This window comes from Rattus norvegicus, chromosome 14, assembly GCF_021556685.1.
Source record: "Rattus norvegicus strain SHRSP/BbbUtx chromosome 14, alternate assembly SHRSP_T2T, whole genome shotgun sequence".
NCBI classification, from domain to species: domain Eukaryota; kingdom Metazoa; phylum Chordata; class Mammalia; order Rodentia; family Muridae; genus Rattus; species Rattus norvegicus.
The window spans coordinates 83997210-84281279 of record NC_141547.1 but is presented as its reverse complement, the minus strand read 5'-3'; the positions used below and the strand labels follow the sequence as shown (position 1 = coordinate 84281279).

The window sequence follows — 284070 nt, the reverse complement described above, 5'->3', positions numbered from 1 at the left end:
TAAATTAAAGAGTGTTCTACACTTCTGTGTCCACTAGAGGGTCCACAGTGCCATTAGCTGCCATTCTTTTCTGTAAACACCATCTCAGGCACAGGCCTTGCAAATGCCCTTCTAGTTCAAGTTTCTAGACTTTTCTTCCTATATAGTTATGAATCTGCCATCCCAGTCTCTGCTTACTGCTCCTTGTTGCTTTTAGTCCTTTAAATCCCTTAAGTTGCCACAAAGTGAATGTGTTCAGGACCTTATTGATAATGCCAGCCCCTCACCTGCAGGAGGTGGGGGGCTTTATATCCTCACCTTGTGGGGTGCCGCTGGCAGAGCAGAGGGGCCTGGAGGCCTCCAGGGCTCCTTCCTTCCATTACACCATTGCTCGAGTTTACAGGAGCAAAATTCGGCCTGGCTCCTCAGGCTCTACTGCCACAGGCTGCCTCTCAGAGTTCTCTGCTTGCTCCAGTCCCTAGGCTGGACCAGTTTCTATTCCACAATTGAAAGGGCCCAGACTAGATCTGGAAAAGTAGAGCTCAGTGGAACAGTGTTAGTTTAACATGCTCAAAGACCTGTTTCAATCTCCAGTATGACAGAGAGAGAGAGAGAGAGAGAGAGAGAGAGAGAGAGAGAGAGAGAGAGAGAGAGAGAGAGTCAGTCCACTCAGGCTCCAAAATCCTTAGGTATGGGAAATCCATCCTCAAACCTATTTTCCTGGGCTGGAGAGATGACTCAGTGGTTAAGAGCACTGACTACTCTTCCAGAGGTCCTGAGTTCAATTCCCAGCAACCACATGGTGGCTCACAACCATCTGTAATGAGATCTGATGCCCTCTTCTGGTGTGTCTGAAGACAGCGACAGTATACTTATATATAATAAATAAATAAATCTTTAAAATAAAAGATCCCTAACAGAGATAGAGTCTCGGCATTTATACACAATGCCTGCTCTCTTGACGCTCCTGTGGCAGGGGATCTACTGTTTGCACTGACATCGTTCTTGCTGACTGTGTGCATGCACATGTAACTCAGTCTCTTTGACCCTCAGTGTCCCATCTGGAAAATGGGACTAATGCCCTATTTTATTCAGATATCAGGAAAATCTAGGTATTTTTTAGATAGGTAAAGAGCTTAAGACACAGCTAGCCAGCGCTAAGTACTAAATGCATGTGTGAGTGCCATGCGCTAAAGGCGCCACGTGTGAGTGGTGCACAGGAATATTTTCAGCATTCAGAAGGCAGACTAGGCCAGTCTGTACTACATATCAAGTTCAAGTCCAGCCCCGCTATTTGGGAAGACCCTGTCTCTCAAAAAGTGCGAAGAACCTGTCTATCATGTATAAGGCCTTAGATTCAATTTCCAGGAAAAAACCAGTAACAGAGCCAAAGCATGCACAAAGGGCAGCGTAATGAGCTGTGAAGCTGCAGGACGTGTTTGTGGCCCACATTTAAGGCACCTACACACTGCTGTGCAGCCCCGACCCATATCCACCTGCAGAGACAGAGTTCCGCACCTCAGGACCACCAGCTCCCACTGCCGTCCCTCCTCCGTCTCTGGTAGCCACTATTCTAGTTTTCCTTCCCCGTACATTTGACTATTCTAGGCGCCTCATACAAAGTTAACTCAAATGTGCCAGCAAGTTGTACATCAACTTGACACAAGCTGCAGCCCTCTGAGAGGAGGGGACCTCAGTTGAGAAAATGGGTCCCTCCTTATGTAGCCCAGGCTGGCTTGTAGCTGATGATCCTTCTGCCTCTGCCTCCCAAGTGCCAGGGTTACAGGTGTGCCCCCACACCCACATTCTTGGGGTCTTTTACATTTCCTCTCTACTATTACTTTGTCACTTAAACACAGACACTCAGGGTTGGGGATTTAGCTCAGTGGTAGGGCGCTTGCCTAGCAAGCGCAAGGCCCTGGGTTCGGTCCCCAGCTCCGAAAAAAAGAAAAAAGAAAAAAGAAAAAAACAAAAAACAAAAAACAAAAAACACAGACACTCTCCAGGCCCTCTAGAACAGAGACAGCCAAGTCTTCCTTACATGCCAGCCCCTGGATTGCCAGCTGTTGGAGTGTGGGGAGAGCTCATACTTACGGATTCAGGTAGAGGGGTCCACACAGACACAGGAGACAGGTCTTTCATTTGAGCAGGGTGAGGAACAGTATTTATTTTTAAAAATAATTTATTATTGTTTTATGGGCATAACTGTTTGGCATGCCATGTATGTCTGTGTGAAGGTGACAGTTACAGACAGCTGTGAAGCTGCCGTGTGTGTGCTGGGAATTGAACCCAGGTCCCCTGGTAGAGCAGCCAGTGCTCTTAACTGCTGAGCCATCTCTCTAGGCGCAGCGTTATTTGTCTTTGAGACAAAGTCTGTGTAGTCCAGGATGTTGAACGGCAGTCTCCCAGGTGCTGGGAGTACAGGCGTGCACTGCCAAGTCCAGCAAGTTTTCTTTGATTGTTTTTGGTAGTCCTTTCTCCCTTTCAGGCAACTCGAGATGTCCCCGTCTGGTCTTGTACCTCTATCATTCATTTTTCCAAACATCTTTTATTAAGAGTGGTGGTAGAGATCCAGCTCTGAGTGCTGGTTGCGCTCATTGCCATGAGGTGTTCCTGAATGTCTCGGTGGTCAGAGGTAAACTTGTAAAATGTCAAGTTCCCTGATCCTATCATCTACTACAACATAAACCTAGGGTAACGGGGCTGGGGATTTAACTCAGTGGTAGAGTGCTTGCCTAGCAAGCACAAGGCCCTGGGTTCGGTCCCCAGCTCTGAAAAAAAGAAAAAAGAAAACAAAAAACAAAAAACCTAGGGTAACCCCACTCCCTCCAAACTGCTTAAAGATTGAAGTTGCTGGCTTCAGTTTATAGTGTTTTCGAGGTAGTAGCCTTCCCATGGGCATTTCCAGTGTCTAGAATATGCAGTGATTTGGACCGGGCTCTCTCTCCATCACTGGGGGATGAACAGGACACATCCCAGTTCGTTTGCAAGAAAGGTGCTCATTGCTGCCTTTCAACCTTCAGGAAAAGCCTAATGGGGCTGGGAAGCCAAGGGGCTAAGCCTGGACCCCGAGACCTGCTTCTGGAGCTCTCTTCTAATGTTCAACCTTTTGAAGGCTGTTAACCTTCTCTGAGCCCCTTCACTGGAAAGTGAAAACAGCTCGATACCTCTCCCATGGGGTTTAAAGAGTTAGCGGCCTCATAGCAAATCTATTTGTTTTCTATTGCTGGGTAACAAATTACCACCTATTTAGCAGTTTCAAACAACATCCATTTATCAGTTCACAGTTCTAGAAGCAGATTTTCAGCACTGCTTGCCTGGGTTCTTCGCTGAAAATGTGGTTTGGGGCTGAAAGCAAGACTTTGACTGCCTGGTACTGCTGTCCGTTCCTGCAGTTCCCAGGCTCACCAGTTGTGGTACAATTCAAAGCCCGAGGTTCCCACTATATCTCTGGTTGTCAGCAGGAGACTAAGCTGTGGCTGTGTTCAGGTCCTGCCCCGGGGCCCTCCTGTTCAGCAATGGAGGATTCTCCCACCTCTGCTATCAACGGAACAAAAAATCTCCTGCTTTTGCAAGGCTCCTATAAAATAACCTTGAGCTCACCAGGAGAAGTGTGTGTGTGTGTGTGTGTGTGTGTGTGTGTGTGTGTGTGTGTGTGTGTTCTTGTGGGTATGTGCACATGTATGTGTGGATGTCCACAAACATGTATCCTTTTGTTCCTGTTTTGTTTGAGACAGTTTTCCTACACAACACCTCTGATTATGCATCAGGCTGGCCTCCAACTCACAGAGATCCATCTGTGTATGGGCAAGCAGAGGTCAACACCAGGTGTCTTACTCTGTCATTCTCTACCTATTTATTTATTTATTTATTTATTTATTTATTTAGAGACAACGTCTCTTACTGAACCTGGAGCTAATTGATTGACTAAGCTGAATAGCCAATGAGCTTGAGAGATCTGCTTGCCTCTGCCCTACAATTTAGGCTGGGGGAGGGGGTCTTCTACAGAAGTGGACTTTGAACTCTTATTTGTATATAGGGATAAAGACCCAAACTCAGGTCCTATTTCTTGAGCAGCAGACACTTTACTAACACACACACACACACACACACACACACACACACACACACACACACACACAGAACCTTGGACCAGGATGGGGTAGATTCTCATAAGTGTGTTATATTATATGGCTTGATGGACTTTCTTGTTTGTCTGTTTTTATGAAACATGTTCTTTTTACCTTTCTCTACTATTCTGGTAATCTATTTTTTTAAAGTCCATTGAGGGGCTAGAGAGGTGGCTCAGCGGTTAAGAGCACAGACTGTTCTTCCAGAAGTCCTGAATTCAGTTCCCAGCAACTACATAAAATAAATAAATCTTTAAAAAAAATAAAGTCCATTGAGCTGGGCATTGTAGTGCCTCTGTTTAATCTCAGAATGCAGGAAGCAGAGGCAGGCTGATTTCCATGAGTTCAAGGACACCCTGGTTTGTATAGAGTTCCAGGTAGCTTGGCTACACAGAGAGATCGTCTGCTTGCAACAGACTGGTCACACTGCAGCCTCTTGTAGGTCTCAAGTGTGGTGTGTGTGTGTGTGCGCACACCACACACACGAACTCGCATGCGTGCACACCCCCTTCAAGAACCTAATGAAGGCTGAGGAGATGGCTCTGAGGGTAAAACTGCCTTTGGTGCTATCCTGATTCCTGAGTGTGAGGACCAGAACACACAGAAAAGCAGATGTGTTGGTGCAAATCCGTGATCCTGTGGCAAAGTGGGAAGCAAGGACAGGAGAAATAGCAAAAGCTTGGGGGCCAGTACACTGCTCCATATCAGAAATAAGAGAGACCCTATAAAGTGGAAACGTAAGGGTTCTTTGGAAAGTCGGTTGGATGGTGTTTGGCTGGGGCAAACACATGAAGGAGTGCTTCCCCAAAGCAGACACAGGAGAGAGGATGTTCTGCTAAAGCAAGTACCTCTGGTGGGTGATGTGCTGCAAGGAAGGTTAAAGCTTTTAAAAACCATCATTAAAAATAAGATCTGAAAAAAATTAAAGTTACAACCTTGTCTTAACAAGAATAGACTGACTCTCAAACACACTCTCTGAACCTCTCCACAACCAACAACCACACACTAAATTAAACAAACAAACAAAAAAAATATCATCGACTAAGAGACAGCTCACTTAAGAGCATTACTGCTTTTCCAGAGGACCAGAGTTCAATTCCTAGCACCCACAACATGTGGTTCACAGCCCCCTGTAACTCCAGCTGCACAGGATCCTACACTTCGAATCTCTGCAAGCAAACACGGGCATTCATACACACACACACACACACACACACACACACACACACACATGCACACACGCACACACACAGACACACACTAACTAACTAACCAAAATGGACCTTTAGAATTTAGAGTGCTTTACATAAAAGAAATTGACAAAGGCTGTAGACTCTTCCTACGAAAAAGAACCAAAACCAAACCAAACAAACAATTCCCACTCTGGCATTCACAGACTTCTGAAGACTGACCAGGTCAGAAATCATCATGGTGGGATATCTCAGCATATCCCTCCAGAGCTTGAAGATTCGATGAAAACCTTCACTGACATTATTAACCAGCGCGTATCTATGACTAACCAGTTTACATCTAGTGAGCTGGGTTTCCTGTAGATTTATTCTCATATTTAAAACATTTGTTTATGTGTATGGGTATTTTGTCTGTCTGTGTAGCTATTCACCACTTGTATGTGTTGCCCTAAGAAGCCAAAACCCTCTGGAACTGGGGTTACTATGGGCTCCACATGGCTCCACATGGGTCTTGGGAATCAAACTGGTTCCTCTGGAAGAGCAGTCAGTGCTCTTAACACCTGAGCCATCTCTCCAGCCCTGTTACATGTAATTTTTTTTCCTACATGAATTCGTTTTTGCAGTGCTGGGACTGAAACTTGTACATGCTAATCAAGTACTATACTACTGTTCCATACCTCACGTATCAGGAAAAAAGTTTCTACATAAAACACACGTGAACGGGTTGGGGATTTAGCTCAGTGGTAGAGCGCTTGCCTAGGAAGCGCAAGGCCCTGGGGTTCTGTCCCCAGCTCCGAAAAAAAGAACCACAAAACAAAACAAAACAAAACAAAAAAAAACAAAAAACAACAAAAAAAAAACACACATGAACTCTTCACTCATTACCCCCTGAACAAGGTAGCCTAACCCCTGTCCCCATAGCATTTACACTGTATTCCTTAGCACAAGTCATGGAGAGCTCAAAGTATGTAAGGGCTAGGGAAGTGTAGCTCGGTGGTAGAGCTCTTGCCTAGCTTGTCTCAAGCCCAGGGCTTAGTCCTCAGAGCGGCACGTTTGAAAAGCCAGCAGGGCTGGCAAGATGGTTCAGCGGGTAAAGGCAAGGCGTGTTGCCTGGCCTGACAGCCCTAGTTCAAGCCTGGAATTCTATCAGACAGGCTACCTGAAGCTAACCAGTTAGGCTAGACTGGAATTCTACTTCCTCCACAGTACCGGGGTTACAAGTGCTTGTCACCATGCCCAGGTTTTGGTTGTTGTTGGGTTTGTTTTTTGTTTCGTTTCGTTGTTTTACGTGAACCTTTTTTTTTTTCCTTTGGAGCTGGGGACCGAACCCAAGGCTTGTTACGTGAACCCTTGAATCAAACTCCAGTTCCTACAGCAGCCACCCTGCAAACTGAGTCATCTCCACAGCCTCCGTTAGACTCCAATCAACTCCAACGGACTTCTGTTGTTTTGTTTTGTTTTGTTTGTTTGTTTGTTTTTGAGATAGGGTCTCACCACACAGCCCTGGTTTGTGTGGAGTTTGTACCTAGACCAGATCGCTCTTGGATCCACTGAGATTAGCCTGTCATTGCCTCCCAGGTGCTAAGGTTACAAGTGTGACCACCGCACGTAGCTATCCTGGTGAATTTCTAACATACCATTTTGGCTGGACTGACATTCCTCACGTCCCCTTCTCGGGCGGGACATAGGAGCATATGCAGGATTTGGAGGGCAGAGGTGAAGCCACTGCCCCGTTGTGGCACTCACCTGACCTACTGGTTCTTTTGTTGGTGAGAAGCTACAGACCTTTCATAGCTGTTCTGCTTTCTCCGGTGTATGGCCCTGGCTCCCCAACATCCACACCATGGCAGTGTGTGTAGCTTTGTGGGAAGGAGTTCTGCTTCTTCAAGACACCCACACATCCCTCTCTGGTCTGGAAGAACTGACTTGGGGTTCTGCCCACTCACCTAGGCTCCTGGGGCTTTCTGTGGCTTCCAGCACTTTCTTGCTATTTCCCATTTTGAATCACGCCCCCCTTTTTCCCCTGCGGACTTAAAGCTCTCACGGTGCCAGCCTTCCAGAAGGTACTTGATGCAGCTCCACAATCACATGAGTTCAATTATCTGGGACAAGCTTTTCCTCTGTGACCTCAGGATTCTGCCTCCTGGTTCGGATCCCGAATCAGTGTGGCCGCACTGGGTCAGAAGAGGCGGGCACACAAGCAGGAAGCTGGATATGGTGGGACGTACCTAGTATCCCAGCATTTAGGAAGTGGAGACAGGAGGATGAAGAGTTCAAGGTCATCCTTTGGCTCCACGGTGTGTGCAAGGCCAGGCTGTATAAGAATCATTCTCTTTAACATAAACATAAAAAGCCTATACTTAGGTAAGGATCCTAGTTTGGTGCGGTGTATACACGTGTAGCTAGCTCCAGTAATATGTGTGTGTGTGTGTGTATGTGTGTGTGTGTGTGTGTATGTGTGTGTGTGTGTGTGTGTGTGTGTGTGTTGAGTCAGAAGGGAAGATCTTGAGGCCAACCTTACCTAAACATGGAGACCCCATTTTCTCTCACTGAAATGTCCGATGTTCCCCCATTACAGCGACTTTGATAAGCAGAACACCTGGAATTGGTGACACAAAATGTGACAGAACTCTGCAGGTGTGTGCTAGCCCACCATCCCACCGATGTGAGCTCTGGTAGCGCAGGTGTGCCTCTGAGAAACTTGCTGGAGCGGCTGCCTTCAGTCGGCCCGAGGCACAGTAAGCAGCAGCTGAGCTAAGCCGGATCCACCTGGAAGGCATTCTATAGCTCTGCCCGGTCTGGCCAGTAGGGGGCTCTAAAGTCACGTCTAGGAAGGCAGGCTGTCTAAGGGTGCAAAACAAAAGACAACAGTGAGGAGGCTGAATCCCTGCAAGAGTGGGGGTGGGAGCGGAACTGACTCAGGGGGTCTGCAACAGTTGACAAGGCAGGGCAGATTTCCCTTTGAAGCTGAACTCTGGATGTCTGGATGAACCTGTGGTCCCCCTTGTGTAACTGGGCGTCCCAGCTACACGCCTGGAATGTATCACCAGCCGGGGCAGGAGGCTGCAGGTGACAGGCATCATACCCAAGAGGACTTAAAAGTTTCTTTCCGGGGTTGGGGATTTAGCTCAGTGGTAGAGCGCTTGCCTAGCAAACGCAAGGCCCTGGGTTCGGTCCCCAGCTCCGGAAAAAAAAAAGGAAAAAAAAAAAAGGGTTGGGGATTTGGCTCAGTGGTAGAGCGCTTACCTAGGAAGCGCAAGGCCCTGGGGTTCGGTCCCCAGCTCCGGAAAAAAAAAAGTTTCTTTCCTGATTATCATCCACATACTCTGTCTGGCCTCAGCTTCCTTCCTGGTGCCATAACTGGGTTAAATCATTCAGTTGGCTTCCACCTTCCTGGTAATGAATGGTGGTAAGTAAAGGGAGTGACATTGGGATCATTAGTCAGGAACTCAAGGCTCTCTAGAGCAGTGGTTCTCGCCCTCCTATTGCTATGACACGTTGACAGTTCCTCATGATGCGTTGACTCCCCCACCATGAAGTTATTCCGTTGTTACTTCCTAACTGCATTTTTGCTACTGCCATAAATCATAATGTAAGCATATGATATGTCACGTCTGTGGGGTCTCCTCGCACGAGCTGAGAGCTGCTGCCCTAGGGTCTAGACTCCCTCCCTCCCTTCATTTTACACAGCATCTCTGAGATAAGCAGACCTGCTGTCTTGGTTTCATAAAGCTCAGGGTCTGTGCTAGGAGGAAGCTAGTACTTCTGGGAAGGGTCTAGGGTTATAGGAGCCTGGGCCTCTTGGACAAAGGATTTGCTGTTTCGGATTATGTGAACTTGAGCAAGGCACTTACTTACCCTTCCTGTGCACACAGACGTCAACCGTTGCAGAATGTGCCATGCATCTTTGTGGCTTGGGTTTGGACGATGCTGTCCGCTTCGCTCCACAGCCTGTGCTCTCTTCCCAGTGGGTAAGGTCTTGAGGACTCAGGTCTGAGACTAGGATTTCATGACAAGCTCAGGTCTCCCCCTGGAAGAGCCACACAAAGCTGCCTGCCCGACTTGCAGGCATTTTCCCTTGTCCTGGCCAGCAGCCTCTGCCACCCATCCTGGCCTCTTGGCAGCCAGTCTTTTCCTGTTGGTTCCTTCCGGTTCTCCCAGCTTCCTCTGTGAGGCCTGCCAGAGCCCTCTTCTCTTAGCCACCAACCCCCCTCCCAACTCTCCTATACTCAGGGCTTCAGGAACTGCTATCTGCCCCCAAGTGCCCTGTGGGATTAAGCTACTGCTGGCAACCACCCACTAGCCTGGTTAGTTCTGGAATCTTCTGGAATTAGCTGTGGCTGCATGCTATATGCCAACGTCAGACGCTTCCACACTCAATCTTCCTAGAGTCACAGAGACGGGATTTGATTTTCCCCCTACAACACAGGGAGGGTTTCGTTGTGTAGCCCTGGTTGTCCTGAAACTTGCTCTCTAGACCAGACTAACCTCAAACTCAGAGATCCACCTGCCCCTACCTCCAGAATTTGAATACAGAACTCCTCGTCTCCACAGGACACTGCCCACTTCTCTGAGGAGGGCCCCATCCACTCCAGGCCCTGGGGTGGCTGTCACTGCTGCTGCTTCTGCTTCCAGTGTTGGTTGGTGATATTCTGATGAGGAAGACTGGACTTGCCACCAAGGAAATCGACACCCCTAATCAGCAGGAAATAGCCTAAAGAGCCTACACCCTCATCCTTCTAACCGCCTTTCTTCTCCTGTCAGTGTTGAGGGGCTGGAAGGGATTGTGGTGGAATAAGGGTTGGAGGGTGGGAGATAATAGAACCCAGAAAATTGACCAAAAACTACGCCTACATGTCCCAGTCCCTCTGTCTGAAAGAAGACAGAAATGTCCTGGACTTTTGTCATTTTGTTTTCTTTTCTTCAATGCTTGGGAAGGAACACTGGGCCTCACATAGGCTCAGCAGGTCCTCTGTCACTGAGCTCCGCCCCCATCATCCTGCTCACAGTTGGTTAATATATGCAGCTTCTGTGCCCAGCTCTGGGTCTTACAGGCCTCCTGGGACTCTTCCCGCACAGACAATAAAGTCAAAGCCCATGAGGGATGAGGGCTCTCTGAAAAGGCATCTCTGTGTAAGCCTTGCCCCGAGGTGAGGAGCATCGTGCAGACCAAGGTTTCCATTGATAGCTGTGTGACTTGGATAACCCTCTCCAGCTCTCTAGGCCTCAGTTCACCCATGTGAAAATTAAGGGCTACCCAGAAGTTGCTGATATGAATTTGAACAGGGAAGTGACTTGTGCAAGCCTGACCCCCAGTGGAGGTTAGGTGCGTAGTGCGTACATAAGAGGTGAGCCAGCAAAAAAAAAAAAAAAAAAAGGGTTGGGGATTTGGCTCAGTGGTAGAGCGCTTGCCTAGCAAGCACAAGGCCCTGGGTTCGGTCCCCAGCTCCGAGAAAAAAAAAAAAAAAAAAAAAAAAAAAAAGAAGAGGTGAGCCAGCAGGTTACATGGCTGTTTTGAGCTGTCACAATGGATCAGGGTTTTTTTTTGGGGGGGGGGCCGGAAGAGGGGGACTGAGTCTCAAACTGAGGATGACCTTGAACATCTGATACTACTAGTGGGATTACAAGCATGGGTCACTGAGCTGCAACCCCAGCTTGTTGCTACTCTTAACGCAACCATCACTGTTGGCATTAAGAGTGGCTCTGTGGGTACATCTCTCAGCAAACTTCACCCTGAGTCTAAGCTTTACCTACGATCCCTAAGGTGCAAGACAGGGGTCCTGGCAGCCCCGCCTCGCTCAGGGGCCTTGAATGAACGCATCGTTTGGCCAACATGTCATAGTTGTATTGTCACTGTCTTCTCCTTTTTCTTCTCCTCCTCTTTCTCCTTCTCCTCTTCCTTCCCGTCTTCCTCTTCTTCCTCCTTCCTGACTGCAGGCGCTAATTTCTGAGCGATTGTCCTTGCCGTCAACCTGCCCTTTGAACCTTTTGCTGGTTTGACACCACTTCAGATCTTCAACTGTGCAGCCATGAACCTGCACAACATTGTCATATGCAAGATGACTCAGAGGGACACTGGCAATGACATAGCTTCTATGATCCTAAGGCCATGAGGCTGGCATGGAGGCCACCTATAAAAGCACTAGGCTTGGGGGACAAATGACCTGGGTTTTGAGTAAATGGACAAAATGTCTGTATCTGTACACTGGATAAATGCTTGTATTTGGGCTGGAGAGATGGCTCAGCGGTTAAGAGCACCGACTGCTCTTCCAGAGATCCTGAGTTCAATTCCCAGCAACCACATGGTGGCTCACAACCATCTGTAAAGAGATCCGATGCCCTCTTCTGGTGTATCTGAAGACAGCTACAGTGTACTTATATATAATAAATAAATAAATCTTTAAAAAAATGCTTGTTTTATACAAAGAAATGGAATTCCAACTCATGCTACAATGTGGATGAACTTTGAAAACTTGCTAAGTGAAAGAAGCCAAACGTAAGAGGTAAGTATCGTATATATCTCATTTATTAAAATGGTCACAATAGGCAAATCCATAAAGAATGATATAGCAGTTGTCTGGGATTATAGAATGGAGAGAACTGGAGTGTGTTAGCCTGATTACTGTAACTATGGCAGAAGACCTGGGGCCGTGAACTGATACAGAGAAAAGGTTGCTTAGTTTGGAAGTTCAAATTCAAGATCAGGGGTGGATGCTGGGAGGTGGTGGTGCATGCCTTTACTCCCAGCACTTGGGAGGCAAAGAGAGATGTATCGCTGATTTCGAGACCAACCTGGTCTACAGAGTGAGTTCCAGGACAGCCAGGTGTACGCAGAGAAACCCTGTCTCTAAAAACAAAATCAAAAAAGATCAGGGATTGTTTATGGTCTCTGCGTCCCTTTGATTGAGGATGGCCCCCATCAACTCATACATTTAAATACTTGATCCTCAACTGACAGAACTGTTTGGGAAGGACTAGGAGGCGTGGCATGATTCGGGGAGGTGTGTCACTGGGAATGGGGCTTCAGATTTCAAAAGACTGTGAGCTTCCCAGTCTCTCTTTGCCTTGTGGTTGTGGATCAAGATGTGAGCTCTAAGCTGTGCTTTTACTCTGCTGTCATGGACCCTCACCCTCTGAAACCATAAGCAGATTAAACTCCTTCTTTCTTAGTTGCCTTGGTTATGGTGCTTTATCCCAGGAATAGGAAAGCATCTAAGACAGCGCCTAATGAGGGGACAGTGGGGAACAATGTGGAAGAGACACACTGAACCAAGTTGTAATGTCACAAGTCAGCAAGCAAAGGTGGAAGGGAGGTGGAGACAGACAGACAGATAGGTATGCGGGGTCTCACGATCCCAATCCCATATCCCAAGTAACCTAATTCTCACCCACTAAAGTCCACATCGATGTCCAGTACCACCTCTCTTGAGACCAAACCTTCACATCTGGACTTTTAGGGGATATTGTTTATACAAACCATTGCAGGGAGGAAGGGATGGCCAGTAGGTGGGGGGCTTTTTTTTGAGGAAATAAAGTGCTCTGATATTAGGGGATGGCTGCATATTTCATGGCTGTGATAAAGCCATTGTACTGTGTACTTGAGCATGGTGAATGTACTATGTTGAGTGGGTTCTATCTCAATGAAAAGGAAAGATGTGAGTGGCCATGCTGTCTTCAGTAGTGTGACACCAGGCAAGTTAAATTCTCTTCTGTTGGGGTTGGGGATTTAGCTCAGTGGTAGAGCGCCTGCCTAGCAAGCACAAGGCCCTGGGTTTGGTTCCCAGCTTCGAAAAAAAAGAAAAAAAATTCTCTTCTGTCTTAGTTAGAGTTCTACTGCTGTGAACAGACACCGTGACCAAGGCAACTCATACGGAGATTTAATTGGGGCTGGCTTACAGGTTCAGAGGTTCAGTCCATTATCATCAAGGCAGGAAGCATGGCAGCGTCCAGGCAGGCATGGTGCAGGAGGAGCTGAAGGTAAACAGGAGAAGACTTGCTAGGCGGAAGGCTTCTCAAAGCTCACCCCCACAGTGATACACACCTCTCCAACACCTTCTAATAGTGCCACTCCCTGGCCCACGCCACCACAGCTTCTCATTTAAAATGTACCATTTTATTATCTTTGAGATAAAGTCTCACTGCACTGTCCAGGCTGACCTCAAACTTCTGGGTTCAAGGATCCCCCTGCCTCAGCTTCCAGAGTAACCGGGACACACCATGCCCAGCAGTCATTCATAAAAGTTTTACATCTTCTGGCTCCTCTTTCCTGTCTTCTACAGGATGGGGATAAAGGTCACCTCTCCGCCTGACAGGCTGTGTGAATAGCTGCCCTGGCTGAAGGCAAGAGGACATCTGGCTCCTGGCCACCCTGTGCCCCTCCCTTCTTCCCGTTTGCTCCTTCGGCTGCAGGCTCATCCTCCTGGTCCAGCACATCCTGGTCCAAGGTCTCCCCGGTCCACTTCAGTCCAGGGCATCCTGGGCTGGGGACCAGGAGACTGGTTAAAGGGGTTGGCACACAAGCTGGCTTATGGAGGACATGTTTCAAATGCTTCAGAGGCCACAAGGACAAGGCAAGGGGTGTCCCCAAGATCTCATTAGGGTGGCAGAGTGACCACACTGAGGCCAGGCAAAAACAAAATCTTTGTTGGGGTGACAGGTCAGTCAGCTCTGATTACTGTAAGAGGCACCAGAGACACTCAGCTTATGAAGAGAAAAGGTTCTCCTGGCTCATAGCGCAAAACTCACAGCGTTGGGCTTCCAGTGACAGTAAATCACAGCATAGTGTGAGGTATAATACAACTGCTCCCCTGCAATCAGCACATGAAGGGAAAGAGGAAGAGACCAGGGTCCCACAATCCTCAGTGACCCAAAGATGTCCCATTGGCCATCTCTTTTTTTGTTTTCTTTTTTTTAAAGATTCTTTTATTTATTTTATGTATATGAGTGCACTGTAGCTGTCTTCAGACACACTAGAAGAGGATGTTGGATTCCATCACAGATGGTTCTGAGCCACCATGTGGTTGCTGGGAATTGAACTCAGGACCTCTAGAAGAGCAGTCAGCGATTTTAACCGCTGAGCCATCACCCCAGCCCTGTTCGTTTGTTTTCAAGACAGAGTTTCTCTGTGTAGCCCTGGCTGTCCTGAACTTGCTCTGTAGACCAGGCTGGCCTTGAACTCACAGAGATCCACCTGCCTCTGCCTCCTGAGTGCTGGTATTAAAGGCGTGCATCACCATCACTACTTATCTCTTAAAGATAAGCACCAGGCTGGGGGCCAGGGCTTCCACACAGAAGCACTGGGGATCCAAACCTTACCGATGCCTAAGTGAAAGGCCAGTGACCGGCTCAAAACTCAATATCTACTCTCCAAATCCACCAGACAAGGAAATCTCACCCCAGGAGCCTCTCAGCTGCGATTGGAAGGTGCTGCTTTGGTGTCCCCTGGCCCTGGCCTCCTGCCCAGTTCCTCACCAGGCAACCTCTATACTGGTTAGCTTTTGTCAACTTGTCACAAACTAGAGTCACCTGAGAAGAGGGACCCTACATCATATTGGCCTATAGACAAGTCAGTGTCGCATTTTCCCCATTAATTGTTATGGGAGCCCGACGTGGGCGGCTCCATTCCTAGGTTGGTGATCTTGGGCTGTGTAAGACAGCATGCTGAGCAGATCATGAACAAGCAAGACAGTAAACAAGTGTCCCCAAGGCCTCCGCTTCAGTGCAGTGTGACCTGGGAGTTGTAAGATGAAATCAACTCTTTCTCCAAGTTGTTTTTGGTCAGTGTTGATCACAGCCAACAGAAAAGCAAACTAGGATGTCTCCCAAACCGGTTATCTCATGGCCCTTACCTGCTGGGGTACCAAGAGGATTCTGTCCTCCAAGATACGACTGTCATCTATGCAGGACCCTGAGGAAGACTGACATGTCAAGGGGTGAGGCTGCTATTTTTTGGGAAGAGCATTTTTGAGAGTGTATTTGTAGGTGCACAAGTATGCACACACACACACACACACACACACACACACACACACACACACACACACACTGTCATGTCCCCTAAAATAGCAATAAAAAGACTTATAGGGGCTATGGATGTAGCTCATTTGGTAAAATGCTTAGCTAGTATGCACAAGGCCCTGGGTTCCATATTCAGCACTAAATAAAACCAGGCGTGATAGTACAAGCCGGTTATCCCCCACTTAGACGTGGAGGCAGGAGGATCAAATCAAGATCATCATCATTATCTTCATACTGAGTTTAAGGACAGCCTGCTGAGACTTCAGACTCTAATCCACATCTGATGACCCCACTGGTCTTGTGCTAATACTAAGCTATACCCCCTGGTGCTGTGCAAGCATTTTGGCCTCTCTGAGCCATATGAGTAGGAGACAAACAGAGCCTTCCCATGGGGTTTGGGGCACCGTGGCTGGGGCAAGTTCAAGGATGAGGTATACATGGGAGTGGGGGTGTGTGCTTGCTCATTCCAGGAGACTCAGTCAACGAGGGTGGCTGCTTGTGTGGGTGACAGGAAAGGCCCAAGTATCCAAGCTGCATGAGGCCAGCTTTACTGGGTAACCGTTCTCAGATGGCTAGGATCTGAGTTCTCACCTAGAACTCGCAAGGCCCCATAAAAACAACCAAAATAAAAGGACAGGGGACAGTGCTCAGGCTCTGGCAATAGGAATCCTTGCTTTCCCCCTCCCCTCACGCTTACCTCACTCAGGCTAACTCTGGGAGAGCATCCAGGAGAAGCCAGGCCTCCTACAGACACTGCGGAGTGTCTGGTGCTGCACCGGGCCTTCTCTCTGTAACCTCTGAGTGCCTGGCAGCTGTAAATCTCTCAGGCAGGGACTGCAGAGGTTTGTCCTGGCCGCTTGGGCAGGCTGATTCCCTCACCCTCCCTTAGGCAGTGCAGAACACAGCTCCTTGATGAGGCCAGGGCAGGATGCCCAGGTTCAGGCAACTGCAGTACTCACGATCTCAAGGCCACCCAAGGGGTGGGCTCCCCACTCGCTTCATCTGGGTCATTCTTAAATAGAAGAGGGTGGTCGCCACTGTCTCTGAAAATCGCTCACAGATGCACATGACACGGTATTTTGTGCAATTTATGGGTCACTTCTGCTCCTACCAGACCTACCTGCAGGTTAAGAATTTCTGCATTTAAAGAGCTACTCCGTCTTTTTGGTTCTTTTTTTTTTTTTTTTTTTTTTTTTTTTTTTTTTTTTTTTTTTTCCGGAGCTGGGGACCGAACCCAGGGCCTTGCGCTTGCCAGCGCTCTACCACTGAGCTAAATCCCCAACCCCGAGCTACTCCGTCTTGATTGGCTTGGGATTTTGCTTTCTGGCCCCCTAGGGCTTCAGGTGCTAAGCACCTGTTCTTTCCTCTCCAAACCCAAAGAGCTGCTGCCGTTTGAAAAAAAAAAAAAACAACAAAACAAACAAACAAACAAAACCAGGATAAAAACAGTGGGATTGTTTAAGAGCTAAGCTTTAAGATACAGTGCGATTGCAGAGGGAAGGCTGGAGGAGTCATTTGATGGACAGCCCCACGGCTTATCTCTGCAGAGCAGAGCATCATGGGCTCTTGCTGTATCACAGTCTGTCATGGGATTTTCTTTTCCGTGTTTCTTTTTTTTTCTTTTTTTTCCGGAGCTGGGGACCGAACCCAGGGCCTTGCGCTTGCTAGGCAAGCGCTCTACCACTGAGCTAAATCCCCAACACACACACACACACACACACACACACACACACACACACACACACACACACACGTGTTTCTTTTAGGGATTCTTCTCCATTTAAAATACAACCCTAGGGTTGGGGGATTTAGCTCAGCGGTAGAGCGCTTGCCTAGTAGCAAGCGCAAGGCCCTGGGTTCAGTCCTCTGCTCTGAAAAAAAATAAATAAATAAAATACAACCCTAAACTGGGTATGGAGATAAAGTCCGTGCTCCCAACACCCAGGGGACAGACGGAAGCAGGAGGATTTTGAATTTAACAGCTGCTAGGGATACACAGCAAGTTCCAGGCTACACTGGGAAATCCTGTTTCAAAGGAAGTAACATAAAAAGAAAAACAGGTTTAAAGTGAGATGAAATGTGCGTACAGGATTATTAACAATTTCGAATTCCCTGGGCCATTGATCCTTTTGTGGAGCAGAATCATGCCGTGAGTCAGCAAGGGACCCAGAATAATCATGTCGCAGGGCCTAGAAGTCTGGCGGACAATCAATCAATAGTATGAAGCCATGACTGGACACTTAGTCCTGGGCCCCTAAAGGCGAGCCAATAAACTCATAAAGGTCTCAGTTTATCCTTCAAAGGGGATCGGTGGTAGTTCCTATACCTCAAAGAGTCACTTACTTTTGTAAGATGAAATAAAAATAGTATCTTTTTATTTATTAAAGAAAATATTTAAATTTGGAAGTGAGGGAGAAAAATCAGGAACTCAAGGTCATGCTTGGCTTCTTACTGAGTCTGGGGCTAGCCTGGGCTACATGAGACCCTACTTCAAGAAACTGAAGAAAGATGAGAGATGGCTCAGTGGTTAAGAGCTCTGACTGCTCTTCTAGAGGTCCTGAGTTCAAATCCCAGCAACTACATGGTGGTTCACGACCATCTATAATGTGACTTGATACCCTCTTCCTTGTGTCTGACAGCTACAGTGTACTCATATATAATAAACAAACAAATCTTTATGAAGAAAGAACAAAAAGGAAGAGAGAGGAATGCAGGGAGGGAGGGAGGGAAGGAAGGAGGGATATTGCCTTAAGGACTCTGCCCGTGTTCCCAGTGGAGGTTATAGGTCTTTTTGCTAAAGGCAACTTTCCCCCAAAGGCTGGCTCTCAAAGTAGACCCCTAGAAGGCCAGGAGCACAGAGGACAAATGTGGCTCGTGGGATTTGGCTGGACTGGCATTTGGCAACAGCTCAGCCATGGGACAATAAAATCCCAGACATCACCTCATTGCTGTCTCATCAAAAGGGAGCATTTTCCCTGCATCCCTCTCCGGAGGAGGAGGCTCTGCCAGTGTGCTGCCCGGGAGGGGGAGGAGGACAGGATGGGGAGTTCTTCTGCAGAGCTCTGCTCTTGGGGCTCAGAGGGCAGGCCGGGCATCACAGCAGCCCTGGACTGCCTTTCGGTAACCATGATAGCCTTCCTCCCAGGCACCATTCAGGCACCCTCTACTCTTGCCCCTGCCCTGCAGTCTGTTAGTTTCTCGGCCTCATAAGAACCTGCTCCTTGAGGTACAGCAGCCTGGGTCCTGGCTGCAGTCTGGATTTGGAGATGGAACCAAGAGCCTCTGGTGTGAGTGCAGCCCCACGCCTACCGAATACTTTGGTATTTCTCTCAGGGGCATCTGATTAACGTCGACAACTGTTCCAGCCGTTTGGTCATTTGCAGTGTAATCTCAGGCACATTGTCCGACCTTCCTCTGCATGCTTAGCCTCCTGAGAGCTTGCCTCTCCAAACCTCATTTCTCAAGCTCCTTTGCCAAACGGCTCCGGTTAGGTCTAGCCAATGGGAACTTTGTGACAGGCTGGTACTGGCTCGGGTGTGTAGGGGCTAGGCTTTCCCAAGTCTCACTTCTCCAGGCACATGGTCTATCACAGTTCCAAAGGACTTGGATCTAGGGCATACAATCACACACACACACACACACACACACACACACACACACACACACACCTTTAATCCCAGAGCTTGGGAGGCAGAAGCAGCCAATCTGTGAGTTTGAGATCAACCTGATCTGTATGATGAGTTCTGGATATCAGGGATATAGAGAGAAACCTTGTCTTGAAAACTAACAGAAACCAACAACCAAGCAACCAAACGAACAACCGAACAAACAAAACCAAGCATAAAATATCTGGGTGTTGAAACAAAAAACCCAGCTCACTTCGCACCTCAGGCTGGGGATGTGTCCTGCCGCGCACACACAAAGCTGGCAGTTCAATCCCTAGGACTGCATAAACCTGGCGTGTGAGGTAGAAGGCAGGAGAATCAAACGCTCAACCTCCTGGGAGACATCCTGTCTCGTAATAACATGGCATCCCCATCAACTCCAGCGGCCTCGCACACTCACAGCTCATGCTGTACCCTGGCCATCGCTGTCAATTTTCCAAGGCCCTGCGGCCTGCTCGTGACTTCTCGGCAGGTGGCAGATACCTGTCCGGGCATTCCTTTCTTGACCATCCCATAACCCGTGGGGTTAACGGAACGGTAAAGATCAAGCCTGTTTCCCTGGGGTGGGAACTGAGGCTCAGGCAGCCCCAAAGCTCTTGAGTAACTAAGGAAGAAGTGGACCCAGAAGCCTGACTCCCAGACCTGGCTCTCTGTTAGCCCTCCCCTCCTTCCCCATGCCTGCGCACAACCCCCAGCTGCTCCCCTTTGATTCACTGAGTGTCACCTGCTGGGAGGAGTGGGGGTCCCTGTTGTCCACCTACCTAAGGCATAGCAATAATGACAATAATCACATCTTGATGCATACGCAGTTCCAGTCTGTGTGAAAGAACCTGAGTTCTAAGCACTGGCTTCCAGACCTTGATACCTCCAGGAATCAGATATAAACTGTGTACTGGGCACTGGAGAAGCCCCAGGGTCTGTATAATTAAAGCAACTCACTGTCCTCTTAGGAAATGCTTCTTCTACTCCTCTAAGAACGGTGACTCCTCTGGAGGCTCATTTACCTGGTTGGGGGGGAGAGGTGTCAAAGAGCTGGGTAAAAGGTGACCTCCCCACACATCCTGGTGAAGCCCTGTAGCACAGCAGTGACCAAACAGTAAGCAGGAGTGTGGCACAGGCAGAGAGGTGGCCAGGCAGCTGGCCATGGGGAGGCAAAGCAGCCACAGGAGGAGCCTAGAGCTCAGAGGGTGGGCACCAACAACTTTAGTGGCCCACACAGCTGCCAGGGCACGGTGGGCACAGTTAATAAGCCTAGGGTAGAAGACATCTTACAGGCTCTGATAAACACACACTGAACTTGTCTGGGAGTATAAAAATCTGTTTAGAAAGATTTAGAAACTTAACCAGTGCTGCTTTCCAAGGAGGACCTGTGTGGTCGGGAATGGGTGACTGCCCTGTTGCCTTAGTTAGGGTTTACTGCTGTGAACAGACACCATGACCAAGGCAAGTCTTATAAAGGACATTTAGTTGGATCTGGCTTACAGGTTCAGAGGTTCAGTCCATTCTCATCAAGGCTGGAGCATGGCAGAGCCCAGGCAGGCATGGTGCACGAGGAGCTGAGAGTTCTACATCTTCATCTGAAGGGAACAGACTGGGCATCCTCAGGCAGTCAGGAGGAGTGTCTCCAAGCCCACTTCCCATAGTGACACACTTCCTCCAACAAGGCCACACCTTCTAATAGTGCCATTTCCCTGGCCAAACATATGTAAACATCACAGCTGTCTTCATCTGGAGAAAGGCTTTTAGAATTTTGAGCCATTTATAAACAATTTTAAAAACTCAAAATCTGAGGCAGAGTGCTTGTCTAGGTTGCTCTGTTCCAGCCCCCAGCACTACAGTATATGTGGTGCTGTGTACATCTGCATATACATATACAACATTCCCTAGCAGTCTCCTCGCCCCACAGTCAGGGTTAAGGACAAGGGTGAGGGTCAGGGGCTACAGTCTGCAGGGAGAGCCAGACACATTGACAGATGCTTGAGGAAGAGATACAGTGTTGAGCTGGAGAAACAGTCTAACCCACAAGAAAACAGCAAATGGTTATCCAGTGTCAAATGGTCAGCCCTGAAAACAGACACACAAGTAACAGACGGAACAGTTACTTAGATACTTAGATACTTTGTACTTAGATACATTGTACGTAGATACATTGTAGGAATATACAGTCGTTGGGCAGTGGTGGCGCACACCTTTGATGGAGAGACAGAGGTAAGGAGATCTCTGAGTTCCAGACCAGCCTGGTCCACAGAGTGAGTTTCAAGACTACCAAAGCTATGCAGAGAAACTGTGTCACAAACAAACAAACCAAATAAGAAAGAGATGGGGGGGAGATATAGTCATAATCATACATATATAATAACAAAGAAAAAGAAAACCTATGTTATATCATAGTCTCCAGTTTTTTTTTTTTTTTTTTTTTTTGGTTCTTTTTTTCGGAGCTGGGGACCGAACCCAGGGCCTTGCGCTTCCTAGGTAAGCGCTCTACCACTGAGCTAAATCCCCAGCCCCCTCCAGTTTTTTTTTAAGGAGGGAGACAAATGTTAGGACGAGGGTGGCATGGGGGACGTAGGGAGGAGGCTCACTCATCTCTGCAGAGACAATGAAAAAGGTCCCCAGGGGGTTTTGGGGCAGATAGGGTCTCACCATTTTAGGGCTGGCCTAAAACTCACCATGCAGACCGGGTAGGCCTTGAATGCACAGAGACCCACATGTCTCTGCCTCCAGGGTTCTAGGATCGAAAGCATGGTGCTAGGAACCCAGGAAGCCGGGCAAGACAAGTTCTCCAGGTGCTGAGATGGATCTACGCAGGCAGTCATTGTGTGTTCCTCAGTCCTGGGTTACCTCTTCTGTAAAATGGGCTAAAAGATGTTTGTTTGTTTGTTTGAGACAGGTTCTCTTATAGCTTTGGCAGGCCTTGAACTTCTGACTGGCATCACAGACACGTGCCCTTACGCCTGGCTCACAGCGGAGTCTGGACTAGCAGTGAATGGATGAACCGATCAATGGAGAGGTGGTCAGGAATGGACAAGGGGGAGAAGCAAGAGCAACGGCCGAAGTATGAGACTCAACAGATTATTCTAGAAGCAGTAGGAAGGAAGCCATTACTGAGAACATAGGGAAGCTAAAGAAAAGCATTGTTTATAGAAACAGTGGGCTTCGGATCCTGGGTAAACCATGCTTCTTCTGGGTAACCTTGGGCTATAACAGCTGAGTAAGCTAGGCCAGGAGGCGGACTGCCCCCCAACAGGAGCATAACTACCATCGAAGAACATACTGCCAAGTTCTTGGCAGTCCTATGCCCTCCTCACAGACCCCCCAGTGTTGGGACCCACTCTGATGTCCCTCTTCCTGCTTGCCAAGGAGCTGGGATCACCTAGTACCACCACGCACAGCCTGTCTCTACTATCTTGACCCCCACAGACACCCACAGTCAATCCCCCATCTTCCTGCTGTTGACTGGAGCTTGGGCTGAGCCCTGGGAATGAGGCTCAGGGATGCTGGGCTGGGCCTTGAGGGAGTGGGAAACCCATGTTTATGATCACTTGCTGATGGTGAGCCCAGCACATGGATCCTGTTTTAACGGCTGGGGTAAGAAGGCTGGTCTCAGAGGTTGAGACCCAAGGAAGGCAGGAGTCCTGCCCAAAGCCACAGGATTCCAAGGCTGGGTAGGCCTCTCCTCCTCTGCTATTGTACGTCTCTTTCTGGGCAGCTCCTGTTTGCCTGGTTGCCATGGTCCCCAGCAGATGCATCGGATACATAAGTGCCTAAGTCAATGGACTCATGGGTAGGGAGATGTGGAGCAGAATCAGAAATATGGATACTGGTAGAGAGCTAGCTTCCAAATCATTTACCCTGGAAAAATGGAGAAACTGAGGCACAGAGTTTTGTTTTTCCCCTAAGACACTTGAAGACAGACACCTAGCCTACAGTTATGCTGGGACAACCTGCCCTACCATTTTGGAGGCCTGCTGAGTGACCCAGGCTGTGGTCTGAAACAATCTGACTGTCTGCAAACAGGGAACTCTCCAAAAGGACTGTTGGCCAGCAGTTTTCCTGGAGAGAGCCCAGATAGAGCCGTAAATCAGGCATTGCAGCTACTGGTGCAGTGCAGGGAGCAGGCGCCAGGGCCCAGCAGATCCTCCATGGTGGCCCTGGCCCTGCAGAGGGAGGGACTTGCAAGCTCAGATATTTCCTACTCAGCAAGATCTGAAGGCCCGATTGGCCCCCTGGGTTCTGCCTGGTAATCTCCGCAGCTCAGTGGAAGGATAGGCAGGGGAAAGCCTCTCGCCCTGACTTCCAAAGCAAAAGACCAGAAACAGGCTGGGGCTTTTGACTAGCAAGGGCCAAGTTGGAAAAGTCAGAGAGAAGTCAGGGCAAGACAATGACATAACTGACAAGGAAGCTGGGGTGGTATCCTAAATGCCACTTTGCGGACGATGTCCCCTTTTATGACAGTAGTTGAAAATACTCTGGTGCAGAGCGGGGAGCAGAGACTACAGGCACTGAAGAATCACAGATCACTGCCAGTCACCGTGATCCCCAACACAACCTGACATGGGGGCTAGCCAGCCCCATTTTACAGAAGAGGTAACCCAGGACTGAGGAACACACAATGACTGCCTGTGTAGATCCATCTCAGCACCTGGAGAACTTGTCTTGCCCGGCTTCCTGGGTTCCTAGCACCAGCAGGGAAGGCAGATTGTTGGGAGTTCCTGTTCTGTTTCATGCATAGTGACTTGAGTGACGTTAGTCCTGAGAAAATAGCTATAAAGGATGAAGGAAGCTGAGCCCCACAGGGTAGAGAGAGGAATACCAACCCCATGGTCTGATCTAGCTTTAGTGCCTCTGGAGGTAACCAATACCTAGAAAGCCACTCCTGTCCATGTGAGAAAAAGCCCAGGGAGGCGCACACCTTGTTTGCCCTGCCTCCCCTTTCCCTGCGGCTTATAGCAGCCAGGCTCCTCCCCTCCTCTCAGCTTTCTCTAGGGGAGGAAGGACTGTCTATATAACAGGGAGGTAATGAACGTTTGGGTACATTCGTGATCTCCCAGATGTTAGCTTCTCCTCCAATTCTCCTGGCAATATTTATTTTCAGCATTTATTGTACAGTGAGGAGTATCATAAAGACTTTCTTATTCAAGCACAGCCTGTACCCCGACCATACTAACCCTCCATACCCTCTCCTCTCCCAAATCTTTTTTTTTTTTAAAGATTTATTTATTTATCATATACAAGTACACTGTAGCTGTCTTCAGATACACCAGAGGAGGGCATCGGATCCCATTACAGATGGTTGTGAACCACCATGTGGTTGCTGGGAATTGAACTCAGGACCTCTGGAAGAGCAGTCGGCGCTCTTAACCACTGAGCCATCTCTCCAGCCCTCCTCTCCCAAATCTTAACAGCCCCTTCCTCCCCATTTTGTTTCTGCTTCCATGTTATATATAAATGACTTTATACATCTGCATAAAGTCTAGGAGTGATGTAGCAGGGCCTAGAGCTCACACAGCTTTTCCAGAGGATCTGAGTCCACTTCCCAGAACCCACTCGAGGTAGCAGAATGGCCTTTATCTCCACCTCCAGGGTTATCTGATTTCTATGGCTTCTGTGGATATCTGTACTTACGTCTGTGCGTACACACGCGCACGCGCACACACACACACACACACACACACACACACTTAATAAACAACAAAAATAAACCCTAGGCTGGGCAGTGTTGGCACACCTCATCCCAGTCGGTCTCATCTGAAGACTGGGCCAGGCAGATCTTTTGAGTTCGAGGTCAGCCTGGTCTACAGAGTGGCTTCTAAGCCAGCCAAGGCTACACAGAGAAACCCTATCTTGAAAAACCAAAAATAGTAAAGGAAAAGAAAAATGGTCCTCCAGGTAAGTCCCCAGGAGCAGCAGAGCCAGGCCACATGACAGCTCCACTTTGAGTTTGTTGAGAAGCCTCCATGCTGCTTTTTTCAGAGACAAGGTCTCACTGTGTAGCTTTGTCTATACTGGAACTCACTCTGTAGACCAGACTGGCTTTGAACTCACAGAGATCCACCTGCCTCTGCCTCTGCCTCCGGAACGCTGAGATTAAAGGCACGCACCACCATGCCTTGTAACGGTTTGACCGCGACATAATTCTCATATTCAGTGATGGGAAGTCACAATTTCCTGGATTTTCATATCTTCAGTAACAGTATACAACCATCAGCGCAATGGATTTTGAAAACTTCTCAACCTTCCAAAGAAACCTTAATCCCCTCACCGCGTAGCTCCCAATAACCGCTCCACAGTTTTTCATCTCTCTAGACCTGCTTATTCCGGACATGTCACATAAATGGAGTCGTATATTATTCAAGAGCTTTTGAACAAGGCACTTTCCTTCCCCTGGGTGGCGCTATGCATGGGAGCCACGGCCTTCACATGCCCGTCAAGTGCTCTACCCATGAGCTACATCCCTATCTCTCAGTACAACTAGTAACCATTCCCTGGATGGGAGAGGCTTAGACTCATGGCATAAATTTAGGGATTTTGACCAAACTATGATAAAGGTTTAAACTTAGGGCCATCTGAGTCCAGAAATCCTCTTCTTTCTAACTCCTAAAATTAAGTGGAATCTCCCAGTGGAGGGGGAGCCCTTTTGCTCCATCCCCAGCTCAAGGGCCCAGCCCTAAATTCCTCCAATATACTCAGGTGTGTGTTAGAGAAAACCCAGGCCCAGGGAATCCACTTGACTTCTTCATGAACCCTGTTCCCAGTCCTTCAGGTCTGCTACCTCCTTTGGGAAGCTCTCCCTGGTTGTTGACCTGGGAGACTGCATCATCAGGTTCATGGTCCAGAAAGACTGATTCTGAGAAGTTGGTGGTCTGCACAAGGCCTCAGGCACTGAGCCAAAACCGATCTGCTAACTTTCAAATTGCTCCCCCTGTCATGGTATACTAAGTTAGGGGTCCCAGTTTGAGGCCCTTGTGGTTCTCCAACTGTTCCTCTGTCAGATCTTACAAAAGAAGTTTTGTGAGGCTGGAGGGATGGCTCAGTGGTTAAGAGTACTGACTGATCTTCCAAAGGACCCAGGCTCAATTCCTCAGCACCCACATGATGGCTCACGACTGTCTGTAACTCCAGTTCCAGAGGATCCAACACATAGACAGACAGACAGACAGACAGATCAACATGTAGGCAAAACACCAATGCACATGAAATGAAAATAAATTTTTTTTCCCGGAGCTGAGGACCGAACCCAGGGCCTTGCGTTTGCTAGGCAAGCGCTCTACCACTGAGCTAAATCCCCAACCCCGAAAATAAATTTTTTAAATCTTTAAAAAGTAGTTTTGTACTTTTATTAGAGTTCCTAACAAGGAGAGATCGTCTTTATGGCTGCATCCTAAGACCTGGGTGCTGCCTGAAGCAGAGTTCGGGAAATCTCAACTTCTAAATTAAGGATTCATTTGAGGGTTGGTCTGTGCTTAAGGCCCTGGGCCCCACCCTAGCAACAAACACACAACAAAGAATCTTGGCAGATTAATTATTGCTACCTAGAGACTAAGGCAGAGGGGGTCAAGAATTTGAGGCTAACACAGGCTACATTGTGACACCTTGTCTTCAAACCCAAATCAGTCTTATCAACCCCTAGCACTTGTGGGGAAATCCTGGCCTGGTGGTGTACAGATGTAATTCCAGCCCTGAGGAAGGGGGTATCCCGGGGCTTACTGACTAGTTAGCTAGCTGAGTCAGCAAACTCCAGGCTCAGAAAGAGATTGTCTCAATAAATGATGCAGAGTGACTGAGGAAGACACCCAACATGGACCACTGGCCTCCACGGCCATGTGCACACATGTGCACAAGCACATGAGAGCCTTTGTGTGCGCGTGCGCGCACACACACACACACACACACACACACACACACACACACACACTTTGGACGGTTTGGCATCTTAGCCCTCTTGAACAAGAACCTACATGATCCTGCAGTTTTGTTCATCTGAGGAACATGGTGTGTGTGTGGGGGGGGCGGTGTGCTTCACCCATGGTGCTTACTGAGAGCTTAGGACAGCTACCCCAACGACATCTCTCTATCCCCACACAGCTGGGACACCCCACCACCACGGCGAAAGGGCCAGCTTGAGATACTTGCTAAAAGGCTCCTTAATATCACCCCAGGCTGGGCAGGGAACACCTGCAGCCTCACAGGTCGGGGTGGCTTGAACCCCAAATCTGGATCTTCAACACCTCACCAGGAGCCAGGCACTCCTCTAGGGCCCAGACATCACAGACACCCGCTCACCACCAGTTTTGTTTACCGAGAGTTTTCTCCCTAAATCCCAGTAACACCAATGGTTTCTGCTGGAATCATTATTTCTCTACTTGAAAATGGCAGAAAGGAGAGGCGCCTTGGGGGCCTAGGCAGAAGCAGCAGTGCTGGCATTCAGCTCAGCTTAGTCTGACCTCAGGGGGAGGTTGTAGGTGGTGCAGGAAGCAAGCATTACAGTCACTGCAGACGTTTGGATGCTTCTGCCTGTTGTCACCAAGAATCCGCTGAGTAAGGCAAGAAATAGATGCTCATTAGAAATTCTCGGACCTGGGGAAAGAGCTTGCCTAGCATGTGTGAGGCCCAAAGGGTCATCTCCAGTGGTGGGTGTGGGGGAGACAGACAGAGAGAGGAGGAGGTAGATGAGAAGAGGGAGGAGGGGAAAGAAAGAAAAATCAGAGGATGTATTTTGCTGGCTTATTATCCAGAAAGTATTCAAGATGGGTGGTTGGGGATGTAGCTCAGTGGTAGGATACTTGTCTAGTGTGCACAAGGCCTTACATCCCATCCTTACACACACACACACACACACACACACACACACACACACACACACACACCAATCAGTAATGGCTTCCACCAACTGCCCCTCACAGACAGCAAAGATCTCAATGGCTGCTCTGCCTTCTCCATCACTAACATCTCACAGTCGTAGCTCAAGTGCTCACTCTGGTACTCTGGTGTGACCAGGTCCCTGGCCCAGGTCCCCCAGGGTCTCCTTCAGTCTTCTGACCTAAGCACTTAGCTCAAGGCTTAAGTAAAGGCTTTGGAAGCGTCCTGGCACACGCCTTCCACATTGGCATCTCTTGCCCTTGAGCAAGAGCCATGGTGCTGTTGGGCTGTCTCTGTCCTCACGCAGCCTGGCTGCAGAGCGACAGGTCAGCGTGTGCTGTCCCAGGAAGGACAAGCTTCATACCCACCCTGAGCTGCAGAGTCCTGTGTACCTTTATTTTAATGAGACTAATGTATCTGAGGCCATCTTCAAACCTGTGACGAGGATGACCTTAAATTTCTCTTCCTCCTGCCTGTCTCCTACGTGCTGAGACTAGACATCCTAAGTGTGCCTGGATATGGAGGAGAGGACCAGTTGAGTAGCGTCCCAAGCCCCTGGGACTTCAAAGCCCAGTCTTGCCTCAGTGGCCTGTCAAACTTGACCACCAGGGATGAAATTTTCTCTTTTTAAAGATTTATTTTATATATGTGAGTACACTGTAGCTGTCTTCAGACACACCAGAAGAGGGCATCAGATGGTTGTGAGCCACCATGTGGTTGCTGGGATTTGAACTCAGGACCTCTGGAAGAGAAGTCAGTGCTCTTAACCGCTGAGCCATCTCTCCAGCCCCCTGAAATTTTCTTGCTTTGTTGTTGTTGTTGTTGTTTTATTTTGAAGGCAGGCTCTCGCTATATAGCTCTGGCTGCCTGAAACTCACTATGCAGACCAGGCTGGTCTCTCTGCCTCCCAAGTGCTAGATGGGATTAAAGATGTTTACCACTCTGCCCAGCCAGGAATGAACTTTTAATCTATTATTAAATTAATCATTTGAAGACTGAATATTGAAATCAGTTATTCCAAGCTCCCACACTTCCCTCTGAACTCTGGCATCGGCTATTCTGGACTGCGGAGTTCTTCCTCCTCTGGCATCGATGGAGCATCAGGGTGGTGTCGACGCTGCCCCATCCCCCTGCAACCTTGCCAGGCTCGTTCTTTCTCTAACCTCAGTGTCCTACTCTGCAGAACCCTGCATACCTGGCAGTTACACACACGTCAGCAGCCAGGATAAGCAGGCAGATGCTCACAAGCGGAAGCCGCTCAGCTGCTTCCTTAACGACTCAGGTTTATAGAGAAAAATCAATCTTCCACTCGATTCACTTCTTTGACTTAGGCGTCTCCAGGACGGGGCGTATCAGAAAGCTGACCCCGTCATCATTTTGACTTCCTAACTGTGCCATCTGGATTTTTTCCCTCTCCCATGCCTCCCCAAAACAACCCAGAGGAAATAAAAACCCAAAGCCAGTTCTCAATTCCCCCTGCTTCCAGCAAGGTGCCCGAATGACCCACAGAGCAAATCCTCCAGCCAGTGGTCGTGAACTGGAGGGGCACTCACGCCTCAGGGCCTTCCTGTGAAATCGATGTATGACAGCAGTCTCACAGTTGAGCATCCCTGCTGCACAGCCCAAAACACTGGACTTGAATTCCAGTTACAGCACATTCAAGCTGTGTGATCTGGGGCAAGTTACTCAACCTCCCTGAGCCTATATAGTAACAGAATTTACTTCGTGTGTTGGATGTAGAAGAGTTGACATTAAAGCAGGGGCTCTGGCTGGAAGTGGTGGCGTATGTCTTCAGTCTCAGAACTTGGGAGGCAGAGGCAGGAGGATAACAAGTCTGAGTCCAGCCTACACTATATAGAGAGAGTTCAAGGCCAGGCTAAGCTATGTAGTAAGATCCTGCTTTAAAACAAGACACAAAGGGCTCAGAGATAAGAGCACAAGTACCCCTCTGAAGGACCCAGGTTCAATTCCCAGCACGTACATGGGCGCTTTGGATCATCTGTAGCTCCAGTCCCAGGGGACTTTTTACCTCTTCTGACTTCCACAAACACCAGGCACATATACACCACAGACAAACGTGCACAGAAGGCACTCAGGCACAGAAACAATAAGACAAACCTGAAAAAGCAAGTATGGTCAAGAGCTGGGGATGTAGCTCAGAGGCAGAGCACTGGCCAGCTAGCAAGCTGTCGCTGTCTTCAGACACACCAGAAGAGGGCATCAGATCTCATTACAGATGGGTAACACACGGGGTTACTAAAGGCACTAGGCAGTCCAGAGTGGGTAAGGCCGTGGGCAGAGCTATGAAGGGAAGATAAAAACGGCACCTAGCTCTGTCTTTGCAGCTTGCTTCCTAAAGTGTGTGAGGGTGGGGAGGCTGTCCCCTTCTTACTACAAATCAGATCTGAGTCAGGCAAAAAGAGGACACATCTTAGAAAGAAGAAGACAGGGGGTTGGGGATTTAGCTCAGTGGTAGAGCGCTTGCCTAGCAAGCACAAGGCCCTGGGTTCGGTCCCCAGCTCCGGAAAAAAAAAAAAAAAAAAAAAAGAGATTCGATGCCCTCTTCTGGTGTATCTGAAGACAGAAAGAAGAAGACAGGAACCAGGGAGAGAGGAGGAGGCACATGCGGAAGGAGCAGGAGAAGAGGAGAGATCGGGGAGAAGGGAAGGAGAAAGGGGTGGATGGAGTAGAGAAAGGGACACGGGACAGAGTCAGAGGATGTGGGGTGTGATGGCCACAGGAGAAAATAAATAAGCAGATGTCACAGACATAAAATTGTTGAACCAGGGGTTGGGGATTTAGCTCAGTGGTAGAGTGCTTGCCTAGCAAGCACAAGGCCCTGGGTTCGGTCCCCAGCTCCGAAAAAAAAGAACCAAAACAAACAAACAAAAAAAAAAAAACAAAAAAAAAAAAAACAAAAAAGAAAAAAAAAAAAAAACAAAACTGTTGAACCAAAGGTGGCCTAGTCTACAGGTGGTGGAGTGTGAATGGCCTGAGCCTTTGCAAAGAGGACCGCACCGGGCCTGCCTGGGTGTGCCCTCCCTCCCCAAGCAAAGCTGTTGGGAGCTGTCCACATGCCTGGTGCTGAGACGCTCCTGCAGAGCACGGCTGCCACTTCTCAAGTCCTTGCTGGGCCCCCATCCTCTGCAGCCATTATTCCAAGCACTGGTGGAAATCATCAGTGTATAAAATGGGCAAGCACGTCTCCATATAAAACTTACACTGTGTGAGAGAAGACAAGGCACACCTTATCTAGAAAAAAAGAAAAACTTGGGCTGGTGAGATGGCTCATTGGGTAAAGGTGCTTGCTGCCAAATCTGACTGAGTTCAATCCCCAGACTTGCATGGTTGAAGGAAAGAACCACATCATTCTTTGACCTATATACACATGCTGCAGCATTTTTGAGACACACATACACACACACACACACACACACACACACACACACACACACACAAGATTTTTGAGAAAGAGAAAAAAGCATTTGAGGTAGATACAGGAGGATCATGGGTTCAAGGCCAGTCTCAGCTGTATATAAGTCTCAGGCCACTGTAGGTCTCCCGACTTGGGAAGTGGGAAGGGAAGGAGAGGTGGGTACTTCTGACTGCTGAAACCCACATGATGGAAGGAGAGAGACAGTTCTCCTCTGACCTCCGTACACATGCAATGGCATGCGTGCAGCACCTGCACTCACATACACACATGTATGTAGGTGGGCAAATATGTGAGAATCTGAATGAGATTTCCCCCATATTCCTAGACAGACATCTGAATACTTGGTTCCCCGTTGGTGGCACCATTTAGGGAGGCTTAGGAGGTATATGGCCTTGCCGGAGGAAAAGGTATCCCCAGGGGTGGGCCTTGAGCTTTCAAAAAACACACGCTGTCCCCACTCATCTCTGCTGCTCTCAGCGTGAGGTGTGAGCTCTCAGCTGTTGCCACCTCCATGATGGACTACCAGCCCTTCAGGACCGTGCACCATAAGTCCTTCCCTCTAACTCACCCTGACCATGGTGCTTACCACAACAGAAAAGCAGCTGGTATGAGATGTGATGCTCTTTCTTCTCCATCTCAGCTCCAGAAAACTGCCATCCCCCTTCTAGAGATTTCTCATTACCCCACCCTCAGGCATCTGGGCTCTGCTCTGGAGGAGACATGGGTATGCGCAGTACTGCCTAGGTCTGGATGACTTAAGACCCCGGGTTCTATCACTGAGTTAACTCAGATAATCCAATCCCTCACTCAGGCCTTGGTTTACATATCTGTAAAATAGGAAGAATGGTCCTGTACCATGGAGGATACCCACTTGTTAATACTTCTGTATTAGCAAGGACAATATACTGTGAAATTCTCTGCTGTGCCCACGGGAGGTGAGGGACCTGCTTCCACTGCAGCCTCCTCCTTCTGACTTGCCAGGGCTTCTTTCCACTGCAGCCTCCTCCTTCTGACTTGCCAGGGCTTCTTTCCACTGCAGCCTCCTCCTTCTGACTTGCCAGGGCTTCTTTCCACTGCAGCCTCCTCCTTCTGACTTGCCAGCAATACAGAATGAAAGGACTGGGGGCAGCAGTGCCTGGTGGGAAGGATGTAGCTTTGTCCTGCACCCTGCAAATATGTTCCTGAGGTGCACCAGCCACAAGGTCCCCTGAATGCTGGCAGTAGCCGCCTGCCCAGCAAAGGGTGAGGCAATCTTCCAACTCTTTCACTGTGGGCCACTGGGATTTTTCTGGGCGATCCCTAAAGAGGGACCAAACCCAAATAAGCTGAGGGACTTCACATGTGTTTGGATTCAAGAGGATTCCCAGGGCTCTTCACAATAGCAGGCTCTGGAAAGACACGTTCTAATAACTCTAGTTAGCCTACGTAGTCATGATAGTCCCGCCTCTCACTGTAGTCTAAGCTGGCCCGAAATTCACCAGAGAGCCCAGACTGATCTTGGACTTACAGCAATCCTCTTGTCTCAGCCTCCTGAGTGATGGGATTAAAGGCATGTATCAATCACCACTGCACAGCAAAAAGAATCATTCTTAGTTCTCTCCTTACATTTTGCTAGAGAACCGATTAGAATTCATCAATCCATCCGCTCCCATTGACAGATTGGGAAGGACGCTGGCAGGGTTTAGCACTGGGTACCATAGAACCCCAGGAGGGGATAATGACCTAAGCTCAGAGTGAAGGGAAGGAGGAGGCAGCTTTCTGAAGGTGAGTCTGAAGGACTGACCAGGGTTCCAGCATTCATGACCACCTTACAGCCACAAAAGCCACAGCTGGTGCCTCTCAGAAGCCATGTTACCTTCACGCGCACACACACACACACACACACACACACACACACACACACACACATCATTCATGTGTGCTTGTCAGACTTCTCACACCCAAGAGGGGCATGCGCATTCTGCAGACAGCTGAAGAGACTCAAAGGAACAAGGATCTAACAGCAAAATTCCAAGCAGGGTGGAAGATAAATGGGGAAGCCATGTGGGTGTAGAGGTCTGTACCCAAGCCCCCCGCCCCATGACATTCGGCAATGCCTCAAACAAGCTGCTCACTCCAGCCTTGCAACCACACTGCCTCCTAGCCTTTCTTCTGTCCCCTGCAAAGAGCAGCATGATGCGGGACCTTTAAATTGGGAAAATGCTTCATCATGTTCTGCTCCATCATGAAAAACTAGAAACTCCTCCCCTCCTCCCTAGTGCACTCTCCTTCCAGTAAAACGTGGTTAAAGGGACAGCACTATCATTTCCGTAGCTATGAGGGTCAGCCTGCAGCCAGGGGCTGGGGATGAAACAGAGGCAAGGAAAAAGACAGACAAGGGTCTCTTTTAAGGAATCTGTCAGTTTTTGTCCTGGGGATTCCCCCCCCCAAAAAAAAAGAAAGAAAAAAAGAAAACCACAGTAAACTGGGGTGCCGTAAGGCTTGAGATAATAGTCTGGGAGAAGTTCTAATCTGAAGAAGTCTACTGGTTCCCAGAGCTTGCCTGTGGGCATTGGAGTGGGGTTCTCTCTGCTGCGGGGAAAGAAAGAACTTCACAGAAAGCCAGGCACTAGACAGGACATGCAGGGGTGGGTCACTTACATACAACCGTAGGTCGCTTCGAGCCCCTGTCATATGACTCAGTCACCCCTCCACCATACACAGCACAGAGAGACTGCTTGGAAATGCTACTGAACCTCCCCGCTGTGCAAGGCATAGATTAACCCTTCCCTCATGAGGAGTAGGCGCTGTCCATGGTTCTGAAACGATAGCGGCACGGGAGGCTCCACTAACACTGAAAACTAAACCAAGAACAAGCCACATAACAAAGCAAGGGCTCCAAATCTGAGCCCCTCCGCCGCCCCCGCCCTTTTACCTGAAACCTCAGTACGGCTCATGATGGAGGTCGGTAGACTTTGATACTGAGAAACCACTCCACTACTTTCTCGGACCATGAAGGGGTATGCCTATGGCAGGACTGGTTTATCTATTGTGCAAATAAGAGTAAACTGACAAGATGAAACAGAAACATCGGGCAAGGAAAGGAGAAAGGCAAACTTAACGAGTGAGGGCAATATGTGGGTTCTCCTCCACAAATTCAGCCTGAGATTCCCCAAGTTCGGGGCTCACCGGGGTACATGGGGGCTTGGAGTTGCATCTTGTCTCTTGTACACAAGGGAAAACATGGGAGAACACAATTTGTACAAGGTCATCCAGCTAGCGAAGCAGAGAGCTAACCCCACTCTTCGCCCTGTTTGCAGAACTTGGCTTAGGTGTTGAGGATCTAGCTGCCTACTCAGGGACCCCCTGCTTCTTCACAGACAGTTTTCCTTGCTGGGCAAGATGCAGACTCCATTTTCCAGTCCTGGCCACTGGAGTTTTTAGAGTTATTCTCACCCAGCGCTCCCTTTCTTCTTCTGCAGTCTTTCCCATATTCCCTCAGGGTAGCTCTGCAGTCCTTTCAAACTCCTCGTCCCCTCAACCCCCATCCCAAAGCCAGCTGTACAGTTCCTTAAGCCCCTCTGGGTGGCCTGTGGCCGCTGTAGTACTGGGGAACACCGCACCTCGAGCTAGGAGGGCCCGTTTATCCTAGGTAGCCTCCATCAGGCAATGCCATACAGGATCCCTTCGTGGGTGGCTGCAGTCTGCAGTCCTATTCTCCAGTCCTCTCTAACTATTAGGGAACCCTGTGTTGCTTCTCAAGTGGGGGTGTCCTCTCATAGTAATCACTGCAGAGTCTCCCACTGCTTCAACCCAAAGGCGCCCTGCCCCATCAGTTCTGCAGTCCTCTCCCAATTTCGAATGCCCTCTCTTATTCTGAGGGTCTTTGACCAATAGGGTCTTCAGACATGCACCTGGAGGTCTGCACTTGTCCGCTCTCCTTGCACAAGTCCTTTACTCCTTGGTCTGACCTCGGGAGGCTCCACTGACGATGCGTCGATTCCCCTTCACTCCTGGGTCCCCTCCCCGCCCCGCCCCTCTCACTGCGGAGAAGCCGGTCGGCCCGGGGCCGCGGGGGAGGAGGTTGAGAGGGCGGGGCCCTTCTCCCCAGCCCCCCACTGCCGAGGGGCCGGACCGGGCCACCGCGGATATAAAAGAGCCGGCGTCCCAGAGCTGCCGCAGTGCTGCCCGCCCCGTCCCGGCCCCGCACTCCCGCTCCGCCGGCGGCCGCACCTGCTCCGGCCATGATGAGCTTCGGCGGCGCCGATGCGCTGCTGGGCGCCCCGTTCGCGCCGCTGCACGGAGGAGGCAGCCTGCACTACGCGCTGAGCCGCAAGGCAGGCGCCGGCGGCACCCGCTCCGCGGCCGGCTCCTCCAGCGGCTTCCATTCGTGGGCGCGGACGTCGGTGAGCTCCGTGTCCGCCTCGCCCAGCCGCTTCCGCGGCGCCGGCGCCGCCTCGAGCACCGACTCGCTAGACACCCTAAGCAATGGCCCAGAGGGCTGCGTGGTGGCGGCGGTGGCTGCGCGCAGCGAGAAGGAGCAGCTGCAGGCGCTCAACGACCGCTTCGCGGGCTACATCGATAAGGTGAGGCAGCTTGAGGCGCACAACCGCAGCCTGGAAGGCGAGGCGGCGGCGCTGCGGCAGCAGCAAGCCGGCCGCGCCGCCATGGGCGAGCTGTACGAGCGCGAGGTGCGCGAGATGCGCGGGGCCGTGCTGCGCCTGGGGGCGGCGCGCGGGCAGCTGCGCCTGGAGCAGGAGCACTTGCTGGAGGACATCGCGCACGTCCGCCAGCGGCTGGACGAGGAGGCCCGGCAGCGCGAGGAAGCGGAAGCGGCGGCCCGCGCCCTAGCCCGCTTCGCGCAGGAGGCGGAAGCGGCGCGCGTGGAGCTGCAGAAGAAGGCGCAGGCGCTGCAGGAAGAGTGCGGCTACCTGCGGCGCCACCACCAGGAGGAGGTGGGCGAGCTGCTCGGTCAGATTCAGGGCTGCGGTGCCGCGCAGGCGCAGGCTCAGGCCGAGGCTCGGGACGCCCTCAAGTGCGACGTGACGTCGGCGCTGCGGGAGATCCGCGCGCAGCTCGAAGGACACACGGTGCAGAGTACGCTGCAGTCAGAGGAGTGGTTCCGAGGTGCGCGGGGGCGGGGGTGGGAAGGGGTTGCCCCCTCCTGGCGGGGCAGTAAGTAGCCTGTGGGTTCACCTACGAGGACCGTAGAGGACTCCTTTCGGAAGTAACTGGACCCTCTAAGAAGTGCATGCCACCTCATAAAGTAGCGATTTTACTCAGACCCTCCCTTGGGGCGCCCCAACTCTGAATATTCCTTTAGTTGCCACCCTCCACATTATGTCGGTACTTAAACACCAGGGCCAACCCCTGTTCTCCACACACTGTTAGACGAACTTAGATTCAGGCTGGTCTCCCTCCCATCTGAAACAGAGCAAGCCCCTTCTAGACCCAGGGTATCAGGTATCCAGCAGCCGCTTGCTGTGCCAACTTTGCCCATCCTTTCTTGCACTCTGCGCAGTGGGTAGAACAGAAGTCTTCTGCTGATGCCTACCAGGCTTCGTCTCACTGCTTGCTCAACGTATAACTTCTCACATTTTAGTACTCTGCTGTGTAAAGTGAATGGCTTTCACTTTACACAGCAGCCAGGGTGGAACCAGCATGGCTGCAAATGGATGAGGCAGCCTTTGTGTTATTTGATATCCCTTTCTTCTTTCCCAAAACTTACGTGGGTTCTGAGTCAGCTTGACTGCAGTTGCCCTGAAACCCTGCCCAGTAACTGCAGGGTGACCTTGACCAACACTGGCCTTTCTCATTCTCATTTCTTTTGGGATTGGGGCATAGAGTAACTGGGCTTCTTAGTATCGGCTGCAGCATCGTCCCGGAAGTCATCCATAAACCCACGCGTTGTTCTGGAAGCAAGTGCAGAACATCTGCACTTTCCAAAGATGTCTGTGATCTATAGTAGCTGAGAATCCGCACTGGAGTGGTTTTTTAAGTGCTTACTAACAGGAAAGCCAGGAAGGCCGAGATTTGGACAGCTGGCTGGAATTTCCCTTTTCATGTTACACGCCTTTGCAGTGGCAGCGCCCTTCCCCCATCTCTGCGGCAAGGCTCCTCCCAGAGGGGACCTCTTCTCTTCTTTTAGGTTTGCCCTTCACCCAGGCAGAGCATGCCAGCATGCCAGGATGTGCGTCCCCACCAGCTGGCCGCTTTCTTTCCACCAGGACTCAGCTCTTGGATGTAGGATGTCCGCTTTCTGGAGATTAAGACCAATTTCTAATTTCCAGTGGCCTGGACAAGACCTGAGAACCAGGTGCCAGTTGGTGGCAGAGGCTGCATTGGCTCTGGGCCTGCTGTGCTAGACAAGAAAGTCAGAAGAGGCAGGGACTGAGGGCTGGTACCCGGGCCTTGTGCTCTCCCATGACCTTGGGCTCTGCAGAAATCTGCAATGAAGTTACGTTGGCTACGATGTAACAGATTGCTCCTGGGGAGCTCATACCTGGAGCTGTCACAGGAATATTAATGTCTGCAAGCCTGCAGACCGCAGCTCAGCATTAGGCCTCACACTAGTCTGAGCCCCTCCGTGCAGTGTGCTAGCCCTTCCTTAAGGAGCTCTGCCAGGCACTGGAATCAAATGGGGGCTTCCTGTCTCCTGAGGGGTTTAATGGATCAAGTCTAGGGAGTCACAGTCTGTTTAGTGAAGCCAGATAGACTAAATTTTTTTAAAGATTTATTATATATGAGTACACTGTACCTATCTTTAGACACACCAGAAGAGGGCATCAGATCTCATGACAGATGGTTGTGAGCCACCATGTGGTTGCTGGGAATTGAACTCAGGACCTCAGGAAGAACAGTCAGTGCTCTTAACCACTGAGCCATCCCTCCAGCCCCAGCTAGATTAAATTTGAATCCTGCCACTCACTAGCAGGGTGGCTTTGGGTAATAACTACTTGACCGTTATAGGAAAGGGTGGAGTAAACATCCTGGCACCCAATAGGTCTTCAACCTATACGTGCCACTTTTCAGATTGCAGCCCACGTTCCTACGTTGCTAACCCTGTGTCCTGACTCCTCCCCTGCTCAGTGAGATTGGACCGACTCTCAGAGGCAGCCAAAGTGAACACGGATGCTATGCGCTCTGCCCAAGAGGAGATAACTGAGTACCGGCGGCAGCTGCAGGCCAGGACCACAGAGTTGGAGGCACTGAAAAGCACCAAGGAGTCACTGGAGAGGCAGCGCTCTGAGCTGGAGGACCGTCATCAGGTAGACATGGCCTCCTACCAGGTGAGCAGAGGGGAGGGTAACTTCCTTCCTTCCTTCCAGCAGGATCATGGTCTCTGAGTCTGGAGAGTTCTCTGACTACCTGAACCAAAAATCCCTCCCTGGAGCGAAAGGGAGAAAAACAGCAAAGACTTGCTTTGCAGAGCTGTGAGAGATTTAGAATGTCCAGCAACCTTGGGGATGTAGCTCAGGGGTAGAGCACATGCGGTTCTGGGCTCCGTCATAGCACCTAACAAAGAATTTACCACTTACGTATAAATGCTCAGCCAAATCTTGGTTAGCGTAGGCATTCTAGTCACCAGTGTCCGTGGGTGTGGCCCGGGCACAGCTTGAGAAGGCATCTTCAGTCAAAAACAGTCTGGGGAGGAAAGTGTCACTTTCCTAGAACCTGATAATGCGGTAAGTACGGACACACCGGAAGCAGAAACGTTAAGGAGTAACTAAAGGGTCTTTGAGATGGTTCCCTTTAAGGCGGTGCTTCTCAGCCTTCCTGGTGCTGCCACTCTTTCATACAGATTCTTGCGCTGTGGTGACCCCCCCCCAAGCCATAAAATTATTTTTCTTGCTATTTCATAACCACAATTATTCTAGTTATGAATCACAATGTTAAAAAAAATTTTTTTTTTTTGGAGAAAGAGGTTTGCAAAAACCTGGCGAACAGGTTGACAATTGCTGCTTTAAGCAGTGCTCCAGCGAAAACAAGTTTCATCTGTGCATAGTACACTTCTGGGTGTCCTCTGTCTCGACAGGTAATCCAATAGCAGGCATTTGCCAAGGGTTGACACTCACGGGCGCTTTTGGAAAGAGCAGAAGACAAAGTAGCTAGGACTACTCTCGCCCCAGCTGTGGAGCGGACCACCCTGCTACGTCTCATCCCTCAGGGAACATTTTCCAAGACATCTGTAAAAATTCTCCCATCATTCTGACTGAGCCAGTATCTGTTGGATTTCATTCCAGATCTTTCCTCAGCCTGAGACTTTTGCTCCAGACTTTTCCATGACCGTACATGAGCACATTAAGATTTTGACAGGGTGGGGCTTTGGCCGCAGCCAGGTGGCTGAGCAGGGTAGCACCAGCTTCCCTGGAACTGAGGGCCAGGCCCTGGGTGACTTTCCTCATCTGTCATCCCCAGGATGCAATTCAGCAGCTGGACAATGAGCTGAGAAACACCAAATGGGAGATGGCCGCGCAGCTCCGAGAGTACCAGGACCTGCTCAACGTCAAGATGGCCCTGGATATTGAGATCGCTGCTTACAGGTGAGATGGCCCAGGCGCCTTGAGGCAGTGTGGAGCCCTGAGCTCCCATAAAGCACTCAGCCTTCAGTTGCAGGCTGTGTTCGGGTAGCTGCCTATGTTTTAGAGACTGAAGTTTTTTGGGGTTTTATTTTGTTATTATTTTTTAAATAGATCTTATTATGTAGCCCTCTCAGGCCTTGAGCTCACAATGTAGACCATGTGAGATGGTCTCTAGATCATGGAGAGCCACCTACCTCTGCTTCCCAAGTACTGGGATTGAAGGTGTGTGTCACCATAATGTAGCTAAAGTATTTCTGTTTATTCTGTTTGTGTCTGTGCACGCACGCGTGCGCATGCTCATGCACACACACGGGCCAGAGGACAACTTTGTAGTCTCTCCTCCCACCTTTACATGGGCTCTGAGGGCTGTGCAGAAATCATCTTACCCACCTAGCCATATTACCAGCCAAAAGTATTTCAGTTGTGAGCCTTAACCCCTTTTTATCTTTTAATGATGTATGATCAGCAAGATGGCTCAGTGGGTAAAGGCACTTGCTACATAAGTCTGAGGGCCCAAGTTGGATCCCCAGACTCTACCGTAGAGGGAGAACTTTGATTCCTGAAAGTTGTCCATAACGTCTCTTATGCATTGTGGCACACGTGCACCCACACCCATGCATGCTCACAGTAAAATAAGAAAAAAAGTCTGTATCTTAAATTGGCCATTTAACGGTCTTAAAGGAGCATGTCGGGGTTGGGGATTTAGCTCAGCGGTAGAGCGCTTGCCTAGCAAGCGCAAGGCCCTGGGTTTGGTCCCCAGCTCCGAAAAAAAGAAAAAAAAAAAAAAAAGGAGCATGTCAGTGGTTTCAATACATTTGCATATATTTGCATACATAACACTCCTCTCCCTCCATCCCAAATTCAAGCCGCAAACTCCTTATAGGACCCTCATCATCCCTGCCCCAGCCCCCCACACTGTTTTACTTTGAGAGAGGCAGAAATCTTGAAGCTGATTTACTTTTAGCTGCGTTTTATTTGCGTGTGTGTGTGTGTGTGTGTGTGTGTGTGTGTGTGTGTGTGTAACCTCATGCACACACATATGGAGGTCAGAGGTCAGTCTTGAGGGTTGACTTTCTGTTTCCATCAGGTGGTTCCTGAGAATCAAACTTACCAAGTCCTTAGGCTTGATGGTCAGTGTGTTTACCCACTCAGCTACCTCATTGACTCAGGAGTGACTCGTTATCTTTCTGATGGTGACTTACAGTTTAAAGACCCTTCTGTACCCCAAACTCAGCTAGTCAGAGACTTGCTTTGGAGGAAGAGAGGTGTTTAAACAGTCAGACACTATTACAGCCCCACCCTTTGGAAGTTCTTAGCTTGCTGGGCCTTCTTTCCTTGCAAAAGTGAGTGGAGACAACAGAAACAACTCAGCCAGTCCTGTTTACAAGGTAGTCCAGCTGACACGGGTTCTGCTCGTGCTCACGGAATGGTAGCCATGGGAAGACCATGAGAGAGACGTCACAGCCTAGCAGGGCTGATCTCCCGAAGGCCTCTTCTGATTGGTGATCCTTGGCTCTCCACCTCCTGGCTCTACTCTGATCTTGCTACTCGGTGTGGTGCAGTAGCCAAGATTCAGAGTGATCCTAGAGTCAGAAAGACGGGCCCTGCCCCAGGCTATAGACCTGTAGTGTAGAGCTGGAGAGATGGCTCAGCCATTAAAGGTTAGGCTCACAGCCTAAAATATAAGATCTGTAGTTTAACAAGACCCAGGGTAATTTGTAAGCTGATAATTTTGGAAAACACTGTTCTAGGGGAAGCCCCTATGCTTCCACCAAGCAGCCATTCCATTCCCCACCAGGCCCTTAGTATTCATTCTCTCTCAGAAGCAGCCATCTGAGGTAAGGACTCTGGTGGTCAGACTTTTACCATGAAGAAATGCAAGACTTAAGAGTCCGGGTAACTTGGATAAGGTCACCATCTAGTGAGTAGCTAAGAGAGAGGAGAAATTCCAAAGAATGGCTACCAAAGGAGACAGGACATCTAAATGGCAATTAGGAAACCTCTCGGCCCAAATGCGTAAGTGTGGGCTTCATTCTTCCCTTCCGTCATGGGAGGGGCTTATTTTTTATGTTATTGTGTGTGTATGTGCATGTTCGTGTGTACAGTGTGCATGTAGAGGTTATGTACAATGTTCAGGAGTCATTTTCTCTCTCTCTCTCTCTCTCTCTCTCTCTCTCTCTCTCTCTCTCTCTCTCAACGCAGGGACTCATGCATACTGGACCAGCAATATACCACCCAGCTATAATCCTAGACCTACAACTTTCTCTTGAATTAGGTCTTTCTCCCGGGGGGTTGGGGGATAAGGTTGTTTGAGATAGGGTTTCTCTGTGTAGTCCTAGTTGTCCTGGAACTTTCTTTGTAGACCAGGCTGGCCTCAAACTTACAGAGGACCACCTGCTTCTGCCTCCAGAGTGCTGGGATTAAAGGCGCGGGCCACCATGCCTATCTTGAATTAGGTGTTAGCTGAGAGACAATAGGTATAGGTTGCGTCGACTCAGGGGATTTCTACTGAGGACCATTCTTTTTTTTTTTTTTCCCCCCCGGAGCTGGGGACTGAACCCAGGGCCTTGTGCTTCCTAGGCAAGCGCTCTACCACTGAGCTAAATCCCCAACCCCAGGACCATTCTTTAGGAGAAGTTTTCTCCCATAAGTACCAGTGCAGCTCCCCATGAGGGCCAGACTTTGTAAGTGGCCACCGGGACACTTGGCGAAGTAACTTCCTCCATTCTCAAAGTGCTTCCTGCCAAGGCTGTGACTCAGGGCAGAGTATGTGCTACCATGACTCCATCCCCAGCATAATAAAAAATAAGTAAGTTCCAAATGTCTACTGGTAGTGGAAATGAAAAAAGAGAGAGCGATAGAGAAGAAGAGAAGAGAGCAAGGGAGAGAGAGGGGGATTTCTTCCATTGATTTATACCCTTCATTCGCCAAACCCTGTCCCTGAATGCACTGGGGCTTCAGGAAGCCAACCAAGGTTCCAGCTCTGAGTTGACAGTGTTTCCCGTTATCCATTTCACAGAAAACTCCTGGAAGGCGAAGAGTGTCGGATTGGCTTTGGACCCAGTCCCTTCTCTCTTACTGAGGGACTCCCAAAAATTCCCTCCATGTCCACTCACATAAAAGTCAAAAGCGAAGAGAAGATAAAAGTAGTAGAAAAATCGGAGAAGGAAACCGTCATTGTAGAGGAACAGACAGAAGAGATCCAGGTGACAGAAGAAGTGACAGAAGAGGAGGACAAAGAGGCCCAAGGGGAGGAAGAAGAAGAGGCAGAAGAGGGAGGAGAAGAAGCAGCAACTACGTCTCCCCCTGCAGAAGAGGCTGCATCTCCAGAAAAGGAAACCAAGTCTCCTGTGAAAGAAGAGGCCAAGTCCCCAGCTGAGGCCAAGTCCCCAGCTGAGGCCAAGTCACCAGCTGAGGCCAAGTCCCCAGCTGAGGCCAAGTCACCAGCTGAGGCCAAGTCCCCAGCTGAGGTCAAATCTCCAGCTGTGGCCAAGTCCCCAGCTGAAGTCAAATCTCCAGCTGAGGTCAAATCTCCAGCTGAGGCCAAGTCACCAGCTGAGGCCAAGTCACCAGCTGAGGTCAAATCTCCAGCTACAGTGAAGTCTCCAGGTGAGGCCAAGTCCCCAGCTGAGGCCAAGTCACCAGCTGAGGCCAAGTCTCCAGCTTCAGTGAAGTCCCCAGGTGAGGCCAAGTCACCAGCTGAGGCCAAGTCACCAGCTGAGGTCAAATCTCCAGCTACAGTGAAGTCCCCAGTTGAGGCCAAGTCACCAGCTGAGGTCAAATCTCCAGTTACAGTGAAGTCCCCAGCTGAGGCCAAGTCACCAGTTGAGGTCAAATCTCCAGCTTCGGTGAAGTCCCCAAGTGAAGCCAAGTCACCAGCTGGAGCCAAGTCACCAGCTGAGGCCAAGTCACCAGTTGTGGCCAAATCACCAGCTGAGGCCAAGTCACCAGCTGAGGCCAAGCCTCCAGCTGAGGCCAAGTCACCAGCTGAGGCCAAGTCTCCAGCTGAGGCCAAGTCTCCAGCTGAGGCCAAGTCACCAGCTGAGGCCAAGTCACCTGTTGAGGTAAAATCTCCAGAGAAGGCCAAGAGCCCCGTGAAGGAAGGTGCAAAATCCCTAGCTGAGGCCAAGTCCCCTGAGAAGGCCAAGTCCCCTGTGAAGGAAGAGATCAAGCCTCCAGCTGAGGTGAAATCCCCCGAGAAGGCCAAGAGCCCCATGAAGGAGGAGGCCAAGTCTCCTGAGAAGGCCAAGACTCTGGATGTGAAGTCTCCAGAAGCCAAGACTCCAGCGAAGGAGGAAGCAAAGCGCCCCGCAGACATCAGATCCCCTGAGCAGGTCAAAAGTCCTGCCAAGGAGGAGGCCAAGTCCCCCGAGAAGGAAGAGACCAGGACTGAAAAGGTGGCTCCCAAGAAGGAAGAGGTGAAGTCCCCTGTGGAGGAGGTAAAAGCCAAAGAACCCCCAAAGAAGGTGGAGGAGGAGAAGACACCAGCCACACCAAAGACAGAGGTGAAGGAGAGCAAGAAAGATGAAGCTCCCAAGGAGGCCCAGAAGCCCAAGGCGGAGGAGAAGGAGCCTCTCACAGAAAAGCCCAAGGACTCTCCGGGGGAAGCCAAGAAGGAAGAGGCTAAAGAGAAGAAGGCGGCGGCCCCAGAGGAGGAGACGCCCGCCAAGTTGGGCGTGAAGGAAGAGGCTAAACCCAAAGAGAAGGCAGAAGACGCCAAGGCCAAAGAACCTAGCAAACCCTCAGAGAAGGAGAAACCGAAGAAGGAGGAGGTGCCGGCAGCACCAGAGAAGAAAGACACCAAGGAGGAGAAGACTACGGAGTCCAAGAAGCCTGAGGAGAAACCCAAAATGGAGGCCAAGGCCAAGGAGGAGGACAAGGGCCTTCCCCAAGAGCCTAGCAAACCCAAGACAGAAAAGGCTGAAAAGTCCTCTAGCACAGACCAAAAAGACAGCCAGCCCTCAGAGAAGGCCCCAGAGGACAAGGCTGCCAAGGGAGACAAGTAAGAGGACGAGAGGGACACCCAGAATAGCCAAAGAAACTCAGGACGGCCCCGGTACTCAAGGGTTGGTGTAATAAAGTTTATTTCTTCCTTTCCCTCCGTAAGAAGAAACACCACTTAGATGGCGGGCCCGCCCTCACCAAACAGGAATTTCTATTAGGATTAAGTTAGCAAGAGAAGATAACCCTGAGCCCTGCCTCCCCAACACCGAAAGCCCTCCCCAGGTGATGGACAATTATGATAGCTTATCGTAGCCGAACGTGATGTATTGCTGAACGCTCCACGTAAAACGCGTGACTAAAAACTGCCCCCCCTCCTTTCCAAGTAAGTGCATTTACTTCCCGTATGTCCTACCGACAGGTGACCGCAGTAATGAATGAGCAGTTAGAAATGCATTATGCTTGAAATGTTGTAACCTATTCCCGAATGCCTTCTTGTTTTCCAAAGGAGCGGTCAGGCCCTTGCCCGGTACACGCTCCTGGAAGAGCTGCAGCAGGTGAGGCAGGGCGCTGGCCGCTGAACCAGGCCAGGGTGTGCTGTCCACTGAAGTCCACTTTCGATTGCTTCCGTGCAATAAAACCAAGTGCTTCTGAAATACAATTGTGGCTGTCGTTATTTCTTCCCTCCCTCTGGGATGGCTAGAGGCCGGGACAAGAGGTCTAGACATCACACCAGATCTGTGGTGGTGGCCTCGGTATGGTCTCTGGACCTTCATCAACATCACCTGAGATCCTTATAAACCCACAGACTCCCGGCTGCACGACGTTGACATCACAGTCTGAGGGAGGTATGGGGAAAGTACACACTTGGCCAAATCCCAGTTTACCCTAATGAACACCGAAGCTGAGACACTGGGAACAGTGAGCCCCGGGAGGATGTCGAATGGTCCATGGACTCTGCATGTTAGATGCGAAGTACCTATGCCTCAGGGGCCACGTGTGGATAATTCATCTGTGTGAGGCAGTGACAACTTTTCAACAGTCACCTAATTTACACTCGGTGTGCTTCTCTGGGTGTAGATTCTTTTCTTCAGTACTCGTCCCGCTGCTGCCCCTTTTTGCATTTTTATTTTGAGACAGTGTCTTGCTTAAATACGCAGGGTGGCTTTGAACTCATATTCCTGCTCTGCCACCCAAGTATCTGGAGTGACTGTGCCTGGCTCTGGAAGTAATTGTGAAAGCTATGTGGTCCTCTTGCCGGTTTCCATGGCACCCCGACTGTTGAGTCCTGTGTGGTGGGGCTGCCACGGCCCATTCTGTGTGCTCTTGCCTCTCTGCTCCAACCCCCACTGACGGCTCTCAGCTATCCTGTCTAATTTTCCTGCTTCTGGTCACTCAGAGGACTGGAAGATGCTCTTTTCTGGGATTTTAAACTTGGGACCAGAGTGGTTGGTAGGGAGATTCCAATCAGGAGCTGTGGGCAACCATGTTTCCAGACCTGTGGTAAGATAGTTTGAGACAGGGTGAGATAAATAGGAACGAGATCCCTAGAGACCCATGGTGGACTTCCTGATGACCCAACCCAACACTTTTGGCCAGCCCTCAAAGTGATAAATCCCATTCCTTACCAAACTCTTTGGGTTCCAACACTGCTTTACAGCCAGGAGAGTTCTGACTAATGCAATGGCTGAAGGGGGAGTTTTGGCCGAGCCGTGGTGGTGCACACCTTTAATCCCAGAACTCGGGAGGCAGAGGTAGGTGGGTCTCTTGGTTTGAGGCCAGCCCAGTGTATAGAGAAGTTCCAGGACAGCCAGAGATACACAGAAAAACCCTGTCTCAAACAAAGAAAGGAAGGGGGTTGGGGAGATGGCTCAGTGGTTAGAGCACTGACTGCTCTTCCAGAGGTCCTGAGTTCAATTCCCAGCAACCACATGGTGGCTCACAACCATCTGTGATGGGATCCGATGCCCTCTTCTGGTGTGTCTGAAGACAGCTACAGTGTACTCATATACATAAAATAAATAAGTCTTTAAAAAATCTGAACAGGGGTTGGGGATTTAGCTCAGTGGTAGAGCGCTTGCCTAGGAAGCGCAAGGCCCTGGGTTCGGTCCCCAGCTCCAAAAAAAAAGAACCAAAAAAAAAAAAAAATCTGAACAGAGATATAGTTTTGTTTGTCTTTTGTTGTTTTGTAAGATAGGCTCTCACCAGTAACCCAAGTTGGCCTGGAACTTGCTATGAAAACCAGGTTGACCTTGAACTCAAAGAGATCTATTGCCTCTGCCTCCTGAGTGCTGAGGCTAAAGGGGTATGCCACCACATCTGGCTGAATAGAGAAGCTAAAAAAAAAAAAATTATAATAGCATTAAAAGACCCACTTGTGGGCTGGAGAGATGGCTCAGCAGTTAAAAGCGCTGCCTGCTCTTCCAGAGGATCTGAGTTCAATTCCCAGCAATCACATGGTGGCTCACAAATATCTGTAATGGGGATCCGATGCTCTCTTTGGTTGTGTCTAAAAATAGCGACAGTGTACTCACATACATCAAATAAATAAATAAATCTTTAAAAAAGATCCACTCGCAGAGGTAAGTAGACCAATGCATGAGGCCAGTCCGGTCTACACAGTAAGTTTCATTCCCAAAAAAGAAAATCGGTATAAATTGAAAGACACCCCACATTTGTGGATAGCAGTACTGTCCTTGTTAATTTCGTTCTCTTTTTTTTTTTTTTTTTGGTTCTTTTTTTTTTTTTTCGGAGCTGGGGACCAAACCCAGGGCCTTGCGCTTCCTAGGTAAGCGCTCTACCACTGAGCTAAATCCCCAGCCCTAATTTTGTTCTCTTAAGACAGGGTCTCGCATAGCGCAGTTTGGCCTCAAACACACTACGTTTACAAAACTGAATCCTGCTTCTCCGGCCTCCATTCCCCAAGTGCTGGGATTTCAGTGTGAACCAACACCCCCTGCTCTTACTTTGTTTAAATGGCAACACTACCAAGGGCGGTTTACAGAGTCACTACAATCCCTGTCAGAATTCTCATGCCCAGGCTAGCAGATGAAGTCACTCACAGCCAAGCCCGATGACCCAAGTGACCCAGGAACCACAAGGTGAAAGGAAAGGACCAACTCTCTGAAGTTGTTCTCCACATAGGGACTGAACCACCAATCAAAGAGCACACAGGGGCTGGACCAAGGCCCCCTTCACATCTGTAGCAGATGTGCAGCTTGGTCTTGTGGGTTCCCTAACAACTGGAGCAGAGGCTGTCTCTGACTCTCTTAACTGCCACTGAACAAGGGATGTGGAACAGGCGATCAGGATGAAAAGTGAATAAATAAATTAATTAATGAAAAACATGGGTTTTTTTTCTTCTTTTTTTCGGAGGTGGGGACCGAACCCAGGAAAAACATGTCTTAAGTTAAATAAAAGCTGTTCTCCTACTTACACACATATAAACACACACACACCTACATATAAACACACACTCATGCATACACATACGTGCACACAAACAAATTCAACAATAGTAATTAAAATTTTTATTGCTAAACATTTTTAATTTTTCATAAATGGGAAAACGGATTCGCAAACTGACATGGGACTGCGCAGGCTCCCAAGTTACCAAATAATGGAAAAGAGCAAAACTGGACCACTCATAGCTGTCCTGATCTTCTGAAAACACTTCACACAGTCACAATAATAAAAATGTACAGGCAGACGCACCAATGGAGCCCAAAGTCCAGCGATAAACCCTTAACATCATTGCTCGATTCATTTGTCTGCTTTGACTCTGTCAGGGTCTTGCTACGAATCCCTGGCTTTCTTAGTGCTTGCCCAGGCTGGCCTTGAACTCTCAGCAATCCTCCTGCTTCAGCCTCACGAGTCTAGAATTGCAGACATGCACTACCATACCAGGGAAGTCAATTGATTTTTGTCAAGATTACCAAGATGATTCCACAGGGAAAATAATAGCACATTATAGTTTATTTCTTCTGGTTTCTGGGACAATTGTAAAATCATATGTAGAAAAAGAAGGTGGATCTCTACCTCACATCATATACCAAGTCTTATTGGGTCAGACACAAATATATGAACTAAACTCATAAGAGCAGCCAGCAACATTATGGTTCTGCAGGTAAAGGGACCTGGTGCTAAGCTGGACAACCTGACTTTGATCCCTGGGACCCACGTGGCAGAAGCCCTGGGTGAGGGCCCTGTAGTTGTCCCCTGACCTATACAGACTTGAACTGTGCAAGTGGGGACCCCCCCCCCCCCCAAGCACAGAAACAACTTAGCACACAAGCTATCACATGTCTGTCACAGGAGTTGTTCTAGGGGCCTCTGGTGGCTTTTTTCTCTGTAGCTTCCAGTCCTTGTAGAGAATTACATCTTTCCAGTTTGGGAACAGCATCTCCTACTCTCAGACTATGGGATGAACTGAATAATGGTCCCCAGAGATATTAAGGACCACATCGCCAGAACCTGAGCCAGTTTCCTCTACTGTAAAGACGAAGGGAGCATAGCTGGGTGTAGTGTACAGTATACCGTAGTCCCAGCAGACAAAGGCAGGGGAGTGTCTGGTTCAAGGCCAGTAGGACCTACATTTTGAGACTTCTCAACCCACCCCATCCATGCCAAAAAGGGAATCCACGAATCTTGGCAGCGGCTGCAATTAAGTAGGTCAGAAATGCGAGATTAAGATTGGTCCAGCGCCTCACCTAAAGAAAAGGCTTAATGTCTGCTCTGGTCGGAGGCTGTTGAACACATAAGGTGCACAGACAGGGATGGAGTTCCTGTGGAGTACGGCAACTGCGCCGTTCTCGGGAGAGGGATTTGTTTCATCAGCATGCTCAGTGAGATGCTCAGTGAACGCCCTTAAAACAACCCGGATCCTTTAGATCGTAGAGAAAACAGCAAAGTGCAGGCTGTGAAGAAAGTGAGGGAGAAGCTAGGTGTGGCAGTGAACACCTGCGATCACAGAATTTAGGAGGTGGAGGTGGGGGCGTTGGGAGTTCGGGGTCACCCTCAACTATAGCAAGCAGATAGACCAAGAATAGAGAGGCTGGTTTTTAGGAAGACAAACACGGGGCCCTGGCTAGATTTTTACGTCAACTTGACATGGGCTCGAGGGGGGAACTTCAATTGAGAAAATGCCTCCAGAATATTGGGCTATAAACAGGAAAGCGTGAAAGGTGTTTTCTTTTTCTTTTTCTTTTTTTTTTTTTTTCAGGTTTTCCCAACAGAAGTCTGAAAACCTACTAGACAAGTTCTAAAAGAGCTGTCACACTTGTAAGGCGTTTTCTTAATCAGTGATTGATCGGGGCATGTTCAGCCCGTTGTGGGTGTGGTCACTGCTGGGCTGGTGGTTCTGGGTTCTATAAGAAAGAAGGCTGAGCAAGCCATGAGGAGGGAGCCAGTCAGTAATCAGCAACACACACACACACACACACACACACACACACACACACACACACACACACACACACACCATGCCTACATGCACACACACATGCTCACACGCACCCACATGCTGCCCTGGCCTCTGCATCAGCTCCTACCTCTAGGTTCCTGCCCTGTTCGATTTGCTGTTCTGACTTCCTTTGATGCTGCATGGTGATGTGGAAGTGTAAGGTGAATAAGCCTTTCCTCCATAACTCGCTTTTGGTCATAGTATTTCATCACAGCAATAGAGATACTAAGACAGATGGGCTAAGGGCTGCATCCCAGTGGTGCATGGGTAGCAAGAATGCTGCCCTGTATTGGCTCCCCGGCCAATAAATAAATACATATAAATACAATAAATAAAGGCAAGGAACACGGATGGGGCTCTCTGGCTCAGGGCAAGTGCTGGCAGGGGCTGCATCTTGGGGTGTGCCCTAGCTCAGGCACTGCGGAGATTAGGGACAGTTCCAGTAGAAGCAGCTCTGAGGTCTTTCCCCTATCTGCCTGCCCTAGGCATGGATGGCTCCACTTAGCATCCGGAGGGGATGAGCTTCCTCATTTGTTTTACTACCTTTCTCCATAAGGCCAAAAGCTTCCTTTGTTCTGCTTGCTCTTTAAAAGAAAGAAACGTCTTCTGGTGAGGACAAGCTGTACCTAGCAAGCAGAGCCTGCTTAGCATCGCAAGAGTCCCTGCCTCTTTCTAGAGGTGAGCTTTTGAGCTGAGTCAGTTTGGCTCCCTTCCAGCCAAGACCAGAAGTGGCTGCAATGCAGGGGCCATTAAAGGAACTATTTTTAGCCTGTTTTAATCTTATTCAGCACAGGCGGTGAAATACAGTCCTGAAAGTAGCCAGACCAAGAAGATGCCAGCAGGGAAAAAGTCCCAGGCAACTAGGTCAGGAAAAAGACAAGATTTTACTGTGTGCACTGGGTGGGGGTGGGGTGGGGGTGGGGAAACCTCAGATGCTCACACTGCATAAGACAGCAGAGAAGGTGCTGCGTAGCAAACCTGGCTCTCCTGTGCTCTACATCACCAACAAAAATGAGGGATGAGAAGGGACAGAAAGTTCAATGCCTTCGAAGACGGGCTAGGGCAAAGGGCATTTGGGGAGATTGTTAAAAACCATCTTCCTCAGGTCAGTTGAGTTGGAAGATTTGGAGTAGGGCTTGGGAAAGTGCTTTTGGAATGAGTTTATGGGTAGGTACTCCTGGGTAGTTTGAGGGCCTCTGGCTGAAGAGAGCCTATCTCTGTGAGTCAGAGGAATGGGGCAGTGTGGGGTGAGACATAGGCATTTAAGGCTACACTGAGGTACCATTCTCCTCCTGCTGGACTCTATTTTGGCAGGTATTTGTGTCTCCCAGCTTCTCTCGTTTCTTTTTTTTTTTTTCCCCCCGGAGCTGGGGACCGAAACCAGGGCCTTGTGCTTGCTAGGCAAGCGCTCTACCACTGAGCTAAATCCCCAACCCCAATTCTCTCTCTTCTAAAAAAGATGTATTTATTTATTATATATGAGTACACTGTCGCTGTCTTCAGACACACCAGAAGAGGGCATCAGATCCCATTACAGATGGTTGTGAGCCACCGTGTGGTTGCTGAGAATTGAACTCAGGACCTCTGGAAGAGCAATCAGTGCTCTTTTTGTTTTTTTTTTTTTTTTGTGATACAGTTGAGTTTTTGTTTTTGTTTTTGGTTTTGGTTTTTTTTTTTTTTTTATTAACTTGAGTATTTCTTATATACATTTCGAGTGTTATTCCCTTTCCCGGTTTCCGGGCAAACATCCCCCTCCTCCCTCCCCTTCCCTATGGGTGTTCCCCTCCCCATCCTCCCCCCATTGCTGCCCTCCCCCCAAAAGTCTAGTTCACTGGGGGTTCAGTCTTAGCAGGACCCAGGGCTTCCCCTTCCACTGGTGCTCTTACTAGGATATTCATTGCTACCTATGAGGTCAGAGTCCAGGCTCAGTCCATGTATAGTCTTTAGGTAGTGGCTTAGTCCCTGGAAGCTCTGGTTGCTTGGCATTGCAATCAGTGCTCTTAACCACTGAGCCATCTCTCTACCCCCCAGTTTCTCTTAAACATTTTTTTAAGTTAAGCCTTTGTAGGGGTTGGGGATTTAGCTCAGTGGTAGAGCACTTGCCTAGGAAGCGCAAGGCCCTGGGTTCGGTCCCAAGCTCCGAAAAAAAGCAAAAAAAAAAGTTAAGCCTTTGTAAGAGAGGTGGTTGTGTATATGGATGAATGCAGGGGCTATGGAGGGGCCGGATGCATTGGATCCCTGAATCGGAGTTACAGGTGTTGTAAGCCACCTGCCATGGATGCTGGGAAACAATCTGGGGGCCTCTATAAGAGACATTCTTAACTACTGAGCCCTCTCATCTTTGCAGGCCCATCTTCCCCCAAATCCTCATCTTTAAGATGCTCAGCTGAAAGGACAGAAAACACAGTTTCTGTATGAGAGGCCCATGCTGTCATGAATAATCTACTTAGAGTAGATATCTTAGTCAGTCTGTGAAGAGACACCATGGCTGAGACAACTCTTGTAAAGGGAAACATTTAATTGGGGCTGGCTTTGTTTCAGAGGTTTAGCCCATTAGCATCAAGGTAGGAAGCATGGCATGCAGGCTGGAGGAACTGAGAGTTTACACATCTTGATTCGCAGACAGCAGGAGACCGTCACACGAGGCCTAGTTTGACTTCAAAGCTTGCCTCCCCAGTGACACACTTCTTCACTTCACAAGGCCACATGTCCTAACAGTGCCAGCCCCTGCATTTAGACACGAGTCTCTGGGAAACACATTCCTACTCAAGCTACCATGGATGTGTCTATAAAGTGCTCCAGCATTGTTCTATAAGGGGGAAAAAAAGCTCGAAAAATCTTGACTGGAACTATAATAAAAGGTACAATTACTTTGTCTTTGAGTTAGCAAACTAGACTATACTTCCAAAAATAGTTATTATTTATCGCTGAGATAATGTGTTAGGTAGTCCAGCTCCCCTCAAACTTCCTATGCAGCAGAAAGTGACCTTGAATCTGTGAGTCTCCTGACTCTCCCTCACGCTGGGATTATGGGCATGCACCAGTAAGGCTGCTTTATGTGTTGCAGGGAACCCAGGGCTTCATGAGTTCTAGGCAAACACTCTAGCAACAGATATCCCTAGCCTGCAGACACAGACGAATTCTTACTTTTCTGGTTTTTGAGACAGTGTCTCTCTACATAACCCTGGCTGTCCTAGAAGTCACTATGTAGTCCATGCTGGCCTTGAACTCACGGAGACCCACTTGCCTTTGCCTCCAAAGTGCCCCTCAATAGTTCTCAACTACTTTCCACTCTGTATCTTGGTTCTCATTACTCTTAGTGCTGAGGAACGATACCACTTGCATGTGCCCCACTGACGTCCTCAACCTTGTCTTTTACTTCTCAAGCTGAATTGTGAATTTAACGTTGGTTGAGGTCAGAGAGCAGAGTCTTTTCAGACAAGTGTCTGAGGATCCTCAGGATGGGGAGCGGGGGTGGGGTTGGCTCTTCTTTTTGTGTGCTGAGGACTGCACCCCCAGGCCTTCAGTATACAAGGCAAGTGGTCTACAGTGAGCTTCACTCCTGGACCCCAGAGGTGATAGCTTTGCAAACATTTCCCCAGCATTTTTGTCTTTTCTTTTGAGACAGGGTCTCACTGGGAAGCTCTGGCTGGCCTGGAACTCTCAGAGATCTTCTTGGCCCCACCTCTGAAGTCCTGGAAGTAAAGCCCCTCAAGTGTTATGTGGTCTCACTCTCCTATCTGAAAGTATTAATTAAACCTAACGCGCTTAGCTTCTATGATGGTTGTATGTGCTTGGCCCAGGGAGTGGCACTATTAGAAGTTATGGCCCTGTTGGAGTAGGTGTGTCACTGTGGGCTTGAGCTTTAAGAGCCTCATCCCAGCTGCTTGGAAGTCAGTCTTGCATTAGCAGCCTTCAGATGAAGATGTAGAACTCTCAGCCGCTCCTGCACCATGGTTGCCTGGATGCCGCCATGTTTCCGCCTTGATGATAATGGACTGAACCTCTGAATCTGTAAGCCAGCCCCAATTAAACATTGTCCTTATGAGAGTTGCCTTGGTCATGGTGTCTGCTCACAGCAGTAAAACCCTAAGACAGCTTCTGAGCACAGATCTGCTTGTCCATGTCCCTGGTCTCAGTCTCTCACTACAACAAGGGCATCATCTGTTCTTTTTTTTTGTTTTGTAATATTTACTTATTTATTTTATGTATAAGTACACTATAACTGTCTTCAGACACACCAGAAGAGGGTATCAGATCTTATTACAGATGGTTGTGAGCCACCATGTGGTTGCTGGGATTTGAACTCAGGACCTCGGGAAGAGCAGTGAGTGCTCTTAACCGCTGAGCCATCTCTCCAGCCCGGGCATCATCTGTTCTACATGACATCCCAGCACCCGCATCACTGACCACAGAGAGAAGGAAGGCTGAGGAAGGAATATCTGGATGTGCTGACGTGGGCTTCTCTGGCAGCGTCCTCATCAGTAGGAACTAGGCTGAGAGGTACCAAGATGCTTTGTGTGATGAGCAGGTACCAACCTCCATCTCTCGGCCACCCTTACAACCCGCATCCAGAAAGTCTTCATGCTGCCATGGTCCCCCTGATCCTGACTGCCCAAGGAGCGACAAACAGGCCATTTGGTCACACGACATTTTAATTAGCCGGTGTCTTTGGAAAATATCAAGAACCACAGGCGGCCAAAGCAAAACTCAGATACCCAGGAGTCAGGGCAGGGCTTGGGGGCTGACAGGTAGAGAGGGAAGTCTGTCAGCGGTGGCTGAAGAATCCCTGAGGGTGGTTATATTTAAACGGCTTCATCCTACTTGGACCCCTAGAGAAACAAGAGGGAGAGCAGTTAATAGCATGCCTTCTGGGCTGATAAAATAAATTACAGTTCACTCACCAGAGAATGCCATGTAGCGGTCACTGGGGGAAAGTTAGAGCTGCATAGTTCAGACACAGGGCACAGTGAGAAGGTGAGAAACCAGACCACACTGGTGAAGGAGTGACACCATCTTTGTAAAAGTGTCTCTATGTGCTTACGAATGTGAACCTGGAGGATCCCTTAATCAGACATTTTGGGGTCAGGGCCCAAACATGCTCTAGACCATTGCTTATAATGTTATCAACAAACACTTTATGTCTACAGTTGCAAAAGAACAAGACTGTGCACTGCATGGCCAGGAAGCAACGGAACCCAACCAGAGCGCCAACACCAAAGCCTGTTTGTTCCAGGAAGGCCCAGTCATGGCCAAGCAGGCCAAGATCTATCTTCAAAGTTCCTCCTGTGAAGATTTCAGCAGTAACTCTGGGTCCTCAGGTAAAATCTTTACAGAGGGACATGTTCCACACAGCTCCATAAAGACGAACATCTGTAAGAAGGGCTCCTTCCTTGTCCATCTCTGTCCATGACTGACATCCAACAAGCAGTAATGGGGCTCGCTGGGACTCGGTCTAAGGGAGTATGTGTGCAGGACAGTTTTTTCCCAACACAGGTCAGAGTCAAATAGGAAGAAGCGAGTGGAATGTGCAAGCCACGCAGAGCAAGCCGTCAGCAGCATTCCCCCATGGCCTCTGCTTCCGGAAGGACTAACTGTAAACTGGAGTGAGCCCTTTCATCCATGATGTCTTATCACAATAGAAAAAGAACTAAGACACATGTGAGCGGGCAGCAGAGAATAGAAAAACTAAAAGAGAAAGTTTTACTCTTCTCCAGTGGCTGAGGGTACTAAAACCTTCTTCTCCAGCCTGTACTGTGCTGACACTTCTCACACATACAGTATGTGCTGCTTGGAGGTGAAATACAGAGGCTCCTCATCTCCGAGGTGGAAGCTGGAACTGGAACTGAGACCATTCATGGCATTATAAGCCTCCAAACAGCAGAGGCTGCACCCAGTCAGAGTGGTGAAGTCTCAGTCCAAGCTCCAGCTAAGGTCACCAGCTCATAGCAGGACCCTGCACTCAGCCTCTTGATGACCCAAACCCCAGCAGTCAGCTGGACTCCCGGCCAAGAACCTTGTAAGCCACCCATCAGTTACGATGTTCAGTCCTGCCACAGCAGGGATACAGCTCAACACGTGAGGAAATGAGTCTTCCAGAAACCATTCGAGAGAAAGCAAGCACAAGCTGTGTGGGGCTCCCATCCTGCAAATGCTGGAGTAGCGGGAGAGGTGGCAAGAGCTGAGACTTCACGCAGATCACTGCAGAGAGCAAGACTCAGGCTGGCATTTGGCGGTCAGCTCTGCCTCCTGTAGCCACTTGGGACATTTCTAGTTATTATTAAATGCCACCATGAGCCAGGGCGGCAGAGGTGCCAGACAAGAGGGACAGTGCTAGGACACCTCCCTGTACGTTACAACTGACTTCGCAAGAATAAGACGGAGAGCAAGGTGAGGAACTTTTGGTCTTGTTTATTCTGTAGCTAAGGCTAGCCTTGAACTGATGGCAATCCTCCTGCTTCCAACTTCCAAGTGCTAAGATTACAGGCGTCAGTCGTGACACCGGGCCTGACAGATTATAAAAATAATCCAAACAAAGCTCCTCTTTACCTGCTTTGTCCACAACAGAAGGAGACTAAGAAATATTCTCTAGGGTTTTGAAAGCAAGCAAGCAAACAAACAAACACATGAGGGGACAGGAAAGAAACTCTAATGGAAAACTAGTCTGAGGTACTGCGAGTCCACACATGTTGCCAAGAGCATACTCTGAGCCCTGAACTTGAAGCAGCAATGGTCTGGGAGCTGTACACAGATTATCTGAGGCAGTCTGAGCTCCATAGAAGGTATCACTCCCCCACTTCAGCCCCAGGACCAGGGCTCAGTGCTGGCTGAAACGGAGTTGAGCTGCCTGCCTTCTAGAAGAGCTGTTTTTGTTTTCCCCTGTGCTGTCTGATTGCCCGCTGTATTGAGTCTCACCACGGGACTCAGATGCTGCAAACTCACCAGGGACAGTGGGGATGCACCACCACCCAAAGTGCTCGCTTGGATGCCAAAAGTAAACAGACCCTGCAGTTTCCCACAGAAACAAAGCTCAGTCAAAGCTTTGTAGCACGGCTCAGTACAGTTTCCTTGGCTGCTTACTCCAGGGGGTGACCAAGAACAGGTGAGCCAGGCTGCGGTAGCAAGGAAGTCTCAGGAAGGGGAAGACAAGGTTTTCCTGGAACTCTGGCAGCAGAGTTTTCTGCTACAAAGACAGATGCTCTATGTGCCCGGCCCTGTCCAATGAGACCTAGTCTTCTAGAGGCTGAGATCTCTGTCCATGTCCTCATGAGAAGTCACCTCCTCATGAGAAGTCACCTCTACTCACCTAAAGAGCCGCAGGCACATCTTCTCCTGGGGAAATTCCTTGGGGCCCTCTACACTGTCATCATGGCTCTCGGTCTCCAGGTAGACATCCAGCAGCACACACAGCCTCTGCAGCTGGTTGGTCAAGAGCTGGTGACTGGGCCGAGGGCCGCAGAGCTCCCGATAGCACACATTGACTTCACTCTCCATAGCCTGTGGGGGTGGGAAGCCAGCACCTCAGCAACTGATCCTCGGTATGGCTGAGCACATGGTCACACCTTCACCTCATGGCTGACCTGATGGCACATGAGCTACGGCTGCTGCCTGCACAGGAGCTGTACCCAGAGCTGTGCCACAGCCTCACCCAGAGATCCTGTTTCCTCAAGACAATGGGGTCCTGATTACCACCCACTGTCCCACCCCAGATACCAGCAAGGAACACGGGTATATAGAGGAAGACGTGCTCTGGGCCACAGGCTACGAAGACCCACCACGAGGCATGGCCCTGGGCAGCAGCTACAGCGCCCTCACTGAATCTGAGTCTGCTATGGTGCTTCTGCGTCTGCTTACCATCAGAGGCCAAGGTGACTCGACTTCAAGACAAGTTTTGGTTTTATTTTAGAGGTAAGGTCTCACTGTGTAGCCTTGGCTGGCCTGGAACTTACTGTGCAGACCAAGCTGGTCTGTTCTGCCTCCCCAGTGCTGCCACCGCACCTTGCTGAAGGGAGTGTAGGAACCCTGAGTGGATATGTGTTGTTGGCATGAACTAGCCTATCTAGGACTCTCGCCTCAGACCCACAAGAGTACAGCAAAGCCTACCCCTGCCCGACATGAGGCTAGGAGGAATGCCCGAGCCTTTTCTTCTGATCTGTGTGTAGATGTTGATGGTGTATACAGAAAATGTCCACCACAGCTTTCTCTTTCTGAGATTTACAGCCAGGAGACGGTTCCCTATAGTCCGCTCCTGCTGAGGTTGGCTAAACCCACCTTCTTGATCTGTCTCTGTACCACAACCCTGCTTCTCTATTCAACCTTACCTAACAAACATGCTGGGCTTGGGGATGGCCTAAGGTCTCTCCAGCAGTCAGACCACCGGATCCAGCTGTCTGTGTGTCTGTCTGCTCCTCACTGTGTGGCCACCCATCAGGTGCTGGAGTGGTTGGTGCACAGACATTTTGCTAGTTAACAGTGCTAAACGGGAAACACTGTGGGCCTCAGGAAATTAAGCGGCGAGCATGTTCTGTAGATCCTGGTACATCCCTGTCCTGAGACTGACACACTGCCCACCTCTCTAGGGCTCCCTGTTCTCCTGCCACCCATGTGGGCCTTACCCGAATGTTGTCATCGTTGCTGTTGGTTTTCTCCCCTTTCCAGTTTAGACAGAGTCGGAAAACAGGTGGGATGGAGGAGTAGCCAGGGTTCAGTACCACAGCAGCCTGAAGCTTAGCTGAGAAGGGAGAGGCAAAAAAAATCGTGATTACCCAGCCTTCCGTGGTGGTCTCCACATGTCCCAGAGTCAACACAAATGCCTCCTCTAAGTGAAGTGCTGCTGAGTGCTGACACTGACGGTCTTAGAATGGGAGCCGGGCTGCCAGGTCCTCAGGGTAAGGTACAGCGACTCTGGTTCCTCCAAAGACCCTGTTCTACCTGATGGTGTTTGTCAATGGACTAAACCTGCTACCTGGAGAAGTGTCATAATTAAAAAAAAAAAATTGTGTGCATGTGTGTGTATGCCTTGTTTGGTGGTTTGCCTCCATGTATCTTGGCACCGACATGTATGCTGCACCTTCAGGGGCCAGAACAGGGCATTGGATCCCTGGGACTGAAGTTACAGTTGTGAGCTGCCATGTGGGTGCTGGACATTGACCTCAGGTCCTCTGGATGAGCAGCTCCTAACCACTGAGCCATCTCTCCAGCTCCTCTCGTCTCTCTGTCTCTCTCTCTCTGTCTCTCCCCAACTCCTTTTCTTCCTTCCTTCTTATCTTTCTTTAAAAAAAAAAAAAAAAAAAAAAGAATCTGTTGTTGCTGTTAAGGGAGTCCCATGTAGCCCAAGGTAGCCTCAGATTCAATACATAATGAAGGGCAACCTTGAACTCCTTATCCTCCTGCTCTAACTCCCACAGTGGACTAGTGGCAAACGGTCCCAGCTTCTCACGTCACATCGGTCAAAGGGAGGCTCTGACAGAAATGTCTCCCAGTGAGTAGCTGCAAAAGTACAAGACTGAGTTCAACTGGAACTGCTGGGCAGCGGATGTGCATGCACAATCAGAGAATAAGCTCTCTCATATGAAGTTTCCCTCTGCTGACAGACAGCCTTTGACCCCTTCTTCCCAGGGGTGCCGGGATTAGACACACTCCACTCCATTCCACACGCTGACGTGGCTTCTGGGAACCAAGTTCAGGTCATCAGGATTATGCAGTAAGAGCTCCGACCCACCGGGCCCTCTCCCTAGCTCCCAGATCTTTGGACTAGTGCTTCTGATTTGGCTCCTGTGCATTACCCAGAGATTTATACAAGAAGTTGGCTCCCTGTGCTGCTGCCAGGTTGAACCTGGAGAAGTCAGCTCTAGTGAGAGGTAGTTGGGTTCTGGATGAGAGGGAATTGCCTTCTGAAAGGATTAAGTCTTCTTGCGAGACTCTGCTTAGTGTCCAGAGCACTGTTATAGAACAGCCTTGGCTCCTAACTCCCTCGGCTTCCTTTTCACCTGTGCCACCGTCTCCACGTCGCTGTACTGTCACCTGCCATGAGGCCCCTGGGACTTCTAGCCTTCAAATAGTAAAGCTAAACTAGGCTACACATGGTGGCTCGTGTGTGCAATCCCAGTGCTCTGGAGGCTAAGAAAAAAAGATCAGAGTTCAAGGCCAGCCTGAGCTGATCTCAAAGACAAAATTAAAACAGTGTGGCAGTGCGTGCCTTCCATCCCAGAGGTAGATGGATCTCTGTGAGTTCTAGGCCAGCTAGAGTTACATGAGACTCTGTCTCAACAAACAAACACTCACACACACATGCGCACGTACGTACACACACACACACACACACACACACACACACACACACACACACACACACACACAAAGCCAGTAGGACTGCTCAGTAGGTAAAGGTGTCCTCTCCTCATGACTGGAGTTTGATCCCAGGAACCCACAAGGTTGAAGGAAAGAAGTGACTCCCTCAAGCTGTCCTCTGATAACTGGTGCACGTGTGTGCGTGCACGTGTGTGTCTTACACCTGAATGCACACACATACATTAAATAAATTTAATAAAAATCGTAACAAGCAAACCCACACACTCATGAGCTAAATAAGCCCTTCTTTATTATGCTTCCAGCTTTGGGAAATTAATTTTGTTTAGCTTATCTTTTGTGGTACTGGGGAATAAATCTAAGGTCTCGGGTATGCTAGGCAAGTGTTCTACCCCTAAACTATATCCCCAGTTCACAAATTTTCTTACATCACTCAGCCTACTGACAACTGAAGGATCACACCATCTTCCTCAGCCCAGTGATCACAGCTGAGGTGGGATAGGACAACAGCCTAGCGCCTGAGCATGGTTAGTGGCCTCTGGGTAGGTCCTGGCAGATGTCAGAAGAGGAGGGAACCACAGGGTTCCAGACTCCACAGGGACTGTGTAGAAGGAGGGAAGGGGTGTGGTGTGCAACCCCATAAGAGCAACAATACCAACCAACCAGAGCTTCCAGGGACTAAACCACCATCCCATGGCTCCAGCTGCATATGTAGCAGAGGATGGCCTTGTTGGGCACTAATAGGAGAAGCCCTTGGTCCTGCCAAGGCTGGACCCCCCAATGTAGGAGAGTGTCAGGGCAGGGAGGCAGGAAGGGGTAGATGGGTGGGGGAAACATCCTCATAGAAGAAGGGGAATGGGGGATGGGATGGGGGGTTTATGGATGGGAAACTGGGAAAGGGGATAACATTTGAAATGTAAATGAAAAAGTATCCAATTAAAAAAAAAAAAAAAAAAAAGGCAGGGTTTGTTATCCAAACTTTACAATCCAAGAAACAGTCCTGCCCTTCTGTTAGTCAGAAAAAGAAGTAAACAGAAAGCAAAGGTGAGAGCAAACTTTGACTCGGCCAGACTTTCCTCAGCTAGTGAAACTGGCTGTCACTAGTGTGTGTAAACCCCCATAGAGGATTCTAGGACCTTTCTGCTTCTTTTGGGCAACTTCCAGGCATGTGTGGTACTTCAGAGCCATCGCCTACCTGTTCCCCTTTCGATAAGCGCCAGGTAGTAGAGGTTGGTGTCCCCAGCCAGGCCGGCCTCTACAATGTCCTTAGTGAAGTGCAGCTCCTAGAACAGTAACCAGTATGAGCTGCTGCTCCTTCAAAGCCTCTGCACTGATGGCAGGGCTTGGGGACAGGGACTGATGGGTGACATGCTCACAGGACTCTAATTCTACCTACCATGTAATCTTCATGGGCCATTATCATCCACTTTACCAGTCGGGAAACAACCTTGGCAGGGAAGAGGTACTGGCACTCGCTGGTGACTGGCACAATGCCATGTTCTAAAAGAGAGCAAGGCAGCAGACATTACAGGTAGAAATCAGAGGCCACAGTTGGGCAACTGGCACCTGCCTGTGGCTCGATGGAGGGCTCAGGTGGCCTTGCCACTTGTCCAGTACACCTGATGCTCAAGCAGTTCCTGCTCATACACGACAGGAACAGAGGCATTCACCTGCTGTCCCTTCACACAGGGACCCAGCACCTGCCTTCATGGTGCTCTATCCTTAATGCAGACAATGCGTAGCAAAACATAGCCCTGAGGCCACAACCAGCACCAGTGCCTTGCGGCACCAACTGCTAATTAGATCAAATAGCTGAGAGCGCTGCCTTCTCTCAGCTGACCTTGACTGGAAAACCAACTGCAGTGTTCTGTGTCAGTTCCCTGCTGGTGTTTCAACAAATATGCCAACACAGGGACGCTATCTGATGACAATCATCCAACCGTGACAATGGCAATGCTGAGTGGGGAGCACGGCCTGAGGGAGGGATGCGTGATGCCGCACTGGACATCAGGGTCCACAGGGAACCAAGGAAGTGGCCTGGACCAGGGAAGGGGGTTCCTGTATCCAGGTGGGTCCTGGACAACCAGTGCCTAGCTTGACAGTGATTCTTCTCATTCACTAATTTAATTTTACTTTATTCTTTGGATTTTTGAGACAGGGTTTCTCTGTGTAACCCTAGATATCCTGGAACTTGCTCTATAGACCAGGTTGGCCTCAAACTCACAGAGGTCTGCCTGCCTCTGCCTCCTGAGTGCTGGGACTAAAGGCCTGCGCCACCAACACCCAGCAGATAGTAATTCTTTAATACCAAAAAAGATCTGACTCCCTCCAAAACCTTACCCCTACCCTACAAATGTCTTGTAAATACCAACAAGTTTTAACTGAATTCACTAAGAAGCTACTTGGCCACTACTGAGGTCAGTGGTTCATCATAGTCACCTGGGAGCTTAGAAGACAATCCAGGGGCTCCGCTGTACTTGGAAGCGCTTGCTCAGTGGGTCTTAGGGGAAGGATGGCGGGGTGACCCTGCGTACCCACAACCTGCATGTGAGCTCAGTGAACACAGGTCCCATTGTTCCTCCTCTCAGGCTGTATGGGGCACCAGCATGAATTAGACTCTCATTAAACACTGCCAAGTGCATACGGATCTGTGATGCAGGCACCTAGGACGCGCTGCCTTGATGAACCTGTGAACCTGTGCCAATGGCTTTGGTGTCCTCTGGGAGGGCTGACACAGAACCAATGAGTCCGCAGGGAGCCCAGACCTCGTCTGAATGGGCCTGAGGCTTTCCCCACTGCCTAACATCTCCCGCTCAGTAAGGCCAGAACACAGGTCTCTCTGATCTGTAATCAGGATTTACAAGTTCTGAGGAAAAAGGTGTGGTCTCTGCTCATATGTTGACAGAGTCCTGTCAGGCCCTAGTCCCTGCCCCAGCTTACCCAGAGATGCGAACTGTTTGTGGAGAGCCAGGCGGGACTGTACCCTAGTCTTGAGCAGTTTCATGGTGGTCTCCATGTGGCTAGCGCTCTGTGAGTGGTCAGCCATCACCGTGTGCTAATAGTGAATGACAATGAAGGACACAAGTGAGAGCTCCCTGTCCTGCCACCAGGGACTGCCACCACCCCCAGGACCAGCCAGACTGCACAGCCATGTCCTAAGGCAGGTGCTATTTGGGAATGGCTGCTTGCCCACTATAGCAGGTAAAATGCTAAGTCCTGGCAAAAACACAAGATACCAGGGTTCCATGAATCTGTGACCAGCTTCTGAGAAAAGGCAGGCGTCTGCCCTAGGACTCTGCCCATCCTCACTTGTAGCATCCCCAAGGGCAGCAAATGCTGGCTGTGCCATTCTGGGCAAGACCAAGAGAGCTTTGGTTTAGATGGCACAAAGCTCCTAGGGAAGCCAAGTCATTCCAACGCTTGGAGACTGGGTGGGGTATTTTAGTGCCCTGAGCACTCAATGGAGGTCAGATCATAGCCTCAAAGGAAGACATCCTGCTAGATCAGAACCCTAAGAAGCTATCAGAGGCCTTCTCTAATATGTCCAGGAAGAGGAGAGGTAGAGCCCTTCAGCCAAGGAGGCAGGGTCAGAATACACACCTGGGGCTGCTCTTTGGGGAAGTGGAGGCCACCCAGCTTCTGTACCCACAAGTAGGGGTGACCTAACTCAAGTACATAGTCTCTCAAAGTCAGGATGCTGGAAAACACAAGACAAGACAGAATAAAATAATTGTATGAGTTGGGAATGCAGCTCAGGAGCCACATGCTCACACAAGGCCGGACGCTCATCTCGACTGCTGCATGACCCAGGACACAGTCCTTCTGCATCCCATGAGATCAACCCCTGGGATTTATCTCCATCATTCACTTCATTTTGCCTTGGAACCTTTGTGTCATAAGGCAGCTCTCAAGAAGGCAGGCAGCGCGCCGACCTCTTCACTGCACTACCCACTGCAAAACGGTTTTTAAATCTCAAGCAATCGGGGTTGGGGATTTAGCTCAGTGGTAGCAAAGCCCTGGGTTCGGTCCCCAGCTCCGAAAAAAAAGGAAGAAAAAAAAAAAAAAAAAAAAAAAAAAACTCAAGCAATCAAGAACTCAAATGCAGACATTGTTTTTGTGTTAGTTTGTACTTTTTTCTGAACCTTTGCTGAATTTATGCCTGTGCCTTAAGTTTTTGTTTCGTCAGGGACATCTTTTTCTTCCTTCATGCAGCATCCTATTGGCTTTGGAACCCTGTGTCCCTTTTCTTCCAGGATCATCACGGCGTGGAGGGAGTTGTGTAGGTTACTCTGGCCACGAGGGCTGTAAGGTCATCTGCACGTCTTACGCACTTTGTTCAGTGACGAGCATCTACACCCTAACTGGGATAGGGAGCACTGCTCTGCATTTGTTCAGTGACAAGCATCTACACCCTAACTGGCATAGGGAGCACTGCTCTGCATCTATACCCTAACTGGCATAGGGAGCACTGCTCTGCATTTGTTCAGTGATGAGCATCTACACCCTAACTGGCATAGGGAGCACTACTCTGCATCTACACCCTAACTGGCATAGGGAGCACTGCTCTGCATCTATACCCTAACTGGCATAGGGAGCACTGCTCTGCATCTACACCCTAACTAACTGGCATAGGGAGCACTGCTCTGCATTTGTTCAGTGACAAGCATCTACACCCTAACTGGCATAGGGAGCACTGCTCTGCACGTTTAAGCATTCTTCTCACTCTTTGGCCTAGGTACACCTACTGACTCCATGTTATACAGCCCAATGGCACCCTTGGCTTATTTAAAGTGACATCTTTCAGACACTTTCCAGATATGTATACCCTTGATGGCCTGGGCAGTCTCACAGGTCTTCATAAAGTGAACATGAAGATTTAAACTTCTTGATTTGCATGATTTTGTAGGGCTTCTGGGTCAAGAGATTAGTGATCCATTTTCACAGTCACCACAGGCCACTTCCAGACATTTATTATAGATACTGGGTATTTTGGTTTGGTGGTTGTTTGGTTGGGTTTTGGGGGTGCTAGGCATCTACCCCACCACAGTACCACAGAGCCACATCCCTAACACTCGTACCCTACACTTCCCAATCTTCCATCTTCCCATGACATCCCTTTGCCTTCTACATAAGAACGGGAAGATGTCCCCTCCAGCCCCAAGGTCCTCTGGGTGGCCTCTGGCCCTAATAGGTCTCCAGCTTGGCCTGGACCTCCAGACACAGCCACAGACTCGGGAAAAGTTGAAGCCCTGTTTACTCACCCAACTTTATCAAACTGATACTGATTGGCTGGATTTGGAGTTTTCTTTCCATGATCTCCAGGATACAAGCAGCTCAAGACCGAGTCAGGAGACAGTAAGTCGCTGCGGAAGCAAAGACCACAGTGAAAATGCTGGCCAACATGGAGCCTCAGAGTGGACCTGGGCATTGGAGAGTGGCAATGCACCACTCAGTCCTCAGGATGTCAACCACCATCTTTTTCTTGTTGTTGAGTTTTTTGTTTTTGGTTTTTTTGGGGGGGGAGGGGGAAGTGAAGGGGGAATAAGATTTCTCTGTGTAGCCTTGGCTGTTCTGAAACTCACTCTAGGCTGGCCTTATAGATAAACTCAGAGCTCTGCCTGCCTTTGCCTCTGTGTGCTGGGATCAAAGGCCCCAACACACTTGTGTCTACCGCCATTGTTCACTGAATGCTTCCTGTGAGTCCAATCATTTGTGTGCTTCAAGCCAGTGGACTCTTCACAAACCTCGTGAACAGAAAGGATTATCAACCCAGTTCTCAAGGCTTTAAAAGACAGGACACTGAAGCTCAAATCACACTCTGTGATCAGGAAGAACATTTTTTCTTTATTTTGTGCGCATGCATGCCCTGTGGCACAGAGGGCAGTTTTCAGGAGTCACTTCTTGTCCGCATCCTACTGAGGAAGGGCTCTCTGTCTCTGCCTGGTATGATACACTCCAGGCAGTCCGGGCTGAGGGGTAAGTCAGAGCTGTGTTTTTCAGGAGCTCTAAGAACTGCACTCAGGTCACTGAGCTAGGTACCAAGTGCTTTTGTCTAAGAAGCCATCTCCCTGGCTCTTGAGAACGGGAGTCTTTAGTATTTTGTTTCGCTTTGCTGTTTTTAAAATGATCCCTTCCAGGATTATATTGCAGGCTGAGAACGTAACTGAGCTGGTAAAGTGCTTGCCACACAGCGTGATCCTGAGGTCAATGACCACCACTGGAATAAAACCTAGCACAGCAGTGCACACCTCGAGCTGATGAGGAGGGGGACCAGGCTTTCTGGCCACCAGTCTAGTGGAGTCTGTAGATGCCAGGTTCAGTGAGGCCTGCTTCAAAAGTAAGGTGGAGGGGCTGGGGATTTGGCTCAGTGGTAGAGCGCTTACCTAGGAAGCGCAAGGCCCTGGGTTCGGTCCCCAGCTCCGAAAAAAAAGAACCAAAAAAAAAAAAAAAAAAAAAAAAAGTAAGGTGGAGAGTGGCTGAGGGTGGCTAATGTCCTCTGGCCCCCACACACGTGTGTCTGCACATGCGCACAGACACACAGACACACAGACAAGATAACAGGCCCCTACACCTATATATGCACATGAACACACACGCAGATAAACTATCTGGTGGCCAGGCATTACTTTGGAGAAGGAAAGCCACATGAAATTATAAATAGAAATCCTGTCAGAAATAGTTAATAATTTTACATGAGCAATTAAATTTTTACAAGTGACCTGGACACTGAGCACAGGTCCTTGATGATGCAATTTCTCTACACTGTACATATGGAAAAACATACATCTGTAGGGTATGGTGGAGCAACTTGACAAATGGATTCAATGAGCAATGATTATAGACTTAGCATCTCTACCTCACTAAACTTACTTAGTCTTCCGGAACTAGAGTCTTACTATGTATCTTAGCCCGGAACTTTCTACACAGCCCAGCTAGAACTTGAACTCAAGAATTCAAGAAGCAGGAGGATCTCTGTGAACTGGAAGGTCTACATAGCAGGTTCCATGTCAGCCAAGACTATACAGTGACACTGCACGAGAGAGAGAGAGAGACAGACAGACAGACAACAGACAGACACTGACTGAGACCTAGAACTGCTCAGTGAAGGAAAAACTTGACTAACATGTGAAACTTAGACGAAACAAGTTCTAGGCTCCCTCTGCTGGGAACAGGGTTAACTGCACCCGCATGCCCAGGAAGCCCAAACTCCTAGGCTGCAGAAGCCTGAAGAGAGAGCAGACACTAAGTGCAGGCTCTAAAAGCCAGGAACTCCTCCTCCCATCTGGCAGAATGGAAAGCGCTAGGCAGAGCTCTGCTGCCTGAGGTACCACACCTGTGCCTTTCTGGGCCTCAGGGTTCCCTCTGCAGCGGACAGCAGGGCCGGGTGCTAGGAGAGGGCAGTAATCCTCTCAGTGCGGCAGGCTAGGTCACCCCAGTCCTTTCAGTCCTCTGCTCTTCCATTCCGGACCGCAGAACAAGACTACCAACGTCAGGGCGTCCCAGGGGCGCTGTCAGGGCATCCTAGGGGTGCTGTGGCTGCCTGGTTATAGTCCTCCACTTACCACCGAGTTAAGACAAAATTGGGGACTGAACTGAGCTGGGAAACAATATCCTGGCACCCTGGGACAAAACTGAGAAAAGGGCCAAAATTTGTTATTTTGGTCACATCCCATACCTTGTTCATATATTTACACGCATTACTGACTGTAAAAAGTCTGTGGCTCTGCTCTAAAAGCAAATATGATTTCTATCCGCTATGGATTAAGAGATCTCACAGATGTAAATCAGAGAGCACTTCTAAATTTCAGTAACTGTCAGGATTCCCAAACTCTGGGGACACAGTAACAGAAATCAGCAATGGCAAAGGATCCTGTGACAGATAGAGGGAGGACTAGGGAACAGGGCTCTCGGCATGTCCCCCTTCCACACCCCTCCCTCCCATCTGTCCGCCTGCCCATCTGTCTGTCCTCATACCCTGCACTGATGGGGGTGATCAGCTCCATGGCGGTCGTCACTTTGGCTTTCACTGTCATGATGTTGAGGTTCATGAGATAGAAGAAAGTCAGATGGAGCACACTGTTGTCTACAGGAGTGGAAAAGAGCTCAGTTATCAATCACACCAGAGGCCAGGCGTGGTGTGCACATATTTAATCCCAGCTCTTAGAAGGCTAAGAAGCAAGAGGATGTCTAAGTTCTCAGCCACCTGGACTATATAGAAGTTCTAGAACAGCCAGGACTGCTAAAGTCCCATCTCAAAAGAATAATAAAAACAAAAACACCACGCCATGTAAAATGAAAATCGGTCAGGGTGGCAGTTCAGAGGGTAAAGTCACATGCCACCTGATGGTCTCAGCTCAATTCCTGAGACATTCATAGAAAGAATCAATCCCCAATGTTCTCTGACTTCCATATGCATGCTGCAGTGGTACAGACAGACTCACGCGCGCGCGCACGTGCGCGCGCGCACACACACACACACACACACACACACACACACACACACACACACATTTTTTAAACGGAGGAAAACCAGAACTAGGACACTGAAATACTACAGGCAGAGTCTCCCGCTGTCTGGACGCTTTGCACCGACCGCTGACCGAGCTCTTGGGTACTGCGGAGCTAAGTGAATGCAGACAGACCTTTGCACTTCAGATCCAGCAGGACAGACAGCGGGTGCCTTTTCAGCATCTCCTTGCGCTTATCATCCAACTGAACCCCGAGTGTGGGCCGACGCCTCTTCTGGACAAAAGGAAAACCCAAGCATGAGTCACGTGAATCTCCTCTTTGCAACTCTACCTCCCAGAGTCTCAGCACAGCTGCATGGGACTCTCCTGCCTCGGCTATCCCACTGCCAGGCTCTTGTCCCAGCAGACGCTTCTTCAGTCCCCCTCCTTTTGCTCTCAGGACTGTGGTCCTGGAAAACATCAGCATGGCTGATAACGTTCCCACCACAGAAGACGGGCTTACCGTGGTCTGCTCCTCTTCAGCATCCGAGTCACTCTCATCATCTGAAGCGGCAGAGAAGGCAGTGAGAAGTGAGGTAACTGCAGAGGTGCCCGGATGACGAACCTCCCCCTCAGGGACTGAGGGCCCACTCACACGGTCCTTTGTGTGAGTTCTTCATAAGTATTGAATTAACTAGCTACTTCTTACTCGGTATAGAAAACATCATGGGAAGAATGACATAATCCTAGCAGCCCTGGCTTTCTGAGCGTGCGTGCATGAACTTGCCCACATGGGCGCAAGGGGCGGACATTGTCCTCTGGATGCACTCATCAGTCAGCTCTCCACCTTATTTTTGTTTTTTAGAAACAGGACTTATGTAGTCCTGGCTGTCCTGGAACTCACTCTACAGACCATGCTGGCCTCAAACTTACAGAGCTCTGCCTGCCTCTGCCTCCCGAGTGCTGGATTAAAGGCGTGAACCACCACACCCAGCTGTTTATTTATTTTGAGGTTGTCTTTCACAGAGCTGGACATTCCAGCTAGAGGGCTGGCCAGCCAGCTCCTGGATCTGCTTTCTCCACCCACAGCATTGAAGGTAGGAGCAGGCCCTGTCATGCCCAGGTTTGTGTTGTGCTGTGTTGTGTTGTTGTGTGTGCTGCGTTGTGTGTGTGCTGTGTTGTTGTGTATGTGTTGTGTGTGTTGTGCTGTGTTGTGTGTGTGTTGTGCTGTGTTGTGTGTGTGTTGTGTTGTTGTGTGTGTTGTGTGTGTGTTGTGTGTGTTGTGTGTGTGTTGTGCTGTGTTGTGTGTGTTATGTGTGTTGTGTTGTGTGTGTGTTGTGTTGTTGTGTGTGTTGTGTGTGTTATGTGTGTTGTGTTGTGTGTGTTGTGCTGTGTTGTGTGTGTGTTGTGTTGTTGTGTGTGTTGTGTGTGTTATGTGTGTTGTATTGTGTGTGTGTTGTGTTGTTGTGTGTGTATGTTGTGTTGTGTGTGTTGTGCTGTGTTGTGTGTTGTGTTGTTGTGTGTGTGTTGTATTGTGTTGCTGATGTGGGTGCTGGGGATCAGAACTCAGGTCTTCGTGTTTGTGCAGCAAGCGCTTCACCTGCTGAGCCAGCTCCCCAGCCTCCAGGCCTGGTTTCCCAGGGTCTTTTAAATGTCATTTTTATGCAGCATAAAGCCCTTCACTGGAGGTAGTTTTAAGAGCAGCATAAGTAACAATGGCTGCAGGTATAATTAGAGGGGTGCTGTATGAAGAAGACAAGACCGCTCTTTCATGTAATCCACACAATGATTCTAGATGAAGAATTTGTCTTTCTGGGGTTGGGGATTTAGCTCAGTAGTAGAGCGCTTGCCTAGCAAGCACAAGGCCCTGGGTTCAGTCCCCAGCTCCGAAAAAAAGAAAAGGAAAAAAAAAAAAGAGGAAAAAAAAAAGAATTTGTCTTTCTTTTGGGGGGTAACAAGGGAACACTGAGACAGCCCAATGTCACTTAGACTGGCCTGGAAGTTGCTTTATTGACCAATCTGGATTCAAATCTGTGTAAATTTTCCTGCCACAACCTCCAGAATTTGGGGATTATGGGCATTTACCTATAACCAGCTCCTTTTACAATGAGTCAAACACGTTTCCTGCCTTCCTCAGGGTCAAAGTGCTCCTGGGTGCTAGTGGGTGCTAGTGGTACCTGAAATCCAAAGGCTGCACTGGAGACTCTGGGACTGAGCTCTCTTGGGCCCACCCTGAAACTCCTGCTAAACAGCCCCAATCCAGCCATTTCTCAAAGGACTGAGACCTCGGCAGTGATCTGATATCCTTGGTGAGTATCCTATTCACCATGTTACCTTGGGAGTCCTCGGGGGGCTTGAAAAGGGCTTTGGCTTCATCCACACTGCCTTCAATCGCCACAGACAACGTCTTATCTGGAGGTGAGAAAGGGCCTCTTGGAAAAGTTGCTGAGTGCGACCTCTGCTGCACTCCCCGCTCCTGACTGACTGAGTGGGCGGGCACACGCACACCACACAGAAGAGACAGCACCTCAAGTCCTTTCTCTATGGCTGCTAAGAACAAATAATGCAGTGCACTGCTTCCCAGCTAAACGTCCCCGAGACCGGTGCAAAGCCAGGAACACAGACTGGGGTTGGTCACCCACAGGACTCTTCTACCAGCTATCTATCCTAAGAAAGTTCGCACCCAGAAGCCGGCTCCTGTCCCCATCCCACCCTCTGTAAAAAGTTCTGTATTCTGCGTGTCACTGAGCACCTGGCCTGCTTGTCCCATCCTACTGGGCAGCAGAGAAGAGCAGATACGGACACGGATGCTGCGGCCTAGTCCCAGACCCGAGTGAATCCCGTCCCACTCATTACTGGATTTGTGACCTGGAAGCCAGACTTACTGACCGGAGGCTCAGTTCCATATCTGTAAGGGGGAGACTTGGGAACTGGTAGTAGTTGAGTGGCAGGAAGTCAAGAAGCTAAGGGTTACATTTTAGATGCATTATCAGTTTTGGGGTGAGGAATGTAGCACAGAAAGGCACACAGGTAACATGCGTGAGGCTGTGGCTTTGCTCCTGAGCACCACACAGCCGTAACTCAATACACTCTGGAGTCTCGCAGCCGTGAGCTGTGGCATACTATCCGTAGAGACACGAGAGAAGCTTAGGGCTCATGAAGTAGCAGACCGCACTCAGCAGATGGAGCAGGTGGCTGGACTTGAGCCTGTCTCTCTAGCACTCAGTAACAATCTGCTCCACTCTGCCTAATGTGTCATGAGTAGACTCTCGGCACATTTCTGTGGAACTCTGGGCTCCTACTGCTGTGAGCAAGTAAGACAGTCTAGTTTCTCTACCTTTTTCTTTCCTAATGGTAGTGAGACATAAGTCAGGGCTTAAGCTACACCCCAGTCCCTCCTCCGCCGTCTTGGGGGTAGGAATGTCACAGAACGCTGATACCATTTGCCCAACTACACTATGAAGACGTCCCCCAACAGCCACCTACTGCTTTATATCTGGAAACCATCCCATCCCAGCCAAGCAAGCGGGACCCCAGGTGAGCGCTGGGAACTGCCTTGAGGAGCGAGTTCACACCTCCACATGCCAGGCGGTCACTCCACCAGAGTCACAGCCCTTACCTACAACAGGCTTTTTAATAGTTTAGTCTTGAATTCTACAGGAAAATAGAAGTGCAAACAGTAGAACTTTAAACACAAGAGGAAGTTACTCACCCTGTCTAGGGGGCTGGGAGGAGGTCATATGAGCTGGGGACGGCAACGGAAGAGAACAGAGGGGGAGGAGACGGACGGACAAGGAGACACAAGAAAAGACATAGTAATGTCCAGGTGCCATGGCTAGGACAGGGCATGCACAGGAATAGTATATGTCTGTCTGGTGCCATGGGAGAAGGTGTGAACAGAAGAAAAGTGCTAAGTGAAAGCTGCCCTGGGCAGAGCCAAAACTTTAAAATCCTTAGCAGAGTCAAGGCTGGCCTGAGTGGCCAGGGGTCCATCCTCTCACGGGGCAGTGCACCACAAATCATGCAGGCTGTTTCAGGCATGGAGAAGCCTGGGAGGGCTGCCTAGGATCAGAGTTCACCAAGCACCCCACCCCCCCAAAAACACACCAAGAGACACTGATCCACCTGCCAAGTGAGTCTTGACGGAGCAAGCACCTGAGAGCCAACACAGGCCGTCTGGGCACTGTCCCTAAGAGCTGTACAGCCAGGTTCTTAAAAATCCAAAGCCCTCCAATCTGACACATCCATCACATTAATCAAGCCTCGGCTAGCTGGTGTAGCAGCCATGCTGAAGGAACAAAGGGGAAGCGGCCTCTGCTACCTGAGGACTCTTGGGCAAAGCTGGGAGCTCTCCTGGCAGGTAGCCCTTCCTCACTATGGCGGCTTCTCCCATGGCCCCCTCCCTGCCCAGCCCCATACTCACCACAGGCCTGCCCGTATGCGGTGGCCTGCACAAAGAGCACGTAGAGGGGAGGCGGCAGGTGCCTGGCGGTCTCGTACTGCTTGTGAGCCTGGTCGAATGGCATGAACAGGTACTCTTGCACCGGCAGGGAAGCCTGCAGGCAACAGGAGGTTTTAGTCTCCACACGGAGGCTTTGGGACTATGCTTCACTCTTTTGGCTGAACTGGAGAGTAAGTCCAGGCCCTTGAACAAGTGAGGCAAACATTCCATTACTAAGCTCTGTCACCCAGCGGCCAGTATTTACAAAAATGATATATAATAAACTAGTAGAACTATGGTGAAACAAAAGCTAAATATAAAAACATATTTTACAATAGCAAGAAGAAAATGGAATTATGAAAAGATGTTACTTGCACATTTCCAACAGAATCAGAAAACTATTAAGGGTCTGAGAGTGCCGCAGGCAAAACAAGAAAGGGGTGGAGGGAGAATGGAAAGAAAGGAAAAGAGCAATGTATTGTGCTCACCATCAGAAGTCCCTGGTGAAGTGAAAAAATACAAAACAAAAAGCAGGGACTTCCTGGGTGAGCAGGGAGAGGCACTCACTACCACACGGCGGAAGGGGAAAACTGATTCCTGCAAGGTGTCCTCCAACCTCCACCTTCATGACATACACATACATGCACACATCGTACATATACACAGACGCACACACATACAAATAACTTTAAAGACAACCTCCAAACTAGCTAAGACTAGGAGCAATAGCAGTTTCAAGCACTGGCGAGGATCCTGACGGATCTCAAGTTCCACTGTAGGAATCTGTGAATGTGCGGTCATTCTAGGAAACGGTATCAGAAGTATGGAAGCCAAATGCACACACAGAAGAAGCTACGTAACCCGGCAGTTTTACACCTAGGTACACACGCCACAGAGATGTGGACAGTTGAGGACCAAAAAACACGTATAACAATACTCAAAGGCACATTATTTATAACAGACCCAGTCTTGGAATATTTGAAATCAAATTATTATAAAAAACAAACAAAAAAATTGATAGAGGAACACAGAAAAATTTTTAAAATACCACTGGGCAAAAGAGTTTGTATGATTCTATTTATATAAAGCTCAAGCCCAGAGAAAGCTAGTCTATGATGTTAAAAGCCAAAATAATGGTTACTGAGGGGCAGGAGAATGTGGTGTCTGGGAGCTGGAAATAAAAAGACAGCCTAGGCTAGAAAGACAGCTTAGTAGTTGAAGAGCACTGACTGCTCTTCAATATGTCCTGCGTTCCGTTCCCAGCACCCACACGGGTTATATGGTGGCTCACGACCACCTATAATTCTAGTTCTAGAAGATCCAACCCCTTCTGATTTCTCAGGTACCAGGCACATATGTGGTGCATATATATTTATAAGGCAAAACATTCATACACATAAAAGTTAAAAAAAATTAAGTTCTTTCTCTTGTTTTTGAATAGTTACATAGGTGTGTTCCTTCAGTAAAGTCACCCAGCTGTACATAACGCAGCGTATGCTTTTCTGTATGTAAAGTGTGGGTGTTATTTTTGGTCATGGGGAATGAACCAAGTACTTCTGTATACTAAATATGTAATCTACCACTGAATTGCATCCCAAGCCCCCAAGAAATTAAGAATTTTAAAAATATTTTTTATTTTAAGCTAAGCAAAATGGCACACACTTTTAATCCTAGCTCTTAGGAGGCAGGAGTCTCTCTGAGTTCACGCCATGTAGTGAGACCCTGCGTCAAATGACAAAAACAAAAACAATTAAAAACAAAAACAAAAAAACCCACTAAACTGTGTTTTAATTTAAAAATGTATTTTTCTTGTATGTACATGGATGTTTTGTTTGCATGTATGTCTGTGCACCATGTGCATGCCCACAGAGGCCAGAAGAAGGTGCTGGATCCCTGGAACTGGAGTTACAGAGAATTGTGAGGCCCATAAGGGTTCTGAAAATTGAAACTGGTTCCTCTGGAAGAGCAATAGTATGTATAACCACTGAGCCATCTTTCCTGCCCCAAAATCATGACATTATTTTTGTAGGGAATGAGGTCTAACTACGTTGCCCAGGATGGTCTCACACTTATGGTCTCAAGTAATCCCCTGTCTTAGTTGTTGGGGCTAGAAGCACGTATGTATGTATGTATGTATGTATGTATGTATGTATGTATGTATGCATGGTATCAGAAAACGAATTCAAGGGGCTGGGGATTTAGCTCAGTGGTAGAGCGCTTACCTAGGAAGCGCAAGGCCCTGGGTTCGGTCCCCAGCTCTGAAAAAAAGAACCAAAAAAAAAAAGAAAACGAATTCAAGGAGCTATGGAGATGGCTCAGTCAGTAAAGTGTTTGCTGCTCAAACATGAGGATCTGAGTTCAGATCCCAGCAACACATGTGACAAGACTGCAAACCTGGCACTGTGTGCTGGAGGGCAGGATAGAGACCTGAGGATTCTTGGGGCGGGTGGGCCAGTTAGTCTAGCCAATGGGTAAGCTCCTGTCTCAATGAATAAATGAGGCCTACAGGAGACACAGGTGCCAACCGAACAAGTTCCAGGATAGCCAGGACCACGCAGAGAAAGCCTGTCTTAAAGAAAGAGAGAGAGAGAGAGACAAAGAGAGAGAGAGAGGAAGGAAGAGAAAGAAAGGAAGAAAGAGAAAGAAAGAAAGAAAGGAAAGAAAAAAGAAAGGAAAAAATGGATATATTCAAATTTATTTTATAAAACAAAACCTCCCAGTTAGCAAGGTAACTGTTAATGTGACTACAGGCATTTTACTAAGCACACACAAAACTCACACACATATATCCTCTCCATAGACACAGCAGGAACCAAGGCACACAAATGAAACTGTACTATGACTGTTTCACAGGAGATCTTTCTATCTAATTATTCTGAGGACTGTGCCCATGCTGTACACGACCTTGAAGCAGTAAGTGCAGTCCACATGAGAGACAGCAATGCAGAAGACCTGGAGTAAATGCAGCCTGGTTGCCTACTCCCATTCCCAGCCTTTTGGTTTTCCCTTCATCCCCCCCTCCCCGCCCCCACCCCTCTGCTGGATTTTGAGACGGGATCTCACTCTGTAGACCTGCCTAGCCTAGAACTTCTATGCATACCAGGCTAGCCCCAAGGCATGTACCAGCAAACAGAGCTTGAGAAACAGTATAGTTATGTAGCCCAGGGAGAATAAAGAATCTGGCTCTCTATTCAGCACAGGCAGGCCTCAAATTCACAATCTTCCTGCTGCAGTTTCCCAGCTCCGCCAGCAGCCCAGCGCCATGTTCATTTTCTCCTATGATGAAGTTCTACTAGAAAAGTATGTTTTTGCTAACAACTCTAAATCCATGTCTAGAGCTGACAGGAGGAAGTGAAGACTTTGCCCAGTCCAAGAAAAACAGTTTAAATTTCTCTCAACTCCTTTTACAAACTTCCTCCTCATTAAAACATTTATCTTGCTTCAGAAAACTCTAAGAATTTAGACCAAGTCTGGCATGACAAGCAAACAAAAATCAGGTCACATACTTACAACATATATGTATGTATATATGTTTGTACACACACACACACACACACACACGCACACGCACACGCACGCACACACACGCACACGCACGCACACACACACGCACGTACACACACACACAGATTCATTCTATATATGTAAAGTGGAAGCTTTTCAAACGAGGTCAGTTCTTTTTAGAGAGCCATCCACTTTCCTTCCCCAGCCCCTGAGGTAACTGGGTGAAGCACGTCCATGTCTGCACAAAGTAAGTGTAAATGCCTAGAGACAGCAGGCTGGTGAGGAACCTGAAAGCTAAGGATAAGCAACAGTCCAGGCGTGCGAGTATGCTCCTGACCCAGAGGCCCAGGATGTCTTTACTTCAGAACGAAACTCGTCCTCTCAGGGGACCACCCTCAGTGCGACTGAGGAGGAGCAGCCTGTGGCTGGTGTGGTGAGCAGAGCCACACCCACCTGCATGATGCTGTTGAGGCGGGGCTGGAGGCTGCTGAGATACTCCTTCTTCACCTCGATCTCCTTCAGGATCTTCTCCTTGTTGGACAGACACTCTCGGTACTTCTCTGCCAGCCTAAAGGGGCACACAGGGCACTGTCAGGAATGCCTTACAGGGATACGGGACATACCTGTTCACTCCTAGACCCTACCTGAAAGAGCTCTGACAATTCTAATGACAGCCAGCACTGACTATATGCCAAGTCCTTTGGTAAGTTCCATACAAGCACTACTATACTTAGTAATTACACAAATCCTCAAATATGCTGACGTTAAACAATTTATTTTATTTTGTTTTGGGGTGGGGCAGAGAGAGGGTCCCTGTGTTATGGCACGTGTGTGGAGATCAGAAAACAACTTACACTAGTCGGTTCTTTCCTACCATGTGGTTTTCAGGGATTAAACTCAAGTTATAGCAAGCCAAGGGGAACGAGCAAGTACCCAGCATCCCTCCACTGTCTCTGCTCCAGTTAACGACCCCAGCTTCCTGCTCTGCGTTCCTGCCTGGCTTTCCTCAGTGGGAGTGTGAGCTGAGGGTTGTAAGCTGAAATAAACTTTTTCTTCCCTAAGTTGCTTTTGGTCGTGGTGTTTTATCACAGCAATAGGAGGTCTTTAGGAGTTTAAGATGTGAATTCATTGGTAGAGTGCTGGCCTAGCATCACATAGACTCAGATGTGATGGTGTACATCTACATCTAAGCACTGGAGAGGTGCGGGAGGGAGAACAGAAGTGCAGTAACCCTCAGCTACACTGTATGTCTGGGTAAAGGCACTTGCTGGTTAAGCATAATGGCCTGAGATCAACCCTAGGAACTCATGGAAAGGTGGGAGGAGAACTAATTTCACGCACGCACGCATGTGAAATCTATGAAAGCAGGCAGCAGCACTCTCTTGCCCTGGGTCTTATACTACCTAAGGAGAAGCCAGCAAGACAAGTGTTCCCTTCTCTTCTTGACTGGGAACGCAGTCACCAGCGGCTTCACTTTCAGACCTAGGCCAAAATAAGCCCTTTCCCCTAGTATGTCTGTTAGGGTATTCTGTCAGAGTAACAAGGAGATTAACTAATAGTAAACAAACAAGTGGGTTTTGCTGTGACATCTTCATGAATGTTTATCATTTTATCTTGTCGTCCGTCCCCCTGCTCTCTCCCCATGTCTTACTTGCCTCTATAATTTGTGTGTGTGTATGCACATGAGCGTGTGCACGCGCATGAAGGTGTGTGTGGGTATACTCATCCGAGAGAGCACGTGTGGAGAGCAACGGTCAATCCAACTGACCTTTTTCCTTACTCTCTGCCTGGCTTTTGAGGCAGGGTCTCTCACTGAGCCTGGGGCTCACTGCATAAGCTGGCTGGCTAGAAAGGTCATGGGATCTACTAGTTTCTACAGCTCAGACTCACGCCGCTTCACCCAGCCTTTTCACATGTACTTAAGATACAGATTCAGGGTCAACGCCTGTATAATAAGTACTTTATCTACTGAGCCCTCTTCCAGTGCAGATTCCCTCCTCGCAGTGCTGGGCACTGAGTCAAGAGCCTTGTGCATAGTGGGCAAACACTCCACCACTGAGCCACCACCACCTCCAGCTTCCTACTGATAGCCTCAACAGTCATGAGCCCACCCTGGAAGAGGTCAGTCATGTTCGAATAATCCAGGGTGAATTAATAAGAAAGTAAGATTTGGTCCTGGAGACTGCTTGGCCTACTCCTGGGTCATGACCGAGCACTGATTAGCCAGGTCGGGAAGGAGGAAGCACCACCTTTTCCGCTGCTCCAGCTCCCAGTCCAAACGTGCCAGCGTCTGTTGGTGAGGGTCTCCCATGGTGATCTCGGCCTTGCTGATGTTTGGTGGAGCTTCTGAATAAAATTCCTCTAAACTGACCAGATCGATTTCTTCATGCTTTGACCTACGAGCAGAAATAACGTCCTCAGGCAGCCGTTTTCAGAGCCCCAAACTGTGGCTTAGCAGGGACAGTGGTTCCATTTGTCTGTGCAGCCCCAGCCCCTGGCTACTTGAGATCCTGGGACTCTATCCCAGCAAATGCTCAGTGACAGGCATTTCAGTGTGATGAGAGGGTATCAGTGACACAACACAACGTCATTTGCCCGTGCTGCTCAACCTACTTACCCACAAACCTGCTGAAAGCTTGGGAAGGATACTTAATAAATTTATAAACGTCTCCTGGTTGAACAGGACAACTATTAGCTAAGAGACTCAGAATCCCTGCATCATGTTGAAACCAAGACATGTCACCAAGGAAGAATAAACCTGAGAGACTACACATAACTTTAAAACATTCTCACTGTATACCTCTAAGATGAGGAAAAGCCAGGCAGGCAGAACTAGAAGTGAACAAGATCTAGAGGCTTTACATTTTGCTTGTTTAGAGAAAAAAATGATTCTCTGTGGGGTTAATGTCACGAGTGTTCATGCCACGGTCACATAAGCATGGCAGCTACCATAGTCAAAAAGCATGCTGGCCTCACCTCTGTCCTTGCCTCCTGTAATTCTTAGGAGGGGGGGGGGCTTTAGCTCCATTTTAAACCTATTACCTTTTATTATATATAATATATATACATACATACATATATATATATATATATATATATATATATATATATATATAATCTTCTTCTGTTTTTCATTTTGGTTTTTTTTTGGGGGGGGGAGGTAATTATTGTTTTTGTTTTTTCAAGACAGGGTTTCTCTGTTAGCTCTGGCTGTCCTAGAACTCACTCTGTAGATCAGGCTGGAATCAAATTCATAGACATCTGCCTGCCTCTGCTTCTCAAGTGCTAGGATTAAAAATGTGAGCCACGGGCTGGGGAGATGGCTCAGTGGTTAAGAGCACTGGCTGCTCTTCCAGAGGTCCTGAGTTCAAATCCCAGCAACCACATGGTGGCTCACAACTATCTGTAATGAAATCTGATGCCCTCTTCTGGTGTGTCTGAAGACAGCCACAATGCACTTATGTATAATAAATAAACAAACAAACAAACAAACAAATCTATCTTTTTAAAGAAAAAGTGTGAGCTACCACTCCCAGGTTCTTTTTCCCGTTTTCTTTTTTTTTTTTTCGGAGCTGGGGACCGAACCCAGGACCTTGCGTTTGCTAGGCAAGCGCTCTACCACTGAGCTAAATCCCCAACCCCTTTTTCCCATTTTCAAATGTGCGCAAGATCCCAGAGCGAGTGAGAGGCAGAGCCTGGGCATTGCCAGCAGAGCCCATGACCCTTCTTTGTGCTCCTGCCTGCGCTCATTACAGTCTGACTTGGCCAGCAAAGCAAAGATGACAGAGGAGGAATAACATTTTTGCTGGTTTTATACATTCCCAACTGCCATACTTTCAAAACCAGCACTGGAGCAGGCTATGCTAGCCAACAGGCACGTTGTTTCTTCAATGGGGCAACTAGGCATTGTTACTCTGTGGCCCAGAGGGTGAATAAATGACAATGCGGGTTGAGGAGAAACATTACCCTTACCAAGTGCTGATTTCAAACCTCAGAAGGGGCCAAGAGGCTTCCATGGTTCTTTGTGGGGTCTGAAATGACTGCTTGAGGTTCTCCATCCGAAGTGATGTCCTGACTCTTCTCCAAATCCTGTAGTCTAATAAGCTCGCCCATTCTGCTTCCCACGGAGGAACAGGCAGTGCCGCCGACTAGTAAGTCACACCCTGCCCTCCCGGACTCACTTGAACTCCAGACACTTGGTGATCTCCTTCTGCAGGTGCATCACTTCGTAGAGCAGGTTCTGCAGCTGTAGGTGGTAGGCATCGACTTTCTGCTTGGCCTGCAGGGGGGATGAAGTGAGCCGGGTGATCTGGGCTGGGACTGACCATCAGCAAAGTCAGAGAAGGGCACAGGGTTAGTTAAGAAGGGGCAGAGAGGAGGGATGAGAGCTCAGGTTATCAAACCTTTCAACTCTACCTCGTGGGTCTGATCTCTTCCTTTCTTTAACCTGATATGGGCTAATCGGTTAAGCTTCTTTAGAGTCATGAAATGCACACAGCTCTGGATCCTTCGTTCTTCTATTTCAATGGCCTGTGCACAAAGAGACTGGTAAAGACCGCTAACAGACAGACGGTGGCTCAGTTCCCTCCAGACCCTGGCTGCCAAGCCAGCCCCACACAGGGCCGTCAGCAGAGTCTAAAGGGAGCCCAGAACAGTGGGAAATGTCATAAAAGAAATGAAAGAGTTGGGGTTGGGGATTTGGCTCAGTGGTAGAGCGCTTGCCTAGCAAGCGCAAGGCCCTGGGTTCGGTCCCCAGCTCCGAAAAAAAGAAAAAAAAAAAAAAAAAGAAATGAAAGAGTTAGGCTAAGCTCGATGGCACACTAAGGCCTTTAATCCTAGTAATGAGGAGGCAGAGGCAAGAGTTCAATGCCAGACTGGTCTACACTGGGAGTTTCAAGGTCAGCCAAGGCTATATAGTCTCAAAGGGAAAAAAATAAATAAATAAAGGGAGGGAGAGAGTGGGGTTAGTGGGCTGACTATAGAAAGCTTGGTTATAAGACTAGAGCTATAGATATAACACATGAAAATAAGTGAGACTGCTGGGAAAAGGGACTTCTTGAAATCACCTGTCAGATTTTAGTCACACCGTTTAGCTTTATTTCTCCCTAATTCATGCATTTAACATCCATGATCATTTTATTTGGGCTCTACGATTTATTTGCACATAGTTCAACACTTAGCAAAGCGACTGCCATCTAAAAAACATTACGTCTATAATAACAAATTATAGTCATAGGAAAAAGGTATCTAGTACTCTGGTTACTGTAGCGGGAGATGGGGCTGTTATGACAAATTCTAACAAATTAGTAGGCAGGTCTCTGGTGCTTCCACCCCAACCTCTAACTGCGAGCGTGCCCCAGCTTGCAGACATACCAGGTTTAGCATGCCTGGCCCTTCTCCTTACCACGTCCTTGCTGCCCTTGCTCTTCAGGTCCTGGATCTCAGCCATCAACCTCTGTAGCTCCTGGCAAGTGTACTTGTACAACTCATAGTCTCTGCCGGGGTCCCGCAGGTCAACCTCAGCCTCCTCGCTATAGTATCTGCCTTCCTGTGAAGAAGAGAGGTCCTGGTGAGGGTCTCTGCCAGGGTCAGGGACAGTAAGGATGAATACCTTCATTATGTAAGGACATTACGCCTGCCAGTGTGCGGTCAGTCTGGGCTACACAGCGGTTCCTGGCCAACTAGACGACACAGTGAGACACACGTGTGAACACACATACACATACACAAAATTAGAAAACACGCCCAGCCAGGCCTTGTGGCATATTCCTGCAATTGTGGCACTTGGGAAATGGAGGCAGGGTGATGCTGACGTCAAGCCAGCTTGGACTAAGCACAGAGCTGTCTCAAAAAACAAACAAATTAGCAATGCTCTGATCAATGCGAAAAGAAAAATCTCTACATTAATCTTGGTTTCCTGAAACTAAGGGAGGTGCTGTTGTTTCATTTCTCTTTACTTCACTCCGTCCGTAAGCTCCCCTTCACCTACACAGAACTCACCTAAGGCTCTGTAACAGTAGTGCAGTGACTACCAGCGCCTGCTGAGCCTGCAGAAGACCCAGCTGCATTTCCCAACAACATGGCTGCTCCAGTTCAAGGGAACCAGCGCCCTCTCCTGGCCTCTGCAGGCCCCGCACACAATGATGTGCTTAAAACACTCAAAAGGCAAAAAAAAAAAAAAAAAACCCAAAAACAAAATCAAAAAACAAAAACAAACAAACAAACCCCCCCCCCCCGTATACACACAAAGCAAACATTTTTTTAAAAAAATGAGCTCTGGGGGCTGGAGAGATGGCTCAGTGGTTAAGAGCACCGACTGCTCTTCCTGAGGTCCTGAGTTCAAATCCCAGCAACCACATGGTGGCTCACAACCATCTGTAATGAGATCTGATGCCCTCTTCTGGTGTGTCTGAAGGCAGCTACAGTGTACTCATACAATAAAATAAAATCTTAAAAAAAAAAAATTTAAAAAAAAAATGAGCTCTGGGTTGTAAGATAGGACTTATTTCCTGCACTTGTTCAGAAGTTACTGCCTACTCATTAAACAAACAAGCACTAAAAGGAATGTTTCTTGATATGAGGTTCTAATTCAGGGTCTTGCATAGTCTGAAAACAGGCTCTACCACTAAGCTGCACAGAAGCCCATGTTGCTTTTTAATTTAAATCTAAACTGATTTGCTTCCTTAGTCTATTTCAAAAGACAAACAAGCCAGTTGTGGTGACACACTCCAGTAATCTCAGTATATCCAATGATGATCCAAGATGATCTTAAGGTTTTGGGTTAACCTAAACTACACAGTGAAACCCTGTTTCAAAACAACAACAAATCAATCAGAAACCAATTAGCCTGGGGCTGGAGTGAAGGAGTTAACAGCAACCAGTGCTCATTCCCAGCACCCACATGGGAGCTTACTACTGTTCGTACCGCCAGTTCTAGGGATTCAGTGTCCCCTTCTGGCCTCCAGGAGCACTGCATGCACGCGGTACGCAAACATACACGTAGGCAAAACACCACATGCATACATTTTTTTAAAAAATTGCTAAACAATCAGAACAGCTAAGTTATAAGGGTAAGGGTGAAGGAAAGAGGATACGAAACTCAAGGTCACCCTCAGCTACATACCAAGTTCAAGGCTAACTGGGCTGAGACCATGTTTCAACAAACCAGCCAAAGAATCCTCCATGTTAAGGCATGGATCAGCTTGACAGATTCCAAGAGAGAGAAATAGAAAAAAGAGGAGAAGACTGTGCTGGTGAAAAGAGCTCCTGGGCCACAGAAGTCCTTTGGTGCCTCTGGTACCAAAGACGAGTTCTCTCGGAAGCTCTAGAGCTGTGCAGTCAGTGCACAGGCAAGCTGGGGACAGTGTGCTGGGACGTGCTCTCTGTGCAATACAAATATCCAACAGGCCAGCACCTTATGCTAACGCTCATCTTTTGTCAAATCGAAGGGACTCTCATCATCTGGTCTAGTGTGGGCGACCAGAGTGTCTCTGGTACACGTGACCCTGAGCTCCTCCACACTCACAGGCAGTTTCTGGCCATCGTCTGCAGTTTTCCAGCAGCACAGAGGAGCCCTGGCTAATCTCACCTGCTCTGTGTCAGATCGATTCCGTTTCCCTTCAGTTGGGGTTCCATCACTTCGGATCACTTTGGGTTTCCTTTTTTTGCTGGATTCTGATGACATTGTGCTTCCAGGTCAGAGAGCTGTTAAGGAGAGAAAGCTTTTAAGGGTTTCCCACAGAGAAATGGAGAGATGGGTCAGCAGTTAGGAGCACTTGTTGCTTTTCCAGAGGAACCAGGTTTGAATCCCTGCATTCATCTAGAACTAAGCTCCAGGGCACTGATCCCCTCTGACATCTTAAAGTACCAAGTACACACATGGTGCACAGATATACATGTAGGAAAAATACACATTAACATAACATTTTAAAAAATAATTTAAATTCAAATAATTAATAAAAGTATTTTTAGAGGCGGCGGGGGTGGGGAGGGAGGTAGAGAAATGGCTCAGGGGTTAAGAGCACTGTCTGTTCTTCCAGAAGACCTAGGTTTTATTCCCAGCACCCACATGGCAGCTCACAACTGTCTGTAACTCCAATTCCTGGGTATCCCATCCCCTCATACAGACATGAACACAAGCAAAACACCAAATGCACCTAAGATTAGAAGAAATAAACCACATTTAAAAAGAGAAAAAAAAAGGGGCTGGAGAGATGGCTCAGAGGTTAAGAGCACTGACTGCTCTTCCAGAGGTCCTGAGTTCAAATCCCAGCAACCACACGGTGGCTCACAGCCATCTGTAATGGAGTCTGACGCCCTCTTCTGGTGTGTCTGAAGACACCTATGGTGTACTCATAACATAAAATAAATAAATAATATCTTTAAAAAAGAGAGAGAGAAAAGAAATGTCAGCAAAAGAATTGGTCCTTAGCAAAGACAGACAGACAAACTCACAGCCAAACTAACCAAGAGAGAGAAAAGACTTAAATCAACTGACAATAGAAACAAACAGAGGAAGTCACATGGACAATAATGAAATTCAGAGGCTCATGAGGGAAGATCTCCCAGTGTCAGGGTTGACAGGCTGGCCCAACAGTTAAGAGCATGTACTGTTTTGCAGTGGGCCTGAGTTCAGCCGCCAGCACGTTGGGTAGCCTACAACCATCGTAATAAAAAGAAAGAAAGCTTTAGAATATTTCAGAATTTAGCTGGGTATGATGGCATACGACTCAATTCTCAGCACTCAGGAAGCAGAGGCAGGAAGACCTCTGAGTCTAAGGCCAATCTGGTCCACATAGTGAGTCCCAGGACACTGAGGGATATACCAAAAATGCTCTATCTTAATCAAAACAACCAACCATGTTCTTGCCAAGATTATGAGCTCTGCTCTTACTCATGAGCCTGTCAAAGTGCTTCATAAATTTAGATTTAATTCCTGCTGGTGGATATATAACCCTATTCACAATACTACTGACTGACCACTGAGTAGTAGACTTATCTAAGCACTTGATGGATATGATCACACTTGGTTACTTTACAAAACCACTCAGGTAAGAACCACTACCCTCTCTAACATCTAGCAGATGAGAAAAGCAAGGCTGAGAGAGGTGACACTTTCCCAAAGCTGCAGAGCTAGTAAGGGCCCATCCGATGCTCCACCAGTACTCACAACACCTGCAGTACTGCATCTCCCAGTCTCGCCAGTATCCCTGCTGTCTGTCTGTCTAGCTCTAGTATTCAAATAAAGAGCCAGGTGCAGTGGCACATGCCTTTAATTTCAGCACGAGGTTGACAGAGGTAGGAAGGTCTCTATGAGTTCCAGGCTAGCCAAGGCTACATAATGAGACCCCGTCTCAAAAAAAGAAAACACAAAAAGCAAAACTAAGAACAAAGCCTACATTTTACGAGGTTTCACCTCTTATTGTCACCCCAACTTCTAAGGGGGGGTAGTTTTGTCCCTTAATTTATCACCAACACTTCTGGGAGAAGCCTGAGTTGGAACCTCCATGTGACTTTTTCTAGAGGCATGGGCCACTCAACAAACCACTTCATTCTTGTTTCCTGTCGAATTAAACAGACAGTAGTCCTTCTTCGGGGCTTGTAGGAGCACTGAGTTACAAAGCACATCCTGAGGGTGAGGAACGTGATTTGGGGTGGTGCCTGAGTTATCACATTATGCTAAACACCAGAGGACAGGTTAATCTGCCTGGCCTTCCTTTTGGACAAGTCCACGAAGCTCATGCCTGCTTCAAAGAGAAGAACTTTCTGCCTGGGCCTCAACAGTTCTGAGGTTATAGATGGGTCCCAATGCTGTGCTATTGTTTTTCTAGCCAACTGGGATGGCACACGCCTTTAATCTCAGCATTCTAGGAGAGGGGAGCAGAGGCAGGTGGATCTTTTGTGAGGTTGAGGACAGCCTGGTTTACACAGTGAGAAATCATCTCAAAAAAACAAAAATCACCAACGAAATGTCTAATCGCTTCAAGTTTCCTAGTTTATTGTTAACACTTATAAGTGCCAAGGTTCTTGTAAGAAATGGATTCTCAAGTTGGAGAGATGACTCAGAAGTTAAAAGCACTGATTGCCCTTCCACAGGATCCAACCGCAATTCTCAGCATCCACATGGCAGTTCATAGCTGTCTGTAACTCTGAAATCTAATACCTCACACAGACATACATGCAGGCAAAATACCAATGCACATAAAATAAAAATAATTTTAAAAAAAGAAAGAAATGGATTCTGTCTCAGAGCCTTAGACAAGGAAACCGAGGTAGAATTTATTAATTAATGTTTCATCATACCATGTATATTATGCAATTATATCATTATCAGTGCAAGCAGTTTCCTGTTTATGGCATGCAGACCTCAAGTTTTCTTCTACCAAAGTAACTGTAAGTTTAAAAAGTGACTGTGACGTTGGCAATGTAATTCAGTTGGCAGAGCTGGCCTAGCATACTCAAAGACCTGCGTCTGATCTCCTGGACCACATAAAACTGTGTGTGGTGGGACATGCCTGTGACGAGACCAGGTCAGAGTTAGAGCTGGCAGGCGTGATACTCCAGGTCATCTTTTGCTATACAATGTGTTCGAAAGTCAGTGTGAGCTACATAATAAAATCTCGAAGAAAAAAAATGGGGTTGTGAGACAGGATAGTGGTAAACATCAATAATCACGGCACTTGGGAGACTGGGGCAGAGGGATCTTCACAAACGTGAAGCCGACCTGGACGACAGAAGCTGCCAGCCAGACTGGACTATAGTGACTGCATTTAAATCTTCATTAAAACGGAGCAGGTAGTACCTCTTCTTACTGCCCGGGCCCTTTTCAGTATAACTTAAGAAAAAAAAAAAATCTTGGGCTGGAGAGATGGCTCAGTGGTTAAGAGCACTGACTGCTCTTCCAGAGGTCCTGAGTTCAATTCCCAGCAACTACATGGTAGCTCACAACCATCCCTGATGAGGTTTGATGCCCCCTTCTGGCGTGTCGGAAGACAGCTACAGTGTACTTAAATATAATAAATAAAATCTTTGAAAAAACAAAAACAAAAAAAGATACATAGTTTTTTTAAAAAAGAAAAATCTTGTTTTCCTTTGTTTAAAAATTAAGATAAGCAAAATATTTAATGAATCGAGTACACTAAGTCAGGCCAGCTAGCTTGGAAACGGAGGGGACACTATAAAGAAAAGCCCGGCCTCTTTTCCCTCGTAACCCCCGCACTTCGCGCTCTCTGTCTTTATTCGACAGCAATAAATTTTCTTCACTACGTCTCCTTGGAGTCTTACACAGCGCATTATAAGCGTCCTCTCAGAGGACCGCAAGCGGCTGCCAGTGACAGCTAACCAAGTGGCGGGTTCATCTGACAAAAGCCACAAGGTTGGCACGGAAAACCTAGGAAATCCCAACGGTCACACAGGAACGTTTCCCACACACACAAAAGGACCATCGACCAGGTCCTACCGCTACCTCTGCCATCAGCACTATCAGGAGACTACAATCAGGGGACAGAGGATGCTGCTCCTGTTTCCAGAAAACGGCCACAAGCCCTGGGGGGAACCCGACAAGTGAGGACGCCAGACCGGGAACACGCATAGTGTCGTCTGCATCTCAAACCCCGTGCACCCGGCGAGGACCTGCAACCCCAGTCGGCTGCCCTGCAGCCTCACTCACCAGAACGATCCTCACGCCTTCCAGCCAGGCATCCACTTCCGGTTCGCGACCATAGAGAAGCGGAAGGCAAGAGCCACAGACCGGAAGTGAGTCCGAAAGACCTGATGCAGCTTGGGAAGCAAGGAAGGGGAGTGTCCTAGCTGGGCAACATTTCTAATTCTATTAAATTGGGAAGCTGTGGCGGTGAAGTCCAAGAGTCTGTGCTTCGTTTCCTTTCACCAGCGCGTGAAGTAGTGGGCCCTCCGCCGACTCACTTGAGTGAGTCTGTGGTATCCTCAAGAAGGCACAAGTGTCGCTGTGCTATAATGTGGACCTTAGTGGATTTTGCCTTCTGACCTTGTTAGGGATGGGCTCACTACATAGCACCACTTGCCGGCCCTGAACGCTATGTAGGTCAGGCTGGTCACTAAGATCCGCCTGCATTGCTCTCATTGGACTTTGAAGGCAGGTGTCACCACACCTGGCTCTAACTTGACTTGACACTATTTGGGTCACTACGCTAAAAAAAGAACTGAGTTAGGCAGGGCCATAATCCTTTATTACACTTGTTTCCGCTTCACACAAGTGCATCACTTTTTTCTTTTATTTTCCCAAGACAAAAACCAGTGCTCTAATGCAGTATCTATAAACTTCAGGTGTTTCCTATTCCTGACATTTCTGGAGTAAATTGATTGTTTGCAACTTGGACCGTGTACAGTGACTACCTGGCTGTGCAGAAACAGTTCCTTCTCTTGCTCTGGGGTGAAGTTGAAGATGCGTTCCCCAGGAGATCGAGGCCACATAGTCCTCTGCCAACTGAAAGTTGCCTTGCCTTAGACAACTACTGAGATTCCTTGCAGATGAAGACAACACCACAATTTACAGTAAATATTTAATTTGGTTCCATCAACTATTCCAGTACATTCTCCTGGTATGGTAGCAAAACCATGCTAAGCAGGGGGTTCATGAGGTATGGGAGGGGTCATTGAAGAGACCCCAGAATCACTGAACCCACTCCACAGGCCTACTGGTTCTGCAAAATGAAGGTTTGGCTGACAGGATGTCAAGTTGGGAAAGAAAGAATTCAAGATGGGACTCTAGGTCTCAGCCTGTATTTTTGCCTGTAGGAAGGAAGATGTGCAGAAGAGCTGGGGCATATGCAAGTTCTAACCGCGCTGTGTGGAAAACACGGCTAAGCCTCTCCACCTGTCTAGGAACAGGGTCCTCCCTTAAGATCCTCTGTCACTCTGTGCTAGCTTCCTAATTCTGCGTTTCAAATTCTGAATCCTATGTGCCCACTTCTGAAGGATTCCTGCGTCAAGCCTGTCTCATGTACCCAAACCCTTCCCATTCCTATCCTTTTCCCAGCCCTTTAAGTAGGATTCTGGATCTCCTCCTGACTTCGATGACTTCAGAGTTTATGGCAGTTCCAGGGGTTTTTGTTATTGTTGTTGTTGTTGTTTGTTTGCTTGTTTTTTTTTTTTAAAGGCTCAGGCTTGCTGATTTTTTAACAAATAAGATACCAGAGAGTTCCTGGGCCATACCTAGTCTGATATCCTTTCACACCACACCTCCTAACAGCTAGCCATGGCCACAGTGTTAGCTGGGGACGTGCTGTCCTGGACATAACGAATCTTAAGAGGAAAATGTGTGAATGCTGGAAAGGTTGCTATTCTGCAGTTAGGGGCATTAAAAACTTCATCCAGCATGGGAGAGAGGTTGGATGGGGATAGACAGACTAAGTTCTCAAAAAACGTCATCTTTTTCTAAGCCAAACACCACCCATCAGAAGTCTTCCAGAGTTGAGAGAAAAACTCTGCCAGCCGGCCCAGAAGCTCTTCTGTTCCAGGTTACTCCAAAGGAGAAAGGGAAGGAGGTGGAGGCAGTGCCAGCCTCACTGGAGAGGAGAAATCTTCAGGGGGATCATGATTCGTGACTCCATGTGTCGAACCAAAGGGACTATGGAGAGAAAAGCAGAGGTTACAGGGCGCCTGAGGCAAGGGTACCCTTAGTCGCCACCCAAAAACTCACAAAAGCCTGTGACAGGAAGGGGTCCCTACTGTCATCTGAGAGTGCCCATGGTTCTGAGGCAGGATTAGGTAGTAAGAAGCTGCATATTTGGGGGACTTTTATCCATTTTCTATGTGAAAATGAGGTAGCTCAGCGGTAGTACACTAAGGTACTATATGAACCCTCGGATTCAGTGCTTCCAAAGCAAACAAGACACACGAAGCCTAATGCTATGAAAACAAGGACACAGAGGTCGGCTGAAGAATAATCCATCCTAAGGCCAGGATTGCGGTTCTGTGACAAAGTGTATGCCGATCCCAACACCAAAACAGGAAGCAAGAGAGGACTGTGTATACACTGACAAGGCAAGAGCTATAAGGCCAGAGATTTGATTTGGTGCAACTACCCCTGGTATAGCTCAGGAGGCCATGCAGTGCAGGGACAGATATCACAGGAGAGTCCCTGGGAGGATAGTTTTTTTTTTTTTATTTTTAAAGGATTTTTATCTATTTTTCATGTGTCCACATGTGGGTATTTACACAAGTACAGTGCCCACAGAGGTCAGGAGAAAACATCAGATCCACCAGAGCTCGATTTACAGGCAGCTGTGAGCCTCCCAAGATGAGCCCAGGGAACTGAACCTGGGTCCTCTCTAAGAACAATATTGTGCTTAACCACTGAGCCACCTCTCCGGCCCAGGTTCTGGGCCAAGGAAGTACTGTGCTTAACTTCCCAGACTCTGATGTGTATACAAATCCCTACAAATCTAGTTCACAGAAGGTTAGAAGAAGCTAACTAGGCATTTTTTCTGAAGTAACTGGATGCCAGTGCTGTCAGCACTTGGAATAGCAAGGCTCACGCCACCTCCTTCAGCAGACATGCTCTTGTAACCCAGCAGATGTGTGGAAGATTAACTGTAAAGGCACCGAGGGCAGGGCAGACTCCTGCTTATTCATACACCCCACTTACCCCCCGTCCAGCAGATATTGAAGGCACAGTCAGTATCTATTTACCCTGCATGCATCTTTGTGCTTCTAGCAGTGGCAACAGTTTGAGGGAAAATTCACTCGAAAAAGTTGCTGCATGTTTTGACGTTATCAGGGCAAAGCCCTTTCCATAAACTAACTCCCAGTCTTCCCTGCAGCCAGAATAGCATCTACATTACCATCTGACAAGAAGGCAACCTCTGAGAGGTGCAGAACTGACCCTGGGTCACATGTCACAGAGAGGTCACCTCTGTATTAGAGTCCTAAAGTCTCAGGACTCATTGTATCATGTGGCATGTCAAATTCGTGTCAAAGTAAGTTCCCGCCTGTACACAGTGGCTCGGGCCTATAAACCCAGCAACTTGGAAGAATGAGGGAAAATGTTCACTCAGAATGAGCTTAGGCAACACAGCAAGACATTGGTTCAAAAGGTGAGGGGATGGTGTGGGGATTACAACAGAAGACAAATAAAACAGCGAGTCCCTACACTGAAGGTGATCGAGTGATGTTAACTGTCCTTGCAGAGAAACTCGCAGAGCCCTGCATCCCCAGGTCTCCCAGCAGACTACTTGCAAAGGTGCCACCGGCCCCCAGAGGAAACACTCACCTGTATAGTACACATTTTCATCCCAGCCCCTCTTTCTCCAGGCCGCATTTCGAGTCTCCTCCCGAGACTGCAGATCTTTGTAGGCTGTGAGAAAGGCACAGGCTCATTCTTAAGAGAACCTACCTGATCCCTCCCTCAGCACGGAGGGTGGGAGCCTCCCCCATTGTCCCAAATCCCTACTATCCCTTCCTCCCCAGATGCCTCTCCCTTAGACTGTCAACAGACACTGCTGTGTCAAGGTCACACATATTAAAGAGATTAATTTCAGATGATTACAAACAACATAAATAAAAAAGGAGGTGGAGATGACAGAAAAACTTGGGTAACGAGAAGAAAACCACTCTAAGGAATTAGAATCTACGTTCCAGAGCTAGCAGAAAACAAGCCAAATGCAGACTGTTGGAGGAAAGCCCTGTGAGAGGATTGGTAGGGCTTAGGGGTTTGGAAGCATACACCTACACTGGCAACTCCTTTCCAGTCTCAAATTCTCCCCTGGATTTCTACATTCAGTGCCCATGTGATATTTCTAGTTGGATGCATATATATCTTATTATTTTTTTTTTACTGCCTATACATATTTATTTATAGTGGGGAATGAGTGTGTGGAGGTCGGAAGTTAAATGGCAGGAGTCAGATGGCTCCTGCCTTGTGGATCCTGGAAATCAAATTCAGGTTGTCAGGCTTGGTGGCAAGTGTCTTCACCTACTGAGCCATCCGACTAGCCTAGCATCGGCATCCTTAATACATAATACTCCCAGAATCACCCTCCAATCCCATGACCTAGCTCTTCTCCTAGACCCCCTTGCCTTAGACAAGGCACGCAGCTGCTTAGGGATGAGTCACAATGCTCCCCCTACCCTCTCCTTCCTCCTCTGCTTCCTCCCCCAGCAATCCATCCTCAAGTCCCACGGATCATAGAAAAACGAATCTGAGCATGCTGGTGTGACTACTGGAAGTCAGCCCGTGTCATCTGCCTGGTTCCCTACCTTGATCCCCACAGGTACTCTCCGCAAAGCATGTGGCAGCTACAGAACTCATATGGGGTCGCTGCCTCCTCCCACCACAGCCGTGACAAACCCCAACTCATTCCCACAGCCTGCGGGGGCCCAGCCTGATCTGGTAGCTGTCCTCCTCCAGCCCATCTTCACTCTTCCCAGTTGCTCCCCTGCCCAACTCTCTTCCTCACATATGGTTCCTCCCACTGGAAACCTCACCGCACCCCCTTGCCTCCCACAGTTCATTGCTGGTTTTCTCACCCTTCAGTCAGGATTTGTATTTCACCCTTCAGAACAATCTTGTCTACTCAAAAAAAAAAAGTCCTTGTCTTCCCCTGCCTAGTCTCCCCCAGTATGTCTCATGGTGAAATGAGTCCTTTTTGCTAGTTTATGTCTGAGGGTACAGTCTTCCTCTGTTAGGATGTTAGAACTATAGGAGCACAAATGCATCCACATGTTTTATGAAGAGACAGACAAAGGCTTCAGTGACTCCAACCTACCCCATAAGTGGTGTACCACGTAGAGCTCTCCTATTTGTGAAAAGAAGCCTCCCACCGCCTCCTGGTTCTCCTGACGGTACTTGATGGCCCGAGCCCTGGAAATGGCAGGGAACACAGGACAGAAGCTCAACCAATGGTCCCCCAAGATGGCTACATTTTTAGAAGGGGTCCAAAGCGGGGCCCAGGGAATGGCTTCTGGGAGTGCAGCTGCTGCCTAGTTGGCCGCACTTCCCTAGAGACCCTGCACTGCCCCGGAGGATCCTTCTCTGAGAGCTTCAAGGACCAGAGCATGCTGGGCTCCTGGGACACAGCCCAGAAAAAGCTCACTGGGAACCTAATGGGTTTGTTCCCTAATGTCACAGACAGCAGGGACGGCCACATTCTCCACCCCAGTGCCAACTCACCAGTTGTTTCCCCACTCGATCATGGTTCCCGGCTGAAAGAGACCCAGAGAGAGGAGGAAGTGAGCCCTACCTGGACTCCAATATCACAGGGGCAGGGATAGGAAAGTAGCCTTTCCCAGGGCCACAGGACTTGTTCCTAGACCCTGATTCCCATCTGATATGCAGCTATGCATACCAATGCACATACCTCGGCTCTGAGCCCATAAAGCTGGAGAAGCATCAGGCTGTCCTACCCCGAGCTCTTGCACAGCCACACAACAGCAGGGAGGGTAGAGGGAAAAGGGGACTCTGTTGGAAGTGAGGTACCTTGAGCTTGTATGTTCTCAGCTCATAGATGTTGGGGCCAGCTCGGGGCTGTGGCTCATTCCAGAAGCTGAATTCCAGAAGCAACTGGTTTCTCCTGGACAGCAGCATCTTGCTCCGCTCCTTCCGGAACTCTAGGTACTCCTGGAGGAAGAGCATCGTAGGCATAGTAAGCAGGGGAATAGGCTACCCTGTCAGTGTGCCCTGTGGGTGGCAGAGGAATTTGTCCCACACTCCCCTCCACACAAGGCTGGGCTGGAAGCAACATGCACACAGGATGCTGGGATACCTTGTTGGTTTTTAGCTTGTTCATGCAGTCCATGAGGGCCGGATAGCCACCTGAGAACCGCCATAGGTGTACTGTTGGGGACAGGAACACAGGTCAAGGAGCTACAGGGAGCCTGCCCAACCAACTGACAGCAAGGCTGGACTGTATATGGCAGCAGAGTGGAGGTCCCCTTGTTCCATATGTCTTGGCGAGGCGTAGAACTGGTTGGGGGTGACCTTAGTGGTAAGCCCAGGAGACCATTAGCTCTGCTCAACTTGATGGCATTTTACTCCCTCTGGGACTCAATGTCCTCGTCCAGAAAATCCCACTAACATTCCTTAAATGTTAGCAAAAAGAGGATCAGATGAGGCCAAGGGGTTGCTACTGATAAAACACATGCTTAGCATGCAGAAGGACCTAGCTCTCACCCACAGCATCACAAACAAAACCAAGCAAAAGGAACAGCAGTGCACGCACGCACAGATGGGCAGCAGACTGTGAGGGGCAGGACGGATATGAGGAGTAAGTCTGATGGAGAGACGCAGGCCATTCTAAGAGGGCTGGTGCTGTAGCTGAGGCTAGGCCACTCTCCTAACAGCGGGAGACCCCACCATCCTTGTCTAGCACTGCAAAGACAACCAAACAACAATAACAAAACAGGAACCTTCCAAGGTGATGGACTTAAGGAAAGAAAGAAAGACGGAAGAAAGAAGAGAAAAGAAAAGGAAAGAAAAAGGGGCTGGGGATTTAGCTCAGTGGTAGAGCGCTTACCTAGGAAGCGCAAGGCCCTGGGTTCGGTCCCCAGCTCCGAAAAAAAAGAACCAAAAAAAAAAAAAAAAAAGAAAAGGAAAGAAAAGAAAGAAAGAGAGAAAGAAAGAAAGAAAGAGCGAACGATAGATAGATAGATAGATAGATAGATAGATAGATAGATAGATAGATAGATAGCTGCAGCTATGTATGGAGATGGGGGCTTATGGTACCGGCCACTTAGGAAGCTGATTCAGGATGATGTCTTGAGCCAGTGTTTGGGTAACAGAGGGAAACCCCGCCTTAAAAAGACAGGAAGCAGGCTGGGAGTATACCTCAGCTGGTCGCCTGCACAAAGTCCTAGCTCCAAACCCCCAACACTACATAAAACTGCACTGGCTGGTGACACACAGGCGTCAGGAGGGTCAGAAGGTTCAAGGCCAGCCCGAGCTGTATAAGACCCTGTCTCAAAAAAGAAAGGAAGAAGAGGAGAGAACGAGGGAGAAGGGAGGGAGGAAAAGAGGGATGGAAGAAGGCGGCAAGGGAAGGGGAGAAAAACAAACTAAGGAATAAACTGGGATACCAGGAATGCACCAGCGTATGGTTAGGGGTAGGAGGATACATACAGAGATGCCAATGTACACATGACCTCTTGGTGGACACTCAAGAGACTGACTATGGAGGCAAGGTAGAGGTCCAGTTGAGAGACCAGCCTCATTCTCCCTGAGAACTCTTTGTCCTATTAGATTTCCTCCAGTCATATTCTCTGTGACCTGAATAGTAGCCCCTCGAAATGTATGCCAAGAGCCTCTCTATGTGACCTTGTTTGAAAACAGGGTCTCTGTGGATAATTGAGATAAGCGTACATAACACTGGATAGAACTTCAACCCGGGATCCAGAAGAGGAAGATCGCACACAAACGGAATACCACGTAACACAGGAAATGCAGAGCTCTCTCTCTCAGACTGCTGTATCCACATGCCAAAGAATGCCAAGGGTTTCTAGCAATCAGAAGTTGCAAGAGGCAAGAAGGATCCAAGAGGAAGCCCAGACAGAGCCAATATCTTAATTTCTGCCTTCTGGCTTCCAACGTTGAAGACTGCACTTGTGTTCTTTGAGTCTGTGGCATTTGATTATGGCAGACAAGGAGATCAAGGTGATCAAAGATTAAAGGAAGCACAGTGCTAAGCTGAGGACAAATAGCTTGTCCTTGTTTATCAGTGCTCTGACCAAGACAGAGCAGAGGGTCACAGAGAGCTCTTCTTCCCCTTGACAGATTTCCCAACTTTACTTTTTGAGTCAGGGTCTCTCTATGCACCCTCACTGGCCAGAACTTGAAACATTCATCAGGCTGGCCCTGAACTCCTGCCTCTACTCCCCAAGTACTGGGATGACAGATGTGCACCCCCATGCTAAGCTCATGGGGTTTTTTTGTTTTTGTTTTTTCTTTCTCTTTTTGCAAACACACATTTATCGGAATTGAGACAGGTTGGTTGATGAGGTATTGGGCGCCTGTTGTCAGGAGTGTGCAAGTGAAGCTGAGGACTGTGTCCGCTGTACCATCCCAAACCGTACTCTACCACACTGGCAATGCTTACAGCTCTCTACCGATAGCAGCTGGGGGCCAGGCAGACCTGTCAGTGGCCACTTGCTGTGTGTGGAAGATGACCAAGGAATTGAAACAGCTGGCTGGCCCGGAGCTCACTCTGTAGACCAGTCTGTCCTTAAACTCGCAGCAATCCTTCTGTTTCAGTCTCCTAAATTCTAGATCTATAGAGTCCCAGGATAGCCAGGGCTACACAGAGAAACCCTGTCTCAATTTTTTTTGTCCTTGTTTTTCAAGATCAATGTTATGTATATGAGCGAGTGCTTTACCTGCATGTTTATAACACCATGTGTGCCTGGTACCCCTGGCGATCAGAAGAGGATGTGAATTTCTTGGAACTGGATTGTGGATGGCTGTGAGCTACTGAATGGGTGCCGGAAATTGAATTCAGGTCTTCTGCAAATGCAGTCTTGCTTGTAACTGCTGACCTACCTCTCCAAGTAGCAATAAAGTTTTTGAAAAAAAAAATTTTTTTTTGAGGACTATTTACTTTTTCATTCTATATCTAGAAGTATTTACATGTTTCTCTGTGCACTGTGTGCATGTAGTGCCGGTGGAAGCCAGCAGAGGGTGTGAGATTTCCGGAAGTTACAGAACTTGCCAGCCACCATGTGGATGCTGGGAATGGAACCTGAGACCTCTAGAAGAACAAGTATTCTTAACCACTGAAGCATCTCTCTAGCCCCTACAGCGTTAATCTTTTTAAAGAGAGGAAATATTTTTATTAGATATTCAGTATTACAAAGAGATATAGACCTTGACACCCCCCACCCCCCAGAACTCCCTACCTATACAAGAAGACAGACAAGTATATTGACAGCTAAGGGTGCATGGTCAGAGAATGAAGAGCCAAGTGGTAGAGGTCAGAGGGCCAGGGACAGTCCCTGACCCAGTAAAAGTGCAAAGAATCCAGTCTTTTAGAAGGATGCCATGTCTTCACCAAAATATAAAACCATAAGACGGGTGAGAGCTGGAAAGATGACTTGGCAGGGAAAAGATCTTGCCAGAACTTGCTCCCGGGTACCAAAATGAAAAGCCAGGTGCAGAAGCGCACATCTGTAATCTAGACTGGAGTGCATGCTGTGCAGCAGCAGAAACAAAGGAAACCCCGCCCCAACAAGGTGAAGAGGAGAACCATTGTCCACTGACCTTCATAGGCATAGCATGGTGCGCGCGCATGCGCAGACACACTCTCTCTCTCTCTCTCTCTCTCTCACACACACACACACACACACACACACACACAAAATGCCGACAGACAGACAGACAGACAAATGACAGATAGATTTGAAAATAACTTTAAAAGGCAAGTATAGTCATATTAATCCACTGTTTCTCAACTTGTAGGTCACAACCTCCACAGAGGGCAGAGATCAGATGTCTACTTTACAAGTTATAACAATATCGAAAGTATGGTTATCTGGTAGCAATGAAAATAATTTTCTGGTTGGGGGTCACCACAGCATGAGAAACTGTATTAATGAGTAGCAGCATCAGGAAGGTTGAGAACCACAGCTTTAATCCCAGTATTCAAGTGGCAGAGGCAAGCGGACCTCTGAGTTCAAGGCCAGCCTGGTCTACATAGCGAGTTCTAGTGATACGGAGAAAGCCCGTCTCAAAAAACAAGCAAAACAAGAGACAATCAAAGCATTTCAGCACTCAGGAGGCCGAGACAGGAAGAGTACCCGGTAGAGGTCAGCCTGGACTTACACGGTAAGACCCGTCTCAAACAAACAAACAAACAACAACAACAAAAACAAAAACAGGTAAACCGAACCAAGTAAAAAAGGCAAGGGAGGAAAAACCTGAACGGTTCTAGGTAGAGTGGTTCTGGCTGGGGACTGAGGAGTCTTACACAGGGCACTACAGTGAGCAGAGGATGTGGTGAAGTACGGCTATGAACCTGGCAAGGAAGGATTCTCAGGCCTCTCGGGCCGCCTGAGAACACTAAGTAGCCAACAGGCGTTTGAGGAGGGCAATGAGATATGACAGAAACACACTTCCCCATACCCTCACAGATGCTGCAGAGAGAGAGGAGGGCAGACAGATACGAGAGCTGTTAGAGACCGGGGCTGGGTGGCAGCAGGAGCACCGGAGACAAGGGAACCTCACCTGCCTGGTCCTGCTCCCCGTACCACGTGTTCCAGTTGCCCACAAGCGAGCAGGGGTAGTCCTCATCCAGGTGCAGCTTGGGCAGCACAGCCTCCCTGTGGGAGGGGCATAGGGAGGGGCAGGGCTCGCACTGGCTGCCAAGGGCCCTGAGATAGAGGTTCCAACCCGGCCCCAGGACTCCTCTCTAAGAAGCAGAGGTAGGGGAAAGCCCTTAGGGCTCTAGAATCTACGTCCCTTGACTGTGTCAGAAGAACGGGCAGGGGATGTTCCAGGCTTTCTTGGGAAAGAGGGCCCCTAGCCCACACATCTCAGCAGCGACTGGGAACAACTGATGGCACTCACGTCAGACTGTTGTAGGCATCCAGACATTCGGGCTTCACGTTGTGAACTGCAACACAGGACAGAGGACAGGAAGTGATGTGCGTGTAATACTTACACATGCATGTATGTGTGTGTGGAGGAGGGGTGTCGGAGTGAGGCCAAATAGGGCCAAGGCTCTCAGGACAGCATGGGCCGTCCTCATCCTCTCATCTCTTCACTCCAGCTCCACCCACAAAAGCCTGAGGGTGGAGCTAGGCAGTTCAGTAGCTACTCACACTGGATCTTGTAGAGATTACTAGTCTCCTTCTTGGACAGCAGAGTGGAGTGGGCGTCCTTCCGAGGATCCACCTTGTGAACAAAGAGGGAGCGGAACCAGCTGCCTTCACTGTCCTTGGAATAGAATCTGCAGGACAGAGGAGTTGAGAGGGACATGTGGAGGCCCAGGAACCGCAATAATTCCCATGCTCCCTTAGCCTCGTGACCTACATTTCTGGAAACGGGGCCATGGAATCCCGCGGCAGCTACAGAGAGTGAAACGGCATCGTCTGGGCACACAGTGTCCTCGGGAGATCCCAGCCGCCCAACCTGCATCTGGAACCCTTGTAGGGCCTAGGAGGCCAGGAGAGGAAGCCGTGCCTGCCACCTCTCTCCAGCACCTCTGGACACACAACTGCAGTCTGCTGCTAGGACAGTTAACCCCCAAACTCACCTTGCCTGATGCCTACTACATAGGACCCTTGGACCTCCTAAGACAGGCTATCCCTCTACTCTCATGAGTAGCCACGACTCTTTCTTTTGCCTTTCTGGATCCTGTGATATCATTTTCCAAGTTCCTTCTTCCTATTCCCCTCCAGTGCTACAGAAGCTCTGTAGCACCAGCAGCTTTCCCTGCCTCACCCAGCTCTTGTCTCTGCATGTACATGGAGAAAGGAGAACACAACTGAGAATTCTGAATTCAAATCCTGGGCCTCTCTGAGAGCCCAGCCATTTGCCCAGTCATTTACCCTTCCAAGTCACTGGTCCCTGTGCCATGGGACAGATGTGGCTCTTCTGGCTGGAAAGGCCTCTAAATTAACCCTGGAATAGAGTATGACCACTTACAGCTCACCGGGTCCTTGATACCGTCAATTCAAAAGCCTTCTACCGGATCTCAGCAGAGTCAACAAATACCAAACTTTGGTACAATCTCCAGAACTTACTACAAAATGTACAGTTAGATCCTTGCCTTGCAACATCACCACCCCCAGACTACCCTACTCACAGGAAACAAAGGCCAAACGTAAAAGCAAAAGCCACACTTTAGCAACCTGGCCTGACCCATGATACCTTTTTGTGTTTAGGTTTGATTTGGTTTTTCAAGGCAGGGTTTCTCTGGGTAGCCCTGGCTATCCTGGAACTCACTCTGTAGTCCAGGATGGCCTCAAGCTCTGAGATTCACCTGCCTCTAACGCTCCAGTGTTGAATTAAAGGTGTGCACTATTCTTTCCTTTCTTTTTAAGTTTTATTTATTTGTATATATTTGAATACACTGTCGCTGTCTTCAGACACACCAGAAGAGGGCATCAGATCCCATCACAGATGGTTGTGAGCCACCATGTGGTAGCTGGGATTTGAACTCAGGACCTCTGGAAGAGCAGCCAGTGCTCTTAACCGCTGAGCCATCTCTCCAGCCCAGATCCTTTGTCTCATCCAGGCACCTGGAACTAACCCCTAACGACTCACAGCACCTCACATCAACAACCAGCTCATAAGATTGACTTAAGCAGAATAATGGGAGGCCCATGTGCTCCCTCAAATATGACCCTAAGAATCTCACAGTGGGAAAACCAAGTAATATCCCCCTTAACTATTCCTTTTCAGAGGCGTGACTTCCCTCTCAGGGAACTCCTGCTTTCTTGCAGTGTTTGTCAGTAAACTCTCTGTTCATGCCTTGGTGAAGTTTTATGGCAGAGTCATTCTCCCCAAGTGTTTCATATAGCACATATTATATTTTTATATGCATATATTTATTAAAAAGTTTAAAACAATTACTCTATAACGAAATGTCTGTGAATGTGCTCTAGTTCTGGAATTTCCCATTTCAGATTTTCTGACCAATTGCTAAGCAGACAATTAAAACTACAGAAAGGGGCTGGGGATTTAGCTCAGTGGTAGAGCGCTTGCCTAGGAAGCGCAAGGCCCTGGGTTCAGTCCCCAGCTCCGAAAAAAAGAACCAAAAAAAAAAAAAAAAAAGTAACCAGCTGAGCAGTGGTGGTGCACTCCTTAAATCCCAGCATTTGGGAGGCAGAGGCAGGCAGAAGTTGGGAGGGCAGCCTGGTCTACAAAGCGAGTTCTAGAACAGCCAGGGTAACACAGAGAAACCCTGTCTCAAACCAAACCAAACCAAACTATTGATTGATGCAGGTCATCGGTGCTGCAGTAAAGAAAGAGGCTCACCAAGATGCTAAGCCTTCATTTTCTGAAAGAGAAGAGGGGGGTTCTACCTTCTTGGAAAAGACTGACACCCAGCTATCTCCCTCCAGTTACTTTAGCCACTCAAACACCATATAAGGTTATTTAGAGCTGGGAAAGCCCCAGCTGCAAGTTATCTTGTCTTTTGTTGCTCATGAGAGTTGACGCCCCACACAAATCCCAGTCCCCTTTGACCATGGCTTAGCCATAATCAAAAGTAAGAACTCTAGGTTTCCCAGGCATCTCTTAGGTCCAACATGAGTGGAGCTGCAAGCTCTCACGTAACACCAAGTGCAGACTGAAAGACCCCAGCTTAGCAGCAGTAACGCCATTTTGCAAGGCTGTACTTAAGATGACTGGTTCAGGGAAAGGTTAGAACACTGAGTACACAGCGGCTGCCAAGCAGGATGTGTATGGTTGAAGGCCTGGCAACAGGACGACTGCGGTTGAGCACCTGACAAGGAGAAAAGCCCCGGGAGAGGTCCCACACCCTGGTGGGGGGCCGAGTCAGCCGTTATGTTCCAAGAAGGTAACTAAGAAACTTGCCCCCGGGCTGAACCCTTGGGGGGCCGAGTCAGTCGTTATGTTTCAGGAAGGTAGCTAGGAAACTTGCCCCCGGGCTAAACCCTTGCCACATTAGAATCCACCAATTATATCCCTGTAACCATGCATCTGCTTCTGTATGCTTGCTTCTGCTCCCCAGAATCCTATAAAAAGCCCATCCTTGGTTCCGTGGGGCGCGCCAGTCCCCCGAGTGACTGAAGCGCCCACAGGTGCCTGTGTATCCCGACAATAAACCAAATCCTCTTGCTGATTGCATCCTGTGGCCTCGGTCTGGTCATTGAGTTGGAGGGTCTCCATCCCGAGGGAAAGTTCTCCCTGAGAGCTTTTCACAGACCTTCCAGGGAGACAACATTTCTTTCTTTCTTCCTTCCTTTCTTTCTTTCTTTCAAGTTTGCTTGGAGCCAGGTGTTTGTTTGTTTTTAAGATTTATTTATTCTATATGTAAGTACACTGTAGCTGTCCTCAGACACACCAGGAGAGGGCATCAGATCCCATTACAGATGGTTGTGAGCCACCATGTGGCTGCTGGGAATTGAACTCAGGACCTCTGGAAGAGCAGCCAGTGCTCTTAACCACTGAGTCATCTCTCCAGCCCCAGTTAAAGAGCTTCTAAACTCATGAGGACAGATCAGAGCATTTGAAAACCAGCCCCTCAAGTGGGGCACTGAAGGGTATGGCCTCTGCTCAGAATGGATTGGGCTGCTCCCCAGGAGGAGGTAGTGACTGGCAGAAAAGTGGCTCCATTTGCCCACCCAGACCTTTGCTCCAGAGCTAGGCTCCCAGTAACTCATTAACATCAGTAGTGGCCAAGATAAATATCCAGTGCCTAGGCCTGAAGAGTGAGCTGGGGCTTCAGCGCTGGAGAGGGGAGGGGAGGGGAGGGGCGAGGAGAGGAGAAGGGGAAGGGAAGGGAAGGGAAGGAGTGGGGAAGGGGAGGGGGAAGGGAAGGGGAGGGAAGGGAAGGGGGAAGGGAAGGGGAGAGGAAAGGGGAGGAGAGGGGAAAGGGGAGGGGAGGGGAAGGGGAGAGAGGGGAGGGTGAGTGGAGGGGATGTTCCTGGAGCTATAATACCTTCTGCCTCTCCCTACCATTCAAATCCTGCCTGCAGGTCTGTTTCCCATGTGTTAAGAAAGCAAGACATGGGGTTGGGGATTTAGCTCAGTGGTAGAGCGCTTGCCTAGCAAACGCAAGGCCCTGGGTTCGGTCCCCAGCTCCGAAAAATAGAAAAAAAAAAAAAAAGAAAAAAAAAAAGAAAAAGAAAGCAAGACATAGCAGCCCACCCAGCTAGGTCTTTTCTTTTCTTTTTTATTAATTCTGATTTTGCTTTATGTATATAGATATTTTGCCTGCATGCACGTCTGTGTATCACTTCCATGCCTGGCTCCCAGGAGGCTGGAAGTTGGTATCAGATCCCCTGGAACTATTGTTACAGACAGTTGTGAGCTATCATGTGGGTGCCAGGAATTAAACCCTGGCTCTCTAGGAGAGCACTACCCCGGGAAGATCTTTTTTACAGGTAAAAACGTAGTAAGAGACTTGTTCAGACCCCAAGGGAAGTGTCAATTTCAAGCCAACACCCTTAAGTACATTTTCAAAAAAGATGCATTTACTTTGAGCGGTTAGCTGAACGTATATATGTACACCACACGGGTGCTAGAAAAGAGAATTGGATCCCTAGAAACTGGAGTTAAAAATGGTTGGGAGCTACCATGTGGATGCTGGGAACTGAAACCCAGGTCCTGCACAAGAGCAGCCAGCCCCCGTAACCACTGAGCCATCGCTCCAGCCCTCAGGTGCACATTTTTAAGAGTTGGGATTTCACTTTGCCAGTGAATTCCTGATACTCCCCTACCTTTGTCCTGCCCAAGCTTCTCACTCTGCTCCCTTGTTCCATTCTGCAGGAATGTGTAAAGCTCTAGGCCTAAGCTAGAGATATACTTCCCAACATTCATGACATGCTGGGCTTCATCTCCAGCACCGGGGGGGAAATTAAACGGACCAAAACCCAAAAGACTTCTTTTTGCTTGGTTGATTATTACACTTTATTGCTTGCCCCCCCCCTCCACCATGACACATCACCAGGGTGGTGTGGTGGTTAGAGTAGGAAGGGCCCCCATAGACTCCTGGGTTTGAATGTTTGACCCATAGGGAGTGTTACTATTAGGTGTGACCTTATTGGAGGCTTGTTAGAGGAAGTGTGGCTCACAGTCTCCTGCTGCTGCTGTCGTTCGAGATGTAGAACTCTCAGCTAGCTCTTTCTCCAGCACCATGTCTACATGGACACTGCCCTACTTCCCACCATGATGATAAAGGACTAAACCCCTTGAACTGTAAGCCAGTCCCAGTGAAATGTTTGTATTTATGAGTTGCCATGAGCAGGGTGTGGTGGTACACACCTTTAATCCCAGCACTTGGGAGGCAGAGACAGGAGGATCTCTGTGAATCTAAAGCCAGCCTGGTCTACAAAGTAAGTTCCAGGACGGTCAGGTCTGTACACACAGAAACCTTGTCTCAAAAAAAAAAAACAAAAACAAAAACAAAAAAAAAAAAAAAAAAAAAAAGAAGAAGAAACAAGAGTTGCCACGGTCATGGTATCTCTTCACAGCAATGAAACCCTCGCAAAGACAGGTGGGGACCTGGTGTGCTCTGTTGTGTCTCTAGTAACTGGAACAAGATTAACGCACAGCACATGCTCAGTCTGTGTTTAGAAAATGAGTGGGGGCTGGAGAGATGGCTCAGTGGTTAGAGCACTGACTGCTCTTCCAGAGGTCCTGAGTTCAGTTCCCAGCAACCACATGGTGGCTCACAACCATCTGTAATGGGATCCGATGCCTTTTTCTGGTGTGTCAGAAGACAGCTAGAGTGTACTCGTCATATACATAAAATAAATAAAATCTTTTAAAAAAAGAAAGAAAAACATCTTTTTAAAAAAAAGAAAAGAAAATTAATGGGAAAGAGGCACAGAAGTAAAATAGATGGATGGATGTGAAAGACCCCCTCCCAGAAAGGGAATTGTACAAGCCCAAGGCCCTCAACTATAAAAGTAAAAAGTAAGTTTTTAGATATGTGGGACAAGCTGACCCAACATTTAGACAAAATAGCCCAGAAAAGAAAACAAAATGCAGAAACTAGACTAAAATATGGGCATTGCTCCATGGGCCACCTGGCGGGGAAAAAGAAACAGTCCCTGACCCCCCGGGAGACCCGACCACCATGTACTTTTTGCTAACTCATTGTTATGATTATAGCCAAAATAGGTAACATACACGTATGCCTCATTTACTCCACCAATCACATCCCTGTAACCATGCATCTGCTTCTGTAAGCCTGCTTCTGCTCCCCAAAATACTATAAAAAGCCCACCCTGGCTCTGCTAGGCGCGCCAGTCTTCCGAATTGACTGGGATGCCCACAGATACCTGTGTATCCTGATCAATAAAAATCCTCTTGCTGATTACAGCCTGTAGACTCAGACTGGTCATTGGGCTTGAGGATCTCCCTCCTGAGGGAAGATTCTCTCTGAGAGTCTTACAGATGGATGGATGGATGGAAGATAGGTAGATACTAAAGTGTGAAAGTAAAAGAAAAGAGGGGGCTGGAGAGATGGCTCAGTTGTTAAGAGCACTGACTGCTCTTTCAGAGGTCCTGAGTTCAATTCCCAGCAACCACATGGTAGCTCATAGCCATCTATAATGAGATCTGGTGCCCTCTTCTGGAGTGTCTGAAGACAGTGACAGTGTATTCACATACATAAAATAAAGAAAATCTTTAAAAAAAAAAAGAAAGAAAGAAAGAAAGAAAGAAAAAAGAAAAGAAAAGAGAGACCTTGACCCAGAATGTGAACTCAGACTCAGGGAGCCTTTCCATGCCAGTCACACTGTCAGTGTCGTGGACAAACGCAGCTAATGCTTCACCTTTCTCTCATCTGTAAAATAGGGGATGGAGGATGGGACTAGCATGGTGGACAGCAGCTAACATCGCTACTCCTGACTTCCTAATGGCTCTCTTCCTTCCCATTTCCCCCTCTCCTTAGTCTGCTCAATTTTTGTAAAATATTTTTGTTTCCTAGAGTGCTAGGACCGAAGCCAGGGCCTGGCATGTGCCAGATGAGCACTGGACGCTGTTCTTTAAAGCATCGTCTTCGTAGAGTGTGCACGCATGTATAAGCGCATGCAGGTATGTGCACATGTGTCTGTGAGAGTGTGTATGCATTCATGTGTGTGTACATGTACCTGTGAGTCTGAGCACCCATTGTGTGTGCGTGTGTGTGTGTGTGTGTGCATGCGCGCGCAGAGGTGTGCGTCCATGTGTGAGCACATGAATAAGTGCTAGAAGTTGACATTAACTATCTACTGCTCTCCTAAGCTTCTGCAACATCATCTCTTACTAACCCTGAGCTCAATGGGTGACAACCTGGCCAGCAAGCTTATGGAACCTTCTGTCTCTTAGTTACAGGGACACATCTCTTAGTTACAGGTGCCTTTTTACATGGATGCTGGAGAGCTGAGGTCAAGTTCTCACATCTACATGGCAAGCACCTTACAGACTGAGCCATCTCCCCAACCATAAAGCACTTTTATGCCTCTGCTCCAGGGTTCTCAGTCTGTGGGTCCGGACTCCTCTGGGAATTGTATGTCAGATATTCATGTTACAATTCCTAAGCGTAACAAAATCACAGTTATGAAGTAGCAACGAAACAGTTTTATGGTCGGGGCTCACTATAACATGAGGAGTTGTACTAAAGGGTTGCAGCATTAGGAAGGTTGAGAACCACTGCCTACTCTATGCCCAAAAGGCAATGTCTGAATGTCTCTACAGCTCCATTTGAGATTCTAGATCCCTTTTAAATCTGGGAATTTTGGAGCAAGTTTCCTCACGACTGTGCTTCTCAGACTAACACTATCGGCACAGTCTAAGAACTTATTCAAAGCTCTCAGGTCCAGTCTCCACCCCAGACTATGGCACAAAAGTTCTGGAGTCAGGGTTCTGTGGTGGACCCAGCAATTTAACTTTTTTTTTTTTTTTTTTTTTTTTTGGTTCTTTTTTTCGGAGCTGGAGCTGGGGACCGAACCCAGGGCCTTGCGCTTCCTAGGCAAGCGCTCTACCACTGAGCTAAATCCCCAACCCTGCAATTTAACTTTTTAATGGAGGGGCTCATTACTCAGCCTGGGCTAGCCTGGAACCCCTACACAGCACAGGTTGGCTTCAAACTGGTGATCCTGCCTGGAAGTGCTGGAATCACAGACATGCACCATGCATGGTTACAATCTGTGTGTGTGTGTGTGTGTGTGTGTGTGTGTGTGTGTGTGTGTGTGTTCGTGATACAAGAAAAGGTCAGCTTATTCCTTTAGGATGGAGTCTCTCCTTGACCTAGGGGTTTGTCCTCCCACCCCTGAGTCAGTCTGACTGCCAGCAAGTCCCAGTGATCTTCCTGTCTCTGCCCACTATGGTACTGAGGCCACAGTCACATGAGAGACCGCACCCATTGTCATATGGGTGCTGGAATCCAAACCCAGGTCTCATGGCTACACAGCCAGCACTGTTAACTATGACACCATCTTTCCAACCCCAATCAGACTTTTTAAAACCTACACAGGCCAGGTTTGGTGAAGCACATCTATAATAGTTCAAAGTCATCCTCAGGCACACAGTGAGTTTGGACTAGATGAAACCTTATCTCAAAAACAAAAAAAACAAACAAACCACCAGTAAAAATGCAGACCTGGTGGCATACATATTCAGTCCCAACCTTTGTGAGTTTGAGGTAGCCTGGGCTACGTAGTGAGTTCTAGGACAAGGAGGACTACATAGAGGAAACCCTGTCCCAAAAGAAAATAAACACATACCTTCTGGGGCTAAAGAAATGGCTCAGTTAAGAGAGCACTTCCTGCTCTTGTGAAGGACTTGGGTTCTGTCCCAGCACCCATGTATGGTGGCTCACAACCACCTCCAGCTTCAGGGGCTCTTATGGTCTACCTAGCCTACACTCACATGCACAAATCCACACTCAGATACACACATACACACATAATTAAAGATGAAAGCAGGCTGGGCTTGGTGGCACACAGCTTTAATCCCGACGGTCAGGACGCAGAGGCTGGTAGAACTTTGTGTGGTCTGTGAGAGAGTTCCAGGCTAGCTCGAGTTAGACCCTGTATCAAAAACACAAACCAAGGGCTGGAGATGGTCCAGTGGTTAATAGCAATTACTGCTATTGCAGTAGACCTGAGTTTGGGTCCCAGTAGCACAATTCCAGTTTCAAGAGATCGGGCCTTTGCAGGCTCCTGCATAAACACGGTTCACATAACCTCATGCAAACTGACACATAAATAAAACACGTAATTTAATCTTAAAAAAAAAACAAAACAAAACAAAAGCAAAACTAACCAAATGGGTACCACAGGCTAGGAATGGTAACAGGTATGCAGAGGCTGGGAAAACATTTTCAGCTCAACTCTTCCATTCATTTCCTACAGTCCTGTCTTTTCCCACAGCTCTAAAGCAAGTAACAGACTATGCAGACTGTCACCCTCCCATCCCCCACGAGGCCTAACACAATGCCTCTGACACAACAGCTCGATAATTATTTGACCTAGACTGGAACATTTCCATCTCCTTAGGCAGTTAGATGTCACACCTCTACTGCCAATGACACTCCAAGTGTGACAGCTCGGGAACCTCAGAACTTTCTAGACTAGGAAGCTCAGCTTTCTGTAGGTCCTAAAACATCTCAACTTTAGCTGCCTGACTTTAGAAAGGGGCCATGCTTCTGCTTGCCGAAAGAGAGATGTTTTCAGCTATAAGAACTAAAGTTTGGGGCTGTAGATATAGCTCGGTGGAGAATGCTTGCCCACAAGGGGAAACATATAAACAAACAAACAGGCAAACCCAGCAAAACTCACTAGAGTTCTGTTAACAAGATTAGTGTAGGAGCAACAAGAATTTCTTTTTGTTTCTGTCAAGAGTCTTGCTATATATTCCAGGGTAGCTTCTAACTCATGATTCCCCTGCCTCAGTCTACCAGTGACAGGAATACAAGCATACAGCATTAAGCCTGGCTAATAGCATTGTTTACAGAGAAGTGTACTGACTGGTTTTGTGTGTCAACTCTACATAAGCTGAAGTTATCATGGAGAAAGGAGCCTCCGTTGAGGGAATGCCTCCATGAGACCCAGCTGTAAGGCATTTTCTCAATTAGTGATCCAGCCCATTGTGAGTGGTGACGTCCCTGGGCTCTATAAAAAAGCAAGCTGAGCAAGCCAGGGGAAGCAAGCCAGTAACATTTCTCCATGGCCTCTGCATCAGCTCCTGCTTCCTGACCTGCTTGAGTTCCAGTCCTGACTTCCTTTGGTGATGAACAGCAATGTGGAAGTGTAAGCTGAATAAACCCTTTCCTCCCCAACTTGCTTCTTGGTCATGATGTTTGTGCAGGAATAGAAACCCTGACTAAGACAAGACAAGCAGGGGTTGGGGATTTAGCTCAGTGGTAGAGCACTTGCCTAGGAAGCCCAAGGCCCTGGGTTCGGTCCCCAGCTCCGAAAAAAAGAACCAAAAAAAAAAAAAAAAAAAAAGACAAGACAAGCAGCTACTATGTACTGAAAGCTAATCCTCACAGTACATTTTAAAAATGTATTAGTTCTCTGAGGATTTTGTACAATGTGTTTTAATCATCTTCACCTCTCCTGTCACAGTACATTTTTTTTTTTTAAAACAATAAGGAGCCAGCAAGATCGCACATCATGTAAAGGGCTTACCATGCTGTCTCTTTACCCCAAATCTTTGAGGCTGAAAGATTTTCGGCTGGCCTCAGGAGTGACTCTAGAAAGTCAGAGAGGGCTGGAGAGATGGCTCAGTGGTTAAGAGCACTGGCTGCTCTTCCAGAGGTCCTGAGTTCAAATCCCAGCAACCACATGGTGGCTCACAACCATCTGTAAAGAGATCTGATGCCCTCTTCTGGTGTGTCTGAAGACAGTGACAGTGTGCTTATATACACAAAATAAATAAATCTTTAAAAAAAAAAAAAAAAAAAGAGGGGCTAGGGATTTAGCTCAGTGGTAGAGCGCTTACCTAGGAAGCGCAAGGCCCTGGGTTCGGTCCCCAGCTCCGAAAAAAAGAACCAAAAAAAAAAAGAAAGAAAGTCAGAGAACAGGCTGAAGGTCAGCAAGAAGGGGTGGTCTCAGGTCTCTGTAGGACCAGAGCATAAAACCATGCAAATCACTACTGGGCTGGGTTGGTGTTTGGTGTCTTCACAGCAATCCTGGAGAAAGTGCACAGCAGGGATCACCGTGCCCATTTACACTGAAGGAAACTGAGGCTCACCATCAAATATCCAGAATTACTAAATCAGAACCAGCAGGCTGCCTCTAGCCCCTCCCCCATCCTTGTGGCCTCTGGATGTGTCTGTCACATAATAGAACTACCTGTCCTGTCTTTTCTCGGTCTCAGTATCTTCATGTGGGAATCACCGTCGCACCAAAGATGATCTTGTGGGCTGGACACCTGGCTCAGTGGTTAAGAGAAGGACGGTTCCCAGCACCTACATGGCTGGGGCAGCTCAGAACTGCCTGGAGCTCCACTTCCAGGAGATTCAACTCCATCTTCTGGCCTGAGTGGGCACATGCATTCATGTGCAGATTCTCATTCTCCCTCCCCTCTACACACACATAAATAAAAGTAAAATTCTTTAAATAAAAAATAGGTGATCTCGGGCCAGTGTAAAGGCACTGGCTGCCAAGACTGACAATCTGAGTTAGAGACCTGGGAGCCACAAAGTGACCTCTACACATGTGCTATAGTATGTACACAGACACATACACACACACACACACACACACACACACAGGAAAGCAAATGTTCATTTGCAAATGCACACAAAATAGTTTTTAAATTATGTGTGGTGCTTTGCCTACATGTGCACCACTTGCATACCTGGTACCCGTGTGACACCAGGGTGTCAGATCCCTTGGAAGTAGAGTAACAGCCAGCTGTGAGACAGCTGTGAGACAGCTGTGAGCCAGTGCTGAGAATCAACCCCTGTACTCTTAAAGAACCAGTGCTCAGAAGTGTAGAGCCATCTCTCTAGTCTCCACAATAATTTTTATTTGCTTATCTTTCTATGTAGTCCAAACTGTTCTGGAGCTGGATATGTAGAAATATGAGGGCTTTCCAACTCAGAGATCCTCCTGCCTCTGCCTCTTAAGTACTGGAATTTAAGGTATATGCTGCCACACCTGGCCCAAATAATTTTTTTTTCTTTTGGTTTTGAGACAGGGTTTCTCTGTGTAGCTCTGGCTGTCCTGGAACTCACTTTGTAGACCAAACTGGCCTTGAACTCAGAGATCTGACTATTTCTGCCTCCAAAGTGCTTGAATTAAAGCTGTGCACCACTATCAGGCTTAAAAATTTTTCTTTAATTTTATAAAAGATTATTTTCCTGGATGTCCTTTCAATTCTCACAATGACAGAAATTGCTTGAAGCATAAGCTTGGGCAAAGGGTAACACAAGTATTGTCTCTTTAAGCCTTAAAAAATCCAGTGAGGGCTGGAGATATTATGGTTTACTTGGTAGAGAGAGCACTAGCCTAGCATACCTGAACCCGAGTTCTTTTCCTAGCAATAGAAAACAATCCTATCAGACACATCCTGTCTTCTCCTCCTACCCAAGGTCATCCCTCCAGAAAAGGCTGAGTTTACAAGGTACACTCAGGCTCATTTCCCAATGTCGGCTTCTCCCTCATTGCCCAGCACGGAAGGTGAAGGGCACAATGTCCCAACTCCTCTATTTGAGCTTTCCAAAATTCTCTGTGCACAGAGTTCTAATGGAACTCCATGGCTACACTCGGACTGGGGCAGTAGCGACACACATCCCTTTCCACAGGTGTGAGGGCAAGTGTCCTAACTTCTTTAGTCAATGTTCTTTGCACATACCCTGTCCTAAAACCTGTGAGGGTGTGGGGCTGGGGAAACATGAATGATAAGGGTCAGAAGAGCTCCCGGTGTTAAGGGCAGAGATGGGGGGTAGCACTGGGCGTGGCATCGAGGAGGGAGGAGTAGCCCAGAGCCAGTCAGGGGAAGCCAAGCTCTCCAAAGCCAGAGTCGAGCCTCTCTCGTAGGAGGCCACTAGCGGTGGTACAAAGTGCAGAGTGCATCATGAGACCCGGGTCCTACATCGGAGCTGCCTCCACATGGCATGGACTGACCTTGAACAGCTCCCACCCCATTCTCTTGACCCACCTGTACAAACCAGGGTGCGGAATCATGCTGGGAATCCCCACCTTACCACAGTCCTTCTAAAACTTCCCGAGGGTGGAGCTGCCTGGCTCAGAAGACCCCGGTGCGTGCTAAGTCACAAAGGCCAAGCAAAAGGCTGCCACTATCCTCGGCCTTTGCCCGGACTCCGGGGCTCAAGACCTGTCCCTCCCACTCATTTCATTTTTTTTATTCTCAGCCCAGATCCAGGTCCCAAACAGGACAAAGAACCTGCCCAGCTAGGCAAGGTAGTGCACACCAGTACTATCTAGGAGGCAGAGGCAAGAGGATTCCGAGGTCGAATCACATGTAGTATGAACCTGTTTTAAAAAACCAAACCCTCCCCATATCTTTTCACTTTCCCCATTCTTTCTCGGCCTCCCCTCAGGCCTACATCCTGGCAGCTCTGCCTTTAACCCCTGAATTCCAAGCCCGAGAGTCTCTGCTTTTCATTCCAGCCCCCTCCCTTGCCCCTGTTCCGGGCACGCGGTCAGCCCCGTTGGCCTCTCACCGCACAGCACGCGCAGCCGCGAGGTCCCCAACACAGGGTCCCGGCTTCCTTAGCAGCCGCCGTGCTGCTGCAGAGATGATGCACAACCGCGGAGCCATGTTGGACCGGAGCAGGTTGGAAGAAGGCCACGCCCCAGCCCAGTAGCGGAGGCAGGACTAGAGAAAACCACGCCCTCCCCTCGCCAGCCTCCCTTTCAAACGCAATCAGTTGGGAGTCCCCCAAATCTACAGATCTACACTCCATACCCACACGTCCGAGCTCTTGAAACAGCAGTTAGCCGGCCCTGTTCTTTTTTTTTTAATTTTTAAAAAATATTTATTTATTATCATATACAAGCACACTGTAAGCTGTCGTCAGACACACCAGAAAAGGGTGATTCCCATTACAGATGGTTGTGAGCCACTATGTGGTTGCTAGGATTTGAACTCAGGATCTCTGGGAGAACAGTCCGTGCTCTTAACCACTGAGCCATCTCTCCAGCCCCAGCCGGCCCTGTTCTTTTCAATGACCTTTTCCAATTATTTATCTCGATAATTGCCGGCATCGAATGTCCTGGACATTCTGAGGATAAACCAGAGACAATCTTTATACCCCTGAAATTGTTCACAAACTATGTGTGCCTGTGAGTTCTTTTCCTTCTTGGGTGCTGGAGGTGGAACCCAGGACCTCACACGTGGCTAGGCAAGTGTTCTGTTTACACATTGTGTTCTTTTGGATCAGGGCATCATCAGACACTATCTCATCAAAAGAACAAACTCTATAACATTTTTAAAAAAGATTTTGTGTGTGTATGTGTGTGTGTGTGTGTGTGTGTGTGTGTGTGTGTGTGTGTGTGTGTGCCTGAGGATGCCCGAGGTCTCAAATATCCTGGAGCTGGAGTTTTAAAGGCGGTTTTGAGGCACTCTAATGGGTGCTGGAATCCAAACTCGGGTCTCCTCCAAGAGCTTTTAAAGGCTGAACGTCTCCAGCCATTTGAGACAGATGGGCAAGACTCTGAACAAGCAGGATGCTCTTTATCCAAAGCCTGATTGTGGTGGTGCACCTTAGAGGCTGAGACAAGAGGCTACAGAATTTAAAACAACTACAAACAAAAAACCATTTTCTCTCCACTATCTCTTCACCTGGGGCCCCTATTTCCTATCTCAGCCTACACAATCAGAGACGGACCCAGGGACAGAGACATACCAACAAAAGAATGCCAACCCACTGACTGTAATCCCTGCTCTGTGTGGCTAGGGTATGGGGATTTACAGCCAGCATAAATAACTTTCCAGAGTGCTTCAAACTGTGAGTCTGGCTAGCTAGGTCTCATCCAAGCTCTTGAGACAGCAAGGTTGACTGAACAAGTCCTATCTGTACTTCTTGGCAGCCAAGGCCTGGGGGAGCAGACAAATATGCAATTACTGCTGACTAAAACCTCCAGGGCAGAGATGTTAGCCATGTTCCCTGCCCCTTCCTCCATCAACTAGTGAGCCCCAAAGATCTTCTCATTTTGTTTCCCCAACACTGGGACTACAACCTTCCCTGCTTATGGTGTGCTGGGAATCGAACTAAGGTCTTTGGGTTTATACTGACTGAGCTATCCCCAATCAAATAATTTAAATCTAAACCATGTGGTAGTTTGGATGAGACTGACCGTCTTAGGCTCATATGTTTGAATACTTGGTGTCCAGCTGGTGGAACTGTCTGGGAAGAATTAGAAGCTGTGGCCTTGTTTGAAGAGCCATGTCATTAAGCCCAGGCTTGGAGGTTTCAAAAGTCCACAGCCATTTCTACTTACCTCTCTCTGCCTCTGCTTGTGGATCAAGATGTGAGCTCTCAGCTGCTGTTCCAGCACCGTGCCTGTCTTACCGGCTGCCAAGCCCCCTGCTATGATGGGCGCGGAGTCGAAGTCTCTGGAACTTCTGTAAGCCCACAACAAACTCTTCAAATATTGCCTTAATCATGGGTTTTATCAGAGCAGTAGAAAAGGAACTGAGACAAACTGTGATTCTTTTTTCCCCCTGTTTTTTTTTTTCTTTTTTTTTTTTCTTTTTTTTTTTTTGGAGCTGGGGACCGAACCCAGGGCCTTGCGCTTGCTACCACTGAGCTAAATCCCCAACCCCACCCCCCCCTTTTTTTTTAACTTAAAAATTTTTTGTTTAATTTTATGTGTATGTGTACATGCATGAATGTAGTACCACAAGTATGTAGTGCCTGAGGAGGTGAGAAGAGCCACCCTGTCCCCTGAACATAAAGTTACAGATGGTTGTGAACCATGCAATGAGGGTGTTGGGAACCAAACGCAGGTCCTCTGCAAGAGCAGCCAATGCCCTTAATGCTGACCTATCTCTCCAGCCCTCCCTTTGAGTTTTTCTTTTTTTTTTTCTTTTTTTCGGAGCTGGGGACCGAACCCAGGGCCTTCCGCTTGCTAGGCAAGCGCTCTACCACTGAGCTAAATCCCCAACCCCCCTTTGAGTTTTCTTAAGATGCTACAATGAACACACATTGTTTTTGTGTGATTTATTTACAAAGGAAACTGTGTATCAATATGATAAACAGAACCAGAATCAGTTGTCCCAGCAGGTGGAACCATGGCAACAAATGCAGTGAAAGTCAGTGTTGAGGAGTGTAGCGCAGACAGCAGGCTGCCAGTCTGTGAGAGCAAAGTGGAGCACACAAAGGGCACAGAGACACTACAGGACCTGGAGGGTCTCTTCATGTTAGAAGTCAGTGTGATCTCCATAGGGTCCCCAGTCCACTGCCACTCAGGAAAAACCCAGATGGTTAGACAGAGGGGACATTGATATTGTCATGTAATGGAATCTGTCCTTCCTTTACGAATCAAAAGGCTGAGCAGGGCAGTGATGGCACAAGCCTTTAATCCCAGTACTTGGGAAGCACAAGCAGGCAGATCTCTGTGAGTTTGAAGCCAGCCTGGTCTACAGAGCAAGTTCCAGGACAGCCAGGGCTACACACAGAAACTTTGTTTCTTAAAAACAAAAAGGAGTCCCCAGCTCCAAAAAAAAGAAAAAGAAAAAAAAACTAAAAGGAAAAAAGTCAAGAGGCTGGAGAGACTGCTCAGTTCCTGAAGAGGACCTAGGACCAGTTTCCAGTATCCACATCCAGCACCTTACAATCGCTATAAGTACAGTTCCATGGAATTTGACCTCTTCTGACACACATGTAATACACAAAACCCAGGTACACACACACACACACACACACACACACACACACACACACACACAAATAAATAATAAATTCTCTGTGTCTCTGTCTCTATCTCTCTGTTTCTGTTCTGTGTCTGTGTGTGTATGCATGTGTCTGTGCAGGTGTGCAAGTGTGTGCATGTGCATGTATTTTTCTTTCTGTCTCTCTACCTCTCTCCAGAGTCTCACTATGTAGTCCTAGCTGGCCACCATCAGCCTTGATGGATTAGTTACTGAGGAAGTAGTTAGCAGTCATGACAGCGCTGTACTGTAAGACTAGGGCATAGATCATGAATAAGGCCTGGATTCTATCCCCATAAACATAAAAGGAAGTTGGCTGTCTTGGCTTTTTCTTGCCATATGTCATCGTGGGTCAACTCATGATTCTGTGGTGTCCTGCCTAGAAAGACCTCTCAGAGGGCAGCCTCTCTACCTTGAGCTTTCCTGTCTTCAGAACTACAATAAATAATTTTTTTTTGCTTTTTCAATTACTGACCCTCAGTCATTTTGTTATACCAATGGATGACAGACTCATATGAGCCACGCTATGGCAGCTAACTAGGTAGCTTCAACACCCTTACCTCTACCCTCAGTTAGAGCAATGAACATAATCCAGTTTATATTGGAAGGTCTCAGTTTTAGCACAAAGTCTCTTGCCCCAGGAACCCACTCTTTCCCAGGAAAATAGAAAGATGACGTTACCTCAGGCTTCATTATCCTGGATGTTCAACCCCATCCCAGAACTTTCTTGCTTCATGCCTGCTTACTGAGCTACCCCACTCCATGCCACGAGGCTGAAGGAACATCTGTTGGGAGCTGGCTCTTGTCCAGCTGTGCATTCTGAACAGCAAAACAGTCAGGCTCCCCACCCCTCCAAAAAATCCACAAATAAAAATGTAGACCATTTCCATCCATGGTGGAACAAACGATCGAAAATTCTAGCCTCAAACAGGGAACACTGATTATTTCCCGTGGGTGCAGAATTCCAGAGCAAGGGGCTAATGAGGGCGTGCTGGCCCGGGGATGCCTAAAAGGTTACAATCAGGATGGTGGCTCGGGCTGTGGTCACCTGAAGAACAAACTGAGGCTGGGGAGTGTCCATCCATGGTGGGTCATAATTTAATGCAAGTTCATAGCAACAGGCCCCACTCACTTCTCACTCCAGATGGCCATGTGGGGATTTTCTCATAGATACTGGCTTCCTCCAGTATCCTGATACATTCAGGGACTTGGAAGTGGGTTGCACTCTGTTATTTCTGCACATCCGATTGGTTACACATTTGGCATAATCAGTGTGGGAGTGGACTGTACCAACTGGGCCTGTGTCTTACTTAGGGTTTGACTGCTGTGAACAGACACCATGACCAAGGCAAGTCTTATACAGGACAACAGGGGCTGGCTTACAGGTTCAGAAGTTCAGTCCATTATCATCAAGACAGGAGCACGGCAGTATCCAGGCAGGCATGGTGCAGGAGGAGCTGAGAGTTCTACATCTTCATCTGAAGGTTGCTAGGAGAAGACTGGCTCCCAGGTAGCTAGGATAATGGTCTTAAAGCCTATGCTCACAGTGACACACCTACTCCAACAAGGCCACACCTCCTAAAGGTGCCACGCCCCAGGCCAAGCATATACAAACCATCAAAGCCTGTAATCCCAGCTAAGAGGTGGCTGAGTTGGGAGGCTCTTAAATGCACTGGATATCTGAGCCACAGAGTAAGTTTGAGGCAGGCTTGCACAATTTGGTGAGACCATGTCTTAAACTGAAAAAGTTCAAAGAGGGTGGAGAATATGGTTCGTTAGTTGAATGCTTGCCTAGGATAGATACAAAGACCCTAGGTTCAACTCTTAATACCAAGTACGTGAATGCCAGCATCCAAAAAGGCCAAGGGCATATTGGAAGCCAGTTACTACAATTAGGTCTTGAAGGCGGTCCAGCTTGGTGATTTGAATTGGACTCAGTTTCTCAGGCTCAGCCTGAAGGTGGAACCCAGAGCAACAAGAATACTAAGCAAAGGGGTTGGGGATTTAGCTCAGTGGTAGAGTGCTTGCCTAGCAAGCGCAAGGCCCTGGGTTCAGTCCCCAGCTCAAAAAAAAAAAAATACTAAGCAAGAACCAGTCCCCTCAAAGCCTCCTCAGGACCTCAGATTCCTCCTGTCTCATGCCCTTTCCATCATCCTTGCTCTCCGAGGTCCCCTCCTGCCTACCCCCAAATCTGATCTCTCTCTCTCTCTCTCTCTCTCTCTCTCTCTCTCTCTCTCTCTCTCTCTGCTGAGTATGTCTCCCAACCATCCCTTCCCCCTCTGCAGAAAACAGTCCTATATTCTCAGCCTCCCTCCCTCCCTCCCTCTCTCCTTTCCTCCCTCCTCCTTCTTTCTCTCCCTCCCTCCCTTCCCTCTTCCCTTCTTCATTTCTTTTCAAAGCCACCCTCTTAGAATCCACCTCCATAACTCTTTGCCAAGGCCCGCTGTCCACTCGTGGAATGAAATGAGGGGAACCCGGGGACAGAGACAGATGAACAGCACTGGGCAGAGAGGAGCGGACAGGTTCATAAGTGTAAAATATGGACAAACCTGCCACCATCCATTCCCTGGGACAAATAGATCATCACTGAATGGGCTGCAGAAGAGCAAAGAGACAAATTACCCAGCTGTGTCCCTGTCACCTGCTCCTTATTGATGGGCTTTTATGCTCAGGCCCAACTGCTCGCAGAGAACTGTATTCTCCAGCTCCTATAGAACCCCATATAGGAGGGACAGCGACTCAAAACCTTTTGTCTCTGCTGGGGCATGAGCCAAATGACCAAGTCCCAGTCCTTTAGCCCTAGACACCATATGCAAATGTGAATGATGTGACTTTAACATAGCATTTACAGAAGCATATTAATAAAATCCATTCTGCATGCAAGTGACAAACACTCCCCCAAACTTATCTCAGACATTGAACAATTTCAAAGCTATTGGTATGGAATGACTTACATCTGTGCTTATGAAATACCGCCACAAGATGGCACCACTTTAGCCTGGAAATGCATGCTAGTATCTTGTCTCGCCTGAGTGAGTCTGTTTGTTGTTGCAGTTTGGACTCCAGCAACTGCTTTTCGTGACTACTGAGCTGCCTTTTGGTCATTCACTCAGTATTAACTACGATAGCATCATACGAATAGGTATTGGATGTGATAAAGCAAACTAGATCAAGTTTGAACAATCCGTGTGGCCTGTGGACAGAGATACAGTTGCAAAGGCACACAGCATCATCATAGGCAACAATGTAGCAAGATGGCTGTGTAGATTTAAGAGTGATGTGAGTACAGTTTACTTTGCCTTTGCATCCATTTTTATAGAGGGAAACAGGCCTTGGCATGCAGTTTTAAATTGTGAAGGTTATGGAAGCATCCTTGTTAAATATGACTTCCCCAAACCTCCCCAGCTATCCTGGCATAAAAATGGCTCCTAGAGAGAGCTCAGTCATACTGTCTGATATATCCCTACAGAAGAGATATGGCTCTCTTAACCCCAGTATCATGAAATGTGGCCTTACTTGCAAACAGTATCTCTTAGGAGTTGTTTTTTAAATGTTTAATTTGCTCATGCGTGACCGTGTGAACATGTGCACAGGTGTGAGCGTGTGTGAGAGATGGGTATATGGGTATGCCATGGTATGCAGTTGGAGGTTGGGGGACAATTTTCAGGAGTCAGTTCTCTCCTTCCACCATAGGTTCTGGAGTTCACGTTCAGGTTGCTAGGTTTTCCACGTCAAACACATTTTTTTTTTTTTTCCGGAGCTGAGGACTGAACCCAGGGCCTTGCGCTTGCTAGGCAAGCGCTCTACCACTGAGCTAAATCCCCAACCCCATCAAACACTTTTGATTACTGAGCCATCAACCTTGCCTGTTTTGTTTATTTGCTTGTTTGACTTTTGTTGTTTTTTGCCTTGGTGGATTTTTATTTTTTCAAGACAGGGCTTCTCTGTGTATTCCTGACTGTCCTAGAACTAACTCTGTAGACCAAGTTGGCCTTGAACTCACAGAGATTCTCCTGCTCCTGCAATCCAAGTGCTGGGATTAAAGGGGTGCACCGCCACCACCTGGCTTGGTTTAGATTTTCTGGAGAAATGGTCTTTGCCATGTAACCCAGATTGGCCTCAAATTTATGATCCTTCTGCCTCAGCCTTCTGAGTACTGAGATTATAGGAATGTACTATAACGGATTGGCCACTGAGCGCTGGAGAGATGGCTTAGTGGTTAAGAGCACTGTCTGCTCTTCGAGAGGTCCTGAGTTCAATTCCCAGCAACCACATGGTGGCTCACAACCATCTGTAATGAGATCTGGTGCTTTCTTCTGGCCTGCAGGCAGAATGCTGTGTACATAATAAATAAATAAATAAGTAAGTAAAAAAATAAATCTTTTTTAAAAAAACAAAATGATTGCCTACTGAATTTAAGATCTTCTCTACCCCACACCCCATAGGAACTCACTCTATAGACCTGACTGGCCTCAAACTCACAGAGATCTGCCTGTCTCTGCATGCTCACCACCATGCAGTGAATTTAGGGTCTTAACAGGAGTAATCGAATTATTTGGAAGTTGATCCAGAGCATTTGACCCAATTTTGAGGCCAGCCTGCCTAGGTTACGTGGTGAGTTCCAAAGGAGACTTGGCTACAGAGTGAACACTATCTCTAAAAAAGAGAAGGGTAGGGGGCCAGAGAGCCAGCTCGGCAGTTAAGAGTTTATACTGTAGCTCCGGAAGATTTGACACCACTGGCTCCCAGAGGCACCCAAGGACACAGACATACTCACTTATTAAAGATTTTTTTATTAGACACTTTGCCTGCTTGCACTTCCTTGCCAGCACATCCGTTGGAACCTCCAGAAGACCAGCTGAAACAACTGGCCTCATGGGACTGAGTAACTAGATTCTTGGACTTCCTATCCACAACTGCCCGGTGTTGGGTTAGTTGGACTACAGACTGATCAGAGCTGCAGATGTTAAAGGAAGAGTGTGAGATTACATAAACTGGGAAAGATCATGAAGGCCTAACTGAAGCCAGATCCTGTTGACTGAATGAGCTGGCTTGGTCAGCCAGTGACACACTTCCTCCTTCAACAAGACCACACTGCTTGATACTTCTCCTATCAAAGATGTACCCCCTGTTAAGTATTCAAATAAATGAACATTGTGGGGGGGGTAGTCTTATTCAAACCACAACACTTAATTAGAACACAATAATAAATCTTTTAAGTTTTTTTAAACATAAATGAAAATCAGATCATTAAAATGGGCCCTGTGTTGGGCTAGAGAAATGGCTCAGTAGTTAAGAGGTCCTGAGTTCAATTCCCAGCAACCACATGGTGTCTCATAACCATCTGTAATGGGATCCAATGCCCTCTTCTGGTGTGTCTGAAAATAGCAACAGTGTACTTATATACATAAAATAATAATAAAAGTTTTGCTACTATAATGTTTAAGTACCATAATTTTTTTTTTTAATGGGCTCCACGGGGTTTGAATTGAAATAGCTCCCATAGGATCATATGTTTGAATACTTGGTCCCAGTTGGTGGACCTGTTCAGAAAGAATGAGGAGTTGTGGTCTTTTTTTTTTTTTTTTCTTTTTTCTTCTTTTTTTTTTTCCGGAGCTGGGGACCGAACCCAGGACCTTGCGCTTGCTAGGCAAGCGCTCTACCACTGAGCTAAATCCCCAGCCCCGGAGTTGTGGTCTTGTCAGGCGCTAGTGGCACACACCTTTAATCCCAGCACTTGGGAGGCAGAAACACAAGGATCTCTGTGAGTTCAAGACAGAGCCAGTTGCAGAACAGCCAGGGTTCAAAGAAGACCTGTTGGTTTCAGACAAGCAGCTGGGATGCCTATTTAACATATAGAAGCAGGATCTCCCAGCATCCCTCAGTCCCTACCTATGGCAAGGTATAGCATACATGCCCCACCCTCTGCCCTGACCTTTCCAGCCCAGGGACTGGCCTCCTCCTCCAGAGGCTCTTCCCTATATAGTGCAGACATTTCGGTCTCTAATTCTCCACTCTCTCTGCAATCCATCCCCACATCCAAGGCAGTATCCCTGGCCCTGTTCTTCGGAATCAATGAAACTGCCCAAGAGTTGCTCCCAAGAGGCTGGAGAGATGGCTCAGCGGTTAAGAGTACTAGCTGCTTTTCCAGAGGTCCTGAGTTCAATTCCCAGCACCCACATGGTGGCTCACAGCCATCTTTAAGGGGATCTGATGCCCTCTTCTGGTCGGTCTGAAGATAGCAACAGTGTCTTCATACATAAAATAAATAAGTTTAAAAAAAAAAAGAGTTGCTCCCAAGAAACCTGCCTTTATGTTTTTTTTTTCTTTTTCTTTTTTATTTTTTTAAAGATTTATTTATTTCATGTATTTGGGTACACTGTCTCTGTTTTCAGATACACCAGAAGAGGGCATCAGATGCCATTAGAGATGGTTGTAGGGGTTGGTGATTTAGCTCAGTGGTAGAGCGCTTGCCTAGCAAACGCAAGGCCCTGGGTTCGGTCCCCACCTCCGAGAAAATAAAAGGGGGGGATAGTTGTGAGTTACCATGTGGTGGTTGGGAATTGAACTCAGGACCTCTGGAAGAGCAGCCAGAGTTCTTAAGCGCTGAGCCATCTCTCCAGCCCTGCCTTCATGCTCTTAATTCGGCTTGATAGGCTTATTTCCTCAGTGAAGAAGGCCAATCAAGAGCCTGTCTTGGTGGGAAAAAGGAGGTCATGGAAGACGTATGCCACTGGGGGTGAGTGTTGAAGTTTCAAAAGACTTGAGACCTTCTGGGGGGTGCCTCTCCCAGGCCTTGTGCTCAAGGATCGAGCTCTCAGCTATTACTACGACCATGCTCTGCCATCATGGACTCTACCCCACTGAAACAGTAAGCCCAATTAAATGTTTCCTGTTTTATACGTTGCCTTGGTCATGGTATTTTGTCCCAGGGGTAGGCATTTAGTAAAGAAGGAGAATCTGGCAATCCACAGACCACAGGAAGCTCAAGAAGAAGGATGACCAAAATGCAGATGCTCCTTCTCCTTCTTAAAAGGGGAAACAATATTCATAGGAGGGGATATGGAAACAAAGTTTAGAGCAGTGACTGAAGGAAAGGCCAGTCAGAACCTGCCCCACATGTGGCCCATATATATACAGCCACCAAAACTAGATAAGATTGATGAATCTAAAAAATGCATGCTGAAAGGGACCGGATATAGATCTCTCCTGAGAGACACATCCAGAGCATGTCTAATACAGAGGTCAATGCCAGCAGCAAACCACTGAACTGAGAACAGGATCCCTTTGGGGAAATTAGAGGAAAGATTGAAAGAGCTGAAGGAGCTTGCAACCCCATAAGAACAACAATGCCAGCCAACCAGAGCTTCCAGAGACTAAACCACTACCCAAAGACTATACATGGACTGACCCAGGGCTCCAACTGCATATGCAGCAGAGAATAGACTTGTTGGAGGGTGGATGCAGGGAACACCCTCATGGGAAAGGGGAAGGGGGAGGGGACTTATGGACAGGAAACCAGGAAAGGGAATAACATTTGAAATGTAAGTAAAGAGATATATCTAATAAAAAATTAAATTAAGTTAAAAAGAAAAAATAAGGAGAATCTCACTAGTGCTAGGGAAAGCAGCGTGAAGAAACCGGAGAAGAGGCTTTACCAAGAAAGGAAACCTGCTGCCACAAGCCTGTCTAGAGTTACAAGCTGGAAAGATGAGGGAGGGTCTTTCACTTTGTAGGCAACAGAGGAAATGCAGTCCTGATTGACACCTTGGTCTCAGACTCACAGCCTACAGAGCGGTAAGACAAGAAGAATCCTTCCTGTCTCTTAGGGGTGTCTGTGCATCCCAGTACATGTGGAGGTCAGAAGGCAACATTGTGTATCAGCCTCTGTCTTCTAGCTCGTTGGAGCAGGTTCTCTGTGGTGGGAATTCCGGAATTTTGATTTCTTTTCAAAACACAGAAATGTTATGAATGTGCTTTTGTTTTAATCCCAGGTGTAGGGATGTGGGGCTGGGTTGCCTTGGACTGTCCATAGCAGCTGGCTATGATTTGCCTGGTGCTCTAGAGGGGGCATGGTTTTGCCGGCCGTGGATAATTTCTGTGAGTGTGTGACATCTGGGATTCTGGAAACTTTCCAGAGAATCCATATAAATGCTAAAGCACTGATTGGTGGTTGTTGGCTTAGGAACATTGATTGTAGCTTTGCTAGTAGCCTTGGTCGAAGAAGAAGCAAAAGAAGAGAAACCAGATTCAGAGACTTTCCTATTTCCTCTCTCCACGGTATCCTTGTTTCTCTCCTATCTAGTGTTATGAGTTGAAATTGGGAGAATAAAAGTTAGGGGGCAAGAACCCACAAAGTAACAAACACCAGCCACAGTTTTCTCTTTGTTATTTTGTACTCCATTCACTAAGCATCTCCCAAGGCTCTCAAAACTCTAGGGATTCTCCTGTCTTTACCTCAGTGTACCTACAGGAGGGTTGGGATTACAGACCTGAGCACTGCTGTTGCCTCACTTTTACATGGGTTTTGAAATTCAAACTCAAGTCCTATGCTGTACAGTAAGTATGTTACCTTTGAGCCGCTTCCCCTGCTTGAAACTTCTATTTTTCTAGATGACCCATTTAATAGTGCTTGGTACTAGTGGCCTTAGAAAACTAATAGAATATCAGCCCAAACCCCAAACTATCAGTCTACTATAAATGCCGGTAATCCCAGGACTCAGGAGCCTGAGGCAGAAAGAGCTCAAATTCAAGGTCAGCCTGTTTCAAAGAGTGAGATCAATGCCTTAAAAACAAAGTATCTATTTATGTAACAAAGAAACAGCAGTAAATTGGGAATTAGATAGTGGCTTCTATAGACAAGGTCCTTTTTCTCCATAAGCCTGCTATCCTTAAACAACTGTGGGCCCAGAGCCAGGACAGGCTAAGCTAAAGAGATGAATCACGTTTCAGGTGAGCAGGGCAGGGCAGGGCAGGGCAGGGCAAGATTTCCTCACAGCACTCAACAGCATGCAGTTAGAAACATGAATTTTCATGTCTGAAATTTAACGTCTAACACTTTCAGGTTACAGCTGAGCAAGGGACTGCTAGATTTTCAACAGTGTTTCTCTCTACCTGTCTTAGTTAGGGTTTTACTGCTGTGACCAGACACCATGACCAAGGCAAGTCTTATAAGGAGGACATTTAATTGGAGCTGGCTTACAGGTTCAGAAGTTCAGTCCATTATCATTTTATCAGGGCGGGAACGTGGCAGCATCCGGGCAGGCGCGGTGCAAGAGAAGCTGAGAGTTGTATATCTTCACCTGAAGGCTGCTAGCAGAGTACTGGCCTCCAGGAATCTAGGATGAGGGTCTTAAAGCCCACGACCACAGTGACACACCTACTCCAACAGGGCCACATCTTCTGATAGTGCCACTCTCTGGGCCAAGCATATGCAAACCTTCACTACCTGCTCTTTCACACAGAAGTTATCTGTAGCGTATTTTCTTCCAAACCCAGCATCTCAGCCAGGCATGGTGGTACAGGCCTTTATTTAATCCGAACACTCTCAAGGCAGAGGCAGGCAGCTCTTTGTAAATTGAACTGAGTACTAGGCCAGGCAGGGTTATGAAGTGAGATTCTATTTCAAACAAAACAAAAACCAACTCAGTGCCTCAGAGTGGCACCAAGGAAAAGCATCCCCACCGTGCAAAGATCCCCAGGGCCAGGTATGTTCAATGAGTCAGCTCACCTCTTGAGTTGTAAGAACCTCTTTGTTTATGTGGCTTCTGTCTCCACCCTAACCGCAAAGCAAGGCGATGCAGCTTACTGAAATCCATCCAGAAGCTGAGCGTGTGTGTGTGTGTGTGTGTGTGTGTGTGTGTGTGTGTGTTTTCTTAGCGTTTGGGGAGCTGAGGGAGGGGATGTTGAATTCCAGCCCAGGGTGGACTATTTGTTTAGACGCTCTTCCCAAAACCAAAACAAAATTCCAGAATATTAGAAAATAGAAGTCAAAGCCACACTGAGAGACACTTGGCAAGTAATCGGTTGACTCATAAAATACAAGGAAAGACTGTAGGAGTCTTAGGGGCTGCAGGAGAGGAAGGAGAAATAACCAAGTGTTACACTGGATTCTACATGGGATCCAGGAACAGCAAAGGGACAGTAATGGAAAAATAACCAAACTATTGCTATTGAAATAGCAATAAAGTCTTTCATGAGACATAGTATCTCAATGTTGTTGCTTTTTTTTTTTTTATAGCGCTGGGAGTTGAAATCAGGAAATCTCATGCTAGGCAAAGACTCTACCAGTGACTGTTAAAACCTGAGGTTCGCAAGGAAAAGAAAAACAGTTCTTCAATTTTGAGCCATATTTGAAACAAGCTTTAATTAAATATTGGCCAGGGCGATGGGCTCTGCCCAGGACCATTCGGGGTGCCCAAGAAATGGTGACGAGTCATAGTTTCAGAGGCTTCTAAAGGTAAACCCATAAGGCTACCGTATTTCCCATCAGGTTCAATCAGCGGCAAGCATATATCCTGACATACTTCCTGCCTTCATACCTCCTGCCTACACCCAATCAGGGACAAACATTCATCTTGACGTAGTTCCTGCCCAGGTACCTCCTACCCGCACGTGATCAAGCATATCCAGTGCAGATAGGTTGAACAAACAGGCCAAACAGGAGTATATTCTTAATTGTCTTAACTGCAAACAAAATCCTTAACAAAGTGTATTTTTCCTGCTTTGGTCTTGCACTAAATTGCAAGGTGTGTTGTTCTTATTCCTGTTTGGTCTCACATGATTGATACATCACCCATCCAACTTTCTTCTTAACCTTCCTTCTTTCCTTCTGGCATATGTCTTGCTTGCCCAGGCTGCCCCTGAAGTCATTCAGAGGTTCTGACTCACTACTGATGATGTGTATTTGACCTGCTCCATGTGGTCCTCATGGTCCTGGATTCATTCATGCATTTCCCCCCCCACCCCGGAGCTGAGGACCGAACCCAGGGCCTTGAGCTTGCTAGGCAAGTGCTCTACCGCTGAGCTAAATCCCCAACCCCACTGCACTACTTCCTAGTTTGCATTCCGTTGCTGTGATAAAGCACTGACCAAAACCAACCTGGGGGAGCAAGGGTTTCTTTCGTTTTACAAGCTACAGTTCGTCATCAAGGGAAACTAAGACAGAAGCTAAAGGTAGGAACTGAATCAGAGACGAGGAAAGAGTGCTGATTACTGGCTTGCTCAGTTTGCTTTCTTAAATAACCCAGGACCAGGTGGGTTGTGCCCTCTCTGAACCCATCATTAATCAGGAAAACGCCCCACAGATTTGCCTACAGGCCAGTCTGGTGCAGACAATCCCTCAGTTGAGATTACCTCTTCTCAGTTGACTTCACATGTGTCAAGTTGACAAAGAGTAACCAGTGTCACTGGAGTCCTCAATTCCTGGGCTCAAACAATCCTTCTGCATCCTCCTGTCTCTCTTGTCTGTCTGTCTGTCTCCCCAGCTGTAGAGGGTTGCTCTGCTGCTGCTGTGTATACAAATGTTAAATAATAGTCCCCAAGATCTGATTGCCCCCACCAGGAAAGTCTCCTGTACACCAACTTTTGTCTTGCAAACCCGGTTCCCCAAGTTAATTGGTCAATAAAAGGCTAAAGCCTGTGATTGGGCAATAGATAGAGGTAGGCAGTTACCTGTCTGGAGGTCACAAGTAGAGAGAAGAGAGGAAGAAAGGACTCCGAGAGAAGAACGGAGTCACCAAGAGAGAGAGATGGACCGCAAGCAAAGGGGAAACAGCAAGGAACATATGGCTGGGAAATAAGTTAGAATAGCTCAAAATCTGCCCAATCTAGGCTATAGCTTCTAAAGAAAATACCTGGGTTGTGTGTGTTTTATACAGGCTAGCTAGAATTCACAACTCCTTTTATACCCAGCTACCTATGACACTGGGGGTTGAACCTAGCATGTTAGGCAAGTGCTTCACAGTCTCAGCCCAAGTCACACGTTCTTGCTATATCCCCACAGCTGTTCTCACACCCCTGTGTTCCAGCCATCTTCCTGCGTTGGCCTCTTTAATATTTAGGACCATAGGCCTACACTGCTTGCCTAGCTCCAGATGCATAAGTTTGTGATTGTGATTCTGAACACTGCATTGTAAAATGTCAACATTAAGGCAAGCTAAATGAAGGTATGGGAAATTACTGTTTTTGCAATGTTGAAACTTCACATTGGTTTATTTACATGTTTATTACCTGGGTAGTATCATTTTGGCTCCTGCTTCTTTTTTTTTTTAATTAATTATTTATTTAATGTATATGAGTACACCGTTGCTGTCCTCAGACACACCAGAAGAGGTCATCGGATCCCATTACAGATGATTGTGAGCCATCATGCACTTGCTGGGATTTGAACTCAGGACCTCTGGAAGAGCAGACAGTGCTCTTAATCACTGAGCCATCTCTCCAGCCCTGGCTCCTGCTTCTTTTTTTTTTTTTTTTTTCTTTTTCTTTTTTTCGGAGCTGGGGATCGAACCCAGGGCCTTGCGTTTGCTAGGCAAGCGCTCTACCATTGAGCTAAATCCCCAACCCCCTGGCTCCTGCTTCTTAAAACAAAAACAAACAAACAAACAAAAACAAAACAAAACAAAAAACCCTTCATTTTCTGTGAAGTGGTGGTGCACACCTTTAATCCCAGCATTTTGGATGCAGATGTAGGCATCTGTGAGTTCGAGGCCAGCCTGGTCTATAGAGTGAATTCTAGGACAGCTGGGGCTACACAGAGAAACCCTGTCTCAGAAAACAAACAAACAAATAAACAAAAACAAAAACAAAAAAAATACCCAACACCAAAATCACTTAGTCATTGATATGGTATAAAGCATTAACCTAAGAAAAACAAACAAGGGGTTGGGAGTGTAGGGCTTCCTTAACATGCACAAAGCCCTGGATTCTGTCTCCTGGGCCACATAAAACTGGGTGAGGTGCCACAAGTCCATGATCCCAAGACTCGAGAGGTGAAGTCAAGAAGATCAGTTCAAGGAAATCCCTCTGTCAGTTTGGGACCAGCCTGGGCCAAAAAAAAAAAAAAAAAAAAAGAAGTCCTCTCTCCCCTCCTCCACAGGATTTCTCTGTATAGTCCTGGCTGGCCTTGAACTCACTCTATAGACCAGACTGACCTTGAACTCACAGAAACTCACCTACTTCTCCCTCTCAAATCCTGGAACTAAAGGCATGTGATTCCCATTGCTCTACCCAAACAGACTTAAAACAAGATATTTATAGATTTAGAAATAGAACTGGCACAATGACTAAACAGCAAAGGGTTGGGAAAAACAATTGAAAAGATTAACAAGGGCAGAAAAAGTACAGTGCAGTCAACCTTAAGAGGCCCTGAGTTTCCTAATAGCAAAACCCAGGAAGAAAACAAGATTGCTTACCTGAGTCCTGTGTAGCCCTTAGAAAAATATAACATAGAATATATTCTTTTTTTTAAAGATTTATTTATTATATATAAGTATACTGTAGCTGTCTTCAGACACCAGAAGAGGGCATCAGATCCCATTACAGATGGTTGTGAGCCACCATGTGGTTGCTGGGATTTGAACTCAGGACCTCTAGGAAGAGCAGTCAGTGCTCTTAACCGCTGAGCCATCTCTCCAGCCCTGGAGATATATTCTTTTTTTTTTTTTTAAAGATTTACTTATTTATTTTATGTATCTGAGTACACTGTCACTCTCTTCAGACATACCAGAAGAGGGCATCAGATCCCATTACAGATGGCTGTGAGCCACCATGTGGTTGCTGGGATTTGAACTCAGGACCGCTGGAAGAGCAGTCAGTGCTCTTAACTGCTGAGCCACCTCGCCAGCCCTGAGATATATTCTTGACATTTACTCTTTCTTTTTTTTTTTAGCTTGTTGGTTTTGGTTTCTTTGAGACAGGGTCTTACGAAGCTTCCTTTGATCTGTGCGGTGCCTCTGGCCTTGGCTTCTCAGGTGCCGAGATTACAGGCAAACAGCACCCAGCTCACTCCATGTTAAGGACTAGAAAATCAGCAAATCACAAAAGAGTAAATAGTTACATGAATGCCACAGACCAGTGGATTATACATGTTCAAATCTGTTTTGCTTTCTGGTCACATCAAGTTCCCATTGTCACCCATGTAGCAAGCTGCTACAAACCCAGTGACTGAAAATAACTTATGCCTATAGTCATCCAGCATCATCAATGTGTGTAGCCATTCCCAGGCTTAGCTTAGCATGGAATTCTCCTCACAGAGCTGCAGGCATTGTGTCAAGGAAACCATGGTTTTTGTTTGAAGCTTTCCTTGGAGCTCATATTGCAGTGAAACCTCAAAGTCAGGACTGCAGGACTGAGAGCCTGTTTTCCTTAGCCGTTGGTCATGCCTAGGTCCCTGAGGCAACCCAGAATTTCTTGTTCTGGGCCTCGTGGGTAGTTTAAAACGTAAATATCTGCTTTCTTTCCAGCCAGCAGGAGTATGTTACTCTGCCTTCTTTCATCTTCTCCTTCTAGATCCCTTTAGGAGTTAGTTCAGGGTGCTGGATAGGTGGCTTGCTACTCTGGCACAGGACCCAGGTTCAGTTCCCAACACCTACATGGTAGCTCCCAGCCACTGTAACTCCACTGCCAGGATTTGCAACTCTCTGTGCCTCAGATAAAATAAAAATACGTAAATCTCTTTTTGTGTGTCTGTTTTAAGTTCATCCAAGCTAGCATTTCTCTCTCTCTCTCTCTCTCTCTCTCTCTCCCTCTCTCTTTCTTTCTTTCTTTTTTCCTTCCTTCCTTTCCTTCCTTCTTTCATTCTTCCTTTCTTTCTTTCTTTCTTTCTTTCTTTCTGTCGTTTTTCTCCCTTCCTTCCTTCCTTTTCTTCCTTTCTTCCTTTCTTCCTTTCTTTCTAAAATAATTATTGCCAGATGGTATTGACACACACACACCTTTAATCTCAGTACTCAGGAGGTAGAAGGAAGATGAATCTCTGAAAAAAATACATATATATAATTTTATGTTTATGACTGCTTTGCCTATATTCCTGTCTTTGAACCAAGCATGTGTGCCTGGTATCCTTTGAAGCCAGAAGAGGGCATTAAATGGCCTGAAACTGGAGTTACACACTGTTGGGAGATACTATGTGGGTGCTGGGAACCAAACCCAGGTACTCTTCTCTTTAACCACTGAGCTACCTGCCCAGTCCTCATTCTTTTTCTAAAGAAAGGGGCTCACTATGTAGCCCTAGCTGGCCTGGACTCACTATGTAGAACAGCCTGGCCTCCAACTCACAGAGATCCACCTGCCTCTGCCTCCAAATATGGGATCCCCTTTTATTTTTATTTGTCTGTTTGTTTTTGTTTTATGTTTATTTTTTTTTCTTTTTTTTCTTTTTTTTTTTTCTTTTTTTCTTTTTTTTCGGAGCTGGGGACCGAACCCAGGGCCTTGCGCTTGCTAGGCAAGCGCTCTACCACTGAGCCAAATCCCCAACCCCTTTATGTTTATTTTTATATTGCTTTTTTAAGACAGGGTTTCTCTGTGTATTCTTGGTTGTCCTGGTGTCCTCTCTGTAGACCAGGCTGGTCTTGAGCTCACAGAGATCCATCTGCCTTTGCCTCCCAAGTGCTGGGTTTAAAGGTGTGCACCACCACCCGGCTCTCTGCCTTCTTTTCTAAGACTCTTAATTATTTATTCTTAGACCATTTCATACATGTGAACAACATCTTTGTTCATATCCAGCCCCAACTCCTCTCTCTAGACTTCCTGAAAGCATTCCCTTCCCCTTCCCTTTTGGGAGAAAATGTCTTGCTTCTACAGCACAGGCTGGGCGCAAAGTTGATGCCATATTTAGTGCCTCAGCCTTTTGACTGGAAGGATTACATGTCCAAACCACTAAACCTGGTTTCTATTTTTAAAAGATCTTACATCGATTACTTGGAGAATAATGTAAACCACAATGTGTCATTCAACAAAAAAGCGAACGGGTCACTAAAAATACAAGCAATGGGGGGTTGGGGATTTAGCTCAGTGGTAGAGCGCTTGCATAGCAACCGCAAGGCCCTGGGTTCGGTTCCCAGCTCCGAAAAAAAGAAAAAAGAAAAAAAAAATACAAGCAATGGAACGTGTTAAACTCACTACATGGTTGGGGATGACCTTGAACTTGTGACTCTCGTGTTTTCACCTCCTGAACACCAGGAGCGTAGGTTACCTGGCCACAGGCCAGGACTTGATGTGTGCTATGCAAGCACAGTATCAGCTGAACTACATCACCAACCTCTTGAAGCATATCTCTTCTAGGAGTGTCCACTGAAAGGATTCTCAGCTCGGGCTCACTGTGCTGTCCCGCCTGGCCTGGAACTCATAAGGTCCACTTGCCCCTGCCTCCTGAGTATTAAAGGTGTGTGCCACCAACACACACGGCCATATCTATTTTGTCAAAGGTACTTTGTTTTTTAATTAAAAAAATTACGCGTGTAGGTGTTTTGCTAGCATGCATTTCTGTGCGCCTGGGACCTGAGTTGGAGAGAAGAGGACATTGCATCTTGTGGAAATGGAGTTACAGATAGTTTGAGTCACCATATGGGTGCTGGAAAGCAAGCCAGGTACTCTAGAAGAACAACATTGCTTGGTTGTTGTTGTCAATATATATATTAGATAGGGCCTTTCCATGTACTCTATGTAGCCTGGGCTATCCTAGAACTCAGTGTAGCTGGCTTGGCCTTGAAGAACACAGAGACTCTCCACCTCTGAGCTCTGAACTTCTTTGTCCTCTCTCCAGCTCCTATTTTATTTTGTTGTTATTTATTATTGTTGTTGTTGTTGTTGTTTGAGGCAGGGTTATTCTGTGTAACCCCGGCTGTCCTGGAACTCACGGAGATCTGCCTGCCTTTGCCTCCCGAGTGCTGGGATTAAAAGTGTGCAACCACCAGGGCCTAGATTCTTTTTTATGTGTATGGGTGTTTTGCCTGCATGTTTATCTGACCACCACAGTCGGATGCCTTGGGACTGGAGTTACAGGTGGTGATGAGCCACCATGCAGGTGCTGGGAATTGAACCTAGGTCCTCTGCAAGAGCAGCCAGTGCTCTTAACCACTAAACCATCTCTCTTGCCACCTCACCCATTTTATTTTTATTTTTTTGAAAAAGAGTGTGTGTGTGTGTGTGTTAGTGTGTTGGTACCTGTGTGAGAGTGCAGGGGCCCAAGGAACCCAGCAGAGGGCATCAGGAGCTGGATTAATAGGCTGTTGTGAGCTACCCTACCTGCGAGCTGGGCATTGAATCCAGAGCCTGTGTAAGAGCACTAAGTGCTCTTAATCCTCGAGCCCCCCTTCTACTCCCATTATATCTATATTTTATTCCTGCCTTTCACTTTTGCAGTTCAGAACTACCTGTCTTACAAATGGACATCTTCCCGGGAACTTTAAATGGAGTATTTTGCAGATTAGCCCCCAGCCCGGCACCTAGGAGGTCTTCTATAAAAATGAACGATTAGATCGTCAGCCCTATGTTTTAGTTCCCGCTGTGTGATCTTCCTCTCACTGCTCCTCAGTGCGGTCGGTCGGTCTCGAGATCACTTATTTACTGGCAGCATCTGTGCGTTATTTGTTGTCTCTGCAGGATGCCCAGGGAAGAATCCAACCCGGTTCTCCGGCCTGCAGGGAAGCACTGAAGCCATGAAAAGAAAGGTGACTCTGGCCAAGCCCATAGCATCCTCAAGGATCACTTTGGTGGCAGCCTCTCTGGCGGGTCCAGTCAACAACTGGCCCTGGCTGCTGTGTCCTAGTCCTCCTGGGATCTCTCGCAGAAGAGCAAGACTTGTGCTCCAGGGCGGCTCTAGCAACGATGTCTAATAAGTACCACAGAATTCCAATCGTGTTATCTATGTATTGCTTCTTAAACTTTTATGCATATAAAATGGGCTCCATTATGACCCATTTTGGTACCTATAAATCCTTAGGCTTTGTCCTTGTTGGCCCCATTCCCAGTCCATATTTTTTTGAAGCTGCAACAGGGAGAGTTTAGAGCACTACATAGCACAGTGGTAAAGCCAGCGGTTCTGGCCCAGAGCAGGGCTAGGTCTCATTTCTAGCTCTGTCTCTCAAGATCTGGGTCAAGCATGAGATGCTATCATACTGGGCCTTGGTTTTGCTAAGGTCAGAGCAGGGAGGATGCTACAGAGATAACACTTACGGGGTGCTTATTGTTTAGTCAAAATACACGCAGTTGTCTCCGTGGGACCACGAGAACCAGTTAAAAATAGAATTTAAGGGGCTGGGGATTTAGCTCAGTGGTAGAGCGCTTACCTAGGAAGCACAAGGCCCTGGGTTCGGTCCCCAGCTCCGAAAAAAAGAACCAAAAAAAAAAAAAAATAGAATTTAAGCTGGGCTGGGGTGGCATGCACCCTTGTTCTAGCGCTCAGGAGATAGAGGTTGGTGGACTTCTCTGAATTCAGCGTCAGTCTGGTTTACGTATTGAGTTTCTGGACAGCCAGGGCTACACAGAGAGACCCTGCCCCCCACCAAACAAAACAACACATAAAACTGAACAAGGCCAACAAAACAAAACCCTCCCCACCAAAAAAACTGAAGTCAAGCCAGGGCTGTAGGTTTTTGCTTTTGTTTTTGTTTGTTTGTTTTTTCCTGAGACAGGGTTTTTTTCCTGTGTAGCACTGGCTGTCCTGTAATTCTGTAGACCAGGCTGGCCTCAAACCCACAGAAATTTACCTGCCTCTACTTCCCAAGTGCTGGGATTAAAGGTGTGTAACCAGGGCTATAGTTTTAAGACATTTCAAAGGCTGAGGTGGAGGACATGTTCTAGGGTTCTCCAAATAACACAGGGAGACCCTGTCTCAAAAGCAGACAGACAAAGGTCAGAAAGGTGGCTTAGTGCTTAAGAGGACAAGAGGACCTAGGTTCAGTTTCCAACGCCCGTGTGAGAGCTAACAACTGCCTGAATTATAGTTTCAGGGTGGAGTCTAGAACCCTCTTCTGGCATGAGTGCCAGGTCTGAATGGGACGCTCGTGTGTGCTGTAAAACACTTATACACAGAAATAAAAATTGTGGTGGTTTAAATAAGAACGGCCCCACAAGCTCATATATTTGAATGCTTGGTTACCAAGGAGTGGCCCTGTTTGAAGGAATTAGAAGGATTAGGAGGTGTGGCCTTGGTTGGGGATTTAGCTCAGTGGTAGAGCGCTAGCCTAGCAGGGGCAAGGCCCTGGGTTCCGTCCCCAGCTCCGGGGGGAAAAAAAAAAAAAAGGAAAAAAAAAAAGGAGGTGTGGCCTTGTTGAAGGAAGTCTATCACTAGAGGTGGGTTTTGAGGTTTCAAAAGCTTTTGGCAAACCCCACTGTCTTACTTTCTAAGCCTTTAGATCAGGATATAGCTAGCTCTCAGCTACCGCTCCATTACCACGCAAACTACCATGATCCCCACCATGATGATAACGGGATAAACATCTGAAACTGTAAAAAAGCAAAAGTCCCCAATTACATGTTTTCTTGGATAAGAGTGGATGTGGTCATGGTGTCTCTTCACAGCAGCAGTGACTGGGACATGTGTCTTTCAAACAAGTAAAAACTCTACAACTCCCCAGATAGTTGAAATTCTCCTAAGCATATTATACACTTGATGACATTAGGTACTGCAAGTATGAGGCTGGAAATTAAAAAAAAAGAAAAGAAAATTAAAGAAAAAAGAAAAAAGAGTTAAAATGAAAATTCTTTCACTTTTCTCACTCTTTTTGATCTACTTTTAGCCTAGTTTCATAGGATTCAACCTAGTATGTGTCAGATACCCCCCTAAAGCGTTCTTTATGTATTATGCAAGTTTCAACTCCTCAGCCATTTTGTAAAGTAAGGACAATCATGAATTCATGAATCCTGCGGTAATTTCCCTTAATGAGAAGCTGAAGGATCAGGCGGGCAAGTCGGGGCAATTTAAGAGGCCTTCCTTCCTACGTGTTTTTAAAGTTTGAAAAATACAGGTCAGTACATGTAATTAAGTGTCAAAAATTAATTTCGGCCGGGTGTCCCAGGTACGACTGATGCTCTGGGGCGACGCACTTCGATGGACGGAGTCTCTCACTGACCCGCGACAGTACCTCGACAGTACCTCGTGCGGTGCTGTCCGGGCCTCTACAGGTTTCCCGGGAAAGGAGCCGCCTGCACCTCCTCAACCAGTCTTGCTAGAGTAGGAGTATACTTTACGAACAAAAGCGTTCGGAGTGACCGCCTCTCCAGCCACTCAACGCCGAGAACAGACCGGCGGCCCTGGTTTAGTGCAACTTTCAATTGGTGGAGTAGGTCTAGAGGAGGCGGGACGAAACGGAAGTCCCGCTTCCTTGGGCGTTCCAGCCAATCACAGAGTCTTGAAAAAATGGGTTAGGGTGCATCAGTGTGTAGCGTTCTAGGAGTCCTGAGGGCGGGGCGGGGACCCGGCGGGTCGCTGAGGTGGGGGTTGGTAGAGGACGCTTCCCGAGGGCGCGCGGAGCGGAGCCGGTGACAGACACGCACGCGCGTGTGCGCTCCCAACTACTGCGCGGCCCCGCGACCCCCGTGGGTCGCTGAGAGGCCCGGCGTCGGCGCCACTGCCGTCTAGGATTTCTGTCTAAGAGGCGTCCCCGGCGTCCCCAGCCCGAATCTCCAAGCTCCGGGCCGCGCCCGCTCTTGCCGGCGTCCCGTACCCCCAGCGTCAGAGCCAGAGCCGGGTCCTCGCGGCCCATGCTGGCCGCTGGGGACCCAGGCAGCCTAGGTCTGTCTCCTGCCGGCCAGCCGGCCACCATGGTGGCCCTGAGGCCTGTGCAGCTACTCCAGGGGGGCTAAGAGACCCAGAACGCGGGCCTAGGGGTAAGGGGGTCCCAGGCCAGTACCCCGCGCCATGGCCGGAGCCATCGCTTCCCGCATGAGCTTCAGCTCACTCAAGAGGAAGCAGCCCAAGACATTCACGGTGCGGATCGTCACCATGGATGCCGAGATGGAGTTCAACTGCGAGGTAACCGGTCGCCAGCCCCGACGGGCTATGAGCGGAGAGCCGCGGGAGTTCTGCTTGTCTGGCCGCGGCGTGCGTCCCTACCCATGGGGTGCCCTCGCTGCGGTGACAGTCGAGGTGGAAGCTTGAAGGATTCCGTGTGTTTCATCTGGAGCCGGAAGCGGCTTTCTAGGGCCAGATTATAAGCTAGTTGTTGCTTTTTTTTTTTTTTTTTAAAGTGGGTCTCTTGGTTTTGGCATTTCCTGAAGGTTGTTTTTTTCATTCATTTGTTACTGGAAAACTCTGGACTCTTCTGTAGTAACGAACTGGTTTACAGTGTGTAGAACTCGCGCCTAAAACTCCAGGGAGTTTTTCACTAGGTAACTGTGTTCCCTAGGTCTTAAAAGTTACACCTAGTTTTATTGGAAATTTGTACTTTTCCCTGTTCCAGATTTTTAAGTTCTTGGGAAAAACTCTTGGAGGAAAGAATGACTTACACTTACTTTCCCTAGTTTCTAACATGGTGATAACAGCTATGACTTGTTGAAGTGTGTGTGTGTGTGTGTGTGTGTGTGTGTGTGTGTGTGTGCGCGCGCGCGCGTTTTAAGGGGCTTGTGCATGCTTTGCAGGCATCCCATCACTGGGTTGTATCCACAACACTAAACACTTGCTAAGTGTCAGGCATTTACACATTTCACTCTCAAGAAACAAACAAAGAAAGCAACAACAGAAAAGCTAGTCAGATAGGTATCTGTGACTCTAGGATATACTTGATTTGGTTCTCTGGCCTATTGGTTCTAAAAATCTTTGGAAACTCCAAAGTATTAGGGTTTTGTGTGTGTGTGTGTGTTAATGAGTTGGATGACATTGCCAGGTTATAGTATTGTAGTTTTAGAAATCAGCCTGGTTTCCAGAAAGGATCTTTAATTGGGACTTCTCAGTTCTTCCCTTAAGGTGGAACTGAAGGTTAAGTTGATCTCTATTAGTCAACGACTTAATCAACAATGCCTATATAGTTGAGTCTCCATAAACTCCTGAAAGGATGAACATGTGCTTTAGGAGTGGGTATAAACTCTGCACTGTTTCCCGTATGCCTTACCTGATGGATTTAAAGACATCTTGTAATAGCTTGTGCCCCTTGTAATATCCTATGAAAAAAATAGGTAAACATGAGTGTTTTTTAATAAGTTCTGTGAGGGAGTTGTGGCCCTTGAGTTTGTAGCTTCAGAAGCTTGTGATTGGCCTCAGAGACAGAAGGCAGTCTTGTGTTATTGACACTTTTATCAGTGAGATATAACTTTCCAAGAAGAGTGTGTCAGAATTGAATTGAAGGGTATTCATCTGGTATCTGATGGCAGAGTTGTTCGATTGGTTTATGGTTGAGCGAAACCCCCATCTTTCTTATTTATATATTTATCTGTTCATTTTTTAACACATATTTTCAGCCAGGTGTGTCTACACACACCTGCAAATGCAGCGTTTAGGAAGCAAGCCAGAGAGGATTGTGAGAGGTCAAGTCCAGCTTGGGCTACAGAAGGTGGTGAAAGCCTCTTTTTTACAAGGTGGAAAAAAAAAAACCCTCAATTTTTCCTTTATGCAGAATACCTCAAGATTTTGAACTTTAGACTGAACTTTGAGCCAGTATGATACTGACTCTCAGGCAGTGACAGTGAGTCAGGTGTGGCCAGCTTGTTTCTACACATGGCTACCTGGTCAGTCAGTTCAGCTGTGTGGGATTCTGTTGGAATGAAGCTCTTGAGCTTTCCTCTTCTATAGGATTGACGTAAGCAGGACAGAATCACAACTCCACTGACACACTCAGCCACAACTGGTAAAGACACTTCTCAAAACAACCTTTGGAAATGGTTGTAATCGTGACCACCAAAGGCAGCAAGAATGGGGACACAGTAAGGAGAGAGGCGGTAGTTGGAATCAAGACCGTTGATGCTGCTCTCCCCTTCCGGTGACATAGATTCCTCTACTTGTTGCTGAGGCTAAGTCCTAGGAAGTGCACTTGGATCATAGGGCCTTTTTTTTTCTATTCAATTACTACTTGTGGAACAGGATGTGGTGTACTGAGGTAATTTAGGACCTAACTGCTCCAGCACCAGGTGGCTGGTTATTTGATGGTAGGGAAAGCGAGTTGCAACCTCTCCCTGCTGTGTTTTTCTACTAAAGACTCAATCCTCAATTTGGTGGGGAGTGGGACAACTCAGAAAAAAGCTTGCATTAACTCCTTACCTATTTCTAGAATCCTGGTTCAATGACTTTTGCATGAGGAGTGGACCAGGCAGGACTTAAAGTTGCTGACTAGGGGTGTAGCTCTAATAGAGGACATAGAGAGCTCTATAGAGCTCTAATAGAGCACATTCAGGTGCTCCAAGAGTCAACCCAAAAAACAAGCAAAACCCAGATTGTCCTAATCTTCCCCCAAAGGAAATAATTCACCAGAAGCACAGTGGGAAAGTCCATACCTGAAGGCAGTCTTGAGAATACTAGGTGTTAGTGCAAGAAGATTGGATTGTTTGAAGATACAACCTGGACTACAGGTTTTCCAATTTGCAAGAAATTATTAGGGGATCCTCCTTAGGTAAGCATGAATATCAAACATTCACCTCAGGAGCAGTTCCCTCAGAGTAACCATAATTCAGTCGACTGGTTTGTGTATGAGTTGTGCCTTAGGGCATTGTTACAAATGTTACAATGTAACGGTTGCATGGTCATGGAAGAGAAGACTAAAACCATGTCATTCAAGGTAACTATCCAAAGCAACACCTCCCTGTGGAGAAATAGTATAGGCTTTCACACTGTGTAGATAGATTTTTCTTAAAATCATTCAAACAATAAATAGTAAGACTTAAAGATAGATTTGATGGTCTGTGTCTATAATCTTAGCACTTGGGAGGCAGAAAATGGAGAGGTCAAGGCCAACTTTTGCCTCAAAAACTCAAGGACAGTGATAGAGTGCTGCCCCTTCCTCACCACTGCCCCTTCCTCACCAAATAAAAGCCTTGACAGGGGCACTTGAGTCACCAAAATATATTATCTGAAATGTCCAAAACAGTAAAAACTGAGATATTCGAAGGGACTGGAAGGTATGGCCCATGCAAGGGAAGATGTGAGGATGCTAGCTACAGAGGTAAGAGTGAGCAAGGGGTCAGATTAACAAAAAAAGGCTTTGGGGGAGATTGTGCAGTCCATAAACTGCTTGCCATGACAGTATGAGGATCTGAGTTTTGATCCTGAACACCTATGTAAAAGCTGTGCTGGAGGCGGCTCATTGGAGCTTGCTGGGCAGCTGGTCTAACTAAATCATTTAGCCCCAGGTTCAGTGAGAGGCCTTGCCACCAAAAAAAAGGGGGGGAGATACTTGATATTGACCTTTGGCCTCTGAATATCCATATGCACTGTGTACCACATATGTACACATCTATACACACACACACACACACACACACACACACACACACACACACACACACACAAGATTTAGCCATTATAAATATATTCCCAGAACTTAAGGGAAGCACCAAGTAGTAAAGAAAGGTACCGGGGCTGGGGATTTAGCTCAGTGGTAGAGCGCTTACCTAGGAAGCGCAAGGCCCTGGGTTCGGTCCCCAGCTCCGAAAAAAAGAACCAAAAAAAAAAAAAAAAAAGAAAGGTACCATAATACTGCCAAATCAAAAGGAAATTCCTAACGAGAGGAATTATAAAAGAGAACCAAGTGAAAGTTCTAGAGCTGAAAAGTACAGTAGTTGAACTAAAATACTCAGTAGAGGGACCCCAGTTATAAATTTGAAATATGAGAAGAAAGACATTGGCGGCAGCAGCAAATGACTTTAATCCTAGTACTAGGGAGGCAGAGGCAGGTGAATCTCTGAGTTCAAGGCCAACCTGGTCTACAGAGCAGGTTCTAGGACAGCCAAGGATACACAAAGAAACTCTGTCCTAAAAAACAAAATAAAAAAAAATGAATAAGACAAAATAGAAGACCAACTAAGAATTATATCTAGCAAAGTTGGATATAGTTTGGTCATTGTAGAGTGGTGTATGAAGACAACAGATAACCAAAAGGAGGATTTATTGCTCAAGGTCCTGCCTTACAAGAAAGTGTTAAGGCGTTCTTTAGGCTGAAAGTAGGAGACCTCAGACAATAATTCACATGAGAAAATAGTAGAGGTAATTATGTGATTGTCCAAGTGCATATAATGCTGGGCATATAGCATGTATGTATTACACATGAGCTAACAATAACACAGAAAAGATGTGTTGGAACAAAGCTATAATAGACTGAGGAAATGACTACAGATGGAAAAAAAATCTCTGTAATAGTGAGTTACTGTGCGTGTAAATTTGATAGTGTATATACTAATACCACAGCAGAACATTTCTGACTCACTTAAATTAGTTTAAACCTGAAGTTGATTTTAGTAAGTCAAGATTATATGATAAGCTTTAGAGCAGCTACTAAAAAGATCTAAAACTATGAAACCAGGGGTTAGAGAGAAGACTCAGTGGTGAAGAATATTCACTGCTCTTGTGGAGGACCCAGGTTTGCTTCCCACTCCCACATGGTGGCTCTTAACCTCCTGTGACTCAGTGCCAGGGGATCTGATGCCGTCTTCTGGCCTCCGTGGGCATTGCATGCATGTGGCACACTTATAGGGATGTTATAGGCACGCTTACAGGTCCTGAAGATAGGACCTCATGCCTGATAGCAAATGAGAGTCCACTGAGTTGTTTGTTCTTTTTGGAGAAATAAGCAGCCCAAGGTTTCATATAGGCCAGGTTGGCTTTGAACTTGGTATCTAACTGCAGATGACCTTGAATTACTTATTTCTTGCTTTTATTTTCCAAGTGCTGGGATAATAGACATGTGTCTCCATGCTCAGCTGGAGAGATGCCTCAGTGGTTAAGAACATGTCCTGGCTGGTCAAGTGGCATACACTTTTAATCGCAAAAGGCACTTTAATCTCAGGAGTCAGGGGCAGAGTGGATTTGAGAACAGCCTTGTCTATATAGTTCCAGAATAGCCAGTGAGACCGTGTCTGGGAAGAAAAAACAACAACAACAACAACAAAAAAAAAACCAGACAATATTCTTCTGCAACTTGCAGAAGACCCTTTGGTTCCTATTTCTAGCACCATCTGTAACTCTAGTTCTAGACAGATCCTATGCCCCTAGCCTTCATGTGCACTTGGACTCACATACATTCATATCCCTACATTTATATATAATTAAAAATAGTAAAAGCCATCCTTAAAAACTGATATGTAGATGAAAAAAAATAACAGATAGTATGTTCAACTAGGGTGTGGTGTCTCAGTTTAGCACTACTGATGTTTGGACTGGGTAATTTTTGTAAGGGGAAGCAATACTGTGCACTGCAGTTTTTTTTTTTTTTTGTTTTTTTTGTTCTTTTGAAACAGTGTTTTCTATGTAGGACTTCTTTTTTTTTTAATTTATTTATTTCATTTATATGTAGGACTTTTTAAAAATTTCTTTATTTAATTTATGCGAGTACACTGTAGCTGTCTTCAGACACACCAGAAGAGGGCATTGGATCCCCAGTACAGATGACTGTGAGCCACCATGTGGTTGCTGGGAATTGAACTCAGGGCCTCTGGAAGAGCAGTCAGTGCTCTTAACTGCTGAGCCATCTCTCCAGCCCAGATGTAGGACTTCCTGGCCTGAAACTTACTCTGTAGTCTAGACTAGCTTCAGACTTGTAATGATTTCTGAGTGTGGATTACAGGCTTAGGCTACCAGACCTACAGGCATTATAGGATATTGATTCAAGTCCTCCAGCTTTTGATCCTTTCCACCCACCCACCCATCCATCCATCCATCCATCCATCCATCCATCCATCCATCCATCCCAAGGAGAGACAAAAATATTTTCAAACATTAAATGTCCACCCCTGGGGGCTGGGGATTTAGCTCAGTGGTAGAGCGCTTACCTAGGAAGCACAAGGCCCTGGGTTCGGTCCCCAGCTCCGGAAAAAAAAAAAAAAAAAAAAAAACTTTAAATGTCCACCCCTACCACCTCCCCCTCCCCCCAACGAGAACACTGTGCGTGTCTGTAGGAAGGGATAATAGTAGTAGCAGTTAGAGAAGCATAACAGTATAGCAGCTTTTAAACTTTTATGTATTTATTTTATTATATGTAAGTACACTGTCTTCAGACACACCAGGAGAGGGCATCAGATCCCATTACAGATGGTTGTGATTCACCATGTGGTTGCTGGGAATTGAACTCAGGACCTCTGGAAGAGCAGTCAGTGCTCTTTTTTTTTTTTTCCTTTTCTTTTTTTCGGAGCTGGGGACCGAACCCAGGGCCTTGCGCTTGCCTAGCAAGCGCTCTACCACTGAGCTAAATCCCCAACCCCTCAGTCAGTGCTCTTAACCACTGAGCCATCTCTCCAGCCCAACTTTCAAACTTTGATGGCACACAGATGACATGAAGATGGCAATGAAACCTGGGTTTCTCTGTGTAGCCCTGGCTATCCTAGAACTGGATCTGTACAACAGTCTGGCCTTGAGCCCAGAGAGTGTCTCTGCCTTCCCAAGTGCTACCACCACCCAGCCAAGATGTTGCCAATGCTGCTGGTCCAGTGAACACAATTTGAGTAGCAGAACAGTAATAGAAAGCACATGGAGTTTAAATAAGATAGACTGAGACTTAAAGTTCGCCCTTTTCCCTACCCACTTCTGCTTGGACTGAGCTTTATAGACCTCAGTTTCCACATTAGTAAAGTGGGACCAATAGTACTGACCCTGCACACTTGCCACAAGGATGTGTGATGCGTAGTCTCCCCAGAAAGAGGCAGCAGAGAGGCTGTAGCTGGCCTAAAGTAGGAGGGTTGCATCACTTTGAGCACTTCCCTGTTGCGGTTTTTGTTGTCATTGCATCTTCCTAAGACTTCAAATTATAGTGGAAACACCGCTTATAAATGATGTTTGAATATTTTGTTAAAAGTAATAATAGTTTGTTCTGTGGTATTAGAGCTCAGAGAAGCAAATCGTCTCATTCTCTGCCATGTCTTTGTGCCAAGTTTATGCAAGGGTTTATGCAAGGAGATGGCAGATACCTTAGGGAAAAAGAAAGCCAGTATTTGTAGAACTCTTGGCTTTGTTAAGGTCAAATGGCAGTGGCCTTCCCAGAAGGACGCGACTTTGGAGCCGGTGGTAGCTGCCATGTGAGTCATGCTCCCTTATGACAGAACATTCAGGACTTTTGCTGCAGAGATGGGGTGGACTCTCTTGATCTATTTGCTGCATTGCACAATTGGCTTGTTGCTCTAGAAGATTTTTCCACTTGAGAGATTTGATATTTGTCATCTTGAGAAAGTGGATGCTGAATGTAATTTGCCAGGAGGCTAAACGGTTATGTTATTTCTTATCTAGGCTGGAATTTTACTCTAATAATTCAATCTATCAGTGAGATGAGTCAGACATGAAAAATTTCTCAAAATTGAGTTGTGGGATATTCTAATACTGTATTACGTAAAAAACAAAGCCTTCTCATGTTGGTTGGCTTCTTAAATGTTTTTACCACAACCAAATGGGGTTATGATCAACTGAATGCCAACATTACAGGTCATTATACCATATAACAAGTAGACATAGTTTGTCCATAACGGAGAACCTTCAAAGAGGGGAAAACAGAAGGAATCATTCTGATATTTCTAGTATAGTCTTTATTCCTACAGAAACATAGGCATATAATAACACAGAATTATGGTTGCTATTTTATAGGTTGTAGGATATTAGGACTGCATGTGTGTGCACTAAGGACCTGTTACAGGACAAAGACTGTTCTTCTCTTGCCACCAGTGTCCTATGGATAAGGCAGTGATTTGAATGGTCTGTGGTCTGAACAGGTCAGAAGAAGGATGAGCTGGTGGGGAGGCAGGCAGCATTCTGGTTAGTGCTGCTGTTTTATGGACTTGGTCCCTGCCCTTTAGTGGGATGAAGAACTAGGGAATAGCAATGACTGCTTGATGTACAGTACTCAGTGGTTAAAATGCATGATTCCATTTGGTACAACAGGGCTTCATTTATTCATTCAAGAATAAATAGCCTGTGTTCCCACACAGGCTAGGTAGTCCCCATCACCTAGTAGTGATCAAGGTGTTTGGACATGCGTGTTATTATTTACTTTGTTTCCAATGGGGAAACAGGAGTAGACAGGATAAATAGCTTACTTAATGTCTCAGTGGAACCACTGTTGATTCAAGGAGGACACATCACTAAAACCACCAGCCATATTATGTCCCAGTCAACAGTGCTCTACATGGGTGGTAGTGTCCCCATAAGCTTCTGACAAAGCTGGAAGATTTCTGTTGTCTAGCATTTTTGTTTAATTTTAGGATTTTGTTTTATTTTGTTTTATGAGACAGGGTTTCTCTGTGTAGCCCTGGCTGTCCTGGAATTCACTCTGTAGCCCAGGCTGCCCTTAAGCTCAGATATCTCCTTGGTTCTGCCTTCTGAGTGCTGGGATTAAAGGTGTACGAACCTACCACCACATGGCTAGTTTTGTTTTTTGTTTTTTAAGCTTACTTATTTATGTATATGAGTACTCTATCTGCATGTACAACTTCGTGCCAGAAAAGGGCATCAGATCCCATTACAGTTGGTGTGAGCCACCATGTGGTTGCTGGGAATTGAACTCAGGACCTCTGGAAGAGCAGCCCAGAACTTTTAACCACCGAGCCAGCCCCTAGTTTTAGTTTTTTATTTTAATTAAACTTTAAAAAAGTATTACTGGCATGAAAGGGCATATATGGAAAGTCCACGTATGGTGGCCAGATGACTGCTTTTGTGGACTCCGCTCTCTCCTTCCATCTTTACATGGGTTCTAGGGCTGGGACTCAGGTGTCTCAAGCTGGCCTTGAACTTGCAGTGTAGCAGAGGATGACCTTGAATCATAGACTGGGGGACTTGGTCCTTGGTGCTGCCTCTGAGGAACTCATTCCTTTACTTCTCTCTTGGACCATCTGTAAGATGGGAATAATTGTGATTTTCTTGTAGGGAGTTATTGGGGAAAATACTAGGCCAATACCTGGCACAAAGTAAACGTGTACAAGGGCTTTTGAATAAATGGAGCTATGTCCTGAGCCCCTGTCCATTTCTTTGATTCTTTCAGCCTCTCCTACACTTCGTCACACACACTTTGCTCTGAGCCCATTGGCCCAGTTCCTCTCTCTCAGCTTCTGTTCACAGAGCCTCTGTATAGGTCTGGAACGCCCTTCTCCCTTGTGGCCTGGCACAAGGACACTAGTAATTCATGTATGTGCTATCCAGGCTTTCTTTTGTGCTGGGTGTCAGACTGCTGCTGAAAGGTGGGCCTGGGATTTGAATGCAGGGAACCAGTCTTCCAGGCGTGTCAGTAGGAACAGGCAGCCCTTTCTCTACCATGTGTGACATTCTGTAGGAGTCTCCAAGTGGAAAGAAGGAAACTTAAGTGTTTGGTAAATAGGAAAAGTGGAAATAACAGTCTGTCGAAAGAACTTATTACTAGAGACAGCTTATTTGTCTTTGTCATTATTTATTGAACTTGGTATAAGATTCTATCTCAATGCCATTTTGTAAACGTGCCAGTGGGCTTAGATTTTGTTGGGTAATGACATGACATCTTTGCTGTATTGCCTTGATGTCTGGTTTGTCCTTTGGATCACCTGAGCATTTTTTATAAGAGAATCTTTTTCAGTTGCCCATGATCAGCTTGGAATTCATGCTTTTGGCCTAAAGTAAAGCTTATTTTGCAATAGTTAAGTATTTTCTAGATGCATATTTCACATTCTTTATGGTCAGAGTGGTTCTTCCTTGGTATTCAACCTGTCCAAAACATGTGGTGTGCCCACAAAGATATCAACTGGTACCTTGTTTCTTTTTCTTTGCCTATTGGGGTTGGATCCCAGGGCCTGCAGCATGCCAGACTAGCTCTTTACCAAGGCCCTACACCCCCAGCATTGGTTTAATTTTCTTTAACATTTTAGAAGTTCACCTTTCCCTTCCCTCCAAGTGTCTCCATTAGTTCAGTTTTAGAGGAACCCAAATTGAGACTGACAGAATACAGTTTCTGTACAGTAAGAGGAAGAGGACTGCAGGCACATTGAAGTTCATGGCTCCTTTCAGAGTTTTAGAGGAACTCCTATGGGGGTGAGGGGGAAAAGACATGGACAGACAGACAGGGAGACCGACAGACTGAGAAACTGAGGAAAGGTACTAGTTTTTCAAGGTGTTCATGATCCAGATAGAGAGAGATGGAATACATAAGTTTTTGTATATGCAGATAAACAACAAATATTTGGATTTGAAATCACATTAAAATTGGGATAGAAGCTGTGTAGTGTGACAGCTACTTAGGAGGCTGAGACAAGAGGATTGTTTGAACCAGGATTTTGGGACCATCCTGGGTAACATAATACGGGTTTGTCCCTTTAAAACAAAACATAACAACAAAGAACAACCTTTCTTAGAAACATGAATATCAGTGAGTGCTGATACAAAACTAGACAGATGTATGGGTCTAATGTGTACCAAGGTCTAGCAGGGAGTTGGCTGGGCAAACCTGGCTACAGCTGGGCTCTGGAGGGCTACACAACTTCTCCATATGTGGTTCTCTGTCACGTGTATAAGATCACCGAGAGCCCTGAGTTGGGCTCTGAACATCTGGTGTCTAGGCTGAGCTCTTTTGGGCCCTTGAACCTCCTCCCCTAGTTGTTCATCTAACACTAAAGAGAAGAAGTCACATTTCAAAGGCCCTTAGCATCAGTGTCTGCCTTAGGACAGTGATTCCCTCCTTCCATTTTTGTGAGACAGCATCTTGCTGTGCAGTCTCAGCTGGCTTCTTTCTGGATCCTTCTGCTTTAGCCTCCAGTGTGCTGGGATTACAGGCATATACCACACTCTCAGCTTCTTTCTTTCTTTTTTCTTCTTTTTCTTACTTCCTTCCTTCTTTCTTTCTTTCTTTCCTTCCTTCCTTTCTTTCTTTTTTCCTTTTTTTTTTTTATGACTCCACTAGTGATTTGTGCTAGTTCTATGCTATTGTCTGAGAACATTGTTTGGTACTTATTTAGTTATAATTTCAGAGTTTAAAGCATTTGAGACTTAGAACTGCATTTTCTCAGAGCTACTGATCGTTCTAGCTAGCTGGTGAGGCTTCTCTGGTTTTCAGGATGATGTGTTCTATCCTCCTGTGTGTGCTTGTGTAGCTTAGAGTCTAAATCCACATTTTAGGAATACTTTTAGTATACAGAAAATTGTTAGTAGTGCTGGCTTCAAGAAGTCAGCTTGTTTTTATTGTGTTGGAGAGGGAAACCTACCATAGGCAAGCCCTCCTCTTTCTCTGAGTGACATCTCAGGTCTTAAACCTAAACTATAATAGTAGAGGGTTCTGAGAGGCTCAGTCTGCTTGTCCCAGTCGAGTCTCTGGCACCACTAGGTGGAGACAGAGACCGAGTTTGCTAAGACTTTTTTTTCCCTCTGCCTATTCGGGCCAAATAAGGGAAATTCACAGAAACTCTTTGTCATCTTGTTACCTACGGTCTTCGGACTCCAGTAGTTTGTTAGTGTGACTTTCAGATAACACTGAATCAAAGTAATTATGTATGGAACAGGAATTGTGGATAGGTCTGCCATTGTAAATTCCCCAGCAGTGCCTTTATCTGCTATTTACTCTTGCTGATTTCTGATTAAGTCAGTTTCATAAATATTTTTGCTAAAGTCTTCAGACCTTAGTACTTCTCACCCTTCTACAGAACTTTTTATCAACTCTACCCATTACTGTACTTTAGTATTGCTAAGGTCAATGTTAAATCTTAGAATCAGTGACTGGAGAGATGGCTCAGTGGTTAAGAGCCCTGGCTGCTCTCCCAGAGGTCCTGAGTTCAATTCCCAGCAACCACATGGTGGCTCTCAACCATCTGTAATGAGATCGAATGCTTTCTTCTGGTGTGTCTGAACACAGCTACAGTGTACTCATCTACATACATACATACATACATACATACATCTTCAAAAAAACTTTAAAAAAATCTGAGAATCAGAGACAGAATGTTTAAATTTTCTGGGTGCTGCATGAACTGGTTTTCATGAACTGATTCTGTTATCCAGTAGTTTGTTTGAAGGGCCGGAATGCTCTAGATTGGACCCATGCCTACCTAACTGTTGCTTTACTACTGAGTTTTGTCCCAATTACTACTGAGATGTTTTGTTTGTTTATTTGTTTAGGCTTTATTTTTGGTTCTTTGTGAATGTCACATTATATGCCTCAGTCCTACTCATCTCTTCTCCCTTTGTACCTGCTCTCTGCTTTTGCAACCTCCCCTCCAACAGAGAAAACAGATCTTATTGTGGAAGTTGTAGTGTGTCACAATGAATCCCACAGTATGTCCTTTTGTCCATACTTCTTTGCTTACAAATGTTCATTGCAATGACTTGGTCTGGTATGAGGCCTCTGGCTCCTGCTACTCGTTGAGTACTGGATCCTCACTGGGACTCTTCTCGGATATCCTGTTGTTGCCCTGTCATGGATTTTCTGCAGTTTTGGATCTGTAGGACCAGCCCCTTCATGTACTCCAGCAGTTAATTCATTGATGGGGTAGATGTTGGGTAGGTCATTTCAAAGCCCTGTGTCTGGACCTGAGAGGTGTCTGAGCTGGTCAGCCCACCAGCTCTCCTGCCCTTGGGGTCAGCTTATCCTCAGCTCCCACATCCAGGGCCAGCTCTACTGTGCTGCTCTGGTGAGGTGCAGGTCACTGAGAGGTTTTTTTTTTTTTTTTTTTTCTTTTTTCTTCTTTTTTTTTTTTTTCTCAGAGCTGGGGACCGGACCCACACTGAGAGGTTTTTAAGTACTAGAGATTGAACCCTCGGCCTTGAGCATGCCTGATAATTGCTCTTCCACTGAGCTATATCTCTAGTCCTTTATTAATTTTACTTTTTATTTGGAAGATAGGGGTGTCAATAGTGGTTGTCTAAATAAGCCTTGAACTTATAATCTTCCTGCCTCAGCCTCCCCAATACATGCCATTGTGAGAGAGGTCTGGCTTAGGAGCTTTTTTTTTTTTTTTTTTTTTTTTTAAATTTACAATATCCGAGAAGGAATAACCATTTAGATAATATTTTGCCATGGGTTGGTTGTATTTGATAGTCTGATAATTTTGCCTAATGTTGAGGCACATGAAATTTTGCCTTGTTGAAGCTAGATAGATGTTTCTGTGACTAGGAGTGCTGGCTACTCTTCCAGAGGACTCCAGTTTAATTCCTAGCAGCTACATGGTGGTTCACAACCATCTGTAATTCTAATTCCAGGGGATCTGATGCCCTTTTACAGGTACAGGAGTATGTGCAGGGAAAATACCCTTCACGTAATTTTATTTATTTATTTATTTATTTATTTATTTATTTATTTATTTATTTATTTATTATATATAAGTACACTGTAGCTGCCTTCAGATACACCAGAAGAGGGCATCAGATCTCTTTACAGATGGTTGTGAGCCACCATGTGGTTGCTGGGAATTGAACTCATGACCTCTGAAAGAGCAGTCGGGTGCTCTTAACCGCTGAGCCATCTCTCCAGCCCTTCTTTTCTTTTTTATTTGCAGGGGAGAGTCTGAACAATACACATCATGCATGTATTTATTTATTTATTTATTTATTTATTTATTTATTTATTTATTTATTTTAGCTTTTTGAGACAGGTTTTCTCTGTAACCCTGGCTGTCCTGGAACTCACTCTGTAGACCAGGCTGGCCTTGAACTCAGAGATCCACCTGCCTCTGCCTCCTGGGTGCTGGGATCAAAGGTGTGCACCACCACTGCCTGGCTCTCCCAATTTCTTAAAATTAAATTAAATGTAAAAAAAAATGAGCGTTGTATCTTTTTTCCTGTTTTTGTTTTGTTTTGCTCAGTCTCGTAGCTCAGGCTGGCTTCAGGGTGTCCTTTATCGTTCTGCCTCAGCCTCCTGGCGAGTGTTAGGGATACAGGCATCAACACCTCTTCTGGCTTAGGCTTATGTTTTATCAGTACCAGACAATCCTTACAATAGTAAGGATTGTTATTTTCGGTATGTTAAGTATTGTAATCATTGCTAATTGCATATTCTCCACAGCATGTTATTTGATGAAAATTTTACTTTTCAGCAGTATTTATAATTACCATTTTTGTTGAATTAGAGAGTTCATAATACAGTCTATGCAGTCAGGGTTTTTCTTTTTCTTTTCTTTTGAGAATGTGTCTCATGTATCTCAGGCTGGCCTTGAATTCATAATGTAGCTAAGGTTGGCTCAAACTCTATTTTCTTTATTTAAAAAAAATATGTACATTTTTATGTATATATATGTGAGGGTGTCAGGTCCCATGGAAGTGGGATTACAGACAGCTGTGAGCTGCCATGTGGGTACTGGGAACTGAACCCAGGTTCTCTGAAGAACAGCCAGTGCTCTTGTTTTTTTCTTTTTTTTTTTTTTTTCTTTTCGGAGCTGGGGACTGAACCCAGGGCCTTGTGCTTGCTAGGCAAGCGCTCTACCACTGAGCTAAATCCCCAACCCCACAGCCAGTGCTTTTTTTTTTTTTTTTTTTTTTTTTTGGTTCTTTTTTTCCGGAGCTGGGGACCGAACCCAGGGCCTTGCGCTTCCTAGGTAAGCGCTCTACCACTGAGCTAAATCCCCAGCCCCACAGCCAGTGCTCTTAACCTCTGACCCATCTCTCTAGTCCCTGTTGGCTGAAATTCTTGATCCACCTGTGATGGGATTACAGGTGTACAATACCATTCTAGCTATATAATCCACTTCCGCTTGTGAGCCATAAGGATCATATTAGCAGAGCCCAGTGTAAGGGAAAACGTTCCAGAAAGTACACATCAATGAAGCATTAAGTATTAGTTACATTCTTAGAAATGATTTTAAGTGACCAGAATGGGTTGTTAAAAGATTGACAGAAAATTATTCCAACAATGAAAAAAGTACTATCTGATTTACACAAAAGCATCTCAAACTCGTGGACTCAGAGGGTGACCACTTGATGACTGCAGAGGTTGAACCCTGGAAGAGGTTAAGTGACTTACTCAACACAGCGGGTTGAAGTGTTTATGGCTGTTTGACAGAGCTATGATTGCTCTCATGTTGTGAGCTAACATCCTCAGATGGATACTGTCTTCTTGGCTTTTGGAGGACAGGCTCTATCTTGCTTTTAAAACTCTATAATTGTTTCCTTTTTGCTTTGTCATCTGTTTGTTATCTGACTTTGAAACAAGTACATCCCCCTTGCTCCAGCACAAAATCTTGAGGTTACACAGTCATGGGGGAGTTAGGCCTACTTAAACTAGGTCACTGAAGTCACAGGTTGGTTGTGGTGGTAGGAGGAAAGATCTGGAATATTGATCTCTGGGCTCACTGCTGATCCAGTAGTCACTCTCCATTTGGGTAGGGAAGATGCCAGCAATCACAAAGACTTTTACTCCCTAAAAACCAGTAACTTATTTTGTTTTGAAAGACTAAAGACTGAATCAGAGTTTAAAACCTATATTTTGTGGCTTCCTAAAGTGCTGTGAATTGTTTCTTCCTAGTAGTGCCTTTTGTTCTGTGGAAAATTTTCTTCTTTGGTTCTTTGAGGTTTAGATTTCTTTGCTAAGGTATTTTTAGAAAAAGGGAAACAGTATGTGTCACCAAAGGGGGAAATATGTATCTTAAGGCCTAGTTGTGTAATTAGAATTTTAATAAGGAGTGTCATAAATTCTTGCTTCATTGCAATCATTACTTAGGAGTGTTCTACTCAGAAGCTCATCTAGCTATCATCATCATTATCATCAGCATCACCAGCCAACCACAGCACTTATGGAGTGTCCACAGATTGTGCAGCGCTTGTTTATATTCTGAGAGACTTAAAGTAAGAGTGTGCGTGCGTGTGTGCGTGCGTGTGTGCGTGCGTGCGTGCGTGCGTGCGGCATACCCTTGGCTTTAAAGAATTGGTGGTCTGTAGAAGAACTGGAGAAAAGACTGGAATCTTGGGAGAAGATAAGCTGATTTTTCCAATATGTGAAATACGTACTAACTTTTGCATGATTTTGGGTGGATGGTGAAAAGAATTGAATAGTTCTTAAAAAGGTGTAGACGCATGTAGCTTTGCTGACTGGGGTATGTGTAGACTGAGTTATAATAAGGTCAGATAATTGGTTGAAGGAGAGAAAATGCAATTGCTGGAAAGCCTTGCAGCAAATAGTCCCCAGCTCCAAAAAAAAAAAAAATAGTTTATATATACTGAGCACAATAACAGATGATTGGAGGACTGGAAGAAGAAATTAATTGCTAGAGTTGATTATAGCAGAACCTGACAGGGTAGGAGATTGGGAGTAGGCTCGTTTGTTTTTGGTTATTTGGTTGGTTTTTAAGACAGGGTTTCACTATGTAGTTGGTCCTAGTTGTCCTGAACTCGTTTTATAGACCAGCCTGGCCTTGAACTCACAGAGATCCACCTACCTTAAGTGCTAGCTAGTATTAAAGGCATGCTCCACAGCCACCAGGCTAGATTGGTGAATTTTTAAAATTGTCTTTTTTTTTTTTTCTGCAAAGAGAGAGTTTTAGCTTGTGATAAGGGATATAGGCTTCAGGACTGCAGAGCAGCCAGAGCAAATCAGATTTTCTGTTTTGTTCTTGTTTCTATTTGTAGGATTCCTTGTTCCCTATGGTGAGTAGTAATGTCCACATGAAGGGATGTGTCCCTTAGTTGCAAGACCAAAATGCGGGCTGTTTTTGTAGTTTAAATTCAAGGGACAGGAAAACCCTACTTTTGTGGTATAGTCTTACTCCTTTTGTATTTTTCTTTGATTAACCAGATTTTAATGAAGTTCATTTTTCACCTATCACATAGCAAGTTATCTGTATAATGTTAGGGAGCAGGTTGCTGGGGATTGATATGCTTATGTCCACCGAGTTGCACTCCTGGCCCCTAATAACTCTCCATTGTGTGTGTTCGTTTTGGCTTTTGATTTTTTGAGATGGTGTTGCTTTGCAGCTTTGACTGGCCTACAAATTGCTATATAGAACAAATCTTCCTACCTCACAGGATTTATAAGGAGTGCACCACCTGGTTGGTCGGTCTCTCTCTCTCTCTCTCTCTCTCTCTCTCTGTGTGTGTGTGTGTGTGTGTGTGTGTGTGTGTGTGTGTGTGTGTGTGTGTGTTCTGGCCTGAAACAGACACTTAGAGATCTGCTTGGCTCTCTGCCTCCATGTACTGAAATTAATGCTGTATGCCAAAATGGCTGTTGCAATCTCTCTCTTTTTTTTCAAACCAGATAAATAAATAAAAGTTGTATTAAGACTTGACTCTTATACCAACATCTTAAATTCACAAGCCTTCTTTAAATTTATTCTCATAGGCTATTTATGACTATAAACGTCTGTTGTGGATAAACGTGGAGAAGAGAATCACATTCATCTTGAGCTTTCCATTTCTGAAGTAATGGCACACACGGGGCACAGGCCCTGAGCCAGAGAAGCCCAGTCCTTCTGTCACACTCTCTGTAAGGAATCTAACCTTTCTGCAGTTCTTATGGTAAATGCCAGAGCAGCTTGTGAGCTAATTGGAAGGATCTGATAACCAAATGGGTTCTCTGGTTCCGCTTCTCTCTCTCTCTCTCTCTCTCTCTCTCTCTCTCTCTCTCTCTCTCTCTCTCATATCAATAGCTAAACAGGCGCACTGTGTGGCTGCTGGCTGATGGCCCACCTTCATGTTTGTGAAAGCCTTTATCCTGGTTCTTTCCAGTTCCGAGTTGTGTGTAAACTCTGAGGTGTTCTGTGGGTTCTAATTCTTTGCCATTCACATCTAGCATCCCAGTTGGGCTTACTTCCAGAGTTGAACCCTTGTTTTGCTGTGGCCTTTCCTCAACCTGTGGCCTAGTTTCCTCTCATCCTGCAATGTAGTATCAGTGTGTACAAGGAGTTTGATTGTCAGGGGCTGCACAGTGCTATCAGAGAAAAGAAAAATGCAGCGTCGAGACTGACAAAGTCAGAAAACAAATGGCAGTGTCAGGATTTCATAAAACCCTGGCCAACTGGTGAGATGGTTGTCCCGGCTAATAGACTCCAATCAACTCCCCGGTTATTGGTGCCATTTGCTTCCTGTAACTGAAAAGTGCTGCATTCTAGCTATGTTCCCGCAGTGGAGGGTGAGTGTTCAGTGCTATTTACTTAAAACATTCTAAAGTTGATAAATGACAAGTGCTTCACTCTGGGTAAAGCTTGTAAATCTAATGCCTATAAAAAATAACAAGCCGACAGCACTTAGTCCTGTTTATAAAGTTCATACACATCTGTCTTTGATGCAGGCGCAATATATATCCATGACATCACACTGTGGCCTGTTACCATAACAGCCGTAGCCCTGCAGCTTCCCAAGGCCCTCCTTCCAGCCCCTCTGCCTGGAGAGCACTGTAAGGATAGGAGGCCTGCAGAGGGCATGTGTCTACCTAATGAGGCTGGTTTTCCACTCTTTTGTGCCTTTCTTTCTTTTTTTGCAAAGCACCCTCCTTCCTTGTGCAAAGTGAATGCCTGCCTCAGCCTTTTCCTCTTCTCTAGTTAAGACCGGGGAAGAAGGCTGCAGAAGTTGAACACTTTAGCCAGATGGAAAGAGATAGGTTTAAATGTACACCTCAGGAAAACCAGAGACTGTTCTATTTTTGACGAACTGTTCAGAAAAGATGATACACCTATACTTAAAAAAAAGCCTACAAACACCACACACTACACAGCTTGGCTCCTCGACTTGAGCAGGGGTGGTGAGGGAATAAAGAAAGGACAGACACTAAAGAAACGGTCAAGATGCACAGAGAGGCTGGGGTGCATGGCTGTGTGTGCTCTGATGGCACTGCGCTGAGTGTGACAGACTCTGCGTTTATGTGCAGCACAGGGTGAGTGGCTAGTCTGTGGGACATGCCTGGAGACAAGAAGTCTGAGGCTGGCCATATCCAGGGGGAGGAAACTGTAGTTGCTAGGTTTTGCATACACTGGTCAATCATTTTAAAATATTGGTATTTGGAATAGAGGAAGGCTTTGAATTGTAAGCCTCACAACTGTGGGAAGGCTTTCCCAAATTGCAGTGGGTCTGAGGTATTGATCCTTGATAGGCATGGCCATGTTAACAATGCATACTCAAGAGTTCATCTGCTATTTGCATGTTCACTCATTTCATGCTTCCTCAGCTCCCTGCATACAGGACTGGCAAGATTTTCAGTGGTTAGAGTTCCTTCACAACCTGAACATTTTTTTTTTATTAATTTTTATTTTGTGTGTATGCATGTTTTGCTTGCATGTGTTGTACGTGCACTGCATGTATATATGCTGTTCACAGTCAGAAAAGAGTGTCAGCATCTCTTGAAATTGGAGTTAAGGACAGTCGTGAGCTGAGCTGCCATGTGGGTGCTGATAACACAACCTGTGTCCTTTACAAGAGCAGCAAGTGCTCTTTACTGCTGAGCCATCTCTCCAATCCCCCTGATGATCTGAATTTGGTCACTAGGGTGCACATGGTGGAAGGAGAGAACCAACTCCCTAAGCTAAGCTGTCCTTTGACCTCCTCGTGTGTGTGTGTGTGTGTGTGTGTGTGTGTGTGTGTGTGTGTGTGTGTGCGTGCGCGTGCGTGCGCACCCCTCCCCAAATAAATGTAATTTAGAGATTATTTTAAAAGTCCGTAGGGCCATCTAGTGCCACCAGGATGATTTATTTGGCAGGTAAAGGTACTTGCCACCAAGTATGATGATCTCAATTCAAAAATTTTGGGGCCCACATGGTAAAAAGAAAGAACTTAACGAATTGTTCTCTGACCATATGCATTCACATATGTGTATATACAAATAAACCAAAACGTAACAAAGAAAGAGAAAGGTCTGTCATAATATAAATGTAGTTCTGAAAGGCTGTGTGTCATCAGGGGTTAGAAACACTGTTTTTTTGTTCCACAGTACAGGCTAGCCCAGAAATTTGTGTCCATCTTCCCAAAGGGCTGAGATTATAGGGCTTGTGTCATCAAGCCCTGGCTAGGAATGTTTTAATAGGAAAATAAATAGGAGACACAGCCCATTCATCCTAGCTTCTACTCCTGCTATTGTTAAATGCATCTCTGCTTTGATCTAGCGCCCTGACACAGCCTGGTCCCAGGTCAGTGCAGAATGAGAATTGTCACATGGACCAGGCCAAAGCTACATATTCAGCCCTGCATTGAACATTCAGTGCTACAGATTGGAAACCATGCTGTTTGTCATATCCTAGAAAAGTACAGAGAGCATTCCTTTACTTTGCAACAGCTTGGACCCAAGTAGACACACTGTTCCTTCAAGCTGGCATGACCTTCCTTTTGTCAGCTTTCTCCACGAGACCCAGCTCAGCCAGTGTCTCCTCAATGAAGCCCCCCTCCCTCAAGCCTCCTAGGCTTGACTTGTGTTCCCACAACAGCCTGTTCTGTTACCACGTAGCAGATTCGTTTTTCCTTATCCATTTACCTGTCTCCCTGTCAGAAAGGAACAGGGACTGCATCTTGTCCTGGATTCATCATTAATCTCCTGTGCTGAGCACAAAGACTAGGATGTAGTGGGTGCTCAATAAATGTTGTCAAGTGAGTGATAGTGTGGTTAGTTCGATGAGAATTGGGTACCCTTTCCCATCTGTCATCCATCACTGTGGTATGAAGTGGGGCTGGGAGGCTTTAAGCAGCACACCACTTAAGAATCAAAGGAGGGAGGCAGAGTGAGAATTAACAAGGGCTACCCCTTATTGAGTGTTTATTTGCTCCGGGCCCAGCACTGTCTTAGTCTTTTTCAATGTATGAATATACTTAATCCTTAGATCAATCTGCCAAGACAGGTTCTGCTTATTCTTCTTGTTAAAGCATAAGGAAGTCAATAACTTGCCCAAGGTCACACAGCAACAGCACTTGAGATAAATACTGGTGGCAGATAAGTCACTTATCTATACCTTTTTGCCTGGTTCCTGGAAAGAAGCCCTGATTTTTTTTTTTTTTTCTTTTTTTTCGGAGCTGGGGACTGAACCCAGGGCCTTGTGCTTGCTAGGCAAGCACTCTACCACTGAGCTAAATTGCCAACCCCAGAAACCCTGATATCTTGAGGTATCCAACTTGTGTACTGATTTAACTTGCCTTCTGTATGTCTAGAATAGTACCGGTTGTGTTCTATCCTTAGGAGCCTAGAGGAATAGTCACCAGAGTATCTTCTGGATTCTGTGGATTAGATGCCACCAGTAGAGTTAGACAGTTGAAAAAACATCTTGTTTAGATGCTGAGGATTTTGTTGTTTTGTTGATTTTTTTGAGACTACACTATGTAGTCTTGGCTGAATTGGAATTCACTGTGTAGATCTGCCTGCCTCTCAAGTGCTGGGATTAAAGGCATGGACTATTACACCCCATGCCTGTCCCTTGTTTTTGTTTTTTTTGAGTCTTACTATAGCACTCAGGCTGACATTGAACACAGTCCTCCTACTTCAGCTTCTTGAGTGCTAGGATTACAGGTCTGCCAGTAGTTTAGTTCTCATTTTTTTCATATCTGATTGTGTGTGTGTGTGTGTGTGTGTGTGTGTGTGTGTGTGTGTGTGTGTATCCATGTGTATCCCAAGTGCAGACATAGGTGCCTCCAGGCTGGCATGACATTTTGACCACAAGACTCTGCTCAGCCAGTATGTCTCCTCAGAGAAGACCACTTCCCTCAGGTTTCCTGGGCTTTAAGAGAAAAACTCTTTTCTCTTGCCACTAGTAGGTCCTGAGGATCAAACTCAGATGGTCAAGCTTGGTGGCAGGGTGCCTTGACCTTTGAACCATTTCACTGGTTACTTTGGTTCTTTTGTAAATTCAGAAGTATTTTCCAATAAAACTAAAATATTTCATTTCTCCTAAGGACCCGTTTTTGTTCTAGACCTTTGTATAAACTGTTCTCTCTGCAACACCCTTTCTTTTTTTTTTTTTTTTTGGTTCTTTTTTTTCGGAGCTGGGGACCGATGCAACACCCTTTCTTGCTATCATCTTCTCCAAACCCAATCTTGCTCTTGGCTTCTATTTTCTACCATGTCATTTCTGTGAAAAGGGAATTTCTTTCTTAGGAGTCCCAACAGTCCCTGGGTATCCCTGTCATATCAAGTGTTTCAGTGTTGTTCACTGTGTTGATCATCTGTTCTTGACTGACTTCTGCTCAAAACTACAAAGTGCAGACTTGTCCCTTGTTACCTGTTGGTTCTCTGTACCTTGGACTGTCCTCGGACACAATGTGTGTTCACTGTACAGTTGGAGAAGGAATGGTTATATGGGCTATGGTCTAAGCCTCTGAGCCTTGGGTTTTAACATGACCTAGTCAGTCATATTAGACAGCTGCTATAGGATGTGTCTTGTGTACTCTGTAGTCTCCATTGGTCACCGGGGATGATGACTAATGCCGCTCCTAGTTAGAGGTGCCTACAGTCTACAGAGACCTTCAGATGACAGTGAGTCATCTGAGCGTCAGCATAGTGCGGTACCAGACAGAAAAATTATCATGCTCAGCCAAGTCAGCTTGTACCCAGAGAGCCGAGCCTCCCTTCTACAGGAACTTGACAACTCTCTAGACCACCTCCGGCCAACAGTTCTTATGTGTGCAGAAACGGAAATTCACATAAGGAAAGTAAAGGAAACCTCATGCATTTGAGAAAGAACGTGTTGAAAAGCATGACCGTTTATAGGGTAACATGTGAAGATTAACCAAACAGAAAACTTGTAGATCTGTTTTGTTTTTATTGTTCTTGTTGTTTTGAGTCTCTCTGTATTGTTTCAGTATTGTTCACTTAGTTGTCCAGGTAGGGACAAAAGATTTGGAGATCACAGAACTGGGTCACACAGTGTGAGACTAGGGGTTTGCCTACCTTGGATCACCATGAGAAGAAGGGCCAATTGGTGGCTCAGTTGCTCAGGCTTACACCAAGGGCAGGAGTTCACAGTGGGTGGGTGCTGAGGCTCATTTTAGTTCTGACAGTCCATGATCCTTTGCACGATGTCAAAATATAAGTAGGAAAAAATGTAAGTAGGGCATTCTGAATTGTTCTGAGAATTGTTCCTCTTCACTTTATTGCAAGCTCCATGGGGGCAAAGACATTGTCTTTTTGCATTTAACAAAAATAGGTCTGCATTTTTAAAAACAAAGAAGTAGTGGCGCATACAGGATAAGTTAGTACAGTAGTATGTTAAGGTTTGCAGCTCTCCAGGATGCAGTCTCATTCACTGTCCCCTTGGGAGCTCTCCTTACAGTCCTCTCTCTGCTCAGCCTGCTTGTTGGCAGCCCTTTGTGCCAAGACCTGGCCTGGCCATGGCGCTGAGTTACGGTGGATCAGAAGTGATGTCCTGATCTTCTTGGCCCTTGGATATTTAACTTCTTCAAGTTAACGCCTGTCCTTTAGTGGCACATTATCTTGTGGCAAGGTAGGCATTTATAATTTATATACTGTGTCCTGCTTAGAATAGAGACAAGAGGACAGTCAGCATCCTGAAGCTTCCCGTTTTCCAGAATAACTTCCTTAGTTAAATCTGCTTGTAGGAATTAAGACCTTCCAAGGATTTTTCTTTTTTTAATGATTTTTATCAAGTCTTTTTTTTTTTTTTTTTTGGTTCTTTTTTTTGGAGCTGGGGACCGAACCCAGGGCCTTGCGCTTCCTAGGCAAGCGCTCTACCACTGAGCTAAATCCCCAACCCCTCAAGTCTTTATTATATACACTGTCGCTGTCTTTAGACACACCAGAAGAGGGCATCAAATCCTATTACAGATGGTTGTGAGCCACCATGTAGTTGCTGGGAATTGAACTCAGGACCTCTGGAAGCGCAGTCAGTGCTCTTAACCGCTGAGCCATCTCTCCAGCTCCCTTCCAAGGATTAAAGAACCTCTCTGTCCAGTTGTTAAATGGGTGCGTCTATCACCTGGCATTGTAAAAGGGGGAGAGCAGTTGGGATTTAAAATAAAACTCATTTATTTTTTCCTATTCTAAAGATTTATATCATTAAGGTATTCTAGGGACCTCATTATAGTCAGAGAGGGCGTGGGGCTAAGGTTACAGAATAGATAGTATAAGTGCCTTGCTTGGCAAAAGACCAAAGTCAGTAAACCACTTACGTGCCGAGGTCTTGGTGTTCTACCATTTGGGTTGCTGATTCTGGCTGCAAACAGAGAGATGGCCTCTCCTGTTGATTTATCTGCAAAGGACTGTTCATTCACATCTATTAAAAATAGACTGGAACTGGGTGTGTGGCACAGTAGTAGGATACTTGCCTAAGATGTACAGACCCTGAGTTTGATCCCTAGCACTTGGGGTGGGGTGGTAAAGGGGTAGGCATGGCTGGTGGGCAAAGGTGCTTACCATACAAGCTTGTATGTAGAAAGGTGGAAGGAGAAAACCATGTTGTCCTCTGAGCACACAAGCATTGAGGTCAGCCTCTGCTTCCTCACCTTGTTTGTGCTGCTTTAGTTTTGTTTTGTTTTTTTAGTTTATTTATTTAATGTATCTGAGTATACTATCTTCAGATGTGAGTTCACTGTCTTCAGACACACCAGAAGAAGGCATCAGATCCCATTACAGATGGTTGTGAGCCACCATGTGGTTGCTGGGATTTGAACTCAGGACCTCTGGAAGAGCAGTCAGTGCTCCTAACCGCTGAGCCACTTCATGCTTCTAATTTTACTTCTTTGTTTCTCTCTGTCTCTGTCTCTGTCTGCTCCCCGCCCCCTCCCCCCCGTATGTGGGTCGGAGAGCAGCCTGGGCAGTCAATTCTCATCCTCTATCATATGGGAGGAGGTGGTCAGACTTGACAGCAAGAGTCCTTATTCAGAGAGCAATTTCGTGCCCCCCTCCACGCTTTAAGCTAGATGCCCACTGGGCCTTGAGTTCCTTTATTAGGCAAGTGTGCCACCCCTTACCCCACCCCACTCCACTCCTTCCATGCTGGGATTACAAGCAAGGGCCACCACAACCAACTCTCCATGAGTGCTGGGATCAAACTCAGGCTCTCATGCTAGTGTGACAAGCTCTTCACTGATTGAGCTATGTCCCAGTCGGTAGAGGTTTTCTAATGGGGGCGGGAAAGAAGCAGATGCTTCTGACGTCAGATGATTCCGTCATTCCCTTACATTTGAATCTTGGTTAGTCATGCATGTGTTTCATATGATCATAACTGTGCTCAGGCGGTGTTGAATGTTATCTGAGGCATGGCATGGGGGTAATTGGAATGAGTAACCAACAGTGGCTAAGTGATAAAGGAAAAACTAGTGGCTTCACTCACTCAGCTGCCCTGCGTCCTCTTACCGACGAAGATGTTTGAGCTTGCTTTTTCCAGCTTCACCCTTGAGTAGCAAAGAAAAGGTTTAGCAGCGATTCTTCAAGTCCTTTTGAAAGTGAGGCTATGGAGTAGACATACCATAGTATATTTGTGTTTTTTCATTGTGTGGGTTTGAACACTGAATGTTTAGAATTGTTCTTTGTGACATGAGCAACTGCTTGGGTCTAATGAAGCATCCTGATAGAGACCTGCAGTTGGCCTATGAGTCTCTCATGTTCTTCTGTTCTACAATTTGTGACTTTGTCACAGTTTCCACATATTTAATTTTTTTCTTAGTAATACTAGCTTTTTAAGTTAAAAAAATACTTAACCTTTTATCAAAAGACAGAGTCACGATTTAAAACAAAAATCAGCAAAAAAAAAAAAAAATCTCAAGGGAGTTAGTGTCTCACAAACTCACCATCTTCCTGGGCTAATTTGGGAGGCTCGCCTCTCCTAAATGAGGCTGCTTATTTACCAGGTTTCCTGAATTAGCAGCTCCAGGGATATTGAGATCTTATGGAACTGTCCAAGGAGATATTGTGTGTGCTCCGCTGCAATTAAACCATTAAGCTCTAATTGGTATTTTCCCACTCATGGTTTTGTGTGGGAAGCATTAAAATTATTTGGGAATTTAGTGTTCATCAGCCATTTTGGTGACAGGAGAGTACTGAGAACAGTTGTGTGTGTGAGCTGATTATGATTTTTGCTCACAGCATCCTTCCCTGTTGCTTTGCTCTATTGCAGATGAAGTGGAAAGGGAAGGACCTGTTTGATTTGGTATGCCGGACGCTGGGGCTTCGGGAGACCTGGTTCTTTGGACTGCAGTATACAATCAAGGACACGGTGGCCTGGCTCAAAATGGACAAGAAGGTTGGGCTAGATCTCGGGGAAGCCAGTGGGGGAGGCTCGTGCTTTCTGGTTGTCTGTTTGTTTGTTTTTTCCTGAGCATGCACTTACCTCATTGTTGAGGTGAGACAAGGACGTGGCAAAAAAAGGAACAATTTTTTAAATGAAGTCATGTATGTAGAAAACAGGTCCTATGGGCCTGTCTGTCCTCCACAGCCTCGGATATTGAACCACCAGTTAGGTTTTATGGATGACATTACCACTGTCTTTGTACTTTAAAACAACGACAGCAATTTATGTCTGAAGGACATTTTCCTAGGGCTCTTGTTCTTTCCAGTTGTTTTTTTTTTTTTCATTTTCATATAATTTATTTATTTTCCTGGTTTTTGTTTTTTAACAAGTCTTTGAGAACATCAGGATCCTACTGACTTACCCATTAATAAGGAATAAAGAGCCAGAGATGAAGGGGAATGAGCTTCTTCCTCAGAATTCTCTGTGGCTTCTTTTTTTTTTTTTTTTTTTTTTTCTTTTCTTTTTTTCGGAGCTGGGGACCGAACTCAGGGCCTTGCGCTTGCTAGGCAAGCGCTCTACCACTGAGCTGAATCCCCAACCCCTCTCTGCAGCTTCTTAAGTATGGAAAGGTTTGGGGTTGGGGATTTAGCTCAGTGGTAGAGCGCTTGCCTAGAAAGCGCAAGGCCCTGGGTTCGGTCCCCAGCTCCGAAAAAAAAGAACCAAAAAAAAAAAAGAAATCTAGGTTTCTAGCAAACTGAAGGTGATTTGGAATGGATATGACTTAAGGAAGCTGCCCTTTAAGGGGTTCATATCCTCACACAGAGACATGCCCATCCATTTTCCTGGCTACCCAACAGTGAAGACTGCTGGAGAACAGGGCCTGAGGACCCCTGATTCCCAAGGTCAGTTCATGTCTAACTCTGACCCTAAATGTTACTGCTATCAGTGTTACCCCCAAAGTTATCCACTGCATAATATGATGACCAACAAAAGTCTCTTGTCTTACTAGTATTCAGTGAGGTATTCAGATTGTGTTCACAGCATATACGTGGTGAACTCCTTCACGTTTAGAACTCCTGTTGGTTGTCAGTTTCAAATTGTCACTCCAGTGACAAGAAACTCAGTGCCACAAAGAGCCAGTGTCTAGGAGAGCAACCTAGATTAGGTTTATTTTAAATCCCTTGGGGACTGCCACCGAAATTTGGGCAGGCACGTGGGGAGTTATATATCAGCGACGGGAAAGCTTTCTGTATCTTTTTATGATTCTCAGCAAAGTGAATTTTAAATCATACCTGAGTGTTAGCCAAATGGATATTAGATGGGGGCATCAGGAGTCATAGAACCTGCTGCTCAAAGGAAATGAATTATGACACATGTTCATGGAGCCTGGCTGCATGTTTATGTCCTGAAATGAAATTCACTCTGGAGACCAGATGGTCCAAACTTTTCAGGGGGTGGGTGGGATTGTTAGAAGATTAAAGGCGGACGGTGGTTTATTTACTGCACTGCAAGCATTTTGTGGACATCTCTGGAAGATTCCAGGAACAAAGCATTGTGATGATGGATATGTTTCACTCCTAGTATTCATAACATGTAAATGATCTCACAGAAACCTAGTTTACTGTGTTTAAGCTGTATTCCAGTGGAACCTATTAGAGTGGGCAGTAAGAAAAAAAGAATAAAGGAAGATGTTGTTTCTGATTTTTTTTTTAAATCTTCAGTCTTCCATAAATGATAATGCCCAAGATCTTTGAGTTATGGTTTCTAGTTTGTAACTATTTTCTGTGGTTTTGAGAATCCTGGTGCTGTCACTGCAGCTCCGCTCACCCGGTGAGTTATTGATTGATTTGGTTCAGAACCCCTATGTGAAGTAGATATTGTATCCTGCTACGGTTGGCTCTGTGAATGCTTCCAACTGTAGAAACACAGCCTTTAGGAATGTCACAGGGGAAGGGATTTTCTGCCTTCCCTGCAAAGCATGCTTTGAAGGCAGTACATGAAGAAGAGAGCCAGCACAGCATGTCTTTTGCTCTGCGATTCTGCAGGTGTTGGATCACGATGTTTCGAAGGAAGAACCAGTTACCTTTCATTTCCTGGCCAAATTTTATCCTGAAAATGCTGAGGAGGAGCTAGTCCAGGAGATCACGCAGCACTTATTTTTCTTACAGGTACACTAGCCGTGCTATCTCCCCTCCCTCCTCCCTCCATTCCAAGAGGACCAGTTCAGGTATGGTTTCAGAAGCAGACCAGGGCAACCCCTTGGAATTAACCACAAACACTTCCACACGGCAGAAAATGTTCTGCCTCCAAATAGTCCTTTGGTTCAGTAATGGAAAAAAATCTTCAGAGTAGAACTGGCCGAGCAATGAGGATTGGTGTCAGATGAGACCGCTGAGGTGTGATGATGAAGAATAGACAGAGACCCAGGATAAACCCTCCGTGAAGACGGACTCCTATTTCTTCTAGCTAACTTCAAAGATTTCTGACGTTATAAAGAAAAGCCCAGGTGCTTAGCAAGAGTTCCTTTAAAGTTCAGGATCTGGGTCATAGAGGCAGGGCTTCTGAATAGCAGTGCCTCTCGGTCTGTCCCTCACCTAAGGTGTTTCATTCAGCCTGCTCTGCTACTCTGGGTATGTGCTTCCTTTCCTCCTGTACTGGAATGCCAGCCGCTAAAGACAGGCTCCCTGAAATGCACTCGGTATTCTTCAGCTATGGTTGAGCTTCATGGCTGGCTGTAGTGACTGGCATGCTGCTCATGTGCCTTAAAATGCCCACTGTCCCGGATGTTGAGGATTGTAACAGGCCATTAATTACATTGATTCCCCAGAAGTCCGTCTGTGATCTTTTACACAGTCTTTGTACTCTGGAATCTCTGTGTACTGTGTTCATGATACAGCATGTGAAATGTAATATTACCCTCCAAATAATGTTGTTTAACTACACTGCCAAGGCTGGCCTTGAGCTTACGATCCTTTTCCCTCAGCTTCCCAAATGCAGGGATTATAATATGTGCCCCCATGCCTGGTCAAATAGTTTCTTTCACCAAAGAGATCTCTGTGTGTGTTTTAGGTTAAAAGGTAGCCCTTTCAGATTGTTTTTGTGTTATGGTTGCTTTTTTATCTCTTTGTAAAGAAACTAGGAGATTTGAAGGTTTCACTGCTTCAGAACAGCTTGGCTTTCATTTTTTCTTGGCTTTAAAGCCTGGGGAAAATTGTGTGTGTGACTGAAGCCACATAAAGATCCTTTGGGGGTTGGGCTGTAGCTCTTGATAAAACGCTTTCCTTGTATTCATGAAGCCTTGGGTTCCAACCCCAGCACTGTGTAAGCAGAACATAGTGTGCTTTTGTAGTCCACAGGAGAGTCAGATGTTCAGGGTCATCTTCTGTTATACAGAGACCTCAAGACAAGCTTAAGCTACATGAGACCAGACTACCTTAGTGTTATAAAAATGGCTTTCTTGTGAGTACTTGAGGCAGCACCTGTCCCTCTTGTGACTTTGACTTGATTTTCCTTCAGATTGAAATGTTAGATTGTTTTTGTGACCAAGCAAGGCAACATTTACTACTGTGAATCTGAAAAGACGGTTGGCTTTGTTAGTGTACCCCTACTTCATGCGGCCTTCTTGTCCTTGTGTCTGGAACAATACACACTGCACCACTGTAAGAAATTAGTTGTAATGAGATATGTTAACTCAACATTATGGCTTAGGAATTATATTTCCTGAGCCTCATGTGTACTTAAAAGTTGAATCGATCAAATTTTATTGCTTCCTTTTTCCTTAGAGCAGCACATTGGAAGTGATGACTTTTTTCTACAGTCATAATTTAGTAGCCTTGGTGACTTTTGTCTTGTATGAAGATTTGAAAGTACATTCTATCTCCTGCAGTACTGTGAGTGCGTGCACAGGGGCCAACACTGATAAAGTGCAGTGACCCGCAGCTCTTGTCATAGCCACCTTGTCAGTCTCTGCTGTAATCAAACAGATCTTTTTGGGGGGACCTGGGGGAGAGGTTTTTGTTGTTATTGTTGTTTGTTTGTTTGGTTTGGTTTGGTTTTTTGAGACAGTGTTTCTTTGTGTAGCCCTGGCTGGCTGGAACTCACTATGAAGACCAGGCTGGCCTTGACCTCAGAGATTCACCTGCCTCTGCCTGTGTCTCCCCAGTGCTGGGATCTAACACTAACACTGCCTGGCAAGCAGATCTTACTGACTTTTGTGCAGCTGTCTTACTGAAAGCTTCTTAGTGGCTGAACTCTCAACTGGTCTGCAACATTAAAATAAAGTTCCCTTTGTCAGGAAATCATTAACAGACTGCTTTGGCAGCCCTCATTTAGAATACCCTGTAGCCATCTGCTGTCATCCACACATGCCATTGCCTATCTCCCTCATTTCCCCTTTCAGGTGAAGAAGCAGATTTTGGATGAAAAGGTCTATTGCCCTCCTGAGGCGTCCGTGCTCTTGGCGTCATATGCTGTTCAGGCCAAGGTGGGTGCAAAGACGTGTGCTCTTCCTCTTCAATATTAACTCCACAGGATGGATACAGACTTCCACAGCTTTGAATTTGGGGAACTTCAGAACGACTTGCCTCCAAAAATGAGATGCCATGAGACTTGGCCATCTATTGTTGCTGCCTCAGTGTCTGTATATTTCGTATATGTGCATATGTGTTGTGTACTATGTGACAAGCATATCATTCTAACGACTTACAATTCATTCTAAGTGAATTCATTTAAAAAGATGGCTTTTCTGTGTAATCTCATTGTGCACATGTGGCTCATTAAATTCATCACATCAGCTTCATTCTATTAGTCAGGAAAAGTGAATTTATGGTCTCTAATTATGATCAAATGAGGCCTTTAGGTCAGAAAGACCCAGATCCTCCATCCAAACTCATCTTTCCAGAGACTACGTTCTTAGAAACCACACTCCTGGGGAGGTCCTGGTGGGCATGTTTTGTGTGTGTGGCTAAATACTGCAGGAGCTGGTTCTGCTGAGCCTGCTGGGCCAGTGATGCTGTCTCATTAGCCTAAAATCATTCATTTTTGCATAGACAGCAGACCAGGAGTTGTGGGAGAGGAGCATCTTTGAGTATTGGGTTTTCGTCCCATCTTATAAGGTCGGATAGAGTTTGAGCAAGAGTGTTTCATGACCCTTGGATTTCCTACCTCAATCACTTTTTTTTTTTTTCTTTTTTTCGGAGCTGGGGACCGAACCCAGGGCCTTGCGCTTGCTAGGCAAGTGCTCTACCACTGAGCTAAATCCCCAACCCGCCTCAATCACATTTTTAATGCAACTTCAGATCAAAACTAGGAATGACTTGCTTGTCATTTGGCTTGGGAAATGGGTTTTGAAATGTGTCTGCTGGTCAGGCCAGTAGAAGCACAGTGAGTTTAATCATGTGATGACTCATTAGTCTGCTGAGTAGTCACTGGGATGGAACATGGGGCTTGTTAGCTGTCAGATTCAGGCACTGGAGCAACTCCTGCCCTTGGTGATTCTCCAAGGTCATTGGTACCTTCACAGGTAAAGCTAGAGGCAGAGTCTATGGCTTTAGAATAGTATTTTATGCCTCCCTTGAAAAAGGAGTAATTGAGAAAACAGAAAATGGGCAGTGGTTCAAGTACAGCATATGCTCCTTTTATGTTTTGATCAAGAATATTAGTAAAAGGACAGAGGCGTCCTTTCAGTCCTGGTGGTGACGAAACAGTCATCCTCTTTTTTGTTAGATCCATGTACATGCCCCAGGGTTGACCCCTTCCTGCATGCTTTCTCCTGTCTGACTCAAACTCTCAAGGGTACTACTATCTCAGTCTCAAAGGTTTTGGGTCACCAATTCAAAGGCCACCTGTGTGGGGGCAGAAGGGTGTAGATCATTTTTCAAGGAACCAGCAGATGTTTGCTTGAACAGATTTCACTGTAGGAAAGCCCTACTTATTTGGCTTCTGCCAATTTAGAGATGAAAGTGATTCACAGACAACATATGTGGTTCATATGGAGGCGGGTGCTCTATTTTTTCCGGTGTCAAATTTAGGAGTCTTACAAATAAAGGTAATCTATCTTTTAAAGTCTGTATCTGGGCTGGGTGTGGTAGTGCACACCTTTAATACTAGGCAGACGTCTAGTCAGGTCCCCACGAGCTGCAGATAAAGAGAAAGACCCTGTTTGCATTCGGGAAGCCAGGGCTTACTGTAACTGTTACCAGTTTCTCTTGGACTTCTGCTTAATAGTAGGAGGGTCTTTAGGGTAGGCAACCTCTTTGTCTAACAAAGTTCAACAGACTGTTTCAGAAGATACTCTGTGTAGTATTTTCTGGAAGCCAAGGGTTGTACAAGCTTGTTTTCCTGGTGACAAGATTAAAGGTTAGAAGAGATGACTGATTTTTTTTTCAGAGTCACAGTCCTTTTACATTATCTCTGTGTATAAGTCTATGTGTGGGAATGTGCATAAGTATGTGTGTGGAAGGTGTGGACTGCTTTTTGTTTGGTTTTGTTTTCCTGGCAGGGGACTGAACCCAAAGCCTCACACATGTGAAGCAAATGCTTTACCTGCCTCTTCATGAAGAGCGAAGCAGACTGGGTTGGAGGGAGGGTAGAGCCAGGCTGGAAACCTAGGTGTCTGGGCTGCCTGACCCAGCACTGTGCTCCTGCCCCTCACTGTCTAGTGAGGTCTGTGGGGATCAGGCATTAACTTTCACTAAATTCTAGTTTTGTTTACAAGATAAAAGAACTTTCTCTGAACTTCAGTAAGCCATACTGTCTTCTTCTCTTATGTACAGTTTATTTTCTGCCCAACCCTTTTGAAACAGAAACTGTAGAAATATGGAGGGGAAATGGGATTGAACTCATTAACACATGGAATGTAATTATATGCAAATGCATTCATTACAGGATTTCAGCTGTTGAAATGATAAAGACACACTTAACTCCAAACCATAAAGAAACCATTAACTTCAAGGTGTAAATATAAATAAATTTAATCACTGGTTCAGTTAACAAGAACCACATGTCTTGGTTCAAGTTTGAGTTATGCTAGAATCAAAAGGATGTACGAATCACATGATAAGTGAATCAATCTTGCAATTTTTAAGCCACCTGTTGGATCTTATATAAACAATTTAGTGTTTCAAATGTGTTTTCCTTTCTTTCTGAAATATGTTGTTACTGAAAATTACTAGAAGACAATAGGATAGTATTTATGAGTCTTGCTGCTGCCTGTGAACTCTTAACATTCAGAAGGAAGGAAAGAAGAGTGGAAGATAGAGTTGGAGGTGGCCCAGCAGTTAGGAGTGCTCACTGTTCTTGACTCGGACCTGTTTGCCTCTCAGCATCTGCAGCTCACAACTGCCTGTAACCCCACTGCTCTTTTCTCTCTTTGAGGGAGGGTTCCTGCATGCAGATGGCACACATATACTCACTCACAAAGGCTCACACATGCACATAAATTAAAAATAAAGGAATCTGGCCAGGCATTGTGGTGCATGTCTTTAATCCCACCACTTAGGAAACAGAGATGGAAGTCACTCTCAGAGTTCTAAGGCTAGCCTGATCCACTTACCCAGTTCCATGACAGCCAGGACTGTCTTAGAACCAAACAAAAACCAATGGGACTCTAAAGTATCAGGGGCAGTAGCTTTTCAGTTCTGAATATGCAGTTGGGTTAAGAAGCTGAGTGTGTATAGAAGCACAGTGGAGGAGCTGAAGAGGGACGCTAAGGGAGCGGCTCGTGAAAGGTCCTAGCATTAGCTGGTGGATGTGCTGAGCCACTGAGGGTTCGTGCTTTGACGGAACTTTTGGTGGCTATGTAATGGACAGGTTGATTGATCAGGCACACACCTTTACTCCTGATACTTAGGAGTAGATGTAGATGGGTCTCTGTGAGGTAAGGCCAGCCTGGTCTACATAGCATATTCTAGGCGAGTCAAGTCTATAGAGTAAGACAGGTCTAGAGACAGCGAGAGCGATATATCTATTAAAAGTGACTGTTTTAGGCCCGTCAGGTAGTGGTTGGATATAGGAGGGGACTAACTTAAAACTGAAGGGCTAGGCATGGTGGTGCATGCCTTTAATTTTAGCACTTGGGAGGCAGAGGCAGGTGGATCTCTTGAGTTCTAGGCCAGCCTGGTCTACAGAATAAGTTCCAGGACAGCCAGGGCTACACAGAGAAACCCTGTTATGAACACTTCCCACCTCCACCCTCCAAATTGTCTGTTTCATTAGAGTACTTGCCTAGCATGCACTAAACCCTGGGTTTTATCCCTAGCAGCTTGTAAATGCAGAGTTGTGGTATATGTGTGTACTCCCAGGCAGGAGTATTAGGAGTTGAAAGCCTTCCTCTGTTATATAGCCAGCTTGGGTTGAAGACCAGCTTATATGATATGAGATTCTGTCTCCAAGTCAGGATGCAGACATATCTTTAATCTCAGCATGTGGGAGGCAACCTCCATCTCTCCGAGTTCAAGACCTGCCCACCTGTTCTGCATAGTGAATTCCAGGCCAGCCAGAGCTACACAGTGGGACTCTGTCTCTAGAGTTCAGTAAAGTTTGCATATGTAAAATTTTTTTCAAACGCTACAGAAATGCCCTCTAGAACTGTGTTCCAGTCTAATTCCCAGCAGCAGTATGTAAGAATACTTGCCTTTACACATTCTTTGCAACAATAGATACAGTCAGTCTTTTAAAGTTTTGCTGACCTGTTTCAAAAAATTGGCTTTAAAAAAAAATACATAAAGCGCAAGGCCCTGGGTTCGGTCCCCAGCTCCGAAAAAAAGAACAAAAAAAAAAAAAAAAATACATAGTTTTGCTATGGAACTAAGAATCTCAGGGTTTAACTGGCCGTCTGCTCATTTTTCTTCCTCTGCAATGGCGGTTCATGACTTGCCCCTTTTCTAGGGTGTTTTTGTCTTTTTCTGATTAATTTATAGGAGCTCATCTATAATGATAGCAGCCTTTTGTCTGCTATTAGGTGTCAGGTTTCAGAATGATCTCACCAACCACTGTTGCGCCCTCCTCTGGCACTTTGATGGGTTTGTGTTATAGGTTTAAGTCCTCGATTCCTGTGGAATTATTGACTGTATAGTCGGAATCTTATTTTACATAGATGGATAGAAAGAAAGAAGAAAGAAAACCTATTCAGAACATCTGGTCTGGTTTTTCATTGAATGTACAGAGAGGAGTTTGGTACGAACTTAAGTGACTAGGCCTAGTAGTTCCTTGGGAGTCTGAGGCAGGAGAATTGCTTGAGCCCAGGAGTTTGAGAGTAGTTTAGACAACATAGGGGTTACCTAACTTTCTGCAGATAGAAAAAAGAAATACTCACAGGGTTGTGCAAATGGTCAGCTTTTGATTTTGTAGTACTGGAGGTCAGACTCCATAAACACTCTGCTACAGCCCCAAAGGAGCAAAGGCAAGCATTAAAGATTATTTACCCCACAAAAGAATTTGATCTTTAAAAAAATGTGATTGTATATTTATATGTTTATTATTGTGTGTGTGCGTGCCTCCCATAGCATGCATGTGGAGGTCAGAGGACAACTTACAGGACCCAGTCCTCTCCTCTTCCCCATATGTGTCCTGGGGATTGAACTCAGGTTATCAGACTTGACTTGACAACAGGCACATTTACTTGCTGTGGCATCTCACAGGTCCATGCTGGTTTGTGGGGGTTTTGTTGTTATTGTTTTTTGGTTTGGTTTCTTGGAGACAGGGTTTCTCTGTAGCTCTGGCTGTCCCAGAACTCATTCTGTAGACTAGGCTGGCCTTGAACTCAGAGAGTCATCTCCCTCTGCCTCCTGAATGCTGGGATTAAAGGCATGCACAACCCCCTGGAATTTTTTTTTTTAATATTTAAAAAGTTACATTTATTTATTTTGTTTGGCAGGATTGGGGTGTGTGATGGGACGCAATTCCTGTACCAAGGCATGGATGTAGAGGTCTGAGGACAACTTTCATAAGTCAGTTCTCTCACTTCACCATGGGTTCCTGGGCTAGACATACAGTTATTAGGCTCGGCAGCGAGCACCTTTAACCACTGAGCGATGTCGCCAACCTAGTGGTCGCATATGGGTGTTTTGCTCGAATACACATCTGTATACCATGTGCGTGCAATGTCCAGGCCAGAAGAGAGCATCGGATACCCTGGAACTGGAGCCACATACGGTTGTGATCTGCCATGCTGGGAGTAGAACCTGGGTCCTCTGCAAATGCAGCAAGTGCTCTTAACCACTGAACATTGTCTGCAGTCTACCCCACCACCCCCAAGAATTTTTCTCTTAATTGTCAGTTTCTCAAAGTGATTGACATTTGCTTAGCTTGTTTTAGTTTTAAAAATTGAACATGGGTCTCTTGCATGCTAAGCTACATCACTGATCTACATCCCCAGCCTTCCCCTTCTTGAATTTTTAAAAAATTTAAAATTTTATTTTATGTCCGTTGGTGGTTTGCCTGCATGTGTGTCTGTGTGAGGGTGTCAGATCATGGAGTTACAGACAGTTGGAGCTGCCATGTGGGTGCTGGGAATTGAACCCATGTCCTCTGGAAGAGCAGTCAGTGCTCTTAGCCATCTCTCCAGCACCTCCCACCACTTTGTCCCATTACTAAATTTAAATTCAAGTGATTTATAAGGGGCAGGGTAAGACCAGGTTTTATGGCCTCTTAAATGTAGGCAGTTTAGGGTTGGGTTTTTGGTTGTTGTTTTGTTTTTTCTATTTAACTTTTTTTTTTTTCTTTTCTTTTTTTTGGAGCTGGGGACCGAACCCAGGGCCTTGTGCTTGCTAGGCAAACGCTCTACCACTGAGCTAAATCCCCAACCCCGTTGTTTTGTTTTTTAAAGCAGGAATGCCAAATGATGACTATAACGTTAAGCACAGTCCCACCTAGCAGCAGAGCTTTGAAACTCCAGGTTTCAAACTGTCAAAGTAAATTCACCTTGATCTAATCAGAAGCTTCTTTTACATAAAAAGATGAGGAATAGTCATTTCCTTCTATAGAGTGGTATAGCTTTCTTTTGTATTTACTGCCACAACACCCACAGTTTCCCCTTTGTTTTTTTTTTTTTTTTTTTTTTTTTTTTTTTTTTTTTTTTTTTGGTTCTTTTTTTCGGAGCTGGGGACCGAACCCAGGGCCTTGCGCTTCCTAGGTAAGCGCTCTACCACTGAGCTAAATCCCCAGCCCCTCCCCTTTGTTTTTTAAACAGACATTTAAATAGACATCAAGGTAGCTTTAATGTTGGGAGAGGAGTTGGCTCGGTGAAGAAGCTCTTTGAGCAGACTCTCCACTGCCTCTGCATTGCTCAGATGTAATACATTTGATCAGTGTAGTAGCTGGGAGCTTGGTATAATTTAATAATGGGGGTCGTTAATCTTGCAAGCCTTTGAGCCCTGAATTTACAACTTTAACTTTGCATATCTGCTTACTTTTGCATTAAAATTTGGTTGGTGAGTGTTGGAAGGCTTGCAAATCCAACTAGCATGGCTCTCGGTCATAACCTGTGTAGTCCTCAGTAACACAAGACACCATAGTGCTCATCCTGACTTTCCAGGATCCAGCACCGACTGCCCCAGATGCTTGCCTCGATTCCTTTACTGTTTGATCCTTGCTTTATAGGCAAGGAGCTGTGCTTAAGAGAGGTGCCTTGTAGCAGCACTCCAGAGCTTTTTCTCCAGTGCTCTCATTTAAGAAGGAACTTAGACTTGGAAAGATTCTATTTTATTTTATTTTGAGACAGGGTTTCTCTGTGTATCTCTGGATGTCTTGGAACTCAGTCTGTAGACCAGGTTCATCTCTAACTCAGATCCACCTGCTTCTGCCTCCAAAGTGCTGGGATTAAAGGCGTGTGCCACCACCATCTGGCTTTTTTACATTTTTTTTTCTTTTTTCTTTTTTTCGGGGCTGGGTACCGAACCCAGGACCTTGCGCTTCCTAGGCAAGCACTCTACCACTGAGCCAAATCCCCAACCCCTGCTTTTTTACATTTAAAGAAAATTATTATTTTGTGTCTATGAATGTTTTGCCATGGTATTTGTGTGTGCACTGTATGCATGACTGGTGCCCACAGAGGTCAGAATAGGGAGCTGGCTTCCCTAGAGCCACATGGTGGCTTATAACCACGTCCCAGCTACTACACTGATCACATGTATTACTTCAGAACAATACAGACATAGTGGAGATTCTGCTGAAAGAGCTTCTTCACTGGACCAGTTCCTCTTCCACCAATAAAGGTACCTCGGTGTCTATTTTAAAAACAAAGGGGAGTGATCCTGGTTCATTTCCCAGCACCCACTAGGAGGTTCATCACTTCCTCGGCACCAGGCACACATGTGGTGTGTAGATGCTCATGCATGCAGAACAATCATACACATAAAACATAACTCCAGTTCCAGGGAATCTGATGTCTTCTGGCCTCCAAGGACACCAGGCACACACATGGGGCATAGACACACATGCAGGTGAAAGGCACTTGCTGCCAACCTTACAGCCTAAGCTGGATCCCTGGAACTTACCTGGTGGAAAGAACGAACTGACTCCACGGAAGCACTGTGGCATGCACCACCCCCAAATAAATAAATACATATAGAAGAGAGCGAAACCATTGACTGCTGACTGATAAGAGATAGGCTTTGTGCTAGGCTCTATTTAGTTTTCTGTCTCTCTCGCCTATTTAGTTTTGTTTTACTTTGAGACAGGGTCTTACTATATAGGCTGACTAACTGCTAACTCATAGCTGCCTCTGCCTTCCGACGGCTGGGACTAAAGGTGTGCACCACCATGCCTAACCACCGTGCCTAACCAACCCAGTTTCTTTTTATATCTGGGGCTGGGGGTTGAACCTAGGACTTTCAGCATGACAGGCAAGTGCTGTCCTACAGAGCCAGATCCCAGCCCATTTAAGTTTGGATGATTCTCTGATCTAAGTTTTCTGGGAAGGAAAGGAATATTGTTTTTAAAACCCAGACAATAGACAGTAGAGTTGCTGCCCTGGAGGAGCAGTGTAGATCGCTGGCCCCCCCTGGAGGAGCAGTGCAGATCGCTGGCCCCCCAGTGATCAGCTCTGCAGCTCTGCCTCTATCAGGTAACTCTTTATTTTATTTGTTTCTTTGTGCAATAGGAATGGCAGTGTTGATATCAGAGCTTTCCAAAGCAACTTTCAGAGCCTTGAGCAAAAGTTATTAAAAATATTGCTTGCATTATCCTGGTCCCACCTTGCAATTGGCTCCAGTTGCCCGCTACTTAGAGGCGTTTGTTGGCGAGGCTCTTATCATACTTGGTAATCACAACCTTCACAGATGTGCTTTGTTGTTCCCTTACAAAGCTAATGTTTGGAAGCACTGCTTTCTTTGAGGGTTGGGAAACAGACGACATTTCCATACAAATGTCACATTCCTATTAGCACGGCACCCACCCATCCCTTGTGGGATTTTGCAACTCTGCTCATAGATGTAACCAGCTTTGTATTTTCTTTCAAGGATAACAAACTGGCAAGGTTGAAATCTTGTCATCAGAATTGAATTGCTGTCTGGAACTGGGAGGAGGGTCCAGTCGAATTGAGCCTTGATCAGAAATGACAGTAGTCCTTAGCCTCAATCACCCACTCTTGCTTTTCTTTCCAGTATGGCGACTATGACCCCTCTGTGCACAAGCGAGGATTTTTAGCCCAAGAGGAATTGCTTCCGAAAAGGGTAAGAAATCAAATTCTCTAGTTGGGGAAAATATAGCATATGTGGCTGAAGGAAAGCCACTGAGGAGTGCTGGAAGTACACAGCAAGCATTTGCAGAAAACTGTGCAGAATCTTGAGAAAGACTATGGAATCTTAGCTAAGCATATCAGACTGTGTGTGTGTGTGTGTGTGTGTGTGTGTGCTGCATTCCTGTGAGTGTGCAGGTGTGTGTTGTGTGTGTGAGTGTGCAGGTGTGTGTGTGAGTGTGCAGGTGTGTGTGTGAGTGTGCAGGTGTGTGTGTGAGTGTGCAGGTGTGTGTGTGAGTGTGCAGGTGTGTGTGTGAGTGTGCAGGTGTGTGTGCAGGTGTGTGTGTTGTGTGTGAGAGTGTGCAGGTGTGAGTGTGCAGGTGTGTGTGAGTGTGCAGGTGTGTGTGTGTGTGTGTGAGTGTGCAGGTGTGTGCTTTTACACATGCAGAGCTACCACTGTCTACCTCTATTGTCCTTTCCTTACTGTCTTGAGACAGGGTCTCTTGCCTGGAAGCTCTCATCAGCCTAGGCTGGCCAGCCAGTGACCTTTCTTTTTTTTTTTTTTTTTTTTTTTTGGTTCTTTTTTTTCCGGAGCTGGGAACCGAACCCAGGGCCTTGCGCTTCCTAGGCAAGCGCTCTCCCACTGAGCTAAATCCCCAACCCCCCACTGAGCTAAATCCCCAACCCCTAGTGACCTTTCAAGATCTGCCTGTCTAAGTGCTGTGGTTACAGGCATGTGTACAGGCATGCCTGAGCTTTTTTTTCAATGTTTTTATTCTTTGAGAATATATATTATATTCATATTATATATAATATATAATTAATTTATAATATATGTTTTAAAAAAAATTTTTTTTGAGACAGGGTTTCTTCATGTAACCCAAGCTGTCCTGGAACTTACTCCATAGACCAAGCTGGCCTTGAGCTCACAAAGATCCGCCTCCCTCTGCCACTTATGTGCTGGAATTAAAGGTGTGCACCGCCACTGCCACTACACAGCTTCTTTGGTCATAACCTTTCTCCTCCCCCAACTTCTCCCAGGTCCTCCCCTATCTCCTTACCTACCTAACTTCATGTTCTTTCTCTTAAATAACAACAACAAAAATAGTGGATTCCTTTTTTTTTTTTTTTTTTTTTTTTTTTTTGGCCACCTACTTCTGAGTGTACTGCCTGTGGTGTGGTTGATACACCCAGTGGTCATTCCACTCGAAAAAGTTTGATTTTTCCTCTCCCAAGAGCTATCAATTCCTAATAGCTTCTTCATGTGTCTCAGTACTGGGGACTCAGACTGAAGCCCCCTTGTCTGTGGAGCAAGTACTTTTCCATACTGAGCTTTCTCTCTAGCCCCTATTGTTCTTTGTGACAGGTTCTTGCTCTGTAGTCTAAGCTGGCTGTGGACTCACTATCCTCTTACCTCAGTTGGAATCAGTGTGCACCTAGCAGTTCACATCTGAACTCCCAGTATTGGAGGGGCAGAAGCAAGAGGATCACGAGGTTAAGGCCTGGCTGGGCTACAGAGTGAGGTTTGGTCTCGAAACAAAAATAGCAAGAGTTTGTAGAATTAATGTTGAAGTGCTGGTTGGATGGGGCGTATAGATACTTTTCTGGTGTGGCACTTTCTGCAAATGTTTGAGTGACCTTGGTCTAAGGGAGCCATGAGCTGTTTGGGGTGAAGATGAGTCTGGGAAGGGCCTTTTAATCCTCCATCTTGTTGGTTGTGTTTGGCAGACACAGCAGCCTCTGGCTGCTTCCCACCTTACAGCCCCACTTATCATCTGTCACTGGGTACAAAGCCCTTCCCCACCCTCCCCTGCCCTCCTGTCCTTCTGTGCAGTAGATGCCAGTGAGTAAGCCCTGATTGATCTCCTGTTGGCGTGGTCCCTGGGAAGAACAGCCCCAGCAGCAAAGGGACACTCCGGGCTCAGGAGTGCACTCAGGCTCGAGGAGCCCTGCAGCTTGCAGGCTGGCCCTCTGGTGGACCGGTGCTTGTTTACATACCCACCTCTGTGTGTGACTCCCGCATGCAGCTTTTTAAAAATAGCTCTGTTGTTTTGTAAAAATAAACCATAATTATAAAAATGGCAAACAAAACCCAGACTTGCTTTGCATGTGGGCTCTTCTTTTGCTGTCTTTTTGGTAGGTGATAAATCTCTATCAGATGACTCCGGAAATGTGGGAGGAGAGAATTACTGCTTGGTATGCGGAGCACCGGGGCAGAGCCAGGTGAGGCTGCTTCATCCTTGGTTTACATTTCTTCGTGCCTCATCCCTACTCTTAAAGAACTATAAACTAGGGCATGCTCGTTGGACAGAGTGCAGTCCTGAAGTACATGAAAGGAGAATCGAGAGCTGGGATAATGATGCTCTTCAGTTCTGTGTGCAGACTTAGTGTAGTGTGTTGCTTAAAAAAAGAAAAGGGCACATGACAGTCTGGCCATGTAGCTCAGTGGTAGAGTGCTTGCCTAGCATGTGCAAGACCCTGCGTTGAAACCCAGGATGTACAAACCTGGTACAGTGGCCTTCTAGTTTGCACTCTGTCTGAAGTCTGCTGTGTTTGCGTTTAGACATGTGTTGATGGCACTTAGAATATCTGCCTGCTTTTCACTTTCACGGAAAGCTCTGCAGTGCACAGTCTCACGTTGCCACACAGTTCACAAATCCAGAGGGTAGATTCTTGGAAACAGTTGGTGGTGAAAGGAAATGAACATTTTGTGTTTTGACAGGTGACACTAAATTGTTCTCTGAAAACATTTTTACCTTTTGGCCCATGTCTATCAGCAATATTAGTAGACTGTTTCCACCACTCTGTGTTTTTAGTCCATCTACAGTTTTACTAAATTAAAATTAAAACACAAGCTGGGTGGTAGGGGCACAGACATTTTATTCTAGCATTCAGGAGGCAGAGGTAGTAGGCCTTCTCTGTGAGTTCGAAGCCTGCCTGGTCTACAGAGCGAGTTCCAGGACAGCCAAGGCTACACAGAGGAAACCTGTCTCAAGAGAAAAAAAAAATTAATTAAAACATTAAAATGTGTGGCTTGTTTTAAGTATTCCCTTGGTAGCTTTAGATATTGGTCATCTTTATACCAGGCACCCTACCCCCGGCCTTCAAATCAGCTGCCTGCTATATTTTTCTTCAGATTTATTTTGTGTATATGGATGGTTTTCCAACATGTATCCCTGTGTGCCATGTGTATGCTTGGTGCCTGAGGATGGCCCTGGAACTGAATGGTTGTGGGTACCAGGAATTACGCAGGTCCTCTGGAAGAACAGTCAGTGCTCTTAACCACTGAGCCATCTCTCCAGCTCCTGTATCTTTATTTTTTTGTTCATACCCACAAAATAGACAGATCATGAGTATACGGCTTGATTATTTACCAGAAAATGGTAAGGAAGAAATAGACCATGACTTCTCAGTTTCCTTCCTCCCCAAAAATAACTAGTTTACCAAGAAAGCTTTTTCTTTTTGAATCATTATGTAGCTCTTGCAGTCCTGGAACTGACTATGTATTCTCCAAGTTGGCCCTCACCACAGAAATCCACCTGCCTCTGCTCAGTGCTGGGATTAAAGGCTGTGTAACCATGCCCAGCCCAGTTCCCCCAATTTCTTTTTTTTTTTTTTTTTTTTTTTTTTTCGGGAGCTGGGGACTGAACCCAGGGCCTTGCGCTTCCTAGGCAAGCACTCTACCACTGAGCTAAATCCCCAACACCCCCCCCCCAATTTCTAATTAGTGTTCCCAATGATTAGTGTTACCCATTGGTTTTTCTTTTCTTTTTTTACTTACCATTGTTACTATTTTGTAGTGCTGAGGTTCAAATAGGTCTCTCACATGCTCCACAAGTAACTGTTCTGTCACTGAGCTACCCCCATAAGCCACCATCACCCATTTTAAACTTTAAATAAATGAAGCCAATTTCTATTTTTAGTGCCACCTTTCCCTCCCGATCCTCTTGTGAGGTCTGAGTACATGTAGCGATATTTTCTCATTTTCATGACTGCAGAATTCCAGTATATTAATATAACAGATTATTATCCCTGCTACAGTTGAAGGACTCTTAGGTTGTAAGGTTGTTTCTTGGTTTTTGCTGTTATAGGTAATGTTGAACAGTTTCCTAAAGTAATTGAATCAATTTGCATCTGCAGTGTGTATGATTTCTGGTCCTTCCACCTGCTGGCCAATACTTGGCATTCTCTCAGGGTGAATTTTTTAAATCCATTTGAGAATGTTTTGAGATGAGAGAAAGGACAAGGACAAGGTCACAGGGAAGCTTGAGTTAAATTACTTCAATACTGTTGCCTCTCGGAGGGTTTTCTGCAAGTCACGCTGCATCAGAGCTTGCTTTAAGCTTGACTTACAGCACAGAAGTGTTCACCTACTGGCCTGGGTCTTATGGCCCTTGCCTTAACCTTCAGCAGTAACCCAAGAGATAAAACCAGGAAAGGAGGCGCTGTCGGCAAGCTTCTAGAAAAGCTTCTTTATTGAAGCCTCTAGGTTAAGAAAGTCCACAAAGATAAGACAATGACTTAAATCATTTGAGGCCAAAAGAACACACTGTAGCTTTGCTTTTTCTTCTTGCCAATGCTCGGGATGGAATCTAGGGTTTCGCACATGCTAAGTGAGTGCTGTACTCCTGAGCTGTACTCCCAGCCCCCACGTCCCCCCCCCCTTTTTTTTTAAATCACTTGAGACAGATGTCACTATTTACCAAGGCCAGAGTGTGAAATTGAAGCCAAGAGTCAGTGTAATGAGTCTGTTTTCTTATTTTCACGGGGATGGGAAATTCTGCTTGCGTTTAATAGACTCTGGGTTGAGAAAAGTGTTGCTGGTGTCTGGTCTGTTTCATCTGCTGCAGGTCTCATTTATCTCACCATAGGCATGCTCAGAATATTTGGCTTGGCAAGTGTCTGTCCTTCATCCTTGTCACTTAGCCCTAATAATGGTATCTTCCGTTCTCCTCACAGGGATGAAGCTGAAATGGAGTATTTGAAGATAGCTCAGGACTTGGAGATGTATGGCGTGAACTACTTTACAATCCGGGTGTGTTGACTCCTTCCCAAGGTCCCTGGCAGTCAGAGAGGCCACATGGGCAGATGGGTTACTTCCTCACCCCATGGTAGTTAGAGTCTTTTATGGTTCAGTAGTGAAGAAGAAAGGGGGAAGATGGGGGTCCAGAGGCTGGTTTTTCATTGGGGCTTCAAATTAGGTCAGAGGTAATTAAGTGTCCGTGGTGCCCTGAGGGACTTAGGCCTGGTTCTCTTCTCAGCCGGACCTGTTGGAATGCTGGCCGTGTAATGTTTGATCATTCTGCCCTCTTGGGAGATTCAGGGAGCACCTAGAAATACTGTCTTTCCCAGGGGCCCCCTGAAAGTAAGGCTGCTCTTAGAGATTCCTAATTTGTTTGGATGGAACTCTTGTTCTCACTGTGAGGCTAATTAGTTTTCTATTCAGACCATTAATGGTCCCCAGGCCTCTGGGAACCCGGGCCTCTGCAGAGAAAGGTATTTGTGTTCTGTTCAGGTGGGGCCCTAGAGCATGTTTCTCTCCTGTTGGGGGATTTGGCTGCCAGTTCCAGCATATTCATGGCTTCTTCTAAGACATACATGCAACATACCAAAGCTTTTCCTCATTGGTGGATGAGTGAGTGTTAAGTAGCTGTTCAGAGGTCAGCTGCAGCATCCCCTTTACCGTCCAGCGTACTCTGCTTCCCTTTTTGTGTCCTACAGTCTCTATGTTAGCTTTGAGTAAATTGAATTAAGCATGACTCCAGTATTCTAGGATAGCTTTCTACACAATTTGTTTCCTAAATATAGGTTTTTGTGGATTTTTTTTTTTTTTTGCATCAAAAACGGCACAGCGAAATGTACTACTGTAATAATCAAGTGCCTAAAAAGATACTTTATTTGCAGCAGGACCTGAGTTCAGTTTCCAGCTCCCAGTTTGGCAGGCTCACAACTGCCTGAAATTTCAGCTCTAGAGGGATCTGATGCCTTTGGCCTCTGAGGGCACTTGCAGTTATGAGCACATACACAAAAATACGGAACTAAAAAAAACCATAATAATAAAGACAAATCTTTAAAAAAAAAAAAAAGAATGCAGAAGGTTGTCTCTCATGTTTCTTGAGAGCCAGTGAGACGGAGGAGTAGATAGGCAGTTGCTGCCAGGCCTGACAATGCGGAGTTCAGTCCATGGAATTCACATGGTGAAAGGAGAGAACTCTTGTTCTTCCTGGGAGCACACTGTCCTATGAGCTTCACATGTGTGCTGTCCTATAGCATGCATTCATCCAACACTCACAAATTAGTAAATATTAAATAATTAAAAGCTTTATTACTTTGCATTTGTCATCTGTTTCTTTGAGGTTAGACTGATTTAATGCATTTCTCAACTTCTCTTGCCCACCACCAACATTAATTGTTTAAAAGAAAAAGCATTTGCAATCCTTAGAAAATGAGTTTCTTGTGCTGGGCAGTGGTAAAACAGACTTTTAATCTCAGCACTCAGGAGGCAGAAGCAGGCGGATCTCTGTGAGTTCGAATGTGAGTTTGAAGCCAGCCTGGTCTACAGAGTGAGTTCTAGGACAACCAGGACTACACAGAAAAAACTCTCCAAAACCAAAACAGAATTTCTTGCAAATTTATTTTACTTAGAGGAAGAAGAAAAGTATGTATGTATACTTTGTTATATCTATTTATTTATTTGTGGTGGTGGGCAGAAGACAGCATGTGAGAGTTCTTTTCTTCTACCAAGTGGGTCCTGGGTCAGACTGAGGTCAGGTTCTCAGGTGTGTCAGTAAGCAAGCTGCTTCACTAAGCATCTCAGCAGTCCACAGCCAGCTCCTTACTAAGGAGTATTTCTACATTAACCAGATGAGCATTTACTCGTCTTTGTATGTTTTTTATGTTGAACAATAGACAAAGTTAAAGATACTTTGTGACTTTATGTTAGACTTCTTAAATTCTATCATTAATTAGGGAAGATAAATGATTAATACATTTTATTTAACTGATAGATCCTTGTACATATTAATGGAGTACGGTGTGATTAAAACAATTTCAGAGCTGTTAATTACACTACCATCTCTAGTCTCTAAAAGTGTCAGGGTCATAATGAGAGCAGAGGGTGGAATCCTTTCTATTTTTATTCAAACTAAATTATCAGAAGCATGAGGAAATACCTTATTTTCTGTAACAGGCTATAGCGATGTGAGAATACAAGCCTCACTCAGTCTGTCAGCACATCAGTTTTAAAAGCTTTGCAAACAGAACGCTCTTCCGGCTAGGTGGTAGCGCCTGATTTCAGGTGTTAGAAGGAGTAGAGAGATTTGTCTTCTAGTGCTCACCTCCCCCTCTAACACCTGCTGTTAGATTGGTACTTCTAGTCACAGCCCAAGCACCATCTCAGTTTGCAGATCTGCTCTCCTTCCCTGGAGTCTTTTCTCAATTTCCTTGTTGTCAGCAAGGGGTAGGGAGCTGCAGTGTCCTTGTGTGTGGGAGTAGTTCCAGCTCTCCCCGGCCTATGAGGACGGGGCAGTGACTCCACAGCTGGTCAGTAGCTTGTACACTGAGCCTTGACTGAAATAACTGTTGACCAGGACTGCTCTCAAAGGTGTAGCATTCATGTAGTTAACTGATGTTTTAAACAATTTAATTGAAGTGTAATTTTTATATAATTTATTTTTTAATTTCTTTCAGTGTTCAATTATCAAGCATTTGAAACATATGGGAAAATGAAGTTTTTAGTGAATGTCACATATACCTACCACCTAGCTACTGCAGTCAATACCACATTGGGGTATTAAATAGTAAAACTTCATGGAGCTGCATTTTAACCTACAATGAGACTGTTTAATTCCTAGACGTAAACATTTCTTCTAGAAACGCACCAGATCTCACGTGTGTACTGATGAAGATCAATCCAGGGTTCCATACACACCTGACCCTGTGATGTAAGACTACTACCATCTCCTGTAATGGGGAAACGCTCAAATGTGGATTTTGGCTCTCCCTTTGATAATCAGGTTACTTAACTAGTACTCACAACATTTAAATTACCATTTCTTTAGCCACCAAGCCAATGACAGGAGTCTGAGTCCACAGTAATACTTGCAGGGGACACACCAATCATAAAAATGGTATTGTTTTGCCTCTGCTTCCTCAAATCAAGAAGCTAGAAATCTCTTGGGGTTACAAGAGAGCCATGATTTCTGTTGGGACTTGTTGAAACTTGTCAAATATAACAGTGTGTGCCAGGTTCTTTAGAAAGTCGCGAAAAGTCCCCAGCTGGAACCTGACAAGAGCCACTCTTCATTGGCTCTGCAGAATAAAAAGGGCACAGAGTTGCTGCTTGGAGTGGATGCTCTGGGCCTTCACATCTACGACCCTGAGAACAGGCTGACCCCCAAGATCTCCTTCCCGTGGAATGAAATCCGAAACATCTCCTACAGCGACAAGGAGGTAGGACATGTCTGTTCTACAGGTGCCTGCAAAGGGTTTCTGTTTCTCCTCTTTACCAAAGCTTCCAAGCCAGGCCATCTCCTTGTTGGTGGAAGTCCTTTAATTCCCAGGCTTTAGAACTCTGGTTGTTGATTTTTAAAGTGCTTACAGGAAGTTTTGACATCCTTTTTTCTAAGAGCATGGCTAAACCCTACTATTGACTAACAAGAGAGTGAGCAGCTCAACCTGTCAGGGCTAAGCCCCAAAGAACAGAAAGAAGGAAAAAAGGAACATTTTCTGATTATTTGGCTTTCTGTTTCTTTGTATTTTAAGTGTGGTCTGTATTAAGCTCCCTGTGTACTGTGTTTGGTACATGTAGTGGAAAGCTGTGCATGTGTACCTGCATGTAAAAAAATTTTTTGTGGGGGGAAGAGGGGGCTGCTTTTTGTTTTGCTTTTTAACTGAGTTTCACTATGTAGTCCTGGCTAGACTTGGACTTGCTATATAGACCAGGCCAGCCTTCAACTCTGCTTCCTGAATGCTGGGATTAAAGGCATATACCACCATGCCAGGTTGATAGCTATATATTTATAAGGGGTGTGTTAGTCAAGATTCTCTAAAGAAACAACTGATGGGATGAATGTGCATATTAAAAGAGAATTAGACTGGCTTATAGCATGAAGTCCAAGTACTCCAACAATGGCCATCTCACACTGGCGAATGGAATGGAGAATCCAGGAGTGTCCAATCCACAAGGCTGGATCTCTCTTCAGTCTCGGTCTGTATTTAAGACCTGGAAGATTCCTGAAGAGCAGCTGTTTAGTTTGTGCTGTAAGCCCAATGAAGTTGGTTCTAACACTGTACGGAGTGAATGCTATAGCAACAGGGTAGATGAGCTTGCTACCAAGGGAGCCAAAGCAAACTCCTCCTTCTGTGTCCTCTTATGGGGCCGCTAGAAAATATGGCCAGATTTAGGCTTCATTATCTGATTAAGAAAACCCCTTGGGAGGGGTTGGGGATTTAGCTCAGCGGTAGAGCGCTTGCCTAGCGGTCCCCAGCTCCAAAAAAAAAAAAGTTGAAAAAAGAAAACCCCTTGGGGCTGGAGAGATGACTCAGTGGTTAACAGCACTGACTCCTCTTCCAGAGGTCCTGAGCTCAATTCCCATCAACCACTGAGTTGGGATCACAACCACCTGTAATGGGATCTGGTGCCATTAATGGGATCTTCTGGTGTGTCTGAGGACAGCAACAGTGTATTCATATACATAATTTATTTATATGAATGAAGATAACAGGCTGCCATATTTCTAAGGGTTACTTGAGAATAAAGTTTGAGGGACTTAAATAACATTAATTGGGTTAAAATATTTCTATGTAGTGCAAAATGGCCTATACTCCTACCTAGGCCTCCTAAATTCTGGGCTTACAGGTATGAACCACAGAGTTGATTCACATATTTCCATATAAGATGACTTTCTCCAAATGCAATAGTCCTGTTTTATGTATTAATTCTGTTTATGTTTACAAGATGGTGCTGGGGATCAAACCCAGAGCCTTGCTGCAAGGCAGTTATATTCCACTGAGCATCTCCCTGTCTTCCTACTCATTGATTTTTAAAGAAATGTGTTATTAATTACTACTACTACTACTACTATTACTACTACTACTACTATTACTACTATTATTTTGTTTTTAGAGACAGTGTTTCTCTGTGTAACAGCCCTGGCTGTCCAGGAAGCTCACTCTTTGACTATGCTGGCCTTGAACTCACAGAGACTCACCTGCCCTTGTTTCCTGAGTGCTAGGATTAAAGGCATGCGCCACCATGCCCAGCTTAAAGGAATTGTTGGACTTCATGCCAGGCAAAGATAGAGCAAACAGAGATGCAGAAAGTGAAGTATTAGCTCTCAAGGAAGTCTGGTTCAGAATGACTTGACTGCTCTAGTGCGTAAGTGCAGTGTGGGCTGTGAGATGGCCCAGCGAGTAAAGGTGCTTGAGACCCTCATGTTGGAAAAGAGGATGAAGTCCTACAGGTTGTACTCTGATCTTCACAGGTGGGCCGGGGAAGGTGCCTTCTCCTTCCATAAATAAATGAGTGAAGTGGAAGGGCTGGTAATGTGGTTGCTCTAGTTCTGTATGTGCTAGCCCTGGCTGTCTGATCAAGTCCTCAGAATTAACTTACTGTAAAGGCAGGGATACATTCAGTATCCATGTCACCAGAAAACAGATACACTGAGATCTTGTGTCTGATGAGGGAAGTGACGAGGACTGGGAGCTAAGGTGCCTGATGCCAGAGCTCCTGCTTATCAGAGTGGCCCAGAGTCTGGACCCTAAGAACGCAAGACACCAGGCAGGAGGCAGGCCTAGACAGTGAATAACAGGTATGGTTTATGTTGCCTGCTTTTGGTTTGGTTTGGTTTGGTTTGGTCCCCCCCTGACTCTCTTGACAGAGTTTTGCTGCATGACCTCTTGTCTCAGTTTTAAACGTTGGGGTTACAGGTGTGCATCATCACACCAAATTCAAAATGAACTGGCTTGTTTTACATTTATTTATTTACTTACTGGAGGAAGGGGTGTAGCATGTGCCAGGGTGGTTGTGTAGAGGTCAGGGGACAACTTGTTAGGAGTCTTTTTCTCTCCTTATATTATGTAGGTCACAGAGATGAAACTCAGTTTTGAAGGATTGGTGACACTCACCTTAACCAGCTGAGCCATTTGCCAGGCCAGTTGCATTTCTTAATCCTAGCATTCTGGCTGTGGTTTTTATAACTGGTTGTCCTGGGACGTGAGCCTTAGGTAGCTCTCCTCTTCAAGTTCTTAAATTGGAAACTCCACATGACTTAACATAGTGGGCGTGTCACAGTGGAACTGTTGCTTTACCCCTCAATTTCACAAAGGCTGTTCACTACACATCACATATATTTGCACATTAAATTTTCAAATATGTGTTTTTCAGAGAGCACAAGGATTAAGGTCCCCTGGTATGACCTGACACAACAAACTAATGTGCCCTCTCTAGGGGTAAGAGACCATCATGTTCCATCACATCAGTTCCTTATGTGGCAAGCAGACCCCAAGCTACCTTGGCATGCCATAATAGGAAATAGTTTTGGGAGTCTCTATGGCAGTCGTCCTGCTAAAACAGAAGTGTTGGTTCATTTTGATTCTTCTGTATGGTCTGGTGTGAAAAACAGAGCCTGGGGTTTCCCTACTACTTGTGTCTTCTTACTGACAGCTCTAGGGTTCTGTAGCAAGGCTAGAAATAAGCTTATGAAATTCATAAATAATACTCCATACCAGAGGAATACTATGACTAAATTAACTTGACCCAAACCCAAACTAAGGACTTTCTTTCTTTCTTTCTTTCTTTCTTTCTTTCTTTCTTTCTTTCTTTCTTTCTTTCTTTCTTTCTCTCTTTCTCTCTTTCTCTCTTTCTCTCTTTCTCTCTTTCTCTCTTTCTCTCTTTCTCTCTTTCTCTCTTTCTTTCTTTCTTTCTTTCTTTCTCTCTCTCTTTCTCTCTCTCTCTTTCTCTCTTTCTTTCTTTCTTTATTTATTTATCTTATTTATTTTTGGTCCTATGTGTGCTCATTTCTCGTTGGACAATATAAGCATGTAAAGAAATACCTTCCCTGTGAGTTTATTTGCTAAGCAACTCATTCTTTTTGTTTTGTTTTTCATTTTATATTTTGTGGTCCTTAGGATGGAAGCCACATACAGGCAAGAGCTGTACCTCTGGGTTAGTCTTTTTTTCCCTGCTTTGCTGGGGTGGCCATAAAATTCTTTCTTGGGAATGTGTCTGCACTTTTACAATGTTTGTAGCATATGCTAATTGTATAAAGTAATGGGTGTCATTATGACGTTTTCATATGTGCATATAAAGTACTTTGATCTAGATAGCTTGTTTCGTTTTGTTTTTGATGTGAGTCTTGCTATGTATTCCTGACTGACCTGGAAATCTATATAGAACAGTCTCGCTTTGAACTTGTGATCTTCCTCCCTATGCCTTCTACCAGTATGACAGGTATGTGTTACCATATCCAGCTTAGAGACACCTTCCAGGGACATCCCTGGAGTCGAGGATCATTCTGGTCTCCTCAGTGGTTGGAGTAGCAGTCGCTGAGTTTGTGTTTCAGTTTCCCTTGCTACATTGTCACTTGCTTTTCATCTTGATTTCAGAAACTACGCATTTCTCTTTTAGAGCAACCCCTTTTCTTCACACTATTCCTTCCCTTACATCTTTGACCACTGACCATGTTCAGAAATTACAGGAACTTGCTATATCGTGTCACATCCATTTTAAGCCCTCTGACTTTTTTTATTCTTCACCACCCATCAGCCTTCCTGTTTAAGCCTGCCGTATCATTGCAATTACTAAAAAGCTAATAAGGTTAACATCCCTGCTCCTTCCCTCTCACCGCCGCCGCCTCCTCCTCCCCCTCCCCCCCTTACTTTTCAGTGCTAGAGACTGAATTTATTTATTTGTCCTGTCTAGAATGCCCCTCCTTTGTATCTTTGCTATTCTGCCATATACTTCTAAGACCTGCCATTTGGACTAGGTGAGCTCCAAACCTATGAGATATTTGTGACATGTCCTACCAATGAGACACTAATATATGGTGTTCTCATACTAATATATTGAGTATATTGTTGGATTAAGCCCTACTGGACTGTGAGCTTTCTGAAGGCAGGGAGCTTTGCAGGGTGGCCTCCAGAGCAGGCCCATCCTGGGTTCTAACTGCAGGACTCCACTGACCTTTCCTCACAGCTGCCCAAGGTGGTCAGGTTATCAACTTCTGCAGCCCCAAACTTGGTACCCTGTGCTCCTCTAACTCATCCAGGCCTTATTCCTAGCACCAAGAAGCTAGGACCAGAGGCTGTGTGGTTGCTACTTTTGTGGATTTTTAGTTGGTGTCACAAGAAACTGTACTCTTTTCTTTCAGTTTACTATTAAACCACTGGATAAGAAAATTGATGTCTTTAAATTTAACTCTTCAAAGCTTCGTGTTAATAAGCTGGTAAGTTGAAACCCTGGTTTTCATGACAGAATTAACTTTTCTGAGAAATTGAGTGTGTGTGTGTGTGTGTGTGTGTGTGTGTGTGTGTGTGTGTGTGTAATTTTGCCCTTTTTTAAAAAGCCTCTCTACCAGGGATCTATCTGGCCCTAGTTTCTCTTGCTAAGAGATGTAAAACGATATTTGACCTAGTAAATACTTTTCTCTTTAGTTTAACCTACAGAGTTAACAAGTTAACTTTTTTTTTTTTTTTTTTTTTTTTTTTTTGGTGTGTGAGGGGGCGGGAATGGAGATAGACTCTATGCTTTCCTCGTGCTCAGAAACATTCTACCACTGAGGTATATCTCAGCCCTCCACTTGCCATATTGATTTGCATTTTATAATTTCTAATGAAGTTAAATCTATAATCTGTTGACTAAATCTAATTTCCTGTTTAAATTCTTGTCTCATGTCTTGGCCATTTTCCTCTTGGGTTGGTTGGTTGTTTTCTTTATTAATTATTATCATCTTTATTAATTATTATCACCTTTATTAATTATTATCATCTTTCCTTGTAAGGTTCATCTTCCTTCTATATGATGTCATAACAAGTAAATTTTACCTTTCCTGTCAACACTTTAAAAACCTCTGTCATTTGTTCCTCTGTATTTATTTTTTATTTGAAATCTTTCCTTTTTCAGATTAAAAAAACAAAACAAAACTCTATCTTCAAATCTTTCAAAGTTACCTTTGAAACTGGAATCAGCTTTTGACATGAGGGAGAAGGCCCAAATATTTCTTTCCGCATGAATAGCCTTTGACCCCACCCAACTTTTTGGTTGGTCTTTCTGTCCTCTTGATTTGCCTTGCCATACCTTGGCTTAGGAGACTGTGGTATGTATGTGGGTGACTAATGGTGGCTTCTCCCACTTGAGATCTTTACTCCTGGATTCCCTGAGGCACTTGTATATGTTTCCAGAGAGCACTGGAAGCGTCAGCAAGGCTTTTGTGTTTTATTCCACTTTTGGTCTTCCCCAGGTTTACAAAGCCAGGATGCTATGACATTGTGGGCTGGGAGGCAGCCAAGTAAATTTACATGCTTAATATGTTTTTATTTCCTTGGCCACAGATTCTTCAGCTGTGTATTGGGAACCATGACCTATTTATGAGGAGAAGGAAAGCTGACTCTTTAGAAGTTCAGCAGATGAAAGCCCAGGCCAGGGAAGAGAAGGCAAGAAAACAGGTGAGAAGGTCTTGGTTGTCTCACTTGGTTTGTGTATGTGTGTCTATGTGCTCTTGATTTGGAGACCACAGGTCAGCCTGGGGTATCATTTCTCAAGAGCCATCTACTTTGTCTTTTGAGGCAGTGTGTCTCAGTAGACCAGGGACTCAGTGATAAATTTAAGCCAGCAAGCCTAGGATTCTGTCCGTCTCTACCTCCCCAGTATGCTGCCATGCCTGGCCTTTTTCCTGGGTGCTAGGGATCAAACCCATGTTTGCCTAGCAAGAGCTTTCTTAACTGAGATTTCTTCCAGTCTGTAGTTAGTTTGTTTGTGTGGGACACATTCTTGCTATATAGTTCTGACTGGCCATGTACACTCTGGCATTTAGTCAGGCCTCAAACTCGAGACAGTTTTCTTGCCTCAGCCTCTAATTCAGGGATCACTGACATGTGCCATCATGCCCAGCTCAGGTATGACTTTAGGGCAAACACGGTGGCAAGCTTGGCGTTGTGCATTTGATACCTGAAGGCCCTCGAAAGATGGAACAAGAATTAACTCGACAGAATTGTCCCCTGACATCCACCCCTGTGCCATAGGACATGCGCCACACATGCTTTCTCATACACATGACAATAAAGCAATACCTTGCTTTAGGGGTTGGGGATTTAGCTCAGTGGTAGAGCGCTTGTCTAGCAAGCTCAAGGGCCTGGGTTCGGTCCCCAGCTCTGAAAAAAAGAAAAAAGAAAAAGAAAAAAAAAAAAAAAACCAAAACAAAACAAAAAAAAAAAACCTTGCTTTAATTGATATTGCTTTTGGTTGGTCTTGGCCTACAAGGTAAGGGATGGCTGTTGCCAGCTAGACTCTTTCTTTTCTTTTTTTCGGATCTGGGGACCGAACCCAGGGCCTTGCACTTGCTAGGCAAACGCTCTACCACTGAGCCAAATCCCCAACCCCGTTCCGGCTAGACTCTTATGGTTATAGATGTACCTGCTCTTATTACATTGCTAATGCCTGGATAGTGGGATGTCAGCTATAGAAACAAGCATGTGGGCTGTTAAGATGGCTCAGTGGGTAAAGGTTTGCTACCAAATCTGACAACCTGAGTTTAATACTCAGAGTGAGGTAGAAGGAGAAAACTGACTTCTACAAGTTGTCCTCTGACTGCCACATGCATACTTACATATACAAATAAATAAACATAATAAAAAGTTTAAGGGAAATTCATACTAAGTTCTAATTTTAACATATCTTAACATAATTTTAACATATCTTTTAAAAAAAAAACCAAGAACATTTCTGTACTTCAAGTGTGATCATAGACTGGGAGTCAGGCGTGGTTTTGTCTCTGTCTGTCTAGCTGTCTTTATTGTGGGTCTCCTCTGCCAGGTCAGTGCCCTTTCTAATTAGATGGTGATAGAATACAGGGCAGCATTTCAGTGTGTGCTGTGGAATGCTAATTAGGCTCTCAGCTGCAGTCTTCACTGCAGGTCAACCTGGGTACACGTGGCTGGCCCTCCGAAGGGGGTGCTGTAGCACCTATCCGCAGACTCTCAGGCCTTCTCTGCTCACTGACATCCACAGCTGAATTGAGCCTTCCTGCTGCGAATATCAATTGTGCTTGGGATGAACTGTTTGATAGAGTAGCTGCAGCTGCGCTTGGTCCCCCTCAGGACTTGAGTGCTCAGAGGTGTAATAATTAGTCTGTGTGGTATTCTCTGATTTGGGAGCCACAGAGAGGCTGGCTCCAAGCCCCAGGCTTTATAGAGAAATGCCCAATTTGAGCCAGTGAGCTGTGAGCTTGCCCTCTGTTTGTTGTCTGGGAGAGTAGGCCATCAGTTTGCTCTTTAGGGTGCTTTAAGAGTGATGGTGTAGGTTCTGTTGATCAAAAATGTGCTACTGAGCTACCATGGGGTGTAGTGATGACTTAAGAAGCATGCTCTTGGGGGCCCGAGAGAAGGCTCAAGGGTTAAGAGCACTGTCTGCACTTCTTTTTTTTTTTTTTTCTGGAGCTGGGGACAGAACCCAGGCAGGGCCTTGCACTTGCTAGGCAAGCGCTCTACAACTGAGCTAAATCCCCAGCCCCCTAGCTGCACTTCCAGAGGTCCTGAGTTCAATTCCCAACAACCACATGGTGGCTCACAACCATCTGTAATGAGATCTGATGCCCTCTTCTGGTGTGTCTGAAGACAGCTACAGTGTACTCATATATAATAAATAAATCTTAAAAGAAGATTGACTTGACTCTTAAGTAGAGAAAAGTTTAGAAATTAAACTCTAAAGGTATCAAGGGGAATGATGACCCCTGAACCCTAGCAGAGCATAGTGCAAATGCCACCTGACAGAACTTGGTGACCTTGCAGCTATATCTGTCATTTTGTATATGACTCAGTTTCCCTATCTGTCAAGTGAAGCTAGTGATGCCTCTTTCCAGAGGACAGATTGCACCCAGAAATCCTCTAAGTCATAACGTGCTTTAAAAACAGGAAGTCCTTTATTATTAGTGTTAAGGCTTCATGAAAAGTACAAGGCTGGGAACTGGGGACAGCCTGGTCCTTTTTTTTTTTTTCTTTCCCAAAAGGAGAATGGAAATTGTATTTTAGTGGAAATTGAAGAACAGGTTGCCAACCTGTTCACTGAGGTCAAGAGGAAAATCAAAGAACTTTATTGCTTGTCTGTTTTGCATTCTTTCAATTAAAATGTGCTGAGGGGCTTCATATTTAGAAAGGGCAACCTTGTAGAAGTAGAGTTTGGTGAGATTGAAGCACAAAGGAGTAATTAAACATGATTTAGTTATCTAAGGCAGAAAATAGTACATTGGTCACTTCTGGCTTCTGCTTTCTGAACTCAGTGTCCTGGAGTCACAGGGAACTGTGCTGTCTTTAGTCTTGGTCCTCTTATTAAGCTTGGCAAGTGGCCCAATTAACACTGTGATCCAGAAGGCTAGGGGTGGCAGTAGAGACATTGTACTGTTTCCCCGAGGATGGATCTGTGTTCCTGTCTGAGTTGCCTCTACATGGGGCTGTACAAGACTGTGCAAAGCCACTGCAGCTTCCTGCTGGGACATTCTGTGTGGGAACTGTCATTCTCTGTAAGCAGAGGGAGAAATGGTGGCATTGTGGACAAAATCGTGTGTGGGGACTAGAAAAGTCAAGGTGTGGCTCATCTGAAGAGAGGAGAGACCCTTCTGGGCCCTTGTTTTCCAGAGGAGGCACCTGTATGGAGAATAACTGACGCTCACGGGGCAAAGCTATACAAGGGTTCCCAGACAACAGAGCACTGCAAGGGCAGGTTATATCCTGTGCAAGAGTGCACTTTTCTCTACATATGGTGACTGAGTTTGGATTTTGTTATTTGTATTTCTACTGGAATTTATTTGTACAGCTTTAAATTCTGCAGTTAGTTTAGGACAGAGGGCAGCAGGCAACAAGAATGGCCTAAAGTGAACACAAGAAAGGTCCAAGGTAATGAAGAGAGAGGCTCCAGAAACTGGCCGTTCTCGACCTGTTCTTTTACCCCTAGATGGAGCGGCAGCGGCTGGCTCGAGAAAAGCAGATGCGGGAGGAGGCCGAGCGCACGAGAGATGAGTTAGAGAGGAGGCTCCTGCAGATGAAAGAGGAAGCAACGATGGCCAATGAAGCTCTGGTGATTTCCGAGGGTTAGGGCTCCTGGAGGCTACACGGGCACTTGTGGACGTAGGCCTCCTGTGGGTCATGAATTTATTTCAGTTTTTTTTTTTTTTTTTTTGTTCTTTTTTTCGGAGCTGGGGACTGAACCCAGGGCCTTGCGCTTCCTAGGCAAGCGCTCTACTACTGAGCTAAGTCCCCAACCCCTTATTTCAGTCTTTAGAACATCAATGCCTTCTCCCTTTAGAAAATTTAGGATCCGTTCATTTGTAGCCAAACTCTACTTTCGCAACTGAGTTACCGTTGAATCAGGGACCTTGGCCTTGGCCCTACCAACTCTCGGGGAATAACACCAACCATTATCTGGGAGTGGTCCTCTGCTTCAAGGATATAGAGTCCCTGTCTCTACTGCTAGCTGCCAGCAGCACCACTCCAACCTTAAACATGTCCTGGGGCTGGGATGTGGCTCAGGGGCAGAGCTCTTCTCTAGCATGCCCATGGCTCTCTGTTTTTATTTATTTTTATGTCTTCGTTTGGGGCCAGGGCTGAGTAGGAAGAGGCAGGTTTCCGATATCCCAGACTTGACTTTGAACTCATTATATAGCCAAGGATACGCTTGAACTCCTGATCCTCCCTGCCTCGTTTACAGTGATTGCATAAAAGGCACACCTGCCACGCCCAGCCTACCTTGATTCTCTAGCACTGCAAGAAAATAGTCTCCAGACATTTTCATGGCAGTGGGCATTACAGACCTGCTTTTGAGTCACTGACTTAGAGGGTCAGGACCGAGTTTTAAGTTGAATACTCCCTCACAAGCATACCTTTAGCTGCAGTGCATTCTATACACAAATGCTTTTTCCTTTCGGTGGGCCCTGCAGGGCCCTGCAGAATACTTGTCAGACAGACCCGGAGTGTCTTAGCGGGAATCGCAGGAAGGTTAAGACTGGCTCTTCGCTGCTTGAGAGAGTTCAAGAGCACTGGCTGCTCTTCCATCGGACCCAAGTTCAATTCCCAGCGTCCACCTGGCAGCTCATCACCTTCTGTAACTCCAGCCCCAGGAGATCCGATGGCCTCTTCTGGCTTCTAAAGTTACTGCATCTGCATGTACAGGTGCACAAACATTTATGCAGGCAAAATACCTATATACATAAAAATAAAAGTTAGAATGCTAAAAATAAATAGAAAGACCATACTTAGGTTTTACATGGGTGCTGGGGATTTAAAACCAGGTTTTGTTGCCTGTGCAAGGAGGCCAGAGAAGCAAGTGTAGTGTCTGAGACTGCTCTCCCCACATGCAGCTAGGCACTGAGCCTATGCTGTCTGAAACACTTGCCTTCTCAGATGCGGTCTGAGGAAACAGCTGACCTGTTGGCTGAAAAGGCTCAGATCACAGAAGAGGAGGCCAAGCTTCTGGCTCAAAAGGCTGCAGAGGCTGAGCAAGAGATGCAGCGAATCAAGGCCACAGCCATTCGGACAGAGGAGGAGAAGCGCCTGATGGAGCAGAAGGTGCTGGAGGCTGAAGTGCTGGCGTTGAAGATGGCTGAGGAGTCAGAGAGGAGGTGAATGGTTGGTTGTCATGGGCACTGGGACTTGGTAAAGGGTTGTTTACCTGGTTTTGACCCTACGGGAGCTGGTTGTAGCATCTTCAAACTTGTCTGTTGTGGAACAGGACTATAAGACATCTTCCTTGACAGGCTGGTGGGATTGGAGCTGGGGGGTGTGGGGCATAGAATATAGGTTTCCAGAGAATCTCTGTGTCGTGCCTCCACAGCACACAGCTGTCCTTCTAATAGTGACGTTTGTGTGGAACATGTTTAAGCCCATTCATAGACTGCTTTGACCAAGTTGCTGCTTCAGAGAGGAAGAGGCTCTTCAACATTAACAAACAGTGTGTGATGGTCAGGTAAGGCCTGGAGAGACAGCTCAGAGGTTAAGAGCACTGGCCATGTAATTCCAGTTCCAGGGGATGTAACCTCCTCTCCGGCCTCCATGGGCACCAGGTATGCTCATGGAACACATGCAGGCAGATACCTTTATACATATTAAAATAATTTTTTAAGGGGAGGATGAGGGCAGGGAGATGGCCTACTCAGCAAAGTGCCTGCTGCACAAGTATGAAGACCTGGATTTTTATCCCCAGCACCCACATAAACCTGAGCCTCAACACAAGAGTTGAGAGTGAAGCCTCACTAGCCAGCGTGTCTAATTGAATTAATGAGCACATGCTTAGTGAGAGACCTCCACTAAGGTGGGGACCAGTAGAGGATTATAACAGGCACACAAGCACACCCACCCGCCTACCCTTGGTTTTTTTCTCTTTTGATATAGATCAGTGGGGCAACTATTTACTTCAAAGGGAAACTAAGTACCCATTTCCCAGTGGTTTTTTAGGCAGTTAGGAGAGCAGGGAAGCTGTGTTTTTTGACCAGGTTGCTGCAGCTTGTAGCCAGGTTGAAGGGTAGAACTGTTGTCTGTACTCTTTAGACTATTCTAGGCTCTGAATTGTTCTAGTCCTGCAGCCTTCCGATAAACACTGGCATATTCCCCACGGCATCTGGCTCTGTTGATTTAGAGCCCTTGAATTTGGCTCTTAACTAGGAAAGTACATTCACTACACTTTTTCTCACCACTGTCTGCATGTCACTCTGAGAATATGGTTCCTTGATGCCTGCCCACTCCAGGCCCCTTTCTGTGTATGGGTCTATTTCTAGGGCTAGACCTCTGGGCAAGCTTTCTGTGCTACTCCTAACCTGTAGAGCAGGGCTTGTGATACTCTTCTTTGCCCAGCCAGACCTCTGGGTCCTACCCACTCCTCCTCTTCTCCATCTGTTTTGTTGTTGTTGTTTTGAGACAGTGTTACTTTATAGCCCTGGCTGGCCTGGACTCAGTCTGCCCTCAAACTCAGAGATCTGCCTGCCTCTACCTTCTAGTGCTGGAGTGAAAGGCATTGGATACCACACTTGTTATTTTTGTTATTTTGAGATTGCCATCTGCCTGTGTTGCCCGGCTGACCTCTGATTCCTTGGCACAGACACAAACTATTACACGTTTCTGGCTTGCAGAACTGCCACTTTGGTTGTTTCCCACCAGTGACCCCACGTTTCAGTCTAGCTTTACCTTTAGGATAATCGGTTCTCAGGAATACTGTTCTTACTTTAGAAGTTCTGGCTTCCTGTATGTCCCTGTCACCATGTCCTGGTTTGCCTTTTTCAGTGCCATGTACAGGGTTAATCCAGGCCATCTCCCTGACCCCTTCTTTGGAGCTGACTTTTTTTTTTTCTTTCTTTGCAGGGCCAAGGAGGCTGATCAGTTAAAGCAAGACTTGCAGGAAGCCCGAGAAGCAGAGCGAAGAGCCAAGCAGAAGCTCTTAGAAATCGCCACCAAGCCCACATATCCAGTGAGCCTGGGCTCAGTCTGGCAGCTTTTGGCTGATTTAGTCTGGCAACTTTCCTAAACCTCCAATCCAACCCTTTAGTTTACCTCACATTGCCTTCTGGGCAACAAAGCAAGTTCAGGGCATGGATAGGACCTTCTTGGTCTGCCATTTAGCCTTAGGCTGACCAGTCAATTACCTCTCTTGGTACTTAGATAACAGATCATAGGGCCCTTTTCAACTTTCGAGTGTTTATGACTCTGCTATAGTCTACCCTCAAGAGAATTTGCTGTCTAGCTCCCTACTGCCTAGCTAAGTGTAATCTTCAGTTGTTGGTATATACTATATGTTACAGTGTAGTTCTGTGAAGGGACTGAGTATACACCTCAGACCTCAGAGTGAACTACTGTTGTGCCAGAACCAGCTGTCAACCTCCAATTTGGGACAGGTAGGATGACATGTACTAAGTGCAGTCACAAGACAAGTAGACCTTGCTCCCTTCTTTTCTTCTGTACATTCTACTCTGCAAAGTTTTCACTCACTTTTCTTCTATTTATATAATATCATCAACCGGAAATCTCTATCCTGACAGATATGCACAGGTGCCCAGACAGCCCAGCCTTGGAGGCAGAAAAGCTTGGCATGACTGACTTCTGCAGAGGAGCAGGGAAGAGAGGATGGAATATTCTAGGCAAGGATATAGTATATTTACACCACAGACTCATAACTCATTCACACATATGTTACACGCATACTGCATGGTTGTATACATGACAACACACTGTACATTGGTACACATGGTACATTCACAAATGGCACAGGTGCATTTAGGACGCAGAGACCTAAGAGCCCAGGGTTTGAGTTAGAGTTTGCCATTGCCACGTGTCCTTGTTATCTATCCCTGGGTAACAGATAACCCCAAACACCATTATTTGTCTCTTGGGCATGATGTGTTAATCAGGCTCATGTCTTCCCTCATGATCTCTCAGATGGTCAGTCAGGCGGCAGCTGAAGCTGTGGCAGTCTGAGCACTCACTCACCTGGGCTGTGCACCCGAAATACATGTGTCTAAAACAGACAGCTGTCAGAGCAAACATCACAAACCCCCTTCATTTTGCACTCTTCCTTAGCAATGTGCTGCAGGGGAGGATACACCAGTTGCTTCCTCAGATCACATTCCGTGGGTGGATTGTAACTCGGCTAGCCAGTCCCTATAGATGCACTGAACATCCCTGAACACATAGTTTTGCACACTATGTGACAGTTTTCATAGAATCAGTTCTCATAGGACTGTGAGGTCGGATAGTTGTGACACCTGCCAAGGAGGGTGTGCCAGTTTCTGCTCTCATTAAAAGGGTAACAGCTAGTGTTCTTCCTTTCTGGGAATTTTTCTGAAGTATAAGGTAAATAGACCTGCCTCAATTCTAACTGTCCAACTTGATGAAGTGTCGCAGACCAGACTCATTTACCCAGCATTCAGCCCTGAAAACAGTGTGTGTAGGACCTAGATACCCTGCTCAGGGCACACTTGACACACTCCATATATCCTACCTTAGACCTCACTGCCATAAATAAAAGTTGAGAGGCTCTGTTCCTTTCCAAACACTGTCCCAGACTCGGTAAAAGATCCAAGGATGAAAAAGACAGTCTGCCCACAAGAGGTTCACAGACATAGAAAGAAAACAGGCATAACCATGAGGGCCCTCTGCGGTGACAGAGGAAAGGGCTGTGCAGCACTGTGCACATCATGCTGAAGAACTGCCAAGGGTAGAGGGTGGGGGATCTCAGGGGCTTTGGTAAGAGACTGGAAGAGTTGAGAACTTTGAAAGGGGAATGGAAGTTTGCTGGGAGTTACGTCCTGTACCTGCAGTCCTAGCACTCAGAAAGCTATCACCAGTTTGAGACCAGCTTGGGCCATGTGGTGAGATCCCATCTCACAAACGAGAAGAAACAGAGAGGCTAGGGCTGGGGATATAGCTTAGTGGTGGAGTGTTTACCTAACATGCACACTCCTAGTTTTCTACAGAAAACCAGGGAAGGAGGAAGAGAAAGGAGAGCGGCAGGAAGGCAAAGAAAGGTCATGTGCTAAGTATGTGGGATAATGAGCAGTACTTTGTCTGACTTAACAGGACAAATAATGAGGGCACTAGAGAGGCAGATGGGGGCTGTAGGTTAGGTGACCTTTTGTTCTGGGCGAGAGGGTCCTGAAAACAAGTCAGCTGATTTCACCTTTCAAGCACTGTTCTGAATCTAAGCCTCTACCATACTAGCAAAGCCTTTCTGGTCCAAAGCCAGTCTCTTACCAGCCGTCCCACAGGGGCACTTCAGATGCCCAGTGCTTTTTCTTGGACCCCTCTCCCTGCCTACCATCATGCCTCTTGTCTGGCACCCTTCTCCTGTGGCTCGTTCACTGATCTGCAGGAAGCAGGACCCTAGCAGATCCCTCTCACTCCTCAGCCTCTGGTGCTCCTCTGGCTCATGTTCACTTTATTAAACTGTGAGGGTTTGCAAACACATCTGCTTCCTGAACAAGACTTGATCTGCTTATAGCCAGGAAGCCTGTCTTCTCTGTCTCCAACTCCTACCCAGTGCCTAAATGAGTTTCCTAAATGAAAAGCTGAGGGAAAGTCTGTGTTTGATTCAAGGAACCATAGAAATGATGAGATTTGAGGAGAGAAGGGTGACTTGTCTGATTGCGGTTGCTTTGGGACCACTTAGCTGGCAGAGTTGACTGTAGAGGGCTCTGTCTATGTAATTTAAACACCCTAACAGGAGCTTTCTCACTGACAGCCCATGAACCCAATCCCAGCACCACTGCCTCCTGACATACCGAGCTTCGACATTATTGGTGACAGCTTGTCATTCGACTTCAAGGACACGGACATGAAGCGACTTTCCATGGAGATAGAGAAAGAGAAGTATGTACCCTCTGTGCCTGCTTGGGGCTGTCATGGTTGTGAGTGAGACACAGTCATTACCCCTGCAAAGGTGTGCTCTGTTGTTACCCTCTGGAGAACAAATTAGCTAATTAAAAATTAAAGGCAACAGATCAAGGCAACAGTCAGGGTCCCGGGATAAAACTAACACTTGATTAAGATGGTGGCCTAGAATTTATAATGTTTCAAGCCTTGACTGAAAAGTAAGACTGGGTTGTAAAAAGTCCCGAGTTAGACTGTTGTTCGCACAGTACCAAACTACAGTTTTCTTCTGGTCACGTTCTTTCTTCACCAATGGTTCTAGAACAGTGGTAAAGAGAAAAAACTCCTAGGCTGAGCAAAGCGAGGGGCCAGGGGAGACCAGTTATCCTATGCCGCTTCTGTCAAGTCCCTCCCTTCCCTTTTTGGTCAGCAGAAGTGCAGTAGAGATGGAGGGAGGAGCCTGTTGTAGACAGAACTTAAGTAAGATCACGCTGGTTTCTTGAGCCAGAAGTAAACTGGTTAATAGTGTACAGCTGGCAGAGATCATGTGACACTATGGATCGACACCTGTGTCAACGCTTTTTAGTGTTTGCCTCACTCCCACTAATTAATTAACAAGCATCCCACCGGTGTCAAAGGCAGGTATTAGGGACTGGGTATGTAGCTTAGTTCATAGAGTGCTTGTCTGACATACACAAAGCCCTGGGTTCAGTCTCTAACAGGCGTGAGTCAGGTGTGGCAGAATGCACCAGTAATCCCAGTACTCAGGAAGTAGAGGTAGGAGCATCAGAATTTCAAGGTTATCTTTAGCTACATAGCAGATAAGTCTGACCAGGACTGCAGGGAGGCGAAATCTCCCAAAACATTAGTGTTCAGTTATGTGAAAGAGACTAGACACAGTTTGAGTTCACTCAGCATCACATAGCTAAGGAGAAACAGAGCAAGGACTGAAACCCCTTACTCACCGTGGTACTCAGAGTAGCTCTGAGGCCAGCGTGAGCCATTCTGAAGCAGACTAACCTCCTTTGATCCTTCACACTAAGAGAACAGCTAAGAGGTGGTCCAGAGCTATTGCTGAGTGTCCGTCTGAGTTCCTCTCTCCTTGTCCAGATGTACATGTTCATGTGCTTGTGATCAGTGTAGGGCCACATCCTGTTCTGGGTCCTGGTTTTTTATAGTTTGTATTTTCTTACTATCTTAGTGTGTTTCTATTATAACAGAATACCGAAGCTAGAAATCTTACAAACAACAGAAATTTACTTCTCATAGTTCTGGAGACTTAGAAATTCAAGATCAAGGCATTGTCAACTCAGAGTTAATGAGAGTGTTCCTCCTGGTTTATAGATGGCAACTTCTCACTGTGTGCTTGTATTCGCCAGTGGGGTCTTTCCCTCCTCCTCTCCCTCCTCCTCTCCCTCCTCCTCTCCCTCCTCCTCTCCCTCCTCCTCCTCTCCCTCCTCCTCCTCCTCTCCCTCTTCCTCCTCCTCTCCCTCCTCCTCCTCCTCTCCCTCCTCCTCTCCCTCTTCCTCCTCTCCCTCCTCCTCCTCCTCTCCCTCTTCCTCCTCCTCTCCCTCCTCCTCTCCCTCCTCCTCTCCCTCCTCCTCCTCTTCCTCCTCTCCCTCCTCCTCTCCCTCCTCCTCTCCCTCCTCCTCCTCTTCCTCCTCTCCCTCCTCCTCTCCCTCCTCCTCCTCTTCCTCTTCCTCCTTTTTTTTCTTTTAAGGATATACGTCCCATTACGGGCTGATGAACTAATCACTTCCCAGGGTTTCATCTCTTAAAGCATTGGTGAGTTGGCTGCAGCATGTGAATGAAGGTGACACAGACATTCAGCCTGTGGCTCTTTTTTCTGTACAGGCTGGCAGAGCCCATGGACTGGCTACCGTAATTCCTTCAGAATATTTGTACATTAGTGTTAGGTAGTTCATGTCTTGTGGTTAGACACTTGAGCCTCTTCAGGTAAAAGCAGAGATCTATGTCTTCCCGGTGTGGGCTGAGTGAACGCCTACCATCCTTCTCTGAAGGTTTCAGAAGAAGTGGGAGGGAAGATGTGGCTACTGGCAGAGATCTCGGTTTACTGCTTTACGAAGAAGGGTGGGAAGAGAAGAGTATCTGTGGCTCAGGAGTCTTGTGTGCTGTGATTTTTCATACAGAACCAAAAGCAGCCTGTGGCAGGGTTATTTGTAGAGCACTCTGAAAGTTTATACAGGTTTTCTTCCTACCCTTTATTTCTTCCTGAGAGGATGCCCTGTGATTGCTGTCCCACCTGTACTGATGGGGAAAGGGATCCATAGCAGTGAGTGGACAGCCCACGCTCCCTGGCTGCCACTGTGAACACCTTTAAGTTAGGGCTCTTCTCTGCCCTGCTCAGTGTCTGCCCTGCCATGATCAGTGTCTTTTTGCCACAGAGTGGAGTACATGGAGAAGAGCAAGCATCTGCAAGAACAACTCAATGAACTCAAGACAGAAATTGAGGCCTTGAAACTCAAAGAGAGGGAGACAGCCTTGGACATCCTACACAGCGAGCACTCAGACAGAGGCGGCACCAGCAGCAAGCATAACACCATCAAAAAGGTGCCTGGGGTCCCCTGAGTCTGCTGAACAGGACACGTGAGACTGGCATCTAGTTTCCTCATGAATCCAGTCGTTAGACTGTTGCCTGTTGGCTTAGTTAAGGGAATTTTTCTACTCCTGACAGAAAGAGAATTTCATCTGCCATTGAGGTGGAGGTCGAGCTTATGTTAAAAGCTCTGATGAGATGAACCCTTGTTTGAGGATGGGTTTGGATCTATCACTGGGCACTAAAGTGGTTCTGTCTTTAAAGCCAAGGGGACTTATGCTCAAGGAGCTACCTCACCTGATGGGAATCACAGTGAATTAGAGGCTGTTGAATGGAGTCCCTTCCAGTATTTTGTGTAAGGCCATATTCTGAATCTCCAACTTTTTAACACTTAAAAGGAAGTATATGGGAGAGCCTTGATGTTTAAAATAATGAAACTTATTTATGAGGCTCACAGAGTCCCATTTTTCTCTCCTGATATTTAGAGTTCTCACCTTTTTAAGGGTTTAGAAGTTACTAAGAACTCATTATCAGCCCAAGAATGTATGTGTCTCTTGTTTGAGCAAAGCAGAAAGATTTTCTGGGAAGTGAAGACTCTGCTTTTAGCTGATCACTCCTATAAAACAGGTTATAAAGGGATTGGTGTGGCAGCACACGGTGGTAATGCTAGCATTCAGGAGGCAGAGACAGGAGCATTGTAAGTTTAGGGCCAGGCTGGGCAATAGAACAAGGCCCTGACTCCTTTTCCTTGAGATTGGATGGTAGCTGATCTGGTTTAGTGTCACTCTTTACTCCGGTCTGTAAAGCAATCTCCAGCTCAAGGCCTGTGTTTTCAGTGATTCAGCTGTCACTGAACAGCCTAAGAAGCCTAAGTCTGCCTGCCGTCTCTGGTCTGTGGTTGGGAGCCCTACTTCTGCTGAGCATTTCACAGTGGACGCCACGTAGAGAAGGCATTGCTGCACTCCACACCTTCTTCCCTCGACTTCTGTTGTCTTCTGGGTCTCTTGTTTCAAACAAAATTATTAAACCTTAAAGGGGAGTTTGAAACGAGGCATGGTGACCCACAGAACTCAGGAGGAAGAGGAGGAGGCAGGAAGATGAAAGGTCATTTTTGGCTGCAACAAAAATTCATGTCCATCCGGTGTTACATAAGACTCTGTCTCATAAAAGTGGTGGGGTAGATGAGGGCAAAAAGGAGGCTCTTAAGCTAAAACATGGGCTAGTGAGCCAGTCAGCCCTTAGGGAGTAACCTTCAGACCCCTCATCCTGCTTCCTTGTCACCTGGCATCCTGAGCAGTCTCCTGTGCCACTGCTGCTGTGGTGAATTGGGCTCTCAGCTACAAACGCCTGGAGTGCTGAAAACCAGAGGCCCAGTGTTTGTTGAAGCTGTTTCCTAGTACATGAGGTCACTTGTCTCAATTTCTGAGGGTTGCAAATGGCACATGTGGCATTTTGATTTCACAGGGTATGTCTTTGTTTTTTCATTTTATTTTGCTCGTTTAGCCTCAAGCCCAAGGCAGAAGACCTATCTGCATTTGAGTCCTCAAAGTAGGTTATTCCCAGGTATTCTGTCTGTGGTGATGGTCCTACCGTCTGTAATACTAACCCATGCATGAGCTTGCCTGTCTCTGTCCTTGGGCCGCTCGGAGCCCTCCCGAGGGCAGGTGAAGCCTGGGGCCTGGCCACAGCATGCTTTGAGGGTGAGAGCAGGCATCCGCCCTGGGGGCCCAGATCAGTCTCCAGGGCCTAGAAGGCTGCCTCATTCTGAAGAGCATGTCATGGGGCTGCAGGACCAGTTGCTTTGTCTACTTGATGTCACTGGTTGGGTTGGGGAAAGTCATGACTTCCTCCTTTCCACACAGATCTATCTCCAAGTCCCTTGTCTTCTTGGTGGTATACTCCTTGATGGATAACTCTAGCATGGAGGTGGGAGTCGGTTCTGATGCTTTTAAGACTGATGTCTCTTGTATAAGATCACTCCTGCCCTGTACGGGTGTGCGCTGCAAACCTATCACAGCTGGTGGCTTCTGGGCGTGGGTCACTCATTCTCCTTTTCCCTCAAGCTTCCCATTCTCTGCACACCCCTCTTCTTTCCTAGGGCAGCAAACAGAACACTGGTGCATCTTTAAGCCAGTTGCAGTAAGTTGGCTGTCCCATGGCTGCTCTAAAGGCCACTTTGGCTTTTGCCCCCTACTGCCTGGAAGGAGCTGTGCATGGACGAGCTGGTCTGCAACCGCTCCATTGCAGAGACCCAGGAGATGATTTAGCAGCATTTGTGTTGAGTCAGTTAATTAAAGCATTACAGATTATTCTTTCAGTATGCCTAGGCAGTAGAAGATTATCAGGCCTGATATTAAAATGTAACCCTCCTCCCATTACTGCCTGGTCCCTGTCATACCCACGCCAGCCTGCCTCTGACACTTGTGACGGGTACAGGCTATGTCATTAGCATCCTCACTGCAGTCAAGTAAAGAACCTCTGAACCCTCTGCTCGGGACATTTCTATCTGTTCATTGTCCCGGCAGAGGAGGTTAGCTAAGTCCCAGGTAGATCTTTCATCAGGTGAATGAGAGCTCACAGAGGCTCCAGGGACCCATGACAAGAACACTAATTTTGACTGTCATTTGAGCCTGACTGAGTGAATGGGCTTCTATTTTTTCAGCTTCATGCCCGCTTTGGTGGTGTTACTCTGACATCATGCAGTGTGTGCTCTAAGCAGAATGTGGGAGCAGGCGGGCAGGTGACTCTGCCCAAGTGCTGACCCCATGGCACCAGAGCACCCACGTGGATCTGGTTAGTGCAGGGCAAGTAGAAAACCTTGATTTGTTTTAGCTCACGCAGCAGATGTCCCCTTGGTGTAATTAGGCAGTTTCACTGAATGTGGGCTCATCTGTGTGTGTGTGTGTGTGTGTGTGTGTGTGTGTGTGTGTGTGTGTGTGTGTGTGTGTGTTATAAAATATTTGCACTCTTCAGCATCCTAAGTTGGACCATCAGTTCTCACTGAATTGTTATAGACAAAGGGAGTTTCCTTTTTAGTCAGCTTTGTGTTGTTTTAGACATATAGCCATGGCCCGTAATGGCATGTACCCAGTGACAGATTGAGTGCACAGTGGTGGGTCTTTAAGTTTGTATTACCCAGTGGCATCACAGCCATCTTGGTCTATGATTTTCCCTTAGTGATAAGATCATCGACCAACACATTTCTCACAGCATGGCCCAATAGGCAAGTAGCTAGTGACTGTATTTGGAAGCACTTGTTCACTCATTCATTCATCCACTTATGTGAGTGCCTTAATGTGACAGTAAGTTGTTTTCAAAACAGGTTGCTAGGCTCTATTTAATTAAGAATTCTGATAACCCAGGGTTACTAAAAGCAAGAACTTGTCTTTCAATATGATACAAGTTCTTCTCAGCAATTTTAGACTAACTACTGGTGGGTTTGCTGTTCAGGAATTCTGAGGAATGTTTCATTTTCCTAGGTAGTGACAGTCCCTATAGCTAGTGGCTAGTGCTCCTGATTTATGGTCACCTGCCTGTGTAGAGGTGGCTCTTAAGTCATTCCTACTACTGTCTGAACCAATGCTAGCCTAGCAGAAAAGTGTCCCTTCTGGCTTTGGAAGTGTGGGTGCCTAGATGTCAAGGGAGGGAGTTGCATTTTGACATTGGGGAGTAGAGATTGCTTAGAGAGGTTTCTATTGCTTTGAAGAGATAACATGACCTTGTCAACTCATAGGAAGCATTTAATTGGGGCTTGCTTACTTTCAGAGATTTAGTTTAGTTTGTAATCATTGTGGCAGGAAGCAGGGCTGCACACAGGCAGACGATGTTTGAGAGGTGGCTGAGAGTTGTACATTTCAGCAGGCAGCACTGGACCTGGTTTGAGCATTTAAAACTCTAAAGCCCACCCCACTGACACACTTCCTTCAACAAAGCCAGGCCTACTCTAACAAGGCCACACCTCCTAATGCCTGATTCTCTCTAGAATTGGAGTTACAGGTGGTTGTGAGCCACCATATGGGTGCTGCAAATTGAACCATTGTCCTGTGGGAAAGCAACCAGTACTCTTGACCACTGAGCCATCTCTCCAGCCCCTGTCTTTTTGGTTTTTTTTTTTTTTTTTTTTTTAAATTTTTAATCTAAGCTATGTGTAGAGAGGCGTTCACTAACTTGATCTATCTCAGTGAGAAACTTGGTTTTTTTAAGAGACAAGAATCCTTAGCTAGGTGGTGATGACACACACCTTTAACCTCAGCACTCAGGAGGCAGGGACAAGCAGATCTCAGAATTCAAGGCTAGCCTGGTCTACCAAGCAGGTTTCAGGACAGCCAGGGCTACAAAGAGAAACCCTGCCTCAAAAGACTGGGGTGGGTGTGGGTGTATAAATTTGAGCTTTTACCTGTTAAAGATAAATCACAGATAAATCAAACCTGGCAATGGCTCACACCTATGGACCAACTTCTTAAGAGACTGAGGCAGGAGGATCACAAGTTCAAGGACAGCATCAGTAACAGTAGGATAAAGAAAGGGGACAATGGAAGAGTGCTTGCTAGCATGCATGAGGCCCCTGTATTAGATCCCAGCAGTATAGATATCAAAAACATAATCTTCTGCCACATGCAATGCCACAGACCTTTCATCCCAGGCAGGCAGAGCTTGGTAAGTTTCAGGCCAGTGGAAATACAGAGCGAGTGTCAGGACTTGGCCAGGATTATACAGTGAGACCCTGTCTCAAATCCTCCTTTCCTCCTCTTCCTTCTCCTCCTCTTCCTCCTCTTTATTCTTCCTCCTCCTCCTCCTCCTCTTCCTCTTCCTCCTCTTCTTCCTCTTCTTCCTTATCTTCTTCTCCCTCCTCCTCTTTATTCTTCCTCCTCCTGCCCCTCTCCCCCTTGTCTTTCTCCTCCTCCTTCTCCTCCTCTTCCTTCTCTTCTTCCTCTTCTTTCTCCTCCCCCTCAACCCCCAGGATTGTTGTGAGGTTAAATGAGGGCAGTCACACGAGGCACTTAGTGCACAGTGAGGGTTTAATGATATGAAAAGGAGCATCTGCTTGTGGACCGGTGATGAGGGAGGGAGGAAGGAGGAGGTAACATGGGTTGCACTACCTCATTTAAGCCTATAACTGGTGGTGAGCGTTAGGTGTGTTGAGTGATGTGATAGAGGTGAAAAACTAGTTTTTCTAGCTCCTTCTCCAGTTGTCTTTGGGCCTGCAAGCTTATGTTTTTTTTTTTTTTTTTCTCCTCCTGCTCATCTGATGTCCCTACATTTTCCACTTTTCCCAATTGATGATCAGTGCAACTGGTGTGACGGGGCAGTCAGCTGCCCTGGGGAACCAGGATTCACTTCATTCTCAGAGGGAGTGAGATGTTCCTGGCATCTGAGCCCTTACAAGTTACAGAGTGAACCCAGCAATCCAGCTGCGTGAGCACACAGGGCACCGTAGGCCTGAATGTTTGCTCTTCAGAGCCATGGTGTTCTGGTCACAATGATGGCCAGGGGTAAGTTAGCTCAGCTGCCATCCTCTCGAGGTGAAAACATCTTGGAGCAGGCACATTTCAGGGCCCCCCTGTCATTCTCTCACAGTTCTTTAATTGTGTATTTTTACTTTATATGCATTGGCGTTTTGGTTCCGTGTATATCTGTGTGTGGCATCTCTAGTTCCCCTAGAAGTGGAGTTACAGACCGTTGTAAGCTGTCATGTGGGTGTGGGAATTGAACCCCAGTCCTCTGGAGGAACAGTCACCACTCTTAATCTCGAGGCCTCTCTCAACATTGTTAATTCAGTCTCCTGGTCTGGAGTTGATCCAAAGCCAGCAAACAGTCCTCATTTTCATGCCTGTGACCTCCTCCAGTGGAGCAGAGGCTTCCAAAGGAAAGCGGTGGATGAGAAGCTACGGAGCTGTGGGGCTGAGAAAGGTTACTTCATTTGTAGATGGTTTTGACTGCGTTTCCCACTGTGGAGGAGCAGGAAGGCAGGGCTTTGACGTTTATGGGGAGCCCAGCTGCATCTCCTGGATCAGGAAGACAGAAAAGTCTAATGTCATCTTCAATTTCTGCAGAGTCCTTTGGAGATTTAGGGCTTGTGAAATGAAATAGAACACTTCAGGCACCTGGAGAAGTGATAAGTCACAGAGAGAAACAAGATCTCCCGTGAAAGGTATCTTCCTCCATTAAAACGAGTAAGCAGGGCCTCCCTGGTTACCTCTGGTGTCCGTGGCCGGTCTCATTACTTGCTGCTAAGTAGTTTATTGCACAGTTCCTATGTCTAGTCTTCATTGTACACCTGTGGGCCAAGTGACCCCGATTGCTTCAGAAATCAGGCATCCTCTGGTACCACATCCTCAGATTCCACGAGCATCCTTTATTGCAGTCAGGGGAGAGGGAGAGAGAAGTGGGGTGGGAGCAGCAGCGAAGCCAGACGTGGGCACCGAGCACCCGGAAGGAACTGCACTGCCACAGGACCCTTTCAGCTCCCAGGCTCTGTGGAAGCCTTCAGAGCTGGTCTGCTTTGGGGTTTTGTTTTTTGAGACAGGGTTTCTCTACATAGCCCTGGCTGTCTTAGAACTCACTTTGACCAGGCTGGCTTCAAACTCACAGAGATCCACCTGCCTCTGCCTCCTGAGTGCTGGGGTTAAAGTCGTGCGCCACTACCACCACTCCTAGCTTGAAAGAGCTCCTTCCTCTTGGGCTGAAGCGCTGACTCGGCACTTAAGAGCACTGACTGCTGTTCCAGAGGAGCCAGGTTTGGTTTCCAGCACCTACATGGTGGCTCAAAACCATCTGTAACCCTGGCTCCAGAGGGCCGGCCATCTTCTTTTGACTTCCTTGGGCACCAGGCATATATATACATAGACACACATACAGGCTAAACACTTGTTTAGGTAAAATAAGATTGAAAAAGAGAATCCTTTTCTTGGTTTGCCATCCTGTGGACTCATTCCTAAAAACCATTTCTAACACATGAGTTTCCAAGGGTCCTGTGACTGCTGATGGCTCCGGTTTTCTTGCTTGTTTCTGGTAGGTCCAGATAGAAGGGTCAGCCAGGCACCATTTAAGACTACAGGGCTAGGAAGCTTTACCCTGTAAAGGAGTTTGCTTTGGGAAGTGTTGAGCCTACAAGCCCTGCCTTGTGGCCTAGATGTTTTATGACTATTTGAAAGTGCCTGCGGCCATTATTGGGCCTTATTTGATGCAGTAAAATATTCCATTTGGCCCCTTGGCTCTGAAGATATGTTTCGTTTCAGCACAGTGCTCCCAGGGCACCTGATTTGTTACTGCAACAGTGGGAGGGAAAAGCTGGGATGCAAACTCATTCTGCAGGCTCTGGGTTCTGTTCTTATGAGCCTTGCCATGATTTCTCTTTGGAGATTGGCAATTTAAAAGGAGCATCAGTATATCTGGACCTCTTTCTTAAGGCCCTCACCCAGAGTGCTGGGTAGATCGAATTTAGCCTCTACCTGCCCAGTGAGGTGAATCAGGCCGATGAGTTCATTCGTCAGGTGGAGGAACGGTAGCAATAGCCCTTCCAGCATCCTAGGGCAGCAGAGACACAGGCAGACATTTCCAGGCACGGTGCTGCTGCTTTAGGTCCCCAAGGATTAATACAGATCCATTCCCCAGGGATTGCCTGAGCAAATTTCTCTATAAAGGAATTTGATTTGTTTCTTGGGATGGCTGTGGCCCCTCATTTCACTTCTGTTTAGGGATAGGCATGTATACAGCTCTCTATGTGCACATCATGAAGACAGCATTTGGGTGCAAGACGTTACTACCGAGACTGCAGAAAGCTCAACATGCCCAGTTATAGTGGTGCCCTCCCTCTGTTGGCACGTCTACCTTGGCTCTGGGGGTTTAGGAAGGGGAATGAATGTTTATCACACCCCACACAAAGATCATGTTGAATTTGCTGGTGCTGGCTCTGTCACCTTTCTGCTCCAGAGTCTGCTTGTTCCCTGCAGGTCCTCGTGTCGAGAATCTGCATGTCCTTTTTTATCTCCTCCCTCCCCCGCTCCTTCGTTTTCAATATGTAGTGGCAAAGAGGACGTATAACATGATTTTAGGGCTTGCATTTCAATTCCACTGCATTTTTATGGGCCGAGCTGAGTCCCAGCCCTGGGAGTTATTAGGTTAGTATCTAAAATGGATTCGGCACTATGGGTCTTATTATTTAAAATGAATTAGACAGCCCCCTCCCACCTGCATCTTCTCCCTGGGGATAAGTGGATTGAGGCGAGGCCCCCAGAGACTAGTGTAAGGAATCCTGGTGCCCTGATTAGTTTTGTTCTCTCAGCTTAATTGTAGAGCTTCCTTTCTCCCCACTGATAACCGAAGGGCTCTGTCCTGTCCTGTCTGCCTCTCCACTCCCTTTGCATTAGGACAAGATTGTCACAATACAGCCTTGTGAATCAATTTTCTTTCTGTGCTGATGAAAGTGTAATTCATTCTTAATCAAGCAGCCTGGCTTCATGCTGGAATACATTTAGTTACCCTCCTGTCACTCTGGGAAATGGTACCCCAAAAGGACTTTGGAGGAGAGATGGGTAGTTGACAGTTTACCGTCTCACAGTGGATTTTCCAGCAGGGGGCACTCTTATCATCAATGTTGGAAGAACCCTTGTAGTTAGAATTTAATGTCCTAGGCCATCAGATGTCAACACTGGTCATAGGTACCTTCTAGGCTGCTGTCTGCCAACCCTGGAGCCGTTTCTCAGGAGCATCAAGCCCTTTTTGAAGGTGGGAAAAGCCAGTCTTTTGTTGTTTTGTTTTGTTTGAGACAGGGTAACCTCAGATTCAAAAATCTTTCTGTCTCTGCCCTTCTTTTTTTTTTTTTTCTTGGTTCTTTTTTTTCGGAGCTGGAGACCGAACCCAGGGCCTTGCGCTTCCTAGGCAAGCGCTCTACCACTGAGCTAAATCCCCAACCCCTGTCTCTGCCCTTCTAGTGCTGATTTTTAAAGGTTAGTGCCAGCAAATCTGGCCAATTTTTTTTTTCCTTATATTTAGTTTATTTGCTGTGATGGGAGTTAAACAGTAGGCCTTGAACATGCTAGACAAGTGCTTTACCACTGACCCAGCCCCAGTCTTATCTTTTTTTTTTTTTTTTTAAGGACAGTGTCTGCCCAGGCTCACCTTGAACTTACTGTTGAGAATACATTCGTCTCAGCCTCCTGAATGCTGGAATGACAGGCATGTGCCAATGTGCCTGCCTTAGCTTCTTGTCGTTTGTTCATTTGGTTTCATTTATTTGGTATTTGAAATAGGGTCTGGCTCTGTGGTTCTGGCTGGCCCGAACCCTGCTGTGATATGCCTGCCTCTCCCTCCCAAGTGCTGGGAATACAGGTGTGCATGCCTCTCCTTTTATGGAGACAGATTTATCTCCCAAACCCACACTTGTTTGGATTTGATGGTTTGTCCATTTTTGTCATTTAACAAATAGTTTGGGGAGCAGAGGGGGCTTCACTTTGCTGAGTGGCTCTGTCCTCTCTTTCTGCAGCCTGGTCATTTGTGGATAGGAGGGAAGGTGGTTCTGCCAGGGTCTGTCTGTGTATGCTGAGATGGGAAGGAAGATCAGAGGCCCACATGATTAAAACAAAGCCACATAGATCTGCTGCAGAGAAAGAAAAGGAAGTTGGTCTCTTCAAATTGGAATTGGATTAGTGACAGACTCGAACAGCCGGTTCAGTCAAGAGAGAACTTAATTCCTCCTGTATTATTCACAGGGCTGATTCTAATCAGATGTGAAGAGACAGCTGGAAGAGAGCAGCAGGTCAGCCCAGTGCCTAGTGAGGAGGCTGCATGTTCTTTTAGTCATCTTTAGGGAGGGAGCTGGCAAGAGCACATTGGGTTGGGCTCTTTGAGCAAGTTCCTCGTGGTTTCTAGCCTTCCCAAAGGAGCAAGGCCTGATTGTCCAGATGCCTATATTGACCTTGTCTGGCTCTAATGTGGGTTTTGAAGGTGTCTGCATGGCAGAGTATAGCAGAGTGGTCACTGCTCAGCACAGGCTCAGCTAGCTGGCTTATAGATTCAGAGAGGACACCAGACCTAGGCAGATCCCAGAATTGACCCAGCGTGGAACCCAGGACCTGGTAGCATATCCGTGTCATGAGCATTTTGGCCTCACTGCCTGATGAAATACAGGGCGGGCTCTCCTTATCAGTCTGCTCTCCCAGGTATCCTAGTGGTATGAGCAGAGTCTGCACCCACATTAAAGGGGTCTGCCTCCACAGCCACAGGGAGCATATTGAACTCTGGGATACTGCACCACACATTCAAATGATGGATCTCCACAGCCAAAAGCACATGTGAATGCTTTATCTGGGATTCCGCACCCCACATTTAAGGGATCCACCTCCACAGCCAAAGAGTGCACATGAACTTTATGGCTGAGGTTTTTGGTTGGTTGGTTTTTCAAGATAGGGTTTCTCTGTATAGCTCTGGCTATCCTGGATGGAACTTAACTCTCTAGACTGGGCTGGCTTCAAACTCAGAGATCTGCCAGCCTCACCCTCCCAAGTGCTGGGATCAAAGTTGTGTCCCACCACCCCTGACCCCTCAGCTGAGGCTGGAATCTTAGGGAATGGCTCCATGGCGCTCTCAGGATCTTAGAGGTGTTGCTGTGCTGTGTGCATAAAGAGACAGTCCTGTTACTGGACAACAGGACAGCCCAGGTGCTGTTGTGGGCTGGTGGATATGAGGAAGTTTGTTGACTGGTATTAATGAAGGGCTCGCCATGTTCCACTTTGTCTGAGCTGAGCCTTTCCTTTCATGAGCATCTCCTGCTTGATGCTCTTAAGTGTGGAAACCAGCCTTCTAGGATGACCCTTGCCTATATCAGAGACAGCAGGTGGAAATAGATCTCCTGGGTCAGCCTGCTCACAGAGTGCCCAGCCAGGAGCACAGTCAACAGAAACAAGTGGCAGTGCCCCAAGACAAGAGCTTCTTAGGTTCTGGAATGCCTCCTTCGTGGGGCTCAGCAGGTGTCTTGAGTGCATACTAAAAAAGGAGGCTCAAGGCTTCTCCCTGAATACCCTTGACTCACAGTCTGCCTCCCTCCTGCATGAGCTCTGCCCTCCAGTCCTGCCAGGAGGAGGGCATTTGATGTCTTAAGATAAAGGATACTGCTGAGGGAGCAGTCAGAGGGTGGCCACTGGAAGCGTTCCAGCAGTGGGAAGTGAGCACACACCGTAAATTCTTCAGACTGGGTTTCCTGATGGCATTAGTGCCAAGAACTGCGTGGTAAGAGCAGAAGGTGGGATAGCCTGTCAGGCCTCCCTTTGTACAGGGTGGTGACCGTAGGAGGCACTCAGTTGCCCTATGCAGTGGGTTTGTGAGCCTTGGGGCCCTGAAACGCAACCCCTGCATGTCTCGTAGTGTTGGCTGTGCTCTCAGCCTGTACTTGTGTGCACTGAGGACAGACACCCTTCTGATGAGAGAAGAGGCCATCTTACCCTGCAGTGCAGCCCTAGTGGGATTCTGGTAGGATTCCCTCGGAGAGAGCTTTGCACCCTAGCAAGCTCATGCTTGAGTACCTGGAATCCGATGCTGCCAAAACCCTCCCCAAGCACCTTGAGGGGACAGCCAACATGCTTGGGTAGTGGATCCAGGAATTCTTGGAGCCAACATTATTGAAACAGGCAAGAGACTTTCTGAGGCCCCCACTTCCTGGGCGTCCTGCCTGGGGAAGCAGCCAGGCCTCTCAGGGCAGTGTCTATCCTGACTCAGAGGCTGGCACGGTGCGTGGCCCTTCTGCCTGAATCTTACCCTAACCAGGACTCTGTTCTGCTGCCCCTAGATGGGGTTTGATGCCACCGTTAGGAATGCTAGCTGACGGGTTCTCAGCATGAGCCAGGTGGGTGATGAGCATGGTCTCTGCCCCCCTAGGAGAGAGCACTGCATCACCCTGTGTTACAGTCGTGCTGCTATAGCACTGTGCAACACTCACTGAAACTGGCCATGGGGATGGCCTGTCCCTGCCTGCAGCTCCTTATCCCAAGAAACCGCCTGAGGTTGGCCCAGAATTGTGGGGACAACTTTTGATTCCAACCCTTCCCAGAGAGGGTTTTTGTCCTAGATCGCTGGCACCATCTTCTCCTTTACTGTCCTGGTCCCCATTATCACAAGGCACACCCCGACTGGCCCCTCTCTGCTGGCACTGCAGGAGAGACCAGCCAAATGCAGTTCCCGTCTGAAGGGTGTTTGCCTGAGCAAAGAAAAGCTCTCTCCATTCCTGGCAGAACTAGGCTTCCATGGAGCTTCTGGAATTGGTTCTGCTGAAGAAAACAGCTCAGATGCCTCCTTGCATTCAGCTTGTTAGTCAGGAACTTCAAGGCCAAAAGATTTGGCAGGATTTAAAGAGTCGGCTCTCAAGCTGTCTCGTTTTGAGCACACTAATGCTGCCTGTCTTTTGATGGTAAAGTGGGTTCACAGTCTCCCTCTCCTGCCCTTTGTAGAGCTTTGGTAAGCACTGCAGACTTTTCAGAGTCGGAGACTGCTGAAGGGCCAGACCAGCTAGCCTGTCCCATTGCTTCCCAGCAGAGGAGCGATGTGCAGAGAATGCTGGGGTGTTTACTGAGGCCACACAGTGAGCTGGAATGGAAACAGACAGCCTCGTGTCTGTCTCCCATTTAGTTACAGTTGTGGCCCATTTCTCATTCAGTACACTCAGTCAACAAACTCTTCTCCCACCCAGAGCTGAGCACTAAGGTGAACGTTTTGGGGAATGAAGATGGACAGTGTGCAGCTGCTGACACACACTTCTTTCTGGGAAGGCCTGGGGCTGCGTCAAGAACATATAATCTTGCCCCAAGGGCGCCAGTTCAGCAGCAGCTTGAAATAGGTGCCTATGCCAGATGCGTCTGTCTGAGGAGAGGCTGGGAGACAGCCCGAGTCAGGGACTTGAGTGGTATATCTGCCTCTGCTCTTCTCCATTTTCCCAGCCAGACCTGCTTGGTGGTATCCTGAGAGGTGTTGGGGTGACCTGTCAGGCACTGCCCAGTGCACCTGTCCTGCTTGAGCCTGTCATGCATAGAAGAGTCTAGTCTCTCAGCTTCCAGGCCTTGGGCAAGTCTGCATTGGAGTCACCCAGAAGTAGGACCAGAGAGGACAAACTTCTCATCTCATACAGGCCCTCTTTGCCTGGTGCCATGCTGCCTTGCCCTAGGTATAAGAACTTTGAGGCTTGTGATTCCAAGCCTGGGCCTCAACCCAGAGAGCTGGTGCAGTACAGTGACAGTGGGAGCTGGCGTTTTGAGAGCCAGAAGAAACATGAAAGTCACAAGCTAGACTCCCCTTGGGCTGGGTTATATGATAGACATGTTTCTACTGAGTGTGTCTGTTCACCATCCATGCTTTCCTGCATGCCATCTGTCGGTTTGCATTTGAATCCTGGGATAAATCTGGACCCTTTTCTAGGCTTGACCACCAGTATCTTGAACATCTATTAAATGGGTTTCTCTGTCACTCAAGCCACCACTGAGGTTATTCCCTGCATCAAGATGGGCTGTGCTGAGACCGGCGCCCTTTCACCTTCTTCCCTTCTTCTTACAGCTTACTCTGCAGAGCGCCAAGTCCCGTGTGGCCTTCTTTGAAGAACTCTAGGTGACCCGACCACCTCCTGCCACATCTGCTGCTCCTGACACCAACGGGGTGGGCCTGACCCCAAAGGAATCATCAGTAGAGGGCTGGCTTGTTTGGGAACTCTGAGTAGAAGGCCTGATCCCCTTTGGGTTCAGTTGTTTTTGAACTCTGACCCTGCAGAGATTTCTCAAGGTGTTCTAGTTCTCCTAGCCTGCATATCTATGTCTCTCCTCCCTCCTCCCTCCCCACTCCCCCTCCCCTCCCTCCTCCCCCTCACTTTCCTCTCTCCTCTCAGAAATATTTGTTGTGTGTGGGCTGCCATTCTTCCTGCACCCTAGGCACTGTGGTGTAAGTGTCACTGTGCGTGCTGCTGACTTTGGTTTGAGAAGCGGCTGTGAGTCCTGTGTGGAGGCTGAAATCTACCATGCTGGTGCTACCCACTCCCTGACTGGGGTTCTGGGATAGGCCTCCCCTCCACAGTAAGGACCTGACTAGAAGCATGGACTGGCTTAGCTCAGAACCAGCAATGCTGGCTCCTTAGCCAGGCTCACCTGAGGCAGTGTTATAGCTGTCTGACTGGCAGGAAACAGGCAGAACAGCTGTGGCTAGGAAGAGACTTACGATAAAAGCTGCTGGGGGACAGTGTGCACGTGAGTCCCTTCAGTCTTAGCCACCTCCCTGTGGTGGGCCAAGAGCTTCCTGGTCACATTCCCATGAGTGCCTGGGAACCCAGCTGTGACCAGGACTTCCATCCATCTCCTCCCACTCAGTATATGGAACCCCAGAGCCCTGCTGCCCATCCATCATCTTCTAGTTCTCTCCAGTACCTAGGCCTTACTGTCATTGTCCTCGTCTTCCCCTGGGGGCCCAGAGATGTTCTTTTTGTCCCTCCTTCCCAGAACCTGACACAGGTATCAGGCCACACATAGCCAGCAAACTAACACTACTGCCTGCCTCCATGCTGGGCAGCACGTATATCCCATGTGGCTCGCACACTCCATAGGCTGGGCCTATCTTCTGTGTAACTGGGCTCACTGCTGTGGCCAGTCAGAGCCCATTGAGTCCTGACAGCAGGTGCTATGCCTCAGTCCACAGACAGATGGACATTAACTTAAGACAGTGAGGGGCTGAGCAGTGGAATGGTCCACAGTACCGTTTTTGAGAAACTGAGGCACACTACCTTATTCCCACTGGCTGGCTGTTATTAGGCCACTTTGCCATAGGCAGCCCGCCGAGTGTCACCTCAGCATCTGTGAGCACCTGGGATAGGACTCTAGTCTGGAACTTCAAGTTGAGAAGTCCTCAGGACTTGACACCTCAGCATTTGCCAAGTCTTCTCTGACCTGAAACTCTTCTCTGACTTTCTTTCTGTACACTTGATCTAACAGTGGCTGTGGGACACAGGACAGTGACGCTGGTTATAAAAATTATACCAGGCCTTGTTTTTTTTTTTTATGCTTTATATTTCAAATTTGAGAAATGCCAAGTGACATAGCCACACGGGAGCCCTGGTATTTGAGGAGTGGTGGGTGTAACTTTCTTAAAAGGTGGAACCCACTCAGTCAGAGGTACCTCAGGTCCCCTCAAGAGAGAGAATTGGATCCCCAGAATGTCTCCAGCCTGCTTTGAGCCTGTAGCTGGGTTCTTTCTGGTAGACAATTTTAGAGTCAAAGAAAGACATCTGAAGTCCACAGTGAGCTCCAACCCTGGCTAATTCTAGTTTCAGTGGTTCTTGCAACATGGGCAGGGGTACCTTGGTACTGAAACAGTAAGTCACCCTCAGTGCAGGACACTGAGGTCTTGCTGATGGCCTGTGGCTGGTCACATACCCTGACTGAGGTAATATCTGAGCCGCCACAGCACTCTGACCCCAGATCACTGCCGAGCCTGGCTGGACAACACCAGCGGGCTTACCTAACACTACTTCAGTTACTGCTTTATCATCTTCAGACAGGTTTCTCACGCTCCTGTACTTTCAAAAAGCCCAGAGGCTGATACCCAGCAACAGTAACTAACTGTTCTTGCCAACAGGGCCAAAGCCTCAAAGTCCCTAGTGCAAGCAGCCTTCACAGGGGACCCAGCCTCTTCTGGGTACCTTGAGGCCAAGCCAGGGCCCATGGGCTTCCATTCCTGTTTTCTTATCAAACAGCTTTTCCTGGGAGGCCCATTGTCGCTCCTGTCAGGGCCAAAACATGAAGCTGTTTTTTGTTTGGGGTTGGGGGTGATTATAATTTAAGTGATTGTTTTAATAAAAACTCTAAGCTGCTCTAGTCTGTCATTGCTATCTTTTTTGAGCTTTATTATGTATATTTTGTATGCATTTGTACTATGTGTACTATGCGCACGCCTGTTGCCTGCAGAAGTCAGAAGATGCCAGGTCTGGAACTGGGATGATGGATGGTTGTGTCTTACCAAAACAACGGAGCTGTACCCCCAGCCCTCCATTTGTATGGGCGGCAGATTGCTAGTTCTAACATCTAGACGTAGCCTGGTTTCCCAGGCACTCAGATCAAGGAAACCACTCTGTATAAACTGGTCATTTTAGGCTGTCCAAGTCAGTATTTTTACCCGACTCTTAAAAAACACCCCAATAGCCCAGAGGGCACACTGACAGCCTAGCATCTCCATCAGCAGAGCGGGAACTGACAATATTGCCTGATATTCCATTGTTCTGAAACACCATGTAGTCCAGGCTGGCCCATCTTCCTGTCCCTTAGTGCTGGGTGGCAGGCATGCATCACTGCCTGTCATGCTCTGCCTAGCATCTTGCTATGGACGCCGCATTGTGGTGTTTTTATTCTAGCCTGTGACATCAGGTAGCTGTTGGATCTTGATGCTTCCTTGTGGCATTCGCATCCCAGTGCCATGCTGTCCACTGCTGTCATTGTGGTCTCCCCCAGCACTTCCTCCTCTGCCTCGGGCTTGAGTAGGGAGCACCTGGCAGCTGTCCCACAGGACTGTGCCCCACAAGACTTCATGGGGAGAATCAAGATTGGGAGTTGCCCATGTGTAGCGAGAACTGGGAGCCCAATTCTAGAAGGGGGAAAAGGTACCGGCAGAAAATTGCTGCAACCTTGTCTGATCTAATCCCTTGCAGTCTGGAGAGAGAAAGTCAACTGCCTTCACTCCTGTCTCCCTACAGACAGCCCAGACATCCTCTCCAGCGAGAGGGCTCTCCCGCCCCTCCCTGCCATGTGGGGCTCCCTGGCAGCCTGTCATTACTGCATTATGACAGGATCCTGAGGCTGCAGTCCCAGCCCTGTATGGAGAAAGCTTCAGCCATCAGTGTAGTGGCAGGGCAGTGGGAGCAAATTATGGGAGCGTTTATCAGCACAGCAAGGTCTCTATCTGACTCAGAGAGGACTCCCGCTGCTTCTCTCCTGTTTCCACTGGTTGCCCATTTCTCATTGGAATAGTGACCCCAGAATAGCACCTGGTCTGCTGCTGCTGGGCAGACTTCAGGGCTGCCTGAGAACCCTGAGGTGGGAGCCAGCCTTCACTCATCAGCTCTGCCTAGCTAGAGCGCTGCCCTTACCCTAAGGTTCTTGGTCACTTCTGTAAAAGTGGTTGGCAATGAGACTTTCAGAGGCATCTGGGAAGGTGAAGAGTGGAGACAGTACCTTAAAGCCACGAGAGGGCTCAGTGGGTAAAGACACTCCCTGTTAAAATTCCATCTCACGACCCATGAGGTAGTGAAAGGAGAAAGCCCACACTCCCATAAATTGTTCTCTGCCCTCTACCCAAGCATCACAGCTTGAGCATGCCAAACTGGAATAAATGTGCAATAAAAAATTTTTTAAAGTATTCCAATTTCTCAGAAAAATGTTGTACCGTCATGTAACCATAACTACATACGTGAAGAAACAATGTTTTTGTTCTTGTTTTTAAACAGGCTCTCCCTCTTGGGATAGGTGGCCTTGAACTCAGAATCCTGCTGCCTCACCTCAAGTGCTGAGAGACAAGAATGTGCTATCATTGGAGTCTGACTGCTTTGTTCTCTGAGACAGGGTTTTCTCTGTGTAGCTTTGGCTGTCCTGGAACTCACTCTGTAGACCAGGCTGGCCTCTCTGCCTCCCAGGCGCTAGGATTAAAGGCATGGGCCACCACTGTCCAGCTGGTATCTTCTTTTATCCACAGCTTCCAGCATTCTGGGGACAGATCTGGCAGAGGAGCTCAAAATCCTTCTTCACTCCCAACCCAGAAGGCCCGGGGCCCCGCACCTGCTCAGTACTTACTAGCCATTTCAACGGAGTTTTGGTGCTGTTCATGGGACTTTTAATGGCTTTATGGAGATTAATGGTGCCTAGAGACGCTAAGCACGGGACCTAGATGTGGTCACTTCAGGATGCTGGCTTTCTCTGAATGGTGCCTTCTGGAGGGCTGAGGCAGGAGGAAGCAGAGAGAAGACCCAGGAGACCCAGACGGAGTCACAGCCCAGAGGCAGCAGGCCTACCCACTGCCCCGTATGGGCCCCACCCCACCCACCTGCACCCTGAGCTTAATGACCATGCATCTGGCCTGTTTGTCCTCCATGTTTGCCCAGTGCCAGCTGCAGAGCCCACGAGATGATAGATAGCCCGACCCGGGGTTGCTCGAGAAGGATGTTACTGTACCACATTAACGCTCTCCACTTGGGTCAATAATTTACTGGAGGCTCAGGACAGGAGAGGCTCTGGATGAAGTGTGCTAGGTCTGCAGCTGGAGCTCTCAACCCTGTCCATGGCGCCTAGGTTGAAAGAACCATGCAGCAGACACTGGAAGGAGTGGCAGTGACCTAATTTTCTCTTATCTGGCATAAGAGAATAGTCTCCACAGAGCCTTGCCCATTTCCAGTATAAATAATGCAATTCTCCCCTTCCCCATTGGAGAGAAAGGGGCAGCCTTTGATCTGAAGGAATTAAATCAGTAAACAAAAGCAGAGGCTGTGGAGGTGTCTTGTGACAGGTACCTGCTGTGCCATCCACCCTCAGAGAGTCAAATTTGAACCGACACCAGGTCAGCAGAGATTGGCTCTGAGTTTCTCTTTAGCTGAGTCCGGGTAACACCCTCTGGGACTCCTGGGACTCACCTCTGGGAGCTAAGCATCCATGAGGCTGCTCCACCCTTTCCTCATCAGAGGTCCTGAGTGAGTAGTTCTCAGTGGAGAGTGATGCTCTGGGAAGCCTGCATGAAAAGCTTGACTGCTCTGGTGTGCGGCTTAGTCCAGGCCTGAGGCCACATAAGGGCTGCAGGCTGGGAGGGAAGACTGACAGAGAAAGCCCAGGAAGCTGCTGCAAGCTGGGCTCTGGTCCCTCCAGCCCCTCTGCTCTAGCTGTACAGCCTTGAGTAAGTCTTGTCTCCTCTCTGGTCTCCTCACCCTTGACTGTACAAAGTCAACTTTGCTCAAGAACTCTGGGATCCCCTAAGTTTCAATTCCAGACTCTTTCTCCTAGGTGCTATCGAAAGGATGTCACCATTTGGGGAACTTAAAAAATAAAGGAGATAGACTAGACTAGAATATCCACCTCACCCCATTCTCTCTCCTAGCCCTACACTCTTGCCCTGCACAGCTTGGGTGGGGGGGCTTTAGCGGTCCTCCAAATTAGTGGAGGCCCCAAGACAGAAGGTTGGCATGACCACTGCAGACTTTCCCAGTGCCCTGCCTCTTGAGTCCCAGCTCCTGTCAGTCAGGACAGGGGATAGGGGTGGCAGGAGCTGAGCTTCAGCCTGGCCTGCTATGACACTCGTCCTGCTTTGAAATCCATGGGGAACCACGCCCGATCCCCCTCCTCCCTCCTCCCAGCTTTCAGCTCCCAGGCTGAGATCCCCAGTTCCCTAGGCTGAATCTATTAAGTCCTTCATATTAACCAGCGAAGGGGGAAACAGCCCACTTTCATCTTAAGCGAATGAATTTGCATTAACACCTGGGGAGCTGTGTTTGCCTTGAGAAAGCCTATTGCTATTCTGGGCTGCACACACCAGCACGGAGTTAGTTGCAGCGGTCTATTCTTTCACTAATACAGCTTCTCTCTCCTCCCTCCTCTTTTCCCATGGAAGGGGTGAGTGGCAGGGGATCCCAGGGTTCCCCCACGCCAAGTGGGAAGGTCCCTGGATGCCAAGAATGAGAGGCAGGGAGCAGCTCCCAGTGGAACTGTGTCTTCCTGGGGAAGACAGCTGAGTGCAGCGCTCTCGCGCTCTCTCTCTCTCTCTCTCTCTCTCTCTCTCTCTCTCTCTCTCTCTCTCTCTCTCTCTCTCTCTCTCTGAGATCCTGGTGCAGCCCTACCGGCAACATTCAGCAGGTCCTGTTTGTGGCCAGTCCCTATATAGTCAGGACCTAGTGCCTTGAGAAATTGAAAAGGGAAAGGAAGAGAGTTGGAACGGGTGATGCCAGGAGGTAAGAGCTGCCTACCACTAACTCAGGGATGGTGCTGGTTGGTCTGAGTCCCCCAGAGAGCTCTCTATGTGGAAGTCACAGCTTTCTTGGGGGACCTGACTGGCTACTGAATGTCAGCCCCAAGGCTTCTGGCATATGCATAAGAAATGTTGGGTTGGGCTGGAGATGGCCCAGTGGTTTAGAGCACGACTGCTCTTCCAGAGGTCCTGAGTTCAAATCCCAGCAACCACATGGTGGCTCACAACCATCTATAATGGGATCTGATGCCCTCTTCTGTTGTGTCTGAAGACAGCTACAGTGTACTCATATATATAAAATAAATAAATCTTAAAAAGAAAAGAAAAAAGAAAGAAAGAAAAAAGAAGAAAGAAGTGTTGGATCCCGGATAGGTATGTGCTGTGCAGAGCTTTGCAGGTATTAGACTTGGTGACTGCGTTTCAAGAAGAGAAGGGGATACAGTGAGGAGTGAATCCCCCTCCCTTTTAATTTTTATTCTATTCTATTCTATTCTATTCTATTCTATTCTATTCTATTCTATTCTATTCTATTCTATTCTATTCTATTCTATTTTCTGAGACAAGGTTTCTTGTGTATCCCTGGCTGTCCTGGAACTCACAGGGATCCAACTGGCTCTGCCCTCCAAGTGCTGGGACTAAAGGCGTGCACGGCCAGCAGCCAGCAGTCTCTCCTCTGCTTTTATCTGAAATGAGTTGTCTTGTGCCCCCAAGTCTTCAGGGAGCCCCATTTGCCCCTGCAGCCTCCCTATCCAGGTTAAGCCAATGAGCCATGGAAAAGCAACATCCCGACTTCAGAGCAAACTCCCACCTCTTCACAATCCCCTGAGATGAGGAACGGGAGGCTGATCTGGGATATACTGGAGTAGGGACTGGGTGGAAGGCTAAGAGCCCACATAAGGATCGTGTGAAGATGGCCTGGCAAGAGTCATGTCTGAGCTCACAACGGGGGTTTCTCGGGGCCACCAGGGGCTTCCTGGTTCTGAGCCAAGGCCTGCTGTTTGCGAGAGTGTGAACTGTGCCGCCACAGATGAGAGCTATTTGCTCTTCTTGGATCAGTTATCAAAGGTGACAGCACGACGCAGGAAGGCATGGCCCCAGAGAGCGCTGTGTGGTTCTGCTTTCCATGCAGGAGCCCAGGGCAGCGGGGACCCCTTTGGAACCTCCACAAGGTGAAGAAAGAGACAAATGTGGCCAGCCGAGAGCCAGCTTAGAGTTGTGGGGTCAGGATTCCAGCCAGTGGTTAAAGTGCGCCCTAGAGGATGCAGCCACCCTGTCTGAGGGACCCTGGCCCTCCATCAGCATTCTCAAGGCATCCTCAGCCCCCACTGGCGGTCGGCCCACCCCCATCCACAGCTGGGCCATTGCCAGCATGTCTACTTCTCTCCAGTGACATTTACCAGCTGAGAAGTGGCCACCCAGACGTGAAATCAGTGTGGCCTGGAGCTAACTCACTTCATTAGAGTCTCCCTGCTCCGCTGGCTGGACAGCACAGCCCCTCCCAGGACTCCCTCAGCTCCTCACCACCCAGTCACTGCCAGAGCCTCCTCCCCATCCAAGCACAGAACCTGTGTTCACAGATCAGGGCCAGTGTCCCCTAAACTACCTGGTCTAGTCAGGCCTGGGGTGTGTAGAGAAGGGCAATAGCAGCCTATGTTGCCCTTGGCACTTTTTAAATTTGGATGTGGGGCGAGGGGGAGTATCTCATCTATCCCAGGCTGGTCTCAGATTTACAATGAACAAGAGGAAGACCTCGAACTCCTGATCTCTTGTCTCTGCCTCTACTGTGCCAGGATTACAGAGTCACACCATTCGTTTGGCATTCATTTTGCTTCCTTCCTTGCTTGAGATAGGGTGTCTCTGTATAGCCCAAGCTGACGCAGAACTCACAGTGGTTCTCTTGCTCCTCCCTCTGGAGTGTTAGGATTATAAGTGTGCACCACACACACCTAGACTTTATATTACATCATCATCATCACCACCACCATCATCATCATCACCGTCACCACCACCACCACCACCACCCCCACCCCCACCACCACCATCATCATCATCATCGGTGTGTGATGGGAGGGGATGCCTGTGCTGCAAAGTATACTTTGTGGAGTTGGTTCTGTCTTTATGTGGGTTCTGGGATTCAAACTCATGTCATCAAGCATGTGTGGCAAGCACTTTTACCCACTCAGTCAGTCACCTTGCTGCCTGCTGGCCTCTGCACCAAGACAAGGTCTCTCTATGTAGCCCTGGCTGTAATGGAACTCACTACGTGGACCAGGCTGGCCTTGAACTCACAGAGATCTGCCTGCCTCTGTCTTCCAATGCTAGGCTCACAGTCGTGTGTCACCACCCTAAGCAGCCTCTGTACTCTTCAGCAGGCCTTGGTCCTCACTGCAGTCCCAGGAGCAGGCTGGACACTGTGTACACCACAGCCCACTGACATGTGGCAATGCATCATGGGAGACCCCAGAAGGGTCTTTGTGTTCTGCTCATCTGTGTGGTGGGGTAGGGAACAGGCTCAGGGCCTGAATGACTTCTCATGGCTGAGTTTTGAGCCCTGTCACCTCCCAAGCCTGGGTTCATTCTGTCCTTCGCCTCACAGGAAAACCACTCTATCCCCACAAGATGGGAGTCCTTTCCGAGTTACCCATCATTCCTCAGGAGTGTGGGACAAGGCCAGGATGGTCAGCACTTCTATCAGATTCTGGAGGGACAGTCCCAGGCCTGCCCCACCTCCACAGCAGGGGCGCTGAAGAGGAAGGGGGTCTTGGTACACCCTAATAAAGTAGCATAACACAAGTTGTGAGCCCAAATGTTGCTCTCCTTTCTAGCTTCAGGATCCCCTCGAAATCCTGTCCTCTCTTTGAGCTTGGGTTTGCTCAGCTGGAAACAAGAACCCTTAATGTCTTCCATGGTTAAGCAAATGAAACAAGGGCCATGGGGTGGGCAGTGACTCCTGGTGCCAAGCAGTGCCCGTGCCTGCCAGGGAGCACCTGTAACCTCCCCTGTGCCCAGGGCAAGCAAGTGGCAGGGCCTGCTGCCTTACCCAGCCTCCTGGCCCAGCTCGGAGTCCCACACATGGGATGACGGTGCCTTTTGGCTGGGTGAGTCCTGGCTGGTGGATGGTCTTAGACTGGAGGGTCGGTGCTCAGCACAGGTGAAACAAGGCTCAGAGAGGACTCCACAACCACAGAAGAAACAAGAGCTTTCCAGAAAATGGGCATGAGCACTGGGAGAGGCAGCAGCATGATGTCCCCCAGGCCAGCTGCTCAGCCAGCTGAGCTGTGATCACCAAGGTCCTGGTCATCACTCGCTGACCCTCCCCCGGCCTCCCCAGCAGGAAAGGCATCCATCAAAGTCTCCTTCCCCCTGGTGGACAGACAATTAGTCCTGCCTGGATCCACTGGCCAGCAGCACTGGAAAACACCTCTTCCTCATCTAGCCTGGGGTCATGACCTAGCCTGAGCATCTTGTAATCCGCACTATGCTTATCTTCAGAGACTCCCCGAGGTCAGACCAGTGACCCTTGGACCTGTCATTCAAATGCTCATTGGTCTGACCCTAAAGCCCCCCATTTGAAATTTCTGTTGCTTCTCTCTAGGTCTCAGTTTCCCCTTTGTACTGAAATCCAGAGGACCTACCCTAAGAAGCCTGCGTTGAGGCCCTTGCCTATTCACCTCCTGCACAGGACAACTTGATGGATGGGGATCCCACTAGGGGCTGGATCGGCACGCCCACACGCCTGCCACCTTCTGTGGGTGATGGATCCTCTCCTCTCCCTCCCCCCTCAGGGGCTCAGCTCCATCTGGCTAGGCACAGTGCCAGGCTGATGGATGGGCTGCCCACCAGGCCACCCTCATTGTCACTGCCACCTGCACTCACCGAGCTGCACTGGGGCGTGGGGGAGGGGGCAGGAGGGCCGGCCTGCATCTGCCCATTCAATCATTCAACCAAAACACATACTTATCCAGGACCTACTGTGTGCTGGAACACAGTACTAAGCCTAACCGACTAGGACATCAGCTGTCCCCTCTCCCACCATGACTGAAGTGGCCAAGAGACAGAGGTGCCTGTGAAAGCCTCTCTGACCTCAGGAGAACAGGTGATGAGCAGGTCTTATGAAGTCCTAGAAGTGAGACAGGAAGTGACAAAAATGAGAGTGTGCTGGTGAGAAGGGGTGGGGCTCAGGAGAGGAGGCGTCAGACTGGAATCCACAGCAGTCCTGCCAGGAATTCTACCAGTCCCATTCTAGAGAAGCAACAGGTTTGGAAATGGGACAAAACTTGCCCAAGGTCACAACTGTGCAGAACTGGGCTGGAAGCGAGCGCTCTTAGTCCCTTCAGCTCCCAAGTTCCAGCCCCATCTGCCTCAGCCTAGACAGACTCGGACATCAGGACAGCCCCACCGGTCCGGCATCTTGTCACTTGTGGAAACAGCTGCCCCCCTTATGCCACCACTGACAGGAGCCAGGCAAGAAATATCACATCATTAAAATGACAAATCCCTTCACTAACTGAACCCGAAGGCCTGCTGCCCAGCTTCAGATCCCTGAGCCCCCTCATTCCCCGCCCCATGCTCATCTCCTCCCCCAGATGTCAGTCCAGCAGGAGAGCCTGTGCAGGGCACAGCCTGAGGTGCTCAGGACCATCACTCTGTCCCTGAGGTGACCTTGGGTCCCCAGCCCTGACTCAAGGAAGGAAGGAAGTGGTATTTAAAACCTCAGTGAAGCAAGAAGCTGGGAGGGAGGGGGACCACATTCCACACGTGAGGAAACAGGCCCTGGAGAGGGAACCCTCCAAGTGAGGTGTCCCCTCTGCAAAGGTGGTCTCAGGAAGGGACTCAAGCAGCCCTGCTCCACTCTAATGCTAAAGCCTTCTTGTAGGGCCCATCCATAGTGACAGTCCTTCCTTGGTTCCTGTACCCATGGAGGCCAGAAGAGGGTACCAGATCCCCTGGAACTGGAGTTACAGACAGTTGTGAGCCACCATGTGGGTTCTGGGAATTGAACCGGGTCCTCAGGGAAGCAGTCAGTGTTCTCTATAGATGAGTCATTTTCCCAGTCCTCATGGGGTTCTAACCTTGTGAGGAGGGCAGAGCAGGACTCACTTCTCTAGACGCCTACGCAGGATCCCAACAACCTAAGCCGGGCCTCTGACCTCAGTTTCCCCATCTGACCACAGGGACTGGTCTTTTTTATCTTGTCCGGAGCCGTTTGAATGGTGCTTAATGCAGGTTAAGTGTGAACGACCCACCCGGATGTGAACGGTGGTGGACACACTCACACTGGTCCACATGCCCACATGGGTCGGCTCCTGTCCTACCAACACCTGGGTTCTTGGGATCCAGATGTGAAATCATTTATGCACATATCCTCACCAAGTGTCTAGCGACCATAACCACGTCTGCATGCAGTCCCAACCACAAAGTCGTGTCTGCATCACCTGGCTCTGTCTGTGTACACCTGTGTCACATGTCCACGGCTATTGGAGGACCCACATTGTGTCCAGAATTCTTTGGGGAGCAGGATAAGAGCAGATGGCAGGAGGCGCTGCCTGGCCCTGCAGGCAGCCTGGGTTCCCAGAATGACCCCCCTCCTCATCCCTCTCCAGGCCCTGCCTGCAAGGACACACCGTCCGCCTGATGTCCTGGTCTCCTTGGATGCAGACAGAGCTCAGAAGCGTCTGGCGCATCCCGACTCGGTCACAGCAGCTGCACTGCCCCCAGCCCCCTTCTCTGTACCCAGTGCTGCCCTGATTGTCCCTTATCCCTACTGAGTGGCAAAGTCAGCTGGCATTTACTACCCAGGGATACGTGGGAAGAGGGCTCCTTTCAAAACCCACCACAAGGAGTCTCCTAAGGTCTGGTCCTGACTTTGCCAAGTCCTCCTAAGTCTTCCCATTCACAAGATAGGCGGGAAGGTACTAGAAGCTGTCCAGACTGGATTCTCCTAGGCCACAGGAGGGGTTCAGATGCGGAAGTGTAGAGAAGAAGGCAGAGTTTAGGGACCAAGACTTGGAGTGTTAAATGGCAGCAAGCCTGAGTCTGGGGGCTGTCTCTCAATGGACAGTCCATGCTGTCTCCTCACGGTGGCTTGTTGACCATTTTAAAGATGAGAAAATTGCGAATCCCCTCACAACTCCGACTCCCTGCACTGCCCCACATTAAAGACTAGCACATGGGCACCATGCCCAAGACAGTCCCTGCCTCCCATCTTGCTCTGGGTCAGGGAGGTGACGTTCCCGGAATGGTTTCTTAAGAGCCAGGAGCCTGCTTCCTACTGCTCGCAGCACCTGGCTCAGAGCCTGCTCCCCAATGCTGTCCATTCATCTGCTGTCACTTCCTGGCAGGGCAGTGGGTCGTACATCACCTGGCCACGCTGAAGAAGCCAGACCAGGCAGGTGGGCAGCGTGTTGCTGGGTACAGCACTACTCGCCCAGGCTCCTGGGGTATCCAGCCACTATGGTCCCTTCCTGCAACCTAGGGTCTAGCATCTGCCGAGGAGGATCCAAATCCAGAGTTAGCCACCTACGAGGGGAGGTAAAAGACGAGAGTCAGGTGGAAGCCACAGGGTGAGCTGGCTGAAGCTGGTGGCTGCCCCATTTGGCAGGACAGGATTTTTATCTTCCTAACCTCTACCTCCAGAGTCATTTGATGATATAGGGCGCTGGGGCACCATCTTCTGCCTGCTTCTTTGAGGCTGAGGAGTGGGAGCTGCGTCAGTCAGGAACAGACACCAGGTAGAAGCACCCTCCTAACCATCGCCCTGTCTCATGTTAGACTCTATCCCTCAGCCTCAAGTCCCCACAATATGACTTCGCCTCCTAGAGACACTTCTGCCGGCAGCCTCTAGTCATTCATTCAATAATCCTGTTACAGCGGTGAACAAAACCCAGACCAGACAAGAAAGGTGCGGGTGTGTGCTGTGGGTCACACTACAGATACTTTATTTTCAGAATGAGGACAGAAACTGCCCCTTGTCTGTTTTGTTGATTGGTTAGTTTAAAGCAAAGGACTCCAGAGAAAACCTATCTGAAAGGTGACGTCTGGGCCTGGAAAGACGGCTCAGCAGTTAAGACTTGCTGCTCTTCCAGAGGACCCAAGTCTGACTCCCAGGAACCACACAGTGCAGCCCTCAACCACCCGTCACTCAGACCCATGAGAGCTGATGTCTTCTTCTGGCCTCTGAAGAGGCCTGCACACATACAGTGTCCACACCCTAATGCATATAAATACAAAGGTTTAAAAAGGGGTGGAGGGAGGGAGGAAGAAAGAAAAGTGCTGTTTGAATTAAGGCTTGAAAGATGAGCCGTAAGGATCCTGAGGGGACAGCATTTCTGGCAGGTGACAAGGACTGCAAAGGCCACGAACTCTGTCATGAACAGGTCGGGGTCAGGTGAGGCTACTAGAGGAAGTGAGACTCTTCATGGAATAACGTGGGTACCTTGGATAGCTGAGAGCTTGAATGACCGCTGTAGGCTAAGCGCCCAGTAGGTGGGGCCTGAAGTACAGAGGCTCACCCTCTCTGACTTCTCTCTCCCCCCCCTTCCTTCTGCTTTTTTTTCCCATTTTCCCCATTAGTTAACTCAGAAAATATTTGTTGAGTGCAGGTGTGTGTGTGTGTGTGTGTGTGTGTGTGTGTGTGTGTGTGTGTGTGTTTTCAATCAAAGGAATGCCCCCTTCCTGTTTCCCCCAAGGCTGTCCCATGAGGCTGGGCCAGGAGCCAGGCCCCCCACAATACCTTGCACACACCCTGGAAGGTCAGCCCTCATGGTTCACATGTGTGTATGAAAACCGACCACGTTTGGTATCCAGGGCTGGTCAGCATGTGCCACACATATGTATGGGAAGTTAGTCATCAAGCACACATAAGGGTGTCTTCCATTGGGAACGAGAGGAGACGTAAGAGCCCTTCCTCTTCTAGAGTCTTCCATTGGGGGCTGGGTGGATGGTGCACACGGGCTGTGTAGGCCCTGGGGTCCTTCCCCAGCACTGTAAAAAACCTAACAATAAATAATCAGATATGGACCTTCTGTAGCTGGAGGACATAAAAGGTGTCCCTCTGCTCCCACAGAACTGGGCTATGGGCTTCGTGGGACTGACCCCCTCAAGTAGCCCTTTGCAAGAATCCTAGCCTCCCAACGTGATGGGCAAAGCCATCACCAGCCCCCACCCCTACTCAGCCACCTAGGGCCCCAGAGTGGAAGATGAACGTTGACCCAGCTATGGCCTGGTAAGAGGCGCTGTCTGCTGCGCCCTGCCCCCAACCCCACATGCCCCCCTCCAGTTCACCCTGGCCCCCTACAGCTTCTCTAATTACGCAGCCATAAAGCACAAATCTCTAACGATCCAATTAGTAACGCCATTGCTGCCCTGTCCAGGATTAATTACCAGTTAAACTGCAGCTGGTTATCGTCACTTAGGCTCAACATGATGGGGTGCTGAGGGCCGTGAGGGACAGAGACCTCCAATGCCTTCATCTAACCCAGTCCCCTCATCCCGGAACTCCCAAGGATTATAACCTAGCATCACACAGATCTGAGGGACTCCCCAAGCCCAGCTTCTCCCGAGGCAATGCTCCTACCTTCACAATTCTCCCACACTCGCACTGATCAAATCATTTCTCCTCATACTGGGTTGATGCCAGGCTAATCTCAGTAGCCAGGCCACGGCTTCTCATCTCCATTTTGACCTCACCGCTTCTGTTCTGACGCCCTTTGACCTCTTTCTCTGCCCTCAGGTTTGCTTCTGACTGTGGCCCTGTCTCCTTCCCAGGGGACGGAGGTGTCCATTGTGTGAAAGCAGGAGGTGCCTCTGCACACAGAGGCAGAGTCCAGGAACTTGCTGGCTACTTCCTCTGGGCAGAGAGCCCTGTCCCTGGAGGTATGCAAACAGACTGCATCCAGCCATTTGGAGACAGGTCTACCTGAGGTCCCTGACATGGAAGACTGCCCCGGAAATACTTATGGTGTCCTGGATCCCAGGATCAATCCCTTCATGTCTTAGTCTTTCCAGAAAGGGGGGAGGTACCCACACTCTTAGAGCTCCAATGACTGACTGACCTGTGGATGTCCCCAGAGGATGAGTATAAAGTGGATAGCTCTGGACTACAGAGCCCCACCTCACCGGTCTACACATCTCAGTGCTGAAATAAGCTTTAACGTCACGTGCAGAGAGGAAGCTTAGAGGACTGCAGGGTCCTAGTCTTTCTTTGGCCAGTGGCTAACTTCCACTGCCCCATCACCCCTGGCCATGGCACCAGGTTGACCAGACCTGGGCCTCAAGACAGTTGGTTGCACTTACTGTAGGCACCAGACTAAGACAGGAGTCTGGAAGGCCAGAGCTGTTAGCACCCACCCTGTGCCCCCGTCCTACCTATGACTATCTCAGAGGACAGGGTCCCAAGGGCAATGGCCAGGCTGGTGACACCATGGTCCCCTTCCCTCTGTGCAAAGTCCTGACTCTCGTGCAGCCTCACAGCCTGTAGATCAATCAGGCCCTAGCCAGAGCCCCCCCACTTTCCAGAGGGGAAGACTGAGGCCTGAAGTTGACAGGGGGCAGGGTCCCTGCAAGACACCCCAAACTCTTCTACTTCTGCCCAACCCACTCTCCCCTCCAGCTTTCTTTCCAGGCATTTGTTCTAATCCTGGCTGTCTCTTGGAGGCTCCTATTTAATGTTTGTCCAGTGCAAGCAGCACTTCTCAGGATAAGGGGCCGTGTGCCTGGATGTGTGTCTGTGGGCTAGGTTTCCATGGTTACTGATGGCTAGCCATGCCCTGAGGATCAGAAGGGTCTCCCTGTTTGTGATCGCATCTAGGCATTCAGCCTGTTTCAGCATAGCTAGGTGAGGTCACTCCTAGGCTCTCCTGGGAGCTTGGAATCTCTAGAGCCAATCTGACAGTGGCATCAGGAATCCTCACCTCCATTACTCAGCAGATCTTTGAGGCAGTCTGTGTGTTGGCAGAAGGGTCCTTTTTCACAAGACAGGAAACTGAGGCCAAGATAGTTGCTACCTGAATCTCACACCTCTGGGGCTTTTCCATATTCAAATTGCTTCTAGGGGAACAACAGATTTGAAGGCTGCCCTCCCTCTCCATGTCCCTCAGAAGCTGCTCACGCTGTCATGCTTGGTCCCATTACCTTCAGGAGCCAGGCCTTGAAGGCTCAGAGGGCTGTCCAGTATAGGACAGGGACAGAGCCGAAGGGGCCCATAGTTTCCGGACTGCACCCTCTCCTGGCCCAGCCTGAGTCTGCAAGCTTATAAATTCCATTATTCATCAACTCAGTGCCTGGACAATGAATATTTTATTCACCTCCAGAGACTGTCCCCACTGGGTTCTTTGAACTATTTTGTTCTCCAGCCAAGGAGCAGAGGCCAGAGCCTCTGCTTTTCCGAGACTCCTCCTTTCCCTAACCTGTGCCTCTCTACCGCATAGCTTCTCTCCCAACCAGGCCTCTTGGCTCTGCCAACACTGTGGCCCATGGCCCAGCCATGCCTACCTTCTCCTCAGTTTGGCTTCCTCCAGTCCCCTGCTTCAGACTGTCTTGCTCGGCTAGCTCTAGCTCTCCGGTTCAGCTTCGGGCGAGCTCTGCTGGGCGCTCTCCCTGGTGCTGAACGTGGTTGTTCACGAGGCAGAGGGTATCAGAGGGCAGGTCCAGCCAGGGAATGCGCTCTTGTGTTATCTTGAGAAGAGAGGCCTCCAGCAATGAGAAGGAAAGACCTTGGTTTTAGGCAGGATGGGACCTCTGCTGGGAGGAAGGGTTCAATCTCTGGATTTGGTAAACCCCTGTCCTTGAGATCCCCAGGAAGGCCTGGGGCCCAAGCATCTCCTGGTGGGCACCCGAGGAGTGCCTTGTGATGGCAGTAGCGCCTTCCCCAGATGAGGGGGGGGGGGCGACAGACATAATTCACACCTTGTGATGGCGCCATCTGCTCCCTTGATGTGCAGAGGAGAGGACAGGGCTGCTGTGCCGCAGGGCAGGTGGGTGACTGTCACTCATTTCACAGGTGTTCCTGTTCTTCCGCCCAAGCCACGTAAGAGGAATGACAGAACCTGTTTTCTAAAGCTAAGAGCAATCTCTAACCACTTCACTCCGCGACAGACTTCTCCTGGCTCGATGAGTTAAGAGCCCCTGTGTTCCCTTCCCCACATGATTGGCGTACAGAGCCTGACTGTTCGGCACTTAGCTGTGCTCCCATTTAATAAACAAGTAAGCTGAGGCTCAGGGAGGACACTAAATGCCATACACAGCACTGGAGGGTGGCGGAGGTTGACTGGTTCCTAGAGGCAGCCAGGATCCCATGACTAGAAGCAGGGGTGGAGGTGGGGTGGGGAGCTTGTCCTAGAGCTTGGCCTCAGGAGGTCCTGCCTCTGCCTCAGGCCCCAACTCCAGCTCTTCCTCAAATGGCTCTGCAGCTGGACTTGGTCTCTATAGCTCCTTCAGCAGGAGTGTCCCTGTCTGTGAGGGTGGCAAGGCATTGAGGAGAGGGACCAGGCAGGTCGCTTGCATAGCCCAGAGCTGCCCTATGTCCCCAGGCAGCAGGCAAAGTAGAACAGCTGCTGGTATGAGAGACAGTGTTGACAGCCAGTGTCCTGGGATGTGGCTGTGCATCAGGGGAGAGAAAGAGGAACAGCTTTGAGTCACCAGGGGACTGAAATATCAAAAAATGGTCCAAGAGAGTGTGGCAAACTATGATATTAAAGTTATCATCCCAGAGTGCCCTGCCACTTTGACCTGGAGGATGCCTACTCTGGGGAGTACCCTGGTCACATGACTGTACACCTTGACCCTTTGGATGCAGACCAAGGTCAAAGTCTGGGGGCCAGACCCTGTATTCATGGATGCCTGTACCTTCAGCAGACTCGAAGGACCTGGTGTGTGAAGGATGCCCACTTGATTAGTTCTTGATTTGTTTCTGCCCCTTCTTTTGAGATTTCCCTGGTTGGGCAGGAAGGCCAGGGCCTTCAGGGAAGCAGAAGGAACCCCTGCTCTGTGGTAGCCTCCCAAGAAAGCTCCAAGAGAGTGTGTTTCCTGCTAGTCTGACATCAGGCCCCAGCTCTCTCCCTTAGCCCAATAGCAAACTGTCTGGAAAGGCTTAGCAAGTGAGGTGCTTGTAGATCACCTCTCGGTCACCCCTCAGTGACACAAGGACCATTAGTCCATATTCCCACAGAGGGGTTTTCATGCTAATGGGAAACTCCCAAGAGGTTCAGGGAGCATCGTCAGGCACCTTCCATGTCAAATGGCTTTCTGCTGACCTCTGCCTGGGAAGTAACACTGAGGCCCTGAGAGGTTAAGGAATACGACTAAGGTCCCATTGAAACAAGGTGGTGGACACAAGAGCCCAGGGCTGATTCTTCCTGTGTCACAGCTCTGCTCCATCAGAAATCCAAAAGGATACGTCATAGTTCCAATAAAAGGCAGACCCTATCTGCCTCTTCCTATTCTCTTTCTCTCCTCTTTTCTCTCTTCTCTTTCTCTTTCTTCTCCCTCTCTTTCCCCCTCCCCATCTCTGTCATCCCAATAAATCTCCTCCACATGAAAATAAATAAATAAATAAATAAATAAATAAATAAATAAATAAATACATCTTAAAGGAGCACAAGAATCCAGCTGACCTGAGGAATTCTCCAGTTAGCAAGAAGAGCTTTGGGGGGGAAGGGTGCTTTTCTGGAGGTTCCTACGACCCCAACCATAGGTCTGAATGGATAGCAACTGGCCCAGAGGCCTGAACAGACATTCCGAGGAGAGCCAGGGTTTGTCTGGCCTCTCTACAGGTTTCACAAGCCTACGAGAAATGCAGAGACATGCCCAAGTGCTAAAGACCCAGGCCTGCCTTGGCCCAGGGTGGCTGGGGTTGGTGTCTCTCACCGAGCCCCCTCTCTCCCGGCCCCAAGACAGAGCTATGATTAATCAGCGACAAAAGCAGAAACAAGCAGAAAACTGTAATCAGCTTGGGAAGGGTATGGCCAGGCAGGGCTGAGCAATCAGCTTCCCTGCTGGGGCCTTTGGCTGATTGGACCCAAGGGGGCAGGGAGATAGTTCAGATGAGGGTTCCAGGAATGAGACTGAGGCCAGCTGAGGCCCACCCAGGCCAGAGGGTCACCAGATCCCATAATTGTACCCGGACACACACATCTGTGCTCGTGTATGCACTATGCACGCCACTCCCAACTCAAGGGCCTTCGCACCTGCCCACACCTGCTTCCGGGCTTATGCCCTTTGATGACAGCTCACAGCCTTGGCACATGTCCGTGGCCATGCACAGTTCAAACACTCACTCATCTGCATGTGGGTTTGAAAACGCATGTTCACAGCGTCTTGGACCGAAGAGAAAGATAAACGCATGCACATGCTGCCCCTCAGACACGTGCCCCCACCCCCATAGAACACATGCTAAGGACCCGAGGAAGGTCTAACCTGCAGCCATGTGACCAACAGGCTCTGGGTCGTCTGCTTCCTCCTCACCACCCCTGGGGACATGAGACAGACCTTGGCTCCTGGCTCTGCAAGCTGAGTGGCAAGGGCTCAGGGAAGGATCCAGGATAACAACCCCTTGTGGGATCAAGTCAACTGCTGGTGTCAGCCACAGGCCAGTGGGGTCTCCTGCAGATCTGTGCTTGGCCTCTACCTGCTGGCCCTGCCTGGTGACCTTGGCCAACGTCCTTTTCCAAGCCTCAGTTTCCCCCCCTTGGAGACTCTCCTGGCACCAACTCGAGAATTACTGGTCCTGAGGACCCCCGCTCCTGGGGCAACCTCACCTTTCTGGGTCTCTAGTCCTTAGTTCTCAGCTCTCCGCTCTCGCTGGGGGAGGGCTTGTGGGGGGCAGGTGGGACAGGGGGGTACAAGGAACGGCTCCACCCCTAGTCCACACCACCCGGGTCCCGCTGGCTGCAAACGTGGGGTGCGGGAGACAGCAATCCGAAGCAGACTGGGGGAAAAGCAGAGTCGGGAGAACCAGAGAAGGCGCCCGGGAGGGCTCCCGGCGGCCGCTCAGGGGCCGGCGGCGGGAAGGGGCGGGGGCGGGAGGGGCGGGCGGGGGAGGCGGGAGCGCGGCGAGCGCCGCACAGAGCGAGCCAGCGAGCGAGCGAGTGAGAGTGCAGGCGGCGGCGGCGGCGACGGCGGCGGGAGCCGGAGCGGCGGGCCGGGCAGCCGCACCAGCAAGCGGACGAGCGGGCGGCGAGCAACGCGGAGCGCACGGGGCAGCGCGGAGGGAGCGCAACGCGCAGCGGTCGGAGCCGAGAGGCCAAAGCGGCGCCGCCCCCGCCGTCCCTGCGAGGCCCCGGCCGGGATCCCGACGAGGGAGCCGGCGGCATGGCCGGACAGCCCGGGGCGCGGGGGCGCTAGGTCCCGGGCGGGTGCCCATTGCCTCGCCGCCGCCACTGCGCGCCGCACCGCGCGCCCCGCCCGCTCCAGCCGCCCCCGGGGCCGCCGGCGGCCCATGAGCCCCGGCCTCAAAGTTTGCGGCGGGCGGGCGGGCGCGGAGCCTCCAAGATGCCGTTCCACCCGGTGACGGCGGCGTTGATGTACCGGGGCATCTACACCGTGCCCAACCTGCTGTCGGAGCAGCGCCCGGTGGATATCCCTGAAGACGAGCTAGAGGGTGAGTGCCCCGCCGGGACCCCTGCCACGCGCCCTCCTACCTGTGCACCCAGGTGCCGCGCTGGCCCGGGGCGCCGGGGACCCTGCTGCGCGACTCAGATGAGCGGCTGCGCCGGAGGCGGGACGGCCGGGTGGCTCCGGGCGCCGCGGTGGGGGTCGCCGCGGCGCCTGGATAGCCCGGTCCCTGCCCGCGTGGTCCCCGGCGCTGCGGAAACTTGCGGGGCCCCGCAGCGAGGTCACTGGGCCGCGTGGCCGGCGGTGACGGTGCGGCAAGGCGGCGGGGGCTGAAGTGGGGTGTCCGAGCTGTTGCCCCCCGCGCCCGCCGCCGGAGCGCCCGCATCCTGATCCCTTCCGCGGCGCCCGCCCGTGGCTCTGCGCTCCTATTGACATTCCGCTCGTGTCGCGTTGAGAATCCAATCTGCTCCGGCAGTGGGAGAAGGGGAGAGAGGGCGACTGCCCCGCTCTTGCCGGGTGCGGGGCTGTCCCTATCCCCTTCTGCGGCCCTGCGGGGGACCCCCACCCGTGCGCTGCCGAGGCAGCCGGGAGGCGTTGGCGACAACAAGTGGCCGGATTGGGAGGCTCGGTCGCGAAAGAGAAGCCTGGAAGGAAAAGACAGAGGCCGGAACCTAAACCTTCCCCGACCCTAGTCCCCGTGCCTTTCGGGAATGGGGACCGCACGCAGGCAGTTGGCTACTGAAGATCAGAGTAGCACGCAGAGGCTGGGGTTCCTGGACTGAGTGTCCTGGGGCGCAGTGAGACCCCTGGGCCTTCCTAGCTCTTTCTCTCCGGAGATTGGGGGCAGGGGTGTGCTCAAGATTCCCCTCCCCCAGGCCTCTTGAGGCCCCATATGGAGTGGAGTCGGGGACTCTGAGCTGATGGGAGTCTTGGTCCCTTAGGTGTTTGTGGGCTGCTGGGGGAGGGGTTGAGATTATCCAGATAATGGGCCTGTCTCGGATCCCTGGAGTCGAGGGGTCTCAGCTCTGAGGTCTCATCTGGGTTCATAGGAGTGCGTTGGAGTGACCAACACAGGAAAGATTAGTGGGAGCCCAGGGGAAGCCATTCGGGAAGTCCTTCCTCAGTCCAGGCCTAGTCTGGGGCAAATTTTGGGCGAGTAGACTGTGGGGGGGAAGAGAGAGAGAGAGAGAGAGAGAGAGAGAGAGAGAGAGAGAGAGAGAGAGAGCAATTGCCAAGCTCACTGCACCACAGTCCACCAGACACCCACGTCCCACAACCCCCATGAACTCAGTCAGGTACAGGAAAAGCCGCGGGACAGATAGAAGGATGCCGTCCCTGACCTGACCTTAGCATCCACCCCCGGAAACTCAGGTCCTGTCCTGTCTGGACCAAAGCAGAGGCTGCTTCAGGTTGAGGGAAAGGGATGGGGCCTGGGAGGGGCGCAGAGCAGGGCCAGTTTTCCTTTACTTTATTGCCTCTTATTCTGAGCCAATGCAGAAGCGTTCATCTACCCCTTTCTCTCCACTCTTGGGACAGAGGCTGCACGTCTTCCCCAGACCCTGGGCAGATTTGGCCTCCTTCTTCCTCTTGCTCCCAGCACCCCCACCATGACCCTGGCCTCACAACTCCAGGTCTCACTGGATCTCTCCACCCCTGATGCCTTGGTACTAGAGTGTACACGCAGGATAGAGAGAAGCTGAGAGACTGGCATGCAGGGGTGTAGAGCACCATGGTGGGCTGTGCAAGGGCAGGGAAGCCCAAGCTCCCTTCGAGCCACCCGGCGGACATGCTGGCAGAAGACCAGTGGTGTTAGTCACCATCACACCAAACGCACTCCCTGCTTCTCTCTGGTCCCCTTTGGACTAGAGGAGGGGCCCTGGTGCAGGGGACACCTGAAGGACAGGGTCATCCCTGTGGCTGGCAGGTGGAGGGCACAGAGCCAGCAGACGCCTACGGGCATCTACGAATGAAGGCAGGAAATCCTCCTTGTCCCTCCTTGGCTGCTGAAAACCAGGCTCTGGGCTCCCTGCAGCGGGTCTTGAATGCCAGGGCTGGCTGCAGAGTGGCTATCCTTCACACAGATGCCACTTTTGCTCCCTTAACTTCTCCAGTACAATCACTGTCCCAGGGCAGTCTGGATAAGACCCAGGCCTATTGGCTGGAAGGAATCAGTCAAGGAGCCCACAGACTAGACAGGGGAGGCCCGTGACAAAATGCCGCAGAAACCCCAGGGGGCAGTCAGTCTGCACGGGGAGGAGGACCAGGAGCAGGAAGGGAGGAGCGGAACGGGCTGGTGAGAGAACAGCCAGGCAGTACTGGGTTCGAGTCTCTGCACCCTGGGCTTAGGGAATGAACTTGGACAACCATTTTCCTCTCTGAGTCTTGCTTTCCTCACCAATAAAAGGGGATTGCCACTGCTGTCCCCAGGATGGATGGTGGTAGAGAATGCTGTGAGAGTACTCAGGGCCTGGCAGTGGGGGCTAAGGACCCGAATGTAGGAATGTAGGAAGACACTCTACAGACCCACCAGCTTAGAATAGGCTCCAAGGCAGGGCAGCAAAGGGCACGGGAATTGGGCTAAGAAGGGCAAGATGGGGGCCGGGACTGGGGAACCTGAGGCCCTAGGGAGTTGCATGGCGATCGGCAAGGGGAGGAAGGGGCTAGGCAGAGTTAACCTGGAGGCCACCCAGCCCTATGTAGGAGAGGCAAGGGTGCTCCCATATTCCTCCAAAATATACCTCAACCATGGCTGGAACATAACCTCTTTCTGAAATACATTCAAGCGGGGACCTCCAGAACACTGAGACAGATACTCACCTAGACAATGGAGTCCAGCATTCAAAGGCAGGGATCGAAGTGGCTCCCCAGAGAGGCAGGCAGCCTGAAGGCCGGGTTCTGGGATGGAACTGTGAAGCCTTTGTTGAGGGTGGCCAGTTGGGGACCACTGGGGAGCCCCCTTCTCTGCCCTTGCTTCCTGAACCCCAAGCCTGGCAGCTGCCTCTGCACAGGCCAAAAATTCAAGGAGGATGGAGAGTTGGGGCTCAGAGCCAAGGCTGCGGAGAAGGGAAGTCATCACAGAGGATGACTACTGCCCCTTTCCAGTGTTCCCTCTCTATCCAGGCTCAAACTCGGGCAGAATGCTGGCATCCTTTTGGGTCTGTAGAAGAAGAGCCCCAGTGCAGCTCCACAGGTGGGGAGGGTCTGGGGATGTCATGTTATAAATGGAAGGTAGGGGACAATATCAGCCTGGAAACCTAGAGGCCCTGCCAGCCCATTTTCGGGCCAGACATCCCCATGCCAAGATGGAGTACAAGTTTTGCCTGGCCTCATGGGGCAGGGAAAGGAGTAAGGCTTTCGGGGAATGCATCTAGTAGTGGTTCTCCATGGCATACAGTGACAGGACATCCTGACCCTCCTCCCCCATGGAGCCCTTAGCAGAGGCTAGACCTCAGCCGTGGAACAAGAATCTCATCTTATTTCACAGCCGAGGCATCTGAGACTCAGAGGGAAATAAGTGTCTTGTCCAGGTCTCTTGGTTACTGAGCAGGAGAGGCAGAATTCAAGGCGGGGTCTTGGGCAGGCTACTATCAGGCAGGCCGGCATGGCACCCCAGGTTACCCTAGACTTCCCCTCTCCTCCCATACTGCCATCGGAGATGGTTTGATTTACAATGGCCACCTCAGATGGTTCTTCTTCTTTAATCACCGCAGAAAGTTCATCGCACAAGTAGACAGCAACATTACACCAGAGCTGGGATTCAAACCTGGGTCCGTGACATCAGAGTGCTCCTCTGGCTGAGAAGCCTGAACCGGACCTCTTATAGGCAGATGGGCGGCTGGGCGGGGATAGTGTTCTGAAACATTAGTGTGAGCTAGATGTGCTGAGGAGGGAGGAGGGGCGAGCACAGATGGAGAGTAGCCAGCTGTGGATTTACCCGGTAGCCTTGGGAGGTCAGGCCTGCCTGAGAGATGTCTTTGGTACTCACACGGCTGTCTCAGAGCCTGTCCCCTGAGCATACGTCCCAAGATTCACTTGCTCATTATTGTGGCTTCTGTCTGGTGCATTTTCCTCAGGGGCTTCAGAAAAGGGGACTGAGGCAGCCCTGCAATTGGGGAGTCACCCTGAACCCTGCCGAGGTGGGGAGTATAGCTCAGGCCTCAGCTCGAAGCAGAGAGTGGCTCCCATAGCGCCCCCACTGTATCCAGGACCTTGGCAACCTTCCTGGTATCTAGGCATGGGCCTCAGACTCCAAGGGGCACAGTTTCTGACTCTGAAGTTCCTCAAGCCAAACTGTGGCCAGTTCCCTAACTGTCAGTTATATCTCTCTCTTCTGTGGGTGACCCAGAGACCTGAGCTGAGGTGCGGAAACCTCTGTTTCCTGATTGCTCTAGTAGATGGACTCCCACTTCGGTTATTCAGTCCTTTGAGCGTCCAGCATGTTTGTACCTTCAGGGACAGGCCCTGTCCTAGGTAATGGGGACCCTCGGTGGACAAGACCCACTTGGTCCCAGCACAATCACTTCAGGGAAAGTGCAGGTGTGTGGAGGGATGGGCAACCAGAGAAACGATGAGGCCAGCCAGGGGCAGAGCGACAGAATCATCCAGTTGGGGATCTGGGCTACATCTGAGTTTGATAGGAGGACAGGAATAATGCCACAGACAAAGCTTCGGGTTCAAAGCAGCTTGGTATCCTCCAGGCTTGAGGGGATCCCTGGGGCGTGTCCCGGACACCAGTCCAGAAAGGTGACGGCACTGGTTAGAAATGAGAGCAGAGGAGAGGGAAGAAAGAGAAGGAGAGAGGAGAAAGGAGGCGGAGAGAAGGAACGTAAGCACACCTCCATGCTATCCAGACACTCAAACCGCTCTTTCCCCAGCAGCCTTGATTCTCCTCAGCAGCCCTGGCTGCTGCCAGAGCTTCACTTCTGGCCACGAGGGGCACATCACCTCCTTCAGGGCCCAGGACAATGCTGGTGGTGCTTGGCCTAGAGCTGCTAGGATCCAGGGTTTTCAGGAAGCCCCGGGTCTGGCTCAGATCTACCAGCCCAGCCACTTTCTTGGCCCTGTCAGTTCCTGAGGCAGAAAACAGTCCCCAAGACTTGCCCGAGGCGTGTGTGGGGAATGAATGTTTACCCCAGTCTGCCAGTGGGACTCTGACCCCAGACTAAATGTGTGATCCCACAGGGACGAGTCAGAGGAGGATCAGGATCAGGTTTCTGTTCTGTGGTAGAGCCAACAGGCTGGCCTGCACTCCCTGGTCTCCTAAAGCCAGGGAAAGTATAGGCCCTTACAAGCCATTTCAGGGTTTATGGAGCCCTAAGGCCTGGGATAGTGTAACCAGTAGAACAGTGTGATCACCCTGAATCCTCACTGAACTAGGCTGGCCTCCTGCCCTCCATAAACCCTTCCAGGTCTGCAGTTGTGGAACACCTCATCTGTCTTTAATCACACACACACACACACACACACACACACACACACACACACACACACACACACACACACACACCCCTACCTTGACTTTGCCTGCTGAGTGAAATTCTACCCAGGGAACAATTTAGGCAAAGGCCATGTGGGTGGAGAGTGCACAAGGAGCTGGATCTGATGGATTGAAGTCTGTCCCTCTAGGGGAACGTGCTTTATAACCCTGCTGGGCTTGATTATCAAGAGCTGGCAGCAGGGAGACAGGTAGGGCAAAGGTGAGAGGTTAGGAACCCTCAGCAGCTTCCTGCTGTGTTTGCTGTAATGGTGCACAACATACCACCCATTTGCTGTGCGTAAGACCAAGGCTGGCCCAAGAACATACGTTGTGTTGTTTGGTCCCAAAGTTCCAGTCAAGTGCAGAATCCCTCGGGTTCTCAGGTCTCGGTCTTTCCTACTGTACTTATGGAGAGCATGGAGATAAAAGATCATGCCTGGGCCTGGTGTGGGTCAGCTATTATTCCTGTCTGTCTAAACCAGAAGGCCTGTTAGTCCTAACCGTCATCACGCACTAGCTAGAATTATGTGGCCATCCCACCATGAGCTAGTGCTGCTGACCGGGACAGGAAGTCCATCTGGAAGGGGATTAGGCATGATGATGCCAAGCAGGGAGCCTTCTGCAGGTAACCTGGCCAGCAGATCTGCACCCACCACATGGTGTAGTCCAGAGCATGCCGGGAAGGCTGTTGGACCCAAGTGTGGTCTCTTCTCTGCCTGCCCAGAGACCCCCGGTCACAGCTCGAATGTGTCCTGGACGCCCTATGACTGGTTCTCAACAGAACTACAGGTTCTGAGTGGAGATCTCAGACCTCAGGAACACCAGAAAGGGGTTGCTGGGAACAGGGCTGGTTTCAGCTTCTCTGTTCCTCCACAGAGATCCGAGAGGCCTTCAAGGTATTCGACCGAGATGGCAATGGCTTCATCTCTAAGCAGGAGCTGGGAACGGCCATGCGCTCCCTGGGCTACATGCCCAACGAGGTGGAGCTTGAGGTTATCATCCAGCGGCTAGATATGGATGGTGAGATACCCTGCCTTGGTTCACTTGCCCACCATCACCTAGGCCCCGGGACCTGAGCCGTGGAGGCTGAGTCCACTCTGGCCTTTTGCTTCCGGGGTAGTCATGATCTACCAACAGTTCTCATCCTAGAAAGTGGGGGTCAGAAGAGGTGTGACAGTCCCGGCCACATATGGGTCTAAGACCGCCCCTCCCACTCCACGGTCTGAGAAAGATTTTAAGGGAGAAAGGGAGAGCGGGATAAATAGCTCAGCTTCTACCACCCAAAGAAATGGCGGCTGCATTTGCCACCTGGTATTTTTTATGAAAGATAAACGACTGAGAATGGTTAGTAACGCCAAGTCCCCTCGGCGCCCTCCCACCTGTTGCCTCTCCCCACAGAGGGCGAGCCCCTTTCCCATATGTACGGCAGAAAGGGTGCTCTGCGGACGATCAGTGCTGTGCTGAGGGCCGTGAGGGTTCGGAGTGTACCAGGAGGGTGTCCCACATCTGGGGACCATCTGCTGCTCTCCTCCCACACGGCCTCCCATAGAGCTCCACCACATTTGGTAGCCTTGACATTAGCTCACAGCCTGGCACATTAGGCACCCCTGAGACTGACTGTGAAGGCTCAGGGAAGGGGCTGAGGTCCAATGGTTGGTCAGAGGCGGGCCAAGACTCCCTTCCAGGCCCTGAACTCTGGGATGCCTGCTCATGCTGTCTCAGTTTGACCCTGTGCCCACTCTAGGTGACGGCCAAGTCGACTTTGAGGAGTTTGTAACGCTCCTGGGACCGAAGCTTTCCACCTCAGGGATCCCAGAGAAGTTCCACGGCACGGACTTTGACACCGTCTTCTGGAAGGTACGCCCTGGCTGAATGGGACTCCGGTGGCCCGCCTGTCTTTGGGAACGTGCGCTTACAGGGTGCCGGGTGGGGGCTGCGGCAGGGCGGTGGCCAGAGCGCTTGTCCCTTTCGCCACCCAAGTGTGACATGCAGAAGCTGACGGTGGACGAGCTGAAACGACTTCTCTATGACACCTTCTGTGAGCACCTGTCCATGAAGGACATAGAGAACATCATCATGACGGAGGAGGAGAGCCACCTGGGCACGGCTGAGGAGTGTCCCGTGGACGTGGAGAGTGAGTGGCCTGCCTTGGGTCTTCGTGGGAGGGTTCCGGTGCTTGAGCAGGGGCACGTACCGAGGGTCTGTGTAGGGGGCCGCCTTACTTATCCCGGCCCGGTGTCCCCATTTGCCCCAAGTCGAGTCCTTGTGCCGAAGTGCGGATCTGATTCTATCCCTTTCGCTGTCCCCCCCCCCCCCCCCCGTCTCTTTCCCTGGTGTTCCTGGTGGGCGGCTGCAGCCTGTTCCAACCAGCAGATCCGCCAGACGTGCGTGCGCAAGAGCCTCATCTGCGCCTTCGCCATCGCCTTCATCATCAGTGTCATGCTCATCGCGGCCAACCAGGTGCTGCGCAGTGGCATGAAGTAGGCGCCCGCGGTGCCCACCTGGCCCGCTCCACACCCACCGCTGCCTGCAGCCCTCCCCTAGCTTGCTCCCTGGGCCACCGCCCCTGGGCATTTCGAGCCTGGACATTGACCACCCCAAACCTCACCCCGTAGGCCTTGCATGGAGCCATAGCCCAGCTGTGGAGGACCGGGTGGTGGCTTTGAGGACAGCCCTAGCCCTAAACCCTGCCTGTGCCCTCACCTGGCCTGTATGTAGCGCTCACTTCCCACCACTAAGGAGCTCCTGGAAAAGGAGCCCCAGGATCCAGTTAGTGCTGTGATCTTTTAGCCAGGCAAGGAACTCATGTCCAGAGTAGTGGGCAGGGTGGAGGTGGGCACAGGGCTGAGGCTACTGGGTCTCCTTCTCTGACACTCCTTAGACCCAAAGCCAGTCCTCCACGTACCTTCTGGGGCCTGTGTCTGCCCATTTCACAGGTGAGGAACCTGAGGCTTTAAGGCTTTGAGATTTGGCTTCAGACTCTTCTTCCACGGGGCTTTTCAGGAAAGGCAGATGCCCATGCAAGATGGGGCATGAGAGATAGCCCCTAGGCCCATGAATTTCTGAGCCATCCACCAGAGGCCTAGAGACCAAGGGCCACATTGTCACCTAGCACAGAACCTAGAAACCCAACTGAGGAAGGAAGTGCAGATCCTGCAGCCCTTGTGACTCCCCACTGGCCAGGGTGCAACCTTGGAAGGCCCTGAGCCACTCCCTAGGGAGCCACTCCCCTGAGGGTCTGCCACAGCCCTGTCAGTGGCTACAGACCACTCTTCCAAGTCCAGGGCCTGCCCTCTTGGGAACCCTACTTCTCTGTTCCCTCCAGGCCAGAGATCTGGCTCTCATGCTCCCCCGCCCCCCTCATGCCATTCCTTGGCACCAGCTCAGCCTGGGCAGATGCAAGCCTTCAGCTCTTCAGGGGCCGGGACGATTGGCAGTCCTCGGCTCCCTTCCCCAGCCTGGGGCCACTTACTAGCTGGGCTGCCGCCACACTGGCATACGCTGTGCCCAGCCTGGCTGAGCCTCTGCTGATTCCCTAAGCACCCAGGAGGGGATATTGTCTCATTCCAGCCCACCTGTCTCCTGAGGGAGGCAGGAAAGAGTCAAGAACAGGAGTGCCAGCAAGACAGACAGGCCAGCCACTGAGGAAAGACTTTCTTTATAAACACTGGAATGTTCTTCCTGAGAAATGGCCTGAGGGATGGTGAGTGGATGGGGAGGCCAGGCTCAGAGGCCCCAGGGCAAACAGAGGGAAGGCGGCTCTGCTTCCTAGGTTGAGTCTTTGCTATGACTGATGAGGCAGGTGGGAAGTCAGGCAGGGAGGTGGGGAAGAGCTCAGCCCCACTGGACTCTGGACTGTACGGACCATCCACCAGGTGGGGGTGCCCTCAGGGAGGGGGGCAGCTCCTGCATTGGTGGCCAGCCCACTGGGTACTGAAAGACAGTGGTTCTGATGGGTTCAGCCCTGGAGAGGAGAAAGGTAGAGGATTAGAACGGGGCACCTCACAGACCCACTTCGCTCTTCTACCATACTGGCTGTCAGGAAGGGTAGCCACCTGCATGGCCCTTCTGGAAGTAGAACCTTGATAACATGCAGACCCTCTGAGCCAGCCACCTCTTCTCGGAACTGAGCCCAAGGTGGGGGCTAGCCCCAGAGACTGGCCTTGGGCAATATGGAAGTACTCTTAGTGTCCGTTCACCTGTGGGGGACTGGGTAAATATTTATGCACGTCCACAGCAGAGAATGCTATGCAGCCTGTGTAAAAATCAAGGCCTATATGCACTGATGAAGAAAGATATACTATGTGAGTATGGAGAAAAAGCAGCTTATAAAATAATGTATATAGCATGATACTATTTTTGTTTAAAGATATATGACATATATAAATGCATAAAAACAACCCTGGAAGTTACAGCGATATGTCAGCCCTGGTTCTGTCTGAGTGATGTAGTTACAGGTGGGTGGGGGCTGTTTCTTTTAACCTCTTTATACTTTTCCAAAGTTTTACAAGCACATGAGTCTCTGAAAGCACAAAAGAAATTCTAAGTTAAACAGAAGCCTTACTTTTCATCCCACTCACTCACACCCTTACTGCTCACCCCTAAACTCAGGGCCCCTCTGAAGTGGTCCTTAGGAAGGGAGGGTCCTTGGGTGCGACCTGGGATATCCTGACTCGGAGGGGAGCACAGGCAGCCTGCCCTGCCTCCCACCTAGACCCTGAAGAGTTGGGCCCACCTGCCTGACATCCAGGGTCACTGCTGCTCAGGCTCCTTGAAGCCACTTAGGGACTCTCAAAGGGTGGACACTAGTGGTAGAGATGGCATCTATATCCCAGGCCTGGCACTGGGAGGCCATCCAATGACACAACAGTCATGCCGGGCTAAGAGCTCTCCTGAGAAGAGACTCCGTGACCTAGAAAAATCTTGGGATCCTCATGCAAACCCCATTCTTCAGGTAAGGGTGAGCTATCAGGAAGGGGTCGGGTTGATCATGTCCAAAGCTTTACAAGCACACGAGCCACTGGAACAAAGAAATTCAGCAATGTACACTGTCCCTGCCCCTTCTGGTTCCTTCCACCTCAACTTTCAGGAACTTCCGGGCAGCTCCTGACCATCTTGGATGGCAAGCAGCCAGCTCTGCCGAAAGAGCTGAGACTCCTGGGAGGTATCTGGACATGCCAGGTCTGAGAGGTGATGGGGACCACCTAAGAGTCTGCCTGGCTGCGTCTATCCAGCCTGCCCGGAGGTCCACAGCAGAGCTGCCTAGAGTGGAGGTCTTGCTGGGAGCTCTGAATGCAGCTCCCAAAACCCCCACTGAGAGGACAGGGACACCCCCAGCTCAGCTGCCTGCTGCCTGCTGGAAAGTGCAGAAAGCAGCTCCTGGAGCTGAAGTGATTTATGGTGCCGGGGGATTTTATAAGCTCCACCAGGCACAGAGAAGACTGGGTGTAGGAGAGACTCCACAGTTGCTGAAGGGAGCGCCCCAGATGTCAGCCAACCTGGGGCTTCCCATGGGGTCACAGTAATGGTGAGGCTCCCCGGGGGAGGAGTGGTCTTGGGGAGTTGCTGCCCCCTAAGCCTCAGACCCATTCTCTAAGAAGTGGCTCAGACAGTACCGCCTGCTGAGGCTGCTGACTGTAAAGGGCGTCCTTCCCAGGACCTTGCCAGGACCCTGCCTCACGGGGTCACAGGTGTGCAATGCTCTTCATGGCCTGCTTGCTCTGTGCACAAGGGTGGCAGCAGCAACCTGGCATGTCCCCAGCCCTGGTCCTTATCAGAAGGAACTAGTCTTACAGAGGTGAATGTGCAGGACATGGCATTGGCCCAGAGAAGGGTGCCTGCGGGAGATTAAGAAGGATAAACGCACAATCAGAAGAGCCAACAATAGGAACCATGGACAGCACCGCCTGGCCGGCCAGGGATTAGTCTGTGCGTCCTGTCCTGTCCGGCTGGAGCCAGTGGCTCCCCTTCTGCAGCCGCTGTCTGCTCTTGGCTGGTTCCTCAGGGTCAAGGCTGAGGAAATGAGCAGATGCCAACAAGCTGAGGCTTTGGGAAGCCTGTGTCCCCCAGGCCAGGGTCCGTGCTGCCTAACATGTCTTCATAGTCGCCAGTCACCATGCCCTAGGGCACTGTTTCTGCTTGTAGGCTGAGTAGGGCCCCTCCAGAAGAGGGGAGGCCAGTGTCCAGGGTGACCCAAGTAAGGCTAAGAGGTAGACAGCAGGCCCTGGCCCTGAGGACTTAGCCTAGAGTCTGGGGTCTTCCTAAGAGGACACTGCAATGGCATCCAGAGGCCTCAGGAGGGGTGGCCGGGACCAAGGTACATTTCAAAACTAGTGGGCTGTGGTGTGGAGAGGAGCTACAAATGCTGCAGAGGACATCCATGGGCAAAGGGGACGCTGCTCCCACAGGGCTCCTCTCCAGGATGGGGACAGAACGGGGCACAGGGATGCAAAGGCAGAAAGCAAAGCTGGAGAGGTCTGTGGAACAGAATGGGGACACATCTCAGAGTAAACCACCTCTCCCTGCTGGTAACCCCTTTCAGGGCTGGCCAAGCCTGATCTGCCCTGAGAGGAAGTCATCCTGCCTGGAACCTCAGGAAGCAGTGCCGAGGCATGGACAGACACAGGCAGCTACAGAGGAGGAGAGCGGCCTGGAACCAGGATTCAGAGTTCCAAGAGCCTCGGGGGGCACAGACACATCTTCCCCATCTAGTTAGTGCCACATCGGCTGAGACCTGGGGCTGCTGGGCCCTCCACAGTCCCGAGCATGGCAGCAGGGGAGCTGGGGGCCTAAGCAGCAGGGCTTCCGTGTCTGGCTGAGGACACAGGTACCTGAGCGAGAAGAGCAAGCTGCAGAGTTGCACAGCAGTGTGCGGGGCTCCCTAGATGCCCAGGACTATGTACAGGACACACCATGATCACCAGACAGAGCCATCGTGTGGCCACCATTTGGAGCAGTGACTTGGGCTAGTCGGTCCTCCTCACAGTTCCCCTGTCATCCCCCAGCGCCCACATCTACAGCGAGAATGTCTGTCTGCATCCAGGCAGCCATTTCGAGCCTGCTGTCTACTTATTTGTCTCTCACTCGAGCCCTGAGACATGATCTTCCTGAACCCTTCTCACCACCCTGGGTGCCTAGGCTGTCACTCGCTCCCAGGGAAGGAGAGGCTGAGGCAGAACCGTGGAGTAAGCAGATGATACCTCAGTTAGCAAGTGGGAGCTCAGACGGGCCCTTATGGAGGGCTCAGAATGAACACCTTGTGGCTCTCTGACTAGCATGAACCCTCTGACACAGCAGGAGGAGCATATACATTCCTACACAATGAATCCAGAAGAAAGGGGTGTCATGTCCTGTTATATCTGTAGTCTGTGTGTGTGTGTGTGTGTGTGTGTGTGTGTGTGTGTGTGTGATTTGTTTTTTGTTTTGCTATTTAAGATGGGTTTCTCTTAGAACTTACGCTGTAGACCAGGCCTGCCTCTGCCTCTGAGTGCTGGGATTAAAGGTGTATCCCACTGGCTGTACTTGATGTATGTATGTATGTATGTATGTATGTATGTATATTTTTTAAATTTTACTTGTTTTATGTACATGAGTACTCTGTTTACATGTACACCTACGTGCCAGAAGGAATCATCAGATCCCATGACAGATGGTTGTGAGCTACCATGTAGGTGCTGGGAATTGGACTCTGAACTTCTATAACAGCAGCCAGTGCTCTTAACTGCCGAGACATCTTTCCAGCCCTGTACTATATGTTGTTAAAGTGGGGATACAGACACAGGGCACAGGGCTGTAGAGGAGGCTCGGAAGTTGAGAGCACTGGGTACTCCATTACAGTTGATCTGGATTTGATTTCCAGCCCCAACACAAGCAGCTCAACTGTCTGAAACTCCAGGTCCTGGGCATCCGATGCCCTCTTCTGGCCTCCACAGGCACTGCATGCACATGGCATAGACAAATAGGCAGGCAGTGCCCGGAACAGTAAAGCCACTCTTTTCTGAAAGGGTAAAATACAGAGCAGGTAAATGCCATAACAGGGGCTGGAGAAACAGTTCTGCAGGGGAAGGTGCTGCAGCCAAGACTCAAGTCCTGGAACCCGCCTGGGGGAGAGGGAGAACTGACTCCAGAAAGTTGTCCTCTGACTCACCTGCAAGCCACATGTGTGCACAGCTCCTCCCAAATAAATGTAAAAAAATTAAATAACAATACTAATCCCTGTCCCCTGGGAGCAGAAGCTCAACATTTACCCTAAGGAGAGCCTCGAGGAAAGCTTTCATTGCACAGAATGCCTGACAGACACCCCTAGCATAGCTAAAACACTGTCCCTTGGGGCCACATCGAGACACAAGGAGTCTGAAAATGAGGAGCACTGTGTACAAGACAAGCACAGCTTTCACGATCATCCTTAGCCCTTCTTTGAGAGGATGTCTATTTCAGATCATCCTGAGTCCTGGGGATGCAGGGGGATAATGACCTTGTCATCATGCGCCTGCTTCCTCTGCCATTGTCTCTGTGAGTTTCTGCTTCTACAGAGTCCTACAGGGGACAGTGAGACAGGTACATAGGGGGCTTAGCTGCCATAGGTGGGGCCCTGACCTTTAGTCACAGCCAAGTGGGGAGTCACATCTGTTTCCAGGAAACTCAGTAGTGGGGGTTCATGGTTGGCCCCTGGGCCTGGGCAGTTCATACAGATGCCTCAGCTTCCCCAAAGGACAGGCAGCACCCAGAAGAAAAGGAGGGGATAACGGGTCCATACCTGCTACTCGGGGCTGAGCTTAGCCTCTTAGCTCTCTTCTCCAGCCAGTCCTCCAGGTGGCCCTCAGGAAGCTCAGCAGTCTCCAGTGGCCATTCTCTGGCCCGCCTCTCCTCTGTGGAGGACAGAGTGACAAGAAAGGGTGAGGGACAACCCTGCTGGCCTGAATCTCACTCTTCCACAGGGCAGCAGGTGCTGGGAAAGCCCTGGGCTGATGTACTGGTCTGTCAGGAGGAAGTGGGCCAGTAGGTCAGGATCAGAGCCGCTGGTCTGTCCCCTTCGTTCCACTTGTTCCCAGCTCCTCTGAGCACAATGACCGAGTGATCTAAGCCTTGCCGTACTCACTGAAAAACAGAGGCATGTCTCCAAGCCTTGGGGAGCTAGAAGCAGGACGGTGACCACAGAGCTTCACTCTCAAGAGGGGTTCAAATTGAGGATGCAGGAGGCAATGTGGATGGTAGCATGGGGTTGCACCTGCCAGGTCTCTGACCCTAGGCAAGGTGATAAGTCTCAGTTTCCTGGTTTTTCTCCTCACTGTACTAAAAAAAACAGCAACGAGTGGAAAGAATTCATACACGCTGGGAGAGAGCTAGGGAGTCCGGCTCTGTGCAGTGTGGGATGGGTCTTTTATTGTATGTATGTGAGAACACTGTCACTATCTTCATGCAACCAGAAGAGGGCATCAGATCCCACTATAGATGGTTGTGAGCCACCACGTGTTGCTGGAAACTGAATCTAGGACCTCTGGGAGAGCAGCCAGGCAGGGCTCTAAACCGCTGAGCCATCTCTCCAGCCCTGTGGGATGGAGCGGGTGTCTTGAGCCAGCAGAGAGTAACCTGGTGGATCCATATTGACTTAGGAGCAGGCCTTGCACCAGCACTGCACAGGCAGCCTCTCACCGTCTTCATGATTACTCCGGTGCCAAGGTTACAGGGGAGCCACTTAACTGTCAGCTGCCCCAGGTCCCATCCTAGCTTTGTTTCCACTGAGCCCTGCCACCTGCTCAAGGCCCACAGCCTGTGCTCCCTCCACTGTGAGCCAACCACTCATTCCCTGACAGACAGCACATGTGTAGCCAAGAGCTGGGGACTGTGACTGCCAGGACTCTGGCTGGCTCCAGGCCTCCCTTCTGCCCCCCCCCCCCCCGAAGCTCCTGGAGACCCTCTGTGGTGCTGGCCTGCAGGTCATCCTGCCTGAGCACTGGCTCATTCTCTCCACCCGTTCCATCAGGTGCTCCAGGTGAGTGAGGAGCAGCCGAGGGGAGCCTCCGGGTCTGTAATGGGAATGTGTCGTGAATTCCAGTTCTCACAAAGGTCACGACGACCAGGCTGCAAGGAACCTCAGCCCAGGCAGTGTCTTCTTTTGTCCCTTTTTTTTGGGGGGTGGGGGGATGGGGGTGGTCTCAGGAATTCAGGCTTGACCTAGTTATGCAGTTCATGTTCGGGAGGACAACCTTAAACTCCAGATTCCCCTGCCTGCCTCCACCTTTCAAGTCTGAGATTGCTTGTGTGTGTCAAGCCCAGTAGGGAAGTATTTCTTGCAGCCTTTGTAGGGTACTTTTTTTGCCTGGTGCTGAATAAGGACTCTGTGTGGCCTGACTGCAGGAGGAAAGGAGGGGAGGGAAGGGAGGGGAGAAGGGAAGGGAGGGGAGGGGAGGAAGTAAGCCTGCAGGAACAACAGAGACAAGGGAGGGGTCAGAAGGTGAGCAGAGGGCACACCTTCAGGGTCGTGGGAAGAAGTCACACATGTTTCATTTCCAAGGGACACGGCCCAGCCCTGTTCCTGACGCCCACCCAATTGGAAGGTTCAGGTTTCCCCATCAACCTGGGCAGTCCTTGGTTTCTCACACAGTCCACGCCAGTAAGGGAGAACGTGGCGTGGCACAGAGCAACCTCCTGCTATTTGACCCTCTCCCATGCCCTCCCTGAACCCCGCTTCACCTCTACATACCCTCCACCTGGACGCTCAGCCCCTGCAGATCTTGTTCTGACATGTGGGAGAATCTGCAGTTGGAGCCAAAGTCACACTGGCCTGCAAGGGGAAGACAGTTACTCTCTGCTCAGGAAGGCTCCACCTCAGCTGACGGCACTTGACAGACAGCTCTCAGAGTTTTAGGGCAAGGATCTAGAGTACCAGCCCCAGGCTGGAACAACTACAAGAAACCAGACTCTCTGGCCCGACTCAACACTCAGCAGCCTGGGGTGCCAGTCTGGCCCACCAAGCATCCACGAGAGTCCGGCTGAAGCTTGTCAGTGCTGGGCCACACAGGCCTGAGCAGGCAGGCCTTATCAGCAGTCTGTGCTCTAGGGCCAGTATCCGCGGGGCTCAACAAGCTGCCTGTGGATTCCTGAGAGGCTCACACTTCCTCTCTCGGCCATGCTGCTGTACACGCTGCGTCCCTATCTGGCATTTTGCCAGCTCCCTTAGCTTGTACGAGCAGCTGGACTGCTCCTCAGAGACCTTGGGGGCATCTCTGCCAAGGAGAAGTCAGTGTTTGGATGGCTTCCTGTTATCAATCACGAAATCTAAAGTGTGTCTTTGGAAATTTCAGACCAGTGGTGTCCTCAGCTAGGATAACTACCAGCAGCCCACACATACCAAGGCCAAGTCTGTAGGGGGAACAGGGGTCTGAGCTGCAGGCCTGGTGGCCACTTGTCAAGCAGCCCTGCCTCCGGAGGGGAGTCTGGCCATTTGCCTGGCTTCCCTAGTTCAACAGCAGAGCCTGCCCCTGTAAGCTCCTGTGTGCTGTGAGACCTGCGGTTTCCACCTCTGCTTTGGTTGCCAGGAAGCTCGGGGCCAGTCCCTGAGAGGGGTACACAGCCCCCCTGTGTACCCACAGAACAGCACAGAGACTGGTTATTCCACAATCACCCGACTTTCCACCCTGAACTGTGTCTGCTTCCCTTGCATACTGATACCTTTTTCTTTTTTGAAATATATATTCTTTTTTCTAAGGATAGGGCTTGCTACATAGCTTTGACTGGGCTTTAATTCCTTTTTAGGCTGCTTGTCTGTTTGAGACAGGGTTTCTCTGTGTAGCTCTGACTTTTCTAGAACTCACTCCGTAGACTAGGCTGGCCTTGAACTCACAGAGATCTGCCTGCCTCTGCCTGCCTAGTGCTGGGATTAAAGGCGTGCACCGCCACCGCGCTGCCAGAAGCACAGAGGCAGCCTGAGCTTGAACTCTTAACGCTCATGCCTTCAGCTCCCAAGTGAAGACGGGCAAGCATCGCTACAACAGCCCTGGACGCATTTTCCTATGAGCTGAGGATTAAGCCCTCAAAGAACACCTAGCACACGAGCTTCTCGCTCTGAATTTGTGATTCTAGACCTGTTCTTTAGTTTTTTTTTTTTTGTTTGTTTGTTTTGTTTTTTCTTTTTTTCGGAGCTGGGGACCGAACCCAGGGCCTTGCGCTTGCTAGGCAAGCGCTCTACCGCTGAGCTAAATCCCCAACCCCTCTAGACCTGTTCTTATCTCTGCTCTGCCTGCTGGGAAAGAGGACACAGGAGGTCAGGCTCCCTGGCTAACTTGACCTCAGCACTGTTCCCTGCCTTATGTTCCCAAGGCCTCCTTATTCTAAGTGAGCCAATAATAATCTACCTCTGAGGGTCTCTCCAGGGGAGAAGACATTCCTAGAGATGTTTCACCTGACCAGTCAGCTAAAGCCAAGGCTACAAGTGGTTCAGGACGCTGGCAGAGACTGCAGGGTGCCACACATACCAGACAAGATGATGCTTTTCTGTCAGGACCAGACCTGAGCAGAGCACTTACCTGTCAGCAGGAATTTCCTGCAGGGTCGCTTGTTCTGTTCATCCAATAAAATGGCAGCTGCATCTGGAAGAGAAGGCTGGATTCAGATAACTCCACGGGGGAGGTAGAGCCTTGGGAGTGTGACATCAGTGGTAACAGTCCTATGATGAGAATTCTCTATCCATGGAGGGGTGTAAGCTAGGGTTGGCCACAGTGGTGGAGATGGTGGACAGAGGGATCCAAACTAAGGTGCCCTCCACTCTTTACACCCACTTGGGACCAGCTAAGACCATGAAGTAGCTTTAGGCTAGAGGCTCTGGGCTGCTAGCACCACAGGCCCTCTGGGTGCCATCTTCTTAGTTCCAGCAAACCTGTGAGAAGTCACAGAGCACACACATGTCCTGCTTTACTGCAGGCCACATGTACAATGGTGATCTATCACCTAGCGATGTCATGACGGTTCTAGTTTGTGACCACCACACAACATATGTCCTTGCTATAAGTGACATGGAGTATTTCAACATGAAAAACTTTTCGAAAAGTCCTGATGCACAGGATTGGCTTCCTTCCTTCCTCCCCCGCTGGGGCCTAGGGTGGCTCGCTGAGGGAGGCTGTGACCCCAACCCTTCACTTCTCCTGGAATCAGTGGGGGAGACTCAAAGCCACCCCAGCCATAGCCCTGTGCATGACTTCCCAGTAGTCATTCTGGATGCTCCTCTAACTCTGACCTGTAATTTCTTCCCTCTTTATTCTCATTGTACAGTTATGGTTTTAAAGTTGTGTGCTTCTCAGCAGGAAAGGTACCAATCAGCCAAAGCTCTGTAAGTAGGCCAGGCATGGTGGCGCACACCTCTGATACTTGGAAAGGTGACAAGACTGAGAATAAGTTCAAGGTCAGTTTAGGCCATATAGCCAGATACTTTCTCCCTCTCCTCCCCCCCACCACCCCCAACCCTTTTCTTCCTTTCTTTTTTGTTGGTTTTTCAAGGCAGGGTTTCTCTGTGTAGTACTCCTGGCTGGCCTCAAACTCAAGAGATTTCCCTGACTCTGCCTCCTGAGTGCTGGGATTAAAGGTGTACACCCAGCAAGACTCTGAAAACAAACAAAAATCTGAATAAGGTAGGCAGGCCTGACCTCAGAGGCTCTTCTACCCACCCTGGACAAGAGGAAAGGTAGGCTGGACACTTGGCCATATCTTTATGGACTCTTCAGAGTCCAGGAGACCTGAGCTCGAACCCCAGGTGCACACAGCCACAGGAAGCTGCTGTCTTTCCACACTGTTTTTCCCCTGTAGAGGGAAGAAAGTTCCCAGGTGGCAGGGCTGGTGGTGGAAGCTTAATAGGGCAATGGGTGGGGAGACTTGAGGAGCTGGTGGCAATCCTGCTGGCACCTTAGAATCACGGATCTTGGGCAGCCTTAGTACCCTCCATCCCAGCACTCCCAAGAGAGTACTTCCAAGCAGACAGACACAGTTGCCCCCTCCCGACAAGACGGCTGTGGGGTGCTAACAGCTCCATCCTGCAGAGGTAGGGACTGAGCCACACAAGGACATGTAGTCAGCGCGCAGCAGCAGGTGGCCTGCACTTTCGTGTGAGTCTAGAGCCCGCTCTTTCAGTGACTGCTCTCAGGGGGCTGGGTAAGCAACAGTTCTGTGGGGACACTTCATTGCAGAGCAGCAAGTGGATATGAGGGGAGAAAGTCCTCTGGGTTGGGAGTTGGCATCAGAGAATCCATGCAGTGTGAGGCCGCTAGGCTGGAGAACTAGCCATCTGTCACTGGGACTACGGACACTCATGGTCTATCTTCCAGAATTCTTCTGGGCCTAAGACCGCTAAGGCTGGCTGGAGGGTTGAGCCTGGATCAGACAAGGGACCCTGAGTGGATGGCTGAGTGTGGGAGAATCCCATGCTACCTAGCCTCTGGCTGGTATCTCTCTGCCCAACTCACTTCAGAAGCATGCAGCATTTATGAAAATGCATGGGCAATCAATCTATGCCTCTCAGGTTCTCTGTAGTCTGGATGGCCTTGAACTCATGATCCTCCCGAATCAGCCTCCAGAGGGGCCAGGATTACAGGCCTGCATCGCCAGGGGTGAGTCTCAGGTTCACTTGTATTTTTCCCTCCTAGGATAGGATCTCGCTATGAAACCCTGCTGGCTTTGGACTCACTGTGTTGCTCTGGCTAGTTCAAACTCTTTATTCTTCTGCCTCAGCTTCCCAGGTGCTAGGATTATACATGTACACATTTTCCAGTTCTGTTTTAATTCCTCCAAGGAGAGTCATTATAATCTCGAAAAATTCCCCAGTGGCTCTGAAGGACCCTGCAGCAGATCCCACTGGAGAAGCCTGGCTCCTCCACTTGACACGTAAAGCTCTTTGTGACCTGCACTGTCTGTCAGTCCTGCAAGCTTCACCTTTCCAAATACCCAGCTGCCCCTGGGCCCATGCTTGTTTGCTCATTTAGTCCTTTGTCTCTGAAGTGTCACTTAGCATGTCCTTCCTGGGTTCCAGGCACTGTGCCAGGCTGTGGCTTTAAGTGCAGATCAAACGAGACCCTATCCTTCCTTCCAGTCTACAGCTGCACTACTGAACATGGATGACCTGGCCCTTCCTGAGGATGTGCAGTCTGGGTTCTGAGATTCAGGGAATGTCCCAACGTGGGAGGACAGTGGGAGGGACAAGTCCACAGAGAGGAGATGCAGGGCAAGGGGAAAATGTCAGGAGAACACAGAAGCCAGAGCAAGCTGAGGGCTTTGCCCAAACACCTTACATAAAAGAGTGCAGGGTCCTGGAGATGGCTTAGCAGGTAAAGGTGCTTGCTGCCCAGTCTAAAGGCTTGAGTTCCACACCTAGAACCCACATGCTAGAATAAAACAGATTCTCACAAGTTGTCCACATACGCACGCACACATGCACGCACGCACACTCACACACACTAACACACTCACACACACTAACACTCGTGCGCATTCACACTCACAAACACACACACTCGTGCACATTCACACTCACAAACACACACACTCACACACACATGCATTCACACACGCACGCACATTCACACTCACACACACGCATTCACACTCACACACATACACACACGCATTCACACTCACACATATACACACATTCACACACACTCGTGCGCATTCACACTCACACACACACGTGTGCATTCACACTCACACACATTCACACCCACACATACACACATTCACACACATGTGCATTCACACTCACACACACACATTCACACTCACAAACACACACATGTGTGCATTCACACTCAAACACACACATTCATGCTCACAAACAACACACATACACACACATTCACACACACTCGTGTGCATTTACACCCACAAACACACATTCACACACACACGTGCACATTCACACTCACTCACACACTCACACACACACAGATGCAATGAGTAACTCATACGACACTGAATGAAAGGAGAGCCCCGCTTCACCCAGCCCTGAGTCTTCAGAGGCTCTGAGCTCAGTACTACCAGGTACTTGCTGAGCAGTGGCTGAATGACTGAGCTCATGGGACAAAGGGCCTGAGGTCAATGCTTCTGGGGACACACAGACATCATTCCTGCTTCAGATACCATTCTGTTCTAGTCACCATGGGACTACTGCACTCCTTCCCCTACTGTTATGTCTGTTTTACATACAACAAAGTTAGGCTCATGTTGTCAGAGGCTGACAGGCAGCTGGTCTTCAGGGTTTGGGCCTGTCCATGGTTGTTGGATGGCTCGTGGATTTGTCTGAAGGGACAGAACAGTGCTGAGTAAAGCCTCAGCTCGAGGTGACACACACAGTGCCTCTCAGGGTTAAGCAAGGGGACACTACTCAAGGGAGGCCTCCTGAGGAAGTGGAGAGAGCTCATGTGCCAGCTCGGCCACCCACAGAGACCCTGGATGCTCTATATTTAGGGTCATCATCTATAAGTGGGGGTCCTGGCCACGCCACCAGCCTTCCTCACAGAGCTGCTGAAAGGACAGCGTGCTAATGATGTAGAGTCCTGAGGAGGGGGCTCATGGCATTGCTTTTTCACCTTTCTGTAAGGACTATGAAGACCTCTGCTGCTCAGCCCTGAACATAGGACCTGGGAGCCCTGAACACAGGACCTGGGACTGGGAGCTAATGCCAAGATGATTTTGGCCAAGTTGATGCCAGACCAGTTTCCTCTGGATCTGGAAGACAGGAGGACTTGCCTCATGCCAGGTTTCTGAGGAGCCCGCTGATCTGGAATTGCCACCCTACCTCCACTCTCAGGCTCTGAGCCCACAACTGGCTGGTGGGCCACGCTCCTCTGCCAAGTCTCTGAGCCTCACCTGAAGTAGGGGAGATTTCAAGATGCCATCGCTGGTCTGCACAGTGAGTTCCAGGAGAACCAGGCTACAGAGTGAAACTCTGTCTTTAAAACAAACAACCATGGCTGGTCCCAACCCCCACCCTGAAACCTGCATCTGAGGGTCAGTGTTGTTCCGATTGAGATGAGGTCTTGCAGTAAACCTAGGCTGGCTTCAAACTCCTGGATGTGTCAGGCTTAGTGACTCATGCCAGTTCTACTACACTTAAGAGGCTAAGGCAGGAGAATTGCTGCAGGTCAAGGGCAGTCTGGGCTACATAGTGAGTTCCAGGTTACCCTGTGCTGGTGTGATCCTGTTTAAAAAGACAAAACAAAAACCTGCTGGCCTCAAGCGGTCCTCTCGTCTCAGTAACACTTCCAAGCTACTCAGCCTCACTACCATTTTCCTTTTAAGGTATAGATAATTGAAAGGCACAGTCAGGGTCAAGAGCCACTATCTTATAGAGTCACTCAGAAGACATGGCTTCCCCTTTCCTGCCTTCTTGGCTGCTAAGACTCAGTTTGTAACTAGCCAGCTCTGAACCGCAGGTGAACAGACACCACCTACCTCATTGGGGGAACTCTGGTCCATGGCAGCCACAATGCTGTCCTGTGTCCTTCAGCTGGCTCAGTATAGCTCCCACCTGTGGCTGTCTATGGAGACAGGCCCTGTGCACACCATGAATAGCCACTTCCCATGCCCTACTGTAGCCAGCAGCATTCTCTGTAAGGTCGCCCTGAAGATCCAGACACTACCCACGGTCAGTTTCAGCTCCTCCATGCTTCTCTTCCAGGCTGCACCCCCTCCCTCTGCTCCCAGGAGTTGTCAGAAGGGTCCTTATATTTCAGCCAGAGGCTAAAGACTAACTCCTCAAAGAGGGCTCTTCTGACTCAGTGTCTCTGAGACAGTCCATGGTAGGCAGAACCCAGAATCCTTGGTCACATGGCTAGGGAAGGAATTTCCACCCTGGCCTGCTCCCCTCTCTATTCTTTTTTTTTTTTTTTTTTTTTGGAGCTGGGGACCGAACCCAGGGCCTTGCGGTTGCTAGGCAAGCGCTCTACCACTGAGCCAAATCCCCAACCCCATCCCCTCTCTATTCTTTCTTTGACTTCCTGGCTTGCAGTGCTGGAAATGAAACATAAGGTCGTCTGCATGCTAGGCAAACAGTCCACCCCTGAGCTATAGCCTCAGCCTTTGGCTTTGCTCTTTAAACTCAGGGTCTTGCTATGTAAGCCTGGCCAGCTTGGAGCTCACTATGTAGACTATGTAGACTGCTCACTAGCCTCACCTTGAACCCCACTATATCCCAAGTGCCTAAATAAAAGGTGTGCATCACCACACACACACACACACACACACACACACACACACACGTGCGCGCGCGCGCACACACATGCACACACACATGCACACACACATGCACACACACACGCACGCACGCATACATGGCCCACATACAGTTAAAAAGATGACAGAGCTGAAGAGATGATTGGGTGGTTAAGAGCAGCTCTTGTTGCTATTGCAGGGACCTGCGTTCAGTTTGCAACACCCATATGGTGATTCCCAACTGTCCATAACTCCAGCTACAGAGCGTTTGACACCTTCTTCTGACTTCCACAGGCATCCAGCACACATGGGGTATGCTTACATACATGCAAGTAAGCACGCATATACATAAAATAAAAATAAACGTAAGAGAAAACCGTCCTTCCCAGACTGTCCCTGAAGGGGTCGCACGCACCTCGGAACATGTCGTACCACACCTTCTTGGCCTTGAGGTGCTGCAGCCCATTTAGATGTTTCTTTCGGTTGTGGAGGTTGTCCTGAAAGGAACGGTCACAGTAATCACAGAAGTATCGCTTCCCCATGGCACATCCACCATATGCGGGGGCCTCCTGCAAAGTCACAAAACACTCGATCAGACCACTGAAGAAAACTCCATGCACCAAGGCTCTGAACCAGGGCCCTCAACTGAGCACTGCAAGTCAGACCTGGTCACGGCTTTCCTTACAGGCCAGCTTCCTGTGGAGTCTGTAGGGCTGACAATTAGGAGGGAGATGCCTCACTGCATAGGGACCTTACACTTCTGCTGTGCAGTCCCCAACACTGATCAGCCCAGCTAAAGCTTCAGGGTATGAGATCCAAGTTCGGAGATCTCTCTTTTAAGAGCTGGTAGGTAATTCTAATGGTGGGCAGGCTGGAGGACTACGACTGCAAGCCCTCTGCCTAGCTTCCTTTCCCGGTCACACCAGGGACCTCCTGTGTTCTCTCCTGTTTAGGCCTTCTCTCTGCTCCTCTCACACGCCAGACATTTATTTGGCTGCCTTCTTGTGTGTACTTGCTGCCCTTGGGCCTGGATGCTGTGCCTCAGATACTGTCGCAGGCTCACGCTCAGTGCTGTAATCTTAGTAATGACCATGACTGCTGTATCTGAGCTCGACCACTGTTTCTGAGCAACAGGATCCTCCTCAGTTCTCACCACTCCCTGTTTTATTTCTCCTCATTGCACTTATCTCCTTGAGAGCAATAAATCACTTGTTATGTCACTGTCTTTCTCCTCCAACAAGAATACAAATGCACGAGGGCAAGTATAGTTTGCTGTTTCTGCGGTGCCCCAGCACCTGAATGGTACTTGGACTAGAGTAGACAATCAAGCCTTTGCAGAATAAATTAACGAGTTACCATGTTCTCTTTGGGACAACTGGGATTCAGAGGGAGGAAGTGATTTGCCTAACATCACACAGCTGGTAAGCAGAAAGCACATTCAGGTCCCCTAAAAATTCTGTTACAAAGTGTCCTCCCTCCTAGCTAGCTCAGAGCTCAGAGAAGCCCGAGAGTTCCACAGCAGGTGCTGACAGCTTCCTGAGGAGACTACTGAATCTTGGGGGAGGAGGTTCCCAGCCAGCATCAGATGGAAATGTCTTCAGGCCCTTCAGCAACAGTTCCCTCAGCCACCATTCCCACGCCAGGAGTCTGGAGCCCAAGGTGGGTAGTGATTCTGTTACTCTCACAGTCAAGCCTTGGGTCTTGCAGCACAGTGGGAGCCACCCAGAGGGACCGGCAAACACCAAGGCTAGAGCAGGATGCTGAGGCCTCCCCAGAAAGATGGAAATGACTACCCTGAGGTTACAAGGTAGCTAGATGCCTGGAGTAGTAGCCAAAGCCCCAGACTGCAAGTACCTGGCAAACAAGACTGACTCCGGGAGCCAATCCACGGAGCAAAGAGATGGGGGAATACACCTCAGGAGGGAGGTACTGGGGAGAGAAGAGACAAGAAGAGACAAACAATTGCCCTGGATGGCTCGGGCAGCCAAGCTGGCTGATGGAGAAAGTTGCTCCTGCAGCAGACAGGGATGGCAGCCATTAAGTCAGGGGCTGTAATGGGATCGGGAACAGCTAGTCATTCCAAATGAAAACGTATAAAACCTCTCTTCTCCCATTACTTCCGAGAAGCTGCATCCCAGACACGAGGACTTGATCTATTATATTTGGCAGCTCTAATGCACCCCGTCTTGCCAATAAACTTATAGGAATTGGATTGAAATTGTAAGAGATGAACGCTTAACGGCCGAGTGCTTAACCAAGCCATTCACGAAGCTTGAAGCTCCAAGGAGCTGCTGGCTCTGGAGAGTAATGGGAAAAGGAGGGCGGAGGAAGGTGTCCCTCTGGGAGGCTGATGTGAAGTGGGACAGTGGCTTTGCAACAGACTGGACTGGACAAAATCACAGGGTACTGAGAAACCAGCTGTGTGACCTTATGCGAGTCACTGTCCCTTCTTGACCCGTGTTGTTTTACTGTGTGACTATGAGGCAGTGGATGAGAACACTCAGCTATTGTCTCAGGAGCAGCATAGAGAAACATGCTAACGCACATTTGCATGTCACCGCTAGGCTGCAGCTCAGGGGCAAAACACCTGCCTAGTGCGCATGCGGCCATGGGTTCAATTGCTAGCACCATAAATAAAAGGATTATGAACTGAAGCTAACACTCATGCTTAGCATCAAGCAAGTGCCCAGGGAGTGTCACTGGAGCTGTGGTCCTGAGCTAAGAGCTTTACGTGCATCCTCTGTGTGCACGCGCCCCTGGATGGGTGCTTGAGGGGCCATGAGATTTCAGGGTAAGGGCACTGAGGCCCCAAAGGTAAAGTAATCTAGTCGAGATCATACCACGAGCAGGCAGCTGAGCTGGGTCTGACTACTGACCACTGACGTCTCCACCAAGTCATGCTGTCACTGTACTATTCACTCGCCACACCCCCATCCCAGGCTGGCCGGTTTAAACCCAAAAAGGTATGTAATAAAACCATGAAGAGGTTCCGTGAAGCGCCCTGGTCACAGAACATGTTTCAGAGCAGGGAAGCCTCTATTTATACCCCTGCAAACACTAGCCAGGAGGGAATCTAGGCCGCGCGCCTCTCTGCCTGCGTGTTCAGCCACACTAAAAACCAAATAAGTCCCAGTGGGGCTGGGCTGTTTATGTGACCCCTCCCCCACACACATATACATGGTAGCGAACCTCCTTCATGAACCTCCCTAAGAGCCAGAGCTGAACTACCTCAGAGAAGAGCAGCTGTGTCAGGTGAAGCTGGGGCTGTCACTCACCCTCTTAGGGCCCTACTGTGCAGTGGGAGGAGGGTGGTCAAGCCAGGAGATCTCTAAGGACCTCTGCAGTCAGATACATGGTGAGATAAGAAGGTACCCACAGCAGTGCCATTTACTCAAGGGTCACTGTTGGGATGGCACTGAGCCCCAGGTCCTGCTATCCTAGTTTCTAGGTAGGTTATGTGGGGTAAAGAGTAAGAGCTTACCCCTAAATTTAAATCCAGGACTCCTGCTTTCTAGCTCTGGTCTGAACAGTCATTTGACCTCTCTTCTGTTTCCTGTGCAAGCAGGGACATTAGGTGGCCCGTGGGTGGCTGTGAGCATCAGAGCATTCATGTTTGCACCAAACCCATATAAGCCCTCTTTAAACTCTGGCTGTCAATATTGTCATTATTACAGGCCTGCTGGAACTGGGAATCAGTGTTTAGGTGACCTCTTGATTAGCCAGTCTACAGTCCGGATAAGGCAAGTGCATGTAAGAGAGAACCGGAGAGCTACTACAGTCCACAGTGCAGAGGGCAGGGGTGGGACTGGACCTTCAGCCCCACAGACCAGACTCCCACACTATGCTTGCCCACAGTCTTCACTGCCCAGGGAGAACAGGATGTGCTAGTGCTTTTCACTTCTCTCTCAGGCCTGTCCCCACAGCCAGCTACTCAAAGCACTGGCAGTAGCTGTCCTTTAGCAAGGTGACCTCTCCAGACAAGAAGCTCTAGACTTCTGGTCCAACTGCCTCCCACTAAGGCTTGGGCACATAAGGGACAGCCTGCAGAACCTCTTAGCCAGGTACAGCATCTTGCCACACTGTAAACAGAACACTCATGCCACAGCCAGGTGTCCTTGGACAGAGCACACCCTGCACCATGTGCTCCTTGACCCTGAGCTATCAGGAGGGGACGGCTGGGGTGTAAATGATGGGGACAGACAGCAGCATGGGGTACTGACTAAGCTGGCCTTCTCTACCATGATTCATCCTCCTCTTCAGCTAGCCTCTGTCCAGAACACAGAAAGATCCAGATTCATTCCCCACCAGGAACACAGGTGGTACCACCAACCCACTCCCGGGACCACATCCGTGGCTGCTACCACACTATCTGCCGGCTCCCCAGGATTTGACCAGATGCCAGGGCTGGCTATTCATGGTTATGGAGCAATGCTTAAGACAGTGAGACGCCCTCTGGGACCATACAGATTATGATGCTAATGACCTCTGCAGAGTTACTCATGTACTGAGTGTGCCCTTAGCTATAAAGCCAGGGTCCCACAGCCAAGCTGCTGAGGCCTTACAAGGCAGCTCAATGGCCCTTCAGCATCCACAGGACCTCGTGGATATCACTCGTGGGCTCATCCTTTATGTAGAATGTCACAGAATTTGCATCTGACCCACATTCAGTCTCTTGTACATTTGAAATCATCTCCAGAGTGTTTATCATACCCAGTAAATGTAAACGTTATGGATATAGTTATTCTGTTGTATTGTTTAGGGAATGTCAAAAAATACACGTATTCAGTACTTCGTGTTTTGAGGCACAGTTTCTCTGCATAATCCTGGTTGTTCCAGAACTCACTTTGTAGATCAGGTTAGCCTCAAACTCAGAGGTCTGCCTGCTTCTGCCTGAGTGCCAGGATTAAAGGTGTGAGCCTGTGCTACCGCACAAGAATACTTTTTGAAAACTGCAGTCAAATCCAAAGCTAGAGGATGCTGATATATCATTTTGCACGCAGGGTTATTCTTCCCCCCACAGAACACAGGCTCCAGGGCCAAGAACTCTGTCTAGCCCACCATCGCTACTAACTGCCAAGAACATGGAGCCTGCATAGTGAGCAGCTTGCAGAGCCAGGCCCTCCCTCCACCTCGTTTGATGCCACTGCCTTCCCTTTTGGAAAAGCCATGCAGGTAGGACTCCCACTGCACCCAGCCCCGGCCCAGGACACCTGACTCTGCAGAGCTCTGACCTGTTCTGCTGTGCAGCTGCCCGTTAGCGCCTACGCCCGTCCTGGCCATGTCACTGTACCTGGCTTCAATCTTCCAGGCTCGATGACCAGCCTCTACCCATACAGTACAGGAAGAGGAAAACACACAGAGGGTGGGCGAAGGGAAACAGCTTCAGATTTGATTCAGGAATGCCTGCATCTCACTTCCATTCCTTAAAAACCCCTTTCTTAATTGATTTTATGTGTTTGGGTGCTTTGTCTGCATGTAGGTATTAGATCACACAAATGCAGTTCCCACAGAGACCAGAAGGTGCTGGATCCCCTGGAACTGGAGTTCCACATGGCCTTGAGCCACCACGTGGGTGCTAGGAACTGAACCTGGGTCTTCTGGAAGAGCAGTTAGTGCTCTGAATGGCTTAGCCGTCTCTTCAGTACCCCAAGTGTTTTGGAGACTGAACACAGGGCCCCATGCACACCAGGCAAGTAGCCTGCACTGAGCTATTTATCCGAGGCCCTGGACTCCATTCTCACTCCACCTTTCAGAGGTTGTTTAGTGGGGGTCTGTTCTGCTCATGAGGACCAGCTCCTCAGTCCTGCTGACCTGCTCACAGCTGGCAGCTAACAATAATGGCAACAATTATTAGTAGTGATATTAACAATGTCTCAGAAGGCTCTGAACCAGTAATATTGAGAGCCTCATGCCTCATCTTGGGGCCCCCTCCATGCAGTGCTGGGGGAGGCTTCAAGGCCAAAGTACCCCAGAGCAGGACTCTAGAGCTCATTTCCCTCTCCTGCTGCCCCTCTGAGGCTATAGTGGGGCAGACGCTTGCATTTCATCAGTATAGTTCCTCCCACTGTGTGCATCTTGAGGGTGGAGGTGGTGTTGGTACAGGGTTAAAACAAGCCAACAGGGGCTGGAGAGATGTCTCAGAGGTTAAGAGCACCGACTGCTCTTCCAGAGGTCCTGAGTTCAAATCCCAGCAACCACATGGTGGTTCACAACCATCTGTACTGGGGTCTGATGCCCTCTTCTGGTGCATCTGAAGACAGCTACAGTGTACTCATATACAGTAAATAAATAAATCTTAAAAAAAATGAATATCTGCTTAAAAAAAAAAAAAAACAAGCCAACAGTTTGGCCTTGGCCAGCAGCTGGTACATAGACTGTAATTGTGCTGGACTTGTGCTCACCACATGCTGCTCTCAAGCCCACTTACCTGTTATTCTTTCGTTCTGACACCCCTGGAACTCAGGCACATAGTAAAGCACAGCTCCGTCATACACCCATGAGTAGCACGGCATGTCCCAGAACCATTCTGCTCTCAGGAACTGATGGGATTAGAACTGCCTTGTGGGGATGGCCCAAGGTTGCATGCTCAGGACCCTACTGCAAAGGAAGTCAAGGAAGCAGGAGGGCCTGTATATAGGAGCACTTTTAGATATTGTAATGCTTGACTGCATACAATGTTCTCGTCCGGTCCTTAGTCCTGTGCTTGCCTCCTGGGGTAAAGTACATGGTCTCATTCCCAGCAAGCCAAGGTTGTTGGGGGCCTACCAGTTCAGGGGTCTGGGTTGGGGCCAGGATCTAAGCAGGTGCTGCCTCTAAGTCCTCAGGGAATAGCCTCAGGTGGTAGACGACAGAGTGAAGCACAGAGAGCAAGGGCCTACAGAGTCAGGCTACTCTGACCGATCCTGAAGGTTTGCATTTCCTAAGCACAGACAATTCCTAACTTAAGGGAGCTTATTTTTTCAGTGGTTAGAAAGTGATGCACCTTCCATAGAAATTGTACTTAAAATACCAAATGCTGACCTGTTCTAAGCTAGGAACACACAGTAGGATCCTGGGCATCAGGGACAAGCCACATGACCAGGTTGGCTGTGTTGGTCCTACGACCACAAAAGGAAACACTAATTGAGAAGTACATACAACCTCTCAGTGAAGCTTCAACTCCACCTGTGCTGCCCTTGGGCAGGGCATTCATGAGGAAATGGTCCCTGACACTATCTCCGAGATGCTTGTGAGGACCAGTCACATGCTCAGAGCTTAGCACATCAGTGGTACCCAGTGCCCACTTGTGGAAGCAGCAGCCAGACCCTACACCCCAGTGACTCTTCCTCCTGGCTTTTCCAACTTGTACAGTCCCTTCTCAAGCTATGCCAGGACTGTTCTATGTGACCAAGAAGGGACAGGCCACTTTCCAGGACACGTTATAACTCCGCCTCTTTCTTGGCTCTCTCTTTAGTCAGTCATCTGGTCTGAGGGTAGTTATGCACCACGCAGTGAGCAGTGTTGACAGTGAAGCCCATGTGGTCAGGGGCTGAGACCCCACATGCCTACTCCTGAATACCTCCTAACAGCCAGTCCTCCAGGCTGACCTCACGTGACTGCCCTGGCTGACAATCTAGCTGGAATCATTCAGCTAGGCTACTCCCAAATTCCTGACCCTCAAAGCATGAGGTAATAAACATTGTAGCTATGTTGGTAGCATATTCTGGAGGCAGAAGCAGGTGGATCTGTGGGAGTTTGAAACCAGCCTGGTCTGCCTAGTGAGTTCCAAACCAGTTAGGATAGAATAAGACCTTGTCTCAAAATCTGTGTGTGTGTGTGTGTGTGTGTGTGTGTGTGTGTGTGTGTGTATGTGTGTGTGTGTGTGTGTGTGTGTGTGTGTGATATATTTAAGTCACCAAGTTTGATGAGGTATTTTATTATGAAGCAAAAATACCTAATACAGTGAAGTAAATGAATTTTAAAAACCATTTAACAGATGGGTATTATGGTGCACTCCTTTAATCTCAGTACTGGGGAGGCAGAGGCAGGAGGATCTCTGTGAGTTCAAGGCTAGTGTGGACTTCATAGTGAATTCCAGGACAGTAAGGTCTATGTAAAGAGATCCTGCCTCAAAAAATCAAAACCAAAAACCAACCAAACAAGTGAAAAGCCAAGCCAAACAAGAAGCATTTAACAATCTGTGACAACCACAGGTACAAAGACTCCCTGAGTTCAGTCACCAGAAGCCCCTCCTACTCACACATGCACAGCCCTCAGGGGCCGCATTTCCTCATTCCTTATCCTCTTACTTTTTCACTAGCCACACACGATGGGCATTCCCTCCTCCCAGGCAGGGCTTCAGACCTTACCACAGTCCCTGGACCCAGTGGATATGTGCTAGGGGTGGCTGACAGGCCGGTATAAACTACCAAGCTCTGTGCCTCAGGATCCCGATGGGCACTTGTATCCAACAGGGCATCCATCCAAGACACAGACCACGACAAAATCACTGGGCCCAGGGTGAACAACCTAATCTGAAAACCCAAAATGCTCAACCGGAAACTTCCGTGATGCTCAGAAAGTCGAACCCATCCTTTCAGACTGAAGTCTGAAACCTCAAGCACTTTTGGTTGCAGAAAGGTGTTTGTTGTGAGGCAGGCCTGGAACACACAGAGATCTGCTTAACTCTGCTGGAATAAAGGCGTGGGCGACACCTGGCTTCTCCAGCACTTTGTGACTGTCATGAAGCTGATCCTGACACTGAAATCCGACTGTACAACACCAAGCATAGCTGGTGGTACCCACTGCTAGCTACAAGCTGAGCAAGCTGCTCAGAGTTCCATGTAGGGTGGGGTGGGAGCATCACAGAGCCTGATGTGACAGTTCTACACTCATTTTGGTCCCCAAACAATCCACAGAGAAACCACTGTTGGGAGTATTGTGAACAGGGCGTGAACCACAGTTCAGTGGTTGGTACTGGTCACTAAACTACTTGACAGTGTCTGAGGTGAGAGGATCACTTGACTCCAACAGTTTCAGGCCGGTCTGAGGAAGAGCAAGACCATCTCACAAAAGCACAAAAAAATACTAGGTGTGCTGGGTGACTCATGCCTGCGATGCCAGCATAGGAGATGCAGACAAGAGGATCAGAGTTCAAAGCTGGCTTTGGGTACATTATTGGATTTAAGGCCAGTCTAGGACATATAAGACCTTGTCTCAAAAAATACAAATAAAGTTCAAGGACATTCTTGGACAAATGTTCACTCAAATGTTATGTGGAAAACGGTTTATCAACTCAACCATACACACGGCAGAACAGCATTTCTCAAGGCAAAAGATTTTTTTCTCCGGGTTGGAGAAAAAATGGCTCAAGCCATTAAGAGCACTGGCTGCTCTTCCAGAGTTCAATTCCCACCACCCACACGGCAGCTCACAACCATCTGTAACTCCAGTTCCAGGAGATCTGACACCATCACACAGACATACATGTAGCCAAAACACCAATGCACATAAAATTAAATAAATCTTTTTTTTTTTTAAAAAGACTCCACTAACGAATAGAGACTAGAACAGACATAGAATATTTACCATGCTTATCCCTGGCTCAGGAAATACATGTTTTATTTTTCACTTTGCATTTTGCTATTCTTATAAGAAGTTCTACATTTAACGTAGGTTCTTTGAAACCCCTTAAAACTAAAAATATTCCCTTCTAAAAATATTCCCTTCAAAGAGTGGGGACTGTACAGACCGTGGTTGTGCCTTTAGTCCCAACACACTGGAGGTAGAGGCAAGCCTTTGTGAGTGTGAGGCCAGACTGGTCTACACTGCAAGCTCTAGACCAGTTAGGACTTCATAGTGTGAACCTGTGCCAAAAAGGGAGTAAGACTGGAGATGACCCAGTGACTTAGAGCACTTGCTGCTCTTGCAGAGGGCCAGTACCCAGAAGGTCTCTCACGACAATTCGTATTTCTAGTTCCATTGAATCCAATGTCCTTTTCTGACCTCAACCAGCACCAAGCACATATGTGGTAAACATATGTATACATTTACATTCAGGCAAAACATATATACGTATATACACACATATGTCTATTTTTAAATTTTTAAGTAAGAACTGAGATGTGGCTCAGTAGTAGGGGCTCTGAGTTTAGATCTGTCAGACAAGGATACATTTTACTCTTCCCTTACTTAGGCGGCTACCATAGACGGTTCTGAGGACTTTGCTCACCTGAATAAATCAGCTTAGGTCGATGTTGAAAGGACAGAAGAAACATTTCCTTCAGCTCCCTTCAGTAAGTGTCAAGGCAAACCCTGATTTAACAGACCTGGCCTAGCAACCCAAGTGAAGGTTGGCTGCACCTGGTTCTGAGCTCCGGGGGCCATGAGCTCAGACAGTCTTTCATTAGATGGTTATAGGTCTCAGGAGGCCGGAGTTTCCAAATAGGAGAGACAAAAATAGTCTGAAGGAAGTTCCTGAGCTAAACACTGGACTCCAGAGCATGTCTGGCTGTCCTGCCTCCTTCCTGCCATCTCTGGGGGCTAAGTCAGATCTCACTTCCTCGCTGTTAGCCAAGGCCCTCTGCTCACCCACTCTGCCCTGCCTCATACCAACCCTTCTAAAACCAGCCCTACTAAAAACAACTCTGCCTCCTACGTGAGAACCTTGTTGAAAATGAAGTCTTGAGCTGGTGAGATGGCTCACTGGGTAAAGGTGATTTCACAGAAGCCTGATGACCTGACTTCGATCATTGGAATACACAGAGGCAGAGAGGAGACATCACAAAGCTGGCCTCCGGCTTCCATAGATGTACCTTGGCATTTGTCCATACATGTATCTCTCTCTCTCTCTCTCTCTCTCACACACACACACACACACACACACACACACACACACACACCACCTCACACCTCACACATTACACTCACACACAAACACCACACTCACACATAAACACCACACTCACACACCACTTGGCTCTGGGTTCAACACCTATTCTTCCTGTTCAAAACTGTGTCCTGTGTCCAAGTCTCAGAAATTCTGACTTAGCGGATCTGAAAATGACCTAGAGATCTGTATTTTAACCAGTGAGTCCAGATTCCCTGTAAGAACAGAACCCTGAGGAATTAACTTCACCTACATCCTGAAGGCAGCCTTGCTGGGAACACATTCTGACTAAACACAGGCCGCTGGACTTGAGTTCAGTCAGAAATGACACTGATAATCAATACTTCACTCAGCTCACGGAAGGGGCAGTAACGCTAAGTCTATACCTTGCACAATTTGTAGAATTGGGGAACAACTTTTCATATCCCAACAGCTTAAAACATAAGAGGTTGGAGAGTAAATCAGAGTCACTGTGCTCATCTTGACCCTAGGGATAATCTGTGTAACCCATTAACCGCAGCATTCAGAAAGCTGAGGTAGGAGTGTCTCAATTTCCTGGCTAGCCTGGTCTAAAGAGCCAGACCATGTCTCACAACACAGCACAACACAAGCCTGTGTAATGGGGTATTTAAAAGCATTCATCACATTAAAAGAAAATTGATATCCTAAATATCTGACAGATGATCACTGGAATTCTGAGTTAAGATCTAAGGCTAGCCAGGCAGTGGTAAAGCACACCTCAGAGAACAAAAACAAAACAAAACAAAAATCTAAGGCTAAACTACTAGTTAGGTAACTGGTAAGATGGATGTTAGTAACTGATATTAGATTTATGGCTTTAGGTTGAGAGATTAGCAACCCTGGCTAGAGTGACACAAGGTGCTAAAAAAAGTTACCTTGGGTCCACCCCTCCTCCCCTATATTCTTTTTTTTTTTTTTTTTTTTTTTCCGGAGCTGGGGACCGAAGCCAGGGCCTTGCGCTTCCTAGGTAAGCGCTCTACCACTGAGCTAAATCCCCAGCCCCCCTCCCCTATATTCTTATATCGCCTGAGGGAGACACTGGGGCACGCGGGGGCGGGGTGTTGATCTAAGGCAGCGTCTTATGTAGCTCAAACTTGTCTCAATTTCTCTACGCAGTGGAGGATGACCTTGGACGTCTGATCCTCCTGCCTCCACCTTCCTAACGCTGGGGTTACTGGTTAAGTGCATAGCACTCACTCCCAGGTTACACCATGCTGGAGATCGAAGCCAAGGCCTTGTTTGTGTTAAGTAAGCACTCCACCAACTGAGCTAACGTGTAGGTACGGAGATGAGGGGGACCTGGGAGGAACTGGGAGAGGGTTAAAATGATCAAAATATACTATATGGTTCAAGGCCAGCCTGGTCTACATACTGAGTTCCAGGCCAGCCAGGGCTACACGGAAAAACCCTGTCTTAGAAAATGAAACAATAACAATATATATTATGTGAAAAAAATGTCAATTGAAAAAAAAATAGTAAGCTGGGTATGGTGGTACAAGCTTTTAATCCCAAGCACTTCGGAGGCAGAGGCAGGTGAGTTTAAGGCTAGCCTGGTCTACAGAGTGAGTTCCAAGACAGCCAGAGCTACATGGAGAAGAGATCCTTTTTCAAAACAATGGAAAATGCTGCACGGTTCCAGCTCACCCGTCAGAACAGCTGTCACTAAGACAACAACAAATGCTGGGGAAGACGCTTCAGGAAACAAACCCTACTCTACACACAGCTGCCACGAGTGTTTATTAGCCTGGCCGCTGTAGAAACCAGCACGATGGCTCCTCAAAACACTAACGCTCATTCAGTTCGCATACACTGGGCCACACTGCTCTTGTCTGAAGGACTTGGCTCAACACACCACAGATACCCATAATACGCACAGACATACCCATAATACGCACAGACACACCCACCCACACGTGGGCGGCCTCACTAGTCACAATACCCCGTTATGAGATTAGCCTAGGTGTCCACCAGCAGACAAGTGGATTAAGGAAACAGGACACAGACACAGTGGAATTTTACCTAAGCATAAAGAACAAAGTTATGTCATTTTTTTTTTCCGGAGCTGGGGACCGAACCCAGGGCCTTGCGCTTGCTGGACAAGCGCTCTTCCACTGAGCCAAATCCCCAACCCCACGGGAGATGGACGTAACCAGAGAGCATGATTCTAAGGGAAGTGAGTCAGAATCAGAAACACAAGCATCGTAGTTCATCGGGAAGGCCTGGATTTTACCATATCCATAAACTATATTCATATGCATGTAAGGCACGGAAGCAACAGCAAGACTACAGGACAACCAACTTGTATGAAGATGTGTTTATGAATTCTATCCCTGCACACAATCAATTTTAGAAAGTATTGAATTGTTTGCAAGAAATTTAAATTCGGTATAAGCTTAATTAATTAGATTTGCTGGTAACTAAGAATCCTGTGGGAAATTGAGCTTGTTAGGTTATACATCCCAAGTACTTAAAAAGAAAATCAAATATATTAAAATTATAGATGGAGTTAAATGTTTGAGGGATTGTAATTAAACTACAAGTAGGGCTGAGTGTCTAGAGGAATTTAGTTTGTTCAACTTGAGTTAAAAAATTAATCAGAAAGAAGTTAAGGTCGTTTTTCTTATTTCCCTAAAATCTGATGTAGAACATTGAAGACTCCCCCCCTGCCCCAGACACAGTCTCACTCCATAGCCTAGGGGTGGCCTCAAACTTTTGTTATTTCTGCTTTGGTCTCCCAGAGTGCTGGGATTACAGCTAAGCAGACTATGCCTGGCTCAACAATTACATTACAAAACGAAGTTTCACTTTCCCCAAGACAGGGCTATCCTGGAACTAGCTCTGTAGACCAGGCTAGCCTGGAACTCAGAGATCTACCTACCTCTGCCTCCCAGGTGTGGGGATCAAAGGTGTGTGCCACCACCACCTGACCTAAAAAGAAATCAAGACTGGGTCTCACTATGTAGTCCTGGTTGGTCTAGAACTTGCTATGTAGCTCAGGCTAGCTTCAACCTCACAGAGGTATACCTCATCCTCCTCTCAAATTACTGGTATTAAAGGAATGTGTCACTATGCTCAGTATTAAAAATGTTACTAAAAATGAAAAAATTAATTTTCATTTTTAGTTTTAATTTTTTTATTTTATGTGCATTGGTGTTTTGCCTGCACATACGTCTAAATGAGGATGTCAGATCTTCTGGAACGGAGGTTACAGACAACAATGAGCCGCCATGTGGGTGCTGGGATTTGAACTCTGGTCCCCTGAAAGAGCAGGCAGTGCTCTTAACCATTGAGCTATCTCTCCAGTCCCTTAAAAATTAAAAACTTTAGGGTTGGGGATTTAGCTCAGTGGTAGAGCGCTTGCCTAGGAAGCGCAAGGGCCTGCGTTCGGTCCCCAGCTCCGAAAAAAAGAACCAAAAAAAAAAATAATAATCTTTTAAATAAAAAGTTAAGTCAACCACCTTTAATTCCCCTAATCCTACTCAACCCACATAAAAGGATTCCCAGTCGTCTGAACTAACTTGCCATTAACCAAACTGGTTTGCTGTAGGACTCTTGTCAATACTCCCAAAGCTGAAGGCTCACTGCTTCCTGTTAGGCCTAGAAATCAGTTCTGGGTTTTAATTGATTAATTAAGAGGAAGAGGCTCACGTAGTCTGGTCCAGTCTCAAACACTCTGCAGCCAAGGATAACTTTGAACTTCTACCTCCCAAGTGCTGGGATCATAGTCCTATAGCAGCATGTCCAGTTTGACGTCCTTATCCCAGGCTCAGACTGGTCCTCTGAACTTCAGAATCCTAGCCCCATTTGTTCTAGATGTTTCTACTTCATATCTAAGGGACAACTCACACAAAACACAATTCACAGAGCTGGAGATCATGTGAAGAGCATGTCATACTCTAACAGAGGACCGGAGTTTGGTTCCCAGCACCCACATTTGATAGGTCACAACCTCCAATTCCAGCTTCAGGGGATGCCATACCCTCTTCTGGATTTTGTGGGTACTGCCATTCAGGAGCACATGTCACCCCTTCACCACCCCCACTACCCCAACCCATACATATGCATAATTTAAAATAACCAAAACCAAATCTTTAAACACACAATTTACAGGCCCGGCATGGTCGTGCTTATCTATAATTTCAGCCTTCCAGAGAGAGCAGAGACAGGAGGATCACCAAAGTCAGGCTAATTTAGGTAGCTGGTTCCAGGCAAGCCTGAACAGGTGTGAAACCTTGTCTCCAAACAAACACAAACCATTTAGTCCCTGTAGTCAAACCTTAGTTTATCTCTAGATGTTAATTTCTTTCTTTCTTTTGTTTGTTCGTTTTGTTTGTTGGTTGGTTTTTCAGGGCAGGGTTTCTTTGTATAGCCTTGGTTGTCCCGGAATCTGTAAACCAGGCTGGTCTTGAACTCATCGACCCACCTGCCTCTGGAGGGTTGAGACTAAAGGCACCCACAATCGAGCCTACCTCTTAATTCCTCTTTCTGGTACACACCTGCTAGCTTGCTGTCCATCCTACCTACCAAAATGCATCTCAAATCTGAGCGTTATTCTAATCCTCTCTAACTCTAAATTACCTACTTCTGTAATTTCCTCTCTTCAGTTTATGCTCTACGAAGAAGCCAGAGAGATAACACTAAAGTGTAAATTAGACCTTGTTACATCCCATCTTAAAACCCCTCAGTGACTCCCTAGAGCAATTAGGAAAAAATAAACAACTCCTCACCAGGGGTTCAAGGCCAGACTAGAGATGAATTCAGGCCACCAATTCATTAGAGGTCACTCTACACTTTCTCAAGCACCCCAGGAGTGCAGCTCTGAAGCGATGCACAAACATTATCCTGTTTACCGTGCTACAATATATCCAGACCTCCATTAAGCCGCTACTCAGGCTTAAAGAGCAACCAACCTGTCCAAGCATTTGAGTTTTCTCTTTTACAAAGTACTAGTTTCCAGAAGTGCTGGGCTTCCCCGTCGCCCATGCACCACAGCCAGAGTGCTCCACGAGATCTGGGACCTATCATCTACTGAGGACCATCTCAAGAAGCAGAGGGGATCCCTAGAAAATTATTTGTAGGGTGCCTTTTACAACCCGCCACCGAAGCCAGAATTCTTGGCTTCAAAGACTATGCTCTGGGGAACAGGAAGCAAGGGCAAAGCCACTCTTCCCCCTGAGGCGTGGCTTCAGAGTTCTAACTCCAGGACACCTCCAAGCCTACACCAGGAGTAGGCTCACAGATTAGGCAGAGAGGCGGGATGAAGCCACAGAAACTAAGGTCACCTCGCCTCTCTAGCTACTTCCCATGCTAGAAAATGCTGATAGCGCAGAATTAAAATGAAGAGCCTGTTCTTCTGATTGGGAAAAGAGCCTAAAGCTTGGACGCTGACGTCTGGCCAAAGATACCTGGTTCCGCGGCTAGACAGCTCCGGGCTCCTCCTCTTGTGTCCTCGTGTCGCGCTCTGCTCGCTGGGATTCGTAGTCCTTCCTAAGGTACCGAGAAAGCGGAATGCTAAGGCAAGACAGCGCTGGGGAAGATGGGTAAGCCAAGGGGCTTTCGGGAGTTGTAGTTCAAAATAGTCAAACACAATAAACGGTTGAGGAGAAAAACTGGAAAATAAATCTTATCAAACTTTAGCTGTCTGGAATATGGACATTGTAATAATCTGTTATCCTGTGCACATTGTCAGTTTCTTTAATGGTTCAAAACTCGACTCTGAGATACCGAGAAACTACAATTCCTATAAAGCAGTGCGCGTTGAAACTTTTGGAGTGAGAAGTTGGTCGCTACGCAGGCGCAGTGACGCCAGTTCGTCAGCGAGGCAACATGGCGTCGCCGACGGTCACTTCGCGTTTGTACTCCTTGCTGTTCCGCAGGACTTCTACCTTCGCCCTCACCATCGCAGTGAGCGCCCTGTTCTTCGAGCGCGCCTTCGATCAGGGTGCAGACGCGGTCTACGATTACATCAACGAGGGGGTGAGGGACTGGGCCATCCTGACCTTGGGCCCGCCTGAAGGGTGACTGGGAGGGAGGTAGGACGGAATAAGTCTTACCAGGACTGGGATGAACTATGCTCGTTGATACATTTAGTTCGCTTGACTTGTGTAAGTCCTAAGTCTCACATTGACCCCTCATTTCAGGGATTGGGAGTACTGGTACGTCCTGTCACACAGTTCCACATATTCATTTGCAAAAGCTAACTAACTCCTGAGACATCAGAGGGCTTACGGGTCTGAACCACTGCATAAGTCGGTGTTGAGTTGCCGCCCTTGATAATTTCAAGAGTAGATTTCAGCAGGACAGTCGTTAAAAGTAGATCTCCGTAGACTATGTGGCTGACCTCTTACAATTGATGTTTCAGTTCCCAAGGCTACCCATGCTCTCACTTTGGGTTAAAAGTGGAGGCTATGAACTCTCAAACCGTTGCTGGCAATACTGGAACTTTCCACTTAACCGTGGTATTGAGTAAAGATCATAGTAGATCTTGGGATACAAAGGAAGTGCTACCGGTCATACTTGCTGATAGCACTGAAAGATAGCATTTACTGCATGTCTTAGGAGAACATGGGAATATAAAGTAGGAAATGGCCAGCCCTCTTTGACGTAACCGTTCCAGATTCTGTGCATGCCATGAGATTGTGACTGTATTGGGAAAGGCATGTTATTGATGGCCAGCATGTTCATCCACTGCTTTCCTTTTCTTACTTTCTTGAGACAGGGTTTCACTGTGTAGCCCTTGCTGTTCTGGAGCTAGATTGGTAGACCAGGCTTGGCCTCGGGCTCACCCTCCTGCCTCTCTTAAGTGAGCGTTGGGATTAAAGGCCTGCACCACCACCGACCAGCTCCTCCACTGAGTTTCCTTCTTTCTTACCTTCCTTCCTTTCTTAGCTTTTTTTATTTGTTTTTGAATTTTATTGTTTTAATTTTATACGTGTGTGTTTTATCTGCATGTACATCTGTGCACCACGTGTGCCTGGTGCCCAGGAAGGTCAGAAAAGAGTGGTCGATCTCCTGGAACTGGAGTTACAGATAGTTTTGAGCCATCATATGAATGCTAGGAACTGAACCCAGGTCCTCTGGGAGAGCAATCAGAGTGTTCTTAACCACTGAGCCATCTCTCCAGCCCCCTCAGGGCTCTGACCTACCCAGAAAGGGTCTGCCTACTAGTTGCCATATTTCTTCTGGTGGGGGCAGCTTCCTTACAAAATGAAAGTGTTGCCCCTCTGATCTTTTACAAGCATTTCCTGGGATCAGGAGTTGTCTTAAGTACATTGTCAGAATTCACCCATTTTTCCTGTGCTTCTTGGAATGAGGACTATAGCCAATTTAGTCTGAAGAAATAAAAAGTGACTCAATGTGAAATGTTGGGGAGCCTAGGCATTTTCAAGGTGCTTTTTTTTTTTTTTTTTAAATTAGTGAGTTTGGGACCATTCTTTCAATCTACTTTAATTTCTTGTAAAAGTGCTGGTTCCCTTTCCACTTAACATGGTAATGGAGTGTGAGTGGTTTCTTACGCTGCTTTTTTTGTTTTGGTTTGGATATTGGTTTTTCAGTCAGGGTTTCTCTCTCTAGTCCTGGCTGTCTTAGGACTCACTCTGTAGACCAGGCCTCATTCAGAGACCCACCTGTCTCTGCCTCCCAAATGCTGGGATCAAAAGTGTGCTCCACCACCGTCTAGCACAGCTACCTTTCTAATCAGTCAGACACTGATTTCTTGGTATTCTCTTTGGAGAGCAAGAGTGGTTGTGGAGTGTGAGGGCAAAGGTTAACAGTGAACTCCTGTGTTTCAAATGCAGAAACTGTGGAAACACATAAAGCACAAGTACGAGAAACAGGAGTAACTCCCTGCGCCTTCCGTCCAGAAGGGACAGGCACCTGTCAGCTGTCAGCCTGGAGCTGGGGCCTCAGCCTGAGGATGAACCTCAAGTTACTCTCATGAACCACCAGTGCGTTGGCAAGCAGTGGCTCCACCGTGCAAACAGACTCTACCATGTGCTGTGTTTGAAGTGCATTTGACTACGGCTGTCAACAAATAAATGTAAATTGTTCATGTGACCTGCTTTTGCACTGGGTACTTTCTTTCTTTTTTTTTTTTTTTTTTCCCCCGGAGCTGGGGACCGAACCCAGGGCCTTGCGCTCGCTAGGCAAGCGCTCTACCGCTGAGCTAAATCCCCAACCCCCTCACTGGGTACTTTCTTAACTTCCTGATCTCTGCTTGGTAGTTGAGTCAGTGCAAACGCCTGAAGACTCCACCATTTGGAATTTTCCATTAATGTCTCAAGAATCCTCATTTCAGTACATCAGCCTAAATAGAAGTTCTCTTTTTCTTTTTTGGTTCTTTTTTTTTTGGAGCTGGGGACCGAACCCAGGGCCTTGCGCTTCCTAGGTGAGCGCTCTACCACTGAGCTAAATCCCCAGCCCTTAGAAGTTCTCTTTAAACCAATAGTTCCAGTCTTTTGTTTTTATATATGGGTGTTGTGGTGCCCAAGGAAGCATTAGATTTCCTGCACCTGGAGATACAGATGGTTGTGAGCTGCATGTAGGTGCTGAGAATTGAACCCAGGTCTTCTAGGAGAGCAGCCAGTGTTCTTCCCCCCCCCCCCCCCCCCCAGGGCTGGGGACCAAACCCAGGACCTTGCACTTCCTAGGTAAGCGCTCTACCACTGAGCCAAATCCCCAACCCCACAGCCAGTGTTCTTAATCGATGAGCCATCTCTTCAGTCCCCCTCCATTTTTTTTTTTCTTTTTTTTTCGGAGCTGGGGACTGAACCCAGGGCCTGCGCTTCCTAGGCAAGCGCTCTACCATTGAGCTAAATCCCCAACCCCAATTCTTAAATCACAAAGATTATTCTCTTAGCCATGGGGACAAACTTTACTCTGGGAGTCTTGACTCAATTCCTTTCTGGGCTGAAGTCTTATCTTCTACCTTTTAATTTGCTGAGTGACTTTTGGTAATCTCCATGGCTCTGGGCTACAACCTCTTGTAGAAAGGTCAGTTTATGAGTGTGAATTTAAACCAAACCCAGCAGTTCTTTTTTTTTTTTTTGGTTCTTTTTTTCGGAGCTGGGGACTGAACCCAGGGTCTTGCGCTTCCTAGGCAAGCGCTCTACTACTGAGCTAAATCCCCAGCCCCAACCCAGCAGTTCTTAGCCATGTGTACCAAGGGCCACACCCAGCCCTGCTGGACCTGAGTCGCCTCATCTGTAAGATAGAGTTAATAAGGATGAATATCTCTTCATTGCACAGAGGGCTCTGTGACTTTGAAAAGCTGCTCCAGAAGAGGCATAGTAGTTAAGAGCACTTGCTCTTAATGGGATCTGAAACCATGTACCATCCTGGGTGGGTCACAGCTGCCAGCTACAGAGGATTACACTCACTCCCCTTTGACCTCCATGGGCACTGTTCATTTTCAGGCATATGCACATATATAGTAAATTGTCCTGGGAAAGTAAATGACTCACCTACATGCAGTTAGTTCCCTAGAACCTCCTAAGAGTCAGAGCTAGATAATCTAGAACCTTCTCCGAAGGATGATTCAGACCAGGAAATCCATGCAGAGACGGGAGAGACCCTAGAAATTACCTAGTTTGCCTACTTGTGCATCCGTAGTCAGGGCCTGTCAGGCAGGCAGTCTTTAAGCCCAACATTCAGGAGGCAGAGGCAGGTAGATCTCTAGGAGTTGAGGCCAGCCTGATCTGGAGCTTGCTCTAGGACAATCAAAACTATGCAAACTTGTCTCAAAAATAAATAAGGGGTCAGAGCAAGTGACATTCTGTTAATCATCTTGCCAACACTTGAACTGAATGAAGCAGAGGTCAGTTAGACTTAGGAATAATTTCAAAGTGTAATTTGAGGCAGGAAGATTAAAACTTTGAGTCCACACTGAGATTACAAGTGTTTCTTGTGAACAAGCGTTTGTTTATCACTCTCATTTGTTCCTTGTGAAACACTAAGCTGGGCTCCAACTCTGTGGTCTTACCTTCTGAGTGCTACCAGTCTATGCATGCATCACCATGCCCAGTGGAAATCAGTTTCTTGCCTCCTGAGGTTGACAAGGGTAAAAAAAATAAGAGCATCTGAGGCAGGGGAGCACAGGGAATGGCTCTGAAACCTGGCGCTCCACTTAGCTTGGGTTATATAAAAATAATGCTTCTAGCACCATGTTGCCATTCTGGGGCCCCCAACTGCATGAGGATGCATATATACATACACACATACATACATATATATATCTTAAACTGGAAAGAAGTTAGTCCCCTTGGCTACCCTTATGATGCCTGGTTTCTACTCAAACACATCCTGTGGAACATTCTAAAACCAAGGGAAGTGGGCTGGGCTGGCCTACATGCTTTGGAGTACATGCACGTAAAGCACACTGGGCTCCATTTAACATGGTAGAGATTCCTCACATAGGGCAGCAACATGCAAGGCAAACTATCTAGAATCTCCTATCTTATGTCTGCACAACTGGATATGCTTTGATTAAAATCAGATGCATAATAGAAAACTTATAATCTATCAATCAAAACAGAGCCACCCTCGGGGTTGGGGATTTAGCTCAATGGTAGAGCGCTTGCCTAGCAAGTGCAAGGCCCTGGGTTCTGTCCCCAGCTCTGAAAAAAAGAAAAAAGAAACAAACAA

The 284070-nt window shown here is 48.0% G+C and overlaps 7 protein-coding genes, 2 long non-coding RNA genes and 1 other non-coding gene across 30 annotated transcripts; 4 read left to right on the top strand and 6 right to left on the bottom strand.

Annotated features, from left to right (window-relative positions):
- The first annotated feature begins 35447 nt into the window (after positions 1–35447).
- Positions 35448–45439, top strand: Nefh (neurofilament heavy chain). The gene is given in 5 exon segments (NM_012607.2): positions 35448–36382; positions 38345–38544; positions 39674–39798; positions 42857–43325; positions 43362–45439. Coding segments are annotated over 5 exon segments (3159 nt in total). The 5' UTR covers positions 35448–35499; the 3' UTR covers positions 44844–45439.
- Positions 45440–49995: 4556 nt separating this feature from the next.
- LOC120096768 (U7 small nuclear RNA) lies at positions 49996–50058 on the bottom strand. The gene has a single exon (XR_015637749.1). It is a non-coding gene; the product is annotated as a U7 small nuclear RNA (small nuclear RNA).
- Positions 50059–54876: 4818 nt separating this feature from the next.
- Thoc5 (THO complex subunit 5) lies at positions 54877–88647 on the bottom strand. Of its 5 annotated transcripts, NM_001401407.1 has the most exons (21): positions 88608–88647; positions 84528–84643; positions 82344–82487; positions 81356–81469; positions 81121–81218; positions 79189–79335; positions 77393–77507; positions 73418–73550; positions 72707–72739; positions 71329–71406; positions 69518–69558; positions 69190–69289; positions 68522–68630; positions 65809–65910; positions 64148–64244; positions 63488–63602; positions 61944–62047; positions 61743–61830; positions 58855–58970; positions 57546–57736; positions 54877–55071 (listed from the first exon to the last, which is right to left on the bottom strand). In NM_001401407.1, exons 2-21 carry the CDS (start codon positions 84621–84623, stop codon positions 55008–55010), a joined length of 2085 nt encoding a protein of 694 aa, NP_001388336.1. In that variant the 5' UTR covers positions 84624–84643; positions 88608–88647; the 3' UTR covers positions 54877–55007. The 5 variants fall into 5 exon arrangements, with proteins under 5 accessions (NP_001388336.1, NP_001388337.1, NP_001012153.1 ...); NM_001401408.1 differs by lacking the exon at positions 72707–72739; NM_001012153.2 differs by lacking the exon at positions 72707–72739 and having other exon boundaries at positions 69190–69286.
- Positions 88648–89464: 817 nt separating this feature from the next.
- Nipsnap1 (nipsnap homolog 1) lies at positions 89465–127993 on the bottom strand. 5 transcript variants are annotated; one of them, XM_087583863.1, is made up of 11 exons: positions 127785–127993; positions 114998–115121; positions 99722–99849; positions 99468–99513; positions 99126–99220; positions 94681–94751; positions 94395–94535; positions 94089–94120; positions 93685–93779; positions 92190–92273; positions 89465–90545 (listed from the first exon to the last, which is right to left on the bottom strand). In XM_087583863.1, exons 6-11 carry the CDS (start codon positions 94711–94713, stop codon positions 90481–90483), a joined length of 450 nt encoding a protein of 149 aa, XP_087439989.1. In that variant the 5' UTR covers positions 94714–94751; positions 99126–99220; positions 99468–99513; positions 99722–99849; positions 114998–115121; positions 127785–127993; the 3' UTR covers positions 89465–90480. The 5 variants fall into 5 exon arrangements, with proteins under 5 accessions (XP_087439989.1, XP_087439990.1, XP_087439991.1 ...); XM_087583864.1 differs by lacking the exon at positions 127785–127993 and adding an exon at positions 117813–117930; XM_087583865.1 differs by lacking the exon at positions 127785–127993 and adding an exon at positions 117111–117248.
- Positions 127994–136851: 8858 nt separating this feature from the next.
- On the top strand, positions 136852–220205 carry Nf2 (NF2, moesin-ezrin-radixin like (MERLIN) tumor suppressor). Of its 5 annotated transcripts, none has more exons than XM_087582364.1 (17): positions 136852–137403; positions 163464–163589; positions 165623–165745; positions 167977–168060; positions 177179–177247; positions 179393–179475; positions 182212–182287; positions 185569–185703; positions 190623–190697; positions 191803–191916; positions 195416–195538; positions 196861–197078; positions 198811–198916; positions 201683–201810; positions 204216–204381; positions 205871–205930; positions 217904–220199. In XM_087582364.1, exons 1-16 carry the CDS (start codon positions 137290–137292, stop codon positions 205904–205906), a joined length of 1776 nt encoding a protein of 591 aa, XP_087438490.1. In that variant the 5' UTR covers positions 136852–137289; the 3' UTR covers positions 205907–205930; positions 217904–220199.
- LOC148001433 (uncharacterized) lies at positions 194366–196658 on the bottom strand. The gene is made up of 2 exons (XR_015637533.1): positions 196341–196658; positions 194366–195597 (listed from the first exon to the last, which is right to left on the bottom strand). It is a non-coding gene; the product is annotated as an uncharacterized LOC148001433 (long non-coding RNA).
- An 11019-nt stretch (positions 220206–231224) lies between the features above and the next one.
- On the bottom strand, positions 231225–238311 carry LOC148001432 (uncharacterized). The gene is made up of 4 exons (XR_015637532.1): positions 238078–238311; positions 237737–237789; positions 234815–235012; positions 231225–232317 (listed from the first exon to the last, which is right to left on the bottom strand). It is a non-coding gene; the product is annotated as an uncharacterized LOC148001432 (long non-coding RNA).
- A 125-nt stretch (positions 238312–238436) lies between these two features.
- Cabp7 (calcium binding protein 7) lies at positions 238437–248765 on the top strand. Its single transcript, NM_001007730.2, is given in 5 exon segments — positions 238437–238919; positions 245226–245369; positions 246094–246206; positions 246330–246483; positions 246706–248765. Coding segments are annotated over 5 exon segments (648 nt in total). The 5' UTR covers positions 238437–238810; the 3' UTR covers positions 246834–248765.
- On the bottom strand, positions 247992–278892 carry Zmat5 (zinc finger, matrin type 5). 9 transcript variants are annotated; one of them, XR_015636786.1, is made up of 8 exons: positions 278835–278892; positions 276308–276357; positions 262957–263110; positions 256874–256936; positions 255052–255132; positions 253447–253640; positions 253105–253216; positions 247992–248313 (listed from the first exon to the last, which is right to left on the bottom strand). XR_015636786.1 is itself a non-coding variant. In XM_087584160.1 (8 exons), the coding sequence occupies exons 3-8, from the start codon at positions 263081–263083 to the stop codon at positions 248184–248186; spliced, it is 702 nt and encodes a 233-aa protein (XP_087440286.1). In that variant the 5' UTR covers positions 263084–263110; positions 276308–276357; positions 278835–278892; the 3' UTR covers positions 247992–248183. The 9 variants fall into 9 exon arrangements, 6 of the variants coding, with proteins under 6 accessions (XP_087440286.1, XP_087440288.1, XP_087440285.1 ...); XM_087584160.1 differs by having other exon boundaries at positions 253447–253635; XR_015636785.1 differs by lacking the exon at positions 276308–276357.
- A 333-nt stretch (positions 278893–279225) lies between these two features.
- On the top strand, positions 279226–281484 carry Uqcr10 (ubiquinol-cytochrome c reductase, complex III subunit X). The gene is made up of 2 exons (NM_001170465.1): positions 279226–279405; positions 281226–281484. Exons 1-2 carry the CDS (start codon positions 279256–279258, stop codon positions 281268–281270), a joined length of 195 nt encoding a protein of 64 aa, NP_001163936.1. The 5' UTR covers positions 279226–279255; the 3' UTR covers positions 281271–281484.
- Positions 281485–284070: the final 2586 nt, after the last annotated feature.

Excerpts from the sequence above, each read along its gene's own strand:
- Zmat5 (XM_087584160.1), bottom strand. The coding sequence starts at position 263,083 with ATGGGGAAGCGATACTTCTGTGATTACTGTGACCGTTCCTTTCAGGAC. Across the intron at positions 255,133-256,873 it reads CAGGAAATTCCTGCTGACAG|GCCAGTGTGACTTTGGCTCC; the intron begins GTAAGTGCTCTG and ends TTCCCCTTGCAG. Across the intron at positions 253,217-253,446 it reads AGACATGCCTCTGTTTTTCA|AGGAGAGGCGGGCCAGAGAA; the intron begins GTGAGTACGGCA and ends TGTCCTCCACAG.
- Thoc5 (NM_001401407.1), bottom strand. The coding sequence starts at position 84,623 with ATGTCATCAGAATCCAGCAAAAAAAGGAAACCCAAAGTGATCCGAAGT. Across the intron at positions 82,488-84,527 it reads ATCGATCTGACACAGAGCAG|GAAGGCAGATACTATAGCGA; the intron begins GTGAGATTAGCC and ends TCTTCTTCACAG. Across the intron at positions 72,740-73,417 it reads CGCATACGGGCAGGCCTGTG|CTCATATGACCTCCTCCCAG; the intron begins GTGAGTATGGGG and ends TGCCGTCCCCAG.
- Uqcr10 (NM_001170465.1), top strand. The coding sequence starts at position 279,256 with ATGGCGTCGCCGACGGTCACTTCGCGTTTGTACTCCTTGCTGTTCCGC. Across the intron at positions 279,406-281,225 it reads ACGATTACATCAACGAGGGG|AAACTGTGGAAACACATAAA; the intron begins GTGAGGGACTGG and ends TTTCAAATGCAG.
- Nipsnap1 (NM_001100730.1), bottom strand. The coding sequence starts at position 113,315 with ATGGCTCCGCGGTTGTGCATCATCTCTGCAGCAGCACGGCGGCTGCTA. Across the intron at positions 94,536-94,680 it reads ACAAGCTAAAAACCAACAAG|GAGTACCTAGAGTTCCGGAA; the intron begins GTATCCCAGCAT and ends CTCTTCCTCCAG. Across the intron at positions 92,274-93,684 it reads CGTGGTACACCACTTATGGG|CCTACAAAGATCTGCAGTCT; the intron begins GTAGGTTGGAGT and ends CCTTTCTCACAG.
- Nf2 (XM_087582366.1), top strand. The coding sequence starts at position 137,290 with ATGGCCGGAGCCATCGCTTCCCGCATGAGCTTCAGCTCACTCAAGAGG. Across the intron at positions 179,476-182,211 it reads GAGCACCGGGGCAGAGCCAG|GGATGAAGCTGAAATGGAGT; the intron begins GTGAGGCTGCTT and ends TTCTCCTCACAG. Across the intron at positions 182,288-185,568 it reads TGAACTACTTTACAATCCGG|AATAAAAAGGGCACAGAGTT; the intron begins GTGTGTTGACTC and ends TTGGCTCTGCAG.